The sequence below is a fragment of the Melopsittacus undulatus genome, chromosome 7 (assembly GCF_012275295.1).
Source record: "Melopsittacus undulatus isolate bMelUnd1 chromosome 7, bMelUnd1.mat.Z, whole genome shotgun sequence".
Taxonomy (NCBI): Eukaryota; Metazoa; Chordata; class Aves; order Psittaciformes; family Psittaculidae; genus Melopsittacus; species Melopsittacus undulatus.
Window position 1 is genome coordinate 33,510,679 of NC_047533.1, and position 243,266 is coordinate 33,753,944.

The 243,266-nt window shown below is 39.5% G+C and overlaps 8 protein-coding genes across 23 annotated transcripts; 4 read left to right on the forward strand and 4 right to left on the reverse strand.

Annotated features, from left to right (window-relative positions):
• Positions 1–14,223: 14,223 nt before the first annotated feature.
• On the forward strand, positions 14,224–33,154 carry PDLIM3 (PDZ and LIM domain 3). 2 transcript variants are annotated; one of them, XM_005149044.3, is made up of 8 exons: positions 14,224–14,434; positions 18,262–18,413; positions 20,224–20,308; positions 25,211–25,278; positions 28,038–28,301; positions 30,860–30,987; positions 32,063–32,174; positions 32,705–33,154. In XM_005149044.3, the coding sequence occupies exons 1-8, from the start codon at positions 14,342–14,344 to the stop codon at positions 32,892–32,894; spliced, it is 1,092 nt and encodes a 363-aa protein (XP_005149101.1). In that variant the 5' UTR covers positions 14,224–14,341; the 3' UTR covers positions 32,895–33,154. The 2 variants fall into 2 exon arrangements, with proteins under 2 accessions (XP_005149101.1, XP_005149102.1); XM_005149045.3 differs by lacking the exons at positions 25,211–25,278; positions 28,038–28,301 and adding an exon at positions 24,585–24,772.
• Positions 33,155–50,974: 17,820 nt separating this feature from the next.
• Positions 50,975–62,376, reverse strand: CFAP96 (cilia and flagella associated protein 96). Of its 4 annotated transcripts, none has more exons than XM_031048957.2 (8): positions 62,316–62,376; positions 60,985–61,173; positions 59,762–59,981; positions 56,871–57,008; positions 56,707–56,782; positions 54,945–55,124; positions 52,808–52,980; positions 50,975–51,196 (listed from the first exon to the last, which is right to left on the reverse strand). In XM_031048957.2, the coding sequence occupies exons 2-8, from the start codon at positions 61,079–61,081 to the stop codon at positions 51,148–51,150; spliced, it is 933 nt and encodes a 310-aa protein (XP_030904817.1). In that variant the 5' UTR covers positions 61,082–61,173; positions 62,316–62,376; the 3' UTR covers positions 50,975–51,147. The 4 variants fall into 4 exon arrangements, with proteins under 4 accessions (XP_030904817.1, XP_030904818.1, XP_030904816.1 ...); XM_031048958.2 differs by having other exon boundaries at positions 54,945–55,058; positions 62,012–62,360; XM_031048956.2 differs by having other exon boundaries at positions 62,064–62,358.
• Positions 62,377–62,389: 13 nt separating this feature from the next.
• UFSP2 (UFM1 specific peptidase 2) lies at positions 62,390–77,553 on the forward strand. 3 transcript variants are annotated; one of them, XM_034064702.1, is made up of 13 exons: positions 62,395–62,452; positions 63,427–63,550; positions 64,184–64,262; positions 65,806–65,986; positions 66,066–66,132; positions 66,492–66,649; positions 67,235–67,427; positions 69,368–69,514; positions 69,949–70,113; positions 71,418–71,542; positions 73,366–73,442; positions 75,136–75,260; positions 76,614–77,553. In XM_034064702.1, exons 3-13 carry the CDS (start codon positions 64,199–64,201, stop codon positions 76,698–76,700), a joined length of 1,389 nt encoding a protein of 462 aa, XP_033920593.1. In that variant the 5' UTR covers positions 62,395–62,452; positions 63,427–63,550; positions 64,184–64,198; the 3' UTR covers positions 76,701–77,553. The 3 variants fall into 3 exon arrangements, with proteins under 3 accessions (XP_033920591.1, XP_033920592.1, XP_033920593.1); XM_034064700.1 differs by lacking the exon at positions 63,427–63,550 and having other exon boundaries at positions 62,390–62,452; XM_034064701.1 differs by lacking the exon at positions 63,427–63,550 and having other exon boundaries at positions 62,390–62,452; positions 66,495–66,649.
• Positions 77,216–79,823, reverse strand: ANKRD37 (ankyrin repeat domain 37). 5 transcript variants are annotated; one of them, XM_031048968.2, is made up of 4 exons: positions 79,784–79,823; positions 79,306–79,458; positions 78,530–78,621; positions 77,216–77,998 (listed from the first exon to the last, which is right to left on the reverse strand). In XM_031048968.2, the coding sequence occupies exons 1-4, from the start codon at positions 79,820–79,822 to the stop codon at positions 77,746–77,748; spliced, it is 537 nt and encodes a 178-aa protein (XP_030904828.2). In that variant the 5' UTR covers position 79,823; the 3' UTR covers positions 77,216–77,745. The 5 variants fall into 5 exon arrangements, with proteins under 5 accessions (XP_030904828.2, XP_030904832.2, XP_030904830.2 ...); XM_031048972.2 differs by lacking the exon at positions 79,784–79,823 and adding an exon at positions 79,609–79,677; XM_031048970.2 differs by lacking the exon at positions 79,784–79,823 and having other exon boundaries at positions 77,216–77,482; positions 77,772–77,998; positions 79,306–79,508.
• A 3,200-nt stretch (positions 79,824–83,023) lies between these two features.
• Positions 83,024–92,491, forward strand: LRP2BP (LRP2 binding protein). 3 transcript variants are annotated; one of them, XM_034064751.1, is made up of 8 exons: positions 83,024–83,163; positions 83,495–83,610; positions 84,406–84,519; positions 86,044–86,186; positions 86,264–86,369; positions 87,084–87,307; positions 90,334–90,499; positions 92,242–92,491. In XM_034064751.1, the coding sequence occupies exons 1-8, from the start codon at positions 83,100–83,102 to the stop codon at positions 92,305–92,307; spliced, it is 999 nt and encodes a 332-aa protein (XP_033920642.1). In that variant the 5' UTR covers positions 83,024–83,099; the 3' UTR covers positions 92,308–92,491. The 3 variants fall into 3 exon arrangements, with proteins under 3 accessions (XP_033920642.1, XP_033920640.1, XP_033920641.1); XM_034064749.1 differs by lacking the exon at positions 92,242–92,491 and having other exon boundaries at positions 90,334–92,012; XM_034064750.1 differs by lacking the exon at positions 92,242–92,491 and having other exon boundaries at positions 83,498–83,610; positions 90,334–92,012.
• Positions 92,492–93,823: 1,332 nt separating this feature from the next.
• SNX25 (sorting nexin 25) lies at positions 93,824–172,748 on the reverse strand. Its single transcript, XM_031048946.2, has 19 exons — positions 172,030–172,748; positions 158,343–158,427; positions 149,969–150,185; positions 137,120–137,292; positions 136,143–136,329; positions 132,088–132,158; positions 122,161–122,351; positions 115,383–115,514; positions 113,440–113,715; positions 109,418–109,573; positions 107,455–107,586; positions 103,696–103,836; positions 103,101–103,214; positions 102,446–102,610; positions 99,582–99,699; positions 98,359–98,425; positions 96,613–96,794; positions 95,290–95,390; positions 93,824–94,482 (listed from the first exon to the last, which is right to left on the reverse strand). Exons 1-19 carry the CDS (start codon positions 172,477–172,479, stop codon positions 94,408–94,410), a joined length of 3,033 nt encoding a protein of 1,010 aa, XP_030904806.2. The 5' UTR covers positions 172,480–172,748; the 3' UTR covers positions 93,824–94,407.
• A 5,548-nt stretch (positions 172,749–178,296) lies between these two features.
• Positions 178,297–209,631, forward strand: CFAP97 (cilia and flagella associated protein 97). Of its 4 annotated transcripts, none has more exons than XM_031048995.2 (7): positions 178,297–178,385; positions 185,231–185,309; positions 188,733–189,620; positions 189,709–189,780; positions 200,812–201,074; positions 206,899–207,049; positions 207,741–209,631. In XM_031048995.2, exons 3-7 carry the CDS (start codon positions 188,753–188,755, stop codon positions 207,869–207,871), a joined length of 1,485 nt encoding a protein of 494 aa, XP_030904855.1. In that variant the 5' UTR covers positions 178,297–178,385; positions 185,231–185,309; positions 188,733–188,752; the 3' UTR covers positions 207,872–209,631. The 4 variants fall into 4 exon arrangements, with proteins under 4 accessions (XP_030904855.1, XP_005149097.1, XP_030904856.1 ...); XM_031048996.2 differs by lacking the exon at positions 178,297–178,385 and adding an exon at positions 178,465–178,584; XM_005149040.3 differs by lacking the exon at positions 185,231–185,309.
• Positions 209,632–211,654: 2,023 nt separating this feature from the next.
• SLC25A4 (solute carrier family 25 member 4) lies at positions 211,655–214,431 on the reverse strand. The gene is made up of 4 exons (XM_005149039.3): positions 214,236–214,431; positions 213,495–213,981; positions 212,820–212,960; positions 211,655–212,487 (listed from the first exon to the last, which is right to left on the reverse strand). Exons 1-4 carry the CDS (start codon positions 214,344–214,346, stop codon positions 212,330–212,332), a joined length of 897 nt encoding a protein of 298 aa, XP_005149096.1. The 5' UTR covers positions 214,347–214,431; the 3' UTR covers positions 211,655–212,329.
• Positions 214,432–243,266: the final 28,835 nt, after the last annotated feature.

Genomic DNA, 243,266 nt, shown 5'->3' on the forward strand with positions numbered 1-243,266 from the left:
AAATATTAAAAAGTTACATCCAAATAACTGCTGAACTCCTCTCTATACTCTTTAAGGAACAGACTGAAGGATTTTGAGTTTTATTGTATAACCCCCATAAATTCATGAAGGAGACCCCACAGCACCAGGTGGTGCTTTGTCCTTAAAACCAGAGGAAAAGAGACCTGGGGAACTAGAGTTTAGTATCTAAGAAAAGACCAGAACAAATCAATTAAAAGCCTCAGATATTCACGGATCTTTCTAGAAAGTTAGCTATGTATTAAACCAGTTCCCCTTTACCTTGTCAGAATATGTAGCATGCATCTTGTTTTCTATTGGGATTTTCTTTTAATGTTATGATGTGGCAGCTGTGTTAGATTAAGACAAGTCTGTATCAGCTCACATGAAATCAAGTCTGTTGCAGAGCTGCACTGGTAACACAAGCAGGTCCCTTAGGTCACGCTAGGTTCCCCACCTACCTGGCAACGAGCCATGCATTTGCTGTTGAGGCAAAGGGCAGTTAGAACAAGAAAGCCCATGAGACACCAGCAAGGCAGAGAGACTGATGCATGAGCAACTCAGGGTAATGATCTATATCCCAAACTAAGCGAAGGGTCACCCTTGCAGATTTCACATTCTGTCAGCCATGCCAAAGCAAAGCCTGCTGGCATTCTGTGATGCCTGGTATTTACTAGTTGCCTTTTAAACGCTGAGGTACAGAGCCCAGACAGGAACATGAGGTGCTTCCTGTGCATTTGAAAAAGCAGTGCCCGAGCCAAGGGGAAGCTAGAAACATGAAGTCAGTATCTCTTGAAGGACCTTAGGTCATGGCTAATATATTCCCTTACAGCATTTATAGTTACATGGTGAAACCCTGCCTTTGCTCTAGTGAACAGCAAAGTCTATTGAAGCCAACAGGTCCCACAGCATTGGTAATACAGTTTCTGTGTTTGCTTGAAAAGAAAGTTGCACAAGAGAGAAACACTGAAGTAACTGAATGTCTAGTTAGGGGTGTTTTATCATACTGAGAAGTGTGACTGTGTGCAGAGACCAGAAACCACTGCTTTAACTGCTCTCACTACACAGCACAGTGGATGATGCCCTTCTCTAGTACCTAACAGGCAAGTTAGGTTGTAGTCAAATCATTTGTGGTTCCAAAGTAGCAAAAGCATATAAAAGGGCCAATAAACATGTTTATGCAACAGAGCTCTCTGTAACATCTAGCAAATACCAGACCAAGACCTGAAACTACCCCATTTACGTACCAAGGAACTTGTCAGGCCAGCGTGCAGAAATTCGTGCCTTGTCCATACACAGTAAGCAGGGAAGATGAATTTAATAAGGCCTTCCTCTGCAACTCTACAGGTAATCAGTCAATATCTGATATAGCAACAAATAGTGCTATCTGACTAGATGCAAAAAATGCCCTTTTACTTTTATCCTGCCTCTGATGACCAGATAGTTAAAGTGTGTAAGTCATAGCTAAAAACTGCCCAATAGAATCTGTTATTCTCATTAATACAGTGAAGTCATATTCCTTTGAAAATGAAAAATATTTTTACCTAGATCTATGCAGAATGTGATAGAAATCCACTGAAAGGGAATTCCTGCTTGCACTGCTGAGTCAGAGCTAGTTAGGCCCAAGAAAGGGATACTGGTGGCATACAGGCTCTCAGTGCCTTTTATGTCACCTCTGAAACATAAAAAGAGTAACAGAAGTTTCTAGGTTAATATGTGGTGATGAAACCAGGGAAGAGACTGGCCAATTCTGCAGGTACAATTTTTAAAGTAATCCTGCTGGTGGGTTATACTGCACACCTGCATCCAAAACTCCCAGCTCCCATTTCATTTGCATCGACATGAATCAGATATATAAAGTATTACAGACTCATGCCTTCTAATGTTTAGCTTCTGTTTCTTTAAGTGACAGAGAAGGAGCAAATTCTGTGTTAACAGACTATTTAGTATTATCAGAAAGCATTCTTACTGTCTCCAATGCCCATAGTAACTATCCCATAGCAAATCTTTGAGCAGCCTTTGTACAGTGACATCACATCTAATTTACAGATCAGGCGCACAGAGGGTTCCACTTCAACAGAATAGCATTACATCACGAGTGATTCCGGGCGAGGGGGACGGGGTGAAGGATGGAGTGTTGACTGACAACCAGCAATGCGTTGCTAGGTTTATCCTCAGCACAGATACTCACATCTCAACAATTTATGTTGCCTGCTGCCAACACAAATAACAAACTTGGAAGCCATTATTTCATCATCCCCATGCATGCATAGCACAGTAATCCTCCTGTGTTTTCCATCCATCAGAGAAATCAGTAAACCACTTTTAAAAACTACGCCAAAAATAATGTAATTATTTATTTCTACCAGTGATGAATTGCCAGAGTTAGTTACACACAGTGACTCTTGATACTTCCTTCCAAGTAGGAGGATATAGACTTCTCTGTCCCAAGCCACTGTTTGCTTTTGCAAGGAAAGGTCCTGTATTCACATGGGTCCACTCTGGGTGCCTGGTTCTAGCTCCAATAAATACGAACGTTAGTTCGCTACTTACATATCTTAAAGGATCTCATATTTTAAGACATTTTTGGCTGTCTTACAACAAAATAAAATGGGCACATTTTATTTCAAGACTTCTACAAGTGCCACTTAAGAACCAAGGAAAACGTCAGTCATTTATACCGAGATTTTTCTTCTTGACAGTTAAGCATACAACTGAAGCCTGCACTGCAGACAGGGAGCACCAAAGAGACTGAACATGTTGTTCTAAGTGGGTCATCACACTGCTTCTGTCACCATGATTTGCTAGAGAAACCCCAAACATGCAGTGACCCAGCTCATGTTTTGCCTGGTTAATGCTCCAAACTGTAATGTGAAACATGTACAAACACTGGCTGGCTTAAGACCCACTAAAGGCTTTTCTTACACTACCGCAGATTCATCTGTTAAAGATAGCAGTGTTTTCATATGTAACTGGAAATACTTGAACAGGTGAGAATCAACCCCTCCGTCCTTAAACCATAAAAGAGGACAAATGAACATGTCCAGTACATTTCAGGTAGCCGAAGGCAATATTCATATGTCATGGAAGAGTTCTAGAACTATTTAGAGATTCACTTCATCTACTCCTGCAGCCAACATCAAGGTACAAGGCACAAAACAGCACTACACACAATCTGAAGCAGAAAATATGAAAGCTATCAAAACCACAGGGAAACATCTAGGGCACCCAAAAAGCCCCATCTGCTAACCACCAACCCACACCTATGATCTGAAACAAGCAGACTGCTACAGAGAGGTGCAAAGTTTTTACACCCACCATTTAAGTCAAAAGGAGCTCTAAGGAAGAGTGGCTGAAGAATCAGCCCAAACCTACATCAGCATCAGATAATAACTTCTGATCATTACAGTTTCATTCACAGCACTGCTGGGTTTAAGCTGTTACAGAAAATTGACCACCACCCCAAAAATGAAAATAAATAAAAAATCCAAATCCAGAGGCTGGATGATGACTGAGCAGGGAGAAAGCCTAAGCCATTCGGAACATCAAAGATGGATGAAACCAAGGAGAGGATGAGACCTGAAACTAGACCTGTTTCAGGCCCTGGCAACAGAACACTTGGCCTATTTCATGAAGCCAGCCTTGTCAACCTTATTCCTTCACCCTATACATGTTGTGCTTCCATAAATGATACCTCTCCAGGAAAGCCTTAGAAAGGCAACTGTTAAAGACAGACCAGGCTAGGAGGAGAAAAGAGCAAGATCAACAAGGCAAGATACAAACTGCTGTAGCAAGCTCTGGAGAAGTCAAGCCATTTCTGAAATTCCCCAGGCTCTATGTACCTGCCTGAGGCTACCTGTCCTACTTTTCCCTCTTGTTCTGCCAGTCCTTCACTTCCTGTAAGCCCAAGAGGCAGGAGGACTACTGAAGGAAAGGCAGCCAGCCATGGAAGTATGAAGCATTTTACAACTGGAAAACACTGAAATTACACTTTATCCTACTCATGGTCTCACGCCCTGGCTCTTACCCTAACATTATCCAGAGGTCTACCAAAAGACTAGGGTGACACCTGTGGCATCATTACTGAAAAAACAGAACTTCCAAAGATGGAAGAGGTCTCCTGCATCAAGGCATAAAACATGTGCCAGCTAACAGCTCCTGCAGCAAATGACTGGTGTTAGAAGGTCCTGACTTTAAACATCCTGACATTCCCCCACCTGAGGAGACTTTGGCAAGTTACTTTTGAGGTCTGGGGAGGGCAAAGCAGGAATTGCTAAAATGCAATGGATGGGCAAGAGAAAAACTCAAATATTCAGGGAAACCTTTCCTGTATTTCTGAATAGTTTTTTGTTTGGGTTTTTTTTTTTTTTGTTTTGGTTTTGTTGTTGTTTTGGTTGGGGAAAGAGAAGGGGGGAGGGAAGAATTATAATCAAGACAGTTCCCAGCTCCTTATTTCCAGGGAGATTTTTGTTAGGAGGGGTTTACTCACATTTAAAAGCCCTCAGCTGCATATACCATGATTTACCTGTCTTCACGCTGGAGAGAGAGGATTAGCCTTTGAAAAGCTGTGGAGAGATTACACACAAATTCTGGCCTGTATTCCTACAGTATTAGAGAACTTCAAGAGCAAATGTTCGCAGCTATGGTATGAATTATATGAATTCCCCACATGCTGGAGTACAGTAATAGTGGATGCATGAATATCAGTTTTAAGACTGTGTATCCATACCTGCCAGTTTCTACATTGACCATTTCAGATCCAGTAATTACAGTTGATAAAACTTAGTTTGTCCCTGCTGCAGTTTTATCCTTTCTCAGGATACCAACAGCTTTTGAAAATGTTGTCTCAAGCCTGTGAGCTTACTCCTACATTCACTGAACAAAGGTAAGCAAAAAGTCCTATCAGGACTGGGTGTGACATGTAATTATTTACTTCCATTCAGTATTTTCTTTTGCTGTTGAACTGATTCACGGTGTGGGCAAGCTGACAGTGTCCTTTTAACAAGCAGAAAGAAATCAGAATTGTACCAAGGGAAATGCTTGAAGTATAAGCTAAATTTAAGCATTACGCCTGAGTAACTACAGTGTGCGTCAGGACCCTCGGGTCCAGCTTTGTGGCTAGCTACATTCTGAAGCTGCCGATCTCTGGCTCAAAGCCCACCTTATACTTAACCCAGAATACCATATTTGTCTTTCAGCTGTTGCTTTTTGTCATGACCCAATAAACATGGCTAACTCCAACAACGGTTGCTATGGAAAAATGCTAAGCCCAAGCCACAAGGTGAAAGAAAAACAGATATTTAACACAGTACATTATGGAATGTAAGATGATGACTGTGTATTAAAAGAAATTTTGATACCAGTTTCTTGGAGAAAAATACTCAAAAGGTTTGGCACTTGGACTACAAGTGACTGTGGCCTCGAGACGTGATCAGTGACATGACTGAGTCATGTGATCTCATCATTTGTTTGTGTATGAAGTCCCATCTCTTGGAAGACCACAAAACAGATCAAGGTATTGGTCCAGAAGTTTGACACAAGCTTTGGAGCAATCCAGTACTCTGTACTTAGAAAAACACATGTGTTCTTTCAGGCTTAAGCCAGAATAAACTTTTTTTTTTCCTTCCTTCTAAACTTCCCAGATAGACATTTTGGATCAGTAGACCAATACCTTTAAATAACAGGTATTCACAATCGGTTTGTATCCTTCTTTCACACAGGCAAATGTGTGCAAACCCAGAGGACAGTCAGCAGAATAATCTGTCAACTTCAGCAATACAGAATAAGAAACCATGGACCATATTCCCACGTCCTTATGGTCTGCTATTGCTTACATGCCTCCAAAAGCCTTCAGCAAGCCAAAAGGAAACACCAGGGACACACTCAACAGCATTCATGCTGTCAGGGTACTGTTGCACATGAGCACTTTGCTATAACTGAAGCACTCTATCAAAGAGTGCTGTTTTACAGCTGAGGATAAGGACATGGATTAAAAAGAACTGCTTAGAATGAAAACCAGGAGAAACTTCGGAAGAAGCCCCAGACAAGATGGGCAGCTTTGCCTTCTACCTTATTTCTGCCTTCCATAAAGGTACATTGTAGATAGCAGTAACATCAGACTTTTATTATCTATTATTTATAATGGATGGCACTCTCCCTAAGTCAGAAGTAGGATAATAATTTTTAAATTACCAGGAAAAACAAACAAAAAGAATAATCTGCTTTAAGGTTCTTCTGAGAAAGCTAAAGGTTAGACCAGAAACAAAATTCAATTCACAACCTTACCAGCATGAGCTTTTTCTTCTTTACCAAGAAATCACAGTTCTTTTCTTGACACTTCAATTCAGATCTTTTTCCAAATATAAACTTTCACTGACAAAAATAAACTAGAAGGGAGAAAACATATGCACATATGCGCACACAAGTGTTTCTGTTGGGAGAAACAGACTTACACTACACAAAGGATCTTGAGCTGACATTTTTACCACTCCAAGAAGAGCAAGCTTTCTCTTATCATCCAGTAATGACCGGAAAAAAACATTAATATCTTCAAAAGCAGTTTTTCCTAAAGTAGCACTGCTAATACATCCTGCCTGAAAGGTTTCTCCAGTCACACAAATCATAACTATGGATCTGTTCTTAAAATCTTCAACTTCGCAAAGTTCTCTGAAATTTTTGTCCTATCATTTACTACTGAATATAATCAGCTCCTTCTCCATTAGCAGCATAGCTGATCTCTACACATTCCTTTTCCCGCCATTTACTTTTTATCTTGATTAAAGAGTAGAAGAGCACAATTCTAACTGACATACCACAGCGTTCTGTACCAGTTTTAGTCTCTGAATAGTGTGGATATGGTACTTCACATCCAAGACTGAGACTTGGATAGCAATGGCAAAATGCATGTCCAAAAAGAAAGGATGCAATGTCTAAGAAAGGTATACACAGCAGAAGCTGACTGCATCATGTCTGAAAACTAGTCAGCCAACACCTAAGGATCTAAAATTACTGGTATTTTCTGAATTACAAGTTTACATACCCTCTCAGAAGAGCTGACATTACCTCTATCACTTCCACTGCCCATATCCCTGATCCTAATTGCCTTACTTCCTCTAGAAGGACTGTCAAGTAGTCTCTTCGCTCCTGTGCACTGCCAATACTTGACTTGTATCATATAATAGAGCACAAGAAAAGATTCGGTTAGCTACCATAGGCATACTAGAAGCACTTGTGCATTTATTCTGGCCCAACACAGGCACCCTCCCATTTTCAGCCCAGACACCCAGGAAAAGCATAACAGTGGTTGATGCTCTACAGTCTCTACCCTCCAAAGATGTCTGAAGTGAAGAAACTACCCCAACTACTGCAAAGTGTCTCAGATAAATAGTAGAAAAGCCACCAAAGAGCATTTCTATCCACTTCTACCAAAGCCCACAGGCAAGCCAGCAACATCTGCCAATAAGCTGTCAGAACACACATTCATGTCTGTTTATAACCACTACAAGAGAAAAGCTCATTTTTAAGAATCATCACCGGCTATTATAACAATCTAGTGGTAATATTCACATGTTACCTGTATGGTTTGGAAAGAACAGGAGATTAAGTCTCTTCATCTCTTCACCATCCCTTTAATAAAGGGCTGATCAGCTTTGCTTCAGAAAAGGTGAAGAAATTAAAGTTTCCATGTAGCAAAAGATTAAATGCATAAAATGCCAGATGAAATCAAGAAATAGGACTAATTATCATAGAAATACAAAATGAGACTTTGGTCTTATTAGAGGCAATACTGGGTTTCTGAAGGATTAAATTATGGCTCTAGTAGATACATGCCATTATACACCTAATGAGGTATTTTAAGTTTTTCCTCAATGCTGCTCTATAATGTGTATCATGAAAGAGATTTCACAAATCTAACAATTTCTATGCGTTAGCTGTTCAGGTAATGTTGAATGGCAAGCACATCAGGAGTTAACAGCTGCTTTACATTATTTAAAACATTATGGCAAGTGTCAGCATGGTAATTTATGAAGCATACTGGACTTATCTGCTGAAACAAAGCCTTGCCAGCTTCATTGCAACTTTACTCTTTTGGAATGAGCTTATTCAGTTTCCAGTGCCAAAACAGGCTTTAACTTTAAACCAAAGAAGACATCAGCTTGACAAATTTGGAGGTGATGTTTGACTGTAGCTATTAAAGGGAACGGAACCACTGATGAGTGAATTAGCTGAAAAACAACTCCTGCTTCACAGTCAGGCTTAAGATTCTGCATTAGAACTGTTACAGGCTGTCAGAAGGGCAAACTTCTCTGAAAACATTCAACTCTCCTAGAAGTAATTAAGCATGAAATTTGAGAATTGCAGCAATTAAGCACAAAACTTCAGAAGTGCTTTGCAATTTACTTTTTGACTAGGAACCAGTTAAAGAATGGGCTAATACTATATCAGGCTCATAAAGAAACCAATAAAGCACAGCAGACTTCTTCCCTAGTTACAACTATTCATAAACCCTGTAAAATAGGCAAAGGCACAGTGGAAGTATGATGACAGAAGCAACACTTCAGAGTTGCACTAATCAGAATCTTAGCAACACGGAGAGTCAATACATGCACGTGTCACATTGCGAACAAGTTATAGACATGAGTTTTCGAAATGAAGGTGAACAGCACCTTAATGTGACATAAGCATCTCATTCCATTCAATATACTCTCTGAGGTTTCTTGAAACACTAGTCATTATCTTGTGTACGCCCCAAAGTCTTCCTTTATGTCTTTTGGAAGTTAAAAGGAAAACAAGAAAAATCAGTGCACAAATCTCAGATGAACACTCAAAACAAGCACCTCTGTAATTAAACATTTTTTTTTTAATAGAAGATTTCAATTTCCATTTTCAACTTGCTTAGAAGTTTACTAAAGAGTCCTGAAATACATTATTTCAGCTAAAAATTACCTTCCATTCATTTGCTTGTTAATTTACAGCCTTTTAAAGCCTATGTTAAGGATCTGATTTAAGACACCTACTCGCTGCTTGATAAGTAGGAAGCTTCCTGGAGAAGGTAAGAAGGTTTAAGTCTTCAGTTTCTGCAGGATTTTCAGAAAATAAAAAATAAAAAAAAATAATTATCACCCTTGGAAGATAAACGAGAAGGGAAAAAATAACAATAAATAAATTTTAAATAAATTAATAAATACTAGAAACTGCAAACAAAAGGACGTTCCTGGCTTCCTGAGCCTGCGGACATGAAATTTAAGAAGATGCTCATCAGCTGCAGTTTGCTACTTGGAACTTAAACAGTGGAGGAAAGTATCAGAACTATGTGAAAATGATAACTGAAAGTTTAAAATGAGAGGAAGTTGATCCAAAACGTTGTCTCAAAACAAGTCTAAAGCTGGGGCAGGCAGGGAGGAGTTGTAGGAATGTCCTTGTGTATTTTCCATGTGTATTTTCAGCCTGGAAATTTGTAATGCCTGGGAGAGGGGTACAGTACCAGAGCCTCATTCCTCTCTTTGCCAGGTGCATGAAAAGAATACCAGAGCTGTTTGTCATAACAGATAGGTAAAGGAAAGAGGATTTCTTCTTTGCCAGGAAAAACTAAGGATACAGCTAATTTATCAGATATCCACTAAACAAAAGTTGATGTGAAAAGTTCACCAGGATCCAAGTTATCAACCATTCTTGTTCCCTGACAGTACAATTAGGAAAAACTTCAAACTATGCATAAAGAATCGTATCTTACCACATTGGGAAACTGCTTTAAAATAAGTAGCATTAATAATAAGATTTCCCAAATACTCATGTGTTTTAAAATAGAAAATAGGCTGAGCAGTAGCGAATACTCTGGCCTTTCACCTCTGGAGAACCAGCTTAAGTACATTCTGTTCCACATGTGCAAGTGATTTTCAAGCTCCATCTGGTATCCTAGACTGTTGTGTTTAAACATCAAACAGTGGCCTAGTCCATGACAGAGACTAAGATCTAAAATAGGACAGGAGCTTTATCCTTAAAACACACACTCTGAAGAGGGCATTTTGACTGTTTCTGCTTCTACAAGGGTTTATTCTAGCTCTGCAGCCGACAGCAGAGCACTTCATGAGGCTACAGAATGATGAATTGGTTTAAAATTTATTTTTCAACTCTGTCTGCCAAGTTGTCCGGAAAGCAACATTTCCGTCCATCTAGGGAGGGACATACTGGGAGATAAAATAGGGAACTAACATCCAAATATATTCTACTCTGAGTTAGGAAGCATGTCTTTCACTAACATCAGGGAAGAATTATGATATGCCACATGCACAGGAGTTTGAATGTCCAAATCCAGTGAGGTGTCATGGTATGTAATGACACATTTGTGCATCATGCAACTACTCTCATGCCTAATTTGTGCCCCCAACCCCCAAGACTCAAAAACTTGAGTGATACAAAGAAAGTTGATGGAGCTTTTCTGCTCCAAGTTCAAGGGAAAGAAAAAAAATGTAGAAAGATAACATTTGGTACAAAAATCAGCTTAAAAGCTATCTAGAGAGCAAAAGCCTGCTTCAAACATTATGGTTAGTCATACTACAAAAGACTACATTGTGATGTAGTACGATTTAGGCCAGGTTGGATGAAGCCTTGGGTGATATGGTTTAGTGCGAGGTGTTCCTGCCCATGGCAGGAGGATTAGAAGTAGATAATCTGAAAGTTCTTTCCAACCCTAACTATTCTATGATTCTATGACTCTGAGGAGGCTGCTTTATACATAAATTCATAACACAGCCATTAAATTCAGAGGTATCTGCAGGTAAGAAAAGTTGTAACACAAACAGTCTCATAGTACAACAAAACAAGAAAATTATTAAAAGTAATGGTTTTCTTATACGGAAGCTTCAGTGGCAAAGGAAAAGAGAAAACTTAAAATTTCATGCTGCTATGTATTTAGGAAAATCCATTTTCATAGCTAGAACTATTATGAAAGACAAAATGATGAGCAGAGATGCCTATAGCTAGATATGTAGTCTGATTATCTATACTGTCATTACCTTAGAAAACTCATCTTACTCCACTGCATATTGTTTCATTATAATGAATCTTGATTTCAATATTTGCTTGTTAAGAAGCTGATCAGTAGGTCTAGCAAAGCCTGACTCAGGACAGTATTCTTCTATGTAAGATACCTTAAAATCAGACTGAAAGAAACAGAAGAAAAAGGCCTTTAATTCACCAATGGGAATATACCTTTATTAAATGGATAAAGGGCTTTAGCTTCAGTCCAGCTCAGCTGTTCATTTTGATCTAGTATGAAAAAACAGAAGTGCTTTAGGGAGATAAAAAACCCCAAATGTAATAACTCTGTAAATGGGTGAAGGACTTTCTTAAAAATCACTTACTGAAGAGAAACTAGGAAACAGCCTTATGACACAAGCAACAATTCAGTATTGCCTTTCAAATAGTTTTTGTTTCTTTGAGAATTATAGAAGGGAAAAACAAACAGAAAACAAAAAGAGTACATAGGCTTAAAGCTCAGCCCATGATACATTAATAAAACAGGAACAGCAGCACCTTGGAGAGCAAGTCACCCTTCCAGTAAACCAGGCAGGAAAAAAATCATCTTGATCCAGAACTCAATCTCATATCAGAGTATACCAACTTTTACTGTATTTAAGAGCAACCATCCGCCTAGAAAAAGATTAATCCTGCTCTCCCCTCTACATGCATCTAACAAGATTAGAAGGCACACAGGAGCATATCTCAGCAAAGAGATATAAACAAACTTTACATACACTTCAGTAATCCCAAATTAGAAAAAGGCTTTATTAAGATATAAAACAATAATTTACAGGAATTTGGAAGAAACCTCTCCAAACAAGTGAACACAAGAACAAAGTGAAACAAGAGAATAAACAAGTGAACCTCTCCAAACAAGTGAACAAGTTATCCAAGTATAATTTTCATGGGTTTGACCCAATACATTTCTGTATCCTTTTTTAGTGAAGTGCATTGAAGGATTCGCTATTTGAGACTACCAGTACTCAGTGAAAAAGAATATGCAAATTGCATATGAAGGAACTTTATAAATTAATAAATCTAATGTGCTATACATTGCCAGCTACAGCATTCACTAGGAAAGGAGAGGTAAAAAAAGGTACCAAGCATGAGAGTGTTTCCACTCAAAACACAAATCAGGCAGGAAAAGAAAAGGTAAGAAACTGAAGTACTGCTTAGTGATGAATTCTAACCTCAAACACAATGTAATTCAATAATGAACCACACAGAGCATCGACCTATTTAAAGCATATATTGAACCAACCCTAAAACATATCAGAACATACCACAGTATATACACTACTCACAAGCAACAAGATATTCTTCCTCAACTTCAAAGCATACAAAATATCTGAGCTAGCAAGACTGCAATACCCCCTGACTTAAACACCTGCTTTGCCTTACTGCTTTAAATGTGCCTATCTTCCTTCACATCCCTGTGCCCCAGAAGCTCACAACAACTGTCACACTGCAAGACCTTTGTGATACATATATATGATTTCTGATAGTTTACTTTGAAAGAGTTACAACTATTTTATTCTAATCAGGGTCTGAAATAAACTCTAGTGGTAGAGGAGGTGTTTGAAATATTCTGGGCAAGAACACAAATACAAAACACCATCATGAACACTACCACCTACTAGCGAGCCAAAAAGTACCAACAACCAAAAAAAACTAACCAAACACCACCAAGACTCAGGATATCTTATGGAGGAAGACTTCACCTATAAAGACATTAGCAGCAGACACAAATACAGATATTCAATAAATAAAATTTTAAGGGGGAAATGAGTGGAAGCCAGTTTTATATTAAACCTACAGACTTAAAAAAAATGCCTATGACAGAAAATATAGGTATGGTATGGCCCTGCATTTCATTCTTCCATCTCACTGCTCTTTCTTGTTCATCAAAGACTCTTCCAAATAGGGCAAAGCCAGTAAGAAAGGAAAGTGCATGAAGTGAACAAAAGTGAGTAAATCCTCTGCCATAAGGAACAAACCAAACCAACCAAAAAAACCACTAAAAATCACTAAATTCACTAAAAAACACTAAAATCACTAAAACAAAGGGCACAAACCACGAGTGGCAAAACCACAAACCAAACAAAAACACCAACCAGAAACTTCCCTCAAAGGCAGAAATATCATGTGTACGGCTATTCCACCAAAATAGGTATAGTCATCAGCTCTTATTTTTTTCAAGTTCTCACCATCTTCCTAGTGACTCATTTAGGGGGAGGAGGAAGAAAAAATATACACAAAAATAAATTTAAAAAATCCACAACACATCACACTGCCTGATGAGAGCTGTAGATACTGTCCTAGAACAGGCTAAACTTTGGGCAAAGAGATGCTTAGAGCAGTACCCATGCACATACTGACTTTTCTAATATATATAAAGAGAAATCTGTAACACTGTGATAAGAAAGTGAGTGAACATGTACACCATCATGTGAAAGTTCTCCACCTCTTACTGGAAAAAAAATATAAGGGATACAGAAGTCAGAATAAAGCAGAGACAGCTGATGCAAGGAAAACAGAAGGAATGCAAAGTATTTATTCAGCAGCACTAACAACTGACAGAAGGTAATCTGCAACTACCTTAAAAACCCCTAAGATTTCTACAATGAGACATCAGCAGCTAATATTGAATTTCTCTTCCTCAGTGTGAGAAATATGCATGACATCAGTTCAGATTTTTCAAGCCATTAGAGTTGGTGCATGCCATGGTCTCAAGTGACTAGCTGGAAAACTCAGCCAAAGGGCTGGAAGGACTTTTTAGTGCAATAAACTATCACATTACAAATAAGACAAGATGTAAAACAAGAGCTGGAGAGGGAAATCTCCTTATCAATATTCCTGTTTACATGAAACAAAATCCTTTACAAAGTGAGGGTGCTGCATTACATAGTTGAAACAAGCACCAGCAGTGTAACCAGCATGATATCAAATGAGCAACAAGGCTGCTTTAAGAAACTAGATGAACACTACATCCTGAAGCTTACACATTGTCAGGCTAACGGGAACTCTGAAGCAGTAGATAAAGCTGATGTATTTGTTGTACACTTTCCAGCATTCAGGCTTTATTTGTCAGAGGCTGATACTCCCCTTGGTGGGTGGAGAAGCTGAGGGACTGGCTGACGTCACCCAAAGAGTGGAGATAAAGTGCAGTGCCCGCAGCTGTGGGATGGGTAAAACTTCCTAAGAGGTATACAGGGTCAGCTGCCCTGTCCAGCAGGTGCTCTTCTGACAACACCCCTCCTCCTACAGCTCAGCTCATCACACAGATCCGAGAGAAACAGAACAGTAACCAAGACTGCTCACAATGCCACAAAACGTTATCCTCCAAGGACCAGCACCCTGGGGATTCAGGCTCTCAGGAGGAATAGATTTTAATCAACCCTTGATTATAACCAGGGTATGTACTCTTTCAATTTTTTTCCTATGTATTACATGTATTAATTGTTGCAGATTTTTGCCCTTTACTTTCTGGAGTTAAGAGATGCAGATGAAGCTGTGAGTAGATTAGCAAGTAGCTGCTAGTTCTGAGGACAGCCAGCTGAATGTTAAGAGTTCTTACAAGTTTTGTGTGATGTTTCTGGGATTGCTTTATTAGTCTAAGACTTTAAATGCATTTCTACTTATGCCTCAACAATTGTATTCAAATGCCTTGGCAGCAGAAAAACTGGCACGATTTCCCCAGGCATTCAGATGAGAAAATTAGTTTTGAGCCTACTAAAGGCCAGACCCCTATTTTATCATTTTCACAACTAGCCTCTGTGATCACTGGGGCAGAAGACTGCTTGGCAGCAGCTCCCCATGTCTGGAAGTTTGTGCTTTGCAAATTCTGTGCCAACTTTATAAGATTAATCTGACTCTCATTTAATTAAATCAAATTCTGATTACTGCCAGTAAAGGCAACAGCACTTGGTTTTACATATGTAGAGGTTTTCACCTACATGAATGTTAAATCAGTGAATTATTAGAAAGTAATCCAGTCCTGGCTATGAAGGAGAGCTCTTTGGTGTTTCCTGCCATATTTAGAAACAGACAATTTGCTTTACCCTCTAATAAAGGGCAAGAATCCAAGACTTCATTTTTGCATGGATTTTGAGCTATTAATTAAAATTTATTTAAGAAACCAGCTAATCGATGAATGGAGCATATAAAAGACTGTCAGCTGCCTGCATCTACATACAGATTTACTCAAAAGAAAGACTAGGGATTTTGATAACTTTTGAAAATTGTGTTCAATGCACATCACACTAGAATTAGCTCTCCTTATATTTTTGCTGCTTTTCAGAACCCCAGAGACACTGAGTGTGTGTTCCCTGAGCCTCCAAATCACCAGTGCCTTTTTTTTTTTTTAAGCCCTGTACTATGACTCAATATATACACTATGCCTGGTATTAAATAAACGTCAACAGCCTTGAAGGATGGATGCCACTGATGATGCCTCACAATAAATATGCTTCTTAACATGAGTCTGTAGAAAGTTTAAGGACCAACCTTTCCCATATTATACTACTAAAAGGTACTTTCATTTAACCACTTATTCCAGATTTATATATGCATCAAACACTTATTTAAAACAGAAGCAAACAAGAATGCTATTAATTGACTGTATGTACCTTCATGACAAATATTCACAGGACAGAAGAAAACTTTTGGAGAAAAAGGAGACAAAAGCATTGAATAAAAAGAAAAAAAAATCTCTGGATGTTTTGGAGCCTTCATTGCCTTTTATGGGCCTCCAAAAGAAAAACAGTTTCCATTATCTCTAATGAAAAGTATTTCAGTGGTGTCTGGTTTATATTTTCTTTGTGTTTAGATTAAGTGCAATGAAGTTTAAAACAGCAATAACAAAGGATGTTTCTATAAATGTAACTTTCTAAAGAATAAATTATGTTGCAATTGACTCATACCTACTAAATGCCTTACAAGACATAAACCACTGGTTGCTCGCATAATGCAGGAATGCTCAAAATCACATTGCAAGTAGAACTAAGAAAGAAAAAAAATATATATAGGGAAAAAATTGTATGTTTAAACTTGCTTAGCTCAAACTAAAGAATATTAATGGTAGATTTGTTTAATATTTTTGTTGCATCAGCATACAAGAGTCCCTAACCAAGTATTAATGCAGTACCCCTTAAGAAGTAATGAATATTTCATAAGATTCATGTGCCTTTTTTTTTGAGGGGGTAGGGGAGGGGGGGGCTAGATGTTCCTTTCATAAAAGGTATCACCAACAGCCCATCCACATTTGGCTTACCTGTGCTGGCAAGAAAAATATTATTAGCCATAAAAAAATAGAGATTATTTTTAACATATTTTGAATAATATAATTGGGCAGGTATTAAGTTTGATTTACCATAGTCCTTGTTGAGCAAGGGAAGTTTTTACCAGGACTTATCAAGAGAGACAGACAGCATAACAGATTATCATCCACCTGTCTAAAGAACAGATGTCGTCTCAAAAACCCATCTGTGATTTCTTCCATTCTTTTGACCATTTCAGGCACATGCGAAAAACACAAATCACAATTCACTGGGAAAGCAGGAAGAACAGGGAGGGACTAAAAATAAATATTTAAATTCTATTAGGGTCAGAAATTAACTAGAAATAATGAAAACATTTCTTGACATCTGTGGAACTTTACACAGATGCAAAGAAATTACATCAACGAAACTAATCAAAATCATAGCCTTAATGAAACTGAGTACTTTCAGTTTATTCTGACTAGAAGATACATTTGGGTTAAGCATTTAGAGGAATGCGATCCTAGAATTGAGACCATATTAAATAAAGCATTACAGGAACTATTGAAACTTGTAGAGGTTAGAGGGAGTGGTGAAATATTATCAACTCTAGATTGAAGTTCTGTTTTAATATAAACCTTTTCAAATCAAAATGCAAATATTTATATCAACTTCATTTTATATTTAGCCACTCTGTCTGCAGACATTCATAACTCCCCTCAGAAAAAAACAGAGCCTGAAATATTTATGAAGGTGTGCCACGAGGAGCTGCACCAGTCTGTTAACAGACGCAGAGAGAGTTTTCTCAAAGTTTCATAGGAGACATTGCCCTTGTGTGGTTAAATAGTTACCCAATCTCTGACAACATCTGAATACTCAACACATATCCTTGTATCCATCCAAATCTGAGATACCTGGGATACACAAGCAACATGTGTGCCATATAGACATGTCCTGAAGAGCAAGACAAAAGTTTTCCCAAAGCACCAGTAGCATCTACCTCATGAAGCCAGGGTGAGCAAGCAACAAACACTACAGTCATAATACAATTCTGGTTCACAATACACACTTAATATGCCATTAATAAGTTTCTTAAGAAACTTTTATTACTGAGTTACCCACAACATCAATATTATACCTATGATATGGTATAATCTTGCAATGTACAGCCTGGTCTCTTTCTACAAAACATAAACTGCAAGACTTTTGTCTCCCCCTCTTCTCTGTAAGCAACAGTCAAGATTTCTCTCCCCTGAAACACTGGGAAGAGAGAAGAGCTGGAACCCAGCTATATTCCTCCTACCCCATCCTAGAAGCAGATCTCCAGCTCTTATCATCAAACCTAGGAAGAACAGACAATGGAATGATTATATGAGTGCAGATAGTTCTGCACCCCAGAAAGCTTGTATAAGTAGAGTTCAGCACCCCCATCAAGGTGTTAAGGCCCAGAAGACATGTCCCAGAATCAGTTAAGAAAAAAAAATGGGAAACACAGACTCCTGGTTCTTTACCTTCTTCACCAAAAGATAGTAACTCTATTCCACTATACAGTGTTATCACTGCAGCTGGTGATAATACACTAAGAAAATCCAAGGGATTTTTGCTCCTTGCCTGGAGCTGCAAGGGGAAAATGTAACTATTTTTTCATCAAGCAAATTACACAATGGCAATTCAGACAGAGGATTCAAAGTTACAGTAACTACAGAAATAAGAGTGGAAACTATCTAATGCGGAAGTGCACGATAATTTCCATTTAATTTGATTGTATGATGACTAAAGCATTTATATGGTGATCTGACAATAGAACTACAGAGGGTCTGGCAGAAATAATAACTTACCTTTTTTGTAAGCATTCATACCGTTGTTTACAAGCCCCTTCCCTCTCTCCCCAAAGCACATAGGGATGTACAGTGAAGTTTATTTTCTCTATCAATCTTCAGGTATGCGTAGTGCTCAAGTAATTAATTTCTGCATTTTTTTTCAGATTACACCTGGAAGCAAGGCTTCAGCTGCCAACCTGTGCCCTGGTGATGTTATCATAGCTATTGATGGTCTAGGCACAGAGAACATGACACATAATGATGCCCAGGAGAGAATTAAAGCAGCTGCACATCAGCTTTGTTTGAAAATAGAGAGGTATGTGTACATGTCCACTTACTTCTGAGAGATACTACCTGACCAACTGATTACACAGTACAGCTATTACATAATGGAACTATTTTAAACAGCTTTCAGAATTTCACAAAACCTTTAAAATGACAAGCACCCAGACCTACCTGACCAACTCTGGACCAGGCAAAACTACGTAGAACATGTCTTCATGGACACAGGAAGAATAGCTTCCCTCACGCCACTCATCACATTTATTGAGCTGTGAACCGTACCACCTACTACTGCCTCTGCTGACTCCATAAGCTCTATGCTTGCTCTCAGTAAACAAACAGTTCTTCATATTTTTGGGAAACACTAAAACCCTCCACTAGCTACCACTTGTTCAGACACCTCTCTGCCCTAACACTCCCTCAGCCACAGCTGCTTGTCATTGCCTCCTGCTCCCAGTCACAAAGCTCCTAATACATCCTCCCATTTAAGGAAAGCAACATCAGGTCAGACTTCCGTAAGGGGTAACAAAGAGGGGAGTTAAAGCCAGCCTCTTTGGTCACAATGTATTTAACCAAATACAGGATTCTCAATGCAATGTTAAAAACAAAACAAACCATAAAACTCACTCTTACCTAAACTGGAGGAGTCCAAAAACTTCTTATTGTTTCATGTCTAGATTCAATGATCTTAAAGGGATTTTCCAACCTGTTTTCAACTAAAGCCAGCAAGAAAAACAACCTAAATCTTCACATCTCCTGAGTTTGCTCAGGCTTTAATCAGAATCACCTAGTACATATTTTCAGCTGTCTACAATTATGAGGCAGCTCTGACTGACCTGAGGTCCTCAAGAAGGCACAGCACTTTATTTAGTACAGCTGACCACAGTATTCCTTTCCAAATACAAAAGATGGTTTGGAGGTGTTTTTTTGAAAGAAGCATTGTCTAAACACCAAAGTACACAGCATGGTTAAAATGTCCTACAGTCAATTCTAGGTTCTGTCACAGATTGACATATACCATTTAGCAACTCTCTTAGGAAGCAATTTTCAAAATATGGTAAGAATAATTGTGTCTATGAAGTATGCACATATTTTTAAATGCTAAATATTTGTTATTTTTTAACAAACAATACTAAATTAGTAGTCAACATTAATATTACACTAAAGTTGTCCACCAAGTTTCACTTTGTCAATTAAACCAGAATTGTAACTGATATTGGCACGTTGTTATCTCTCCCTAAGTGACTGAAAGAATCATCTGTGCAACTTCTATTTACAATTGCACACATAGTTTGCATACCTCCACTGGGGAGTGGGGGAGAATGAGCAAGTGAGTGAGCATCTGTGTGATACTTAGTTGCCAGCTGGGCTTAAACCACAACAATTGCACTCCTACATTGAAAAGCAGGCTTTGCTTGGATGTTGTGCTCATAAAAAAAGAAACTGATGCTGTTCTGGGTTATAATTATTACTAATAGATTCACTTATTTGTGCAAAATAGTCTGAGGACCCAAGATTCATTCTATCAACCATCAGAGAAAACAAAACTCTAGATTGTGGTCACTTCACATCATAAAGGTACTAGTTTTCCTTTCCCTTTGCATTTAGTAACTATTTACAAATATTTCCCATTGTTCACAGTATATATTTTTTATAGTAAATGCACTTTTAATACATTGTTTACTTACACTTTGTATGTCATCAAAGTATTTTTTTCTGTCAAAATAATACAAAAGCATAGAACAAACTGCATATTTTCGAGCTGCATTATATTTTAGAGGGACATATACATCTAACTGTATAGGAATTCAATTTGTTTAAAATCTGCTTTCCTTTCTTTCCAGGGCAGGAACCAAATTATGGTCCCCACAAGTTTCAGAAGATGGCAAAGCACATCCCTTCAAGATAAATTTGGAAGCTGAGCCACAGGTATGAATTGTTAAAAGTTACCTAATCATTTCCATTCACTTTTTTATACTCTAAAGTATCTCCTTTGCGTTCATTAAAATGATCTGATTAGCACTTCATTCATTATCTTCCTGTTTAAGCTAATATGAACCATCTCAATTCCTATATATATGAACATCATTTTAAGAGACGGATGTTTTGGGGATTTTTTGTCCACTATAACTGAAACCAAACATTAACAAGTTACAACACAGTCTCATTTTTCTTTAAAAATGTACATATCACCACTGTTATGTTATGGAAAGAAAATATATCCTTTTATTCTAATACAATTTAAGTTGCTGTAACATTTTTAGAGATTGTTCATCATACCAGGAAGTGAAGTTCTTCAATAAGGGATGTCAAGTAGCAAATCAGTACACTCATCCCATCACACAAGTCATTTTGATGTAACAGTCAGAAAGATCCATTAATGCTGGGTCTCTTCTACACATTTTTATACTACACCACAGAACTGGAAGTTTCAAATTTGTACAAACACCATCCACTGGTCAATAAGGAAACCCATGACCAGCAAAGTCATGATCTCTTTATACAACCAAACCAAATCCAATTAATTGAGATCCTCCTTTCTTCAAGCTCACAGCCAGTCCCTTGTGCAAAGCTATGAGCAAAAGACTCCATATTGTTAAGAGTTAATTTGCTAGCTACTGCCTACACCTAGTGCTTTATTCCTCTGTCATTCCTCTTTAACCTACATGAACATTTGCTGTTCTCTCAAGAGGGGGAAGGGAAGAGAATTCTGCTAATCCTGGAAGGCCAGGATCAAAGCAAATATGTCAAAGTATTTATTCTATGCTATCCTAGAAGAAAATGCAAGTGCAGATTCCATTTCAAGAAATTCTATGCAATAAATGCTTCCACAAATTCTGTTTTTATAGAGATACTCCAAACACAAATAGAGCATTTTAGTGTTCCAATTCTCTCCCTTCCAGTCTAAAAATTTGCATTAAGAGATACAGCAAACTTCATCAGAAATAACATTTTCAGCAGTATGAGATAGTATAGTGAAGAAATAAAACTATTTTAAATACATATTTTCATGGAATAGCAAGGATACACATAAACAAAATCACAATTGAACAAATTCACTAGAGAAAACCATGTAGGCATGTATTATGAGTAATCCCTTTGCATGAAAGCTGCATTCCTAAAAAGGATAGTTACTTAGAAGTAAATCACAAGGTTTCACGAAGTGGTATTTGGCAGACTGTTGAAAAGCAGTCTCCATTGAGCAATCAGGAAAACTTTTTCCAAGACTAAATAGAAAACTTGTTCATTTTACAGTATGTCTCCTTTCTTACTAGGAAAATCAGGAGTACTGAATATAAATAGTAGGCCCCGGAAAAGCAGCAATGCTTCTAAACAAATAAGCTTTCTATTTGCAGGCTAATAAAAGATAGTTATAAATGAAAATAAAACTTTTTAAACTGTTCAGCAATTTGGCTACATTTGGTAAAAAAAATTCTTACTTTAGCTTCAATGAAAGAAAACTGTTCTACAGAGGCCTGGAGGTGGTTATGCAAAAACTGATAAGCAACTAAATACTGTGCCTCCTTGCAGCTATGGAACAAGGAACCTTTACACTGTAGCAAACTTTTGCATTAGGCTGAGCATCTCCAAAGAGTCATTTAGTGCTATAGGCAATTGTCCTAGCACAATGAAAGCTCTCACTACATTTTACTTTGGGAAGAGGAAACAGGGAACAATTCTAGTAAACAACTTAGAGCAGTAAGTGGCTGACTGAGAGCTGCTCTTGAAAGCTCTCAGTCATTTCCACATAAAAACAGCCACCTGATTTTGGTAGACAGGAGCAACCTATAGCGATGGGTAAATAACAGGAAATAATAGACTACCTGAAATATTACTCGTAAAATCACGTTGCATTTTGTATTAAAGCAATTTAGAACATAAGGTTCTCAAAGTATATAATTACAAAGAGAAAATAAAACAATCTAAATGGGAAACTGAATCTTTTAAAATTACTTTTAAAGTCCTTTCTGCTGCATTATTGATGTAAAATGATACTACGACCTGTAATTATTTCTCTGTTTACAATTCCTTTATTTCATCTAAAACTAATTTGTTCCATTACCAAAATTTCGTGAATTGTTTTTATTTGGGCTTTTCTTCTCTGCTTCTGTCTTTGCCTTTGAACATTTTGTTCAGTGTGACTAGGCTTCTGGCCATGAAAGATATACATTCCTGGAAGACACTATACATATAAATAAGTAAAAAACATCTATAAAAAAGCCCCAACCCACTATTCTAAAAAGTAAGTTAGTTTATAGTCTATTACTTAATTCACTTATATAAGACCTACCCTGTCTTCCACAATAGCCTTCAGAGATAAAGAGTTTAGTCACATGATACCTCCAAAATGTAAACATTTGTTACTGTCTTAGCAATTATCCCCAAGGAATGCCATCATATGCCCTGTGTTGGATGCATTTCTATAGACTCTGGGGACTACATTCATTCTATTCCTGATACCCGTATCAATGCAAAACATAGTTAGCCCTGCAAAAAGGACATCATTCAGGTGGAAAAAAAATTACGAAATGCAGTACTGTTATTCTCAAACATTCCTGATTAGGATTTTCAACAACCTCCAGTTCTCATTTAGCTTTTGAACTAAAGGAGGACTTTTCACAGATTCAATGAGATCCAATAAACACAAGAGCTGGACTATTTTTACTGCTGTATGTTCTGTCACTGACATTTTATATTAATAGATGAGTTAAAAAAATCCAGAATATAAGTCTAACTAATTTCAAATACTTATTTCACAACTGCTACATTGTAATCATGCTATTACTTCTGTGCTGTTCATTTGTTAAAAAGAAATAAAATAACGGATGAAATTACAGTGTTGACAGTTCCTTTTGTTTGTTTTGTACCATACATGGATTTAAATCAATTTAAAATACTTTGACATTAATATCTTTCATTAAGCAAACGTGATCCTAAACAGTAGTAGATTATTTCCATTTACTAATACATTTTGTTAACTGCAACCGAGTTCTATCAGACAGAAACAAATAAAAACTTTGTGCTCATTTATTTGATTGCTGCTTTCAGTATCTTCTTACAGTGCAATGCTGCTAAACATTTTCATTCAATAAAACTGCTTTTTACTGTTTGCATTTTCTGGTTGCACGTTCTATATATCCATGACTTTTCTTTAGGTCTGTTCCTAAATGTATTCCTGAAACCATTGTTTTAATTGAAAACAAAGGGCCAATTCACATTCAGATTTTCGTGATTAACCAAAACTGAGCAGATATTGTCTGAGAAACAAAATAATGCTCTGAGGAATGAATAAAATTCTACAGGTGTCAAAAATATGTCCATGCTAATCTGATCTGCTCATATTATCTTAATTTATTGTGTGGATTGGAGTATTCAGATATCTGTTCTGCTTTTTGGTAATAGGTTTTATTTCTTCTAACTGGAAATTTTTCTAGCAATACTAAAAGCTAAGGTAATCTAAAAAAGGCATTTCTGCATCATAAAAACACTGGAGGAAATTATTTGGACCAACAAAACTGTATTTCAGAAATAAGCACAGGCAGAATGATTTCAAATGTATCCATTTCTGGGGTTTACTTATTTATGATGATTTCATATTGTCTGTAACTTACAGCATCACAATTTTGATGCACAGGTATGCTTCAAAGTATGGAATGAATTCAGAATAATGTCCTCAATCTGATTTACAATCAAGACTATTTCAATTAAAAGAAATGTTAAAAATTATACGTTTTCCAGGCACGACATTTACAATAAAATCTTCATACTTTTACAAGTCCCTCCATTAATATGTAACAAAAATGCAGATGCCAGATATTAGCACTGAACCAAAGCAAATAACCTAACTATACATGAAACATTTCTAAAATAAGAACATAAACAGTGCAAAATCTAGACACCAATACAACAGGTTTCTATAATACTCATCCTTCTCATTTCTTCTTAAAGTTGCACACTAATTACAAATGTGGAATGCCTTCTGTTTGCCCTGAGCCAAGAAAAGAACAGTTTCTGAATGTGTATGGCTTAAGTGGCATACAGAAAATTCATGGAAAAATATAGTACACTTGCACCAGTTAAAAAATAACAAAGTTGCAAAAGTAAAAAATGCAGAGATTAACAATACTGATGTTGTCAGTTTTACTCATTTCTAGCTTTGGTGTGCATTGTAGCTTTGTGTATTTTGTCTGCCTATCATGTACAGGAATTCAAGCCTATTGGTACAGCTCACAACAGAAGGGCCCAGCCTTTTGTTGCAGCAGCAAATATTGATGACAAAAGACAGGTAGTGAGCTCCTCCTATAATTCTCCAATTGGGCTGTATTCATCTGGAAATATTCAAGACGCGCTTCATGGACAACTGAGGGGTCTCATTCATAACTCATCGCAAAAGTGAGTACTTGTATCAACTTAGAAAACATGGTCATTTGTGGTATAGCACTGTTTGTTCTGTTTTCAATTAAAAAGTCCAGCTCTTGCTGTTTTTTCCAATAATCAGGTTTTTATTGATTATCCCAAAAAAATGGTCATGAATGAATCATTTTTTTCCAGCACAGTAAACTATCCCTTCAGCTCTGTAGTAGCAATCCTGCAGGTAGCCAAAATTTGCCCTCTATGCCGGGCTGCAACAGTACCTACCATCCTCCTCTCTTATAACTGCATTTTGAATGTTTCTGAACACTAATGCGATTGTATTGTGAGTACCAGGAACGCACAAACTAAACACAATTACTTCATGGTTACAATTTTAAAACTTTGTTAGCTACTTTTTAAACCAGATATGTGCATTTGTAGGCCAAAGAAGTTATTTTAACCCTTTTTTCTTTACAGGATATGAACTACTTTGAACACAGGCATAATATTCGGCCCAAACCTTTCATAGTCTCAGGCCGAAGCAGGTTATAAACTCTGAGTGCTGTGCTGGATTTGGATGCATGGTGTTATTTTTTAATGGATACTCACCATTCACATTAATAAAGCATACTGAGGCATTTGAAATTTACTTATAGTAGTATACAGCCTAACACTGAAATGAAGGGCAAAAAAACACCCAACAACAAAAAACAACCCTGAAATGGCTGACTTACAGAAATCAGACTTGAAATTCAAAATGCTATTTCCAAAAGAAAGCAGGTCACACTCCAATTTTCATTATATTGGTAAAAAAGAGTCTGAACTAACTATTCTTGAACCTGATTCGGTTTACAGTGTAACACCAGCTATTGCATACTTACAAATCTGTGGCACTCTGAAATACTTCCGTCCAAAAGCAAATACGTGTAATTTGTTAACTTGCTAAATAAAAGATGGCTAATTACATAAGGTATCATATATGCTAGTCAGAGATTTGAAGGTTGCTTTTCAGCAGACCTCTATTCAGAAGGCAATCTAACACAGGGCTAAAACACAACTATCTGATGCCACAGATATGTAAAGCTCATTTTAGTGTAATATTTCTCTATAATAACTGGGGATTAAGTGCCTCACTATTATTTACATTATTACATACAAAGAGGAAAAAAATGCAAATTCTGTGGCTAAAAATGCAGGCAAACTCAAAAGCACTCAAGTGATGCAACGTATTGTTTATAATAATTAGACATTATTTTCCATGAAAATACTGAAGTAAACGGCCATTTTCCAGCAAGTTATATAGGAAAAAACCCTGCTAAAAATTAATCTGACAGTGATGCAAGAAGTTTCACAACTTTAGCTGGGCAAGGTCTGTGAGGTGTCCTCATACCAGAGAAGTCTGTACTTACAAACTGCAGAATCTCTGACACAGGGTATCACTTCTATAAAATCTTGGTTGTCACATTGTTTATCTGCCACTTTTTCATCAGTCTGGCTTGATATATATCCCCTGCTAAACACAGCAAAACCCAGACCACCATCTTGACTGTAAATATCCCTTTAGGACAGACAGCTGAGGCTAAATACAACTTTGACTAAAAGAAGACTTGATTCTGGAATGTGGGTTCGAGCTAACAGATTGGACATTGGTCATAATTTTGGACTTTACTCTGGCAAAACTAACTGGAAATTATATTTAATCTATACTTTCTTTATACTTATAGTTTATTCTAACATTACTTTGGCTGCTCACATCAAGAGTTGTGCTTTTTCTAGCCTTTTCCTGTTATGTTCCATTTACTAACACTATCAACTCTGACAAAACTTACTCATCTGCAGGATTTAAAGGTGGTTTTGATTCTTCTAGAAGAAAAGACCACAAATTTATAAGTTTCCTCTGTGTGAATGTTTTGGCTGGCTCATGCTAGGCAATGATGCAGAACTGTACTTTTGCTTTAAGGCTTGCTTGCCATCTCTGGAATTAGCTCTCTTTTGATGCATCTTTGATGGTAAAGTATGTATTTCTCTCTGTATTTTTGAGAAAGTGGTCCTACACAAATTCCCCTCTGAATCAAATGGGAAATTCTGGGTTATGTTCTCCACCTGAGAGTACCACTGGGCAAACTATCAGAATACTATCAGAATATTCTCCCAGCTTTATACAGAATCATTCAGCTTGGAAAGAAATAACCACAACACTGATACACAGATTGAGGAAAGAAATTAAGCATTCAGCATCTCATAGCTCTGAATACTACCAATGACTGTGGAAAGCCTGGGTTATGTGCCTTTATACAGCAATAGCAAAGAAGTATCCTATAACAAAGAAAGCTTCTGGAGTGCTATGGAGAAAAGACTGAAGTGTTCAAAATAGTGCCACTAAAAAAAACTTTGGGCTTAATGTTCACATTATTTTACTTATCCTTTTCCAGAGATGTCCAATTGGCATGCAGTAACTTTACTTCAGTAACATCAAGCAGCCTTAATATTTCTAAAAAACTGTACATCTTCTTTATTATATGAAAATTGTATGTAAGATTTACTTCAGAAGCATACCCATTGTTCTTGTGAAGGACCACTTTATCTTCTACTGGAAACACTGTAACTTAGAAATGCAAAAGTAAGCCTGGCTGGTTTAGTATCCTTTCTTCTCCGAAATGTTCAACAAATACTAAAAAAAATAAATATATCATTAAACTATTTTTAAAATATTAATAAATATCTTATTATAGGGCTTAAGAAAAGAAAAGAAATTACATATTCATTATTTTACACGATTTTATAGTAGTCTCTTCAACTGTGGACCTTGATGGTTGTGAGGTATAGGACTGGAATGATATAGCTAGGATTCCAGTACTGAAGGAATTAATTCTGTCACTGACATGGACAACCTTTGTATATGACCTTTTTGTAGATGTTAAGAATTACTCACCTAGAATGAAGAATTATAGTGAGGCTTCATTAAACCTCATTAAAAATGTAAATTCATCTAGCATAAAAAAATATAAAGTAATATTATGTACTGAATTATTCACTCTATCAAAGAATTTTTGCTATCTTTAAATAAAATACATGCCAGAATTTTAAGTACTGTTTTCTAACTGGCATTGATACTTTTTACAGGAAAATACTTTTCAATGAATACACATACTTTTGCTTTTCTCTACTTTCTATACTTTTGCTTTTCTGTATCTGTTCTATTTACACTTTTCACTCCTCTGAACATCACTTCATGTGCTTTTGTCTTTATTCTCTATAATCGATATGCATTGCGCACCCTTCTGTAACGTGGCTATTAACACAGTGGATGCAGCACTCCTTCCGGGATTGACTGTGGCAGTGGACGCAGCACTCCCTCTTCAATTAGCACAGTTAGCTCTATCTGCCCCACCGAGCTGAAAGCAGTGTCTAAGATGGCCCCTAACATTCCACTGGAAATGGAACTTCCCGGTGTCAAGATTGTACATGCTCAGTTTAACACACCTATGCAGTTGTACTCAGATGACAATATCATGGAAACACTGCAAGGCCAAGTTTCTACAGCTCTGGGGGAAAACCCCGTAATAAGGTAATTAGAGCAGTTTCTTTATTATTTATGAAAATACAAATATAGAATATACAAAAAATCATTTTTTCTATGCAAATGGGTAAAAGGGTTAGAGATGTTAAGTCATTTAAAGCCATTCAATATTTTCATGAAAGTATTAGTAATTTACAATTTTTAACACGAAGTGTTAAAGGAGTCTTTCAGAATTCACAAATAAATATTTAATAGGAAATAATCTTATATTTGTAGCTAATAAATAAAACCTGACAATGCCACCTGGACTATTAGCTGACTGACCACTCCAAATCAAGATTCTGATTCCCTCCCAGATTCAAAACTGTTTATTAAAGTTATCATAACTATTTCATAACCATTTAATAACTTGTTCTTTTTAATAAACTATTGTTATTAACTCAGATGTATTTCAGCTGTTGAAACTTAGGTTATGAAGCTTAGGAAATCTTGCAGATGTTTATATTGATCTAGATATTTACCTCCCATTCAGCAGAACTCATTCAGTATGATTAGCTCTTGTCCAAAAAGCCAAAATTGATTTGTATATAGTACTACTAATCCATCTCTGGCTTATGAATTTTATCCACTGCAATGACTAAAAGTCAGGTAGAAACCTTAGGTATCTGGGGAACAATGTTCAAGGCCAGGCTGGATGAAGCCTTGGGTGATACGGTTTAGTGTGAGGTGTCCCTGCCCATAGCAGGGGGGTTGCAACTAAATGATAAGGTCCTTTCCAACCCTAACTCTTCTATGATTCTATGAATAAGTTTTAAAGCACTATTCATTTGTTTCAAGGAACAAGTCATCATACACGCTGCTTTATTTTTACTTTTGCATAATAGTAATTTATTTTCCTGTTTTGCAACAGTACTTAAGTTAATAATTCATAATATGTATAGTGTAAACTAAAGCTGATTACTAATTTTTTTAAGTAAGCAATAATCACTGGCACCAATGAGCCTACTTTAGCACCTTGCAGAATTGGGCTGTTACTAACCATAAAAATCACATTTATATAGAAGTATTTCAGTTCAGTTTGAGAACTGACCTTCTGCACAGGTCTGAAATGTCTCTTTTGTTGTAGGATTGGTTGTCACTGTGTATGCATGTAGAAATATTATCCCTCACCTTTTTGTCTTGCTTTTTGCCTTCTGTATGTAATTATACTATCATTTATTTCATATTTAGAAATACTTCAGTAAAAGAGGAGAGAGTCAAGGGTTTAACTAGCCACTGGTGAGAGCTGCAGAAACTAAGCTCCTTCTATTAATAAAAAGCTTGTGACACTTTCCTTACCAGCTTAAAGACTGGTCAGAGAAATCTATGGATTGATGAAGATGCAGACAATTAACATAAGCAACAGGGGCCACTGCCCAACTGCTGCTGCTCTTACTGGGTCATTTGACAGCTTAGATGCTGCCCTGGGAAACAAAACAAACTATATTAAGTAAAACCCAGTCTACTTCCTTGTGGAATTAGATGCTTATTTCCAGTGGAAATTTACCTAAGGTTTAGCAGACTGTAGGAGGCTAGTTGTAACAGAAAATTTAAACTAGACATTTATAGATAGAGCAGTGAGGTAACAGACTTCATTGAATTAAATTTAGACCTTTCTGATTACTTCCAGTAGCAGTTTAAAATTTACAGATGCCATATATTCAACCTAATTTCTCCCATTGCATATAGTCATTTACTCTTCCTTTCAACTACTTAGCATGTTAGTTAACATGATCAATTTAAAACAATCATCACAGTTTAAAACACCATGAAATATTCTCAGTAAAATCTTTGGGTTACGAGTTATTGTAAATTCCACCATCAGCCATTGTTTGGACATTAATTTACTTTATATTTTTATCCTAAAATTGGCATTACAACAAGTAAGCCATATCCCATTCTATTCAAGAAATAGATTTTCCATTCACCAGTGTTCACTTTACATGCTTCCTACTGTGCAATACCTATTCACTTTTTTTTTGTCATCTCCAGAAATTAAATAAGTAACAATTAATCTCAGCCAAATAATCACTATATTAACCAGTGACTGAGCCAACGTAGAAAAGGAAGAACACCTTCACATCATGATGCTCTCCCAAAAGATTTGTTTGCTTAGGTTTTGGCTGACCTTATATAAAGATATGAGCTGTGATTTTAACAACATTCTTAAGGCCGGCTGCTGTGAAAATGGAACTTCTGGATACCAAAGAGCACCTGGTAATACAGCAAATCATTATAGGAATGCAACTGCTTTGAGGTTAAACACAGATACCAGCCTATTTACAAATGCTGCTAAAGCCAGAACAGTAATTACAGAAAAATTTTCATAAGTCTGTAAATTTATTTTTGTAACAATTGCACAGATTACTTTTTTTCCTCTAGCACTTTTTAGATCAAGAGGAGGCTATATAAGGAACTGCTACCTGGAAGAAAGACTCACTCAGTAGTTGCAGAAATACTTTGTCTTTTTGTTTGTTTCCTGAATCATATTCTGTGCCTGGTAGGACTATTGCTTTAAGTTTATGTTTGCTAAACTGCTTTATCTGCTCTTCCTCTTTCTGATACAGTGACCCACCTCCCAACTCCGTGCCTCAGTCTGACGTGTACAGGATGCTGCATGCCAACCAGGAGGAGCCCAGTCAACCTCGCCAGTCTGGGTCCTTTAAGGTGCTCCAGAATTTAGTCTCCGAGGAAGGTGATTAAGAATGATATATTCTATCTGTTCAAAGCATTTTTAAATGTTTGTGGGAAAGGGAATCTGAGAGGAAAATCTGAGAGCTCAGAGCTGTAAGAATTTCTGAAAGCTCAAGTCATTTTGAATCCTATAGACAGCACACCAGCCTCTTAACTTTTTCCCCATTTGCTTGTATAGCTAGCAATCTCCTGCATGAATAAAATGGTAGTGTTAATCACATTTTTCATAATCTCTTAATGTACAAAGTTGGCATGTACTGAATGATGAAAGTAGCATACGTTCCTGACACTAAGAAAGAAAATACTCATTTCCACATCCAGGAAAAGAGAAATTTAAACCAACTCTTAAAATAAGCTTCACCCATCCCCTCTTCATTCTAAATAAAAATGCAGGACGACAATATAATTTACAGTCATATTTTCTTCAAATAAAGAAGTCTTTAAAATAACCTTACTAAAGGCTTCAAGTTTGTTATATTAATAATAAAAATATTAAAATATTAATAACAAGAATAATAAGAAATAATATACAACCAAAATTAATTTAAAAAGTAAATATTTAAAATTTCCATTTTCCTATCAGTATTTAGCAGAGAAAGTACATCTAATTACATATATCATTGTGGGATTTTGCTTGGTATTTTGTTGTAGTTTGCTGTAATTTTGTACATATCATGTCACTAATCCTTCTGAATTTGTTGTATGGTTAGTTATAGAAACAGGAACATTTCTAGTAGTACTTGGCTATGTTACATTGCTATGTTAATGCCAAATCCTTCTCCCTCTCCTACTATAACCAAGACCTACTATCAAAGAATTAGATTATGTCAATGAGACAGAGAGCACTGTATATATAATCATTCCTGTACTTGGTTTTGGGGTACAGCTACACAGTACTTTTCCCAGTTCCAAAGAGGCAGAATCTTGCCTACTAAACTTGCATAGAGAAACTTCATTGTTTGCTGGTGTAAGTGAAATTCTGTAAATGCATTCAGAAATGTATTTACAGGAAAAGTATTTAACTGCATCAGATGTTTCTGTATTAGCCTGTATATAATGATTGTTCTGGTTCTCAGATGGACGCCCTGTGGGTACAAGAAGTGTGAAAGCACCTGTAACAAAGATACCTACTGCCATGCCGGGTGCCCAGAAAGTGCCTCTCTGTGACAAGTGTGGGAGTGGGATTCTGTAAGTTATTTCTTTTCAGTTTTAGAAAACTCTAGTTCAGCCACATGTCCTCAAACACCACTGCAGACTACAGGAATGCTTTCCAAGTGACCATCTTAATCTCTGCCTACACTAGTAGAAAAATGCTTTTGGAGAACAGAGATATACAAATATATTGTTCCAAATTTTAAATTATTAACCTGTACCTTAGAACACAGTCACTGAGGAAATGTGGATTTTAAAGTCATGTAGTCACCATTTTGACATGTTACACTGTACTTTCTGTGTTGTAACCAAACAAACATGTTTCTTCAAACTCTAGTTTTCCAATGAACTATTGAACTATGCCATCACCTCTATGGCATTTTATGTCACTTACTCAAATTCAGCTTCCAACCTTAAAATATATAGTAGTTAGCAAAACCAATAGCTGAACAATCTAAAAGTATTAAGATAAATACCTAGAGCTCACTTCATGTCATACTGTAGTTTCTTCTCATTTTAAATTCATATGAATTAATCGGGGTTTTATTTTCATTGTCTCCATACAGAGGAACGGTGGTGAAGGCACGTGACAAATACCGGCACCCAGAATGTTTTGTGTGCTCTGACTGCAATCTCAACCTGAAACAGAAAGGCTACTTCTTTGTGGAGGGCCAACTATACTGTGAAGCTCATGCACGAGCTCGCATGAGGCCACCAGAGGGATATGAAGCAGTCACTGTTTACCCCAAATGCTAGTCTTACATTAACACACAAAGATATGCATGCACACAAAAAGACATTTAACAGCTTAGAACTGCAGTACCAGTGTCGGGACTTCTGCCTGATTCCAATGTAGCAGCTTTTAAATCTCTCTTGTGGGATTCTGAGGCAGGTAGAAGTCCCTGTCAGCCAAGAGTAGCATATTATACCAGTAAAATTCTGCTAAAATATTGTCTCTGAAGTTACCAATATAACTCAATGAAGTATAAACTAAAACAGCTGCACTGGAATAAAAACAGTGAAACAGCTGAGGTATTACATGATTACATATACAAAGTGCTGTAATCAAGACATTATTTTCAACATAAACCAAGTATCTGTGCAAACACCAAAGCCATCGAAGTGTTACAGGCTGGGCCTTGAGAAATGCAGACATTTGACAGATCATTAGAAAAGCAGCTATTTTACATGGATAGTACAAAACAAACAGTTGTTCCTGTCTGCTTCCACCATCTATCATTCAACTACCATTAATGTATGCCAAAAATAGATTTTTGCTTCTTTTGCTTTGGAGTTATATTGACTTAATTTTCTGATGCAGCAACTGAGATACAGAAATATCAAGTCATACAATACAATGGTTAGTATAATAAAGACTGTTTAGTGAGAAGCAAAATGGAAGTTTTATGTTGTTTTAATGATCTGCAATGACATCAGCTTTCACAACACTCAGCATAAAACTGTGCTGAGGCATGCACACACATTTTTGGAAGAAAAACCCACACTCTAATAGGAACTGATGGAAAATTGGGTATGAAAGTAAATTTTTAAACCTTTCTGCACTAAATGACATTGCGTTTTTTTGCATCTTCATCTCTCAATTTCCATAATAGAAGCAATGAGGAATATAGTAATATAATTGCTGCTAAATTAAAACTTGGACAACTTCAAAACCAGAAGTGAATTAAAATATACGAAGAGAAGATCTTTTCTAAAAAGCCTGGTGAAGGCCTAAGGGAAAAAAAAAAAAGCTGAAAGAATGCAGTTTTTACATCAATTTCTGAAACTTTTAAAGGGCTGCATTGCTTTTAGGTAGGCACTGGCTACACATACACACCTGACTGACAAACCAAACCTTAGCATTTTCAAAAAGTATCACCACAATTCATAGCTGATTTACTGGGGTATTTTGGACCCCACTTTAAAGTAGAAGAATCTACACCATTTTCTATCAAGTCTACAAGACCAGCAAAATCAACAACTCAGTGGCAAGCAATCTTACAGACTTCCCATTCTAAGAAGTTTAGATGTGAGAAGAATATGGAATGAAAATAAGAAGCTGTACATGCTGTAAATTAATTTTCAAAATTCAGATGGGTCCCAAAGTTTGCAATACAATGTCTGTATATTCAAAGACTGACTTTTCGAAACATCACAAAGTATTACTTAAGAATTGAAATGTTTTAAAGATGTGCGTGCCACTGCATTTATAATTTATGTCTGCATATCGAATGCACACATAAAAATAAAAAATGGTGTTGCACCCTTTTAAAGTTTAGTCCCTGAATTATCTGGGGCCACAAAACATAATTCTGCTCCCTATGCACCATGGAGGCTACATGTAGCATTTCTATTTTTCCACTGACAAAGCCCATTAAATGAATCTGAAAATCCTTTTGAAAGGGAGAGTGCACATTATGTCTATTTTAACAAACCTAAAATGTAATAGGTGTTTTAAAATACTTGCTTGATGTTCATTTCTTCATAGAGTAACTGAAGGTAAAAATAAATCTGCTACATATGCTAAAGTCTCTGTATTTCTTTCCAACTGGTAAGAAAAGTGAGAAAGTGTGAGTGTCAAGTAACTTGACAGTAATAGAAGTTTGGCATTTTCAGCCTGAGGAGGTTCTATGCTTCAGGTTTATCAAACCTCTGGAAAGAATGTAATATGATTTTTTTTTTATTATGCATTTGAGTATATAACCTGGGCAAAATTAGCTTTCTAGAACTGAAAGAGATCATGTACTTTCAAAACTGAAGACCCAACCTGCTCTCTCTTTAACAGGCCAAATATACCAATTGTAAATGTGGGGAAAATCTCAGAAATAAAGCTACAAGAACCATTAGGTTAAAAGGTCACAGAACATGACCTTATGCCAACACTCTGGGGGAAGTTCAGTGGTACTGCATCATCCCATGATGCTATTTTGAGAGCCTTGAGGTTGGACATGACTTTGATAGAATTAGAAGGTAAGCCTATCTAATTGCAACCACTGACCTATGTGAAAACCTTTATACCAATATAACATAAAAGAAACTAATATTTTCAGCTAACGCAGATTCTAAAATCCTTGATCCTAATAGAGGAGGAGAAATAGGAAATTTCATCCTACAGTCACTTCAGTCTGGGGTAATTGAATCTAGAGATATAAATGCAAGAGAAAGATACAGCAATTTGCTATCTGAATTCTTTAGCTCAATAGAGTGTCAGTGGTTCCTGGCACAAGTCCTTTAAAAGTGTCCAGGCTAAAAAGCTATCCACTTTATCTTCTGGCTTAAGAATGACATAGTCAGTAAATCATGATTGCTTAATGCTACTATGCCTTTCAGCTGTGTTGACTTTTATATATATATATTGCAAGGCAGAAGCCAAGGCATTTATTTTTAGATGGAGAGAAAGCTAGGAAGTGTGACTTCACATGCTTGCTATCTCAACTCTTCAGATGTCGATCAACAGGTGTGAAAAGCTTTCCTCAACTATGCTACTGCTATATAAACAGCAGGACTTCTCTGGGAGATGTTAAAAAACTTGTATGGAACCGTAATACTCTGAATAAGCCAAGAATTGCATCTGAAAATACACACATTAATTTATATGAGACTTTTATATTAATTGTTCCAAGACAAATGCTTTTGGTCTTTTAAGTAATGCTGAAGTGTTGCCAACAATATGAAATTTTAAAAGTTCTCTAAAGTAGTTAAAAGAAACTATGTTGTATCCATCAATTCAACACCTTCTGTCAGTTTTTCAACCACATTTCATTAAGACTAACACTTTTGTTCTGATCAGAAATATGCCATTGAGAATAAGCTCCCATTACTCCCATCTCCTGTATTTTAGTTTGCATGATGCAACAGCTTCAGAGTGTACAAAGTGGTTTCCTTTATGATGAAATTAAACTAAAAGATGATCTCTGGGAGCACTGCTAATGCAACCAACCACTAATGGAAATGCATATTGAGTAGATGCCAGGTCCTCAATACCAACTTACTTGCTCCTACTGCACCACATTGCCTGCTAACACAGACAGAGATTGAAGCATGCCTTGCAACTGTAATGGAGAGCAAGTTTCTTAACAAAAATTAAATTACTGACTGTTCAGAGATGTATCCAGTTTCAGAATTTGGACACAACTTCTGATATTCCAAAGCTCAGAGGTGTTAGATCAAGAATTTTGGTTCAATTCCTATAAACCATATAAAAGAGAGTAACTGTGCAGCTGAGTCTGACTTGCATGTGAAACACATACATTTGATTTAGACTGTATGTTAGGGGGCCTTTTCCACAAGTTCAAGATTATCATTTATCAAGTGGGTTTATACATTTATAAAATAAAATGATAGAAAAGAAAACACGTTTGTTGGCATACATTCAGCAAATTTTATCTCTAAAGAGGTAATCTCTAAAGAGATAAAATCTCTTCAAGATAATTATTCATGTATTTCTTAATATGTGAATTTTTAAAATAAAATGCATACAAGTCTTCAACATTCTCACTACCACCAACTAAAATCTTTGTCTCCACAGCATATGCTTGGCAAGTAATATTATCTACGCAATGTCCAAGTTCATAAAGGTTTTTGTTTCTATTTATGGTAAAGTACACATTTGTTTTAGCATACTGAGTGAGTGTTTTTAGTTCCATTCAGTCTACCTAATCCTCCTTCTCCCCACATCAGGGCATAATCCAAAGACCAGCAAAGCTTTTAGAATAGTCTTGAAAGGTGTTTATTATATTGCTCTGAAAAACCCAAAAAAAACAAAGCCCCATGCTCTCTGTCACAGGCTCAGATAGTTGTCCAAAATAAAATTTTAAAGAAACACTGTTTCATACAGTTCACCTGCTGACAAAATGACAGCTGTGTTGGAGTGACAAATCCAGAAACACAGGAACTCTAGAGAACTCTAGAGCAGATACAGATTATTATTTATTGCCAAGAAAACAAAATATTCAGCAAATACCAATAAGATTCTGAACAGAACAAATCCCTTGTGAGATTTTCATGTTTTTTTTTTTCCAGATGCTGTTCAAAGCCAGATTTTTACAGATGTCTCATTCTCTGTATAATGTTTTTTTTCTTAATCTTTTTAGTATATTCTTGATTTAAAAGGTTTTTAATTACCCTGCTAAACCAGTAGCCTATAAAAGTTAAAATATTAATTAGAGCAGATGTACTAAAGAGATATGACTGGAACAGTATGTTCTGTGGGGAAAAAAACAAACAAAAACTATGCAGCCAAATTGTCTCTAGCACGTTTGGGCCAAAAAAAAGTTTCCTTATTACCACAAAGAGCAACATTTGAGTGCCCCCTCAGCAAGTTTGCCAATGACACCAAGCTGTGTGGTTCCGTTGATATGCTGGAGGGAAGGGATACCATCCAGAGGGATCTTGACAAGTTTGTGAGGTGGGCTGATGACAACCTCATGAAGTTCAACCAAGCCAAGTGCAAGGTCCTACACCTGAGTTGGGGCAATCCCAGGCACAGCTACAGGTTTGGCAAAGTAGTGATTCAGAGCAGCCCTGCGGAGAAAGATTTGGGGGTGTTGGTCAATGAGAAAATTAACATGAGCTGGCTTAAGTGTGTGCTCACAGCACAGAAAGCCAACCGTATCCTGGGCTGCATCAAAAGGAGTGTGACCAGCAGGTCAGAGGAGGTGATCCTGCCCCTCTGCTCTGCTCTCATGAGACCCCACCTGCAGTATTGTGCTCAGCTCTGGGGCCTCCAACACAAGAGGGATACAGAGCTATTGGAGCGAGTCCAGAGGAGAGCCACAATAACACTCAGAGGGCTGGAGTACGTCTCCTGTGAAGACACACTAAGAGAGTTGGGCTTGTCCAGTCTGGAGAAGGCAGCAACCTTATACCAGTCTTCAAAACCTAAAGCAGGCTAATATAATACAAGAAATCTGAAGTGGGACATATTACAAGGGAATGTAGTTATAGGACAAGGGGGAGTTACTTTAAGCTGGAAGACAGGAGATTCACTTATTAGTAATAGATTTATTATGAAGAAATTCTTTACTGTGAGGGTGCTAAGACACTAGAACAGGTCGCCCACAGAAGCTGTGGCAGCTCCATCCCTGGCAGTATTCAAGGCCAGGCTGGATGGGGCTTTGAGCAACCTGTTCTAGTGGAAGGTGTCCCCTGCCTGTGGCAGGTAGACAATCTTTAAGGTCCCTTCCAATCCTAACCATTTTATGATTCCATGATTTTATGGAAAGCCTTTAGGGTTTCAGCAGCAACACCTTACACTCCTGCCACAAGGCACAGAAATTCACCCCATTTGCATACAGAAAGGAATCCAAGTTTCCCAGCATCAGCTTTGCAGCCAGTGTTCTAATATTTTCCATTAATAGCATCCCTTTCTACCGTTTTACTTCTAAAAATTCCCTCAATTTCATTTTACTTTCACTGCAACAATACCCCTGCCTTCAAAACCATAGTAACTTTTACATAGAGCTCCTGCTTGCTGCTCAAGATCTCTTGCATATCTTTGAGTCAGTTCAGAACTATACGCAAGTAGAAGATATGAGGTGAAAAGTATAATTGTTTCAAAGTGAGATTCTTCTGCTGTCTATCTCATTTTATTAAGAAAAGCATATATTACAAGAACACTCAGAAGCAGAGATGGCTCAACTGTATCAGCCACTATGTAGAGACTAAGAAATAACTGGCAGCTCACAGCCTAAAATCCAGCCTAAGCAGACAAGGCAGTTACAGTATGGAGAGGAAAAGACACACTATGAAGGATAAATGGCATAATAATTTATAAACATTTTGTTGTTCTGCCTTTTTTTTTTTTTCACATAAGGGCCGAGGCTAAAATAAAGAAGCTGTAGGAATTACAACGTGTGAGGAACAGGCACAAATAACTGTTCAGCACAAAGAAAGAACACACAGAGTAAAATGTGCAAAAATTAGTCACACACCAAGACACCAGCAAGATCTTTCAGCAGCTGATACAGTTGCTGACTGCTTGTGACAATTTATCTCTTCCCTAAACATAAATGAATTAAAAAAATGGGAGATCAGGTAAGGATCCTGTACTATGTTAACAGAACTAGCTCTTTACTCTCTAGAGTTGAGTATAAATTAACTTATAACTACACAATCTCATGTATTTCAACAGATTCTTTGATCCTAACACAGGATTATAATTCTAAAAATGTTCACTTATTTCTTCTCTGACTCATACTTTAGGTATCCTCTTCCATTCTCACTATGACTTGTTATGACATTCTTCTCTATGAATACATATACCACACGGCCACATTAATTGCCTTTCCTACATACTTCCTATATACTGCTTATTAATGCCTGACTTTCCTGAATCAAGAGCTATGCTCACCTTTGACAAGGGTATAAAAGTGCAGCATTTCAGAAATTATGCACTGAGCTTTAGCACTCTCTTTCCTTACAGGTCATCAGAAAAGCTAACGATGTAAGTCTCTTTATTAAGTGTCGAGTTCTAATGACCCTGTGACATAAAAACTGTTCTTTGAATGTGATACCTAAACACAGATGTAGCTTTTGATGTCTTTTAGCAAAAAGTGTTATCAGCTATTGCCCTGCTCTAGGCAGAAGTAAGGATTGAGTAAAATATGTTTTACAGTGGTAGCATCTGGGCAAATAACAAGCTGTCAATTCAGTCATGGTTCTACTGTGGCATGTAAGGAAAAAGATAAACCTTTGAGGCATTCAGACTGCAGTGTTGCACTGGATCTCACTGCAGTTTGCCAAAGGCTTTTCACAGCAATTAAATTTCATAAAACAACACCACCACCTCCTCCCGAATACTGAAAGGGCTCAAACTCATATTCTCACCATAATACAAAAGATAATAAAGTAATATGAAATTAAGGCAGTCTATTTTTTCCCAAAAGTCCAAGGTCAAAAAAAAAATGGTGTCTAACTTTGTATCTTAAGTACCAATAACAGAGAATACTGGATACATAGTAAAAATTAAATTAGTAGAGTAGAAGAATGCAATAGTTGCACTTACAATAGAATCCTCTTTTGAATTTATATCTTAAGTAAGTTAAAGAACCAAATTGACATCTCCAAATATTTCATGTATCCTGCTTCTGTAATCACCCTGTCAGCTCCCAATGCCTCACATACTTCTATACTTACTGCTATCATGCTTTAAAAACCATGTCTAGGTTGCACCTGTTCAAAGGCTCCTGGAACATGTGCACTCATTGCCTCATAATAATCAAGAGGTGACAGCTGTCCTTGTAGCTGATTCGAACATTTCTATCCTAATTAGGGACACAGACAAATTTAATTAGCTGTTCATATTTAGCCTGCATTTCCCTAATAAGATTTATGGGACTATGAAGACCTGAGCCATACAGTGTCAAGACAGGTTGCATCTGATACTGCAAATTATGAGAACAATGGACTGTTTCCAGATAGGTCTCTTCTTTCTTACTAACAAAAAGTTAGTGAACACTGTTGCTGACTCTTTCTTTAAAAGCTTTCTTTGAGGAAGAGATAGTCAATGTCAAATGCCTGTTAAGGAAAATGCTAGTAATCCTTGGCACTTCTTGCAGCCTCATATCAAAACTGTAATGCCTGCCAGTTTTCTAATTTTGCATTAGATGTTGTTAAGTGTTTTGTAAAATAAATCAGTATTTTTGCAGTCTTTTTGAAGGTGGGGAATATATTCAGCACCAGTTTTTAAAAAGGTATTAGCTCTGATTTTACTCAAATTATTAGCCTTTAATCATACTTACTTACTTAGCATCATCAAATCAGATCTTTAGAAAGAAACAATTTACCTTCATATTCAGAGAATGTCTCTTCCATCTTAAAATGACCACCTGTAAGAGGTAAAAGAAAGACTTCTAAGATGAAACACTGCTTCACATCACCAACTATTAGCAACCTCTTCCAAGCATTTTTTTCCTACTTAGCTCAACAATTCAAGGGCCAAGCAAGCACAGGGTTTTTCCCAGGGAAGAATGTTTTAATCCAGTACAGATATACATTTTTCTAAGTATCAGAGGTTTAGATGTTCACAGCTAAATGACTGTAGCTGAAAGAGGCAAGAAGTTGCATAACAACTTACTTTCTGCTCCTTTGAGATGACACCTAAAGACCTCTCCCATCCCCTTCTCTCTATCTGCTGTTGTCTAGTAAACCCACCAAGGGAGTAACTTCGTGACAAAATACTACTTTGTACATATATTAATCAAAAAGAAAGACACTTTTGAAATTGATCTTCCTCATTTATTGGAACTTGTTCTACACTTCATATACTCTTCCTGAGGCCTGGAATAGGTACTCCTTGTCAAGAAATAGATATCTACTTTCCGTATTTCAAGGCCAGGTTTTACCTCCACATCCAATTAACCTATCCACAAAGCAGAGGTAATTTGTCAGTGATGTGACCAAGTAATTACATACTTTCACCCTACAACTCTTTTTCTTTCCCCATCAAAACCTTTATCATTAGGCATCACATTCACCTGTTGTAGCAATTCCCAATTTAAAAGGGATTAAGTCAGCAGCCCTAAGCTCTTACTGATAAACTTGATTTACGAAGCCCAGCAAATTCCAAAGTATCATCTTTCAAGTGAACTTCAGGCTTCTTCTGCCAGACTTTTCACCCATTTTTCATTCGCTGATCACCATTAAAATTTGAGGCTGAATTATGGATTCTATTAGCTCTTCCAAGCTAGCTCAACAGCCCTGACATTGCTAAAAAATGCTTCATAGAATTCTTTGTATTTTAGATGTCATATAAACTTGATGCCTTTTAGAAGTGGCATTATTAGAACTACATTATTCATCAAATTCACTAATACAGTCTCGTAACTAATTGCCTTGTCCTTACTCAAGTAACTTCAAACTGTTAAACAACCCTGCATCTCAGAATCCTGACTACTCCTGTCCTCATTTTACTTGTCAGTGCTTCCTGAATTTCATTAATTCATGCTGTTTCTGGAAATTCTCAGATGCACTGAATTTTTAGCTGCTGTTCTGTTTTATCTATTCCTGTCCTCACTTCTCAGTTTCTTTTCCTGAGAAATTGTAATTTTGGGTGCTTTTTGATAAGTCTGTTGTGTTGGAGCTCTTATTTAGATGAGACTCCATCTTAACAAGTAACTAAAATATTATGGAAAAGAGCTCATGAGAGAAGGAAGGACAGCTACATTTATCTCCACCAACTGCTAACACAGAACTGACTGAACTGTCAAACCCCCTTCTTTCTTTGCAGCCGATTACCTCATGGCCCACCGTTGTTTTCTTCATCTCCTGCAGCATTTCCCTGCTCGCACTTGTTTTTGCCCTGGAAAATCTTCCTGGTCATTGCATGAGAAATCCAAAAAGAACATTCTGATAGAATTTTTCACTGTTTTTCTTTCATGTATAACATGAAACACACAGTGGATTTTCTTTCTAAACAAAATAAGGCACTGCTCTTCTTTCAGATAAACAAATACATCAGAATTTTACAGCAATCATATTGCTTTCAGGCCAAGAATTCCACATGGCTTCAGGTCAAGACTTCCAAACCTGTTCTCCATTTGTCTCAAAGTGGAACTGGAGGCTTCTATCTATTTAGGAAGCTGCTTCATTTTCTGTTTTCAAACAGATGTGTTTGTTTAACTGCAAACATGAGCTGACAACTCATGTCTTTCCTGTTCTTACTGCCTTTTCAGAAATCCAGGATGCAGATGTATTAGCAATAGTCTCTAGCACACACACACACACCCCTGATGGCGCAAACGGGCAGCAGAACTCCAGGAGGAAACTTCCAAACCAGTGTTCCTTAGGGTAGATTTATAATAAGTTTCATTATTTAGAAGCCTTCTTTGGTCTTTAAACTGCTGGCCTACCAAGGGATTTAGTTACTCCCTGACTGAGCTTCACACACAGACTCCTGGTAATATAACTTGAAGTTTGTGTTTGTCAGTTTCTACACATATCAGTGGCAGCACTCACTGGTCTTCATGGTTCTTTCTTCACTGACAAAGAAGATGTAATATTCTGACAAACTGCCAGAATTTGGAGGGCTCACACCAGAACCAAGAAGGAGCTGAGCATGACAAATATTTTTACATTTATTCGAATGGTGATTTTTTTCCTTGCATCACTCATTCATTCTTCTTCCTCTTGCACTGCAGCGCAGCAAAGCCTCCTGCTGCCATCCAGACCTTGTGTCATATAATATGGTCTTTTAACACTTACAAACATTTGGTTATCTTTGACAGAAAAACCCAATTGGAAAAAAAGTCATACTTGGTTTGCTAGCATGGCTGAAGGACAAGCTTAAATACCTGATTAAAAAGATCTAAAACATTAACTGTTATAAAGATATTCATAAACTTTTAAGGGTAAATTTCTCCATCAGTGACTCCCAGTAAGAGTCTGATTTTAGTTCACAGAAGAGTACTGAAGAAACATCTCTGGCTGTCACTCATGTTAGAACAGGATCCAAAAAGGCCTCAAAAATTGTGAGCGAGGGACAGATTACAGCAACAGATTTTATGTTCTATTCATTATGTACTGCAAGCATAACTCAGAACTTGGTTTTCCCCTTATAATGCCACAAAGATGAAGAAAAAGAGTAAATTTCTTGGTTGGAAAACAAGCAGCTAAATACAAGGTTGAATTTGTTGGTGTTGTGTAATACTGCCTGACTAACTCCAGCCACCAAACTCTTCAGCTGTCCCCCAACAGGTGTAAAGCAGTTTCAGTTTGTACTTCTGCAAAAACACATAACTATTTGGAGAGTCGGAAACCCTTGAGTATTACAGCTATGCCATTCTTAAGGACCAACAGTCATGATCCCAACTTAACTCTTTTGTCTGCATAACTGCAAAATTTCCTTCCAAAATGATGCTCAAATGTACCATCATTTATCTCTTTGCCAGTCTCTGGAACTAGAACCCTAACCCTAACCCTAAGCACACGTTTAAACTTGTAGCATACACACTGAGTGACAGGCCTCATGGCTGAATATTCAAGAACTCCAATTTCTGCAACATCTCCTACTGCTGAACAAGTTAACCGTATTTAAGCTTTCACCCACTTTTTCTATTCAAATTTAAACAGCCTGTGACAGAATATTTCTTTTAAACTGTAAATAACAAAACCACGTACCACAGCTGTGGCTGTGCTACTGAACAAACACTCACCCCCACCCCAAGAGTGACAACGTGGAGCTGTGCGCAAGAGAAAGGCGAAATCATAGAATCATAGAATAGTTAGGGTTGGAAAGGACCTTAAGATCATAGTCCCCCTGCCACAACAAAGGAAGGTCAGACAGACAGGAGGAGGCCCTGGCCGCTCATGCACGCTCCCCTCAGGGCTGCCGGGCTGGCTCTGGGCAGGTGCCCGGGCCCCCCGCGGCGGGGCAGGAGAGCTGGCCCGGGGCACTTGCTCCCGGCCTTCCCCCGCCACCCTGCGGGCTCTCAGGGCCGCGGGGGGAGCTCACGGCAGAGGAAGCCGCCGCGGGGTGAACGGGACCGCCTCCGGACCGTTAGGGTTATAGGGGAACCGAGGGGCAATGCCGCTGCCACAGGAGGGCTCCCGCGTCCCGCGGTGCCACAGCGCTCAGCCCGCGGCCACACCGCTGCGCTGACCCCACCCCGGCTCGAAAGGGAGCCTGGAGCGGTGCCGGGCGGCAGCAGCGGCCTCCTGCGGGGTGACCGGCGTTGGTGCGGGCGGAGCTGTTAGAGAGCAGAGCCGGTGCTGGTACGAAGGGCTGTGCCGCCTTCCCCCGGCGCCAGCTCCGCCAGCCGGCCGGGGAGGCTCTGATGGAAGCCGCTGGAGGTACGCGTTTTGCCACCTGCCAAAGAAAGACCAGCTTCTGCCTGGAGCCTGGGCTGCTTCCGCACAGACTTCCCAGGCACGGACCGTCCTGCAGGTGACCCTGGGCAGTGCCGGGAGCTGCTGCAGGGCTCCCACAGCCTCAGGAGTGCTCCATTGCATCCTTCCGCGGGCCCAGTAGCAAGGCTGAGTTCTAGTTTTCCCTTGTCAGATCTGAAGCAGCTCTTCCTGTGAACATCAGGCACTGCTAATTGTAGAAGTGTCATTTTTAGTTGCAGGTGGTCACACAGCAGCTGAAGACCCAGCTGACCTGCAAACAACGTTGAAAGTAAGTGGATTTGATGCTGGCGGCAGACGAGAGCAGGAAGGACTGGTGTAGAGTCTGAGCTAGCAGGATTTCCACAGAGGGTATTTATTTCAGTAGATGGATGTGCCCAGTGCCAAAACACCACTGGCAAAGTGGCCAGCACAAGGCTGCACCAGGGAAGCTCAGGCTCACTACTGACAATGGCAGGTGCCTTACTTCAGGAGCTGCTCAGGTGAAGTGTTAGTTCTCAGTATTTACAGACTTCCCCACATAGCTCAGACAAGATTCTGATGAATTCCACACCAACTCATGCATCTCTGGTAGGTGTAACAATTTTTATCCACAAACAAGTTATTCTTTTGCTGGAGTCTGGGTTTTGAGAATGCCAGGGATTTTCGGAAAATAACCTGTGAACAGTCTGGGTTTAAAAAAGAAAACCAGTGTCATCTTCCTGAGATTTTTCAGGGTAGCAGGACCATAGCCAGAGTTATATATACTATTCCCTCCTGCCCATTAGGATGAAACCTCATTTTCTGTTCTGCACATGTGAAACTGTTACCTGATTGTCCTGGTTTGAGCAGTAGCAGTCATTTTTTCTCCTTCTTGGTAGCTGGTGCAGTGCTGTGTTTTGACTTTCGGGCTGAGAACAGTTGCTGATAGCAAGTATGTTTTGAGTTACTGCTCAAATGTTTGGTTTGTCCAAGGCCTTTTCTGAGCTCATGCTCTGCAGGGGAAGGAGGGAGGCTGGGAGGAAGGAGAGACAGGACACCTGACCCAGGCTAGCCAAAGAGGTATTCCATACCATAGCACGTCATGCCCAGGATGTAACCGGGAGAGACCCAGAAGGGCTGGAGCTCTGGGGGGATGGAGGAGGTATTGGTCGGTGCTCGGTTGGGCAGGGTGGGGTGAGTTATGGGTCGGTGGCTGGTGAGGTGTTGTATTCTCTTCACTTGTTATTGGCTTTATCATTATTATTTGTAGTAGTAGTAGCAGTAGTTATTTGTGTTATGCCTTAGCTATTAAACTGTGCTTATCTCAATCTGTGGGGGGTACATTCTTTGGATCCTCCTTCCTAACTCTCCGGTAGTTGGGGGAGCAAAGGGGGGGAGTAATGAGCTGTGCGGACTTGGTTTAAACCGTGACACTTATCTTGTCCACATTAATTGGGATTCTCTTCAGTGGGTACAGAATGCAATGCAAAGCATGTAAGGAAACAGGGTGGAGAGTCAGGGAGGGAAGAGAGAGACATGAGGACAGGGAATACATTTTGTCCTTCTCCTGTGAAATGCTGCATAAACCGTTTTTTCTGTCCCTACATAGCGTGAACTCCAGTTTGCCCTTATTTCATAGGGACTGGGATGACAAAAGCAGTCAAGGACAACTATTATAGTCTCCTTAAGTCCTCTCTCCTCTGCTGGAAATACCCTTAATCCATGTAAGACACTGTTGTGGTCTAAACCCAGATGGTAACTCAGCACCTTGCAGCTGCTCACTCATTCCCCCTCCATTCCTTCCTCCCTACCCAAGCAGGATGGGAAGGAGAATTGAAAGAACATAAAACCCACAAGCTGAGATAAGAACAGTTTAATAACTAAAATAAAGTACCATACTAATAATAATGATGTAAGGGAAATAACAAAGGAAGAGAATATAAAACTAAAAGGGGAAACAAAAAACAAACTCAAGTGATGCACAGTACAGTTGCTCACCATCCACTGAACAATACCCAGCCCGACCCAAGCAGCAATCAGTCCCTTCCTGGCGACTCCCCACAGCGTACACACTGGGCATGACATGCTGTGATATGGAATATCCCTCTGGCTACTTCGGGTCAGGTGTCTTGTCTCTGCTTCCTCATGGCTTCTTGTGTCCTTCCTCACTGGCAGAGCATGAGAATGAAAAGTCCTTGATCAAGGTAAGTGCTGCTCAGCAACAACTAAAACACCAGTGTGTTGCCAGTGTTACACTAAAGCCAAAACATAGCACTGCAACAGCTACTAGGAAGAAAATTACCTCTGTGCCCGGGGAAACCAGGACAGATGCTTACTTGGTATTTTGTGCCTGCCCCAATGCCCAGTAGGGAATAAAACAGGGCCTATGATAATAGTTTACATTCCTTTAATGGGTATAGAGTACAGTGAAAAAGTAAAATCTGAAAAAGAGCTCCTTATGCAAACGTAAAGAACTCCAAAACCGGAAAGACATCCTTGAGAAACAAAGGAATCAACTCCAAAATGTTAAACAACATTTAACACAGCGGCACCACAACTTTCACATCAGGAACCAGAAAGAAAATATGACTGCAGTTACCTGTGAAAAGGAGGCTCAGTAGAAGCCAGAAGTTCTGGCAAAGGAAATGCTTTGATTTAAAAGAAACAAAGCAAAGACTGAAGATAGAGATATCCAAGCTTAAAAAAGAAAAGAGTTCCCTAGAGCAAGAGCTTGAAAGAAAACAAAGCAAAATGCAACAAACAGAACAAAAAGAAACTGCAGCAAAATCTGAACTGGAAACCCATCATCAGTTATTGCAGACCCTGGAAGCTGAAAAACTGAATCTTGAAATGACCCTGCAGGAATGTTTTTACAGTAAACAGATGTTGCAGAAGGCCTTCGAGAAGCTCCAAGCAGATAAAGATTCCACAGAAAAGAAATTCATGACTGAACTCAGAAATGCAAAAGCAGATACTGATCTTTTGAAGTCTAGCTTGACCAGTGCAGAGAATGCAAGAGGTTATCAACAACAGTCACAAACACCAGAGAAAAATCAGTTACTTAAGAATGAACTGCAGGAATACTGACAAGATGCTTCCAGCCATGAAAGTGACATTGTACAATTCACTGAAGATTACTTAGTAGTACAAAATCACCTGTGGGCTACTGAAAATGAGAGGAATGCACTATATTTATAAATATATATTTATCCCCAACAACAAGTTACAGTTCTAGTCTCTGTGCAAAGGAAATCTCATGGCCAGGTACCACAGTACTCCTTCAATGCAATCTAACTGTTACTCTGAGTATTCCACTGGAATTTGTGCAGAAATGTCTCTTCTAAGTTCAAAGCTTCAGAATATGATTTGCAAGTTAGGAGCTTTACTTTGCAATACCTTCTCAGCTATTCTTTTTTTTTTCCAGGTAATTCCTGATAATCTACAAGAGTCTGTTGTCTCAAATAAATGGTAATAAACCACTTTCTCTTGTAAAACATTCAAATTACTGACCTCCAGTCATTTCCATATTTTTGTTATGTTCAAAGGCTTGTTTTCTCAGGGCTACATTTGAAATTGTTCTTTTTCCAGGTCACTTCATAGAGAGGACTTACAATCAGACTGTAATTTGGGATGTGCATTCTCCAGAACCCCACAACACCTAATAAAGCTTGTGAGCTTGTGTTTCTTTCTTATTAGCTGGTGGAGATGTTGCTGTTAACTTGCTGATTACATCTGTGGGGATCTGAAGACATCCATCTTGCCATTTTATTCCCCAAAACTAATGTACTGAATGTCTACCGGATGTCCCTCCACGTAAAAGCGAACTGTGGCCTGCACTCTGCTGCCAAAGGAATTGAGAAAAATACATTGGCAGTATCAGTTGTGGCATACCACTTGGCTGCCTTTGACTCCAGTTCATATTGTAGTTCTAGCATGTCCGGTATGGCAGCACTCAATGGTGGTGTGACTTCATTCAGGCCACAGTAGTCTACTGTTAGTCTCCACCCTCTGGTAGTCTTTCACACTGACCATATGGGGCTATTAAAGGGTGAGCGGGTCCTGCTAATCACTCCTTGGCTCTCCAGTTGGCAGATCAGTTATGGATGGTAATTAAGGAGTCTCGGTTGGTGCGATATTGCTGCCCATCCACTGTCGTGGTCACAGCTGGCACTTGTTCGACCTTTAGCAACCCCCAAACAGAGGACCCTTTGAGACCAGGCAAGGTGGGCAGCTGCTTAATTTACTCTGTCTCCAAGGCAGCTATACCAAAAACCCGATAGGTCTCTTTTGGGTCTTCGAAGTACTCTCTCCTGAGATAGTCAGAATCAGTTATGAAGGTGACTGGCTGTATCTACACTGTGAGGATGTAGGGAAGCTGTTACTATGAAAACCATGTAAGCAATTCTGATGTTCTCCTTACCTTAGACAACTGGCTAATGAAATTTAAGGAAGTTCTAAATTTTGTCATCACACTCAAAGGTACTGCCAAGAAGCCAGAGGACACAACTACCACTTGTATTAAAACAACATACTGAGGTCCTAGCTAGGATCGGTGGACAGCCCTTTGGGATCCCCCATTTTCTTGTGGGGACATATCAGGTGAAGTTACTGGCTCCCATGATAAGCACACAAGGCCAGTCCACAGGCACTAACACCTTCTCAAATAAGCTGGACTTACTTTATTAAATGTCATACGTTTTAATCAGTTTTCAGTATTGCAGTCTTGTAGGTGAATTAAAAGATTATTGAAATACAGAAGAAAACAGACGAGGAACAATTGCAAAAAGAAAAGAGACAGAAAGACATAAAGAAGAACTTCAGGGGAGTGTTCATCAGCTGTACTACATCAGAACAGCAGTTAGGAGGAAGTACAGTATGGTTCAGTCTGCCTAGGAATGCTGTGTCTGCAGACTTCACAAGTGAACAACATGGCAAATGCTCCTGATACTCTCTACAAAGAGGACACTTAAGGTACCTGATGTCAGCACCAGTACTGTTGTCTAATACAAGGTATAAACAAGGAAAGAAGAAATTCTGTTACAGGTCTTTGGATAGAGAAAACATTTTGGATAGAGAAAAAGTTCTTGAGTAACTAATATTTTAAAATATTGTTGGATCCTGTTGATTTCAAGATGAGGGGTTTTATGCTTAAGCACATGCTTGAAGACATGACCAACAATTCTTGGCTTTGTTTTTATTTTCATTGATGCCAGTAAATGTGAGATCCAGTCTGGAATGTCTTTAAAAAACTATTATCCTGTGAGCAGCAGTCAGGATACCATTTTATGGATATTCTATGGATATTCTACAGTGGTATGATAAATCTCTTATAAAAATTAATATAAAAATATATAAAAATTGTCTTCATGTAATAATTGGGATAAATAAATTCTGAGGGTTTTTTAAATTTCGTAATAAATCAGCTTTGATTTTCATTTAAAAATTTCTTGGACCACATATAAAAACCCAATTGAAATGATTAAGACAGAGGTAAGGTGTACATTTAGGATCACAATTCCATCTGAGAAGAAGCTAGTTTGAAAGACAGGTGAGATTTGTTAGAAAACTTCCGTACATGGAAAGTGAAATTAAACTTCTCTCGGAGAAAGTGGCAGCACTTATGGTTGTGAGGAAACAGATGCTGGTAAATAGAGATGACCTTCCTGTTATGAACAGCCCCCTTGTGGCCTGGTTCTGAACATTCTCGATACTGGTCCTTTTGAGACGATCATCAGAAATCAAAATTACACATTTTTAAGACAGTTCTTACTCAAAATTATAGTGTACATAAAGTACAAGTTGCAATTTGACTGAAGGGAATTAATTACCTTAGTTTCACTGGGGCCCATATGAGACTAACTTGGTTAAGACATACACTGATACTCACTTTAAAATATATGCACCTTCTTCTACTACAATATATTTAAATTTGCAACCCAAATTACTAATTAGAAAGCATGTTTTCTGAAAGTATCTTTCAAAAGTTCAGTTAAGCAATAACATGAAAATGTATATAAAAATACAGCCTTGAACTTAATAAATTATCTTAAATAATAGCTTTATATTTAGAAACAAAAGATGACATTGCCAATAATTGAACAGACTGGATTGCCCAATATAGCTGAATCCCACTTTCCACATTTTATTATAGCTTTGATAACAGTTCAGAGTATAAAAAGTGTACCCTGCATTTCACCTCTTGCACCTAAAAAAATGTCAGCTGCGCAGTCTTGTAGTTATTTGCATTTAATGATCTGAAACATAAATTAAGAGAGTTATTAGATTTTAGTAGAATATCACTATACAAATTACAAGAGTTTTTGTAAAAATTCAAACCTGAGGTATGCCCAGTTCTGTGATCATATTTAATGACTTGGAAAATGAACCAAACAAATACATTCTAAACATTTTCTTAGAAAGGAAATAGTAGTGGAGAATCTGAAATACCACTTTTAATTTCCCTGTGGGACTGCTGATAGATAAGTGACATTTTTCTCTTTACAAGTATTCTTAATGAGTCCATTATAACTGTATCTGTGAGCACACAGTGACACTTCACAATCAGTTCCCCCCTTTTCATTTTGAAACCTACTTCACATACAGTTAAGGTTTTTTTTCCAAATAAAAACATTTAATTTGGCAACATGAATTCTTATTCTGTTCATAAGCCCGTAACACAATTACAATGACAAGGCTACTCAGAGCAATATACCATTCTTTTTCCCTTGTACTAACTGAAAAACATCAGTGCCTACCTGGAAGGTTATACTTTCTTATATCAGTGTTGGCAGTTACTACACTTTCTGGTGTACCAAGAATTTATTTTCAGTTCTTTCTTACTTTCCATTCGTAATGAAAAGCATCGTGGAGTAATACGTACTTCTGGTTCTGACTTGTCAGTGTAAATGAAAACTTCAGAACTATCCCTACAGCTTAAAAAGTGATTACACAAATGCCAAGATGTGGTGAAATAAATTGAACAGCAATAGGTGAAAAAATGAGGTGTATTTCTTAAACTTCACATATATGTAAAGGAGAAATCACAAATGTGAAGTAGATTCCTCTACGAAAGTTTTTCAAATTTTAATCATTTCTAAATTTCTAAATTATTACTCATTACTCATTATTACATACTCATGGAGAATGCAAAATAATATGCTTAACTGGTCTACTTGCAACCTTAGAAGTCTTCATTTGAAAGTGATTTCTCTAACTAAAGAACACAGTCTCGATTTTCTGCTTGAATTACAACGGAGCCAAAACTAGAAAATAAATTTGTTTCACATACGGATTATAGTTTAGTAATACAAAGAATTGTGCTTCTGTAAATCTCTTCTAACACTGCACAGTGACATGTTTGTAGTTACGAATCCGATTCGGAAGTTTCACAGGTTTAGATTACCTAGTATTGTATTTGCCAGCAGAGGGAGCTAACTTTGTTCCAGAAAAAGAACCACAGACTCAACAAAATAGTTTAGGTCAGAAGGGACCTCAAAGATCATATAGTTCCAACCCCCTGCCACAGGCAAAGACACCTTCCACTCAAAGGGAAAACAAAACTGATTTTCTTTTTGACAGGAACATTCCTGGTCTTTTTACATTTATCAAGTCAGAAAATTACAAAAAAATTCAATTACATCTAGCATGATTCTGAAGGTCTCTACGGTAGGTATAGCCTTATAAAGTAACCTGATTGTAGAAGAAAGTAGGAATGAATTTGGAAAGTCAAGCTCCTTATACGTTTCTTATCCTTCTGTTAGTAATTCATTCCTTCATTTATTCAATTATTTTAGACTGTAATAAACAGCTGTGCTAATGACTTATGGTAGGCAGCACACATGAAACATGAACTCAAAGGTGCTTACCTTTGGACATTTAAAGTCACTATGCTTGTAACAGGTCTGCTTTTTGGGCCAGGAGGAGGATGAAAAATCTGTCGTTCTCTAGCAGATGTGACACCCTTAGTGTCTTTAACTACATAAGGCTCAGCAGAATGACTTGGGTAAGGGTCAAATGTGCCTCCTTTCATGCCCCCTGCCTGAAAAAAAAACCAACCAACCAACCAATCAACTTTTTGAAGTGCCATTCTACAGTATAACCGAGTTAATGAAAATATTTTTCATGCAAAAGCAAGTAAGAATACTGAATAGCAGACTGCATTGTATTATATATAAAACAAAACCAAATAGTCCTTTAATTTTTGATGGAAACTTTAAGGAACACTTTAGTCATTATTTTAATAAATTCTTAGTTTTAAATGTTCTTTCTTAAGCCTGGATTTTGAGGAAAGGATCTCAAAGATGTCACAGAAAAAGTAAAAACATAACTCACTAAAATGAGCTATGTTGTGGCAAAATAATTGGAATTTCTATGTCACTATCAGTTTACAAGTACACTTTCCCATCCAGTACGAGTGTAGGGATTGTTAAGTACAGGAGGGCTTGAATATTATTATCAACATGCTTTCTGACACAAAGGATTGAATACAGCATTGGCAGTCCACTAGTACTGCAAGAATGGCAACTATTAGTTAAAAAATATCTGCAGAGACCTGATTAATTCTTTGCAATCCCCTAGTGCAGCTAAACCCCCCAGTCTGCTAAGGCTGCATTCCTGACAAGTGCAGCAGGAAGCAATTCGATCAATAATAGAACCCCTTTTCCTGCAAGAATTTATATCACAGAAAGGGAGGGTATGTAGTAGCTTGGGAAGTACACATTATTTAAATATATGGGGAAAACATATATGGTGTGAAGGATAAGAAGCCTGGCTCAGGATTGCCAGCACTGTTAGCTAGATGAGAGGCTGCCTTTCTAGCAGCTAACTTTTCTGTACAGATTTCCCTTCTGAAAGATCTCAGCTGCCTTATCTATAAGCCAGTCATGAAACACAATTACTCGTGTGTAAGCATTTTTGCTGTCTTTTTCTGAGCAATTATATTTTCCTTGCTACCATTATCTTCCTCAGATGAACTGAAGTTAGTCAGATATGTCAGGCATGAAGGGCATAATAGGAAAATGGTGCTTAGAAGAGCACAACATTAACCAACTGACAGTGGAACTCCAAAATGAAGAGCTGAAAAGTGAAAGATTAAGGGGTATTACTGTAGCACATTTCTGAAGTCACTTAAGAGGGAGAGAGATTTATGCATCTTAAACCCATTTCAAAGTGAAATTAAGGTTTAGCCTAAAATGAATGGCATAAATTTAGTATCTCATCTTAAAAACATGTATCAGGATGGAATGCTTTATGGACTGGAAAAATATCCATTTAGATTTTAAGAAATAATGACACTACGCAACTGGAAGTGATAAACTGTATTCCTATATGTCCTTCATACTAACTCCAAGCTTTATTTCTTATGCCCTCTAAGCCCTTCCATGTATATTTATTCCCATCCTTTTCCTCCTTTTCTCCTAGCTACTGAAGAGTTGGCAAATTCTCAAGCAGATTCCAACTTTGTCTGCTGATGGACAAACAACAGATAACTCCTGAGTTTATTCTGCAGCCTTTCCCTGAGCAGAGGGATTAACCTGAGTCTTTCTGTTCCTTCCAGCTGTCCATTTCAACGACTGGGAATTATCTGCTAGATGTTTGTCTATACAGGCTGAGAGCAATTAGCAGGTTAAAAAATGGTATGTGACAGGACTTGTCAAGGTCCAAAATGGGATACCATTTGATTTTGCTATAGTTACCTATCTTACTGTCATTTACTGCATAACCTGCTGCTTGTATCTTTCTGTGTTAACAGCACTATGTAGACCTTGGAGAGAAACTTTTTAGGTTGCTTGAAACTGGTTAGCAGCTGTTGGGTCAAACAGGATTTTATGGGTTTGTAAACTGAGAACAATGTAAATGGAATAATACATTTTGTAAGAAAACATAAGAAATTAATAGCAAACCAAAATTTATTTCTTTCTTACATACTGTAAGAGAAACTTTTTAAATGGGACATATCTGAAAATATATCTTTTGTCTCCAGTAACGGTAAGACAAACTAACCTTTTTAGCAGGAGAACTTGGTATGAAAGGTAGTGCAACTCGCTTCTCTGAAGGTGACTTCTTCATAGGTGGCAAAGGTTTGTCAGTAAAATAGGGATTCTTGTCAAAATACTCCTGGGGATATAGATTTAACCTGAAAGGCCGTCCTTTCAACAACTGCTTATGTTGCTCTTGTGCTTTCTGTAAAACAAATACTTTGAAAGAAATGAGCCTCATGATTTTTACTGTATGCTATTCTAAGAGAAAAAATTGAAAGCATTCAAACTGAGTCTTGGAGAATGTTCACTTTAACTTTCTTTGCTCTTGCTCGATGCTCAACGTATTTTATATACCCACCATGTATAATGGAACATATTCACTACCTAGGAAGGACAACAATCAGTATGAAAGGATGGTAGAAAAATGTCAGAAAAAGTACTGTGCATTTAAGATGTGTCTAACAGAACTGTATATGTGCCTGAAAATTCTGTCTGCGTGCATCCCAGCTGCTCACACCTGTAAACCCTGGCCACTATGTTTCCCAGATTCTGAGCATCTTACTCAGCTCAGCTTCTCTAGGAATTGGTCTTTGTACCACAGGAGATGTTGGCTATTCTTTCCAGATTTCATTTTAGAATAAAATAGGTTAAAACATTATGAACAATTAAAGGACATGCATAAAACGTACCATCAGTGAGAGAGTATCACGTGGTAATGCATACTAGTATCTCGGAGCAAATTACTCTTTTCCTATCCAGAGGAAACAATCCCAACTCCCTGTTTTTTCTTCTCATTTTCTGCATTGGATACTTAGTTTTAACACTGAATTTGTCTCAACTTCAGGTAGCTGAAATGCTTCTTTTAACCTTGTTCTTACCCTAGACCAAAAAATATCCTTCTGCTACCTTTTTTCACTACATATACATGACTAAAATATACAGAATAAATAAAATCAATGCAAGCAAATTTAGAGTTTTCTTAGATTTATGAACTTACAAAGAAAAAGCAACAGTTATTTTCGCTATAGCATCTAGGATAATGAGGTACCATTCTTCTGACAACATCACAGACATTTATTGTTCCTTCTATTGTCATGATTTGGTCATTATCATATTGTAGCTTAAGGTCTTCAAATAGAAACTTCAAGTCAAATCCTGAATGGCTGAACTTGTGTGGGATACAGTGTATGAAGACAGGCTGAGAAAGTTGGGGCTGTTCAGCCTGGAGAAGAGAAGGCTGCATGGAGACCTCATAGCAGCCTCCCAGTATCTCAAGGGGGCCTATAAGGATGATGGGGATGGACTCTACTTTAGGGACTGTAGTGATAGGACAAGGGGTAACAGGTTAAAAAAACAGGAAAAGTTTAGACTGGATATAAGGAGGAAGTTCTTTACTATGAGGGTGGTGAGGCACCGGAATGGGTTGCCCAGGGAAGTTGTGAATGCTCCATCCCTGGCAGTGTTCAAGGCCAGGTTGGACAGAGCCTTGGGTGATACGGTTTAGTGTGAGGTGTTCCTGCCCATGGCAGGAGGGTTGAAACTAGATGATCTTAAGGTCCTTTCCAGCCCTAACTATTCCTTGATTCTATGATACTACCAGATGTCTCAAAAAAAACATCATAAATAAACAATACCTAAATCTTTTTTATACAGAATGGCCATTATTTTCCTTCCTGCACTTTGTAAGTAAATATCAGCAATTTCAAGCTAAAGGAACAAAAAGTTCATGTAAATTGTAAGAAATAATCATAACATTAATAAATAATAGAGAAAAGCATTTTTACCTTTGCAATTATTCTTGCTAAATCATACTCCTCCGGTAAATACTCATATTGTTCACCTATGGTCAGGTTTGCGTAACTGTAAAAACAAAAAAGATTACTTAGGTGTTCAAAACTCAAGAAATATTCAATAAAGTAGTCCACAAGAAGCAATATTGTGAAGTTACCCGTATCCAGTTCCTTTCTTTCCCGGATTAGTGTAAAAATTCTTTCCAGGAGAAACATATCTTACTTTTTCTCTTACTTGTGGACTGAAGTATGGATACGACCCTCCTATGGTTCCATAATAGCTGCCAAGCCCACATCTAAAAATAGCAAATAAACACATTAATTATGGGTTTGCAAATAGTTCAGGCTTTATAGATATAGTGTGCTAAAACAACAGGAATTAGAAAATCCAAACAGTATACACATGTCAAGAGTTACATATAAAACCAGATCAGAGCCACTGTCTATGGATCTGCTACTACAGCAATTCCATCACAGTGTTATGGATAAAAAAAGAAACATGATGGTAGCAGAGATGAAGTTTTAAGGTATCTTCATAATATAAATATTCTTAATAGAAGCATATTTAATTTTGCACCAACAAAGTGAAGTAACACTGGTAGAGACAGATTCACTGAGACCCAGAGGAATAGTTTCAACAGACATGGTGCTCAATGATAAAAGGACTGCCTTCACCACAAGTTTATGGAGAGCAGTAAGATAGTGTTGGTATGATTATGGAGTGGCAGGTAACATGGGGTATCTGTCTGAAAGGTTCTTATTCTGGGAGATGTTAGGACTAGTTAACTTTCTTTCTTGTCACAGAAGGAAGGTAAAAGGAGGCACAGCTCATTTAGGATAAATACCTCTGCCACAGGAATTCACAAAGACTTTTAAAGATCAACTTGAAAACCAGTATTTGCTGCTAAGTGTATAAAATGCTCTCGAAGTACATGATCATAGAGCTGCTAAAGGAGAAAAGGAAAAAGTAATGAGATAGCTGAATGGCAATCTGGTCCACTAAGCTGCAGCTACAGTGGTCTAAAAATACCCCAACCAACCAACCCTCTGTTCCCAAGCCCCTAAAATCCAAAACAGAAAAAAATAAACAGAGGCTACTCTATTAAATCTGTCAACTACTCCAGATAGAAAAGGGAATCTGTTTTGTCTGTAGTTATTGTGGGGAGACAGCAAAGTGTCTCAATGAGTTCCTTTTTAAAAGGGCCATTAATGAACACTGACAGGACTAGGATGCCAAGATGACATTTGTCATCTTTGCACAAAACACAAACCAACCTGCTCGTCACCTTCCTTTCTTTAGGGACTTCATAAACACATATATAAAAAAAGAAGGACAAACTGACAATGCACAGACAACTTTTATCTTGATGTTTCCTAGCTCTTAAGTGCTTTATTTGATATTCTTTAAATGTCACTTCTGTGTCTAAGTTTTTTATATGCCAGTAACAAAATAAGACAGAACAGACATACAAAGAAATGAAAGGCCCAGGTTTCAGTCACATCTTCAGGATATGTTATCTTTGCAACCTTTCCCATTTCAGCAACAATAAATGTGGCTCCAAGGTAAAAGAAAGATCCCTAAGAGCTGCTTGTCATTCAGGCAGCAAAGAATAGCAACTCCATGAACAGCATCAGAGCTTTGCACTGGTTCCTCACTTACAATGAGAGTCAGTTTTGGATGTAAGAAACATATAATCATCCTCCATACCTACTTTGGGATTAAATTAAAAGGCAATCTAACCACTTTCCCTGCTCTGCACTACTCTACAGATTTAGGAGCGGATAATGACAAAGAACCTGTCCCAAAGTTTGTGTCTAGAAGTCAAAAGTCTTACAAGAATAAGAGCATGAGATACTACACCTACAGTTAACAAATGCATTTGTGGAGGCACTAGATGGAAGAAAGCACATTAGCAGGTCTTTTTTGTACACTAGACTCCCACTGGTAGACTTGGAACCCAGAAAGAAGTGAACAAGAGGATTCTCATTGACTGACATAGATTTGAAATCAGGGCCTAGGTGTTTCTAACAGTTAAATCCTCATAAATAATTTGGTTGCTATAAATTAAGTTGTAGTTAAAAGGAAGTTTTAAACATGGGGCTCACACACTGTCTGTGCCATCAGAAATAGCACATGAATATCCAATAGAAAGCCTATACACCATGTCTTACATTCCTATTAAAAGCTAAGATGTTCCTGTAACATATAATGAAACATACCTTGCATCCTAATTTATATATACACACACAAAATAAACAAGACATTACCCACAAAACTTTCCAAAAGCAAAGCTGCAGAAAGATACAGCTAAATATAACCATAAGGCTGTAAGAACAAAGCCCTGTACACAAGCAGAATCCTCCTGTCTCTCCTTGCAGCAACAAGAACAAAACGAGTAATCAGGCTTTACCTAGTTTTTACATGTGAATAATAATAGTTATATGACACCAACTGTGTTGTTGTGGAAATAGCAAAGATGCATTTATTTTAATATTCTGCATATATTCCTTAGCTCTGTAACATCTGATCATTCTGTAAGATTTTTTTTTCCAGCAAAAAGATAATAGATGTGGTTTTGCTGAGAGGAAAATGTTGCACCAGGATATTGGTCCCTTTCCCTACTGTTTATGTAATATTATAAAATAATATTTTATATTATATATATTATAATATTTTGGGAGGCTCAGAAATGGGAGGAGGAAGATACTGCATCTGGTAAGTTCCAACAGGCTTCCTCCTAAATTAAAATTAAATATTTGTTAATTATCCTACCCTTTTCCCATCTCCAGTTTCATTGAAATGCTAGAGGGTAAAAAAAACTGTTTATAGCGAAAAACAGTAGTTAAGAGCAAGCATAAGGACCTGATTTCTACTGGTGGTCAGCCATCCCTATGGTGCTGCTCACAATTATTTCCTCAGTACTAACACTATATTGTAAAAAAAACAAGAATATTGTACTCTCATTACAGGTTTTCCAAGAAATCTGTGAAACCCATCTTTAGTGTACAGAAAAGAGAAAGGGTTGATTTAAAACATTTTCACACTTACGGCCATTTGTCTCCATTACTGGGCAGAAAAGCTTTGCCCAAATTTTTCTTTGATTCTGCCAATCTATGGCGTCTTCTTAGCTGGACGGGGTCTGTGTAGGCTTCACCATTGAAAACTCTCACAAACTCAGGATCAAAATAACCTGCCTGCAGAGCTGACATTGTTTTGGACCCACCAGGTAACATCTGTTTGTTCTTGCTTGCAGCTTCATTAAAAGGGCCTTTAAAAAAGCAAGCACTGTAAATAACTGTTCAATGTTAGTGCTTCTCTTAGCCTACTTTAAAAAACTAAGGTCTGGATCTGGGTGGCTGCAAGAATGTACTACAGAGCATTTAACTTGTAAACCATGCATGTAAATGGTTGTGTCTGAAACACAATGCTGAGAAGGTGTTCACAGCACCCAGTTCTAGTTTTCTAACCCTGCACTTGCTTTACAGGCAATGGAGAGAGATTGGTTAAGGCAGACTACAGATCGGAGCTAGAGGTGATGCTTATTTATGTACTGCCAGTAATACTTCAGAGGAGCATCTGTCTCTCCCATGGATTACAGACTGGTTAGAATAGATTAAGTGCCTTTAGCGGTATTTTGGATACCCAGCAGCTCAGTGCAGTAGAAATGTCAGTATTGAGAAGCCAGCATTATCTTGCATTATCACTTCAAAGCAGCTACTGAGGGTTAACCTCTGTAACCTTACTAATTACGAAAATTATCTTTCTCAATGAGTATTCCCATTAAACTGCAAGAAAAGGAGACTATTCTTTAAAAAAGACAGGATGTGGAATCTCACACATGAGTCAGATCAAAACAGAACTGTAGCACTGATTTAAAAATAATAACAATGTAATTGTCATTATTTTTGCCGTAACAGAAACTTGCTGAAAGAGCAGACAAAAAAGAAACCCTACTGCTTTTCACAAAAGCGAGAAAATACTGGTAACTTGCAGATAATTAACATTAAAAAGAAATGCACACACTAAAAGATTTCATCAATCTATTATGCATACACAGTTTTCAATTTTACTGGATTTTTCCTTTCTACAATAAATTCATTACAAGATTCCCTTAATAATACAGACCTGAACAAAGAACATGCATGAAAAAGCAGTTCCCTCTAACCAAAAAAAACCCACAACAAAACATTAGAAAATAGTGATTCTGAAAGTAGGTGGATACTAGAGGTGGTCCCTATCACTAAATAGGGATTAAAACTAAATGTACTTACGCATATAATGTGATACATATTTATCTCCAATGGTAATATAGCTCATTTCACTGAAGAGGCCAACCCTCTCCAGGTCACTTTTCCCTTCTGCAGGCATGGCTGGATCTGCGTGACAGTGCACTACACTTAAAAAGCTTGAAGTAGCCTTGTTTATCTCTCCTATGGCAAAAGCTTATGAGCAGTCCACACCTGTAACAGAAAGTTCATTTAAGTAAAATGCAAGAAGTTTTGGTTAAAAATATTAGTAATAAATGTAACTTGAAGAAAATAATCTATAATATGATGGACAGCCTTGGTACTTACAGATTAAATGGATTATATGGGATTGAGACACCATGATATAGCCTTTGTTAAACAAATTCAAAACATGGACAGAGAAAATCAAATGCATTTCTAATACAACTGGTGCCTCTCTTAATGAATTCACATAGTTTGGCTCAAAATTTATAACAGGCATCTTCAGAGTACTAAAATGAGAGGGTTTGGTGGCACTAAGAGCTAGTAACAGAACATGCTGAGCAGCCACCTCCTTCATCTTGTGGGTTATCTCTAGCAATGGTCATCAGTCACTTTCTAATAACAACACAGGAGGTCAGACTATGGACAAATCTGAGGTAAAACATAAAAGTGGAATTTTGGAAGCCACCTAAGTAACCTAAGACCTGAGCATGGTAAATATCTCCAATTTCCTTTTGGTTTTAGTACAAATTATTTACAGTATGCATTAGTTTTTCCTCATCACGCTTTCACTGAAGCCTGACAAATGAGGACAGGAATAATTTATTGAAAATGGATCTGGAATTAAATTCCAGAGAGTAATTTAAAGATGGTTGATGGAGGGATTAATGGGAAGGATTTTTTGGACCTCAGCAGCTCGGCAAGCGCGATTCTGGAGCGCCTCCTAAGGAATTTGTATGAAAGTTGAGGAAACACCTATTTTTTTCCACAGAGCAATCCGGTACTCCCTAAACCGGATTAAGCACCGCTATGGTTGCCCAAGCTGAACACAAAGGCCAACTCCACTCACTCCACCGCAGCCCGCCGCCAAGTCTGGCCACCAAGAGGGAACCGAGCGGCACCTCCTTGCTGGAGCCGGTATCTCACTCACGCGCCATCGCCGCTGGCCAGGGCCGCCCTGTGTTAGTACCGGTTGCCCCGGAGGCGGGAAAACCCAACAGGCGGGGCGGGCCTATCCTACTCCCCCTTCGTCCCCCTCCTCCCCCGTCTCCTTGCCGTGGTACGGCCCAAGGCGATGGCGACTGCGCTGCACCGCCGTGCGGGTGTACGGGCCGCGGAGGCGGGTTAGTAGATGTCACGTGACTCCTGCCTACCGAATCTACCGGGGAGGGGTGAGCACACTGCACCCCCCGACGTTCTCAGCGCGCTAGGCCCCGCCCCCGGGCGGGAGCGCGCGTGCGCGGGGAGGATGCGGCCGGGCGCGGCACCCGCTGCGGCGCTGACGGACGTGGTGAGTGCGCCCCGCCCCTGCGAGCGGGCACCGCCATGGGGGCGGCGGGGGGCCCGGTGCGGGAGGGTTCGGGCCGCGCTCGTCAGCGGTGCCGGGGGCTTCCCACAGGTTCCCCCCCCCGCTCCCCTGCACGCACACAGTGGGGGCTGGTGCCGGGGCTCCGCGGAGGCGTCTGGGCCTCCAGCCCCCGGCGGTACCTCGGGGGAGGCCCGTGGGGGCAGGTCGGGGTGCTCAGGGTGTGCCAGGCGGGGTGCCCCCTTCGTGTCCGTCCCCCCCCGCAGCAGCCTCTGCCCATGTCCCGCGGGGCCTCGGAGGTGTCCGGCTGTCTGACTTCTGTCAGGGGTCAGTTGGAAGACGCCATCATCCCTGACGACCCCTGTCAAAAGGCCACGGCCTCTCTTGACTCCTGCAGAGCTCTGCTTTTCATTCAGGAACGTTATTCTTCGGTTGTAGTAATTCAGATAAAAGCCATCTTCTACATCAGTCCAGTGAGACCTTTTTTTCCAGTTGCTGGTACTTGTGGATCCGACACTCCAAGACCATTTAAATGTAGATAACTGTATTACCTGAAATAGATCAGGGTTATGCTTCAGGAACCAAAATGTAGCACATTACACCCTTGCCTTTTTTTGTTTCTTGGAGTAAATGTTGGTACTCCAGAATCATGGAAACCTGAAAATCATTTACCCAGAGCTCAAACTGTAGATGCTTGTGTTTTTGTCAGGCACACATATCTTCTGTATTTCTGCTTAGAATACTTTTAATGATAAGAACATTAGCCCTATCCTTTGATTCTTTTATTTCATGAATAATGTAGCATCACATCTGGAAGTTTCCCACGCTTTGAAAGCAAATGGTTAGGCAGGAAGTCTTTCCAGAAGGTCTGGGTGTAATTACTCTTAGAGGCACTTGGTGACCTTTTTAGAGCACTTAAGGCTGTGAAGCATTTTTTTTTTTTTTTTGTGGACTGTTAGGTTGAGGAATACCCACATCCCTCTGGACCTTGTGATCCCCTCTGTGCTGGCACAGCTGGTTATTGTAGGAGGACGTTGAACTTGACCTGAATTGATCGGGCTGGAAAAGTCTCTGGACAGAAGGGTGGGTTTCCATCTGAAGGAGTTCTCTGATAAAGTTCATGTTAAAATGCCTGCAAGGGGCAGTGGTGGGGACACAGAGCAAGGACTTTGGAAGGGGAAAGAAACAGCAGGGTGGTTTCTGTGCTGGCATCAGCAGCTCTTGTGTCAGATGTGAAACTTAGCCTGAGTTCTGGGGAGGTGTGTGTGTGTCCTTTTGTTTTCCTCTTGGAAGCTGTGATTTCCTTACAGATGTGGTCAGTTACCTTTCTGCTCTAATGCTCAAAGCAGTCCTTGGTTTACTTGAACTGGAAGAAGACTCAGAGGATGGGAAACATGACACTTGGATTGAAACAATGACATTTTACCCAAAATAATTCTAAATTATTAAAGTATAGAATTAAGATTTTCTTGTTTAGGTAGGAAATGTGTTTTAAGGACTGTATTTGTAGCAATGCTAATATGACTGAAGCACTGGCTCCGGCAAATATGTGCTGCTGTGCCACTCACTTTCCTGTTTATTCACTGGCCTTTTACACCCTGACCAGCTGCAGTAATTACCTGTGTGTTCAGACACTGTGATAAACAGTCTGCTGTAACTTGAGAGGAGGCATGTTGAAAGAGATGTTCATTTTCATTGTTTCTTTTTTCTCCTCAGGTCATTCTAGAAGCTATGGACATACTGTTTAGGATAAGAGGAGGCTTGGACCTTGCATTTCAGCTAGCAACTACTGATGGTGTGTCTACAAGACTATAATAGAGTTCTTAACATTTATATAAATAACCTTTTATTAATTAACTATTATGATGTTTATTTTCCTGGCTTTTCACCAGATGTTGTGTTTTTTCCAAACCCATAAAGATTAAGTACAAAGAATGTTACTCCTTATCTGCATTACTTTTTGGTAGTCTTTTTCCATTATATGTTTTTTATTTTAATTTGAAGTAAAAATTAAATTACCATTTTCAGGTAATTTTATTTGCATGTTTTTTCCACTTATGGATACGGTATTGGGATCCAGTTTGAATCCAAAGTAGACCCTGAAATTCTAAGCAAGCAGAGAATAATAACTTAATGAATTTGGTTATAACAGGGTTATATTAATAATAGTTTTGCAATTGTGGTCCAGTCTTTCTAGAGAAATAGAGAAGATGAACAAGCTAACTAGTTACTCTACTGAATTTAGGCAGGATTGGCTACTGCAATTCCATGTGGTAACAAGGGACTCAGGAAGTTCCACTAATTTCACATTCTGCAGTAATACGATGTTCACATCAGAAAGTTTGCTCAAGGCTCTCAGTGGCCACTGAGCTATCATATGGCAGACAGCAGAAGTAAGGTGTCTCTTGCTCAAGTGTAACTGCTGCATTTTTAAAGGGCATGTCTTTACTTGAAACTCTGAATTCAGTGTTAGTGAGCTTTGAAAAGGAACTTGGGCTCATTTCAATTCATCACATATAATAGAAGTGTTGAATAGGTTGGCCTGATACGTAGCAACCTCTTGTGAATTGTGTCCTCAGAGAAGAGTATTTATTTGACTGTGTACACTGGAGTGAATTTTAACCACAGTGAAACAGAGTGATTCTCAGGTTTTCAAATGCATGGTATTCACACCTGTTAGTGTGTAAATATGGCAGACCACTCCTTTTGAAGGCACTGAACTTTTTCTTTTGTTAGGAGTTTTGTTTGATTTTCCTAACACTTTCAAGCTCTGAAAGGCAAGCTGTGTGGTTTACACATACAGATTTATATTGGCCGAAACTTGGTCTGCAGCAGGAGCGTATGTCCTGCCTTTCAAAAGATTTAGTATGGGTTTTATTTGTATTTCTGAAGAATAATACCAAGTTCGAAACACATGACTCAGACTGAATCTTTCCAGGATTTATTTACTCAAAAGACTAATCACCATAGGATTATAACCATATGTAGATGTTTGTACACAGAAGTTTGTTTGCAGCTGTAGGCTTGGTTGAGTTACTGATGTGAGAATTGACTAAGGTATATGTTATTCTTCTGTAGTTTATTGAGCTCTTCATAGCTGACAGCATCTGAGAGAAACAGTACACTTGTCAAGGGAGGTATGAATGTGAATGTTTGAGACAGACCTGTTGAATGAAGTCTGATCTCAGTTTTTGTTTCCATAGCCATTTTTCTGATCATAACAGAACTTACATTTGTATTCCAAGTCAAAGCATACCAATTTTTTTAGATGTACACCCAGCAGCCATAACAAAAGTGAGGGCATTTTCTAGGCTAATTGTATCCTTATTGTGTTTCAGAGGCATCAACAAAAAAGGCATTAGGATATGTTTTCAGTGATCTTGCAAACAAACTGTCCTCGGATGTTCTTATATTAAGAATTTGCCACAGTTCAATCTATGTGTGGCCTAACAGTGGCATGAACACTGTTCCAGAGCTGACTGATGAGTCTGCTTGTAAGGAGATAAGAAAATATATACAGTGAGTATATTTTAATTACTTCTTTTTAAAATAGATTTATTTAATATTTTAGAAATTTCTCTTTCTGTTGATGCTTTAGATTTGATCAAGATGATGAGACCAAACGAAAGCTTGGCAAAAAAAAGGATAAAAAGTTACAAGATACGGTATGTGTCTCACCACACAAATGAATTTAAACAACCTATCATAACAACCTTAATCATAACTTTAGACAGCCTGTCATTTAATTATTTTCAGGTCTGCCCTCCTTAGGCATTTCTGTACAAAACAGACATTGACATGACTTAAAAGAGTACTTTAAAAGTCATTGAGACTCAGTGTGAATGCAGAGACCCATGTACAGTAGATGAGCATGCAGAAGTTTGTATTTAACATTAATAGCTTTGTTTTTAACCCAAGTATTTCATTACTGAGTTTGATACCAAATATTTACAGTCTTACTCTTGTCTTCTTGGTGCCTGTGTTGTTAGAGACGTACTTAATATTGTGTCTTTATTCTCTGCAGCAGCAGATAGTCAATATAGACCTTATGCTGGAAATGACGTCTTCATTACCTGCTTTGGCTCCAGTCATTGAACGGGAAAATAAAGACCACCACTACATAAATATGACATTACCAGTTGATGTTGTTGTATCTGTTTCTCCAGAGGAAACATGGGGAAAGTAAGTGTTTCCTGAAGCTGTAATTTTTCAGATTACTTTCTGCTTTTTCTTGACATAATTAAGTAAAACTCTATCATTTATCAGTTTAATAAAGCACTATTTAGCATGTTTTATATGGAATTTAACTGGTTAAATCTCAGTACTATGTTAGGGGCTACAGCTGGGTAAGTTAAGGTGGAAAACATTAAGAGTTTTCCTCTGTATTTTTTCCTTGCATTTTTTTTCCAGAGGATTTGACTCTGAAGGTTGCTAACTGGGGTGGACAAAATGCCAAAAAAAAAAAAAAACAAACAAAATCCTATGTAGTCATATATGTAACTGATTTTGGCAAAGGCTCATAATGGTTGTATTTCTGAGTAGGGTACCTTCACTTTGGAGCGTTGAATCAGTAGGGAGTAGTTTCTGTGGGTGGACAAGCTTTCAGTAGAGCACAGAAAGGTTGTCTCTCTCTGTGAGAATGGACGTATGGAAGTAGTAAGTTCATCAGGCCAGGTGCAAATATGCATATAACAATGAGAGCAATGAGAGAAAATGATCCTCCATTGCTGTTCTTACCCTTTAAACATTCTCCCTTATATCTTGCAGCGTACAGAATCTCCTGGTGAAAGCAATTCACAGGCAACTAACTGACATGGAAAGATGTATCATGAAATATGTGAAGGGATCATCAATTGTGGTACCAGAACAATTTCATTTCATGTTACCAGGGAAAAACCACCTTGTAACCATCTCTTACCCTACAGGTATTTCAGATGATCAACTGGAGAGTTACAGAAAGGTAAAGCCAACCAGTTCTAACAGAACTTGATTTTTTTATTTCTAAGGACGATTGTTGTAACTGAAGCACTGGTAAAGCTTTTCATTTAGCCACTGTAGAATACATACTGACAGATACTGCTATTTTTTCAATTTATTGTAACTGAAGCAATATACTGAATATGGAAGCTTGCTTTGTTATGGTATTTTACCAGATCTCATTTTTGTAAGGGGTCAATAGAAATTTTAAAACTATATAAGATAGGTTTTATCTGAATTATACTTCTGGTACTGTGTTCTTTAAATTTCTTCACTTCCATGGTAGAATATCAGATTACTTCTAGTGTGTTATTACTTTCAGGCTTTGCCAAATGTCCTGAAACGATTCGTGTTAGAGGTGTTTTATTTGTTGTTTTCAGAGGAGGCTGTTTTTTAAAGGTCACAGTGGATGAGGCTTAGCTAGCTTTTGTTTCTGGGTTGGTGCAATACGGATGAGGGGGGAAACTGCTCTGATGTGGCCTTTCAGATTGAGATGTATACCTAGCAGGTACCAGTTCAGGTCACACATTTATGTACACCAAGAATAGGGAAAGAATCTTTTGCTGCCTTAGAGACATAGAAGCCATGGGTTTTTTTCATTTTCTTCTTCCTGGGTGTATAAAACCTAATCTGTTCCTTTTATTTGCAGTGGCCTCAGGCACTGGTGGCACATTAAGTCTTTCCTGCTCTCTGTCTTCTTGTATCATTCTTATCCAGGATTGCTGAGTGTTGCTGTAGCTAATGTAGTTGGGTTCAGCACTAGACCATCTGCACAAAATATATTACCTGTGTTACAAACTTTATCCTAGATGATCTCATCATTCCTTTCACTTTTAAGCTCTGTGAAATAAGACAATAAATCTCTTTAAATGTGGCTGATGTGTTGTAAACAGTGCATAAGAGATTTAAAAATAGAATGAATCTGCTTAAAACTGTAAGCTCAGTGTCTTTACTTTGTCTCAGTATGTGGCATTTGTATGTCTTCAATATTAGTTAAAGTTATAATTCATAGTGTGTATCCATACTGCTAGATAGATGAAACTGTAATCCTTTTCTATTATGGGGTATTTTATCATGCTTTTATAAGATTTCTCACTCATGATATTTTCAGTGGGGCTCCAGCAGCAGGCATTGTGTAATGGGACTGCATGAAGGAGGTGATCCTGCTCCTCTATTCTGCTCTTGTGAGACCTCACTTGGAGTATTGTGTGCAGTTCTGGTGCCCTCAACATAAAAAGGACATGGAACTGTTAGAACAAGTCACGAGGATGATCAGGGGACTGGAGCACCTCCCATATGAAGACAGACTGAGAAAGTTGGGGCAGTTCAGCCTGGAGAAGAGAAGGCTGCGTGGAGACCTCATAGCAGCCTTCCAGTATCTGAAAGGGGCCTATAGGGATGCTGGGGAGGGACTGTTCATTAGGGACTGTAGTGATAGGACAAGGGGTAGCGGGTTCAAACTTAAACAGCAGAGGTTTAGATTGGATATAAGGAAGAAATTCTTTACTGTCAGGATGGTGAGGCACTGGAATGGGTTGCCCAGAGAGGTAGTGAATGCTCCATCCCTGGCAGTGTTCAAGGCCAGGCTGGATGAAACCTTGAGTGATATGGTTTAGTGTGAGGTGTCCCTGCCCATGGCAGGGGGGTTGGAACTAGATGATCTTAAGGTCCTTTCCAACCCTAACTATTCTGATTCTATGATTCTATGAAATAGTGGGCCCTCTAGATAGGAGCTAAGCCTGCTTGAACTTCCTTTGAGAGGTCAGATCTAGTAGTAAGCGTACATGCTGGATAGTTAATTAACCAGATTTTAGTACATTATTTTGCTAAACTATGCCGTTAAATTGTTTGTTGTTACTTTCAATATGATGTTTCTTTTAATCCAGAACTTTAATTCTGTTCTTTATTTGAACTTGCATGTAGGAATTGCACGGGTTATTCAACCTGCCTTGTGACAGACCCTATTTCAAGAGAGCAAATGCTTATCATTTTCCAGATGAACCATATAAAGATGGATATCTCAGAAATCCACATTTACATGTTAATTCACCTGGTATGGAGTCTGGTATGGTAAGTTTAAATTGGAACACTTGTAAGAAAGTACTTCTGATTTTACTCGAGATTTGTTATTCTAAGAAGTAATTTTGTTATTTCACTTTCTCATCTATACAATATTGTCTGACTTGGCCTTTTAAGCAAAAATGGCATTGCTTTAGCTGTATTTGTCTCAAAGAAAACTGCCTTTTCTTAGAAAAGGATTTACACATTTTTAGCATGTGTTTTTGAAGTTTCTCAGAACCAGGACAAGAAACTAAAATTGATGGGAAATGTTTAGGAAGCAAAGACAGGAGGAGTAATCGTGTGTGAATAACAATCCTTCTATTCTCCCAAAGATTTTCAGTTCCAAACTGAAGACTTTTAAAGTTCAAGTGACAACTGATGTGCCTTCTCTGAAACTGATGCAAGTGTGATCAGATTCATTTGTATTATCTCTTTCTGTGCAGGTCTGTTTAGTACATGGTGTCTATAGTTACCACCACTATATGCAGGATCGGATTGATGACAGTGGTTGGGGCTGTGCCTATCGGTCTTTGCAGACAGTCTGTTCTTGGTTCAAGCACCAAGGTTACATTGATGCACCTATACCAACACACAAGGAGATTCAACAGGTACAGGACATTTAAGCGAGTTAGTTATTTTGTGCATATTCATCTAGAAAAGTTTGTATAGGTTATTCTTAAAATTCATCAGTTCATATATTTTAGCTTTTGGATTTGTGTGGTATTTTTAATTTCTCTCTTAAATTGAACTTTAGTAGTTCTGAATTATTATTTATGTAGTTTTATTACAGGAGATCTGTCTCCAAATGTTTATCAGTGCTGGGTAACATCTGTACAAATAACTCATTAAGATAGGCTTCTAAATATTTCCTTGGACTAATGTTCTATTGGAAGCTGAGATCAGGAGCTCCCTGTTTTCACCAAATGAAAGAAAACAACCCAATGCATCATATTAAAATCCATTTTAAAACTGCTTTTTATATTCAGTGACAGCTGGGTAAGTCTCCAGCTGCTATGTATACTGATTTAGCGCTTCTTTTGCAACTTTCCCTTTGAGAGTAGTGGCGTTTTCTTTGGTTTTTTTACCTGTCCACTTCTTTTTCTATTATGAATTTGTATGCATACCTGAATACATTCATTTCCATTAACAACATTGAAGAAAAGCTGTAGGCTTGGATAGCTAATACTGTATGCCTAGCAAGAAATACTGCAGTTATCTTCAGTCTTCTAATAGTAGTACTTTGTGTTGTATTTATTTACTGCATGTTTTTAGCAAAGGTTGATTCAGTCCATAAAACAACTCTCATCATACCTAACAGGGATGTGAGCTCTGACGTTAAAACTGCAAACTGCATTTCCTGAATGTTTATCAATCCACACTTAAAAGCAACTGAAGTCCATACACTCCTGTAGTATCTTTAGGCATCTATAAGAAGGCAGTAGCCTTTCAGGAGGCTTTGGATCCTCAGCAGAAATGTCTCCTAAAGTGCTGTGTGTAACATACAAGCCCCAGAATGGAGAACAGTTTAAAACAAACCTCAGCCTTCAGTGTATTTCAGTGGCTTCTTCCTGAGAGCACTATTTTATGGATCCTTTTCTGAAGTGCTTTGAATGGGAATCCAGGTACTTCAGTCTGTGAAGTGCTCCTGTAGTACAAAGGATGCACTACTTTATTTGACAACTAAGTGCTCACCATCCCAGCTTGAGGTCTACCTGTGGACCTGGGGTGATATTCTGTGCTTACAGGCATTCAGGTTCAAGTGATGTTTCCGAAACAGAACAGCAGTGAATTTAATCCAAGATCCATTTGTCTGCTTTTGACCAGCTAGGTTCAAAACACATTCCCACATCATGGTAGAGTTGCCTACTATATGTTGTTGACATTTATTTTTCTTCCTCACGATGTTGCAAAGGCACTGGTTGATGCTGGAGACAAGCCTGCAGCATTTGTTGGGTCACGGCAGTGGATTGGGTCTATTGAGGTACAACTTGTTTTGAATCAGCTTTTTGGAATAACATCAAAAATATTATTTGTCAGGTAAGAATTGCTATCTGTTTAACAACTCAGTAATAACTAAAAAAACCTGAGCGCCTTAAAATGCAAATTACCATTACAGTATATGGGGGAATAGGGATAATAAAGGAGATAAATCTTTTAAGGATTCCATGTTCATCAACCTTGTATTGCTGACTTTGGTTGTGCTAAATGCTTACAGGTGAAGGTGTTGCTAAATTTCTTGGGGGCTTAGGGTTCCAGGTTGCAGTTACTACAAATTCCTTAACAATACGCAAACTGATGTGGAATTCAGCCTTTTCTTTTGCACCACAAACAGGTTTTGAAGCAGGCTCACAGCCTGGCAGTCATAATGAACTGAGTGCGCACTGGCAGTGAATTATGACTTTGTTCATACTGCTAGCCCATCAGTTAAGGACTGAGGCAAACTGCTGAGCAGCCTGGAAATAATGTGCTCTTTTCTGGGTTTGTGTGACAGATAAAACAAGGAATTTGTTTCTGTTTTGACAATCTGATGCTCTTATACGCAATAAAGAACCCTACAAATATGTTTGGGACAAAAAGAATAATGTTCAGCATGTATCAGAAGTAAAGCTACTGGATTTTTGTCATGTAGGCAGGACTAAGCAGAATAACAAATCCCTGAATGTTTTGTGATAAATACAGCCAAGAAATAAAGAGTATATACTAGCTTAGATGGTATAAAACTCTAGTCATACAAAATATTACTCATGAGCTATGTTTATTTAAATTCTACTGTGGATATTCTGAAAGAGCATGTGACCGTGGTGATTCTTAATGGTAAGAAAACAGTTCTTCAATTTTTTTGTAAAGCTTTATACAGCACATTTTTAATCTTTTTTGTTCCAGAGCTTATATTTGCAGCTGATCCACTTATTATTTCTAGCAGCTGTGACAGGTCCTGCCAGGGTGAAGGTTTTTATTCCTTTTATTCCTAATATAGAATAGCTTCCTTTGTGAACTGGGTAGAATTCCTCACAGCGCTGCTACAAGGGAGCACCGATGTTTTTCAGGATTAAGAAAATTAAGAAAAGCCAACATCACTACCGTGCTGAGAAGAAATGACATGTATCTTTTTCAGCTGGTCACTGGCAGTGGATAGCTTATTTCCAGCTAGCACATCTAACTCTTCATGGAAATAAGACTTTACAGCTGCACCAACAGCACTCGTACGGAATCTGTTATTTCCCATTTTGTATTCTGTCTACATTTAATGAATCTCTCCAGGAATTTGAGAAGCAGACATGCAGGCTTTCTTGGGGTTTTCAAAAGGTTAACTGCTATATGAAGAAAGACAAGACATGAGAAATATCTGTATTAATTTCCTTGCCTAGCTTCTGTCACCAGTTTTGGGAGTACTGTCCGTCTTTTAAGAGGAATATGAATCTCTGTCAGACGTATATCTTCAGCTGAGTCCTGGAGTATGTGCATGTATTGAGTGTGTGCCTTTCTTTTCCATGTAGATGTCTCTTGTCCGTGGCTGGTCCCCGTAGTTGAAAAGAAAAGCAGGGAGATTATAACAAATCTAAGTCAGTGTATCTTTGAACAGATTTGAAATGTTATTTGAGATTTGATTTTTCAAAGCCAGCTTGGGTATGAGTGCTGTAATTGCCTGTGAAGTTGGACTGAAAACTATCTTGAATCAGAATCTGTAAGCTGCATTAAAAAAACTTTTTTCAGATGATCCCAGGATGTTTACACAGAAAAACTTTAAGCCACTTTCTCATCAGTTACTTACATACAGTACCTTACGTAGTTAATGTGTGTAACATAATCAGCAAATTAAGTCCACTGAGGATGACGTATCTATTGTTGTTCTTACCCAGCCAGGGTTCTGAACTGGCATTGCAGGGAAGAGAGCTTGCTAACCATTTCAAGACTGAAGGAACTCCAGTTATGATTGGTAAGTGCTTGACTATGAAAGAATGCCAACAGAAGAGTGTGGCCTCCCTAAACTGAATTCCATTTCAACTAGAAGTCATTCTGTTTACTGTACAAGAGTTAATCAGAACCCTAGGTGAATTAAAAATTATGCTTTTCCCAGGGAAGCCTGGAAGACAGTACAATTTATTCTAGCTGGTGTCTTTCCACTCAGTATTTCTCCCAAGCTCAGTATTAAACCAAGTAACGCAAGTCAATCTAAGTGTTCTTAAAAACCGCTGTGGAAGTCAGAACTCAAGACCTGACTTCTGCTCTCTAGAGGAGGAGAAGCTCCCCAGAATTTCCATCACAGAAGAGTAGTGTTTACCTGGCTTTGAAGAGAAGGGCTTTAGCCAAATTCTTGTTAAACCAGTTTTAATAATCTGAAATATTAGCAACATAAGAAATGCCATTCATTAAGAATGCTGTAACTCTAACTAAACTATTTCAAAGACAGCCATGGTTTAGAAAATGAAGAATATTGAAATAGCACTTTCAGCTTTAATAAATTACAATTTTAAGTTTTCCTAATCTGTACTGGGCACTCCATAAAGATGGTGTCACAGAATCCCAGAATCCCAAGGGTTGGAAGGGACCTCGAAAGATCATCTAGTCCAACCCCCCCTGCAAGAGCAGGGTAACCTAGAGTACATCACACAGGAACTTGTCCAGGTGGGCCTTGAATATTTCCAATGTAGGAGACTCCACAACCCCCCTGGGCAACCTGTTCCAGTGCTCTGTCACTTACAGTAAAGTTCTTCCTGATGTTAACGTGGAACCTTCTATGCTCCAGTTTACACCCATTGCCCCATGTCCTATCACTGGATATCACTGAAAAAAGCCTAGCTCCATCATCCTGACACCCACCCTTTACATATTTGTAAACACTGATGAGATCACCCCTCAGTCTCCTCCAAGCTAAAGAGACCCAGCTCCCTCAGCCTCTCCTCATAAGGGAGATGTTCCATTCCCTTAATCATCTTTGTGGCTCTGCACTGGACTCTTTCAAGCAATTCCCTGTCCTTCTTGAACTGAGGGGCCCAGAACTGGATGCAATATTCCAGATGCGGCCACACCAAGGCAGAGTAGAGGGGGAGGAGAACTTCTCTTGCCCTACTAACCACACCCTTTCTAATGCACCCTAGGATGGCATTTGCCTTCTTGGCCACAAGGGCACATTGCTGGCTCATGGTCATCCTCCTGTCCACCAGGACCCCCAGGTCCCTTTCCCCTTCACTACTTTCCAGCAGGTCAACCCCCAACCTGTACTGGTACATGGGGTTGTTCTTCCCCAGATGCAAGACTCTACACTTGCCCTTGTTGAATTTCATCAAGTTTCTCCCCACCCAACTCTCCAGCCTGTCCAGGTCTCGCTGAATGGCAACACAGCCTTCTGGTGTGTCAGCCACTCCTCCCAATTTAGTGTCAGATGGGGACCTCTCAAATTAGATGTGCCAGAAGTCCGAAGTTTGGTATGAAATCTTCCCTAGTTGTAGTAAAGATATGTTGGTTCATAATGTGAAGAATCTTACACAGGACATCTTCATAGTCATTTTGATAACCAAACTAATCTGTTTGTTAATTAATAGAAGTGTTGGCATACTTTTACCATAGGTTTGCACATATAGCCAGTGTCAGTGAAAAGCTTCTACAGGTTTGTGTTCCTCCTGTTTTAGGTGGAGGCGTTTTGGCTCACACAATATTAGGAGTGGCTTGGAATGAGATTACAGGGCACATCAAGTATTTGATTCTAGACCCACATTACACTGGAGGAGAAGATCTGCATGTCATTTTGGAAAAGGTGAGGCTTGATGCACATGTATGTAAACACATATTTTGGCATTAAACGAGTAATGTACAACCAAATACAAATTGGCCATTCTATGGCTTCTCCATTCCTTATGATTTCAGTTAACCTGCACATATGCTACTTACTGTTAGTTTCTGAAATTCAGTGTCTTCAGGAAGATATCCAAGGTCAGCAACTACATAAAGGTTTTATAGCACAAAGAAATGTTTTCTTGAAACCCTCTCCCCTTTTACCCAGTAGTACATACGATAAATGTTTGGCATTTTGAATGAAACAGAAGAATTTGTTCCGCCTGCAAAATGCTGTTTCTGAAGCAGAGAAGATAACTTTTTTTTTTTTAAGTGCCAGCACAAGGCACTCTCAGATCAGGCCTTGAACTAATTCTATAGGGCAGGTACTGAGCTCTTTCAAAAATGTAGGAAAACTGAAGAACTAAAAAGTATGCAAGATTATTTTCATATTTAAAGCTACTTAAAAGGATGACAGCACATTATGTAATAGTAAAGAGTCAGAAACATAAACTGTGAACATGCCTAAATCATCCTATAGGTGTTAAGTAAGCGATTTCTTTTCTGTTCTTCATATGAAGTTGCAAACACCAACTTTTATTTCCTATTTTGATTTGATACCTGTGGGTTTGGCCCAACTAGAAAAGCTGATGAAGAAACATTTTTCTATAATGATCAAAGATTCAAATGAACACAGGAAGAAACGATTTCCAAACAACATGTAGCACCAGCTACAGGGTGTTCCAGAATGCTCCAATGGGATAAAACACCTGCAGAACCCCTTTTTCTCTCCAAAAAGTGGCAGGGGAGGAGCACAGGTGGACTCTTAAGTTTGTAGCTCTTTTTTTTCAAGAACAGCTCATGTAATTATGTGTTACTCAGTAAACTTCAGAGCTTTGTTGGACTGTTTTTCTGACAGATCAGGATCAACAGCACACCTTCTGATACTTAGAATTCTGTTTGGTTCTGAAATATTAACTATTACCAAAGGCAGCAAGGATTCAAGACAAGAGGAATAGAAACTGGAAATGAGGAGTTTCAGAATGACACTAGTTTCTGTATCAGCAGAAGGCAGAGAGGAGAGGGAAGATGTTTTTTTCAGGAAATGAGCTGTGGTGGGGAGGGAGGAATGAGGAGACAGACACTCAAGTCTTTTCTCTTAAAGTGTTTCCAGGCATGTAGAGAACTTTCTGGAAATGGCATGTCACTACATTCTGTAAATGAGAATTCATACTGCTTAGATTAAAATTAGTAAAAACCAATAGATCTGCTAGTAGAAGGTAAGAAGAATGGGATTGTAGTAGATTTAAAACTTATGTTCCTTTTTCTTGTACAGGGCTGGTGTGGATGGAAAGGCCCTGAATTCTGGAACAAGGATGCCTATTACAATCTCTGCCTACCTCAACGACCCAAAACTATTTAAAATCCACTCTTCTGCTGGAACATGCTAAAACAGAATACTGGCTGGTCTAGATAATGACTGTTATGTTAATACTCAAAACCATGCTTTCAGTCAGTCAGAACCCAGGTGAAACCAAAATGTTGCTGGTTAAAGAATTTTATTTTTTAATGAAACCTTTAAAAATAAGAGTTATCTGCTGTGAACTGTATTTCTTACAAATACATTTATTAGGTAACTAATATTATTCTTTTGGCAAGGACAACTTTATGTTCATACAGCATTTTTATTAGGCTAAGATCCTTACAGATTAAATGCCTAATCCTTTTAGTTATGGAATTCTTTCTTGCCAAAAAGACTAATTGCCCTCTGCCTGTCAAGTCACATAGCACCAGCTGCCTTGTGCATGACGAATACAGACCAGGGTATGATTGCTGCTGGTACTGTTGATAACATTGGAGGTGTGGGAGAAAAATGGCTTTATGTAATGAATTTTATGAACTTTGTTCTCACATTTAAACAGGAAAAAAGAGAGGGAATTGTTATATACTCCATTTATTTATAGCGGTATGAGTAACAACTATTCTAGGGGAGAAAACCCAACCGAACAACGTAACACCAACAACACAACAGTCTTCTTTAAGAAGTAGAAACAAACGAGCTTTCGTCCTTCTTGGAAGGAGACAATGTACCAGCACATACATACACATCTGGCTGCTCATGTATAGTATAGTCATGCTTCTTCAGACTTCAGATTCCCCTTGATTTCATTTTGGGATAACAAGCTGTTTTTCAGGAGACCAGATCTGTCATACAAACAAACGAGTAATTCTGTAGCTGCTTTATCATTACATCAGTAAAATTACCTGGGATTCCACCCTATTCACCCCACAAAGTAATCTTTTCCATGGCATTGCCCATGCACTGTCTGGTTTTTGGTAAGACCATAACTCTAAATACTTATGCAAGCTGATCCTTACGAGCAGGCTTCTAAATCCAAGTGCGACGTACCCAACACCAAGTTTATTTACTTAAATGATAAAGAGTATTCAAAACCTATTCTGAACTGTCATAAACCAACAGTATACACACCACCTGATCTTCTCCTCTTCCTGCTTGTGGATCTGGTGGTTTCACCTTCTTGTTTCTGTGCAGCTGGATCCTCTCTCAGCAAGCCATGGTTGTCCCTTGCTGAGTAGCCAGACTGCCCTCTCAGTTTCATTGTCTGAGTGTGCTGAGTTGTCCTGAGGAACCTGGCACATTCCAGAAAGCCATAAGCCAGGGCCAGGTCTGCTGCTGTTTGTCCGCTGTTGTTGCACAAGCTGAAACAGAGTTAACAATAACCATTCCATTAAAATCCAATATATATAATGAGCAAGCATTCTTCAATTTGATTAAGTGGTAACTTCAGATGGAGGTATAAAGGTAAGTACAGAGAACTGATACCAAGAAGGCTTGCCAAGGGTAGCATGGCAAGCTCAAAACTCATATGAGGGTTGGTTTTAAATGCACCAAGGAATAAGTGTTTTAAAATCTGTCATTAGACAAATGACTGGCTCAGCATATCAGAAAGGCAAGAAGAGGATGAGTGCCCTCAGAATGGAAAACTTACAAGGAAAACTTACAATCAGGAATATTCTCTTAGCACTTTCTGTAGAGGTTTTTAACACGGAACTGAACAACAGCATATGGTCTATGCTACTTCGGTGTTTATGGCAGTTTTTCGTACTGGTCTTAATGACAACATTCAAGCTATATAGTCTTGGCATGAATGTTCTGAACAAGGGAAAGTATTTGTAAAATATACATATCCTCTGACACTTTTTGAAATAACTAAACGTAGCCCAACTTACTCAATTTTGGCATCACCCGCAACAAGCAGAGCAAGACATTCCAAACTCCCAACTCTTGCTGCTTTATGAATCGGGGCTTCTCCAAGGCAATCCTAAAACCACAGTTTATATGTAGCAGTCAATTTGAAGGAAGGGGAATAAAATGAGGCTATCTTGCTCTCTATCATGACTGTTTATGGAGTGTCTGTTATGAGTTGAGAAAGATTAAAGGACAATAGCTAGTATAGTGTACTTGATAAGTGTTTAGTGTATTCATCACAGCAAAGCAGTAAACCTGTCCCATACAACAGTCATTGTTCAACCTTTACCTTCTAATAGATGAGGTACACAGAGTACAGGCTGTACACTGAAGAACAGCATCTTTCAGCACCATTCAGGGATTGCTGTGGCAAATAGCTTGCTGCTACCAGCTCAGAGGTATAGGCAAATTAAATTGCAGAGAGAGGAAGAATCCTTACATTTACTGGAAGTAAGGATTTGACTTTGGAGGAAAAAGGAATGCTCATTTGTGTAAAAAAAAAGGAGGTTCTTTTGACATCTGCATGCAGGATTGTAAGTGAAAATCACATTATACAGAGCAAATGAAATCACTAATGCAATATAGACAGGATTTCTGGTTCACTGAAAAATAAAGTTATTCTAAAATAAGCAACCTCGATACCTCATGAAATACAAGTGTGTATACAAAATCTTAAATAAAAAAAATATTCAAATAATATAACCTGAATTTACTGACATGCCAGGTTAGAAATGGGAGGAAAACTTGTGTATTTCACCTGTTGGTTCAAATTCGCTCCCGTCTGCAGTTGCCAAAGTAGGAAGAAGGCTTCCCCACCGCAGGCAGCCAGGTGAGCTGGAGACTGACCAAAGGCATCTGCAGGTGCATTCACTGCAGCTCCTGCCTCCAGCAGACCGCTCAGACTACCGGACTGAAATAAAGGGAAGGCTGTTATTGCCAAAGAGCGCTGCTCCATAGCGGGCACACCCCGTCGCACATCCCCAGCCCGTTCCATTCCCTGAGCCAGCAGCCCTGCCGGACACGGGCAGTGTGCCAGCGCACCGGCAGCCGCCCCGCTCACCTCCGCACCGCAGCCCAGCACCACCATCACCGCCCGCTCGCCGAGCTCCCGCCCCTGCCAGCAGCGGCACGTACGCAACCGCACAGCCGCCTCACCGCCCCCCCCCCTCCCCCGGGTTGTGAGGGCCGGCGGCCGCGGCGCCATGTCGCGGGGGCTGCCCCGGCACGTCTCTCACACGCGGTCCCGCCGGCTGACCCAGCGGGGCACTCGCCATGGCGGTGGGTCGGGGCTGCTGCTGGCAAGGGCGGCTCCCACGGCGGTCCTGCCCGCGGGCCATGGCGCTGGCGGGGGAGGGCGGTATCCCGACAGACCTGGGTCTAGGGAAATAAAACCCAGTGGATTAACTTGGACCTCCCCTCCGCCCAAAATCCTTAGGTCAGCAGGCAGAAACCAACCCCTGCTGCCTTCCTGCCGAGCTGTGCCACTGGGATAAGGGGACTGAATGGACAACACAGACTCGGCCATCTCTGAAGCCCAAGGCTCCATGCAGCCAGGACTCGGTACAGCACATGCATCCCCAGCCTGAGTGGGACTAGGACTGGTGATGGGGGATTCTGGAGTCCCAGCCTATTGCACCTCCATTCAAAATACATTTGGAAAACACAATCTTTATGTTCACTTCTTCGAGCATTAACTTCCCCGGAGAGGGTCAGACCTTACAGGCCAAGTTCACAAAGCTTTCCAGCCACAGGCCTCTGCACTGGAAACCAGGACCAGCCATAGCAACACTCAAAGAGACCATGAGAATGCCTGGAATCCATTCTGAACATGACGACAATGACTTTCAGTGGCAAAACCTGCTTCCCCCCCAGCAGAGCTTTAGTACTCTGTATCTGTGGCTGTTGGGAAAGGCAGGGAGGGTGAGTGGCATGTCCACACGCAGAGTAAAACATTCTCCACCACTGACTGCTCTGAGCTTCCGCAACAATGGCATAACTTCCCTTTGCACGGACGGAGCATTTGCTCACATGTTTTAAAGTAACTGCCTGTCCTTTCCCTGCTGTACAATCCAGTCTGGCAGAGGATTCAATTACTGCTAATGGTGCTTCCCAATTACAAGCTTCAAGTGAGGAGTCAGTGTCTGAGGTATACAGTTTTCTTCCCTTAGCACTACGGTATTTCCTTCTATGTCAGATGCCTACAAGTTTGTTATGGAAGTTACTCATAATCACAACCATCACTTTAAAAAAATAAATAAAAAGTCATGTGTTTTAAAAAAATGAAATCCCATGGGTTTGATAAACAGAGTTAGGGGAAAAGCAGCCTAACAGTTTTCCTTTAGGGTATATAGAGTTATGAAATAAATGCACAAACATTATGACAATTACCTCCTGCTTCCCCTTTCAGAAAGGAAATATAAATCATTAAGTAGTGGAATATAAACACAGACAATCTCTTCTTCAACAGTGTGTAAATCCAGGTACAAAGGCAATGTATCAGTTCAGCAGAATCATTTCAGTGGCAGTTTTCACCTCTCCTTTCATATGGAAATACACGTGTGATTACCAGATTACTAGATACTACCCAACAGCTACCCAAGCCAACCAGTTAATAAAGAAATTAAATCCCTACACTTCCATCTGCACATTGTAAGGCATGAAATACACAGCTGCACAAATGCCAGAAATCCACAGTCATTGTTTATGCAATGGCAAAGACTCTTCTGAAAAAAACACATACCCAGAAGCAGCTTTAGGCCTGGATTGCCCAAAAGGATGTTTTATTTTAAAGCCTTCCGTCCCCTACATGACCTCAGCAATTCCCAGGTGTCAAAGTTGAGGAATCCCATCTTTCCAGCTGAACCACCTACAGACTGGCATCCTGCCAGTCCCAACTCTCTTCATATTACTGCTGTTAATTAGTTCTTGAGCTTCCTGTCACATTTTGCTCACATCATTAGTGCCTGCAAAACGCTTCTACTGCTGAGTAACTGTTACTTGAATTGGTTATAAACACATGCAGCTGGTCTGGAATATAACTCGCTAAAAATCCCTCTGCACTTTGAATCTCAGACCACACATCTTGCATAGGTATCAAGGAAAATGATATTGGAGGAGCCAGCCCTAATAAACATGCATAAGCAATGGGATGAGCTAAGGTGTGCTGCTGAACCTCACACCCTTAAGTGTCGAAAGCAGCAACCAGCGTTAACTGCTTTTGCTGGAGGGTACTGCTGCTTCCACAAGCTGTTCATCATCCTGCCTGTTTAGTCCAAGTAATTCACTGATGCTTCACAAAAAGTTTATTTCCTGTAGACTTCTTGGCCTGTATCATCTACACAAAGCAAATCAGGATGAGCTACAGGAGGGCTTGGCAGCTGAAGTCAGCTGGGACTGTTGGATAACGTCATGTGGAGCCCACAGGTTTAACCACATAAAACCACAAGCATTACCCTCCTGCTCTGTTGCCTCTGTCCTTGTTGCTATAGACACAGAGTGCGCTGCCAGAAATAGCAGGATGATAATCATCTGGGAGGAAAATAAACGGCAAAACTGAAATCAAAGCTGGGAATGCAGCTAAGGATTATTTTTAAAGTACTCACGCAGCATTTTGGTGGTGTATCCTTTTTTTTGTAGGAGACAGCCAGAAGCTATCAACAGAAGTAGAAATAATGTGTTACATTTCAGGAGAAATCAGCTTCACACAGCATTTCTCCTCAAATATCTTTGCAACTTTGACAGTGTCTAAAAGGGGAAAACAAACTACAACAAATGGTTTCTGATCCCTGGGAATGGTGAAGCCCCCGTGTGCTAGGCTGTTACACAGCCTCACCACCTTTTAACTGAATCACATTCAGAGTTTCTGTTGGTTTTGCTTATAATCTCTTTTTGCATGGCATTTTATTGCTTTTAATTTGCAACAGGATGGGCAGGCAGTAGGAAAGATCCAGTGGATGGACAAACACAGCCTGCCCTAACCCACCATGTATTTACACATTGTTTAGCACTAGCCAACAGCTAGAAATGTTATTTCCACAGACTGCTAGCCCATATGACTGCTATAGAATCACAGAATGGTTTGGGTTGGAAGGGGCCTTAAAGCTCACCCAGTTCCAACCCCTGCCATTGGGCAGGGACACCTTCCACTAGACCAGGTTACTCCAAGCCCCGTCCAGCCTGACTTAGCGTCACTCTCGTTTCTTTCAGAAAATGGACCAACCCAAAAGGGAAAACGCCAGCGTTACCTTCCCTGCCTTCCTACTCCTCCTTCTGCCTGGTCAGAGGCCGTGGGACCACAAGGCCCAGCTACCCAGCAGTGCTTGATCCCGATACAGTGCAGGCTGGGCTGGGTGGTGCTTCGGGACAGCAAGGGGGGCAACTGACACGCAACCGCCATTAGCCAACCGGCATCATCCCGCCGGAGCCGCCTGCCTCAAGGCGCTCCGCCGCTCCCCTGCGCGGGGCGGCCGCTGTGACCGCCACCGGCAGCCCGGGCAGCCCGACACCAGCGAGGGCCGAGCTCCAGGCCAGCCGGCACCCTGCCGGGGGGGGATGAATCTGCGCAGCGAGCCCCTGCCCCTGGCCTGCAGCACCCAGCTCGACCCTGAGGCATCAGGTACAGACCCGGCCCTCGGGGCTGCTCCCCCCCACACACACTCCCTTCAGCCGGGGCTGCGGGAGTCCCACAGCGTCCCAGCAGGCGCTGTAAGGCATTTCGTGATGCGAAGTACCCTCTCTAGCTTAGATTTGCTTTTAAGCGATTCCACAGCAAACTGAACCTTCACAAGGTCCTCACTAAACTTTATCCCTTTAATCACATAGCCCTTTCATCTTAGTCCTTTAAAAGGTGCAAACAGAAGGGGACTGCACCAGTTGCAGACCTTTAGTGTGCTTATCGGTGCCGTTCTGCTTTGGGAAAATAGCCCTAATGCTTGTCAATTTTTAAGCAGAGAACTGCAACCATGCTGCTTTATTTGCAAAAGCTGAGGAGCTGCTGGTGAAGAGGATGGCAAGTGGAGATCCTGTGGCATGGTTTTTGAGAGGACAACTGTACTACGAAGAGGTTGTGGTTTTCTTCTTTTAATGAAATACTGTAAAGCTGACCTTTTTTTTTAAATACAATTTCAGTGGGAAAAGAGACACCTTAACCCGAAAGAGATGCCTATACCTGGGGTTTTTTTCCCCATGAAAAGCACCAGGTGTTCCCCCATGTAAGTTTTTCCTGCACAGTCCCCAAGCACTTGGTGGTGGCTCCCAAGGATCGGGTTAAAGAAGCAGCAGCATGTCCCTACAGCTGACTTTGAAGCTGAGCTGGTTTTTGACCAGCTGACTGGCCAACCATCACAGACTGTTTTCAGTTATGTGGTTGTGGTCCCTGACCCCAGACACAGCTTTTGATCTTTGATGTGTACCTAATTGCCGGTTTTGAGTTTACTCTTTGTATAACCAACCCTTTGTTGAGATGTAAAAGTAGATTCTTATAAACCCTCGAGGTATAAGAATATCTCACTTAAGGGATGTCAAATAGACATGGCAGGGCATCTGGATTAGACATTTACCTCCTTGAATGAAAAAGATGGCATTTGGGAGGAGAAAGATGGTCAGTCTGTCTTTTGGTTTCAGAGATTATGTTTGTATAACACTAGTTGTTTGAAAGTCCTGAGTGCTTCCAGCCTATCCAGCTTTCTTGTGGTTGTTGACATACTCTGTTTCCAATTTCTACAACTTCTGTAGTTGTTCTATGCAAATTTTTGCTCTTTGTTCATGAGGGAAATGCTCCAAGTTGAAAAACTGCAAGAGAGTATGTATCAGAGTGAGGCAGCCATACGTACCCTTTGTACTGTTCTGTCTTTCCCAGGGGTTGTATGAAGAAGCATTAATACAATTTGAAAAAATCAAGGATGTAGATTTTCAAGCAATGTATCAGCTTGGTGTAATGCATTATGATGGACTAGGCACTACAGAAGACCCTGTAAGTAATATAGCAGCATGATTTTTACTTTCCTTTTAATATTAGCTGATGATTACTAAAACCTGCTTTATAAGCTTGATTATGTAGCTTAAAATAAGCAGGTCTTTGATTCACAATTAGCTTCAAGAAGTACAGGTGTTTAAAAAGCATCATTAAAGATAGAGGGTTGTGGGCTGAAGTAGTTCTCAAAAATAGCTATAATAAAATAGGTTCATTTGAAAAAGACAGTAATCAGTATTTTAAATTATGAATTTTAAAGGTTTGGTTGTGCTGTGTGGAAGCTGTTTTAAAATTGCTGTTTGTTACTTATTAATAAGCAGTGTATCTAAACGAAAATGTGTAAAAACAGAAATCAAACTATATAGTTTTACACAAAGATGTTTTTTAAGGTACTTTCTAGTCTCTTAACATGGATACTAAAGAAGATTATGCTTCTGCCAGTGGTTGGCAGTAACGTTTTAAAATTAGAGAAATAATTACATTTTCAAGAATTTGAAGCATTCAAATTGAAGAGTCACATTGCAGTAAAGGAAGATGAATTAATTGCTGCCATAAGAAGAGATCTAATTTATTGGAGAACATCACTTAAAAGAGTGGTATGAAGAGAGAATACAAATAGGGTAAAAGAAAGGGTACGTAACAAGATGGGAGGGGCAAAAATAATCAAACAGCATATGAACAAATCAGACTCTTGTACTGAGAGGATTGTCAGCAGAACAGAAATTATGCGGCTGGTTTTCAGAGGTGGTTCGTTTGTTCTGTATGCTGTATGCCTGCATAAGTACCACATTGGTTTGTTTGCAAATAAACATATCAGTAAAGTTTTATTTCTTTTTTGTGTATTTCAGTATGAGAGAGGTGAGTAAGAGAGGAACCTTTAGCAAAGGACTGTCTCCAGTGCATTTAAACAGGGTGGCCATGCTAAATCCTAACAGTGTAAATCTTGTTTCCAAAATACTTTTGAGGTCCCTGGATGATACACCATGCATCTGCTCATACACAATGTTTGTTTTCCATATGCTTATTTAACATTATCATTTTTTTGTCCATTATGAATTTAAGGTATTTTTAATGGAAAGTCTTCAGAGTGTATTAGTGTTACCACTTTGCCTTTTGTTAAGGTTATTCTATGATTTCAGATACATTATGCAATATGAGAAAGTTTACAGAAGATCAGTATTGAAAAAGTAGCATGTTTAGAATGTGACATTCATTTATGAAAATACAAGAGTATTTCTCAGAATTTTTTTATCAATGAAGAAGAATATACTATTAGATGAACATTTATAAGGAAATGTTTCACATTAAAAATATGTCACAGCCAAAAATCTAGGGGCTGTCTAGTAACCAAAGATCAGTTCTGCTTTGCTATGACACTGTTCTCCGGACTGTCCTACTAATATGCCTCAGCCTTTCTTCACTGTGGAAAACTTACCTGTTTTGCAGAACATAGTGGATTGTCAGGTTCTTTATCTCATCCTCTTCAGAGTCTGAATGTAGTAACCAAAATGTCTCAATTTTTAGGAGAGGGGAGTGGAATACATGGAGAAAATACTCTACTCTGATTCCCCAAAAGCAAGACACTTGAAGTTTTCAGCTGCATACAATCTTGGCAGAGCATATTATGAAGGATGTGGTGTCAAGCAGTCAACTGAAGAGGCTGAAAGGTAATGGCAGTCAGTAATTTTCCTGACGAATATAAGATGCTGCATTACTTGAACTTTCTTTGTCCTCATTTTCTTAGGTTGTGGCTTTTTGCTGCAGACCATGGAAATCCAAAAGCAAGCGTAAAGGCCCAGAGTACTTTAGGAATGTTTTATTCTATGTCGCCTCAAAAAGACCTGAAGAAGGTAAAGCCCACTTGTACCTTTTGAGTTTCATAAGTCCCAGTTAATCTTGACATTGCAGAAAGATTCACGGGTTAAAACTTAAACGGGAAGTTTAGATTGGATATAAGGAAGAAATTCTTTACCATTAGGATGGTGAGGTACTGGAATGGGTTGCCCGAGGAAGTTGTGAATGCTTCATCCCTGGTGGTGTTCAAGGCCAGGTTGGACAAACCCTTGGATCACATGGTTTAGTGTGAGGTGTCCCTGCCCATGGCAGGGGGGTTGGAATTAGATGATCTTAAGGTCCTTTCCAACCCTAACTATTCTATGATTCTACACTATATTTGTCTCTGAAAGCTGTATTTTAAGTACTGCTAGGCATTATCATCCATCTGAGCCTGTATGAACAGATGGCCAGAATCCCTTATTTTGACTAATTTGATGCTGCTGGCCAATGTGTTTTGTTGTTGTTGTTTTTTTTTTTACTGGGAGTTAACAGGGAGAACTGGTATTGGAATAGAATGGATTTCAGTTTTGTCAGCTTTGGTAACCTTCAGAAACCAAGCAGATGTCACAACGATAAATGAAGCAGGTTTTAAAGCCTTACAAGGATTCTGCTTTCTTTTATGTGTAAGCATTTCTTATAGGATGGTTGATATAAAAACGTTTATGGAAATGCTATGGAACAAAGCAGCTAAAATATATGTATACTCAAACTTTGTGCCTCTTCTTTAGGCCTTTTTCTGGCATTCAGAAGCATGTGGCAATGGAAGTCTGGAATCACAGGGAGCACTTGGTGTTATGTATCTCTATGGGCAAGGTATAGGTCAAAACGCTAAGGCTGCTTTGGAGTGTTTCAGAGAAGCAGCACAACGTGGCAACATCTATGCTCAAGGTCATCTTGTGGAATATTATTACAATAGAAAATTTTACTCAACAGCTGCTGCAGTAGCCAAAAGGTGAAAATAATTTTGATTTTTTTTTTAATGATGATTCTTTCTGTAAGGTCACAGTGCTCAGATTAAAATAAGTTCATGCTCTTGTCTCTCAAACTCAGGGGATGTTTGAGATAATGAATTGCGAAACATCATGTAGAAGAGGGAATAGCAACTCAGTGACAAAATGAATACTCTTAAGGTTTTAACCACTTTTCTTTCTGATCCTGTGAAGTGAAACAGCCTTGAACTAGAATCCTAAGTAGACTAAGTAGAAGCCCACATGCAGGCCTGCTTTCTATGTCTCCTCAGTCCACAATCTCTAGGTTTCACCACTCCCTTTTAAACCCCTACCATTATAGAACCCCAGGTTGGAAGGGACCTCAGGAATCATCTGGTCCAGCTTTTTGACGCAAGGCATGACCTAGACTAGATGCCTCAGCACACTGCCCAGCTGAATCTTAAATGGTTTCAGTGTTGGGAGAATCCACCACTTCCCTGGGGAGGTTATTCCAGTGGGTGACTGTTCTCATGCCAATTTTTCCTCTTACATTCAGTTGGAATCTCCCCAGAATTAACTTGCACCCATTACCTTTCATCTTTTTCATGTGACTCCTTGTAAAAAGGGAGTCTCTGTCTTATTTGTAACCACCCTTTAAATGCTGGAACATGCTGATAAGGTCTCCCCTGAGCCTTTTCTCAAGGCTGAACAAAGCCAGCTCTCTCAGCCTTTCCTCATACAGCAGCCTACCCAGTCCTCCGATAATCCTTATGGTCCTTCTCCAGACCCTGTCCAGCCTGTCCACATCTCATATAGCAGGGACCAAAACCAAATACAGTATTCCAGGTATGGCCTGACAAGCCTTGAGTGGGATGATGACCTGTCTCTTATGTTGATGCCCTTGTTGATGTAACCCAGCATCCAGTTGGCTTTGCCAGCAGCTGCACACTGTTCACATATATTGAGCTTGTCCACCAGAACCCCCAGGTCCCTTCCCACACTGCTGCTGCCCAAGCTGGGCAGATCCCAGCCTGTGCTGCATTCCTGGACTATGTTTCCCAGGTGCAAGACCTTACACTTGTCCTTGTTGAACTTCATAAGGTTTTTGTTAGCCCACTCTTCCAGCCTAGTCAGGTCAGCCTGTTTGGTGGCTCTCTCTTCCAAAGTATACACTTCCCACTTAGTTTGGAATCATCAGCAAACTTCATTTGGCATTTGGGTACACCTGATGCCATCTTACAGATCATTTATGAAGACATTAAACAAGTGTTGGGCCCAATACTGATCTTACAGAAGCTGCATCCTGTACATGCCATTCGTAGCAGCAGCTCTGTTTTTTCCTTCTTCTGCACTGCAAGTAGACTGACAGCTATTCAGTATAGTCTAGCTTGTCTCTCTTGGAATGCATCCCTTTCAGCCAGTGCTGCATGGTAGGTTATCCAGGCAAGTGAACAGTGCACTTCATCAGCTGCAGCCATAATTGCAGAAAATAGCAATGAAATCTGATACTACAGCCAGAAGTGACCATTTCTGAAGCAAGAGATACTGCCACCATACTTGAAACAGTTCCAGTTAACTGAGATTGCAGTTGGCCTTGAGGCAAAAATCTCAGTTCAACCAGTTGTATCAATACCTTTTCTGCTAAGATTTGTCTGTGTTCATACCAAAAACCAAAAGTGGTTTGTTACATACAAACAACTACATGGTTTGTTATGCACAAACATCCAAGCATTATGTGATTATGTACAGTATAGCCTTTCCTAATATTGTGAGACTAGATTAGTTACTGGTATTTCACTTCAGATAACAGTTTTATTATCCTGTACACTTATACTTACCCATTGCTATGGTATGTTCTTGAAGTCAACTGTGCTGAACTAGAATTTTTTACCTGACTTAACTGGGTATTGTTATTTGCATCAGCATCCTGTTGTGTATCTTCTGAAGAAGTCAAAAATGCTATATATCAGAAAGATAAAAGAGGCAATAAGTTACTGCTATTATAGTTGAATGGTTTTCCTAATAAGTCATTGGGGTTATTGTTTTTTGGGGGTTTTGTCTTTTTTCCTATTGTAGTGCTGTATTTGTTAATGGGACCAAATTAAGTGGGAGAATACTGCTCTAAACACAAGTGATTGAATAGGCACTGAATTAGCAGAGGGCTAGTTCAGACCATTCTTTCATACACTGATTTATAGGGAATAGCTATAAATTCTAATGACTTGCACTTCTTTTTCTTCTGTCAAGCATATAATTACTCTTTGTGTCTGAAAAGGATACGAGGTTTGGGGGGCTCTGTTTTAAGACAACAGCTAGGAAAAATATCAGTTCCCACTTTGAAATGTACCTAATACTGCAGCAACAACAACAGGTGATCATAGCCTGACAGTGAAAACGATGTTCACTTCGTCCCTCTGATTCTTAAAATGGTTCTTGGTAAAAACAACATACTGAAAGAAAATAAGGTGACAGTAAGCAGAGATACAGAATAAAGAAAATGATTAGGCTGAAACAGTTGTAAGTGGTTGTCAGAAGTGGGTTTTACAATCTGAGTCTGTCAGGTATGACCAAGATCTTCTGGTTACTATGATTTTGAACTTGGAATTTTACTATCACAGAATGGTTTGGGTTGGCCCTTTACAGATCATCTAGTTCCAACCCCCCTGCTGTGGGGAGGGACACCTTCCAACTAGGAAAGATTGCTCAACTGAATTGAAAAGCTCTGCTTTTCCTCCAGAAACATGTATTTTTTCCGATGAAGTATTTTGTTAGGAAAAATGAAAGTATGTTGCCTTTTCTAACTAGTATAACTATAGTGAAACTGACTGCAGAAGTTATGTACTTGTTTTTGATTTAATGTAACAATAATTCAAATAAGACTAATTTCAGATCTTGAATAGAAGCATCCTTATCAGGTTCCTGAATACATATACATTTCAGCTTATTTTGGATAATGATGGAAAGGAGGTCATGTCAAGTCATATATGGTTTACTTCACTTATTGTTTGAGGTAGCATTACCTAAGCTAATGCTGTAAATTCCACAACAGAATTACTGACCATGATGACATCAATACACTAGCAAAGATAACCGACTGTCTTCCCGCATATGTTGCCAAGGGGGTTGCCATGGCTGCTTTCTACTTGGGTAGATGCCTCCAGCTTGGCCTAGGTGTACAGCAAGACCAAGCTGCTGCTGCAAAATACTATTCTAGGGTAAGTTCGGAAAGTCTAAAGTCTTTACATTTGTCTGGAAAGACTAGTTTATGTCACATGAAACTGAGTGATACCTTGGGTTTCAGTCTTTAAACTTCTTTGGTTAAAGACTCCAACATCATGTTAAAAAAAATTGTGCAAGAAAAGGAAGAGTTATAAAATTATATCAAAATCTACTAAAAATAGTCTGAAAGGATGCTGTCTGCCCACTTGCTTAAGCAAACATTGCATTACGGCAGACGTCAAAAAACCATCTGTGGCAACTACCACAGCAAAGAGCTTGGTAACCTGCAAGACAGATTAGCTAAACCATTTGAATGATCTTATCCCAAACTGATTTGTTGTCTCTGTCGTTCCCTCAAACTGGAAACCCCTAAGTTTTTCTCTACTTTAAATTCTCTACCAATTACAACCATCATTAACAGTACTGAAGTTGGTCATACCTAGCTGTCATACTTGGTTTTATGTTTGTATTTTAACAATACCTGAGGATCTACTGTTACTGACACACAGGGGCAAAAATAGGTCACATTGTTTGAAAGTTCTGAAGTTGGAGTAAAATTTCTTGCTTGAGGAAGAAGATCAACAGCAGCTTCTAGAAGGTGAATCTACTAGATAATATCAGTGATAGCTAAAGGTACAGTCAAGGCAAGATGATTACACCAGCTGGAAGGGAGTGTAGCAAGATTGGATCTGTGCTTCAAAAAGATTATATGCTTTCTGTGCATGTAGAGACCATTTGTTTCAGCAAGTAGAATACTTCATGTCCATCTTGGTGCAATCCAAATAGACGGAGAGTAATGTAAATGATAAATTATCAAGTAACAATTTTTGTGGCTCCTTACTCAGGGAAGCCACTGATACAAGAGACTTAGAGAAGAGGTGGTCCTCTGAATGCATACTTTTTAAACATTTTATTTTCCTGCTGTGAAAAGTGTTAACAGAGGATAGGATGAGGAGGAGAATGGGAAAGGAATATAAGCTGGTGTTAAGGATGCCATAGGCAGCAATCCAAGGTAAGTTTTAAGGACTTTTCACTCATCATTCACTAGCTGTACATCTGAGCTTGATCTAGGAAGGCTGCTACCTTCTTAGTATAAAGAGAGATGATTTCTACTGATCAGTGGCATGCATCTCCACTCAACAACAGAAGAGAAGTAATGGAAAATAAACAAGGAAGCTACCTGAAGCAGTAACTTCAGAACAAGTAAAAGACAAGAGTTGTGGGTGTGATCAGTTTCTTTTGTGCTTGGAAAATAATTCTTGTGTTAACTGTACAGTTATACCCACTTAAAATCAAAATCTTGTTTGCTTTTTTAATTAACTGCTCAGCTGTGGTTTTGGCCTACCATTCTAAGACCCTCTCAGTTCTGGAAGGCAAGAAAGAGATGGGCATTCCAGGGGGTACTGAAAAAGGTGATGCAAGTGAAGTGAACTGATTCTGCCTGTGAGCAGATTTAGGTTTTTGACTGTGGTGGCAGCACATGCCATATCAACAAAGAGAATAAAAAATTAAAACCAATGCTACAATCAAGTATGCTCATTTTAAATACTCATTTTTTTTCTTCAGAAAAAGGAATTTATAGCTGAATAGCATATTAACTCTTTAATATTGAGAAGTTGGTTAACTTCTGTTGTAATTATCTGAGATAAAGACCTTATTAGTGTTATATTGATATTGACAACATACAATTTTACTTTAGCTATAAACTAGAACTTCCTCCTATTCTTTGTTTTCAAAGGCATGTCTTCTGGATCCTGATGTTGCTGCTGACCTTGAACTGGCAGCTAATCTTGGGAAAATTTAGTATTTCCTTTAGCTGTGACTGGTATATAAACGTACTACCACAATAAACCATCTTTAATCTCCAGCAATTACAGAGTGTTCATCACTTACTGCTTGCTTTCCAGCTTTAGAGAAATTAAAGAAATCTACTGACTCTTTTTTATCTAAAAAAACAGAGAAAAAGCTCACACTCTAACTGAGATGAGGCAAAGGCAGATTTAAAAATTCTATTGAAGACTTACGGTTTATTAAGGACATTTTACTGGGGCAGATGTCCTGTGTTTTCTTCATGTCGTACTGCTATATAGCACATGAATCAAACCAAAACCAAATAAAAATGGTTGTTCCCTTTTCTGCATTTTTAATATTTAAACATTCAGTTTTAATCCTCTGAAAAGCTTGAACCCAAACTTGTCCACTTTCCACATTCAGCCCATTCACAGGTCACAGCCATTTTTCAATCTTACCTTTGTTCTTTCTTTGTGACTTGTGACTTTCTTTCACATGCTTTTCTAATGCACCAAGATCTACTTGTATCTTAACACATTTTATTTATACACTGCAGAGGTTTCAAGTTGGAAAGGCCTAACACAGTTCAAACCATGTAGTTTAAGCCCAGCCAGTAACTCAGAACCACAAAGCTGCTCGCTCACTTTTCCCCTTTCTCCCCCCCTGCTCCTGGACATGTCAACTTCTAAAACTAGAAAATAATGCTTCCAGAACTATAGATAAAAAATGTTAGCATGGAAATATTCAGTATATGTCCTCTGAAGAAGGCCTGTTTTCCTCAACCTTTCATACTTCATTTAAGCTGCCTCTGGTTGTATTAGCTGAAAACCTTCTGGCTGGGAGTGTGTACACCCAAGCAATGTTGTGCTGAATCTCTTACCAAAACATACTTTGATCATCCACTAGTAAATTTTACTGATTGCTCGGGTAAGCTTGCACGTTTCTAAATACCTATTTACTTGTAAAACTTTATACATGCAGAATTTGTCTTGTTTCTTGGGATTGTGCCATGCATGACTTGAAAACTGTCCTGAAACTGCTGGAACAGAAAGACAGATGTTACTAAAAAGACTGATTTAAATGTATCACATGGATCTTACATACCTTACAATATAGCCAGTCTTGACTGCAAGGGGTTTTTCTATGAGCACAACTGTATTGAATGTAAAATAATGAGTGTCACCTAGGAATTTTTGATGATGTTTAATTATTTAGATGTGCATTAGGACCTTATTTGCATATCTTTACATAAATTAAAAAAACACTGAAGACATAATTTTCTTTCCTTGTATAAAATAATGGAAAGAGTTGAAGGTTGTTCGAAATTGGAGGATTTGAATATAACAGCCCTGAGTAATATCAGGGAAGTTATTAGAATGGTTTAAGTAAATGTTAACTTAATCATTCATAGAAGCAATTCATAAGCACTAATCTCTGAACTAACATTTAACATAGGCATTCTGTTAGGACATACCAGCTTACAACACATATTTTTGACACAGACTTCGAAGTGATGCAGATACTCCTTATGAAACCAGTGCTGTCAAACTCATTCATTAGTTGTCAGTACAGCCTCGTTATAAAGTACTGCAATCCAGCTGAGTTATTTATTGCTTACAAATGCTTCAAACTACAGAAAATCTTTGGTAAAAAGAAAATTGGTAAAATTTTCACAATAGCTTTACATGTAGTATTGCACGACAAGGCTTATTCAATACACAAGAAAAAAGGAATGCTCGAATCCTCAGTGAGGAGATTAGAACTGTACAACATTCATTAGTTTACCACTATAAGCAAAATTTCTTTTCATAAATGTTTAAAATATTTTATGGTTTCTTTCACTTTATATGAACATTTATTTTTTTCAATCTATATTTCAAACAGTAGTCAAATAGAACCATTTAAATAAAAATTGGCAACTATACAGCATTGTCTACCCTACTACAGCATCAGATCTTTTCAAGTCTGTTTACTTCACAAAAAACTCAAGAAGAAAGAAAAATGCTAAAAATAATCATAGTCCTCAGCCCTCTATGGAATAGAGGAAAATAAGTTTCATGTCTATTACCAGACATAGACATTTCTCTAGTGGTCCAATTGTGCAGATTCAAACCTAAGTGGCATTAAGCTGCTCTAAATGAGCTCTTAGCTCAGGACACAGTTCAGTTAGCAGCAGTTCCAGCAAAACCTGAAAAACAGAAATGAGTACAGGTAAGTATAGGTGCCAAATGAGAATTTCTCCTTCCTTTTTGTCATGTTCAGAGCACCACAGATAAGAAAAGCATGAAGGGTCACTACTTACCACTCGTGCAATTCCATTTCTTTCAGCCTAAAGTCAGTCTGAGCCCTGCAGATAACACAGGAAATGCCTTAAGGCTTACAGAGGGCCAGTGCCACAGGGGCAGCTGCCTTCATTCAGATGGGGATTTCCCACCCTGCATAAACTGATGTTGTTCTGTCAAAGCTGCAGCAGCTCCATCAGGAAGCACCAGGGCATGTGCTGCCTGAGCATGCCAAAGCTGTTACTGGCTGCAGCAAGAAATGAGCCAGAAGAGACTGAGGGGAAAGGTATTACACTTGCATCCAGCTGCATACTGCAGCCAGTCCCAACCAGCAACAAAGGAGGCCTGTCACATCCTAACTGTGAGCCAAACCTGGAACTTTCCTTCCTTAGGATTCTCCAAGGTGTCTATTTTTCTCAACTATATGAAGAGATTAGTTTATACCTCATTCAGTCAGGCAAGTTGGATGTGGTAAAGGATCTCTCTTAGACAAAGGCAATACTTGTTTTTAAACAGGTTTTTGTTATTCAGAATTAGTCAAATGATGTAACCAAGTACATTTCTTCTGACTTTAATAACAAAAGTTACTTGCACACAGAACAAAAGTCTTAAATTTCTGCAAAAACACACACCCCGTGCTCTAATACAGAGTGAGCAGAGCTCAGCAGTTAACAGGAGTATAAAGTTAAAAGGCTGTTTTCCTGGTTACTCACATAGAGTAGATGCTTGTTTGCCTTTCTTTCTTGCAATGCATTGAACACTTTCACTACACCATGGCGGGCATTTTGTTGTCCAACAAGACTCTGCAGAGTATCTGCAACAAAAATTAACTTAGCTTAAAGTGTTTCACTCATGCTAGGCAAAACCTCCAGCTAACTGTACCACCCACAAAGCGGAGGAAACAAAACCACTACACTTCATGGCCCTTGGTTATGAGATACATAGCTCCCATTCACCAACCTTTTAACAACATAGGTCAGGTTGAAAACACTCAAATCTCCAGTTACCAAAGTTTAATAAGGGTGTATGCATCTCAATTACAACATTTTTAGTGTTTTAGCATGATATATAGTATGCCTTTTAGACAGTTCACTTCTCAGAGTCAAGTCTAATTTCATACAGTATTAAATTAACTTAAACATACCTTCAGCCACAAAGACAGAATTACTGCAACAGTTAAAACAGATTCAGATTGCCTCTTAATATTCACAGAAAATACTTCTCACAAGTAAGTCAATTACTTATAATTTGGATTAAATTAGACAATAAATAGTGATCCAATGCTTCGTTAATTTAAGGCACATTCAGCTGTGTCCTGACATCTCTCCAAACTCAGAAACAAAAGAACAGAACCACAAACCAACTGTGGAAGCCTATGCTAGGTAAGGAGGTGAGTGTCTAACAGAGAGAGTAAATGACAAATATTTTGCATGTATACCTGCTGCTATTTTTGCAGAAAAAGTCAATTAATGGGTGTCTGAGACATCTCAGCCATAAAATAGCTCATTAAAGTACATTCTGTTCAGCTGGAGGCCAGTGTCTTGAGTTCAGCTGTAACAATTATTTTCCTCCTTCACAGCACTGTACCAGCTACTAGGTTTTCAGCTTTAGTCTGAGAACAATGCTCGTAACACACCGATGTTTTTAGTTGTTGCTCAGTAGCACTTACCCTGATCAAGGACATTTCAGTCTCATGCTCTGCCAGTGAGGAGAAGCCCAGAGGAAGCAGAGACAGGACACTTGACCCAAACTAGCCAAAGAGGTATTCCATACCACAGCACATCATGCCCAGTATATAACCTGGGGGCAGTTACCTGGAAGGCCCAGATCACTGCTTGGATCAGGCTGGGTATCGGTTGGTGGGTGGAGAGCAATTGTATTGTGCATCACTTGTGTTTATTGATTCTCCATCTCTTCCTCCTGTTTTTTAGTTTTGTATTCTCTCCCCTTGTTATTTCCCTTATCATTACTAGCAGTAGTTTTGTTTCCTAACTGGTTATTAAACTCGCAATTAAGCAGAACAAAAGCGATCTTACCTGGAATGTTTTCAAGTAGTTTTTGCTGTGCTCTCTGTTTTGTCTCTCTCTTTTGTTCATCACTCTTGGCTCTTGGTGGTGGAGCTAACTTGCCATTGGGCCAAAAAGCATCTCGAAACACACCAATGTAGTAAACAAGCATTGGTTCACTGAACATCCAATGTACAGTGTCACGGATTTGCCTATGGAGAAGTACAGAAAGGACTATATCTTTCATGTTTTACACAGATTTATTATTTTATTCCTGAAAGTAGTGTAAGCGATGCTCATTTTCACATAGTTATCACAATTTATCTGAGCTGATTTTACCTACATCACAGCAACTTATATTCAGCTCTGGGTTCTCTAGGATCTTGGTCACTCCAGATACCTGACTGAGATGTGGAGAAGGCTACATTTCAATGTAATCCACAAACACAGATTACAAATTACTACGTATATTACAAATTACTAAATTGAAACTGTATTTCAGGAATGGACCCTACAAAAGCTCCACTGGGAAATACATAAGAATTAACTGATCGTGGTGAACTCCAAACTAGTTGCATGCTACGTTTATCTCACCATGCCTGGTAGGATAAAAACAGATGAAGTTTTGATAAAAGCACAGGAAGTTCCCTCACTGATAGCAATAGCACGTTAGAGAAGGGATTACAAATGGAGATAGCAGCCTCCTCCTGTAGCTGCAGGCACTTCACTGTAGCCTTCAGCACAAAGAGTCTGAGGTAGACAGCAGGCTTCAGGCTGGGCCAGAGTACAGCCAAATGCCTTAAGATCAATAAACGTAAAAACTCAACCAACATGTACAAGGCTATATGGGAACTCTGCATGCATGCTGTGCTCACACACGTTCTCTCTCTTTGCCCTTTCTCAGGTGTCTTTCATGCTAGTCATCAGCAGGGTATGAAAAAAATGAATGATTTAAAACTCAGTGAATGGATACTGCCAGAGGCTAGTCCAATTTACCACTATATCACATGTGAGAGGTTTTAAAAGCCATGCTGCCATGTGCAAATTTAGTCACGGAATGGAGAAAGGAGCAGCCTGTTCTGCTGGGAGGTACTCTGGCAAACTTCTTCTGACCAATGACATAAGTTCCCACATGAAAAATGTGTACAGACACGCATGCTTACTTCATAGCCTTGTCCAGGCCTCACTTGGCAGTTATGTCTTCAAATGATACAGAAAAATACCTTCATGAAAACACATCACTGTTACACATGTACAGGTTTCATGTTATAAATTAATGGTTCGCATCATGTGTAAACATTATTTCAGTCACTTCTGAGAAACAAGTATTTGATTTGAAAGAAATTACTTGAAACAAAAACCCAGTTTCAGATGTGTCAAAAATCTTCATGGGACTGTAAGATAAAGCAAAAACTAATAAAAGCCATTTAGAGCCAGGCCACTCAAAAAAACAGTATAGCCAAGTCTTCTAATTTATATAAATGCAAAGGTGCTTCACTAAAAAGAAGAAAGTCACTTTCCATGTCTCCCATGACATGTTGTGTTTTCCCAAAATCAAAGTCCTATGTAGGGTTAAAAATAAGGAAGAATCTAGTTCATATATCTGTGTCTTCTCTAATCGACATCATGTATTTTTAAATTGAGCTGTAGAAAACAAATGCAGATTGCCATATACAACAGAATATCCCAATTTTGCTTCTTTTTAACAATTCTGCTCTCAGCTTTTTTTTTTCATAGAACAATGATGTGGGTTCAGTTGAATTAACAGCTACTTACTTGTTGATAGTTCTTCCAAAAGTGACTTGCACTAGTGCAATCAATGTTTTTCTGACCCACTTGAACACTGGAACAATGAAAAATGACAGAAAATAAAGATCAAGAGATTAGTAACATCAGGGTACCCACAATCATATTCAAAACTCCCTCGCACCTGAAAACCACCAACCCACCCCTACAATAAACATCAGTTACAATCCTTTCAAAGATTTCACTAGCTGTGCATGGGTCTTATTTTTCTTGACTGCTTTCCCTGTACTGTTTGCTATATGCTTTTTAAGTCTTGCAGATTACATAAACACATCTGGCCTTTGTAGCTTGTATTGCACACTTTAAGAGTATTTCAAGTTTATTGAGCTGTACAACTACGCAAACCCCTTTTTCTACTAAAAAAAAAACCCCAAAAAGCCCTTCAAAATTCATACCCTTTCCACACCTGCTTGTCTAATGTACACACAGCAGCATCATTAAAATTCTGAAAACATCTTCACTCAAATAAACCAAGCATTTAGCTTTTCATTACAAATAAAGGAAACAAATGGAAGTGCTTCCTTGTAATTAGTGGTTAATCTTTCTTTCAAGGCAGTTCACCATCAGCACAAGAAAGTCTATATTTGGAAGATACATCTGTCATTTTTGGAAGGTGCTGCATTTTGTAATAGTCACCCTGCAAATAATTTTATAGGGTGTCAAGTGTAGCTGCACATTCAAATAGAGACAAAAATAGTTTTATTCATTACCCTCATTCAGTTACGTGTGGCATCTTTTCCATTATATAAATTGTAAAACTGAAAGGCACACATAATACACTTCAAATGGACATTACAATTATGTTGCTTTGTCAGTGATATGTTCTGTAATAAAGTAATCTTTCCTTCCTTATAATTCATGCATTCTAACATGCAGCCTATTCACAGAGAACATGCTGCTGCATTTTACTGGGGTTTTCTACCTTTGTTTAATTAAAAGCTTAAGAATACTGAATTCAAATGCTTTCCCCTACTAATTACATTTTTACCACCATGTTATTTTGGAATTTCACTTTTGAATAAAAGATCCAAAGTCACGAACTACTGGCGAAGAGCTCTGTTCCAAGCAAACTGACAATGTAGATTGCAAGAACATTTCCGCTCATTGAAACAGCAGAAAAATCTGAATTACAAAGTCCCCCAGATTTCTTGGCCAACAGATTCCACTGGCAAATAAGCAGGTTTACAGCTTACTTCCTCGCAGTTCAAAAATCTCTCCAATCAGCATGAAACATGGTTCAGCAAGAGAGTCCCTTTTCCCATCCACCTCCTCTCCGTAGTCCGACAGGTCACTATCCTCCTCCGTTTCTTCCTAGGAAGAGAAACACAATATGGGTATGACCACAGCTACCCATCCTTATAGAATCATAGAACAGTTAGGGTTGGAAAGGACCTTAAGATCATCTAGTTCCAACCCTCCTGCCATGGGCAGGGACACTTCACACTAAACCATATCACCCAAGGCTTCATCCAACCTGGCCTTGAATACTGCCAGGGATGGAGCATTTACAACTTCTTTGGGGGACCCATTCCAGTACCTCACCTGGTACCTTACCCATGACAGCCAGCACATCCCTTTGCTTTCCTGGATCTCCCCTTGCCTGCCTATGCTTAGAGCAAAGCTGCAGTGAGGTACACCTGCTCCCACTGAGGCTGGTGTTTTGCACCAGGAATGGTCAGAAAGGTGTGCAGACAGATTTTCTTTTTTCAGCTTGGTTTTCAAGGAAATCCCTCATCTCTGCCTTCCTTTCTTCCTTATCATTCCATTATCTAATATTACCCCCTTTCCCCCATCATCATGTGGTCTGGAAAATGTGCCTCATGGCTTATTTCTCCTGCATTATTTTGGTGTCTTCCTTTCTTGGCCTTAAGACCACAATCTATTAGCCATTCCCTGCCTGTCATTTGAACCCTGCTATACAGAGTATCATACAGCATCTCAGCTGGTCATCAGTTTGTCTTACTCCTCCCTCACACCCTCCAAATCCCACCTAAAGTCCATCACTGACTTTGGGTATATTTCCAGTTCCTGAATCTTCTCCAGGCATGGCACTGCAAAGTGGCCTGTATATAATGGCCATAGTGTTGCGTATTCCAACCCTTACATATTCTGTCACATCCTGTGACTTCCTGAGTCACATCTGGCATTTTCTGTGGCACCCCTTGAGATGCTGCTTCTCTCCTCATAACCAGAAAACCAAAGGAAAACACCTCACAGCAGTGAAGTGCACTGTTAGTGTTCACAGGCTCCCGTTAAACGACTTCCAGAGCCTGATGAGTCTCCAGCTTTTAAAGCTTTCTACTAATACTAGGCTAAGCTATAACTGAGGGCAGGGAACAAAAAGCCACCCCATACTGACCAGGAATGCCACAGAAGGAAATCACAAATCATAACCCATCTTAGCGGGCAAGCACACATATTCACTGATGCTGAACAGATTTTCTCCAGGGACACAGTTTAGAGCAAACTCCAGTCCTGCTCACTATCTTCCTCTGGTCAACAGGCTTCTGAGCCCTTTTCTATTTTAATTATTCAAGAAAATATGTTTTATTTAATTTTTCATAGTAGACATAATTCCATATTTTCATTAAGCACTTGGGCAACAGAATAGAAAATAAGCTTACTGAGTTTGCAGTTGAGCCCACAGGGTGCAGTCTGATGAAAACAGATGCAAAGCACCAATAATCCACTATGTAAACGCAGGAGATAAAACAATTGATATTGATACTACTACAGAAAAAGATCACAGGGCCACACTGCTGCGGAAAAGGCAAGTGTAATACAATGATGTTTAAGCACAAACATTGTTCGTGTGATATATATATATACACACAGAGAAATATTTTCATACATGGGAATAGGAAAACCTAGTGGGAACATCGTGTTTCAAACGTTAGTCACCACATTTCTAAGAAAAATATGAATAATCAGGTAAGTCTAGAGCAGAACCATAACTAAATAAAACACAACCTAACAAAAACTAGGAGAAATTGGGGCTGCTCAGTCACAGAAACAAAAGCATAAAAGACAAACGGAAAGTAGTAAATCCTGATAACTGAGATGATCCTAACCCAAACTGTTGGGTGTTTGCTGCAGACACGACAAAAGTTGGCTGGCTAAATAATGGACATTTATGTTAGGAAGTAATAAAAGGTTTCTAACAATGAAAACAGCTGAGAATCAGGATACGCTGCCTTGCTCATCTAGAGAACATCGGTTATCAGAGGTTTAATAGCACATTAGACAAACAGATACCAAGAATTGTCCTAGCACAGTTCAGTCTGCTTGGAGCAGGAAGGTAAACCCAATGTTCTCTCCAATTTCCCCGCTCTATTTTTCTGTTCAGCAAATCCCCTATCATTTAGAAAATGCAACGAGAAGTATAAATTCTTACACCACAGTGCATTTTCTATCCATTACACAAACCACAGACAGCTATGAAATTATGGGCAATTTTAGTCAATGAGCTATTCTAGTCACTCACATATTCTTCATTGTGTTTTGAGAAACAATAGTTTATTATGGCTTAGTATCAAATTCTCAAAGTGGTTTGCCCACATGGGCTCCCGCCTGCATTGGCAAATTCTCTCTGGAAGCCTGCACCATTTGCCTTCATTTTTTGTCACAACTAGCTTTGCTTCAGCTCTCCAGAAATGAAGGACACACAGCTGTTCCCTGCCAAGTAAGCTTCCCCAGAGAATTATTTTTACCTGTCAAAAACCTTCTGAAATACGAGTGTTGGGAGCACAAAAAGGGGTAAATTCTGCTATAAAAAAATAAACGAACCTACATGGCCTGAAATTTGTTTGTGGCAGGTTACACATTTGCTTATATATGTATCTTTACCAAAGGGCAGGAAACATTTAATTAATAAACACCTTCAGAATTCACAGACAGCTCTTATTTCTGACTCCTTGTTCACTTACAGTAAATTAAAAATGACCTTTGGAAATGCCTGCCAATACCACCTGCCATTCAAATGCATTATATTAATGGTTCTCCCTGCTTGCTTTGGATAAGTAATTAAATTTGGGAAGATTACTTTTCTACCACTTACCTCCTGATGAGAAAACAAATCACCAGGAAGTCGTTCTAGAAATGAGGAGAGTGAAAAAGACGACTTCTTTCCTTGCACATCAATAACTTTGAGGTGCTCTGGGGAAGGGCTCAAGAAGGCGTAAAGTGCTTCACTCTGGCACAGTCTTTCATCAGAGAGCAATTTCTATGGAAGAAAAATAATGACAGAAACAACAAGAAATGTTTAATTGGTGTGTTAAGGTACAAAACATGTCAGGCCATCCAATAAAACTGGTTATAACATGGCTCAGAGGCAGAGTGAAACAAAAAAACAACTCATGTCTCACAAAGGTACTATAAGAAGCTAGTTTTATAGTATTAGAACTAGTAAAATTAAAGGCTTTTGCTTACAACTTTCTTTTTGAAGTTCTAATTTGTAAGGAATTTGTTGTGAAGTGCTTTACAAGATTCATTATCTACTGTTTCTTACTTAATCAAAGTTTAAATTAGCTTACCATTAGAGGAATGATTACTATCAGCCAAACTCATCTCAAATTCAGGCATTTTGGACAACTTCAACACATATATCATCAAACCTTATATCTAACCTATTTGTTCTATTTCGGCAACAGAGAGATAACATCCACTCAACTCTCCCACTCAGATATCTGTTAGTTTTGTCTTTGTTTTCTCACCTGCAGAAAACTGTTAAGCTGGTTCTTGGATTTCTCCATGAATTTCTGGTCTATGGATTTGAAGGGCAGCTTGCTGAGAGAAGGCAACTGAACTTTCTTTAATGACGGAAAACACTGTAGAAGAGACAGGAGAGCTCACTTAACATGAAAAATACCTTTTCTTACCTATTATGGACTGACACCACTTCCCTTCACACCACCACTATTAATGTATCGCTTATTAGACAGAAAGGTTAAGGCACTGTAAAAGGACACCTTCTCTGTCCCCATAAGCTGCCATTTCTAGTACCTCCCTAGAAGCTAGAGACAAAATCTAGTTTTAAAAGAGGCTTGTGTATACCAGCGCAGAGCATACACTATTTTGACCTTGAGTTAGTTCAGTAAAACATTCATTATTAAGGGGACAAAAATAATCAACAAGTTTCATAAGCATCTGGGAGTGGCCAGAAACATGCATGGAAAACAAGCTCTAAAAGCTCAAAGGCTGCCATAAAAACTGGTATATGAATTTTTATCTGGTTTTCCCCTTTCCAAGCATCATTCTGACAAATTTTAGCAACCTGCATCTTCTCCCTCCCCTAACCAAGATCCGTACCTCACTGAGTTTCCGGTGTATGTTCTGAAACTCACTGAGCTTCCTGGGAACAGTCCAGTTCTTAGTTTCAGCTCCACCAACATCTTGTAAACTCACCATGACAGAGTAACAGGGCACTTGTTCTCCATTCTCTTCCAAAACCTTTTGGGGAAGAAACCAACAGTAAGGTACGCTACTCTAAAAGCAAATAGTGGAACATTTGGGCTGCCAGATGAATGGCTTGCAATTTCAGTCATCATCAGTCCCACGCTTCTCTTGCGGTTTGAAGGTGACACATGGAGCAATACCCCCTTAATGAACTAAATTTAATGCAAAATGCTGTGTAAGTCCTGAATGAGTCCTCCAGCTAACCGCTATTACACTTCACATACAGCTTGGCAGTGCTGTCCATCAGCAATCAGATCTCCCTGACATGTCTTTTTCAAAGAGCTGCATGTAATAGTTAATGTGCATACCACACAGCATTCTGATTACTCACCAATACTCCAGCTCTCCCATCTGCATTTTTCTGAGTGTTCTCCCTTTATTTCCCACTTCTTTCCCTGTGTTCACACTCAGGCTTACCCACATGCCAGGCACAGCAGCTCTGCAGCTGGGCCTTGCAGCAGCTGGTGCTGACTCAAGCAATTTCTCTGCTCACTTGAGCTATTCTGCATGCACAGAGCATGATATCCATGCAGTGTTTGTTTCTGAAGGACTCACAACTTCATGAAACTACTAATGAATCGAGCTGTACAACAGCCAGAGGAAGGAGGAGCGATTAACCACACAGTGTAAATGGGAAAACTACTGCAAAGTTGTTAAATGATTTTTCTTGAGACAACAGCAGCAGCGTGATCACATTATGCCTTAGTTTGATGAGCCATCTGGGACTTCATCCCTATGCCCTAATGGTAACAGATTTTTGTTTACTTGTTTTAAGGAGACAGCTAAATACATTATGAACAGCAACTAAGGGAAATAAATCCTTTTTTTTTTTTTGGCCAAGCCAAACTGTCAAAAGCTTGTCTTAATATACATGCAAATAACAGCAACATAATTATAAAATACCACTCTTGCATAATCTGAGGAAGGTAGTAATTTTTAAGCTTTTTGTTTTTTTTTTTTTCCTTAAAGAATATTTAACTAATCCAATTGGGATAAGAATAAACTTTAAAGTTCATGTAACATTTTCTGAGAAGCTTGTAAAGTTCTGGTAACACTTAATGCTAGTGATAGATAATTTGACGAGCAGCTACATCACCACTGGAGGAGACACACAGCTAAAACCTGCATTTAAATTTTTAGGCTGTTGAGAGCTGTACATGAAGAATATTCCCTGAGATGCACTCCTAAAGCTGTACATGGACCACTGGGAAACCTGATCTGTGGCCTAGGTTTCACATTTCTCTGCCATAAAACCTGCAGCAGCACCCAGGCAGAATGCAAAGCATCAGCCTGAACATGTGAAAATGTGCCTAGTTCCCAGCACAGCTATTTGGAGAACTGCTTTTCTCCTGCCAGACTACTGCAGAAAGAGACGCTTGAATGGTCTCCAAAATGTAGGTCAGGGAGGCCTGGCACAAACAGACTCAGATCTCTGGGACAGTCCCTGCCGTGTCTACCTACCCCTGAGCTAGGTTGGGTTTGTGTCTCTAGATGACTCACAAACACTTCCTGGCAGATGCTTATGAAACTGAGAGAGCAGTGATGAATATGCTGATTTAAGCCATCCATATTATCCTCCATTACACATTCATCCACAGCATAGGGATTTGCATGTGTGTAGTGTATCTGAACTGTAAGTCAGCAGAAATGCATCCCTCTGGAAGCACACTCTCAAAATGGGAGGACTCAGTACTTAACCATAGAATGGTTAGGGTTAGAAAGGACCTTAAGATCATCTAAGATCATCCCATGGGAAGGGATACCACACACTAGGTATACCACACCAGGTTGCTGAAGGCCCCATCCAGCCTGGCCTTGAATACTGCCAGGGATGGAGCATTTGCCACTTCCTTGGGCAACCCCTTCCAGTGCCTCACCACCCTCACAGTAACGAACTTCTTCCTTATATCTAACCTGAACTTCCCCTGTTTAACCCATTACCTATCACTACCGTCCCTGATGAAGAGTCCCTTTCAGGCATCCTTTGCAGGCCCACAGATTCTGCTTTTAAGTAGGATCCACGTTCAAAATCACCTTAGTTTTAATTACTAAGTGAAGATACATTACAACTTCCTTCAAATACCCTCATATAGATACCTGAAAGTCTACAGGATCCAAAGAATGCATACTTTTCAATCAACTGAAGTACTTGTGCATGTGTTTTTCCAGATTAGTGAGTCAACTGGAAAACAGAAAAATGGGATGTTAGGAGGTGTTGCCTATGCCAGGAGATTGAGTTCTTTGCTGTAATAGGCACCACCTCATACAACCACTAACATGAATGAATTCAAACTTGTGTAACAACTTCTTTTCCATCCCTGCTACTACAAGTCTACTCTAGACCCCCAGCCTGGTCACTGGAAGCTTAATTTCAGTTTCTCATTTGTTCCAACAACTCTTCACTCCTCCTTTATGTTTAATGTTATCAGTGTGTTTCTACAGACGGCCCTACTCTTACCCTTTTGCTCAGCTAAGCAAATTAAAGTGCTTTCACAATCACTTCTCATGGGAGAAGTTCCTCATTCAGTCCATTCAAATCCACCCTTCTTGAAGGCAATGGCCTGCAGAACAACTCTAGCACTTCATCATCTCATACAGAAACTCCTCTCCTGATATATTCAAGGGCTGCATTTGCCTTTTTCACACCTGCAGCCCACTCAAGACAAACCGCACATCTGACAAGCCACCAGCATACCTACTGCTTCCAGCCAAAAGGTGCTCCAACAGGTGGGAGACAAAGCACACAGATCCTGACGAACGCTGAACCTTCCATGCCATGCTGTGAAACTTCACTGCTCTTCTATAACCTCAGTCCTTTCTGAGGAAAATCCCAACCCTCTTCCAGCTCTGACTCTTCATGAGCATAAACTTAACATTTGTTCTTTGGTTTGATTTTCCAAGTCCAAAGGTCCTGTGACAGTCTCAGCCCCGATCATCTCACAGCACTGCAAGGGCTCTCAGAATCAGCCCCTAGGATGGAATTTCCACAAGTCTCCTCGGCCCCTTCTCAGCCCCCTTCCTCAACAGCTTACAGCTATGAGTCCTTCAGGTTATTCACTGCTGCTTACCAAGCAATTTGGTTGCCTATATGCTAACAGAAGAGCAGAACAGGACCAAAAAAACCCAACCCCCAAAACACAAACTAGCAACCACCTTTCTTTCTGGGTATTCTAGTCCACTGAACCTCTTCTGCTGTTAAACATAGTAAGACACAAAACATGTAAGTACTGCATCTGTGAGACATAGCAGAGACACAACTGCACCCAAGTGTGATTCACAGCATGGTAATATAACAAGAGACAGTTCTCATAAAAAACAGTGCCCCTAAAATAGCAATTTGCCCAATGCCAAAACCAGTTCATATATATATAGGTATTTTTGTAACTCCATTACAACAACAGTGTCTGAGGAATAGAAATGCTATATGTGCACTGTAGTAGTCTCTGGGGAAACAGAGGTGAAGTTCAGAAGAGATTAGGGTTTCTGCCCCAAGTAAACACAAAGCATACACAATGTATGCAAAGGTAAAAGGAAAGTATACACAGCTTTTTATTCTTCTTCATGGAATTTTGAACTGACCCAGAAGATAAGAAGTCATAAACACCCCCGTACCTCGCCTGAGACAATGACGGCTTTCCACAAGCCAAGATTCTCACACCACCAGTCTGTTCGTGCAATGTGTAACTGAAGGTCACTGTGCTCTCTCTCCATGAGAGTAATTTCATCCTTCAGCTTAGAAACAATCTGTGGAGGCAAGTTTATTGATTACTATTGGTAAGAAGCAGCTTGTGCAACATGGAGAAAAGGCACAAAAGCCAAGAGGGAATGAATAATTTGGATGGGAAAAAAGTTGTGAGGGAAGCTATGATGCCTTTTATAAACTTGTAGAATACACGATAATCTTAAAGGTCAACCCTGACACTAAAATACAAATTAATTAGAAGGACATGCTAGTATCTCACTATCAGCATAAAATACACTTTAGATATGATTACATATTACACCCCTATATTACACACTGTATGTTGTATACAAACTTGAAAATCCAGTTACTCAAATACACATTGCTGACGACCTCCTCCTTACCATTTTCAGATATACATGATGTGACCAAAGAACCTGGGAATAGATTTCATTTCTAGGACGTTTGCTATGTTAACAATCAATCAGGAAGTTACCACTTAGTTCACTGTAGTTTTGGAAAGGAAAGGACTTATTGTGGAAAGAACACATTCAAAAAGATGTTCTCATCAAGAAACAGATTTTACTTTTACATCCGGAGGAGAAAAAATAATGTACCTGTGATAAGGTGCTCTCAACACTGACCACTCCAAGTATCCATTTAAGAGCTCCACAGGTAAATGCTACTGCAGCAACACAGGCACTGGGGGGTAAAGAACACATCTGTGCTCTCACCACTCTGAACAGTAGCAGCTGAATGACAAATAAGGGGTATCCTCTCCCAGCTGAGGACACACACAGAAGAACACAGCAGAACAGCTGTGGACACATTTCCACTTGTCTGCAGCAGAGAGATGTGGAAGGGACAGAGGGAATGAAGCTAACCATGGTGGCCTCAAATGCTAGTGTCCACATCTTTCTTTCAGTGGGAAAGCAGAGATATGCCAGCAGAGAATGAGTGTGGCATCAACCTCTATTTAGACCAGCATCTCAGCACTCACTCTGAACCCAGGCTCTGAGCAATGACTAATGCCCACATACATTTTTGCCATTCCTAGGATGAAAGCATTTTGGGGAGACACCTTGGCTACTTGTTCATCTCGCCCACTGTCAACGATTTGCAGTCAACCTCATTGCACCTCAAAAGTTTGGCCCAGCTGCTGCATCTGAACAACAGTCTTGCAGTATCATCCTCAGTAGCAATGCAAATGAGTTGGCCTAAGCCAAATGCAAATCACTTGCTGCTGCCTAAGTTCTTAGATTGCTTAACTGTTGCACTTTGCCAAGAGAAAAAGATTTACTTCTTTTAATCCAAGCCCAGAGAGACAGTTATATATCCCTCAGAATTTTTAGACTGATGAAAGTGTGCCCTGAAGACTTCTCCTAACTCTTTATAAAAGAAATCAGTCACTTTTATAGGTTTGGGTTGGGTTTTTTTTCCCCCTTTATCAGAGCAAGCCAGACACAACTGTAGATTATGAAACTGTGCTGCTGTATCAAGGCCAGCAGAGGGAGCGGAAGTTAACCAGCACATCCCTCATCTGCAGTGCTGTGCATGCAGGAGGGACAAACAAGCCACCATAAAGAATTACACAAATAGATGCGGGTCGGGATGTAAGGAGGAAATACTATTTGCCATCGACATAGCAGCAAGACCTCTGGGAAAATGGCCATTACTCTATGACAAACAAAACCAATAAATCATACTTGCAATTTTACTTAGAATAGCTTTAAAAAAAAGAAATGGTAAAATTAATTAAGTTCTCATTTCACTTTCTCTAACCAGCTGGTTGAAATAGCAATCTGACCTGTCAAAAAAAAAACCCTGGGACAATTGGATATTACACTAACAAGTACATAATATTAAAAGACTGAAGACACTAAAGGTACTTACCTTTTTGTCAGGTTTTGGTGAATTACATAACGAATTTAGAGCCTGTTTTTTATACTCAAGTTTGTCATTTAGCTGGCGAAGTTTATTTACAGCATAACTGGCTTGTTCATTAATTCTTGTGCTGCATTCTTCAGTAGCTTCTTCACAACCTTGGCTCTAGGAATAGGAAATGGGAGTAATTGCATCATTAATATGAAAAAGGAGACAAATACTGTTTGCTCCATAGGCATTTTATGCGTATGAACACTTCTTGATATATATAAAAATAGGTATAACAGATTCTAATGGATATTCCAACCATCAGATCCCACATGAAATGCAAGTCTGTTAAAAAACTCAACCAACCAAAACCCAGAACCAACAGAGCTTTATTACCACTCACACCACAACTCTTTGCCAACTCTTATGAACCATGTAAAATGACCTTCAAGCTAAGGCTTTAGTGTAAATAAGAGGAAGAATCAAAGTTTATTTTAAAAGCAACAACAGCTTAGTAGTCATGATCAATATTCAGAGCCAGACAGAAAAGCAAATACTTAGCTCTGAACTGAAAGATAATGAGATGGGGGAAACACAGGACAAAACCAAAACACCCCACAGTTCTAACAAACAGTCCTGCCTCCCACAAACTCTCAGAAGACAGATTTATCAACCTGCAGGACAATCTAAACCATGTCCTCTCTCTTCATAAACAGATTTTACTGCTGTTTTCAGACGTGTTAACAAAAATGTGTTAAAAGCTCATACGCATTACCCTAAACCCATAAATCATTTCTCATACTCATTCAGACAAATCAACAACTTTTTCCATCTTGTGTACTATAGGCATGCAAAAAAATAGGAACTTTCACACCTTTCAGTGACATTCTCTTTAACGTCTTTACCTCAGCCTCACCTTTCCTACTGTACTTCCCCAAATAAGCATGAAGAGACCTTGAGACACAGCACACACGGCACCGAGATGTAACTGCTGCCATGTTCAAAGATCTTTGAGACCTGCTTGTGATTGAAGGTATCTAAATTTATCTGTGGGAAGCTATGAATCTCACCTCATGAAGGAGAGAGCTCTGTGTTCTGCGAATGATATTCCTACTAAGTAAGCTCTACGTTTATACAATTAACAAAAAGATGACAGAAGGAAGTCTTATAATCTACTAAATTCACAAGTTTTAGAGGAGACAAGCCTACTGCAAATTCTGCACTATTTTACATCTTAGTAAAAAAGGCCTGAAAATAGATATAATCTCCTTAGTGTGATCCCCCTAAGGGAGAGTAATATAATGCAGAAGTTAGGAGGTCTACGCTATGAAATCCATGCGCTGTTCCAGCTTTGTATTTGCCAGCCCTGTCCTTTCTTCTGTCTGCTTCCATGGACTGGCAGGTAAGATACTGCCTCCAAGCATGCAGACAGAGGTCAGTCTACAGAAGCTACTTATCATCTCCTGGCACAACAATAATACAAATAATAATTAACAACACTGAATGTTATTCAAAACACTACTGAACAAAACCATCAAAATAGGGAACAAACCAAACCAAATCCTTACACTTGTTGGGAAGCACAGAGGTAAAAAAGAATTCAAACAGCTGTTTTGAGCACTGGAGAACTAAAACTTTTCACATGAAGAAGCTTGGTTCTAGTAATCAAAGGATTTCAATTAATTACAAATTAGTAAGGCTCTGCTCCCAGAGGTAGCCTAACGTGATTTCTGTCATCAACATTTCAGACACAGGAAAAACTGGATTTATCACAAAAATGCTAAAACTACAAGGTAACAAGTTACCTGCCTTCAAATCATCAAATCTATCAAATAAACAATCAACACACTCAAAGCTGAGATCATAAAGGACTGTCCTGCTTTCCTCTGATTCCTAAACTGATAACGACTTACATTTCTGCAAGTCCTGCAGAACACAGACTTCGGGCTTATTTTAGCAATCTGACACGTGCAACACTGATGCAACCACCAGATCCTATTTCCTTGAAGTGCTGAACGCAGGCACTGCTTGCTTCTGTATTTCACATCTACTCAGGACTTTTCAAAGGAGGATTGTCCAAGGAGCAAAAAGCCATGCCAGAGTGGAAGGAAGAAGAAAGAGCTTGTTTCACATGCAGCAGAAACAGCTGACTGGCATCCTCAACTGCAATCTTCTGATAAGATTTTCTCAAGTTTAACCAGGGCTCACTGTTTTGTCCTCCCCTCGATGAGGACACTAGGTGCCTTTTTACCTATCCAGCTCTAACAGTATATTTATAGAGAATTAACATAGTTAACTCCCACAGTCCCCCAGGAAGCAAGGACACAGATTTCCAAAACTTAAACTAAAATGAAAACAATATTTGCTAACAATATCGATCCTTCCAGAAACATAGGATTTCTCAGCTGTGGCTTCCTATACATGGAGAGGGAAAAATCCCAAACCTATTAGCCAGTAGTGCATTTTCACTAACATCTAAACAGCACTGAAAGCTTCAGAAAAAAGGAACTCTTATTTATTTTCACCTTGAAGACCATGAAGCATGGCACAGCGCTACTAGGACTGCTCCAATTGACAGATGCTCTAACAGTATATGCTACTTCATTTGTTGTTAAAATTGGAAAAAAACTTTAACCATGTAAGCCAACTTGGCAATATTTAAGTTTTCACAGCAGACTCAGCCTTCAGATCCAGCAGACTCAGAGGAAGGACAGATGATGCTGGTGTGTTATCTGACAGAGGACAACTAGCCCTTAAGTGCTGCATCAGTTTTCTTACAGAAACAGCTATCTCTGTTAGACTATACGTAAAATATATGTAAGAGATTAAAAAGCACAATGTTTAGAAATTTCTGGACAAAACCAAGAACAGCCTTTACTCAAAGTTCTAATAATTGCAAACACAAGGACAGAAAGTCTTTGAAGCATCTACCACCCCCAACACATAGCTGAGTTTGCAGCAAAAGCAGAAAACGTGTCTTGAATCTTTTATCAAGAATACAGGGAGAAACAAACAATGAAAAATCCAGCAAGCTCTAAAAGTTCAATATTGGAAGCAATTTACTTATAACAGCTCATCTCTGCAGATTTCTTGATATGCAGACTACCGAGACTGTAATAGCTCACCTACAGAAAGTCATAGTTAAGCAGTAATTACAAAGCCATAGGTTCCGGAAAAATTGTTTCTAAAGGGGAGGATGTAAATCAGTATCTCTGGATTCTGCTTCTTTGTCCCTTCACAGCCAGTCTGAGACAAAGTCTGTCCCGCGCAAGGTCACGTGTAAAATGCAGACACCCATGCCGATCTGAAGCGGCAGCCTGACTTAAAGTTGCTCACTGGTCTGAGATGCTCTTGTCAAAATGTTCTTAAACTTAACACAAGTTCTCCCAACAATGACTGATTTAGAGAACCCACTGAAAAAAAAAGGTCCCAAGACAGCTGCCATCGGGTTATTGCTTATGACATTCTGAATGTCCTGTTTTAGTATTTACAGTTCTATTGCTATTTTAATCAGTTTTATTTTCCAACACAGCCTATTCATTTATTCAACAAATTATCGAAAAAGCACTAAGATCCTATTTTTCATTACTTTTTCCTCCACTTCTCTGCAGCTTTTAAAAAGCACTTAGAATGAAGGAAATGCACAGGGGATGGGGACAGACAACTTCTAGACAGAACCCTATTGATGTTTCAGTGTGTTTTCCTTCATTGAAAAGCAGAGCAGCTGAGCTTGTATGGGGTGTATTTTGAGTTCTCTGATACTAAGGAGGGTAATAAATGATACGAAATACAAAACGCTTAGAAATCTGAAATATCTACTAATATGAAGTTTAAGCAGTCATTTTGTACCATTTTGTTTCAAAGAGCTTGCAAACATATCAGGTTTGCCTGATGACACTACAGGAGTGATGATATTTATAAATACATCAGAAAAAAAAAAGTAGTCCAAAGCTCAAGGACAGCAGATGTTGCTGTATGCTTTACTCAGGGTCATCTTCAGATCACCTTAAATAACAGTGAAAGAAACTGTCTGTGTGACTCACCACTTCATCTCTGTCCTCAGGAGTTAGCTGAACAGAACTTCTTTCTTCCTCCTTCTTGACTGATCTCTCATATAAATCACTGACAATGAATGAGGGGTAGTATCTGTCCTTTAGAGTCTCGTAAACATCTGCCTGAATTCTGTAGAATACTTCAATTCCTTTATTCCCCACGAGACTTTGCTGTATTTCTTTATAAAGGGATTTTTCCACAGGTATTTCTCTGCTTTCCACAAAAAAATTCTGATAAATTTCACTCACCAGTTGAGGTATTTCAGCCTACAATGCAGGGAGGGAGGGGGGAGGGAGAAGAGAATAATGAAAACATGTTAAAAATATCAGGATGACTCAGGATCCTGGTGCATAATTTGAAGGATGATCAAACTAATTTCATGCCCAGATGTATGAGAACACACCTGTGAATCTCTTACTGAGATCAAGCACTCTGCCTCTGCACCTATGCTAGGCAGTTGATTTCACAAAATTAATATCCCTGTTTGTTAAGTGAAGAAACATCTGTGTTCTAAAATTACCATAGCTGCTTGGAGAAGAAGCACCCACTGCTTTTAAATGTGTGCTCCAAAAGCTGCTATTCAAAGGAAAAAGTGCTAGAGCAACATTGTGGTCACCATTTTAAGTTCAGATCGTAGAGTTCAGCAGTACTGGCTCTCCTGTCTTCTTATTAAGATCAACTCTCTTTATATGTTACCATAGTTAATTTTGAGGGGGAGGGAAATGAAAAAAGAAACAGGAAAAAAGCATAACTGAATAGACATTTATGAGTACACAAGGCCAGGTATTTCCACTGAGCACAGAACAGTGCATAGAGTTGAACTGGGCAGTAATGAACAGTAAAGAGACGAAGTCATGCAGCACAGTCCATGATCATCTCTCTAAATTATTATTTCTCTAAACTGACCCAAATTAAAAAGGTTCTATTCACTCCATTAGTATGGCACAATGTGCTGGCCTGCCTCATATGACACTATCACAGCCACATGGCTGCATAGCTGCTCCCTTTTTGTAATCAGAACTGCCCCTGTAGCGGCAGACCACATTTATGTTCCATGGAGGAAGACAAGCACACTGTGTTAGAATCTCTTTCGTAAAATGGGAAGTCTTGAATAAACTCACTACACATTGTTTTGAAAGCAAAATGAGAAATCACAGCTGAAAGGTCACAAAATGATTTACAGCACCTTTTCCAAACATGAGCAGTTTGCAAATCAAAACTGATCTATACAACTCTCTTTAACGTGCATGACAAACCCTTTTTATGAACACTTCCTAGCCTGAGTTGGTTGTTCCCATTGCTCCAGGATACTTCTTGCAACTTTGTATTTCCTATACCTGGCTCCAGAATTCTCATTCCTACTTTGTCTTAGCACAAATTATAATACAGCATTATTTCCTGGAGAAACTTAGCTGCTCATACAGCAATAGGAGTCGGGGAGATTAAGGGATCTTTCAAAGCACAGTCACTCTTTCAGAAGGATTTTAAAAACATATATACACAAATGTTCATGGCTTTGGATTCAATGGGTTACCTGTCTAACTGGCAAGATGAGAAGTTTATGTACAGACTACCAGTTTCACATGAGCTGATACAACTAAAGCCAAAACATTAATGTAAGTTATTTTTTTTTAACTCTCCGATTGAGCGAGAAATAATTCTACTATTTTAGCATATCCAGTATCCTTTTTACAGGTTATGTTGTTACAAAGAACAACAGGAAACCATCATAACAACAGCCCACAATTTTGAATTGCACATTCTCCTCAAACATTGACATGAGCAAGATAAAACCCCCCTATATTGCTTAGCACCCATCCTATGCTATCGCTGTTTTAATAACGTAAGTACAAAGACATTTCGTAACACCAGCATCCCAAGCAGCAGATTCCCATTAAATGTACAAGCTGCATGGGCTAGCAATTTCTTCCACCTTGTTAGCATTCTTCAGGTACTCCACAGACTCCCAAAGACCGATCAAAGCCATCTTGTCCATCCTTTCCATGTAGATTCGGAAGTGCTCTCGGTATGAAGGGTTGGCCAAAATTTCTTCAAACTGAAGAATCTGAAGAAAGAAGAACTTAGAATAAAACCTGGGAAAAAACCTAACTCTCCATCCCTCATGAGGAAAATCTTTTCACTTGGTGTGCCCACAGAGCACCATGAATGTGTACTAGATTCAAGTGCACAGACCTTCTACAGTAATAGTTTAGCTTCATTTAAAGAAAAATATTTTTAAAGAATAAAAATTATGAGTTAGAAGTACTTGAAAAATAAACACATCTATGCTCCTACCAGGCAGAAATTATTTCCACTTATCTTCTGTCCAGGAGGTAAGACTATATTTCAAAGGACTAAGATGGCATTTCAAGTCATTTATGAAATACTACTGCCAAAAATTTAACTTCTCACGTCCCTGCAAGGCAGAGGAGACAAGCTTGATTCAAACAAATAGTTATACCAGCAGTTGCCACGCCACAGGCCACAGAGCTTTGAGATGTATCTCAATTATTCCCAGGGACCCAGAAAGATGGAGTGTAGTTCTTTACCCTAGCAGCTAAGGCATCCCGTTAACTGTGTGTTATTGAAAAGCATCTATCAGAAATGCAGCCAGGAAAGCGTACAGGCTGTAATATAATGCTCAGGACTCTTCCTGAGATGAGAGAGGAGGGTGTCAAGCAGAGAAGGAAATGAAACATATACTTCCCACACCTAAGCAAATGCTGCAACCATTAAGATGTTGGATTAAAAAGCCATTATTGCTTCCTCATCCTCTACTATTTTTGTGAAGCCAGGCTTTTTCTTCGAGAGAAACACCTACCTGGAAACGAAACACCTCCCTGACAAAATGAACAGATCTTCCCACACTGAACAAACTGAACAACCTTGGCTTCCTTTGAAAAATAGAACCAATTTTCAAAGCACACCATCAAAACCAACCACCCCTTCCCCTCCAACATTTCAGTGTAGCAGCTCAGTCTAGTTTTCATGTAATTCATTTAGTGCCATTATTTATATTGCCAGGAATTCAAATACACCAGAGTGGTCATAGTCTCTTGCTTTGTACCTCACAGACACTAACCAACCTTCAACTTTTTCTTTTAAAAGAAAAGTAGGTCCTTAAGCACTGCAGCTAATGAAACTTAGCTTCCTATGACTTTGCATTTTATAAAAAAGATAATTTGGTATGGAGCAAGACATGAATTCAAACCAAGGCTAAGGCATATTAACCCATGACGTATTTTTCTAATGCAGGTTTTTCAATACCTAATACTACTACAATTCAGGTCATGTATCAGCATCTCTCTGGGAAGATAATTTATTTTACTCAGCTTAGTACCTGTGAGATTCCAGCACCAAGTTACATTTAGGAAAAACAGTCTGCTGGACTCAAGCTGTACGGGAAGAAACCACATCCATGTGCCACAAGTCACTTCCTTAATAAACCAAGCTAAAGAAGGTTCTTTGAAAACCCTAGCTACCTATGTTTTTCCTGAAACAGCTTCCCCAGATTTTGGGCAGTATTTAAGTAAATGATATTTGTCTCAGCTGAACTGCTCCTTTTCATCGACAAAGTTTCTTATCAACAGTCATATGCCATTCTTCTCTTCATCCTTTACCATACCAATACCTTCTGAGCATGGCTTGCTCTTAGCTTCAGAACTATTCAGGTATATGAACACAAATTTCTGTCTTTCAGAGGCTGCACTGTAATTCACCGTGAATAGCACAGAGTCAGGCTTGTTGAAGCTAGACTTACTACAGAAATGGTGATCAGACTGTCCAAGAGAAGCACACAGAGATAACAATTCAAAGGGCAGTCTGTGGTTTAGCCTGATTGTTGTGCATCATCCTATTCTCTATTCAATCTTTTTATCAAGGACAGTGATTTAAAACACAAGCAGAAGAGGGTCTTACAGCCTCTTGAACAGAGATCTTCATCTCCAGGAATTTCAGCTCTATATATGATAACAGAGGTAATAAATCACAATGCAGAGCACATGCTGTTTCTTCTTGAGCAAGAGGTCACTTTGGTCTTTATGCCTCTATTATCCAAAGTATCTCCATCCAGAAAGGGGGTATAATTAACAAACATCCCCTCCCACAATTAATTGTGGGTTAAGTGCTGCTGCAGAGAGCAAGGCAAGTGTAACTATCTGTCCCTCCTAACAAAGGACCCATTGTACAGCTGCCCCATAGTAATTAAAGAGGTGGTGCCTAATAATGCTGTTACATAAACTTCCTATCAGTTACCTTGCAAACTGAAATACTTGAACAAGACAAATTAGTAGACAGAAAAGCTTATCTTAAGGCATGTGTATACCCTCAAATCTAACATCCAGTTAGCAGATATAATCTTAGAATGATCAGCCTCAACAGCATCCCTTCAAGTCCTTTTGACTCGAGAGCAGCTTCTGGGCTTGGAAAAATCAGCAGCTTTACCACTGCTACATCAATTCCCTGCTCCAACAGGGAAGAAGCTAGCATACCACAGCTGCTCACAAGCTCTGCCAAAGACTAGGAAGACGTTAGGATTTTATTTTTTCCAAGCAGGGTGCTCTAACCAGCATCCCTAACATAGGCACACAGAATAGCCTCGTTCTTGGCCCTACAAAGCAAAGAGGTGGTCTTGGCAAATCCCTAAAGATAGTCACAGCCTCTCTCTGGAGAAGAACATAAAAAACTGGTTAATTTGCAAGGACCTGTATGGGCACCAGACACAACACAGATGCACAGTACTCTTATTTCTTTGCAACACACCAGTTTCCCACTGACTACAACCACACTGGCCTACAATGAATAACCACAATAAATCTGATAATAGCACTGCAGATCCTGGGTGAGTAAACAGAATTTGGGCCAGTACTGGTTGTTTTCTGCTGGGATGATGACACAGTCACACTGCAGACATTACACTGGAAAAATGTCTCTTTCCAAGCTGCATTTTCAAGAACAGTAACCAATGCTTTGTCTGTACACCAACTAAAATGAAAGCCTATATTCTTAATTATCTTTTAAGAAGAGGCAAGTCATCATAAGGTTATCTTTGTCACACAGAGCAGTAGCTGAAATAAATGCAACAATTAGCTATCTATCAGGAAGTTTATACTGCATAAGGTACCTGAATGATTCACTGCACATACACCAACAGAAAAACCCCTGCCTTGAGACTCACATGTTCATGAAATTCTGTTGTAAGACACCCCATCTGCAGGCAACAGGGGAACAGCAACTGAAGCTTGCTTTCTTTATATCCCCAAATTCTGTACCAGGAAGTATCCTGACAACATGATCTCAAGTTCGGAAATCACAGTGAAAGTCTTGTCAGTCACCAGCTACATCAGCATCTATCCACGGATAGAGAGAATCATAGAATAGTTAGGGCTGGAAAGGACCTTAAGATCATCTAGTTCCAACACCCCTCCCATGGGCAGAGACGTCCCACCCTAGACCAGTTTGCTGAAGGTCCTGTCCAACCTGGAAACTGAACAGTGCCAGGGATGGAGCATTTACCACTTCTTTGGGCAACCTGTTCCAGTGCCTCACCACCCTCACAGTAAAGAATTTCTTCCTTATATCTAACCTGAACTTCCCCTGTTTAAGTTTGAACCCATTACCTGCCCCTTATCCCATAACTACAGTCCCTGATGAAGAGTCCCTCTCCAGCACCCTTTTAGGCCCCCTTCAGATGCTGGAAGGCTGCTATGAGGTCTCCATGCAACCTTCCCTTCTCAAGGCTGAACAGACAGCCCCAGCTTTCTCAGCCTGTCTTTATACATGCTGGAAGCAAGACCTTCTGCAGGAGTTTCAACTTGCTCCTCATCAGGTTTATGAACATGAACTTCCTGTGCCTCAAAAGTACACTTGGGCTATTTCCTTGCTGTTTCACATCTAGTCCAGGATCAGAATGCCACAGCTCCTCTTACCACCTGCAGTTCACAAAAAGCTCTGCTAAGGAGATGCTGTGACTGCATCCATTAAATCACAGATGTGGTGATGTGGCTATTGTGCTGAAGACAACAGAGAAAACAAATGGTTTGCTGAATGAACACGGACAACAAGAACTCAATAATTACTGCATTACTATACAGGTAACATTTCTACGAAAAAAGACTAAACCTGCACTGACCATAAGTAGATTAGAAGAGATGCTTTATATATTACACTAATTTAAACTGCATTTTCTCTGAAAGCAAATCTACCACCAAGGACAGAATATACATCAGCATTGGAGCTAATGACAGAATTCAGACTCAGAAAGCAGCTGGGGTTGGTTTGTTTGCTTGTTTGCTTATAAGCTTTTGATTATAACTTACACATTCATGACCTCCCTAGAGAACCCAGATTCAGGATAATAAGGTGAGTGAAACATATGCAAAGTCAAATACATAAAAGTCACAGGACTACCTAGTCAAACAGAAAACTGACACTGTTTTATAATTAGCTTCTGCTGTGAAAGGAGAAAAAAAAAAGTATTTCAAAGCACCTAATTTCTGTTTCTTAAATCTGTAAAAGAGGAACATCGACAGCTCCAAATAATCCACCTCCACATTTAAGACCATAATCCAAACCATAATAGCACCAGCAGTGTTATTACTCCTCTACTACTGCAGAAAAGAGGAAGCTTTCTGTAGGTTGCAGAAGTAAAACCAAAATACAAGTTTAGGTCAGTAGTCAATTTGTTCTTTGTTCAACTAATACCAAATATTCCCCAGAGTTAATACTGTATTTGTGCTTCTGTACTACACTTACATAAAATCAAACGCCATCAGTAGATGCTTATTTCAAGTTACATCCCATGTAACTCGAAGGAAAGCAAGCTTCCAGTTTCTTCTATACAAACTAGTTATTCTGCAAGTTAAGTGCTATCTAGCAGAAAAACTGGCACAGCCAGACTCTAAATTTACAGAAATTATGGGCCACCGGGAGCAGCATACCAACATTAGCTTATCTACTAAGTCCCAAACTATGCCTTTCCCTTTTGCTTAGAAAATGTTCCAAGTGTTCTGAGCGTTCAGTCAATACTGCCCACATAGGAGCGGCCAGCATCCAAAATAGAACTAGCTGCCTTGAAATAACCCATACTGCAGCTACCACAGTGCAGAAAGAGGATGGGAAGAAGCAGCACTAAAGAGAGCCCCCTTCATAAGCCAAGCCCTGAGCATTTTTCAGTGCTCAGAAGAGAACAGCGAGGCCTCCATCTTTCATTCAGCCTCCCTTGGCCTGTTTCCTGATAAGAGAGCTGGGGACAACAGAAGAAAGCAGCACTTTTGCTGTTTCCTATGCTGACATGGATGTGGAGGGGTTCTAGGGCTTCTTCATAGAAACTTCATCAAAAGCTTAGAAACAGAGCAGATCCTATTGCTTCTGCCACCACTACAACAAATGCCTGTGCAAGGAGTATTAGTTCCTATTAATAATACCATTAACTCAATATGGAGGTGCTCATAGGTATAATTGCAAGATACACAACCCCAGGTTAGCAGCTCCTATCAAAAAACTCCATCAGGTTATAAAACATGCAACATCAAAGGCAGGAATTCCTTTGTTTTTAATACAATAATACTATGTTTTATTGTACTGCTGACACCATCCAGTGCACTTTCACTACTTGATTCTGTTCCTGAATAATCTTATGTCACTATGTATCTATCTTGTAAGGCCCATAACAACTCAGCAGGCACCAAAAGTGGCATCAGTGGCTCATGTGGTGCTGCCACATGCTTCTCTCTCTCCTTTTCTCCTTGGCACCTCTCACTACACTCCACTCCAGGAAACAGATCAGGACTGCCTTGGCACATCTATAACATACTGTCTGAAATCACACTTTAAGGATGAGGGCGGTAGCCAACTGCCCTCTTTCAGGCATTACTCAAGACAGACAAAGTAGACAGTTAAGAACTATTTCTCCACCATGCAACTTTTTCTTACATGCCAATAAGTTACAATTATTATAAGGACATAATAAAAATCAAAGATCTCTGCATGAAAGGATAACTTCTCTTCTACCTATATAAAAAAAGATGAAAACTTTCTCATTTGAGTACATCTATTACTGTACTTCGCCCAAAGGGAACAGAGTAGATTACACAAAGAAGTCACTAAACTTATTGAAGTTTAGCAAGGATAAGTAGCCATTGTTTTATTTTTGTAGATGCTGGCTAACATGACAGTATTTTTTTCTAATTCCAGACTACAGTGATGTTGAAAACCAGCAGTCAACAGCTTTACCAGAGCTTTTTTGCAATGACAGCCCTTATATTTTTTTCAATTCTTTCCACAAGTAAGTGTTTGCTTTAGAATAACTTGGTGTTTGCAAAACCCGCAAGTATTTCCAAAAGTACACATAACAAAGGCTGAAGAAACACTGCACATGTGTTGGCAATCTTCTATTTGAAGGCAAGCTGACACTTTCAGAAAGGTGGCTAGCATGTCTTTATTAGCTCCCTATATGCAGTACATCTGAAAAATCACACATGCTCATGAGGCACTTTACCCTTTGTCAAGTTTCACATGTAGAAACATCCCAGGCAGAGTGATCACTATTTTTCAGGTACTTCACTGATCTTTTCCCTAAACAAACTATGAAGCAACTAATTTGTACTTGGCTTGGAGGGAAGAGAGTGATTAATGGTAGTGAGGATAATACCATCCAGTGCTAACACATTTAGAATGACCTTCAGACAATTTATGTGCTATTCAGTTTATACCTTCTGACTCTGAGGGCCATCGCCTTCCTCAGAAATGCCATCTTCCTGCTGATCATAAGCAGGCCCTCCCAGGAGCCTTATTCTCTTCTCACATTGCTTCTTTGCCACCGTCAGCTGATTAATATATCTCTTCACATTGCGAGCCCTCAGTAGGTCAGCTTTCATTGCTGCAGTTTCTTTTCCTTTTGAATCTAAGAATAAAGCAGATCAGAGACAGTCCTTCACAACATGAAAATATCATTGCACCACTGCCTCTGTGACCTGCCTGATCAAAGTATTTTTCATTCTGGAGTCAACTCCATACATCAGAACAGATAATGCAGAGTTTGTATTTGAAACGACACGGTGACTTTGAAACATTCTCCAATGATACCTAAAGGGCTTATACAAAACAGTTCAGAAAAAAAAAAAATCATTATTCAAACATCCAGTGAAATCTGACTCTTCCAGCTCTCTTCTCCTAGTTTGTTGCAAGACAGAGGGGCTCAAGACTTGTGTACTACACAATGTACACTGATCAGATGGCTTTGGGAAGTTACCTGCAGTTATGGTGTATGACAGGTAACACATGAAACTGATGGTTTATGTACCTTAGTGAACGTAACACTGACTACCTAGAGCCATGAGGGACTGGACTCAGCCCCTCCAGACCAGCATGACATGTTTCCACGCATCTCGTTTACAAATTCAAATTTCTTGAGCCTGATGTGAACAGCACATCATACAGCATCTCCTCCCCACAGCAACACTGCTTGAATTTCATTCAAAATGGCCATACGACTAAGAAGAAAAATCTTACAGTTCACACCAAGACTGCACAGTATTGAAGTAACATGAAAATGACAGCTGAATAGGATCTGGTAATAAAACACATAATGTTTGTGTATTCTACATTCCAGCCTCTTCAGCTAATTACCAGGGTCTAAAAAAAGAAGCAGCAGATAAACCAGATTAAAAAACCCTACTGCACTGAAGTAATTCCTGATTTGTATCTGCTGATTTTACATTTATACACTGGTTTTATTTTCCTCTTGTTCAATGATAACAGTCCTGCTTTTGCAGGCTGCAACTAGAGCTCAGTAGCAAAGCACCTAGCTTGTACTCAGCTCTAGATTAACTGATTGCTCAGGGATGAACAACAGAGATCCATTCTACTATGTTTTCAAAATATTAAACGCTAGTATAATAATATAGATTAAAATAGCATTCAATTTTCAAAACAGTTGCTGGAAAGAAACAACCAGACAGAAAATCTCTTACAAATTATTTAAAACAGGTCTTTTAAACTCATTTCTAATATATTAAGGTACCTTCTCCTTTTAGGACTGTTTTCATCCTTTTATTTCCCCTTACAGCCACATGTAACTACTGCATGTGATTATGTTTGTCACTTTCATACTGAAGAACAACTCAGTACATGGAGCTCCCTAAAGTTCTATAGGTAATGCGAGTGCAGGTATCCTCCCAGAATCTTTTTTCATATTGTTAATTGCACTTTATTCACTGAATGTATTTATGTATGTTGGTAGGGAAACTTCTCAATTCAAAGACTGTTCGTTTTAATGGGTATCATCTGCATTTGAGCTGCCATATAATAGTAAACTACAGAGATAATACTCACTGAAGCAAATGATAAAATGAGTTTACCATGAAAAAAAAAAAAGCCATCTGTTTTCCTGGCATGTTATCCCCACAGGGAAGTCAACAGAGCATTTAATTTAGCATTTCAGTTCCCTGACTAGAGGTACCAGTATTAATGAGAAAAAAAAGAAAGGAGAACAAAAAGCAGGAAAATACCTTAAAGACAAAATAGCTCTTCCCCTTGATTTAAAATGTTTACAGCTAATACAAATATGTGGACAGCAATATGAAGTGAAGATTAAAACCCAACATTTCCCCTCCTGCACTTTACTCCAAGATGATTTTTAAAAGTTCTCAATTCTCTCAATAGCTTGAATACTTTGGGCTCAAAATACATACCTAAAACCCCACACTTTGAAAACCCACGAACAGTGCTACACAACAATCATTCTGTCTCCTTAAAGCCAAAGCACCCTTCTTAGCGAAATCAAGGTATTCCTGGAGGGTTTTCAAGGTAAGCATGCCTGTTTTACCTTCAGTCTTATCATCCTGCGATTGCAGCAGGCCTCCAGGGAGACTAATGAGCGCTACAACCCATCCGCTTCCTGTGAATAATTAGTTTATTAAAAAGATCCTTCATAAAACATTTGCCTCACTCAGCCTTTCATATCCATAAGGAGACATCCCATGTAAGAAACACTCGGGGCAGAGTGTTGAAGATCACACTGCCCACCTGTTCCTGCTCCATGGATAAACAGGACTAGTCACCATGAAAGCCTGGCAGCATTGTCCCTTTAAGAGTAAACAAAAGGCTGATAAAAAGCAGCCCAGCACAAAGTGTGGCTAAGGCACTGCAGTGCAGGAGAGATGGTGTGGAAACCTGGACAAACACTGAACATGACCTTCCTCTCCCAAAGTATAAAAGATAAGCTAATGAACAACAAAAGGCGCAGCATTTGTATGTCAGTTGGCAAGGGTTTAGGCATATCATTGGTTTTCTCCTGACCCCAATCTCCTTTCAAGATTTTGAGAATTCTCTGATTTTCAGATCTGAAATGTTCTGAGTTTTTCCACATTAAGCCCTATCAAAAAGGTATCTTGAGCTATAAAGACAACATTGATTTTTAATCTATTCTTGCCTGATCCCACCACCAAAGTACTGACATAATTAAAAGCCTTTTTTGCCATTTCTTTGTATCAGCAAAGCTGATCATCAATACATCCATGTATTACTGCATAAACCAAATAAAACCAGAAAGTTATGAAAGAAAAGGCTTGCAATTACTCACATACCCCTCAGCCAGCTCCAGTAAAAGGAAAATGAATAGATACATGCTGCTAACACACTGTTTCATCACTAAACAACGAAATGCATCCTTTGGATAATTTAAACTTATTAACAACTTCACAGCTGGTATCAGTTGAGGAATATTTTTTTAATTGTTGTTAAAAGCAAATAAAATCACTCCTCATCAGCAAAACAAGAAAGATGCTGCTTTGGCTTTTCCTCACCACAACATCTAAGCAGGGCCTCCACCCTCAAAGGAGCAAAGGGTCATTTAGTAACTTCCTCAAAAATAATTCTCCTGATCAGGGGAAATTTTGCCAAGACATGCAGTGCCCTGGTGGAACTTCAGTGGGGTACTGTGCACCCCTCCCAAGCGCACCAAATGCAATTAGTACCAAAAGCAGAATTTCAAACTCTGCTTATCAATCCACAGCTGTGGATAATTCAATTTGCACTGTAAAATATCAAAATGCAAATGGTCCAAATGAGCTCAAACTTACCAAGCACTCAAAGTTAAGCCATTTCTACAAATCTTTTTCACTCCGTTTTTGCACAGCCACAGTGATTTCTGACAAAGCTTCTATATTTTCTTCTGAATCACTCCATAACTACCTTGATTTGAGTTAGGCCAGGAGAAGATCATAGAATCCACCAAAAACATTTCTGAAAATGGATTCCTCAGAACTAATTCCCCCCCTTTTTTCTTTGGTAGTTTTGCTATTTGGTCAGCTTTTATGCATTAAATACATTGAACTGCGGTACATATTCACACTGTCTGTTCTTCAGTCAGAATGCTGGGTCTTGCAAACAACAGTCATGCCAACAAATGCCACACAAACTTTATAACCCGCAACAAAAATAATGCAAATTAAGACATATGTAAAGCCTGCTTAAAGAACAAGCTAAAGTGTATTGTAGTGCTGCACGACCTGTCCCTTCTGTTTATAGTAGCAGCATAAAGCAAAGATTTCTCATTTGAACATATACAACTCATTTGAAGGTATGTATGCCAAAAACATGACTAAAACTGAAAGTACAACTTTTTGTTCCTCTACAGCTTCAAGAACTAAAGACACCTGCCACCTGGCTGCATGCACAACCACATTGACTCACCTGACTGATCTCTGAAGAAGCTATACACATGTACAACACTGTATGCATTTTTGCAAGACATTTTACATTCTTTTATCCAAGCTAAGAACATGCAGCACCTACTTAATGCTGTGCTGAAGCACTAAATAACAAATACCAATTTAACATTTTCATGCGAACAGTAACTGTAACCTTCCATATATATATAACTTACCAACCATTACAAACTTCTCTGAACTTGCAGAAACTTTGAATTACACATTGTCAAAACCTATGTAGGCCTGGAAAAGTATCTGTTCAATTCTGCAAGAGCAGGCCAGACTTTGAGAGGAACAGCACACACGGTTCTTCTGCCCATGGTATAAGCAAAGGGAAACCAGCTCTAGCATGGTCAGACAAGAGTGAAAAAACTGTTAATGCCCAAACACTTCAGGCAACATATCTGGTGGAAGGAATTTAAAGGAAGATCATGGAGAATTTAGGCACAGATCATTAGCAATAGTGCAATGCAGCTTCCCATATCACAGCCACAGCTAAGCAAAACAAAAGCAAAATAGCGGTAAGGTAAATTTAAGCATGGGAGTAAGTACGTACTATACAATAAAATAACATCCACCACATGTAGTTGTCTTTGTCTGTAGGTGCCTGCATTCATCCTTGGTCACTTCTATCTGACCAGTCAGCCTCTCCCCGCCCTCTTTCACCAATGAGCATCTCTCCAAATCACTGTGAACAAGATACATTACCATCACTAGCACGCACAAAGGGTATTTTTGCACACAAGAGCAAACATAAGTTTCCTCTACCAAACTGATCTGAAAAATCACAAATCAAAACAAACAAGTCCACCATGATCAGAGCCACTGTTTCACCTTCATCCACACGCATTCCCTCCACACTTACTGCTTGAGCACGACATGCATAATATCAGCTCTTTAAGCTTTGCCAAAAAGCTATGCGAAAATAATTGTGTATGCATGTTTATCCCTGTGTGGAGGATGGGGGTGGGGGAAGGAATCATACTACAGTTTTGTCATAATTAAGTTAAATGGCATCTGTAACAAGCTGGAATGCAGAAGTACCCATCTCACTTCACTCTAAATTACCATCTTGACAAAACCCACACATCACAACCTACACACCCAAGGTAGCTTGGACTCCCAGTTTCTAAAAGAAAAGTCCCTTTTTAAAGCCAAACACATTCAAGCCTCTTTCGGAACCACAGCACCTAAGAAGCCTGCCCACAGACAGTTCTGTTTCTGTACCAGCTGTCAGCTTCGCTTATAAAAGTGGGTACCTACACGCACAGTGGGAACACTCAGCAGGAGAAATCTACTGCAACACAGCAGATCTCTCTGTACAGAAATGGCTGCTTATCTGATCTGTCTCGCAATCCCTGCTTGAAAAGGAGCAGTTTTCTCAACAGGGGTGGTCTGGGGTCGATTACAACACAGTGTCTGAAAAACAATTCCACCCCATCATCCAAGCATGGCTTCTGGTCATGCTGTGATGTCATGTATAAGACAGAGGGCACAGAAAACGAGAAGGCAAATCAAACAAATCCCTTCACAGTGTCTGGGACAGGGGAAAATCTGCTGACAAATTTGCTGTCTGTTGCCCTAGGGTTAGGGTAAGATGAGGTACATGCCTTCATGGGCTTTTGTTTTAAAAAACAACCAGCAAAATTTCAAATCCTTGCCAAATACTTGTAGGATCCTGTAATATGACATCAGCAAGAGAAGAAGCAGAAATACATCTGTTAAAATTAGAACTAATGCATTTGAAGTGTTTCTTATTCACATTAAAGCAAATATCAAGTTATTGTATCAGCTTCCTTTGTTGCTATTTCATGATTTTAAGCTTTTTCTTTAGAAAAATTAAGATCTATGCTTGCTTCTAGAAACTCAGATCCTTTCTCACTCATGCTACAATGCCTGATCTGTGTATTTGTCCTGACAAACTGCTTGAGTTAAACCAAAATGCAGTGAACACTTTCAGATAAGCATTTCTAGTCCTTCATTTTTAACTAAGAAAAAAACAACCACCACCACCACCGTAAAATACCTGAGAGTTAGCTCAAATTTGGCTCAGTACTTTCACGGAATGACCACTTATCAAAGGGCAAGATGATGGGAGACTTTTACAGTTAAAGATGTAGAAAGACGTGTTTCTTCCAATCAGAGCACATGTGACTATGAGGAAGACCATCTAAAACTATCATAGGAAGAAAAAACAAATATAAGGAAAAACCAACCAACCAAACAAATTAAAAAAAAACAACCAAAACAACCCACTACTACAACCATGCCTACACTCACTGCAGGAGTGACCCTGACTGACCGTTTTGGAAGAGGACATGTATAAGGACACAGTTTGGAGAAGTAATGCAGATACACCTACACATCAGATTCAGTGCTTTTGTGTGAGTGCAAATGAGGGAAGTAGTGGAATGCCAGCATGCAAGATAACAGCTTCTATTTAGAGTGGGCTGCACCACTCCAAAATAAACCCATCAGCGCCTCTTCAAAAAGTAATGCTACATTAGGCTTCTTATTCACCTTTGGCAATGGCCAAAAGCAATTCTCTTGGTTATGGAAACTGCATCATCCACCCCCAACAGGCATCATTCTGTAAACCTCTCAAATTATTTTGTGTCTCAGCCTTTTAAGACATTTGACTTTCTCGGGGAGTCAAATGCAAAAACTTACTGCTTAACATGAATCAGATGCTTTTGTACATTTTCGTTTGCTCTCCTACGCTCACATGCCAGAAGATTCAAATGACAGAAATCTGAAAAGAAAAAAGACCCTATAATATGCCATTTTTTACTACTGAGGAGTTAATACATGATGTTTGGAAGCACTTTAAGGTACTTTTTGCTTTTATTAAAAGGCCCTAATGACTAAATGTTTTGCCAATAGGTGGCACCAACACTAGTTAAATTAAACGTAAAGAACCTTGTCCTTGCTGAGGGACAAGCCTTCCTCTCCAATCCCTTTGGGCAGCAACATTAAATGTATACTTCATTATCACCAGACAAAACAGTAAAAGAAGTCAGGCAAATGTAGCCCATATGAGAAGCCATCAGCCTGAAACCTGGTCCTCGGGCTACTCATCCTTTAATAATAGACACCCAATCTTTTTATAAATCTTTTTTCGTCAGTTTTAGAGACTTAATTGTGTCTCTGCAACAAAGAGCAAAGGTACACAATCCTGCTCAGGCATATTTAGTGCTAGTCACGTACCTGCACAACACTTACTCTGCTTAGAGTAGCTAGGTACCCACTGCTCCAGAGTACTGGCCACCCCTAATGCACTAAATTACTCCTCACACTTGTTGCTGTACCTTTTTCTATTGCAAATGCTGCCTCAGGAAGCTCCCATGCCTGGAACTGACGGAGGCTCAGACAATATCCATGTACATATTATTTTACAGCTGCTCTACTCATATCCTGAGAGCAAGTATCAGGCTCAACAAACTACTGTCACCCAAAGTTCCACTGCTCTAGCTAAACACCCAGGCACTAAAGAAACAATCAGGACCCAACTTTGCCACAGGAAAGAGGAAACAGCTACCAATAAGACTATCTCCTGCCATGCTGGAGCAAGAGCTCATTTACTAGCAGGAAAGAGGAAACTGTAGTATACACTGAACACCAATGCTCACACATTATTATGGGTATGCAGCAGGTACTCGGGGAACAGATTAAAGAGAGAAAGAATGAGATTGCGCAAACACACTTCCACTTGGCATACAGCTTACATTTAGCTATTCCCTACGAAACACAGCTGTTGCAGGCACAGCCAGAAAGGGAAACATCAAAAGGTGATGTTATGTGGTGATCTGTTCCACACCAGTTCAACAATCTTTGTATCAGCAATGAGCTGGGCTGGGGCTTTTGTTGGCTTTCTTTTGTTTTAAGGACGGTAGCAGTTTTCCTTCAGCTTTTCTTCCTAAAATTCAGGAATACGTTAGATTCGTTATCACATTAGGAAAAATGTCTCCACCTAGTTCAGGAAAAAAAAAAGACACAAAAAAGCCTTCAGAACTAGATTTTAATGCTTTACAGTTTTGCTAACCCCCTTAAAGTTTACTGTACACAGAATGAGCCTGAAAAATTTTGGTAGATGAAAACCTTAGCAGAATAACTGAAACATATTAGAGATCTGCCTTAAATTGTGTGAACTATAGTGAGATTGTATTGTATGCCTCTGCTGGACATACTGTTCCACATGTGTCAAGAAAAAAAATCACCTTTTTCTTCAGGCACAATGCAATCAACCATTGGCTATTTAAGAAATAAGAGGGTTTGACACAATAGCCCCACTGGCTAACATAGCCAGCAGTGGGAATCAACTCTTAAATGACATACATGGTTGCCATAGGACTAAACTAATAATAAAAGTCAATATCATAACCCAAAGTTTCAGTTCAAGCTAGTGGAATTTCTGTTGGATTTTTTTTAATACAGGTAAAAGTCAAGAGCCCATAAAAATGCAGAACCAACTTCATCACAGAATAAGTGGAACCAGATTTACTTTGACAGAATACATAGCAATGATCTTCATGTCTATTCTGCAGTGCCAGGCACCTGTAGCTTCAGAAAAATATCTTCTGTTCAGGGTTTGGACCAGTGAATAATTAACTAGATAAGCTCCAGTGAGACAGCGGAGAGCAAGACAGAAATTAATTGTAGAAACCCAAACTGTGTAAGAATATTCCCTAAATCAATTCTTGTCACAACAAAGACCCATGGCAGCATAAATGGAAATACAGGCTTAGAAAGATTGATTTTTTATAATGTACTCAGAGTTAACTTCCCTGTTCTCATTTTATTAACTTTATGAAACTGACTTTCCATTAAATTAACTTTCATCTGAGACATATTAATATCTCTTCCTGTAATGTATATTTGAGCAAAAACCAGCACCTACCTTTCCTTGCCTTGGTTTGACAGAAGCAATTTATCCTACAGGTATGCACATCTACACTGCAGAATGTAAACTGAAGGCATATCAGTGCTGACAACCTTATACTTTAACAAACTTAAGCAGGGACCCCAAAATCTTCATACTGTCATGCAAAGATTATTTTACTTGACCCCCCATGGCATGTTTAATTTTCTGTTTCTGCATTTTTCATTACACTTGAATTTCATTACATTTTAAAAACTTTCCTTTGTGATACAAAGAGCTACAAATGGATTTTTTTTAACCTGACAAGTAGAGAATACATGAAAATATAAAAATCTTAAGATTTGTTTGTTTACAAACAAATTTATTCATACTGCCTGTTGCCTTTTAATTATGTTTTGATATACCGTAAGTATATACATCCAAGCAAAAATTTGGTCTGCAATTTCGCCATCAATATAATCTCTTGAAGATATACCACAGTTTTGGTACATTTTGAGAACCATAAAAGCAGTATATATAATAAATATAAATAGAAATGTAAGATGTACATGCAATTTAAAAGGCAGGCACTGCAAAAAAACTGCAGAAGGATTAAAAGCACTCTATTGCAACACAAAAACATAATACAATGAAGAGTCAAAATAAATCTGACTGACAATTATGATGTATCATTCCTTCTGTGTTTTGAAAGCTGAACAAACAGACTTTGAAGAGTGGACTGTATGAGGAAGAAACAGGAAGGAAGATGCTCAGCATACAAAGTCGTAATGCCAAAAACCCTAGTTGCAGCAAGTTCTGAAAATAAATGCATCATAGAGATGAATTTTCTCATGATCCATCAGCTTAGAGGAAGATGCAATGGGGGGATAATCACACCATGGGAGTTTCTGGAAGAATCAGACAAATGAAACAACTGAAATACTAACTGCATAGCATTCCTAAAATCTGTCGAAGAATCCCACACACACTGATTGCATATGTATGTTGGGAGTTCAAGAAGCTTTTCAAAATAAAAACAACAGATGTGACTTAACAAAACAGAATCTTACCTTTCTGCCTCTTCACTTGGGGAATATTGCTGATTGTGGTTGCTTGAACTATTTCCACTACAATCTGATATCTAGTTTTAAAAACAGCAGGGGATAAGGGTGAAGAGGGAGGAGAGAGAAAAGAACAAAAAGAAATAAAGGACATTATTTTTTTTCCTTTTACAGTGTGTTCTTCATACAGCACACTTAACAACAGATAAAAAACAAAAGCCTTCTGCCTCCTCCTCACCTGGAAACAGTCATTTCTCAATATATCTGCAACCTAAGGAGCAGTGTGCATGTGGAGTAGAGTAGGAAAAAAAGGTTAACTTGACACAAAAGGAAAACATCCAGCTAACAATAATACTCCCCCATTCTCTCAACTGCTGGCACTGCACAGCCAGTTAAAAGTATCTAGTGAACACAATATGAAGTCATGCTCTTAACATTAAATATGACAAGAAAGAAAACACAAATTCTTCCACATTTGTGACAGACTTCCAATTTATCCACAGCAACTTAAATCTGAGGGGAATCAAGGCGAAATTTTACTGTTTAACTTTTTCTTCTTGAAAGAAGTAGGGACAATACTTTTTATGGAAACTTAATAAAACAGGAATAAACCTCTGTCTCCCTTCATGATAAGCAACAACAAAGGTAAATATAAAGAGTGACTTTGAAGGATGTTCATAGCTAACCACAGAATGATCCCTTCTCTGGTTTGAGGATTTTTCTCCCTCCAAACAAATTCAAGTTTTCAGAAAGCAAAGGTATGAAAGGAGAAAGGGGAAATACAAACCCAAAACCAACCAAACAAAAGCCAACATCAAAACCAAATCCAACTTTTTATGAAAACAAACATCAGCTCCCTAAATGTCCCTTATAAAAATGAAAGGGATATTTCCACAAAAACAACAGGGGTAAGTTTTATTAACAGGTAGAATGACCAGAAGTTAGAGGACCACTGCAGACATTGATGTACCCTGAATTCGAAAGCACCTCCAAAATTAGTAAGTAGCTCCTGCATCACTTAAATACTGAAAATAAAACCCATAAAACCAATGCAGAAAATCAATACAATGTTTCTTCTGAAGTTGATGCTTCTAAGCAAGGACAGAAAAAAGATTTAGAAAATCCCAGTACTATTACTAGCCTTTCTGGGAAGGCCATTTGCAAGGCAGAGAGGTGGTACACCTGCTTACAAGGAGATCCAACACACAGAACTTCCAACTCTTTTCTGATTTCCTGGCCAAGAGCAAAAAACATCCTTCATCCAAAATTTTGCACTGATCCAGTTGGGGACTTTTTCCTACTTACCCTAAGAAAAAAAGATACCTGGTTCTAATCACAGTAAAACCTAGTAAAATTCAATGAACACAGTCTGGATGGATGCCTTTAGGGGCTTCTCTCCTGTAAGGGTTCATGCATACATCAAGGAGCACCCAGGAGTCCACACTTTCTTGACTGTGGTCAGACTAGAGTCTGGGGAAAGGACTGTCAATGCCCTCATGGCCTCTTCCTCTGAGCACGCTATTTCATGCTTATTTTTGTAAATACACAGCAATTAATCTGCAAAGATACAGCATGGAAGGCATGCTTAAAAAAACAACAAGTTTCCCAGCAACTGTAGCACCTTGGGATAAATTTCCCTCAAAGCTAAGCCTATACAGAAAATTGTTACTACTTTTATCTGTTCTTTACCAAGATGTTCCATGGCAACATTAGGAGTAATAGGAGGAGGCTCTCAGTTCATGAATGCCATACATTCATTGGCTTAGAACAGGCACCGAAAAATTATTTCCAAATCAAACCAAGAAAAAGAATTTTTTATAAATAGTATTAGTGCCCAGAACAGCATCTAAATGGGAAACTGTTTAAGGACAACATGCTGGCAATTTATTTGTTGCAGGAGGAGAACTGGAAACATTCTTCCCACTCCAATCACTCCAGGGGAGTCTATCACACATTTCTGAGTGGTAACTGCACAACGGCTTACTTGTTTCTTCCTTTTTAGTTCCTTCTTTACACATTGTTCCTGTGGTTCATTCTTTTGAATTACAATCTGAAATACCACAGTTTGTTCATCCAAAAATCACCCATTTCCCACCTCCCCATACTCTCCCCCCATGTAGGGACCACTGTTTGGTTTTCTTGACATAAATCTGTAAACTTTTATGGGTAAATCATGAAAGCTTTGCAAAATATAGTACAAAATTTTGAGTTGGCTACAGGTTGGACCATTTCTCTCTGGGTGCTCCCACAGGGCTGGAAAACAAACAGAAAAGGAATCCCTCATCCCACAGGGGAACACTCGTTAACCACCTTTCCAGAGACCAGCTCTGCACAGAGGAAGAAGAATGCCACCTCCAAGATCAAGTGCTATTTCTCTTTAACAAAAAAAAACCCACAAAAAACAAAACCCCTTTTTCTCAGACATTTTCCATTCAAATACAATCAGCTCAGCCTGACCAACATTTTGCTGGGCACAGAGAAACCCATTTTAAGCTAATGGTAGTTGGAACTCCACAGGCTAGAAAGGAAAAAAACAAAGTGCAGCCAAAACCACATTATTTCATAAAGCAAATCAGCTATCTGGTATGATAGAACACAATTTAAAGTGACCTATAATCTACAAAGAGAGCACATTGAGCATTAATGTGCCTGAACAACAACAGAAGAGTCAGGTTTCTTTTGAGCAAGCAGATCCATTAGTGTGATTATGCTAATAAATGTGATGTCAATTAGGTTTTAGACAGAGTCTAATAGAGACTAATTTCTGCTCTCTTGAAAGGCAGACTGGCCCAGAGTAAAGAGCAAATTTTACAGCAGATGAACAATAAGTAGCCAAGCAACAGAATCATTTCACCATCACCTAAATATATTCTCCTACCTCAGAAATCCAAGTGGTTTCAGACTCAGAGAATAAATAACAAGAGAAAGTAAGATGTTATTTATGCAGCCCACACGCTCCATCTCAGCAAACCTTGGCTTGATGAAGCCAAGTCTAATAAAAGGTCTGGGTCACAACAGATGACACAGAGCGCACCAAAACGGATCAATGTACTTGTGTTTTTCAGATGTTGTTGCAGCCATTTAGGAAGGGAGACAACTGACCTGCAGCAGCAATTGAAGGGAGTCAGGGAAGAGAAAAAAAAACCACGAGTTCTGGTTGGTGGTAGCAAATTAGGATAAAGGCTGGAAATAGCTTCAACTGTCCCCCAAAGCTTTGGTGTGCTCAACAAAATCAACTCAAGGACATCCACAAAGATCCTGCAACAGCAGGGACCTCTGCTCCCTGCTTCCCAGTCACTTGCTCATTATCTTCTCCTCTGAAACCAGGGGAAAACCAGCTCAGCTATGAAGATAAGTATAAACATCTTGTACTTAGGCAAGCAGGCTTGGAATGCATGCAGTATCTCATGTTATGATGAAAGATGGAAGGAGAAAGAAATGAGATGGGGGGGACTAGTATGAAAGCAAGCAGGTGCTATTAAAAAACAGGAACATCAAACTCAGTCACAATATGTAGGAGCTGAGTGGTTTGGGGTTTTTTTGATGTAATTGGGAAACACCTCTCTGCAACAGTCCAGGAAAACATCTGATCCAGTGGTAAAACGTGGTGGAATTCAAACGCCTCTTCTAATGTCACAGAATCACAGGAAGCTGCTCTGAATGCCCAGTGTCCATAGGGTCACTACAGTTCACAACCACCAGATCACCATGGCCAGCTACACTTCATAAAGTTAATGAGGAGGTAACCTCACACTAGCGGAATTTAAACATATTATTTCATCTAACTCCACACAGCCAATCTGTAAAGAAGGGTCTGGTATGCCTTTCAATAGTACAGTCATCTCCAGTATACTAAACAGATTTTCATTTTCTGCCAAACTAAAAAGCTGACTATAATAGAGATTTAGCAAATGTCGTGGCTCATCATCCTTACCATCACCAAAGGAAAAAGAAACCTAAAATTGAATTTAAAAAGAAAAATCACAGTTCATTCAAATCTCGGTTACAATCTGGGAAAAGAAGCATGCTTAGTTTTGAATGAGCTACAGTGAAACATTAAATACCTCAGTTGTTTCAGGAACTCAACATCAGAGCTGCTGTTAATGAGCTTGATAAACTCCTCATAAGAAGGAGCATATGTGTAGCCTTTCTTCTGATGCTCATTCATCTGTTCTCTGTACTCCAGCTGGCTAAGTAGCATTCGGTTAATATAATCTGGATCACTCAGCAGTTCCACCACTGGTTTCAGTACTGGAGAAGAAAAATATTTGAAAACAAAATCCTTATGCTGAAGAGTAATGGCTGTCCTTCAAAAGAAAATTGCAGATAAAAGGCAAAAATAAATATGCAAGTTGATAAAAACCCAAAACCACTCTTCTGGACTACACAGTACATTTGAGATTGCATGCACCTTCTTGACAAAAGTGTTTGCTTATTCTGTTACACAAATAGATGTACATTGACAAAACTGAGGTCTCTGGAAAATTCCAAGTGTTTTTGTTCTTTCTGCTGTGTGCCTTGAAGGCTACGACATTACAGCCACTAAAAATAAAAACTAAAAACAAACTGAATCACGTAATATATTTGAGACTTCATAATTTTTGAATTTGACTTCAGTCACAAAAAATGGTTATCAGATTAAAGTGTAGCTGATTAAATTAAAAAGCAAAATAGAAAATCCTCAATCAAAAAACCACATCCTTATGTCTATGGATTCTATGTATCTGAATAAAATATAAATTCATAAAAATCACTAAATATACTGCCACAGAAGACTGCAAAAGTGTTCCTCTATAAAAGGACTAGAAGAATGTAATGGACAAATTGTGTTTTATCCTGAAAGGTGCTAAACAGCCCAGCATCAAGCCAGGAAAGTCAAGTATATGCTTAATTTTGAGAATATAAAATCATTACTGGTTATCACAGAAATTACATTTCAGAATTTAAAAGCAGAGCATCAAGACTTATACATACAATCATGTCTGTAATTACTACTATTGTACAGGTGCAAATGATTAATCATCTCTGATCTTTGATCTACCTTTTGTTGCAAGTATTTCTGCAAGGACTATGCGCAAGCTGACAGACTGGACATCCTTTGAGGGTAGAAGACAATACACCAGAATTTGAGCACATTTTTGCAGGAATCTTACTTCTTCATCAGAATTCCTCAAGCATGGGTGCAGCAAAAAAGGTCTTGGTGGATCCTCCTGCCTAGGGGAGGGGGAGACGGGAAAATGGGGTGAGAAATTAAGAAGAGGAAAAACATACCACTTGTATCATGGTTAGTCACTAATACATAAAATATCAAAAAATCTATTATCAGGTAAGTAACATCAGTTAAAAGATCACTTTAAACCATGTATGTTTTTCAAATCTTGCTAATTTTCCATAACAATGTTAAGATTCATTTCTGAATTCCTTTGTCCTGTCCATGTTTTCACCTGACAAAACAGGAATACAGTATGCTAAAACTGCATCAAAGAGAACCCAGAAAGTGGGAGGAAGGAAGTTTCTCTGAATAAAAAGCAATTGTTCCATCATTGAACTTGTTCAGTTTTCAAGAACAATCAATAAGACAAACTCAATAAGCAAATACATTCTTGTAGAGCAAACTAATTATAGATCTGAAGATTTAAGCAGAGGATTTGAGATCAGATCTAGTTTGAGAAACAGGCCTACCCGTTAAGACACTGAAGTTACCAAATAAATCTCCCAGTACATAATTGGCCTCTTTGACCCGACTTCTACTAGAACAGTAGTTTTCAACTTGCCACCAGCAGGCTACATGAAATTGGTCTGTGCAAGACACCTATATAGTAACAGACCTGGTATTATCAGCCATCTACATTGTAAGTGGAAAACCAATTTAGGAAAAGATTATAAAAACCCACCCACCAATTTAGAAAAAGAGGGTGGAATCATGATGGCAAACAGGGAGAGGTGAATTGACTCCCAAAGGCCAAAGAAACTTGGCCAGACAAGTCCGCTCAGGAGTTCAGCAAGTGAGAACCAACCATAATGTTATAGTATCAGGAGGCAATAAAGCATGAAACTGGAAAACATGAAACTGCAGGGGCTTAGTGTGTGTGTGCAACCCTACCCTTGGGGCAATACCCCTGTGGGCAGCAACTCACCCCAGAGCACATGAGAGACCCTGGGCTTCAGGCTGTGCTCAGTCTGATAGGTCTGAACCTCCCTCTTCCAAGTCCCATACAAGTCACCCCTTGGCCAAATCACAGATTTGGTCATCAGCTCTTGGCCAGAACAAGTGACAACCCTGGCTTGGATCTGAGCATCCCGGGCATGTGGAGATCACAGAGCCATTCAGAGAAGAAACAAGAGCACTTGCCTCAAGCCAAGTCTTCTGATCAGCAAGCCCAAGACAGCATGTGGTCATGCTTCATACTAATAAATCACCAGAGATTAAAAATTGATCAAGAAAAAAAAAACAAACAAAATACACCAAACACCACCACCACCACTAAATAATCAACTAGGGAAAAAAGCCACAGTTTTCTTCCATCACACTAAATGCTGCAGAGTCAGGGTCCATCTTGCCTGCTTTTGATAGAGTCAGATTCTTGCCTGTGGCTAAATCTGGTTCAGCATCATGAAGGAGCAGAATACTCTCATCCAGAATCATGCTGAGCCTGCTGGGGAAGGCACTGTAGCAGTTTAACCCACATTCACTATCACCCACTCAGGAACTATAAGAATTGTGAAAGCTGGATACTAACAGATGGAGGAAATCCAAATTTCTGTCTGGTTTCACTTCATATTTAGTGAAAGAATAATGTTGCTAACTTAAGGGAATTAAATCAGGCCTGGAGTTAGGACAGGTATAAGTGTGCTATATTAAATAGTAACATATCATACTAATATACTCCTTCTCCTGACACCGAACAAGTGAATAGGTCCTCCCTGCCCCTGGCAATCATACTAGGTATGTTATGGGAAGATGGCAAGGCATGGTCTTTCAGAGATAACAGTGAAGGGGTGGTTGTGCTTCTGCTGCAGCATGAAGCACCAGGTGGGCACCGTGCACCACTGAACATGCACAGCAATGTGCTGGTGGATGAGCAATCCCACGACAGCAGAGCCTGTGTTTGTGTTGCTTTGCAGACTCCCTACAAACAGCTTTTCTGATCACAGCTCTGAAAGCAACCCTGCCCAGTATTGATCAGTTCATCTCCTCACAGGTGCCAGTGGTTTTCTGGACTTCTCAGAACATGTTTGACTGGATGTGCCAAGGGAACATTTAGTGCAGGTCATGGCAGTACCTGTTCTTTATTCACAAACAGCTGTAGAAGCAGAAATAAGGTGCCTTACGAGTTCTTTCATGGCCATATGCCTGATTTATAACAGCAAGGTGACCATGCCAGTGGTTACAGGGAGACAGCATCACCTGAGAGGTACCATCCCAATTTCTAAAGGCAGCCAGGACTGATATTCAGTAGAAGGCTTTCAGGTGCTACAAAGGCTCAGATCTGTCACATCTCATACCCATGCCTCCTCCCATCTGCTTCCTTCCCAGAATTGAAGGCTGCTGTGCTGCTTTAGAGAGTTAACTGACTTACTCACAGAGCCACTCAAATCTCGCTGCCTCTGTATGTGAAAAGGTGTCCCAGAATGTACACAGTCAAACCAAAAGTTTTCAGTTAGACCCCACTATACTGCTGCCAGTGACAGGCAGCATTGTGTGACAAATGATTTTTACCCCTCAGTCCAGGAGGGTAACAATACTCTGCTAATAGCTCTAATTCTGTTCTAACAATACAGGTAATTTGTCTCAAGGTGACCCAAATTAGTTTTTTAATTAATTTTCAGAACAGGAATGTAAAAATGACATTTGGTTTCCACTTGACAGAAGCTTCTCTTTCAGTCCCAAATGCTGTTTGCAAATGTGCATCATGGAGGATGCTTCAACTGCTACACGTAAGACAAATTTCAAAACAAGTCCCTTGGAACAGCTTTGATGTTCTGAGGAGCAGTGACTTATGAAGATGATGCGTAGTCTTCATAATTGACCAGCACAGGTGGTGACTGAGGTATAAAAGCTATTTATCTTGTTCTGTTAGATTTTTTCTCTCTGGCAGCTGAAGACCTTGTTATTTTCCTCAGTGCATTTCCAATCCTCTTGCATACTCCAGACATTATTCTACAGCCTTCTCCACACCTGCGTCAAACATTCCCCATCACATGCTCTCCCTAAAGGCATTCATTATTTATCCAAAACCACACAGGTCCCAGGCAGACAGAAAGTCTAGGTCATTTACACACAGTCACTTCTTAGTAGGGAAATAAAGCCTTCCTTTTCTGGACAGGTTGGTCTACCCTAAGTCAGTCACTTAGAAACACAGCCAGAAGCATACACAAAATGCTAGCAGCGGGATGACTTACACTGAACATCTGCTAGCTAGCCACAAACTAACCTCTCCTAACAACTGACTCCTATGTATTAACACTAATGTCAGAACAAAGAGCAGAGTGGTGATTGCTTTTTTGGCCACAAACACAAAACCCCATCTTTTTTGGACACTCTTACCTTATTTGTAAGACAACCTACATAGTGATTAGAGCAAGGTATACTTCCATAACATGTGTAAAGCACAGAACAGCTAGAATGCACACCAAACTTCACTAAACTGAAATTAGTTGCCCTTGCCTTCAGTATCTCTCTAAAAGTCTCCTGAGGAACACCAGTCTGTTTGGAACTACAAACACCCTGAAGCATTAATTGCATCTATGCTATCATCCATGCAAGATAAGAAATTTCTCATAATTTTTGTCTCCCTATTGTAGATATTTGTTCCCCGTCAACAGGCAATACACACAGCCTGGAGGACTTGGGCCTATGCAGCACTTTTCCGATGCACAGCCAACAGAATACAAATGGAAATTAGAACAAAATAAACAAGTAGAAAGGCAAATATTTGATTCTAATTTGCCTGAAGTGGTCCTGCCTACAGGAACGAAAAGCGGGAGCAGAGCTTCATACTCTCCAGTTGACAGGCCATTTAAGCAGAGCTTCAACTTCTTCTGGAGTTACGTCCACTACCTAAGATGACAAGACTCTCTAGAAGATGAGCTCTTTCAATTGTTTTCCTAGCTAAACTTTCTAAAATGTGATCTACAAAGCAAAAGGGAAGGCACAGAACATCACCAGATTTTTATGAAAAGAATAGAGAAACAAAGTGTTCAGGAAATTCAACTCTAAACAAGCCTTGCATAAAGCTGAACTGCTGGGTCAATAAGTCCTGGAGTTTTCATTGCTGTTTAGGCAAAAGAAATGGGAAACTGAAAGCAGGAGAGCAAGCCTGGAGAGAGGCTTAACAGCTACAAAATAAATCAATATGTGAGTAAAACAGACAAGACATCCAGGCTTATATTCCCCTTTGCATTTATACATGAAGTATTACACTTCTATTTGCCTCAATATAGCCCCAGATCAGCTTGCAGGGAAAAGGTGTCAACGAAAGGTCTGCGCAGAAAACAGAATCCCTTGCAACTCAGGCTTATTCTTCACTGATACCCATTAAAAAAAGAAGCACTGAGAAATCACATAAGTATTAAAACCAATGCTCAGCTACCGAACCATGTCTGTTTAATCTCCCAGAGCAGGAGCTAAGATGTCTTGATCAAGCATATTCTCAAAGGTTGATATAAACCCCAGATCTTCAGCTCTGTGGGAACGAGACAAGAGTAAGGAATGGTACTGCTCATTTTGCAGAGACCAACAGGAAATGAGAAACTTCACCTCAGGGTGCACATACGTATACAAAGCTGAGTGTTGCTACATCTTAAGCACTATTAAATAACACAAATAGTAACACAGGCATTATTTCTCTCCCTGTCCAGTTCTGAACATGTGTTATTAGGTTTGTGTGGTCAGATTTTTCCAAACAAAAGGTCACCAAGTAATCACAGAAAACTCTTAAATAAAACTGTGTGCAGATATTTTTAGAGAGAGCTTTGAAAGCCCATCCAATTATCCATAAATTCTGAGAACTGTGTGCAGTGAACTAATACAAACGTGGCACTCTAGCAAACAGTTCCAAAACAGGCATGATAAAAGCTTTGTAAACCAGGCTCACTTAATCTGCTTCAGGCAATAGAAAAATAATGGTAAGTAGCAACTTAATTCATTTGTTTCTTCTTGAACAAAAAAGACTGAAGTAATAGTGACACATATTGGTCTGTCAAGATGCAGGTAAATTCAGTGATTTAAAACTGCTACTGGACAGAACTCATGCTTTACACAGCATGCTTACAGATCATAGTCCACTCTTGAGAGTTACAAAGCCAGCCTTAACCCTGTGTAAATGTCTTTTCTGTAGTTTTCATTTTATAAAATCTTTAAGCCTGCTCTGAATTTTTAACACTACCCAATGCTATGAAATAGCATAAGAAAGCAAAGGGATTTTCTTCAACTGCCCCCTTAGAAGAGTCAAAGATCAGTCAGCAGCTTGTGAATATAGATCCATAGGCAGGACCTACCAAAGCGAATCCCCTTGTACCATATTCCAAGCAGTGCTTTCCTTTAGGACCAAACTGACACCTACTGTAACTATCCCTTGCTCCGAGATTGCTTCATGCAGCTACTGACCGTGTATCCCACTGAACACCTTCAGTATTCAGATTTTACCCTTTACTGCTGCAAATTTTGAGTTCATCCAGCACTTCATAGAAATATCATAATTTCCTTCCCATGCAATAATTACACAACTCTAAGCCAGCAACTATACCTTTTAATGACAATCCGTCGTTTCCCAGGAATTCAGGACAGATCGCAGTTCTGTAATACTGAACTATCATCTACAACTGGGCTTCCAGATTTCCCAATACAGAAGGACCTCAAGGAAATACCTCTTTTTATTTAAAATCTACTCTAATACCCACAGTCTTAATTAGGACTATCTAGTAACTCCCTGGATTGTTAAAGACTTGTTGCAGCTAAAATATTCTTGGTATTTCTGGTTGTGTTTATGCTCCTGATGCAACCCAACATCTTTATTTTTACATAGTCTCCAACCCTCATGATGGCATCAAAGAGCTTAAAAATTAATCCTAAAAGGGGTGAAAAAAAATAAAGGCAAACCCTAAAGTTATCATTTACAATGCCCATGCAACTTGGGACTTTACAGGTTTGGCATTGGTAGTATCACTGGGTCAAGGGCAAACCCTCAAAATAAGTACACTGATTAGGAGCCACAGAATCACAGAATCATAGAATAGTTAGAGTTGGAAAGAACCTTAAGATCATCTAGTTCCAAGCCCCCTGCAATGGGCAGAGACACCTTACACTAGACAATGTTGCCCAAGACTTGGTCCAACCTGGCCTTAAACAAGAGACATGCATGAGCAGGAACTTAATGATGACAAAACAAGCTAAATCTGTTCTGAAAATAGGAAACAAATAAATAAACAAATGATATTAAAAAAAACAAACCCCACCCACCCCTCCAAAAAACATTAACAATAACAAGAAATTACATAATGTCCTTTCTCTTTAAACAAATAAATCACAAACTGTTCCCCTCAGCCTTGTTATTTCTTTAATAAGTCTTTCAAGAGCCTTGCAGTTATATTTCAGTCTCAATCAGTCCAATTGTGAGCTGAAGTGCACATGCAACTCACTCTGAATTACTTTCATCGGTACATTCAACACTTACCACACACTTTCATTAAACTGATTCTGAGAACTACCAGACCCACATGCAGCTTGCATCTCTTCACCTGTAACTACCCTCAGATTGCTAAGCTTCTTGACAGTGCAGGATGAAAACTGCTTGATCTATTTGAATTTTATAAGAAATAAAAGAAACAAATTTAGACCTTCACAAGTCAGCATCATAAATACACCTGAAATGGTACCTACTCAAAAAAAATAAAACAAGCCCACCTCTGAAAACAAACCACACCAAATCCCAAAAGCACAACAAAAAATAAGGATAAAGCCAACACCAAGATTTCTACAGTTGCCATTTTTATCAAGATACATCATCAAGTATTATAAATCACTTTACCTAGCATTAGGGGGAAGATAACCATATTACTTATACATGTCACAATTATCTCTAAGGAAAAAGCATTTAACATGTCATATTGATAAAACAAAGACCTAAAGAATGCATTAATGGCTTACCAGTTGCAGTATGGCCATAGCAGCACCAGGAGGTCCTAATGCCTATTGTGATGTCTAAGTCATACTCAATCATGAAGAGGAACCCCAAACTTCCCACACTGATTCTTGAAAGCAATGGCAAGCTTTAGAGCTGGTGCAATGGGTTTTAAAGTTAACTCACAAGTTAACTTTAAAAAACATGCTCAGACCTTGTTTTTTCATGACTATTTTCCTCTCAGCGCCTTCATACAGTTGTTCCCATTGCATCAAACCTCTACATTTCATGCTAATCCTCTCGATACTCCTTTCCAGAGGCTGAGTGTGATAAGCAGTTCTTAGTGTTCCTGGCTTGTGGGTGGCACATGGAATTATACAAGAAAAACAAGAACTGAGGGAAGTGTTCAGTAGCTATCCTGACAACTTGGATGCATCTATAGGATTAACCAAGTTAAAACTCAACTCCCTTTGCATTAATCTGCTCTTGATCAGTTTGTAGTGGCAGCACCTTTTAATATTACTAGCTCATCACATTACATATTGTAATAACAAAAAAATACAACAGGTATATCTTGTATATGCAAAGGTATTCACATTGGCCAAGAAAATGAAGAACTGAGTTGCTTCCTCTCCTCACGCTGACAGTAATTTATAGAAAACAATTATTATCAAAACATGTACAATACAAACTTAAATCCCCAAATGCATGTTATGCTGATCAATCAAACAGCAAGTTTCCCACAGCACTTCCCTACCTCACGCTTTCCAAGAGCTCTGAGCCCTTAAATATGGGTTCTCAATCAGCACTGGAGTAGCCTGAAGCCCCCAAGCATCCATTTAGCTACATCATGATTTAGGCTGCAACTCCAGGCACATTGCACACACACACACACACAAAACCACTTCCCATCATCCCATCAGACCATGTAGCAGTCAACTTGCCAGAAGCAGCCTGCAATACCATATATCCACATTGGCAGAAACCAGTTTTTCCTCTCCCTTTGGGATCAAGGTGCCCCAGCTGTAGGTTAAAGACAAACAGAGAATGCTCACAATCAAAAGATGCAGAAGGGGGAAGGAAAAATAAATAAGTAAATAAATAAAGTGTCACTGTGACCTCTTCCCACAAAGATTTGTGCAAAAAGCACTGCTGCTTGTCAAGAGGTTCAAGAAGAGGCAACCAACGATTAACTATCTTCAAATCCCATTTGCGTGTTTACCTCATGCAGGCAAATCTCATTTTGCCTATACTACAGTTTAGAGATCACCAGCACAAGGTGTTATTTATCAAATGTTAATAGTTCTGATGAGGTTATTCTTAGCCCACAGTAAGCACAAGGGAACTACTACTTCCTTTCATGACGACAGCTTCACACAAAGATGCTTACTATTTGTTTTCATTTTGCAAAGTCCTTCTGATACCGACTGTATTTCATTCAAGAGCAATAGCTGCCCCTTGCTTTCAACAAACCTATCATATTACCACAGCAAATCTACATTCCTGACATCACGTAATTCTAGCCCCTGGAAAGTACAGTGCCACCACAAACAACACTGCACCCACAAACCAAAATTTCCAGCATTATATATAACCTTACTCAACTTGCAGTCCATCTTTGGTCACATCAAATGGCATTGCAGTATTCAGCTTGCTTATATTACTCTTAAAGGAGCCAGAGAAAGACACCTGAATGAGATATTAAGGAATAAAGGCATAAAAGCTGCTATGAAACAAGGATGGCCAAATACCACCCTCTCTACCATGCAGGATGCACTTAGCTAATCCTGTTACAAATGCACTCCTGATTCTGTACAATGTAGGGGAAAAGAGCATTGGCTTGTACCAATAAATCCAAGACTGTTTTTCCTTCTCTATCTCAAACTCATAAACTAGCTAACAGTGGACATGGGGAAATATCGTATTTCATTTCTATGCTGAGATAATCATAGAATCATAGAATAGTTAGGGTTGGAAAGGACCTTAAGATCATCCAGTTCCAACCCCCCTGCCATGGGCAGGGACACCTCACGCTAAACCGTATCACCCAAGGCTTCATCCAACCTGGCCTTGAACACTGCCAGGGATGGAGCATTCACAACCTCTCTGGGCAACCCATTCTAGTACCTCACCTGGTACCTAATACCAGGAATGAAACTGTTCCCTACCTAAAATATTCTGTATTCCTACAAATTTTGTAACTGAAAAGTGACATGATCTTTTGGAGCCCAAACTAGACCTCAAGGTACACCCCAGCGATACATGCAAGATGAAGAAACTAGGAGTTGCCTTGCCTACAGCCCTCTGTCACCCCAGACAGTTCTGGCCCTTATTTCACTCTGTAGAAGTGTCTGGCAGGGAAACAGACCTAATGCTGCCCAGCTTCTCCCTCCAGATTCCCTGCCTGTTACTGGCTAGAGTGGAAGAGGCCTTTCATCTTATCATGCTCCCCCTCACACAGGGAAGCGCTCTTCCTCATCTGTTGGCCTTTGCTGGCCACCTGCCTTGAGCTGTTTATTACTAAGCAGAGCCTTGTGACAATTCAGAAAAGCCAGGTGGGAAGCAGGAGCAAAGGGAAAGACTGCAGCACCCTTTCTCATTCTGAAAGGCTGTGGCCCATTTTCACCTCCTCCAACATCCTGACCTATCCATCAAATATCACAGGTTGGACCTAGTCAGTGAAAGCAGAACAGCAAAGGGATTTCTGTGGCTGATGTGCACCCAGTGACAAAACACATGAACTTCACACTGAAGAAACATGCATATCTCTCCTCCTGGGCACAGACAGTTTCTTTCCAGTACTTTAGTGGATTTATCTGTTTTCATACAGGAAAACTGAGACAAAGTGGCTCAGGTGGCAAACGCCTCCAGAGATGGTATGAGGAGTATTTAAAATTGTAAGCCACCAGATAACAGACAAAATGCCCCTTGCTGTCACACCGCAGTATAACCTCAACAGCGGAAACAAGATGTGGTGCTCCAACAGGCATCACAACAGGAAAGATAATTACAGTCTCTGTTGCACTATATTTACCATCCAAAACTAACTGGATTCATGTTTAGGGACACAGAGAGAAACATATGTATGGCAATTTAAACTTACTACCATATGTGAAATACTGACAGAAAGCAGAGGTAGATCAAGAAAGTTTCTATGCTCCCTACCTTATGAAGCAGAATGTTCTGTGTTTGAAGCATGCCAGTTGGATGTTTAACCCAGCAGGCAGGTAAATACCACATAGCCACTTGCTCACTCCCCAGCACCAGTGAGATAGGGTAGATAAAAGTGAAACTCATGGGTTGAGATAAACAGATTAATAGGACAGAAAAGGAAGTGAGAGGGAACAACAACAGAAGAATTAGAATACACAAAACAAGTGACGCACAATGCAGGTGATCACAACCCACCAACCAATACCCAGACAGCTCCCGAGCAGCAGCCCACAAGAAACCAACTTTCCCCACAGCTTACATATTGGGCATGACACCATAGGGAGTATCTCTTAGGTCAGCTGGGGTCAGCTGTCCCAGCTGTGTCCCCTCACAACTTCTTGTGCACCCCCAGCCTCCTCGCTGATGGGATGGTATGAGAAACTGAAAAGGCCTGGATGCTGTGTAAGCACTGCTTAGCAACAACTAACATATCAACATACCAGTGTTATCAACATTATTCTCATCCTAAATCCAAAACAGCACAACAGCACTATACCAGCTAGTAGGAAGAAAATTACCCCAGCTAAAACAAGGAGAGAAATAGGGATATTAATTGAAGACTTTCCAAGAAACTCAATATTCCAAGCTAGAAGTGACATACTTCGTCGTTCTCAGTCTATAGCTTAAAATGTCAGGAGGTTATAGCACAACGAACTTCATAGCATCAGGTAACTCAGTATAAAATTCAAATTATTCTTAAAATCATAAATTCTTTAAAGAGAAAACAGTATCAGAGTCTTCAGCTGTGCCTCCAGGCTTATTACATGCATGCTATGATCACCCAGCAGTATTAATTCAATCTGCAGCATACAAGCACAATAACACATTTCTGCTGACTTTGCCATAGTACAGCCATGGCATGTAAGCCTCCTCTTTAGGCAATTTCCATAAAGCTCCCTTAACTTTTTGACCAAGCTAGCATGAACATGCAGTGCATGTAAACCAGTCAATGGGTCCAGCTTCAATCTATACAAAATGTGCAGTTGCAGCTGTGGGGTTTTTAACCCATGATCCTGTTGATTCTTGATAGGATTTTTTTTCATTACCATACTAATGCAGCCTGCCTTATCCAGCACTAAGGTACATTTACCATTCCAAAGAGAAAAAGCTAACTGGAATATAGCCAAGAGAATTTATTTTAGGTCTATATACTGGAAATAACAATCCAACAATGAACTACATGAAATGGTCATAATTCTCAGTAATTAAGAAACCTCATCAAGAATCAGCCTTAATATTAATAATTCTGCAATTGTAGATCCTATGTTCCCAGCTTCAAGCAGGAAAACATTTTCATTTAAAAAAAACAAACAATAACACCCCACCAAGCATCCTCATCTTTCAACTGTTCAAATCAAACCTTTTCCAAAAGCAGGTGCTTTACTACAATGAAGGGCAAGTGCAAGCATAATGTTTAAAAAACAGGAGAACACACAGCAGGTTTACCTGACCAAGAGATTTCTACCACATTCCAGAGCTGAAAGAAAGTAATTATCTGGAATCCAATCCACGATATACTGCAATATGCATACACCTTATTTTCTTCTTTGCTTGTCTGTAGCCACCCTTTATTTTTTGTCTTTATTTCCTACACATTAACTTACATAAAGCTAGTATCTCCCAGAAATACATTAACATTATCTTCTGCTCCAGAAGTGAAATAAGTGTGAATGGCAATACACAGACTGGTCACTGACAGAAAACAGTTGATCTTTTTTCTCTGAAAGTGTTAAAAATATGTATATCTAACTGCAGGCAGAACAACTTCATAACATAAGATGTATAGTCTAAATCTGAATGACCAGAGCGTGTTTCAATTAGGATAACTAAAATGCAGGTAAGTGTAGACATAAGCCCAAATTCCATGCACAATTACACAAACTGTTCATTCAGATGTGGGAATTGCATAGGCTAAGAGTTCCCATTTGCAATTAGAATTTGAGTGCAACTCTAGTATTTAGTGGACAGCTGACCTTTTTAAGCAGACAAAGACAGCCTTGCCAAAGAGGAAATTCAAGTAATTAGCAAGAAAAGCTGAACAGAGAGAGAAAATCCATCCAACAAATTTTTCCAGTAGAAAAATCTTGTTACTGCAGGACAGGCCACTTACAGAAACCACAAAGCTTTGCCTCCTGGGGCTAGAAGAAATAGGAAACTGAATTGATTTAACCTTGGTGCTATTTTGGGAAAGGTGCAAATAACTACCTTCTTGTCTGTTGACTGCTCTGACAGCGCCTCTGCTTTCCCTTGCAGGTTCACACTACTTGCAGGAACTGCTCACGCACAGCCCACCTCCTGCTGTGAGCAAAGGATTCAAGGATGAAATGGAAACAGAGGTAAATCTGAACTCCGAGAAAAAGAAGGAAAAGCATTTCCTTCCAGAGGTCTTACAGATGCCCTGAAGCCTGCTTGATCTCTAAAACTGGTAATAAGCTTGAACTGTTTCCTTTGTCAGTTGCCTACAAAAGCATTACACTTTTCATTACTTTGATGTAATACATCTGAAAGCATAGCGACAAGCAGAAAATGCCAGTGCAATGCAGTTTTGTTTTTACCTGGCGTTGGCTCCTTTAAGATCACAGAAGTGTGAGAGTAAAGCTTTCACTACATCATTGCAGACAACTTTAACTACATCAACGTGACTCAGCCTCTGTCGCAGCTGTTTGGCAATCTCCCAGAAGTCTTCAGATAGCAGCTGGTACAGCTGCCCTTCATCTCTGCTGAGTTGCCCATACCAGGACAGGATGTAATCTCTATAGCTGTAGTCAAACACTGAAAGGAAAACAAAACAATAAATAGCAAAAATTGCAAAATGGGAAGACACACCAAGACAGGAAAAACATACTCCTTCACATTTCCCCTCAAAGCTTAGATGGGTAATAGGTTTCACATCGTCTTCTTTGAATTTTATATTCTTGCCAAAGAAAGTAAGGTTGGCAAAGTTACAGAAACCTGCACCTAACAGGTTACTGAAGGTCACTTTGCAAAGCAAAGCCTGTAAGTGGATTTGCTCAGTCAGGTTACTTGCTACAGCCAAACCTCAAACTAATACCTGTCTCTCAGAAGTGGATTTGGTTATATGAACTATCATATAATATGTGTATAGGATGTTGCAGACTGAAACCAGCCTTCTTTACATATGAATTCAACAGTCCTCAATCCAAAGTCATAGTTAGAAGGGGAGGTGGAAAGATTTTTAGATTTCAAAAGACATATACAGTACAGAACACTGAAGAAAGTACATTATAGGATCAGAAGAGCTAGAGATAAGAGAGAACAAGTAGATTAGCGAGACAGCATGAACTTCAAAATTGACAAGGTATTCCAAACCATATCTACAAGCAACAAGCAACAACCAAGGTTACTGTAACAGCAAGTCCCATGGCAACACCATCTTCTACCATTCTGACTTTTCTTTTTGACAGCTTTTGTGTGACACCAATTTTACTTGGATATCAGTCCCTGGATGTCTAGGAGGAAGTAGGACATGTTCAGTGAGCATGTATGAGCCATGTTTAGCAGTTACAACAACACAGGGAAAGAACAAGGAGCAAATTTGCATCTACCAAAGGGTAACTGAATAAGAAGGGGGAAAAATAATTTGTGCCTGATAATCTGAACAGCTTCTTTACCAAACACCCTGATTTCAGACTTTTAATATCAAAAGTACATCTAATTTGTCAATGTAAGCCTAAGGTGCAAAGTAATCATGTGACTCCACTACTTTTTACTTTCCACTTAAAGTTGTTTGCTTGGCAGTTTAATAAACTATAAAAAGCTCCTTGACACTGTGACAGTGAACTAATAACATCCTAACAGCAGAACAAGTTAAGTTAGATACTTCTGCCTGCCTGAAATATTAGCAGACTTTATCCAACAGCATCCTGTTAAAAACATTTCAAAAAAAAAAGCTAAAATTGATAAAAGTTTCTAATAAATACTTCATAAATCAGCTCTTTCAGGTTTATAAAGAAACTGAGTTGCACCACTGAATGGGCTGAAATATATAGTTAAGATCCTTTGGCTAAGTCATTTCAAGTCTTTTTAATTAATCATTCAGAGAAACATTGCCATAAATAAATAAAAGTTCTGATTCTTTTTTCGAATCCAAGAGGAAAAAATATGTGCAGAACCCTACGGCAGGCTGAGAACTTCCCATGTTGAAACGTATCTGATTCCACTACTTTTCTAAGACAGAAGAAATTGCATTTCATTGAAAACTCTCACTCACAAATACTACAAAGTTATAAAAGCAGTTCCAAAAGGTAATGGTCTTCTGATAAGCAAGCTGAGGAATAATCCTTCAATACACCAAAGGGCAACTGGGACCAGCATTTTAAAAACTGAAGTTCATTACTTATCTCAAGTCTCCTATCACAATATACATTTTAAACAGTTTTCCACATCTGTCCCCATGTTCTTCTGCAAGCACTTTTCTTGTAGCGTGGTTACTCTCTTCTGTTGCATTACCTGAATTGCTGCAGAAAGCCAATCACAGCATAGACTCTTCCTTTTCCTCTGCTCTGTAAGAGACCCATAATTTCTCAAGCTTATTCAAAACAAACTTCATTGCAGTATTTGTTATCATCATGACTGGCAGACAACGACTTTTTCAGATTTTCTCACAGACACACTCTCTATCCTTTGCAAAGGTGCAAAGTAGTATAGTTCTTCAGCATCTTTTGCCTAAGAAGAGAAATCATGGTAGAGTGGTGGCTCCTATAGGCATCTATCAGACAGAACTCTACAAAACAAGAGTACAAGAGTGAAACGTGTATCTCAATCCCTGAGACTATACTCCCTTTCAGAGCATGTATCTTTTCACACTGACCCTTAATTTAACTGTAATTAATAAGCAGCTCCTCTACAAATTGAGCTCAGTTCCTAGCTCACTCAGTCATCAACCATTATATTCAATGTTAAGTCTCTGTGCTCTGCTAAAGCACAACATTCAAGTATAAGCTAATGCTACTTAGGCAAATATTATGAGACTACAACTTCTGAAACTTTACTGTACCCAAATTTGAAATACCTGAAGCAAGATCTATTACATTGGGAAGATTCCTGCTCAGACACAGCAAGGTGATTGCATGGGTGTTCATCTAGATCTATCAACATGAAAGAACCACAAAATCTAGTGGCAACATCAAACTAAATACAAAAGATAACCAACCATTACCAAAACTTAATCCATGCAAGTACAAAATACTTCACTCGTGTTTCTGCCAGTTACACTCAAGACCTTAAATGAGCATCTCCACTTCAAAACATATTTTCCTGCACCTACCTTTTATAGTTCTCTTTCTTTACAAGTTTACTATGGTTTTCTTGTTGCTTCTGAGCCTTGTTGCCCCTCCTGCATCACAACAGTCTAACCATGCTGTTCTGTATATAATTTGGGGTACTACAGAACCCAGAATGTATGCCCAAATGAGCAATGAGACAGCTAGACTTTAAAAAAACAAAATCCAAGAAGGGTATCAGCCACAGATACTAACAGCAGTCTGCGCTAGGGTAAGAATCACCTCATCCCTATGCGTCATCCTAGCCATGATGTGCTGTTGCTGCTTTAGTTTCATTCCTACTGATGCAGCTGGTGCCTCTTTCTACACTCTAAAGAAATACAGAAAACAAGTGTAAGACTTTTATAGAGCACAGCTTGCTTCCTTCAGAGAAGGATCTTCTCATTCATCTCCTCTCATATTTTTACAGTGCACATTCTCTAAAACATTGAAAACAACTGCACAGATGACAAAAAAAAAATAAAAAGAAAGGAATAAAAATAAAAAGAGCACACTTTCAGGGCAGTACGTACCTTACTACCACTAACTCACCCAAAACAGAAGAATTTTGTTTCAGTTTGACTGAATCAGATGCAGTGTCAGCAAAGAATCTGCTATATTTTCTAAATTAGTTCTGAAGATCCAAGCCCCCAGTTATTAAAATCTGACTGAAAGTCACTCCCATGTGAACGTGAAGTTCAGCCTCTTCAACTACTCTTTCTAAACATTGTAAACTAAGAGTGTTAGGAGTACAGAGACAGAAGTTTGTGTGGGAGACACCGCTTAGACCCTTCCTTCATTCCTAACCCCATTTAGGTCTACAATAACTGCTATCTCCTCTTCTACTTTCATTCATCCCAAGGTTCAGCAGCACAAGAGCCAAGCAGTCAGACTGGCTTTAAATCTGCAATCTGCAGAGCTTCATGTGAGTTTTTACACTGTGAGGATTCATCACCCAGCTTTACAAAAAACAACATAGAAATCTGAAAAAAAAGGACTAAATGCCTGCCCATTTTATCAAAGCACCATTAAAAACCAGACCAAAAATATTCTTCCTGTGCACAGACTTCCAAGTTTCAAACAAGAAGCAATTCTCCTTTCCTGAAAGCACTGGAGAGACCAGAACCATTACATGAAGTTATGGTCAGATCCAAAACTCTCCTGGTGACTGTATGAACAACAGAGGAGGAGGTATAGATATAACATTGGCTTGAGTTATTCTACAATAGCAAGCACTGAAATTTGTAAAACACAAATGCAACATTAATATGAATTGGTTTAAGATCCTGCATCAGGAATAGTTCCACACTGCTCAGTTTATTCTTATTAAGCTTTTTTTTATATTTGCTTCTTAGTAATTATAATGTATGTGCAGAAAAAAAGATGGGAATTTCCAAGGATATAAACAACTGAGAGAAATATGTTACAAAGATCTAGGAAATGCATTTAAAAAAATAAATTAAAAAATCTGTCTGAATAGTTTTGCCCATGTACCCTTTGCCAAAAATCCTCAGCTCCAAGAGTCTGAATCCCAATAGCAGAGAGAATATGAATTCAAATTAAGTCTTGCTCATATCTTGGACTCTAACAATTAAATTCTTGAGAGCTGTGGTAAAAAAAAAAGCATACGTACAGCTTTTCAAATAGGGAGCTGCAGAAGCTACTGCAATTTTTTTTCCCCTAAATGTCAATGCGTGGATCGTCAGTTGGGAAATCAGACTGGGAAAAAACTCCTTGTGTGCACTACTGCCTAACAGTTCTTTCAAGGGGCCAACAAGAACACAGACATGCAAGATTCAATCCATGGGTACAATCTAATTAAATTCCAAAAATACTTCCAGCAAGGTCACCTCAACACAGGGTTGAAGGAAAATAAGCCACTATGAAAGAACAGATGACACTCTGGCATGAAATATTTTAACAGCCAAGAAACAAGGGATATGAATGAATTGTTTTCACAGCAGAAGTATTTCACCAGTGGAGCTCTGCTGGGATTTGTCCTAAGGCCTGTGCTGTTTTACTTAGGCAGAAATGATCCAGTAAAGCAGGTAAGTAATATGGAAACCAAGTTTCTTGGCACTGCTAAAGCGGTGGAAATAAAGACTGACTGCACGCAGGACAGAGACAGACCACAGGACATGGGGCAATAAAAACGGAAGACGAAACTCAATTCCTGGGCACCTGGCTGCACACATGGTGGGTATGTCTACTGACAGCTTTAGCCCTCAGCCCAAACAGCAGCAGCGCAAGGCTGACTGACCAGAGGCTCTTTTCAAAGACGTGTTCCTGAACTACGATATTATATGGGCTGAAAACATGAAGTTACCAGATAACCAACAGGAAGTGTTAAAAGGTTAAAAGGGTTTCTAAAGTGGATAGTCTTTTCTTTGTGTAAAATGAATGAAGGGCAAGTAAGAGTCAAATCAATCTATCAAGACAAAGCATGAGATGAACTGAAAAAACACATTTCAGTGTTAGTCACTCAAGTACTACTGCCTAAAAAAGGGACTCAGGCGTTTACAACTAAAAGGCCTTCTCCTTCTGCCATGCTAAACAATGAAAATCTTATAATACTACACTTGTTCTAATTTTGAGCGTAGATTTCATAAAACACACCACACAATAGCAGGGCTAATCCACAGCTTTCCCTATATCTACGGCTTATGTATGTTTTAATTAAGAATGAAGCACCATCCTTTTATACCACTCTGTTGTCACTGTGAAATAAGAAGGACATTTAGAACTGAGCTGTAAACCAACATAAACTGAAGTTCCTTCTTAGCAACACTTAGTGACCAACATTGTAGAAGAACAATTCCCAAAAACTTTGTTACCTTGGCTTTGGCAAGATGAGAAGGTATCCCAGGCACAACATCTACTATCAGCCAATGTCACAGGAAAACTAAACTAAGTACCATAATATTCTTCAATTTATTTCAATAAGACCAATGGTTGAAATGGAAAAATGCATGACTTGATCAGTTAAAGTTAAGGTTGATGACTGATACCTATCCCTTCCAACTACATTAACAGGCTATGATGAGAACATCAGGAAAAAGGCAGTAAAGCAAGTGACAGTTTGTCAAGCAAGACACCTCACAGGATCTCAGAAGAGACACTCTAAACCCAGAGAGAAAAGTCCACCCAGACTGGCTGTAACACCAGCAAAAGCATGCATGACTAACAATCAACAGTCTATTCTTGAGGGGTGCAAGATAGTTACCAATTACTAGTAAACCTCAGGCAAATTTCGTTACATAAATGATGCAAAACAGGTAAAGAAGTCAGAATTAACCAAAGGGCAGTCTCTTCATAACCAGCAATAGCATTTTCAAAATTAGACGATGCTGGCTCCTTCCAAAATGTTATACTTAAATCTCTAAGGCAACGTAAAGAGAAGTAAAACCTGAACAAAAAATCACTGTAAAACCTCTTCAATTGTGATAATCTAACAGCACCTACTCAAAACCTCAAGTGGTGGTAGGAATGGTCTTCCAAGATTAAAACCTCAGGACATCTGAAAGTCTCCTAACTAAATGAATTAGGCTTTTTAAAGCATTTTGTTGAACAGCATGTTACATCTAGACAGCAAGAAGTTGCCAAAAATTCCTAGGATTTACAAACACTTTAATCTTCATCAGTGTAAAACTGGAAAGAGAAACACAAATGATATTTTTATATCATTATTAATAATGTTTTATGTAACCACAAACTTGTTAAAAGTTAAAAAAAGCATTCAGAATATCAGGACAATTACAAGTTTCAGAACCATAACAGGGCAAGGAATGTGCCCTATCTAGTCACAGACAGACTGATCACAAGCTATAGTAAAACGTTTCTTTTGGGATTCAGAGTATCTGAAATTCAGGATGACTCAGATACCTCCCAAAACCAAAATGCTTGTTTAAGTCTACATGTGGTAGAGTGAAAAGTACAGTCCCATCCCTGTCAAACTGCACTTTTTTCCCTTTTTCGTCCTTTTTTTTTTCCCCACAACTGGAGAAGTTGGCTTCATCAAGTAGGCCTAGAAGAAATACAACGAAATCTGACAAGCTTGCTCTCCAAAATTCAGTGAGAATGGAGGGTAAAAGCTACTCTGAAAGTAAATAACATAAAGGTAAGTAAAACAACAGAAGGTCCCCAACTCCAACAAAATAAATCACTTAAATACTGGTAACTTTCTTTTAGCATTACGGAGTAAGGATGGACTCATGCATCCAACCTAACAATCTGTGGAATGATACTTCAGGTGAAGACAGCTCCCATATTTTTTACAGGCACAAGTTACTCCTGTGTGCAAGTAACAAGGGATGTGTAACACAACTATCTTTCCCGTAGTATTCCACAATACCTGTTGTCCATCTCCAAATAATCAGCACAGAATCAGAGGTAGTGAGGTTATGTCAAGGCTTCATTTCAGATTCCAAGGATGATTATCCAAAAAGTACGCATGTGAGAGAATACAGCAAATAACTTGTCTGGGCTTGTTTCATACATGTAATGTTTAGACTTTACTATCCTTTTCACATCATAACAATTCCTATAGTCTGACTGATTCCAGACAAAAATGCTGCCTAAAACCAAGTTATGATACAATATAATAGTTCACAGAAACATGACATAATAGGTATTCTAACACTGTATTTTAGCTACATAGCCTGCTAACAGCTACTCATAAAAGGAACTTTAAAAATTCCCCAGAAGTTTTCATAATACAACCAACCTGTTTAAAGCAATGATAATTATAAAACATACTCTCCAGATTGAGGGCAGAAGGGAAAGAAAAAAAACACCCCAAACAAACAGTGCTGCAAAGAAATCTTAATGAAAAAATATTCAAAATTAGGTAAAATATTTACAGAAGACTGGACGGGCATTACATTTTATATATATACTTTAAAAGCTACAGTACCCAACCCTTCTTATGAGCTTTCTTTTTTTAATAGCTAGGTTTCCACCCCCAGCATCATCTTTATATTCCAACCTTGCATAAGCTTTGAACCAAAGATTTTTACTTGTTACTGCAAACTCTGACACTATCCCAGGTTCTAAGCTATTTGTATTATCAGGAGTCAGTTGAAAACAGAGTGTGCAGAAGCAGTTGTTATTCTTTATTTTTAAAACTGTAAATAAAACATTTTAAATACATATGATCATAGTTCACATTTCACAATCCAGAGTCCAGTCACTGTACTGGTGATCCACAGATTTCATAGACTGTATTAGCCAGAAATACAAATGTTGATTTTTAGATCTAGTTTTCACAGCAAGAATTAAACTGAATGAGAAGACTGTGTGCAAGAGTCTATAGGATTTATCAGTTCAGGAAAATCCAACTGAGAACCTTTTAAGCGTTACCCTTTTGTTTTGTGCATAAGTATTATTTCAATAAATATATTTTAATATATTTCTGGAAAAAAACAAACAAACCAACCTGCCACTAAAATTACAAGGTATCTGCTAAATTACAAAAACAATACCACATTACCTACTACAGTGGACCTCTTGGGAAGAAAAAGACCTTGTACTTTTATATCAAGGAAGAAAGCAGGGTTATATTCTAAAATTGTGGAATATTGTGCAGCCATGGTTTGTTAAGAGGACAGGAGATAGAGTCTAATGCTCCTCTGTCCAAGTTAAGACTCACCTTCTTTCAGTGCTTTATCCATGTTGTGAGAAATGACCACTCTCCTTAATTGGACTGAATCATGGGAGCTTCCAGAACAATTACTCTGAAATTTGAAGAGAATATTGGTAAGAGGAAGGAATAAACCAAAAGACAGAAGGAATAAAATACAAATATTGTACCCCATACAGATAAAACAGATGAGTGTCAGTTGTCTGTAAGGTTATTATATATTGTTCATTAAGCACATATATACACCCATTGTTGCATATCACACCCTGTACAACTTGCCAAATTATCTTAAGGCTGGGGGTTTTTGGCAGAAGGGAGCTGTATTCATTTGCAATTTAATGCACTAGGAACAGGGCATGCATTTAATAAAACAACTGGAACTACCCTAAAATCCAAATCAAGCTGTTCAGACTCATATCTAACTCACAGCATTACCATGGATACTTGCCAGGCCTTGAGTGCCCTCCTTCCACGCACAGTTAATTTGTCCCAGATTTTGCGTGAGTGCAGTAATACTCCCTCAACTTCTTCCTGTCACTACTCTAAGACCATAGCTGTGGTCTTGCAGCTGTTTTCTTCCCCCCTCAACATTACTATAAATAGCAAGAGCAGCAAGATTTCGGTATGTTTGCCTCAATTTGCAGCCCCCCTCACTATCAACACTACTACTAAGGAGATGTAAGAACAGAGTGTTAATCTGCTTAGGGAACCACTACAGCTTTTCATTACTCCCTTTTACCTGAACACAATGCTGGTAAAAGCGTAAGCCATACCCACCTGAATGGCTGCAGAAGTTACTTTTGCTGTTTGGAAAAACATCTAACAACATTTGCTTCGATACATCACCTCTGACTGCTAATGTTATTGTGCTGCCTCCATGCAAAGCTGTGTTAATGCTAATGATACAATTACTTCAGGATTTTTCTACATTATTTGCAGCAAGAAATTGGATGATTCATAACCACTCCAATTTAAAAATAGACAGATTTATAGAGGCATTAAACATACCAAATACATTTGAGGAGGACGAAGGGATTCAGAAAGCTCTGTTAAGCAATGCCACTTGGGCCTTTCTGTGAAGAAAGTGCATAAGGTCACAGACCTGACAAACTTGAGCTCAGTGTACTCCATCTTCATTAATACTCATGCTACCCTGGGTATCCTACAAGACTAATCCTTCTGCTAAACCGAGTCATACCTGCATAGAGGTCAGGTCCTAACTGTGGCATCAACAGATCTCATTTGTACTTAAGTTTGCAGCAATGGGGTTTTTTGTATGGACTGAAGCAAGAGTAAGCTCCCTGGTGAAGCATTAGCCAAATCACTCCTTTCAAAACTAACTTAAACACAAGCAGAGATAAAAAAAATTATAAATGTTGAACTTTTACAGTTTCCTGCTATCTGCCTCAGTTCCACACTTCTTTATGGCAGAAGGAATTAAAACATTAAAAAATAATTAAAAAAAAAGGCCTTCAGAGGGGATCCATGGGTACAAGTAGCTTGCTCCACATCACCACACCACATTCCAATATACACAATGCCACAAAGGAGGAAGTGATCCTTTTATGTTCTCATATGTTAAGAGATCCATTATGTTCTCAATGTTAAGAAGAAGGCAGACTATTATTGCCTCAGTCAAATGCTGCCTCTTAAATAGGAAGATACAAAACCTGTGTTTCAGCTTGCAAGAATATACTTCACTGAAAGTGTCCTCTACTGTTGGTACCTTTTGATTTCTAAAAGGCACCAGCTTTTCATTAAAAAAAATAAGATAAAATAATAACATCCATGCTATACAAGTGATCAAGAAGAACTGCAAAGGTAAGACGTGAATACCACCACTAGCAATGGTGATTTTGCTACTGCAAAAATGTTATTACTGAAGGGTAAATGAATTTTTTCCATACTCATACTGGTATTATAGACATCACCATGAACAGCCTGTGAGAAAAGCACAAAGCAAGAAATAAACTCTGTTTAAGGTTTCAATTTTGTTTAAAAACAAATTTTCAAGAACAGATGAGAATCTGACATTTGAATAAATAATGTTTAAATATATTGAGTGATGTTGTTTGGGTTAGTTCAGGCTAAGAAGAAAAACAGTTTGGGGAGACCAGATGAGAGCATACAGAGAAGAGGGAGCCAGACTCTTCTTGCACATGCACAGGACAATAGGCCAGGTTACAACAAAGGCAATTCCCATCACTTACAGGGCCAATCTATTTTAATTATGAGGCTGGTCAAATACTAGAATGGGAGAAGCTATGGAGTCTCTATCCTTGGAGATACTCAAAACTCCCATTAACAGGACAAAGCCCTAAGCAACCTACCTAGCTGGAGCCACCCTGAGCTGGGTGGACTGGGTGACCTCCAGACATTCCTTCCAACCTGAACTATTCTGTGATTCTTGATGATCCTTTGAGAACTGTGAGTTTAATTTAGTGACTAATAATGGACCAGATATTGAGCTGCCTTTTCTAAAAGCACTGATCAATTCCTTTTTCCCTTCACTCCTTCAAACTTGCATTTAGCAGAACCAAGTCTTAAACTTTCATAGCTGAGATTTGGTTTTAAAAAACTGTTTCTGTGCCAAGAATAATGATGAATTCACCAAATAAGGAGGCATCACTAAGTTGGATGACACACAGCAACAAACACCTGAAACCCAACAGCTCCAACCTGGTAACACAGGCTTACCAGCACCTGGAATAACAGGACTTCAGAAAACTCACAGTTCAAACTCAGATGTAACAGCTGAGAGACTGAAAAATCCAGCAGATTTTGCTGGAAGGTTTTCTTCCCACACCTGCCTCAAGTCAGATGGAGAGTGCATACAGAGAACAGGTTCAGCTAGAAAGCCTAGACTGGAATGTTTTCACATTTTGATTCATGTGGCTTATCTAAAGGAAAACAGTGCTGCATTTCATGAAACAGTTGGCATAATCCAGACTGAGTCCAAAGATGTTCGTGAATGGATTTTACACAGTCAAAGCTTCAACATAGATGCTGTTTTATACTGATTAAAACCTGGTATGTTCCCATTAGCCCTAACTTGCACTACCACATTAAAAAGAAACCAACCAAAAAATCCACCCAAAACACAAAAATCAGGGTCTCCACTCTGTAGATTTCATTGTTAAAGAACAGCAGGAAACACACTGAAACTTAAACCTAAATAAGATAAAATTACTTGAAGGGTGGAGCACATTTGGAAAGCACATGCAAATAATGAGGCTGCTAACAAACAGGGAGGCCTGTTTCCTGGAACAGTTCAAGTTTTCTCTAATTTTTACTTTGTTTACGGGCTGAAAAAAAAGGATGTGTGTATTTCCTGGAGACTTCTCAATAATACTTATTATTTGATACTTTTGAGAATGGTCTAAAACACAGAAAACAACAGTCTGAAAGGCCTGGGGGGAAAAAACCCAAAACAATACTGGCATCAAGCCCGAAAGTTTGTCTTAGGCTCAGTCTCCTACAGATGCAAAAATTAACGTAATTTATTGGTTTAAACAATTTCAAATCAGTTCTGAAGAAAATGCTAAAGAATAAAGAATTAAGGTGTTTCAACAACTACACTGGCAAAGCACAGAGTAAACAGGAGTATCTTCCACTATTAAGAAATCCATCTGCAATACTCAGTCATCAAATGCAAATCCTCAAATCTAATAGCAGAAAGCCAGGCACCTGCTACAGGCACACCACATACAGACTTACTCTGCCATGGGAGTAAAAGGCCAGAAGCAGAGAAAAAAAATCACAATTATTTCTATTATATCAACTCAATTACCACAAAACTAGAACAGAGCTCAGGACAGATCCTACAATAAAAACGGGCATTGCACATGAGATGCTCAGTTTAATCACTGATCTACAAGGCAAAGACTACATCTAATTCAGCATGTAAGAGCTATCCAGTTACTCCAACTACTTGCTCCACACACTAATGCCCTGTTAACTTGCTCCTTTTCTTTGTAAAACACACATTAACATCAGACTGGACTTTGATGATAGAGTCTCAGTTTCAAATAATACTTCACTGAACTCTCCATAAATTCAGCTTTAACCCATCTGGATGGATGTTTTCTTATAGTAGTAAACTTTACTCCAATTTCTGATCCAAAAGTAAATTATCTACTCACAAGAATTATTATTTTAAATTAATACCTATAGTTCTATTTAAGATTACAAAGCAAGTACATGTCACTTAAGCATTAATCTACATATATTAAGGGATACCATAGTTACCAATTTAAAAATCAGCATATTTAAACCATGTTAATCCTATTACGTTAAGTATCATTATCTCAATAACTATTTTAGAATATCAGTGGATCTTATTTCCACTACTATAATAGCTCCTAGAAAATGTAAACCATGTTTATTATACTGGGACCTTTACCTTAAATATACCACGTGCAAAACTGATAAAACTGCAGCAGTACAAAAACTATAATGAAGGAAGAACTTCCTTGACTTGAGCTTTCCTATAATACTAGCCAGACAAGAATATGGAAAGGAAACTTTTCTCAGGTAATACTTTAATCCCCTTCAGTACAGCTAAAACGTACCTGGTTAGTTAGCATTCAGATTGCTGTTCAGCAAAAAAATACAGCATTATTCCCTGCTAGGAACCTTAATATTATCACCAAAATAAAAGTTTACATAAATTTTCAGCATACATGGCAGCTCCAGTCTACTGAACATTTCCACACTCTTCTCCTCTGTTAAAACAGACAAGAACCCGCGACCTATACTTCAAAGCCAGAAGAGCCATGTGCTATGAAAACTGAATTGCTGGCAAGCCAGAAAAGCCTGCACAAACTCATGCCTCAGCTGCAGTTTCAGTCTGACAATCAACGAGGAACTCCTGCAGTGTCTATTGCTATAGCCTCCCTGCCTCATGACTCTTCACTGTATAAAGGTAGGATGTTCTGTCTTTTTACCAGAGCATCACAGAACACGCAGAATGAATTGTCGTCATTGTTTTTATTAATATTAACTTGCTCCCTTTCACTGTGCATGTTTAATACAGGAAAAAAAATGGTATAAAGTGATTGGTCATATAAACCTCCCATGATACAAGCCTGTTCTCCTTTCAACTACACAATTTCTTTGGGGGGTTTAGGTGTTTTGCTTTGTGCTTTTTAAACCACTTTACAAAGTGGCAACTTGGTAAAGGATATGGTATTCTATATAATTGACTCTTCCTTGGGTAAACTTTGCTGCTCTCCTTTGTAGAGCACAAGGCACCAAGACCTGGAATAAGAAGGAACTTGATCAAATTTTGGTTTTACAATATTTGATATATGTGCACTGTTATTTTCAGTCCCAAGGTTTATCTTAAATGCAAGATGCTTTCACTCTTGACCTTACTCCTTTAGGACTCCCCCACCAGAGACCTGACAGCAAGATCCCAATGAGACAGTCTTATTGACTCAGCATGGATCAGTTATCAGAAGAAATGAACTAGCTCCCTAGTTACACTATCAGTCATAAAACACTTTTCAAGGGTGAAGCAGTCCCTACAAAGGTAAAAGAAGCCTGATTCATATAGCAACATATGAAATGCCAACCTAATCCAATGTTGAGAAAATTAAATGCCAAGCACAATACAATGCAGAGCTGAAGACCACACAGGACACAATGGAAGGAAACGGGGTTGCATGACAAGACAAGAGATCTCTAAATACACATGATGGAGAAAATGCTGTGTGGAAAACTAAGTCTGCTCATTGCTGAGGAGTTATGGGACAAATAAGTGAGACACAGAATCTGAAGAACATTTCAACATTTAATTTCCCGAGATCAGTCTCCTGTGAGAATAAAGTTACCACTTCAAAGTTATGCCTGCAGGTAATCAATGCATGCAGTCCTGACAAAACCTCAATCCTGAAAAAGCTTCGAAATCCCTAAGGATAACAGATATTCCACACATCCCTAAAAACAAACTGAAACAGACATATCTAAACTACAGGCCGCAAAGTGTAACAGGCCCCCACTGAGCTATAACTGAATGTTTGCAATTCAAGCAATATTCTCTTCAAACTTTAAAATATTCCTGAAATTCGGAGGCAATGCTATGATACCTTCTCCTTAATTTAATTTCAGGACTTTCTTAGTAGTAAACTCACCTAAATCATCAAAAGCTGATTGTTTGCCTGCCTAAAGTAAGAGACAGCACTAAGAACAAAAGTACTAGACACTCAGCTGTTAAAACACAAAACAAAAAAAAATTCTTGAAACATATTCTCTGCTTTCAATCCAGAAACAAGTGATAAATTAGAAGAATGGCAGTAAACAGAGTATTTGGTTGCAAGCCCAAGAGGATCTAAAACAAGCACAACAGAAGAGCAGCAAGCAGAGACCGGCAGAAGTAACAGCAAAAACCCTGCAAACTGGAGCTCTCCATATTCCCTAATGGAGCAGGGAATGAGACAAACTGTAGAACATCTTGGCTTTAGGTTGATAAAAACCCCACAAATACTTTTGAAGACTTACTAAGGTGTAAAGACTGAATGGAGTTGGGAAGTTTCTCCTCTCCCTCACAGCTGCTTGAAACTGCTCATTATCTCAGGAACTGCTCTGCATCACATTTGAAGCTGATGCCCTCAGATGGTAAACCTTTGGCTTCCTACAGCCGCTGGGTCTCCTGCAAGCTTACCTTTGCAAACCTCATCTGATGGCCAAAGTCCAACAGTGAAGGAAAACCATGTGTCCATTCCCTCCACCACCCTTACATTCCTCAAAAAGAGCACTCAGCTTAACCATAACAGATACTCAAACACAAGACTACAAGACAAGACTAGGTAGATCATTCCCTATACAGAGTATTATTCATTTATTATGTATTTAAAATGCAGCACTTAAATTTAATAAACTATCCCTGTTTTTTTTCTCATTATTTAAATGAACTTGATAACCCAGCTCCTATTATTCAGAGTTTTTGCTTTGAATCACAGTAAAAACACTACACTGAAAAGAAACTCCATCCTGCCAGTTTTTTTGGTGGAGAAACAACTCACACTGGAAATGACAGAAAAAAGTGTTTTCTTTCTCCTTCCCATTAACTTGGTTAACATGGCTCTTCATATGAGTCAAAGACATCTCCTCTACAACCACACCAGTTATCAGTGTAGGGAACAAGACTGAAGTTAAAAGGTGACGCATGTTCTAACCAGGGCTATTATCAGTATGAGCAAGTCCACAGATACTTGAAAAGTGAAAACCCCCTTTGAGACAGGCATTGTTATCAAAGTACAATTGGGTCACCATGCCTTTTTGCTCCCATGCTGCACTTTGCTGCCCTCCTCCACCACAAATAATCTTGTCCTAAAACAGCTCCTGAGAAGCTGAAAAATAACACAATGTACAACTGCTGGTGACAGCAAAATGTACAACTCCAGGGTGTCGTTTAATTCCCACTATTTCAATACAATTTAGCAATAGCTACATAGCTGATAGTTGGTCAGCATTCAAGGACCACTTCTTCCAAGCTCAGGATCAGAGCATCCCAATGAGTAGGAAATCAAGTAATGGATCTAGGAGACCAGCGTGGTTAAACAATGAGCTGCTGGGCAAACTCAAGTGAAAAAGGAGAATCTATGGATTATGGAAAGAGGGGCTGGCCACTTGGAAGGAATATAGGACAGTTGTTAGATGATGTAGGGAAGCAATTAGGACAGCTAAGGCCTCCTTGGAAATTAGTCTTGCTAGTCGGATTAAGGACAATAGAAAGGGCTTCTTCAAATACATAGCAAATAAAACTATCACAACAGGCAATATAGGCCCACTGTTGAACGAGGTGGGTGCCCTGGAGACAGAGGATATAAAGAAGGCAGAGGTGCTGAATGCTTTCTTTGCCTCTGTCTTTACTCCTGCAGACTCTCCCCAGGGGCCCCAGATTCCTGTAGCCCCAGAAGGAGTCAGGACAAAGGAGGAGTTTGCTTTGGTAGATGAGGATTGGGTTAGGGATCAGCTACGCAACCTGGACATCTATAAATCAATGGGTCCAGATGGAATGCACCCACAGGTGCTGAGGGAGCTGGCGGAGGTCATTGCTAGGCCACTCTCCATAATCTTTGGTAAATTGTGGGAAACAGGAGAGGTGCCTGAGGATTGGAAGATGGCAAATGTCACACCAGTCTATAAGAAAGGCAAGAAGGAGGACCCGGGTAATTATAGACTGGTCAGCCTTACCTCCGTCCCTGGAAAGGTGATGGAACAACTTATTCTTGACTCCATCTCTAGGCATATCAAGGATGAGGGGGTTATTAAGAACAGCCAACATGGTTTTATGAAGGGGAAGTCATGTTTGACCAACCTTATAGCCTTCTATGAGGAAGTAACTAGGTGGAGGGATGATGGTAGAGCGGTAGATGTGGTTTTTCTTGATTTCAGTAAGGCATTTGATACTGTCTCCCACAGCATTCTCATAGATAAGCTAAGGAAGTGTGGGCTTGACGATCAGGTAGTGAGGTGGATGAAGAACTGGTTGAAAGGAAGAAGGCAGAGAGTTGTGGTCAATGGGGCAGAATCTAGCTGGAGGTCTCTCACTAGTGGAGTCCCTCAGGGGTCGGTGCTGGGACCAGTGCTGTTTAATATTTTCATCAACGACCTGGATGAGGGAACTGAGTGTACCCTCAGCAAGTTCGCTGATGACACTAAATTGGGAGGAGTGGCTGACACACCAGAAGGCTGTGTTGCCATTCAGCGAGACCTGGACAGGCTGGAGAGTTGGGTGGGGAGAAACTTGATGAAATTCAACAAGGGCAAGTGTAGAGTCTTGCATCTGGGGAAGAACAACCCCATGTACCAGTACAGGTTGGGGGTTGACCTGCTGGAAAGGAGTGAAGGGGAAAGGGACCTGGGGTCCTGGTGGATAGGAGGATGACCATGAGCCAGCAATGTGCCCTTGTGGCCAAGAAGGCAAATGCCATCCTAGGGTGCATTAGAAAGGGTGTGGTTAGTAGGGCAAGAGAGGTTCTCCTCCCCCTCTACTCTGCCTTGGTGTGGCCGCATCTGGAATATTGCATCCAGTTCTGGGCCCCTCAGTTCAAGGACAGGGAATTGCTTGAAAGAGTCCAGCGCAGAGCCACAAAGATGATTAAGGGAGTGGAACACCTCCCTTATGAGGAGAGGCTGAGGGAGCTGGGTCTCTTTAGCTTGGAGGAGACTGAGGGGTGATCTCATCAGTGTTTACAAATATGTAAAGGGTGGGTGTCAGGATGATGGAGCTAGGCTTTTTTCAGTGATATCCAGTGATAGGACAAGGGGCAATGGGTGTAAACTGGAGCATAGAAGGTTCCACGTTAACATCAGGAAGAACTTCTTTACTGTAAGAGTGACAGAGCACTGGAACAGGTTGCCCAGGGGGGTTGTGGAGTCTCCTACGTTGGATATATTCAAGGCCCACCTGGACAAGTTCCTGTGTGATGTACTCTAGGTTACCCTGCTCTTGCAGGGGGGGTTGGACTAGATGACCTTTTGAGGTCCCTTCCAACCCTCGGGATACTGTGATTCTGTGAATATTATGAATATTATTAGTTGCCTGTACACCCTCTTCCCTTCTCTTTCCAAGGAAGATATAAAGGAACACTGGAAGAAGCAAACCTTTATATGGAAGCTGGAAGACTCTCCAGACAGACCTTGCAGTTGGAGCTCTCACATATGGGAAGGCTACGCTGAAAGCACACCTCACTATGGCAATATAAATTGCACCTCTTCGTTTGCAGTTTTACAGCAGATTTCATATGCTCTTCCTGAGATACCCGACTTCATCATAAAGTCTTCACCTTTTGAGTCCCAAATGGGTTACACAAAAAGTACTCTGAACAAAGCACAGCTTCACATTCGGAAAGATCGTTTCACCATCCACAAGTTCAAGCAAAACGATAAGGCATACACCTTGCTCTTCTGAGTTCAAACCTGCAACACGGCACTTCCTCACCCAAGTTACTCAGCTGCATGAAGACGACTATGGAAATCAATAGCACTAAACTCGCACTGTAAGTGCCTGCAGAATCGAGAACTTACAAAAACTCCCCTTTTTCAGGACAGCATGAAGAACTGGATCCAAGTCCCTTTGAAGTTGATCAAGAGTACTCCCACTCTCCAAGAGCTGAGACTGACTCCCACTAGAGTAAATATTTATTACTGAATACTTAAGTATTTCCTCATCTGTTAACCCCAATGTGAAGCTCACTCAAAGAATGAAAAATCAATCCATCTGCCCTGAGTCTGTGCACATATGACACATGCAGAGTAAGACATCAGCCATGAGACTTCTTCCTAAAATAAAATAAAATATTTTAAATTTATAGGCTAACGAAGGGTTCTTCAAATGTAGAAAGGCTTAATAAATTCTTGCTTTACAGTCATCCTACTACTGGCTGCTGGAAAGAAAAAGACAGCAGGCTCGTAAGGCTCTATGAAAACTGGGAGAGTGACAGATGAATGATAATAAAGCAGTGTAAATACAAAGACCTACAAATTTTTCAAAGACAAATGTATGGAGGAAACTTCAAAAACCATTTTAGCGAATGGCCTACACTTCTATACGTTGCCTATACAGACACTACTACTTTCTTCACCTACATGTTGCTGAAGCACCAATTGGGAAACCTGCCAAACATATACAAAACTGTTCAGAAAAGTATGTCAAGGAGCTTTGCAGCCCTGAAGCCATTTTGCATCAAAACAAAATCAACGAAACTCTAAATTGAAGGTATAAGACACCCAAACAAGATGCCTGGAATTATAGCTTCTAAAGAGAAAGTACCTTGTTGCTCCTTGCTTGACAGTCCCTTTTCTACAGCCAGGTTAAATTTTGAGAACACTGCAAAGAGGCAGGAAAGAAAAATTTCAACTGAATCAGGAGGAGGGTAAAGAAACAATCCCATGAAAAGGACTGCAGCAGGTGCTGCTGCTTTAGCAGTGACTTTTATGTGCAAGATTTCAATTTCCTTCTGAAACAATGAACGCATACTACAGAACTAATAAATCCAAACACCACGTACTAGAAAAGCAAGAGCAGGTGGGCACTATTTACATATACAAATCCAACAGATGGTGGCAAAAGGAGAACATCTTGAAGAGAAACTGGCAATAACATACCACAAAAAGAAGGAACATCCCACTAAAAGAAAGCGCATAGGATACAGTAACTGATGTGACTGTATTTGTCTCCCCACAGTTCAAGTTTCACTCCTGTTCAGTGGGCTTATGTATTATGTTTTTCAGAAAGGGGGAGAGAAAAAATCAGTAAATCTGATTTTTTTCTTTAACTCTTGGCTTTCTAAATTTCATTGTTTGGCTGTTTCACAAATCTGAAAGTTGATCCTCACTGCAGCAGCAGGGACATTTCCCTTATTAAGTGTACATATAGATTATTTCTTTTTTTATATTATGTATACAGTATGTTCTAGAAGTAAATTAACACACATACAGATGTGCTGCTATACTTACCTAAACAAAAATGTCACTGGAGCTGCGGCATTATCACCAAAATATTTAACCTTGCAAACCTCCAGAGGGCCATGAAGATGATCAGAAGGCTGGAGTAACTCTTCTATGCAGCTAGGCTAAGAGAGTTGGGATTGTTCAGCCTGGGGAAGACTGAGGGACAACCTTAGAGCAGCTTCCAGTACATAATATTGGTTACAAGAAATCCAGAGAGGGACTTTTTAAAAGGGCTTATAACGACAGGACAAGGGGGCACAGGTTTAAGCTGAAAGAGGGTAAGTTATAGTAAGATATTGGAAAAAAAAAAAAATCTTTACTATGAGAATGGTGGAACACAGCTTTTCTGGGCAACTGGAACAAGCTGCCCAGAAAAGGTGTGGATGCCCCATACCGGGCAATGTTGTAGGCCAAGCTGGATGGGGTCTTTGAGCCACCTTGTCTAGTGGGGGATGCCCCTATCTATGGCAGGGGGGTTATGATTAAATGTTCTTTAAGGTCCCTTCAAATCCAAATCATTCTGTGATTGTTTCAAATCTGAAGGCAACAGGAATTTATTACTGATGTTTTGGGGTTTTTTTCCCCTTTGAATGAGTGGTGAAATACAAAAGCATATAGCACTTAATACATATTTGTTTCCCAGCATTGCTACTCCAAGAAACTGCTTAACAACCCCTAGCTGTACCCACTTAATACATTACCTACACAAGAGGTACCTTCTGCTTATAGCTTGCTGTGTGCATTACAGCTTCCCATTTTTCACTTCAAACACACATACACACTATTTGTTTTTCATTCCCTTCAAATAAATTAGTATGAACCTGAGTCTTCAAAGTAAAAAGTATTTTAAGAAGTCTACCAAGAAGACAAAATTATTATCACACCCAGCCACTGCCACACACAGATCCTGAATGCACCTTTGCAAGTTGTATTATTCACTAAAGTCATCAACACCCAGTCAAACACCTACTACTGACAGGGTCCTGCCAGTTCCCATTAAATGCAGGCCTGGAAAGATGCACTGCTCACAAACACAGGCTCCTTCCCTCCCTAGGTCCACTACTACAGGTCATTAGCCAATTTGACTGGCAAGCCAAAATGAGCCAACTGTATCAGCACGTGACTTCTAGCAAGTTTTCTGCCCTGCCAGCACCCTTGCTTTCTGCAAGTACATTTGCATGAACCGCATCCCCAGAAACACAGAAGTGACAGCATTATTTACTTGCTGCTAACAAGAAGAGTATATGTACTAAGTGTAATGAACTGGGTCACCAAAATGGTGAGGCAGCACACCAATCATGCTCCTATTTCTTTGTAGAGCACTCTCAGGTATTCTGTGTGACACTCACCAAAGTGAAATAGCACTTCAGTTGCACTGTCTACGGCTGCAGCACTTTGCTTTCTAACATACCACGTTAAGGTCTACAATTTGCTGGGTGAGGGACCAAGGGCTCCCGGATGGAGTCGTCAGCTGTGGTGTCAAACACCACAACCCTGCAATCCGTGGCACGGCGGGAGTGCAGAGGGGGGATCCTCATTTCCAGCCGCAGCTTTTCAGGGCTGTCTAGGATCACCTCCAGAACCCTGGAAAACCTGGGTAGGGACGTGCGTGGATGAGAGCAAAGTTATTCTGACCAGCACCTGCAGTCAGTCTCCAAATACCTTGTGCTGCAGGTCCCGTCCAAGGAAAAAAAACCCAACCAAAAACTACTTAGCAGTGAGCTAGGAAGAGCTCACGGATATTAATTAGTACATTTGAGAAGACATACAGAAAGCAAATTTATCTTTTGTGTAGAAGACTGCAAAGGTTTTAAAACACTCTGGCACTTCTTCACGACATTATGATAACACTATCTGAAACTGCCCAACTCCAGAACAAGCATTTAAGCAATGCTATGCTGGCTCTTAGAGCACGTCTCTCTCTTTTACTAATGGCACTTCAACCGAAGGAGCAGAAACGGATTTGAGACATAGCCAACAACAAATTGCCATACCACTGATGCCGCACTCTGATGGTCTCTCTCGGAGCAAAGTCTCGGTTTTTCCCGCACCCCTGCAACCCTCCAGCACAACTTTCCCCATTTAAAGCCCCGCCGGGCGGCTGAGTGGATAGGCTCCTGCGGCCGCGCGAGGCCCGGCGCTCCGCGGGGAAGCGCGAGACCCTCTCCCCGCCGGCGTAAAGAGAGAGCGCCCGCGGCCGACCCCCGCCCCGCTCCCCTCCCGTCTCGCCACTTACCCCCACAGTCCGTAGGACAGGAGCTGCGGCGGCAAAGTCCGGCGGCGGCAAACGGCGGCGGCCACGACACACGAGGACGATCAGGGTACCCAGCGCGGCGGCGACGGCGGCGCAGCCCGCGTAGAGAGCGAGGCGGAGCAGCAGCAGGGCCAGGCACGGCGGCCAGCCACCCCCAGCTTCGGCCCGCTCCTGCCCCAGGTGGACGATAGACACTGCCAGCAGCCCCAGCCCGGCTGCCAGCACGAAGCGGGACGAGCCGGGATCCTCATCCTCCTCGTCTTCCGCCGCCTCCTCCTCGCCGCCGCCACCGGCAACAGCGGCGGCTGCCGGGGCGCCGCAGCGGCCGGCCTCGCTGCCGGGGCCGTGTGAGCCCAGCGGACCCGGGGCGGCAGCCCCCGCCGGCTCGGGCTGCCCGGCCGTGCTGCTAGCGCTGTCGGCACCGGGGAACATGCTGCTCCTGGCGCCGCTGGGAGCAAGAGCATCTCCCGCCGCGGCAGCCCCCTGCGAAGGTCGCCGCTCCCGGGCCCCCCCCTGTCCTCCTCCACCGCCTCCACCGCAGCTCGCCGCCGCCACTGGCACCGCTGCGGCCGCCGGGGGAGCCGGAGCTCATGCCCGGAGGCAGTCGGGTGCTCGGTGGCCCCGCCGCTTCCTGGCGGCTGAAGCGGCAGCGCTGCCCGCCGATGAGCGACAGGATCCGAGCGCCGCGGCGGCAGGCGGGAAGGCCCCGCCGCACCGATCGGTGTCCGGCAGGGGGAGGGGAGGCGGCGGGGGCGGAGTGGCGGGCGCACGTGTCCCCGGCCCGCCCGGTGCCGCCCCACGGCGGGCCTGGTCTGCCAGCCCCATGCACTCTTTGCCCAGAGGGCAGCGCAGTGGCAGGGTGCGCACAGGTCGGGAAACAGCTGCACTCGGGAGGGAAGAAGAGGGGAAGGTGCCTCCCCGAGGGGTCCGCAGTGTGGAGCTGAGTCCCGCGGAAAGCTGCCGGGCGCCCCTCCGCTATGGACAGCCTGGCAGAGCTAAGGGGCTGCGGGCCTCGGTTTGGTGGGACAGGTGGGGCCCGGGATGGCCTGGCCACAGCACCGAGGCCCTGGCCTGAGCTCAGGACTAAACCTTGGGCGGGGGCATCTCTGAGGCTCAGACCCCTTCCTGACTGAGCACTGTGTGCACCCCTCTGCTCACAGCCCTTTGATCAGCCGATGGAGGCCATAACTAACTAGATTTCAGACATGAAAAATTAATAGAACAGCGACACAACTGAGATTCTGCAAAACCCAGCCTCAGTACCCCAAAAGGAAGCCTGTCAGCACTCCCATTGCTACCCTCACTCAGCTGGTCTGAGTGGTTGGGACTGCCTGTAGCATATTCTGACAACAAACTCCTCAAAATCTTGCCCTATTCCAGCTGTGCTGGGGATGTATGTTCACCTTCCCACAGGGACAGTGCACTTAATGGATTCCCATAGCAGTTACCAGCCCCAGCCAAGGTGGGAAGGAGGCCTTGATCCCTTCAGAGTAGGAGTAAAGGGCAATGCTTCCCTAAAGGAAGCCAGACTGTGCCAAAGTAGATGTACAAGTACTTAGTCACAGACTTCATTTTAAGAGCAGATATCTCATTAAGAAAGTTAAGCACTGTAGAAGTGCTGACAGGTCTTGAGACTTCTGGGAAGCAGTTTCCAGACTGCCACTACTCTGGTGATCTTAATTGCCCTGAATCTTCTCTTTTAAAGAACAGCTATTCTGGCTAGGGTTGAAGTTCCTTTGATTTTTTCACATCCTCTAAAATGTTACTTCTGTAAGATACATGAAGAAAAGGTACGAATACCAAGGCAGGCACAGAGCTGGTTAGGATTCTAAGCTACAGCAAATGTTTTGACTCCACCACAGAATTTTCTAAACTAGTTCTAACCTAACCCACAGTGTCTGATGGTATGGGCATGACTCATACAACAGAACTGCCTCCATACATACATTTCTTTATCTCTTAGAAGGTCTGCACAGCAGTGAATGTCCTCTTAAAATCCCAAAGTAGTTTTGAAGTGATTTTAGCTCCCACATTAGTCACTGACCAAAGGAGACACTGCTCCTTAACCATCAAACAGTTTGGGCTGGAACGGACCATAAAGATTATCTAGTTCCAACCCCCCTGCCATGGGCAGGTATACCTTCCAGTAGATGAGGTTGCTCAAAGTCCCTTCCAACCTGGCCTTGAAAACTTCCAGGGATGGAGCAGCCACAGCTTCTCTGGGTGACATGTTCCTGTGCTTCACCACCCTTAGTGAAGAATTTCTTCCTAATATCTAATCTAAATCTACCCTCTTTCAGCTTAAAACTGTTCCGCCTTGTCCTATCATTACATGCCCTTGTAAAAATTCCTTCTCCAGATTTCTTGCAGACCCAAATCCTATCCAAAGCCACTACAGTAACTTAAATACAATTTTATTACAATTTATTTATTATTAATTCTATTTAGTGGCTATTAAATTGCACAAAGACATTTTAAATGCCAACTCAGACCATCTAGAGTGTCCAAAATGGATTATTAATGTCTCTGTGATTAAAGGTGAAAATCATCATAATAGTGAAAATATTGCAATGACAGTGCCTTCCCATGCAAACTACCATGCACCAAAACATCCTGCTGCTTCGCCAAAGGGCTTGGGGACCAAGGTTCTTTCAACGTGTCCAATCATTACCACCAACAGATTCAGTGGAATCTGAAAGCTTTTGGATAAGGCCCAACACACCAGAAGGTTTCCTACAGAGTTATTTTATTCTCATCAGGTACAGAACAAAAAGTAAAGATCCATCTCCTAGCATACACTTTATTCCTCAAAGATTTCAGAAAATACAGGGCTTTGGCCTCAGTTCAAGTCCTATTCTGGGATCTTAATAAAGATCTACACAAGAAACCAGACAGAGCATGTAGAGGTCTCCTACTGCAAATGCATTCAGGAAACTGCTTGGGCCTCTGTCAAAACTACTTAAGGGAATTGAATTTTTAAATTAACCTGAAGCAGAGTATGTAATGTTGTTAGTACTGTGTAAACAGATTATTTTTGTATTAGAGTATTAATTCTCAGAAGTGGAGAGGAAGATAAAAAAATAAACCTACCTGCAATAACAGTGTAGTCCTGCAGTGCTTACGCACAAAATCAGCTCTTGTCTGAATGAGTAATCCCACCAATTTTAGCTAGGATTTACACATCATACCCTGAATTAGATATGTCTAAATCAACTCAAGCATGTACTCACAGAGGCAGAGGGAGATTTGATTGTGTTTTTTTCGGTTAGTTTTTAATAAGATTCTATGGCTTTTTGACCTGAGGTACAATTTCTAATATTTTAGATGACATCCTAGCTCCACTGAAGTCAATGGTAATTTTCAAGTTTACCTCAGTGTTATTTGAACTTCCCCTTCTGTACTTTAAAAATTACTTCTCTGTACAAGACTAAAGGACTTTAGAGGTCAATTTTATGAAGTGGGGGTTATTTTATTCTCTTCCTGTGACTATTTACTCGTTCATGGAACTAGTTTATGAGGTAAGAGATTCAAACTCTATTCAAGCAGTACTGTAAGTATCTTTCCTACAAAGAGAATTTTACTTTAATCTTGGTTTAGAACAGAAATTATGTGTGATTTGGGGGAAGAGTCAGCATCTTTACTTCTTTTGCTTTGAGCTAGGAGTATAATTTACCTGTTTATAACATACCCTAGGCAAGGCCCAATGGTCTGAACACACTTTCACATCTTTAGTGACAGTCTTGCAACTTTCACCTTTGCAGCACTGCAAACTTTAAACTTCTGTAAATTTGTGCCTTTAAAATATTTAGGCAAGCTTAAAAGAAATAGTTGCTTGAAGGCTTTTTCACATTTACTTTCTGTTTTGTGAGTCTTTCTGGTTTCAGTCACATAGTTATAAAGGTTAGCAATTTATTACTTCTCAGTTAAAATAGAAATCTACCTTATAGGCAAAAAAAAAGGTATGTAAAGTGCATACTTTATTTATATTTTTAGTACACTTAGACTTTGAATTAACTGCATACTTTTTTTATAACTGCTGTGGTGCTGCATTGTAGGTACAGTCATGTTAAGAGTTTACAGAAATTTCTAAAAGCCTTTTGGGCACAAAACCCAGAAGTGCTCGTGAACTTTTAAACTCGATGCTATAGAAGCATGATAATTAACACAGTTAGAAACAATCATAGGAAAGAGAAGAAACACATGAACTCTAGCTAACAGAGTAAGAGAAAAGGAGATTGTTATACTTCTCAGTATCATAAATCTTGTTTGATTCTTTTCAAGAAACTCAAGAAAATAATTGTGTTTATTTCTTAAAGGCTTGCAGAAAGAAGGAGCTCAATATTTTCAACCTTTTTTGCCTTTTAAAACTTTCTCTGCTATGGTAGATGCCTCGGACTTGATTGAAAATATAAAATGCAGACACATTTCAGTGGAAACCATATGAACAACCTGTCTGTAAAAGCAGACATAGTTTGTCATATAAAACTTTACCTCAATGTTTATATACTGCAACTGTGAAACTTGTACTTACTCAGATTTTTTTTGTTTTGTGTAGACATTTCAATATTGACTTTACATGATCATGTACTATGATTTTCCATTAGGCCTCATTCCTCTTTTACTGAAAATCAGTTGAACTGCTTGCAGAAGGTAACTACTAATTTTTGTTGGCCACATTTCTACAAGATATATAAGTTACACTAATAGTAACCAAATTTGGTTTTTGCTACACCTATATGAGATAATGGTATTGTATTTTGCCTATTTGTAGATAGGAACCTGACAAACAGAGGAAAATCACACATTTAATGCCTCGTGTGAGCAACCGAAGACCTCACATTGTGAGGTCAGCAAACGCTCAGCATTTTGTAGCATATGTATATATATATATACATTTATATACACATATGTATATACATACACAAAGAGGCACGTATGTACCTCTCTGTGTATGTTTATGTGCCAAGTGAAATATGGCTATATATACAACAGTTATCTTGGCTGCACAGCCCTAATTCAACTCAATAATCAGCATGCTCAGAAAAAAAATGGGAGTGTCATTAAATCTTTTTCTTGAACAAGGGGCCCAAAATGAAGTTGAATTTATATTTTTGAATGCATGGATCAGCAATCTGGAAGTCTTTCTTTTCATGTAGTTCTTTTCATGTAATTCTTTCTAGTTTGTTAAAAAGTAATACTAATTATTAAAGAAATGCAAGGTCTAGTACTGCAGCTGACTCCTTCGGAAGAGCTGGAATCTTTCCAGCCTGACACAGGATACTACCACTTCCTGGGGGCAGCCACTAGTAAGTAGTCATCATTTACCTTGTAAGCAGAAAAAATAGTGAAACTCTACCTGAAGGCTTCATCCAGGTTTCTACAATACTTATGCTGAGATTAAAAGATGCTGAGATCAGCTCCACTCAGAGAAAAGTCCTCATCCAACCCTGATGATTTGGGTCAGCTGTCCCTAAAAGCTTTCCAGATCAGTTTGCTTCATCCATTTCCTCCGGATATGTTGCTTGTTGCTGCAGCCCTGGCACTACAACATGGGGACCATTGCCTTGGCCGAAGGTGCTGTTGCCTTAATATGGGACATCATCATCTCACGGTGGGATACCATCCCCTCAACCTGGGTTTGCTATCCCCTCCATATGGGCTGCCAGCACATCAACCATGAGTGCCCTCATCCCAACCTAGGGCACTATCATGTCAATCTGGAGCACTATCACATCAGTCTAGGGCACTGTAACCCTAACATGGAAAACCATCACCACAGCACCAGCCCTCATTGCCCAACCTGGAATGCCATCACGTCAAACTGGAGCACTAACACCTCAGTCTGGGGCACTATTATCTCAACCTGAAGATCCAGCACCTCAGCATGTGGCCCCATCATCTCAAGCAAGAGCCCCATTGCCTCAACCCGCTCACCTTCATCTCAACCCAAAGCCTCATCACCTCAAGCTGGAGCCCCACCACGTGTATCTGAGGCACTGTCACCTCAGCATGCAGTCCCATCACCTCAACCTAGCGGTCTGCACCTCAGTTTGACCTTCACTTCAACATGAAACCCCATCGCCTCAGCAAGCGCTCCAGCTTTCTCCTCCACTCCAGCGGAGACCAGGAAGCGGAGCCCAGGAGGGTGGGAGGGAAATAGAGTCGCTACTTGAGAGAGGCAGGAAGGGGGTGCAGGGACTTCCCTCATCTCCGTTCCCGCCCCTCTCAGGCACCGCCTTTCCTCTCCCGGCGGCGCGAGGGGGCTGGCCGCTTACCCTGCGGCTGCGGAGCTGTGCGCTTCAGCTGGTCGTGTTCCTGCTCTCTGCCCTCCCGTGCGTGTGAGTATCAGCCCCGGCCGCCTGCGCGGTTACCACAACAAAGCCGCGGGGGAGGAACGTGGCGGTTGGTGCTTGCCTCGGGCTGCCAGCCAGGCCAGGCCCGGCCCGGCCCGGCCCGGCCCGGTTTAGGGACCTCTAATTCTCCCTTTCGGGGGTTGCGGGTTCCTTCTCCTCCTCACGGAAGGTGTCCGAGGAGCAGGTGGGTGACTGTTGGAGAAGGCGGGACGGGGAGGTAGAGCAAACAAGATGGGAGACGTGGTTTGTGTTTTATATATACACATATGTTATTTTTAGTCATTATATAATTTATATTCTTATTGTTTCTTAACGTGCTGTCTTTCTACTTGGGTTCCTGCCTCAGCGGCACGTATGTAGGTGTCTCTAGAGCATGTCATGTGTGCTATATTTGGAGGACTTTTGCTGGTGTGGTGCTGCCAGAGTTTAGTCATGCTGCCGTGAGATGTGTTTTCTGCCGCACTGAGTGCAGTGCCTGCCCTCTTTACCTCTCGGGAGCATCGGAAAACAGTTGGGATATTTTATTTTGGGGCACCAGCCCTCGTTGGCATCATAGTCATTGGTACCGGAAGCAAGTTCCTGTGTTGTGTGTGCTGTCCCAGACTTACCAGACAGTGAGGGACATGTGGAAGTAATGCTCGAAGAGAGTTTAGTGAAATGTTTTGGTTGGATTTGGTTAGTGGGAATTAAGTGCACTGAAATGATTACTGTAAATGGCTTGCCTTGAGTGTGTTAAACCATCGCTATGGCTGCATCTCTGCAGTTTGCTCAGGATGACAGTTGTAACCCCATGCCCTGCACCAGCGGTTCCCAACCTCTGTAGTTTGGAAAAATAACCAGCCACTGAATCTCTTGGACCGTGTGGTTTTGTGTGGAAATCACAAGCAGTAACTGTAGATCCTGGGGTTTGTGCAACACCTGCAGCACAACAGAGTTCTGGATTAATTTGAAAGCATTTCACTGAGATGACACAAGAGAAAGCAATGCATGTTATGCTTGTGAAACTCTGGGGTTTCTGGCGGAGTTTTCACAGCCTGTTAGGGAAACCAGTATTTTAAAATACAGTTCAGCGTGGCTTACGACACAACATAATTTAAGGTCATGTAACTTTCATGCCTTGCTGAAGTTTCTCCCTTGCAGTTATTAAAAACAATTTTTCAGAAACATGTTTTAGTGTGTTATGTGACTGTTTACACTTGTTCATTCTTACTATAAAACATATACAAAAAGCATCCAGTGTTTGCATTTGGACATGTATGTATTTAAAAACTGTGTGGTCAAAATTCCTATGCAACATTCATAAAAACAAGTATGTAGGATGGAATGAATGTAACAGAAATAGCAGTGGTAGATTTTTTTTGTACCCCTGCTTCTATCTGTTATCAGGTCCTCAAGATGGAGCATATAATACATTGTGCACAGTTTTACTTCTTTGAAAAAATAGTTAATCTCTGTTTCTTGGATAGAAAGTGATCACTGGAGTTCTTAATGGAGAGAGTTCCACAGAGTTAAATTCTTCAGAGGAGCTATTTGAAGACTAAAATAAAGTGATGAAAATTAGTCACTGGACATTAGCTTAAGAATGGGTTTGTAAAATAATTCGTATATTAAAACAGTTTCCAAAATTTGGACTTGGCTTTTGGATGCTTCAAGCTCTTCCACTGCTTTTTTTTTTCTGTTTGATTGATTACTTGGTGGTGGTGATAGTTGGTTGGGTTTCTTTCATTGTACATATGTTGTTCCTTTGTATTTTCTCAGCCTAGATAATCCTTGTAGTGGTGTAGAATAGAGACCAGAGAAGAGAACAGCTAATTCAGAGACTTCCTTTTCTTTGGACTTAAAGCTCTTATGACCTACTTGGATTATTCATAGAATCATAAAATTGTTTGGGTTGGAAGGGACTTTAAAGATCACCTAGTTCCAACCCCCCTGCTGCAGACTAGACCAGGTTGCTCAAAGCCCCATCCAGCCTGGCCTTAAACACTTCCATTAATGGGGCATCCACAACTGCTTTGGGCAACCTGTGCCAGTGCCTCACCACCCTCACAGTAAAGAATTTCTTCCTAATATCTAATCTAAATCTACCCTCCTGTGACAAGGAGGAGTGGTTTAAAGCCGTTCCTCCTTGTCCTAGCCCTACAGGCTGTTGTAAAAAGTCCCTCTCTATATTTCTTGTAGGCCCCTGTTAGGTACTGGAAGCTGCTCTAAAGTTTCTCCAGAGCCTTTTCCAGGCTGATTGTTTCTTTGGTTTTGTGTTTGTTCATATTTAAAAGTGTATTCATAGGCCCCTGTGTTTCTGAATATGACTTACATGGGCTAAAAGGGCCATCAGGACTGCAGAGGCTGTAGAAGCTTTGAAAGGACAATTGGCCAATCCCTTTAGAGGCTCCACCCAGCAATGCATACAGGTGATTTTCTAAGGAGTCTTCCAGAATTTGCGGGATAGGGGGCATATGGTCTTCTGTGGCATAAGTGACAGGAGCATCTATAAGCTTTGTAAAGTCTGCCCAGTTGGGTGATATACCTGAAGCTTAAAGGTGAGAGCCTGAAAGCAAGCTAACTCCTAGGTGAGCCTAGGTATTCACTTAAATTCATTGGAGATAGGCAGACCATTATTATGAGGGTTGTACCTTAGTGCTTCCACCAGAGCTGCTTTTTAAAGCTTTTTCGTTCTTTGCCTCCTAATCTTACATTTAACCAAGACTGATGATAGTAACGGTTTAAAACACGACCTTGACTAAAGTTCCATCCAACAATATCAACTGATGTTTTAAGTCACAATTCAACAATGGGTATTTGTCATTCTTGAAGTGTTTCATTGTAATAACATAGTAAACATTGGAACTTTGGGAAACATGTTGAATTTAAGAGCCCCACATTTCAGCATTTTATCTGCTTTTCCATGCTGATGTTTCTCATCTGGAGGAATGAACAAGTAATAAAAATAGAATGCAAATGAGGGTCTCGAGGCCTTTTCCTCATTTGTTCCTTACATATATTCTGAGGAAATCTGAGTATACTTAGACTACTCCTAAGTGATACTTGCTTAAGCTCTTCTTTGTATACTGCTTTAGTGACTTAATTTCTGTACCTCCCCCTGCTCATCTGTACTAGACAGTGCTTGTTCCTCTTACACAGAAAGATATTCACCAAAAATTAAAAAGATTTGAATCTTATTTTCAGTGGCTGTGGAAAATGTGATTGTTATCTCTGTAAAATTGTATTTTTCCAATGGCAATAATCGGTGCCATCTTGTGGTCACAAAACTCACATCTGTTTGGCCTTTGTGGCAGCACATCTGTGCAAAGTGTTGAAGGAAATGCTGATGAGCCTGTTTGTCCAGTTGGGTCACTAAGCATACTATGTCTGTAACATTAGAAACGTGAACAAACTTCTAGCTCAGTGAGGATTTCTGTTGTTGGAGACAGTTCATGTTGTGCCCCCTGGTAGGGTTAGCCAGATATTCTGGAGTATACTATGATTTACCTGCTAAACTCTGTCAGTAGTTTGTGGTGTACTTGTTTCCTTTGTGGTTCTGCTGTCTCTTTCAGGACTAGCTCAGAAGCAAATCCAGAAACTGCCAGGGTAAGTGGCATGTGCACAGTATAGATGGTCATCTCCTGGATGAAAGTTTTGGTGCTGTTGAGCTCCTATTACAGATTTATTTTTGAGTCCTGCCTTCCCAACAGTAGTAAATAGGTGTCTGTAGGTTCTAAGCATTTCTAATCCGTACATCTACTGTGTGCAGGAGTACAGACTGGGCACAACTGGTCTGTTACAAGGTGAGAATAGGGGAAAAGTTACTGTAGAAATACTGGTGAAAGAATTGTTTCTCTTTACTTTTGAACTGTGATGAAAGGGAGGTTTTATGTCAGCGTGTAATTTCAAATGGGGAGTGTTCAATAATAGTTTGAGAGTTTGAAGATGTTTGTGGAGACTTTTGCTTTCTCGGCCACCCTTGAGCTGTACCTTTTGAGACAGTTGATCAATATGGAAGCATTACTTAGCTGAAGTAGGGGAAGTGGTGTTTCCATTGTCGTTTCAAAGATGGCAATACCTGACTCCCAGCAGTCTGCAACAGCTGCTTGGATTATTCCCAGCAGATCTTAAGGAATGCGCACACACGTAATGCTCCAACTTTTGCAGCAGGGTGATGACACACACACACCACCATCTTCTACATGGCACCTATGCTGAAGTTTTGCTTTAATAAGAGGAATTGTTTTCCTTTTTCTTCCATGCTATTGTGGACTACTGTTCCAGATTCACTCCCTTCAGTTGTGGATAGCCTGGTTGGATGCATGTTGCCTGATATTTAAATCTTGATATTGGGCAGAAAGACTCCTCACAGATATGCACCAGTACAGCAGGAGCAAGAAAACTCAACTTCCTTTTACCTTGATCTTTGCCTGCAATACCTGGCATTAGAATCTCTCCTTTCCTGGTCTTTTCTAACCTGTATACAAATAATTTTGCTGCCAGTGTTATCGAAAGACTGTGGCTATTTGTCACTTTTGGGAAGGGTCAATGCCAGTGCCCATTTTCCCCCAAGCATCTTAGTGCTTGTTGAGGCGCCTAGAGACAGGACTCTTCCAAGCTGTTAGTATATTGCCAATGACACTTTGATGTGGGTGGTGTTACTTATGGTTGCAGAGACAGAGGTCCTTATGAATCAGCTGGGCAAGTGGTTTCAGGTGCTCTAGAAACAATGGTGGTTCTGATATGAGCTTGAATTGGGTACTGTCAGATCTGGTATGTGAAGGGCAGATGTTGGTTCCACTACTGTTTCAGATTATTCAGTTCAGGTGCAAGTCTGCTGTCTCAGCCAACAGCAAGAAGTTTGGCATAAATCAGCAGTAAATACTTATATGGAGGTTGTAATCTGAGCAAAGGGATTTACCCCCATGTAGTTACGTTCAGGCAGTTAGCAGCAGCAACATGGTTACCTGTCACTGGACAGAATCAGATTTTTCTTGGAGGTGCACCATGGAAGGTTAGAAGCTAAGAGTTGCAAGCTATGACATGGGAAATTCTGATTAAAGAAGACAAAAATCACAATGAGGGTTGGTAAGCACTGGAGCAGATGCTCACAGAGGACATGAAGTGCTCATCCTTGGAATTTTTGCAGGCTTTGCTGGACAAAGCCCTGCGCAAAACTAGATTAAACTTTTAAGCTGACCCTGCTTTGAGCGGTGGACTGGAGTAGATCATGTCGAGAAGCATCCCTTTGAAACTGTGTTTTTCTGTGATTCTAATTCCAGCCTCTGTCTGCTTTGTAGTATTTTGCAGAATAGCTTGCCTGTGCCTCAACCAGCCCTTCACCTTGGGGTATAAGAACAGATCTGGTGCAGGATGTGTAATGTGGAGGAGCAGAGCTTGGATGTATTTGTAGTCTTGGAGTTTATTCTGAGCTGGGGTTGAGGCCTTGTGTTTTGTATACTGGTTATGAATACATGGTTTGGATTGGGGAAACTGGTAGCCAAGTTTGGAAACCATATGGTATACAGAACAGCTATGTTGGCTATTGTGCTCTGAGCTTGGAAAACCAGACTATCTACTGAACAGTCTGGTTGTTTTATTCATTGTGGTTTCCCTCAAGGGAAATAGTTTCCCAAGAGGTCTATTTCCTCCTTTGCATGCTTTGTTGTTTCTTTCTAGCAGAAATGAAAATTGCAGTTAAAGAGGAGGTAGGTAGGGCTGGGCTTGTGTGGTTTGTCACATGGTTGGATGCAGATGCACTAGTTGATCTTTACCACTAGTTGATTATATCTGAGAACACCTAGGTTTTGGGTTAGTCTGTTTTACAGGTTTGAAGACTACATTTCCTTGTGTTTCCCTTCCTAAACTAAACAAACCCTCAGAAGCTGGACTTTTCTAACTGTCTTAAAATTTTTATTATTATCTGTTGTTGTCACATGTTTAGTTTGTTGGTGGTGGTAGCTTTTTTTTTGTTTGGTTTGATTCTCTTCTTTTTAAGCCTCAGCCAAAAATTGAGGGAGGAAGAGGTGGGTGGGGTTTTAACTAATGTGTGTTTACACAGTAACTTGTTTAATGATTGAAGTTTTTGAAAATGTTAGTCAGATGATACAGTTACCCTTTCCCAAGTTCACTGTACAAAGAGGCGATTTGAAAGTCAGAAGAATTAAGGAGGCAGGACAGAGGGGCAATAAGGAGTAAATAGACTTGGAGGATTTTGGAGTGTCCTAAAGATTGTGTACCACCAATAATATCAATATTTTAATTAAAACACTTTAACCTTCCAGTCCCTCAGTTCTCAAACACTTGTTTTTGCTTTCTGAGTTCAGCAAAGTGGGTCTTTGCTTTAAGAGTTAGAAATTTCCAGTTGAAAGGAGAGGTGCTATCTATGGGGACACTATTGTGTAGGCTGGGAGAAGATGGCCTGTGTGCTTACTTCTTCCAGGATCAATTATACTTTATACAAATAATATTAATTATACAAACTAAATTATATAAGTATATTAAATATATATATATATGTTTTATATATTTTTATATTTATATATTTATTTTATTATAAATATATAAAGTATATTATTATCAATTATACAAAGTAAAATTAATTAATAACCCTAAAACAGAAGGTACACTTCTGGAGCTGAATAGAGCCTAATTGCTGCTTTTGATACTTCACGTATGTTTGTTAATACACTGTGAGATTTTTCTCTCCTTTTTGTTGCAGGAAACATTGTTGACTCATCTTGTGTGTGTTATAGCTGTGCTGTATCATGGCCTTTGTGGAGATAGCAGGTGTAAGGGGCTTGTTTTTCACTTTTTTTTTTTTAATTATGTTTTTCTTTGATTTATTTCAGTGTTCTGGTGTATGTATTTCAGATGGTCTGCACTTGAAGAAGTGAAAGGTTGATCGGATAATATTAAAGCTTAACCAAGGTTAGAACACCTTGAACCTAACGTATTTTGTGTTAGTTTCTAACATTCAAAAATCATATGAAAAGGCAGTTTTTCCTCAAACACAAAACCACACTTAAATCTGCATCCTCACTATATCCCTTTTTATGTACTGGCTTACTTTTGAGATACTTTATATTGCAGCAGTGCTTGAAAGCCTACTGTTAGGCATTACCTACCCAAATATTCCAAATGCCCTGACATCCAGACTGCATGTTCTCCTTGACTGCTTGGCCATTGATTTTTCATCTTAAATAGGTCAAGCTTGATGTCTACAGGTGAAGGGATTAAAAAGTGGTATGAACTAGGAGGAACTGTACTGAGGAAAAGATGAAAATGAATAGGTGTGCTTGGCTGGGGCTATGGGTGAGTGTTACAAGAAATAAGGGGTGAGAGGCAGAGAATTACATAGGAAGAAGAAATACTACAGTAATAAATGATCTGATGAATAATTAATGGTGAGCCTGTTCCTTTGAGTTGATCATACTTGTGTTAGAGAGTTTCATGGCTAAGGCCACAAAAAGCATACGCTTTTTATAAATCAATACATTGTAATTAGCAGTCAGTGATAAGTTTTTGACTCCGACAGTTTTCTTGGGATTTCACTTGTTGATTCTGTATTTTAAAATTTATACTGTAGCAGAACTGCGTGCTTCTCCCAGTAATAAAATTACACTGTGCCCTGTATATAAAGGTGGGGTGAGAGTGTATATGTGCGTGCACAGCCAATATATTAATCTGGGCAAGGTTGACCAGCAAAATTAGGTGGTTGTGCCAGAAAAGTGGAAGGAGCATTTGGCAATGAGATGACTGGTGTTACAACTGCTGCTCCGTGGTCAGTCAGATTGCTAAACTTCAGTTCTTCCATAACAGTGGTTTCTGTCTGTAAATCAGTTACGGCTCAGCCTTTATGGAAAACAGCCCACTGGCAGGTAACCTATTCTTGAGTCATGCAGAGTAGGAAAATGTGTGCTCTTTGGGTGGTGTTAATGGTAGAAAGAAACATACAGGCTGTCTATAATCACCTTTTGCCACCTCTGTGCTGCCCTTTTCCATTTTCTTGAGTTAAATCCTATCCTCACTTAAGATTGTGCGCAGGAGAGAGACATCTGAGAAGTTGTGATATGAATGCATCTTATAGCCAATGAGATACTGTTAGTCTCCTTTGCAGGAGTCACATTACATGCACACATCCATGTATTTTTAGTTTATTACACTCAACTTTATTTCAAGCTAGTTGGTCTGCATCCACATGCAAAACTGGTTTTTGTCTTATCCCTTTATTCTCTTACATGTAAAACAGTGCTAACAGTATATTAAATGCTTGTGACAAGTGAAACACAGCACATGCCCACTTTTGCCAGTCTGTCATGATCTGTCTGAAGCTATGAATTGATGAGATGTTAGTGTCTTGAGTAATAAGAACCTTTCATCATGAAGAAAGGAGTTTGTTTTAACTTTAACACTGTACTTCCTGTATTTTCTTCGTAGAATGGACTTTACCTCACTTGTACTTGCTAAATAAATAATTCCTGTAGTCTGCAAGTAATGCCAAAAAATCTGCTTTGTTCTCTCTTGGTTTAGGTTACATGTGATAGAGAATTAAATGTAAATAATATCTTACTCTTCTGATGTTGTTTTTTTTTCTGTTGTGCACATTTTGCTGTGTTAAAACATGTAATCATTTTAGGAAGCTGCTCTAGCCAGGAATCACATGAGAGTTGGGCGTTAGAGACCATGCAAGCTGCCTGAAGCCAGGGAACATGAGAAGTGACTTGAACATGAAAAAATTCCAAATTCCATGTAGCATTTCAAATCAAGAATTCCCAGGTGTTTTACTCCTTTGTTCTGTTGCTTTTGGAAGAAATAGGTGCTTTAAAGAGTTTCTGTGTGCTACAAAAACTGACCTCTGCTTCTATTGTTTAGTAGCATTTTCAGCTTTATACAGCATCTAACCTTACTAAGTCTCTCAAATTCTTTGGCTTTGTGTATCTTGAACCCACAGGAGATTGCATGCCTTCTGCTTTTAACTCTTCTGTTGTGCTTTTTCTATTTGGGGTACCTATTTCAAATTCCTCTAAAATTGAGTATTATTTGAGGAGTGGCAAGATAACTGAGTGACATAAAGCTTTAAAAATTCAGTATTTTGAAGTAATTGTAGCTGGAAGCCTTTTTCAGAATATGCTTGCAATTTCAAAGCAAGTTTAGGAGTTCCTTTTTCATCTTCGTTTGCCATGGCAACACACTATGTAGTTGAAGGAAGACCATCCATCTTGTAAGGTATTCTGGCTCTCTTGCCTTGTATAGTTGCTTCCACTGTCTCCAAGTTTGGTTTCCTTGGCTCTAAATGTTACGAATGTTAAGAATGTTACATATTTATTGATTGCAATTTACGAAGCTTATATGAAATCTGTTGTAAATACTAGGAAAAAAGTGTTGCTGGCTAGATGGGAACAGTAATCTTTGGTACTGGCTAATTTTGTTTGTGGGTGTTTGGTTTGTGGTTTGTTGGGTTTTTTTATTTTAACTTTGTGTATATCCTACTAATGAGCAGAAGCTTTCATATCTCCCCTGCAATATGAGTAGGATCTAATGCATATTTCTGCAAGAACTATGACATAATAGGAGCAGATTTGTAGAGCAGAATGGTTAGCACTAAGGACCTGGTATCTACATTGCATGTGTTTGGGCTAGCCATATTCTGGTCCCATGGACTGAATGGTGACTGTTGGTTTAAGTGTGCTAGTTTTGTGCTTGGACCACAAGTTTCAGTTTCATCTGAATCAGGTTTGCTCACTATACTATGTACAAATACGTCAAGAAAAGCAGGCTCTCCTGATGCAAACTAAAACATTAACACTGAAACACCCTACCTGTATTGCAATTTCACCTAAAGTGCCATGTTGGGGTTTTTTAATGTAAATTGAAATTGCTCCTACTGTCTGTCCTGAAGGCCTGCAGATTGAATCCTTGTGTCAGCCATGATGCTGACTGCCACATATAAAAGAGATTGTTAATACAAAATACAGACTAATGGTAGCTCATTAGTGGCTCTAGCTTAAAGGAGCAAAATAAGACACTTCAATTGCTTGTTTGTAATAATTGAGACTCTTTAGCAACTAACAGCATTTTACTAATTTTCTTAGGAGTAAGAGTTTTGAAATTGTGATAGTTTTTGTTGGCTTTAAGTAAAGCTTTTTGGTCAAGTATGTGAGCTGTGTAAAATAAGGTGGCACTAAATTTCTTTACAGAACTCACTACGGAGTTGTCTCTAGCAACATAACAATTAACTGCATAATTATATATTGCTAGAGCTGAAAGAGTGAAGAGCAAAAAATATTACCCTTACAGTGTATTTGGATCTGGTTAATGTTAACCTTTGAAAACCCTTTTTGATGTTTGCAGGTGACACTTCTTGATTCAGCATGGACCGGTTTGAAGATCTGTCAGATGAAGTGGATCATGCTTTCTTTGACAGTGATTTTGAGGAAGAGAAAAAGAAAGCTGAAGAAAACAGTGAATGCATAGAGAAAGGAAGTATGATGACAGCTCTTACAGACTCCAACTTGGTTTCTATTTCACAGGACACAAGGTGTTATGAGGAGGAAAGTGAAAAAAAGCAGAAAGGTTTTCAGAAGGATCAGTCCCTGGAAAATAACACAGGTTGTCCTGAAGAAGCTGCATTTTTGTCACTTTCTCTAGTTGCAGAGAATGCAGGTGCATCTGGAATGACATCTGCATCAAGTAGTGAAATACTAGAGAATGTTCCTGCTGGAATCCCCAAGATAGTTAAAGAAGGTGAAGAAGATTACTTTACAGATGAAGAAGATAGTAGTGATGATGACAAAAACCAGAAGGTTAGGCCAAAGTCAGCTAAGCAGTCAAACAACATGAAAAAGGTTAGCAAAAAATACACTAATGTCAGCTTCTCCTCCTCTTCCTCCTCCTCTTCCTCCTCATCTTCTTCTTCATCCTCATCCTCAAGCTCAGATACAGATGGTTCAGATACAGATTCTGATAGCTGTTTATCAGATTCATCTCATTTTTCCTCAAAGAGGAATGCTTGTAGAAATGATCTTCTGTCTCCAAAACAAAAATCTGACTCAGCAATGAAATTACTAGAAGGAAAACCAAAGCTTGTTGACTACTTGGAGGAGTCTGAAGACACAGTGACTGATGTAACACCTCTGTCAACTCCAGACATCAGTCCCATCCAGTCTTTTGAACTTGCAGCATCAAATGATAAGAAACTTAAAGTAAAAAGACAGGAAAATGTGAATCAAGAATTACACGGTAATTTTGCAGAATTTAAGTACAACACAAAATTTTTAAGCCTCTGTGACTGGGAAATCCAATCTTATAACTGTATTTTTTTTGTTAGATTCCGAGTTTGATCGCAGATGTAGTCAGAAAGTCTTGCATGATGCCATGGACCTGAATCAGCTTTTGAAAGGTGACTTTAATGTTTTCTTTGTAAAAAGTATGATGTCTGTACATTGTTGAGTACAACTGAGCTCTTACAGAGGAGAACAAGGTTGTAATGTGCCACATGTATTTTGAAACTTGTTTGTGGTTAAGCTGTGTTGATCTAATTCTTTGAAACTGTACATGTGTAAGCAGTACTGATTCTACAGGGGAAAGAAGGAGCATGTGTATGAGCATGTGTTGTTATGCATATATGTAGAAGTAAGACACACAGATGTGCTGGATCTCTAAATAAGATTTTGATCTATTAACAAATTCTGTTATAAAACAGCATATGCATTTTGAGAAATCAAAGTTTACTGGACTGTACGATAGTTTACTATCTAAATTATAACACTAGCCTTTCTGATAAATTGCTGGGTTATTAACTTTCAAAATTGAAAGGCAATTTAAAACTACACTGCATGATAAATAGCATTCATTTATTTAAACTTATGGTACCTTTTTGATAATTAAATGGAATTATTTGAGATTCTTTTTCTGACCTACGTATCTTTTCTAAAATACCATGAAGTTGAGTAAAGGTATTTTAAAGAGGAAAAATAACAGATAATCTTTAATAAAACTTGAGTGATTGCTTTTTGCCAATAGATTAAATAAATCTTAATAATGAAGTCTGAGAGAGAGAACTTGGAATCTCACTGCATTCATTGTAGTATTCATTATGGGATGACAATAAACCGAATGATCTCACATGTGTGTTTTAAGGTCTACACAGTGCTTTTCTACTTCTTTTCATGCCCCAGAGTTTTCAGTAGTAAAATCTATAGAATAAGAGAGGCTTAAGTCAGGAAATCTACTGATCTCAGGTCAGGAAAGATTCTCACAGTGTAAGTATTGTACATTTCAACCCAAGTTTGCTGTATTGCTATAGGCTTTGGCACACTAAAAGTTTGTGTGTCACCTTTATTCACTTCGTATCTTGTGACATTAGAGCCGCCAGTGGGTAAGGATTCAAAATATATGCATCATTTAACTTATGAGTAGAAGTGAGGAATTTACTTGTAAGGCAAGAAAACCTTACTTCTGCTGATAAAAAAGGCAGAGCTAGCCATCAAGAAAGGTAGAGCTGATTCTCATCTCAGACAGTCCTTGTACTAGAAAAGGCTCTAACCACTTGTCAAAACATAATGTTAGAGTTGTTGCTAGGCAATTGAAATTATGTCGTCTTATATCTTTTTTTTCCTGATAGCAAAAAGCTATTTAATACCTACTGATTATGGAAGGAATCATTTAATCCATAAAATAAATGGGTATTATAGCTCAGAGTATTCTCAGAGATGAACCTCTGTTGGGGGTATGTGTGGTTTTTTCCTAAAACTGGAAAAAAAATGAGTCATGGACTAGAATTCACATAGTCTGGCAGTTAATGTTCCTAATTAGTGTGCATTTTACTCTCAAGTGCCTCTCTTAAGTTGGCAAGCGCAACGTAGCTTAATTACTTCATGTATTTTGAAGTTTAAATGGGGCAGGATTATTAACGGTAAAAAGTAACTAGTCTGGGAAAATAGGAGCTAATATTATTCTGAGTTATTGCTTCCAGGTTTCTCTGTACTCATTTTAAAAAAATATAAAATCCAAATCGTTGCTCACCCCTCCCAGTCTGCATTAAATGTTCCTCAGAACTGCATAGGCATAAATAATGTTTCAAGTGGGAACAGTATAAGCTCAGACCTGAGTGCATGAGAGAGTAAGTCTCAAATTTGGTTTTAAAGTATAATATCCTTCCATTAATCTGTACTGATGAAGCATTTCATTTAAAGTTTTTTGTCAGATGTGCTTGTAATATAGCTGGGCCCAAGCAGTTATGTGAGTTTAATTTCCCAATGCATTCAGAAACCTGTAGAATTTCAATGTGATCTGTTAGTGCATTGTTTCTAGGGGGCAATTTGTACAGTTCTGTGCACTGGTAATGTGAGCATTTGTGTAGACTAGAAGCTCTTGTATTAAAGTAAAAAAATCACAAGAAAAAAGAAAGGGAAGAAATCTGTTAAAAAGCACATGGTTTTCAAAGAACAAGTTTTGGGCTAGGACAAGAGTCTGGTTATTACATAGCAAGATACTTTGTGTTTCTTAAAACAATTAATTTGAAGCATTTAGAAAAAATGTTACAGTATTATATATACCTTTACGTATTTGTGCTCACTGCAAATTTAATTCTTATAAACATGTTAAAAAGTAATAGTTAGATTTAAAAAATATCATGCCCTTGCAACTCCTAAAGCTTTGCTTGTTCTTTATAGAAGCCAAATTTTAAGTTATACTATGCTGAGTAATTATAAATCTTACAAATAACATAATTTTAGTTGGAAATACTATAGTCTGTGTGCTATATAGTGCACTTTGCATTTTAGGTGGGTATTGCTGTGCAGCTCTACCACTGATTTTAGAAATATTCTGAATATTGACCAAACCAGAATATTGGGTCAGACCATAAGTCTGAACAAGAGATTAATAAAGATATATGGTAATACTCAGTTGCAACATCAGTAACAGCATAGTAAAATGACAGCTTTCAGAAGTGAGTAGTTACCAGGTCTGTAACTTGCTGTGCATCCTGTTTGCCCGATAGGAAAATGACTGAACTAGTTTTAGTAAAGATGGCAGAAATCTCTGTGGTAACAGTAGCTGGGGGTGAAAATTTTGCTTGAAAACTGGAGAGACGTTCTTCATGTCACCAAAGACAAATAAAGCATATGAATGTAGTCCTTATATTGGCATTTATTAGATGGGAGTTGAACCTTGTTTGAAAAGGAAGTTTTCAGAACCTGCAGATTGTGTGGCTATACTGCCATGGCTTTGCATGCATGTGATGTGGGAAGGGTGATTGAACAGCAGAGCACTCCTGAGAGCAGATGCAGCAAGAAGGAAGACTGGTAAATATACATGAGAAAGAAATCGTGGAGCCCAGGTACTTGTAAGCTACCATGCTAAGGTATGGAGTGCACACTCACACTGTTTCAGTTGTAAGGAGCCTGCAGTTTGCAGTGGGAACAGTATTGCTCAAAACTGCAGGCCATAATGAAAGCAGAGATAGTGTAGGGTGAACGGGTAAACTTGGAGCTTTTTCAATTGATCTCTCTTGGGTTTTTTTCCAAATCAGTCCCATGACAGTGTCTGATGCTCAGTTCAAAGTGGCTTGGAGTTCAGGTGGAGGGAGCAGCCCTTTGTAGTACCGGTCCTGAGGGTCAGAGCATGCCCTAATTGCTTGTACTGAATCCTGTGGCTGCAGAACGAAAACCAGCCTGGATGATGCTACAATCTATGTCTACCTGGACCATGTTGCTCAAGTTATTTGGCTTAGTGATTACTTACTAATCATTCCTGGATTGTACATAAGAATTCTTGGGTATATCTCTGATGCTCTTTTGGTAGCTGTGAACTGCTGAATTGTTTGTTCTTGCTAGTAGTTTTTAGTTCTGTTCATGAAAATCTCTTGCTGTTTGGATGGCATACTTATTTAAAATGTGTATGACTACTAAATACATGATACTTGAATCCTCTCATTTTTACAGACATGAAGTTGATGCTTAGGAGGCTTACATGATTTCGTTACAATGCTAAGACTGATGTCATGTAGCTGTTGTCGTTATAGTTTATGACTGTAAGAACTATTATAGCACTGAGGAGTCAGACAGCTGCACTAATTAGGAATTTGAATATCTTATCAGTGTGGTCAAGAACCTAGGTACTTGAAATTTCAGTTACTCAAGGTGTTAGTAAGGTTTATATTTTAAATAAATAAACCTTAACCTCTCTTTTTTGCCACCTACACAGAAAAAATACAGGTGTGATTATAATTTTTCAGGTAGAAATACAGTTCTTCAGTTGTTTCATGATGTTACATAGATTTTTGTATGTAAGTCTTTTGTGAGTCATTGCTGTTTCCACTTTGTTATAAACTGTAAAGATATTTCAGAAAATTAAAATAGTAACTAAGAGCAGTATTCAGAACCCATAATAAGAGTTATCTCCTCTGCTGTACTCCTGAGTAGTCTGAACACAAAAAGAGAAATATATCAATGTAAAGGAATAGATTGTCAAAAATTGGTTTTGAAAGTACTTTCATAAAGCTCCATGTCATAAAGCTGGGAATGAGAAAGTTGGAAAGTTTTCTGATGCTGTTTTCCTTGATCCTGTATCATGATCTAATGTTTCATGTAATTTTAAGGAATTGAGATTATGCAGATAAAGAGGTGGGTTAAGCATATGAGTGTGAACTAAGCATTCATCCGTTTCCATCCCATTACAATACAGACTTGCTCTCTGTCTTTAGACAAGTCTCTTAATTTCTGTAATCCAGAATACAGAGTAGTGCGCAAAAATACTGTGTATCTTTATCTGAATTTATGTTGGGTATCAATGCAGTAGTAATGGGATTACACAAGGTATATGGAGTGCTGAAGGCTTCAGCATTTTGTGTTTTCTTGCCTGTAAAATGGGGTTGATACCTGCTTATTTTACAGAAGTGTCTGTGAGAATTAGTCTGTAAATCCATGGTATTAGCTATTATTAACTTGAGGAGGTGGTGCGTTGGGGTAAGTAGGACAATGGGCTACAGGCTGAGGACCTGAGTTGTATCCTTGAAGCTCTCACTGTCCTGTATGCTCCCCAATAAATCTTCGTGCCTCTTCTGTGCTTTAGCTTTTCTGTTGTAAAGCAGTCAGAGCTTACTTGGTAAACAGCACTGATATAAATATCATTAGTATGAAAGTAAAAGCTCTGTCTTTCTGAATAAAAGCTATTGTAGAAAACTAAATAACAGCTTCAACTGAACATAAAGCAATTGATTTAATTTTATTTTTTTTCCTATAATCTGTCACTTGGGAAATAGAAGGTTTTTTTGTAACTGAAATTTTCTCCTCATGGAGATACGTTATCTATGTGCTCAGTTGCAATGAACTAGTGGATTTGTAGAGTGTGAAACAATATCTGAATTTGAACTCTTAAATATATACGTAACAGCTGAACTAAACATGTAGGTTTTAGTTTGTATGTTCATAGTTTAATTTTATGTGTATACATATGCATCATTTTGCAGGTCTAGTAACTCATGTTGAGGTAAAAGAGTGATTATCAGCTTATTCTTTATATTTAGAGTTTGAAATCAGATTGCAATCTTTCAGATTGTAAAGAGATCCACATTTTTCCAACATCCATAAGAAAATGTATTATTTGGGGGCAGAAAAATCATGCACATGTAAGGTACCTGTTGTCTTTCTCATGACATCAAGTAATAGCTAGCAGTCCTATTTAAGCATATTCAAATAGGGAAAATCTGTACTTGAAAAGCACGTGCTCCATTTCTTAAACATCAAATAATGAATTCTCCAAAATCCTTTTTAAAGAGTTCTTTGACTCAAAAGAATGGATTTTCTAGGAAATAGTTGTTTAGAGATAGTACAGGGGAATAGTTTTAGATTGAAATTGTAAGACATTGATGATGGGTTTTTTTAATGTGTTACAGAAGTGGTAGTGGAGAAGTATAAAACAAAACACCAGGCAAACTCAAAAGCATAAGCACTGAAGCAGTTCAATGCATTTTCCTCTACTGGGATTGCAACAGATGCACTGAAAAATGCATGACTTTAATTTTAACCATAATACCATTAGGACAGCTGTATCATCCTGTCCTAATGCATTTGACTTGCTAATTATAATTTGTATTTTATATAAGATTTGGCCTTTCTCACTCTGCAAGGTCATTTCAATGCCTGCAAACTGAAAGCAATAAACAGCTTGTTTATTGCTCAAAAGCAAGTCAGGTGTCTCTCCATGGAAACCATCTTTTATAGAAATCCTGTGAATACCAGAGAATTTTCTTTTCCCTGCTTACCAGCAAATGAGAAGCAGACTGCACACTGTGCAAGTCTTTATGCAAATGCTGCTGCTTGTTTATTCCCTTCCCCCAAATAATTAGTTTATGGTCTGGCTGACAGTGAAGTGGTAAGTAGGGATTTAGTTAAATTGCTTATTACCTACTGATAAGAGTATGAAACTACAGCTAAATCATATTTAATTGTTCCAAAACTTACAAAGTCTTTACAAACTTAAATTACAGCCTTAAGCTGTGGTGTTGTCTCATGTTGTCATTGGCCACTGCAAAAATAGTCATATAAATGATTCTAGCACTTAAGCATTGTGATTAAAGGGTAGTGGGTGCATTGTTGAATAAATCATTGAAATAACTTTGAAACTCAAATACTTGAGTTATATAACACTAACTGCAGCTGAAATAGTAGCATTTGGAATAAATGCATTTACCTGTTATGTGGGATCTGGGTTCTTTTTTGTTTATTGATAGTGAATTGTCCCTGGTTTTTAGGCTTTACTGACACAGATAGACACCTACTGGCTTTGTCATGAAAGCCATGTTGTTGCCAGTGAATGCTGAAGTACATTCAGTGCATACTTGACATGCATGCCTCCTGTGGATTACCTAGTTTTCTTTCATAGTATGTGCAGAGAATAGGAATATGATGCTGTATGAGTCGTGCAGAATTCAGTTAGGGCAGATTTTCAGCCAGGTAACTTGGGAAGTACTGGAAACTATTACTGTGGATGTGGAGTTCTGTGGTCATGTTGGACTGTGGAAATAGTGTCACCACTGCTTCAGGAAGGCCTGCAGGACCTTTTGCTCACTGCTTCATTAGACTGCTGCTGTGGTTTATTTGAACATTGTTTAAGGAACAGTGGTTTCATGGATGCCCCCTACATTCTGCCTTTTTTTTATTGTTTGGAACAAGCACTTATCATGTAGTATTAATTGTCCTCTTTCAGAAAGTGATACAGCATGCATTCTGTTGCTTGTCTCTTTTGTACTAAACTTTAAACTCTTCTGTTGCAAAGTTCCTAAGAAGGCCGGTGTTGCATTTGCTGTGGTTTGGAAAAGGTTATCTATGGATAGGCTTCAGACAGTTACTGTTTGTCTTAAAGTGAAGTGTGCAGCTTAAATTCTTCCTTAACATAGATCCGAACTAAGTAAAACACAACTCCATTTTATTAACTTAATCAGATTGGAGAACAACAAACCAACTACATGTAATATGTTATCTGACCCAGTACCTTGGTGTACTGCACCACTGTTGCTGCAGAGAACTGCTTGTGATATTTCAAATGTGGCTTGTAAGTCATACAGCAGGCTAACTATAAAAAGTTCTGTTGAGGAACTGATGAAATTAGTGAGGAACTAGAGAGTTTCAGATTGATCTTTTATCTCTGTCCCCTTAAAGAAAACTTGCTGCTGCACATGTTGTACTTGGTCTGAACTTTTAGTGCAAATTTAATGCTCTTCCATAATGCAACAGAGATTAGTCACTGGTTTTCAGAAGCCTTCTTCTGATGAGGCTTCACTGAATAACTTCACAGCAGAATCTTCACTGTGATTTTAACAACTCTTTCACTTATTAATAATGTTTCTTTTGAGTTGTGGTAAATCCAGTATTATCACTGTTGGCAAATCCTTAACCTCAAGAGTTGTTAAAAAGCTGTTGGTAGCAGCAAAGTCAGTTTCTACACCATGTAAGTGTAAATAATAGTGAGGCTAAAAATGAACAGCATAATGAAGAAAGTAGGCTGGAGTCTCTTTTCTGCCTTCCGCAAATGAGAAAAGCTGTCTTTGTGGAGAGATGGTAAAAGATTTGAATGAGGCACAGTAAAAGGAAAATATGTTGAAAGGAAAAAGTCTTGTGAGAGGCTAAGGAAAGGAGAAAGAAAGATGAATGAAAAAAGGAAAGCCTGTATGTTGAGGGAGTGTGAGTGGAGAAGGTGGAATGTGAGAGTAAAGTTAGTAAAATTTTGTCATGCTTTATTTGCATATATATAAGTAGTAGCATCTGGTAGAGCGATGGGTAGGAATGTATATGGATTTGCATTCGCACTAGCTGAGAGCTTCTGGTAAAATCCTGGTGGTATTTAGTGCTGCAGAAGTTGCCTACCACTACCTTCTGGAGAGCTGAGTGACAAAGTAACGCAGTGTAGCTATCACTGCAGGGTTCCCTGTTTTATTATTTCTGAAAGCATTTACTGTCCAGCATTGGGAGGAATTGTTTGTTCCATGCCATTATTCTGATTTTTGTTTGGATTGTGTCTGGTTTGATTTGATTTTTTTTTTTTTTAATCACAGCTGATAGGGTTTTTCCAGAAAAAATGAGTAAGTCAGAAAATGATTAATTACCTTGGTGCTTATTTATCTGTGTTTCTAGTCTGTTTACTGATTATAGTTCTTAACTGCATCATATGAGTAAATATACACTCTCCAGGTACCTTATACAGAATTAAAACAATGATGTACTAGTGAAAACACAAAATTTTTTATTTCTAATTAAAAATGTCCTCATTCAGAATGCCGTTGCCTTAAATGGAATTTAACTAGTTCACACCTTTCACAGAAAGAAAGAGCTGTTTGGAATTTGCACTGACAGTTATTCTAAAGCTTAAATGTGTTTTGTAAAAGACTGACTCACCAGCAGCATTGGTGCCAGAAAGGTAGGCCAAGACTTCAGTTGAACAACTGTTCTTTGCCACAGCCTTGCATCTGATGTGCAGTATTGTTTAACCTGTGAGATGCTATGGATGTAAGGCAAAAGATGAAATTGTCTTTCATAGCTTTGTGATAATGCAGTTATCAATTATGTAATGTGATGTATAATAAGTGCCTTCCTCAAATGGTTGTTCAAATTACTTTCTACCAGCTGTGTTCTGCAGTGCTGGTTTTGCATGTTCCCATAAGGACATAATTATTTTGTACCAAGAAACACATTGCAGCTTGATGTTATCAAGTGAATTGTGTGGCTCTAGTTATTTTCTGTGTATTTCTTTTTTGTCCATTGTAGGTGTATCCAGATGAATCTCATCCCAGGTTTGTCTCTTCAAATGATGGTGATGGCTATCCTAGTCTTCCCTTATGAATAACCTGCTGTATTTTAAAGATGCTTTTCAAGATATTTTTACTTTATTAACCTGTTGGTTGGCACACTTGATTTGCACTAGTTTGCTGTATGTCTGCTTTTGAGGTGATTTGCATTTTCTCTTGAGAAATGAGAACTATATTTGCTAAAGTGAACAACCTCGCAGTTAAGAGCTGCCTGGGGACACTTCTTGCTTATATTGGCTACTGTACTGATGGTGCAAGCTTACTAATTTCCAGAGCGATTTTGAGATTCATTAACTGTTTGGATTTTGAATTCTTGATACAGTTTCTAAATATCACAAAGACATCCGCAATATTTGTATCAATTCTGAAATAAACTAGTTGAGGTACTGCAAGAAAGTTTTTTATGTTGCTTTGAAGTAAGAACATGCTCATCATTCTTTGAGGTTTTTTAGCTATTAAAGGCTGCCTCAGACATCCCTTGCCAAAAAATTGCTGATGCTAGAAGTGTTTGCTGAAGAAGTATTACTGCATGCCTGGTTGGGGGGGGTGCTTTACTGTGGCTTTTTGGTTGTTTGATTCTTTATTTCTGCTTTTCTCAGAGCTTCTGCTTTGGATGCTTTTTTTAATTGTGTGGTGGGCTTCTAGAGGTAAAAGTAAGTGGTATCTTCTGGAGGCACTGTGCTATTGGAGGAATGTGGGAATGGCTTGAGTAAGGCTTCCTTATCTGTGTCTGAGGTCCAAAAATCTGTTTGATGTAACCTGGTACCGCCATTCCTGTGCTATAGATAATGCGGGTGATATCATGACAGCATAACGCTTACAGTAGTTCCCAGAAGATGGCCTCCAGAGCTTTAGGAAGCAAAGGCTTAGAAATAGGTCAGTAGCAAAGCTCCACTGGAGCTATAATAAACATAGCTGGCTCTGGCTGAGAGTGAAGCTTTCCATTTATGTTATTTTACAGTTGTGCAGGCGTGTCTGGCTGTGTATTTTTAAGTGTGCATTCTTTGTTCTTTTGTCTTGCAACCTCATATCTTGGTCTGTTGTTTTTTATTGGTTTAAATTGCCATGCCCCAGCAATTTTTCTTGTTTTATGTATGCTCACTCATTTCTCTCCATCAATTAAATTTAATTTTCATCTTTCCCTATACAATTCCTGCAGCAACATGATGTAGGATCACTTCAGGAGCAAAGGATCAACAAAATCACTTCAGGAAATGTATTTTGTACCTCTGAGTCATGCTTCTCCAGTGTGTTTCCTGCCTGGAACATGATTTCTGTTCTACCTCTCAGCTGAGAGATATTTTGGATATCCTTGGAACAAAACTTAGATCTCTTTCCGTGTACAAATATCTAACATTTTATGGTTTAATTCTTGGTTCTAAAGGTTATTTGTAGTCCTGGCTTCCTGAGATGTGTTTTCCATGGCTTAGAAAACTTCTCTGATGCCTGTATAGGTGCCTCAGATGATAGCACTGGGATGATGTTTGTTCAGTGCTGCTTTATTTCAGTATAATGGTAGCCCCATTTGCATATAATTGTCTGTGCTGTTTTCCAGTACTATAATAACTCGAGTAGAAACATTTGAGGATGGATGTCTGAGTATGTTGTGTCAGTGTAGAAATTGGGCAAGGATACAGGTAAAGGTAGAGATCAGGAGTGATTAGAGTTGAAGGGAGGAATCAGGAATACTGACTATGCAGAAGAAACAACTTTGCACATAAGGCTGATTTATATTCTGATTCCACACAAATATTTACAGATATAAGCTGTGTGCATATTGCTGATTCCTTTGTGTTGCTCAGTTATTTGCTGCAGCTGTTCAGTTCCTCTTTATTATTGGTCATAAATGGGGAGGAGGGGGATTCCTGGTGAGAAGGAGGCAGATGGATTTAAACTAAGGCCAAAATGAGGCTTGATTTTTGTGGTGAACCTTTTTTTAAAATCAATGTACTGAAGACATCTGAACATCAGTGAAAAAATCTGAAATGTCTAAATCTGGAATTCAGATGGAGGGAGGTGAAACATAGTTTGGTTTTTCAGGTCTGTAAATAAATTACAATAATAGGATGCAATATTTGTGCTTGGTTTGGGTTTTTAACCTGAGTATTTTATTCCATTTTAAAGCTTTCCTACAGTTGGAGAAAAAAGATCAGAAGCTAAACATTAATCACCCATCTAAAGGAAGAAGGAGAAATTATTCTTTCACAAGTGAAGAAGTAAAAAAGATTGATCGGGAAAACCAAAGGTTGCTAAAAGAACTGGCCAGACAATCTGCAAAGCCAAGGAGAAGTACCTCGTTGAAGAAGCCATCTCTACCACCTCCTAAATTGTACCACAGTGCCCTCAACAGGCAAAAGGAGCAGCAAAGAATTGAAAGAGAGAACCTGGTAAGTTTTGAGAACTGATTTGGTTAAGTAAACAGAGGACTGTTTGTCAGACTACTCCTGAATACTTACAAAACTGGTAAGGCAGCACTTGGAGATTTATTGCAGTAAAGCTGCAATGAATTTCTCTTACTATGCTGTTTGCATGATTGTTCACGTGTTTTGGGGGGGAGGAATTATGTTTTTTTAAAGATGAAAATTGTTTCTAATGTATATGAGTTTGCTTTACTTCAATATCACTCAATTTAAGAGGAACATAACAACCATTACTGTTAACATGCTTAGAACTTTGGATAGCAGTTTGACTATTCATCCTGCTTCCTGCATCATGATTACTAGTCTCTCAAGGACAGGCTTGTGAAAAATATAGCAATCAGTATGATAGCATCAAACTCATTATATTTGAAATACAGAGGATACAATGTGAATGTTACTTTTGGTTTTTGACTCATTTTGTAGCTATCTGTCTCCTTCAATATTTGTAGCACTCTGCTTGTCACACTATTTGAATGTAACGGCAATCACAGTACCTTTTGTAGAAAACAGAAATTCAGACTCATAAGGATATTGGCAGAGTTGTCAAATTAAAAAATAATACTGGTTTGAGTAAGATTTTTAGTAATTGAACTGTAATACAGACAGTGTCATTTTTGTGTCTCCTAGTTGTTCATTGCTGTCTTTGAAAATGAGATTTAATATAGCTAAAATATTTGTAAAACTTATAGTGGAAGTAGTTTATTAATTTTTTCCCCAACTCAGGACAATAGATATTGCTCTTCTGTTTGAAAGAATGTGTTTTGTTTGACATTGTTATTACTTTTGAGCAGTTCTGCTTACTTTTTTATCCTGTTTGAAGTGTACAGGCACCTAAAGCATCACAGTTCTAATAAACTGAATTTCTAGCACTACTTGGGATTATAAGTATGACATGCTTTCTCAGAGACTGCAAAGAAAAGAGCTGCCCTATCATGCCCATTGATGAGGGGTTTGCTTTGTGTAGCTGAAAGTGTATGCTTTATGAACTTGTTTTCTTCTTGTCAGCAACTTTCTTCACCTTTGTAGACTGAAGAGCTGGAATTCCATGGAATTTCCTTAGCAATCGTTCTTCTATTACTTGGCAGGATTTCTTTTTTCTATAAAGGGTCTGAGGTACTGTATACAGGATCTGCTGCTTGATACACCTTTGTGAAATGTTTGTTAGAGAAGGATACAGGTTTTGTAAGTATCTCAAGAATAGAAATGTACAACAGTACTCTGTGCAGGGGGGCTAAAGAGTTTTGAGTATATCTTGCTCTCACAGACTCTGCTAGAAAAAGTTATGATGGCATAAAAAGATGCCTTGCTGTGAAGAACAGTACTTAAAAGGTAGTGACTAGCAATTCATGGAAAAAGCACAATTGGCAAAATAGATCACTGTCCAAATTAAAATCAGAATTTTGTACTTGCTGCTTTTGACTCTGTGCTTTCATAAGGGGAACCTGCTTTTGATTGCTTATCTCAGCTAGCACGGCCTGAGTGCATCGCTTGCCAACAGAGGATGCTGCTGATTCAGAAAACATTCTACTCTTGTGTTTGAAGATACTCCCAACCCCATCTCCTCTCCAGTGGAAAGGGGCATAAGTGTGACTGATACTTTTTTCTTTTCCCTTGTGTGCATATATGTGTGTCTATCTGTGTTGACATATTAATAATTTCTGCCAGTATAAATAAGATTCTCAACTTCATAGACTAGACACTATACACCATTTAAACTTTTAGTGGTTTCTTGTATAGTGCAAAAATCTATACTGGTATATACAGGTAAGCATTTGGGGACCTTGAAATACAAATTTTCAGCCACCACACCATTCTTCAGTCACTTTATCCAAACTTGGAAGTAATTAATATCTGTGCCGATCTGCAGACAGGGTTTTTTTCCACATACTAGGTTCAGAGCCATTGTACGCCAAGACTAAAGACAAAACACTGGTAGTTCCTGAGATTACAAAGTACAATGCAAAAAAAAAAAAAAAAGGAAAAAAAGTTTCCATGCCCCTCTCCTCAGGGGAGGTTATCAAGAGATGGGATTGGCACATAAATGCGCCTGGCTAAGATATACTGCATTAAGGTGCAAATGTAGTGCAATTCTGTGATCTTAGTATTTAGGTTACAGGCTCTTTGTGGTCTTGTGGTCAGGATTTTTGTGGTCTGCTGATTCCTGACCCACTGGAGACTCCTGAATGCTGCTGTGGTAATTATAACAAAGACATCAGTCTTTATTATTGGCAGTTCAAGGAAAATTTTATTACTTTGCACACTCTACTCTAAGCTTACATCTGCTGTGGTGATGCCAGCCACAGGAAAACCTGGTAGCTGTTCAGTTAAAAAGACTTTCCTGTAAGTTGAAGAACTTCAAGAGTTCTTGGCATTCAGTTTGTCAGGTTAGAGCTAACTAATGCAACTGGCAGTTGAAGAAAATGACCAATACGTGTACTGTTAAGAACAGAAAGCTGTACTTGAATGCAGTTACTTCCTTCCCCTTCCCCCACCCGGACTCTGTAAAGGGACAGTGTGGTCACTAACATCAGTGACATTAGAGGAGGCATAATATAAATAAATTGGAACAGCTGTCAAGGCACACTGGTCAGCTGGTTAGGATTCAGAAGAGGTGAAACTGGAGCCTTCGTGCATTTAAAAAGCAAAGTAAACCAAGAAAAAGTATTGCTGTTTTACCTTTTCTCCAAACTCAATTTAGGAGTGCTCTATTTGCAGTTACTCTTTTCTTCCTTTTTCAGTGCAGCTGCAGAAAACTGTGTTTTGGTTAACAACCCCCCTCCACCTTTGTCTGAGAGCATTAAAATTAGTACTCGCCTGATATGCCCAAAATTGAATTAGTAGCATTTATCATAGCCCACTCTATAGCAGCAATCTCTCGCTACAGTGCCAGGTTCCTTTGTTCTCCAGTTGTTGGCAATCTGATGTTTCCTGTCACTGACAGTATGTATTTTAGTGTCTTTCTAGATACTAATCTATGTCCAAATGCCTAGATTTATAGAGGATTATCCCGTTCCTAGAGGTAGTAATGCAGGAACACCTTCTGTGATTTCCCCAACCCCTTTTGTTAATGTTATTCTGCTTTTATTGTAAATTATTTTAATAAAGTAAAAGAAGATTGAGGAAACAGAAGCCTGAGGAGGCTTTTCTCAAGTTAGGAGATCATCAGTGATATTATGTATGTATTGACTCGAATCAAGAGCTCTGAGGAGCTACAGTGCAGGTTAGAGCAACTAATGACATTCCTGCCATTAGTCCATTAGTGTGGTTGTTTTCTCCTTTTTTCTTTTCTTATTTGTTAAATCTGATTGAGAATATATATTTGGTTCTAAGCATCCAGATTATGTCGTAAGATCTGATTCTTTGGTCATTCAGATCAATGACAAAATTTCTATTTTCTAATTTTTTCTAATTTAGTGACACAGGATTAGGGCTCCAAAGATTTAGCACTTCCATAGAACAAGGAGACTGGCAGTGTTCTTCAGTCCATTTCTCAAAAGTAGAACATGATGAAAGAATGAGTAGATTTATGTGTGTAATTGAAAAAGAACATTTGTTCAAGGTACTTTTACCATTGAACAAGATAGTTCCTCTGTTAAGGACCTCAAGATTGTAAGGTTGGTAATAAAAACATAACAATCAAATTAGTTCTGTGTTATAGATACAATAGGTCAGGACTGCCACTTCAATGTGTTGATGAGTTTATTTCTGTATACAGCAGGCTATTCTCCAAACTGCAAAATTCACAACTGCAAATAGCATGTAAGTTAATGTGCCCTAGGTACAATCCACAGCAGCAGGCAAGAGAACCACAGGAGCTATTCTCTCATTCTCTAGAAGAGCTTTTCTTAGAACACTTCTGCACCACAGAATCTGTATTTGCTCTTTCCTTAGCTCAGGACTGTATCAAGCGCAGTGCTAACCTCTTCAAAAAGTAATATTGTAGTGCTGAGAGGTCTCTCTTTTTGCATTGGTGATGGGTTGGTACCTGTCAAAACACAGGCATAAAAGCAAAAGCAGAGAATTGTGTTTAAATTAGAATAAAGTAGGCATATTATGTTCAGGATTGAACTTGAAATTACTGCAGTGTTAAGGAGTGCAAATTCTATGAGACTGTTACAGTTGGAGTGCAGAGCTGAAACATGCTCTATTCTCATAGGGAAGTTACTTCTACAATTTACCCTATCCATTTGTGATTGAACTGACCTTATAAAGAGCTTCCGTTTTTAATATTGAAGGCAGATAAGTAATCTCTGCAAGTCTAAATGTAGGTAGTGGTATTAGGAAATGTGTCTAGAGTTGACTAAAATGCTTGATGTAACATTTAGATGCAAGCCTACCATTTAATGTTCTGCAGCTGGCTTTAGTGAAGAGCTATTTCTAGCTGAAGTCCTTCCTTTGACTTTTGCTTACTTCGGTGTTTGCACTTGATGACGAGCTGACTGGCGCTTGGTACAAGCACTTGTGACATACTGTGTCTAAGCCAAAATCATGTCACTTTTCTCAGTGCCCATGCATAAACTACCAAGAGTTTGTAGATTCCTATTAAGCTGGACAATGACATCCTGTGAACATTATGCTATATCCTAAGTCACTTTCTGTTATTTTTTTATTCTAAGAATAAAAACAAACCACAGACTGGGAGTGGGGAAGAATGATCATACAAAGTGCAGTTTAATGGCTATACAGACAGGTTCTTGACTTCTGCCATATGAGTATGCATCTAGACCATACATCCTTATTAACAGAGTTATTTTTAGTACTTTGGAGACTTACATAATCACAGTTCGCGTTGTCTGCTTTTGGTAGGATGCATGTCATATGTGTCATTGCCAAATGTTTGAAGGCCATCAAATGAACTGATGTATAGATTTATGTGAGGCAATTACTGGAGGCAAAATATATGTAAAGTTGTATGTAGCTGGGTACTTTCAAATTTGTCCTGACATCAGTTTAGGGGTGGGGTTTTTGTGTTGTTTTTTTGGTTTGGTGTGGGGTTTGGTTTTTTGGGGTTTTTTGGGGGGGAGTTTTTGGGGGCTTTTTTTGGTTTTCTTTTTAGATTATGTAATTTCTAAAACCAATAAATCCTGTTTCAAGTAGATGTAGTTATGCAGACTGGGAGACTGTATTTTACAAATATTGTATCATAGCAGTTCTAATCTAATACTACTGCATGATTGCCAGGGTTAATTTTAACAAGAAGAAACGATGTCTATAACAATAATTTCAGCTAATTTTCAACCCTTAGGGGTATTTTTATCCACATTGTGGATAAAATAGTGTCATGTGAATGTTTGTGCTTTCCTTTTGACGTTACTTTCACAGGATTGAGTGAGTAATTCTCTCTGGGGATCTAGGGCAATATAAAATGGTCTAACTAGGTTTGCAAAGATTTGTTAAAAAAAAAGAAACACCCAAAAGCCACCAACTTCTTGTCCTTCTGGAAGTTTAGAGGAGAGGAGTAACCAAAGGTGGGATTAGAAGAGTGGAGTCTGTCTTCCCACCACCTTGACTACTGCCAAACAGATGTGTTTCAAGTTACAGTAAAGTAGAAAGAACTGCGGGGTACTAATGATGTTACTCAACATAGAATTAATAAGTAAGGGATAGTTACTGTTTGTGTCATAATACTGAGAAAAGAATTGAATGCAAGAAGAATAGCCCATGATCCTCCCAATGGAGGAGTTCATGTTGTGCAGTTCACATCAAAATCTATTTGTGAATGGTTTGGGGTTTTTTGTGGCTTCTTATTCATTCTTTCTCTTTCTTGACAATATTTTTCTTTGATATTAAGGCACTCCTGAAAAGACTGGAAGCAGTGAAACCAACACCTGGTATGAGGCGTAATGAGCAACTGCTGGACTATCAGCGCCAGATGAGTTACATAGGTTCTTCACCTTCTGTAAGAAGAGGAAAATCTGCTTTCAGCCATCTTAGTCCTTTAAGTAAGTACTTGGAAGTTGCAGATTCTTGCATTTCTTTGCATGTGTCTTTTTATAATTCAGAATTGCGAAGCACTTACTGCTAGAAATAGCAGATGAGTTCCTTTCTGTTCCTTAGACTGATCATTTATCACACAAAAATCTTTAACATGAATTTTTTTGGCCATACCAAAAATATGATGACCACATGCATTGTTTACTTACCATGCTAAATTTCTAAGAAATTACCTCATTAATCGTCTTTCCAAGAGGGTCTCATTTTGCCAATAGCCTTTATTGAGAGGAGAACAGAAGGGGGAAAAGAAAATTCCCAACACAAAAACTCCAAAGAAGATTCAAATTCTCATTCAGTGAATCTACTTTTTCTCTCAGAAATTGCAGTGTAATATTTGGAAGTAGATCATGTGTCCCCATAGGGCCATACCCATCAGATTAAAGAAGCACAGCACTATGGCATGGGCTTGTATTCTTTGTCCTGAGCATTTTGAACAGCTCGTAATGTTTTGGGTTTGTATTCAACTTACTGTGATTTGCTGTTGTTTCCAGATTCTTTTTTCTCTGGAAACTACGGTAATGAGCGTTGTAGTACTAATATAGCATGAAATTTTCTGTTTTACTGAGCCATAAGCATTCTCTCTTTGTGTGTGTGTGTGTGTGTGTGTGTGTGTGCGCGCGCATGTGCATGTGTTAACAGGATCATCCTATTCAAGAGCATCCGCTGTACCAAGTACAATGAGCCAGAGGAATGAAAAACCCATACCTGATTCAGCCAGTGGGGCATTACAGAGGCCTAAACCCACTACTGTTCGTGCTGCTTGGTTATAAATGCATTCTTTGTCTCACATTCTCAGATGATTCTCAGCCTTTTACTTTTTTAGCGCTTTTGTAAATTCTATGGGCAAAAATATTTCTTGCATTGTTGAGTGATTAAAATGCATTGAGTATGATACAGTTGCTTATAAAATGATTTTAAGTGAACACTTTCACTTCAGTAGGTGTGTTCCATGACAGGAAGAATTTATGAAAGAGAAAGAGGTATTTAAATGGTCAAGTTAAATAGAAAATGCTAATTACTATGTTGTTCTCAGATCGTGTCATTTGTATCCATAACATGGAAGGACAGCATTGCTGCACTACAGGCACAAGGTGTAAAAAAACCCTTTAATAATACTTTAAAACATCGCATTAAACTCATATGCTTACTTCCTGGATTCTCCTTAGTTCCCTGCTTTTCATCCTGGCTTTAGGTAAGCCTTCTGAAATTTGTGGTCATGTTCTTGTGACTGAAAGAATCTTTACAGCAGTATGAAGGGGTGAAAAGCAGATTGTGTATTCCTGCATGGTTAGCTAGAATGTTAAGACTGCGGATGATGTTCTGCCACTCTTGCACTCCAGGTATTGAATGTTTGTTTTGTGTTCAAGGCTGTGTCTCTTCCAGATTTAAAAGAATTTTGGAACCTTCATGTAGGAAGGAAGCATCTGATGCTACTTGAACAAGAGCAAAGACTGAAGTGAACAATAGTTTCAGATTGATTCTAAACAAGAGTAAGTTTTAGTTACTTTGCAAGCTAGAACATACTAAGCAAGGGAAACATTTCATGGCCATGCTTTTGCAGATCCTTGCCATTCTTGGTGGGGAAATGCAAATTTGAGCTGCAGGCAACATGAACATCTGATTTTGAGAGGAACTATTAACCAGGATTTAAAAATAAATAAAAGCAGAAAATAGAAAACCTTGTTATGTTCTTAAACTGTGTTTTAACTTCATGTTCATACCAAATACTTGTAATGTCAGATAAGCTTCAGCTGCAACATCTGTTTACAAGGGGAGCAAAATCGAATGAAATTGGTAATTGCAAATAGTAGATGGTATGCTTTATTTCTATGCATAAAGTCAAACTTTCAGTGAGCTTATTTTGTAGGACTGTGGTTTTATAAAAAGCATAAATTGTGATGTCACTACCCGTGGATGTTGCTGGAACCTTGCTTGTTTCCCCAGTTTCTTCCCAGGAGAGATACAGGAAACCTCTCTGTGTTGTGCATAAAGGGAAAAACCACTTAGTAATGCTGGGTCTTAGCCCTATTAAAAGGAAAGTTTATTATTCTTTGCTTGTGCTTGCATGAGGGCATAGGCTTTCAGGTATTCTGCCTTGCAACAAACTTTTTCCTTGGTCCTGTGTGATAGTTTGGCGGAGCTTCTGCACTCGGTGACCTGCAGATCAAATGCAGCTGTTTGACAATATTTGAACTTTAAGCAGCATTATGGCAGACAGGTTTTTATTGCCATTATTATTCATTGATAGGGACTGTAAGGAATTTTTTTGCATAGTGCTGATGTATTTATTTGTACTATTGTGCTCATTAAAATTATTCACTATTTAAATATTTTTGTCCTTGAATGTGAATATTAGGGTCACAATACTTTTGAATGTTCATATGGTAATGTTTTTCTGTGAAGGAATTAACCAGATGGATTACTTTTAATTGCTTCATTTTATTTTATTTAACTTTGGTATGAAAGACTGTCAATTTTATATGTAATTTTTGTAAATCATAAGAAATAAAATATTTAACATGAACTGTTACTGCAGTGGCTTCTTTCAGAATTTTATAATTGGTACTGAAGTGTGAAGGAGGTCACAGGAGAAGTGTTTGGTACTACATCTAGGGGAAAAAAATGCAGAGTCTGTTTATTCATTGATACACTTTATCAGTTAGTGACTTTGGTGTGGGTTTTTAAAAATAAGCCATATTGGCAGGTCTTCATTAAGTTAGATAATCTCATAGAAATTTTAATAGCAAAATGTCCTAACAGACTTTTCTGCCCTTTTGGTAAGGTTCCTCTTCATATTCTTTCTTTCTTTTCCTCCTGCCCCCAAAGATCTCTGTGAAAGAAAAGTGCAAGCTACTTTGCTCCTCCTGAAAGTGAACTGCCACACAGGTTTGACATATGGTTTCAGGTAGGAGCCAGTCTCCCTGCTGAAGTGACAGGATTGCCAGTTTGGGTGATAGTATTGGTGCATTGAACTGACTACTATGGGAAATGGGGTGTGATGCTTCTGTCATGCCTTTGCTTGAGCAGTGTTTCTGCCTCACTGTGGGCTATGTTTGTGCCAGGACAAGGTCCTGCTATGTAGTCTGTTTACCCTACTGAAGGTCTTAAAGAAAGCCCTGCCTTAGATCAATATATGAGAGGAAGAAGAAATGATGTTTCCCTGTCTGCTCATTTGGAACATAACAGGATTTCCTTTGTGGCCTTCCCCTGTGCCAAAGCCTGTCTTCAGTCAGAATGCTTGCAGTCTTTACTGAAGTTCCTGAGCCATCTCTGTTGGCATCCTGTCATCCTATATTTCCTTATCATTATTAGTGGTAGCAGTAGTTACTGCTAGTAACTACTAATTACTGCTAAGTAGTTACTTAGTTACGGGACTGTTCTTACCTCAACCCATGGTAGTTACATTCTTTTGATTCTCCTCCCCATTCCTCCAGGAGCAGGGGGGAGTGAGTGGCTGAGTGGCTGAGTTGCCAACTGAGCTTAAACCAGGACACAACATAATTGCAGTCCTGGAAGATGGCTCTAGCTGCAGTTCATAGTTTCACATTCATCAGGTAGGAATCTCATGGTTCATCTGCCACCTGCCTTTGAGCAAATAACACCATGAATATTACACCTGATGCTTGGTGTACCTGGCATGTAAGATACACCACTTTAAGGCAGAAGGTGCCTCTCCTTCCCTCTATTTCCTTGTTGATATATATTACAGTGGAAATACTCATCACAGCCTCCATATGATGGTCATGACTACAAGGCTTGGAAAGTTTCATGACAATGAATACATTCCAGTGTAAAGCCTATATGCATCACATAAGACACATGAATTCAGCCAGCCTTTTGATTTAGGGCAGTCAGACACTCATCTGGTGATGACGTGTTGAGACAGACTGTTTCAGGTATCAGTGGGGATTACTAATGCATGTGATACAGATGTGGTTTGAATTCAGGATGCATGGTACTCATACCTTGGTCAACAAAACTGCTTACATCTCTTGGCACCTCCTGACCAAGATGAAACAGGATTTGGCAACTCTGATCCTTGTAGCTGTCACTTCTGGTTTCAGCACTACCTGTGTTACTCACTAATGCCATGATTTTTGTTCTGGCCTCTGATTGTGTACAGTAATCATAGTTCTCTCCACTGCATTTTATGTGGTCAGAGTTTGCTTCTTAGGACTAGAATATGCTGTTGAGACATTTAAACTGGTTAAAAGCAAGAGGAACTTCACAAGGGGAACACGGGTGCTTAAGATACACTGGTTGAGGCATGATGCTTTTTCCCCTGACATGCTCTATTGGCTAATGATACTTGCCAGCTGAGATGGTCCAGTAAATATGGCACCCCTAACAGTGCACTTAAGTAAGTGTCAAATGATTATTGTTATTTCTACAATAGCAAAAAAAAATACAATAGCAAAAAAAAAAGAAAAGTTCTGTAGAAAAAGCTTAAGAGGCTTACACAGTGCCAGATAATCACTGAGTGTGCCAATCAGCAAATCACCTTAAAGGACACATATATGTGCTCAGTGTATTGAAAAAAAACAGGAAGAAGGTCATGAATATATTAATTTATTTCATTGTTTCAGGTTTAGTTCAATTGAACATCAGCAGACAACTTTTTGCTTAGTGACAATCCAGGAAATTCTTTAAATGTTATTTCCACATTCTACAAAGTATGTTTGTAAAATAAGGTTATGGTTTCAGCCATATGACTTTATAATTTGTCAGTGAGGAGGCTGCAGTTAGGAATTCAGCCTGGTGCTTTAATATATTTTATATTTTTAGAAATGTTTTTCACTTACTATGTATTAAAAAAATACAGCTTAAGGAAACAGTTAAATTCATGCTATGTCATCACACTGTTGGATTAGCTAGAGCCATCACTTAGTACAACATGTATTTCCAAAGATGTCATTCTCTTAAATCTCCACAATATTACATTTTAAACTAGGTAGAGACCACCTAAGTCTTGACTCTAGACAAAATATATTACCTCAAATTTGAAGTATAATATATACACAGGTTCCAATACAAATGCTGGAGAAATTTTCATACAAAAATGGAACTGTGATGTAGTGGACAATTTTTAAATTGATGCATCCTGGTCTCAGTCAGATGTTACTCAAACTTTGTTTCCCTAGGAAATAATTTTGTTGTCCATTATATCACAATAGCATATTCTTTTGAAAAAGTTGATTGAGAACAATTGAACTATATTATGATGAGTTTTAGACGTATTTCTTGATTTCATCATAAAGTACTAGTACAAAAGCTCCGCCCATGCCTCTCAACACATTCGACCAGGCACCTTTGAAGAACGCTTTGGTTCCTTCATCTTTAGCTATCTTCCTCCAGCAATCAATTGTGCCCTTGTACATAATATCAGCTGTGGAAAAAGACATAAAGGTCAGAAGGCTTGAAGTTATACAGCAATTCTGTTTCAACTTTCATATATTTAAAATGAGGAATAAGCCAAGAATTTAAAAATCAAATAATCAATTAATGAGAAGTAATTCTCCATGTGGAAATTAAATCAGTCTCAGCCTTTTAAGTGTAAAGGCAGAAATACTACCAATGTATTTCCTGTTTTTTTTTTGTTTTTTAAGGATTCTAGTAAGTCATTAGTTTTGCATAACACAAAACCCACCCAGCATCTCCCACCACATCTTGATGAAGAGGTGCTTCCTGCTGCTAGACCACCATAGCACTTATTCTTACCTCCCTTTCGGCCAGACTGCATCATCATCCTACGTCGCACAGTATCAAAAGGGTAAGAAACCAGCCCTGACACTGCAGTGACGGTCTGGGCAATCATCCAGCTCACTACAATATGCACGTTCTTTGGATCAGGCAACATACCTGTCATCAAGAACAAATGACAAGAGTCAGTACAGAGGGAAAGGGTTGTGAGGAAGATGGCTGTGAAAGAAACAACCACCCACCAACACCAGGAGTCACTCAATCAAGTGAGCATAATCAAGTCTGAAACTTCTCCCTTCATCCATATGTGACTATTACCAGCTACTGCAAGTTTATAGGACTGCTGGATGTTGGGAGCTAAGCTGCCTTCATGCTCCCTGACCAAAAGGTCTCTCCGGCAGAACCCTCCCAGGCTTCTGTCATGAGGACCAAGCTATCATACAAGCCCACCTGTACAAGCCTTAAGACAAACTGTAAAGTGTCTGAACACAGACTGCGAACCCAAGGCTTCTGCTCAGAATAGCAAGTTAAAGGAGTCAGGAATGCAATTCAGGAACACATGTGCATAATCTAGCACTAGCACCCTGAACTGCTGCTGAGCCATGCCTGGCTTGTCCTTGTACTGCCAAGTGCCCCAGAATTCCTTTACTGGACAGGTCTTCCCTTGCAGTCACTTCTCCATGCACTTCTTACCCTTGGCCGTGTCGTAAACCCCAAAATAGGCTGCTCTGTAGATGATGATGCCCTGGACAGACACACTGAATCCTTGATACAGGCCCTTCAAGCCATCAGACTTGAAGATCTTGACAATGCAGTCGCCTAGCCCAGTGAACTCCCTCTCACTGGCTCCTTTGCCCACATCAGCTGCCAGCCGGGTCCTGGCAAAATCCAGCGGGTAGACGAAGCAGAGGGAAGTGGCTCCAGCGGCACCCCCAGATGCCAGGTTCCCCGCAAAGTAGCGCCAGAACTGCTTGTGCCTGTCCACTCCCCCCAGGAAGATCTGCTTGTACTTGTCCTTGAAGGCGAAGTTGAGGGCCTGGGTGGGGAAGTACCGGATCACGTTGGCTAGGTTACCTCTCCAGAAGGAGAGGATGCCTTGCTCCCTGGGGATGCGGACTACGCAGTCAATGATGCCCTTGTACTGCTTGTCCGCCGTGATCTGCTTGCTGGCATGCTGAACCTGCAGGGAGGAAAGGGACGGGTGGGAGGGTAGAGAATGGGACACTGCAGGCGTGACCCCGCATGGCGACCCCGTGAAGGACAGCGACCGGGCCTGCCCCACCGCTGGCCAAGCTCCCAGCGCCCCGGCGCGGTGCTGAAGGGCAGCTCCCGCGTAACCGGAGCCAGCCGAGCTCCTGCCCTTATTTAGTCACGCCGCCCGCCGCTCCGGCATCCACCTGTACCACAGCCCCGCCGCTCCCCGCACCCCCTCACCTGCAGCAGCAGCTTCACTCTCTCGATGGGGGCGACAGCAGTCTTGGAGATGGCGGCAGCGATCCCACCGGCCAGAAAGTCCTTGAGGAAGCTGACAGCTTGGTCACCCATGCTGGCAGCGGGTCCGACACCCCCTGCCCGGAGACAACCAACGAGCCGTGAACCTCCCCACCCGGCCGGCCCCGAGCACGGCTCGCCAAATAGCACCCCGCCCCGCGCCGCTCCTCTTATATGCCGAGGACTCTCGCGATAGGAGGAAGGGACCACCGGAGCTCGGGCATTGGCTGGGACCCCCTTGAGCCCGCCCCCATTGAAGGGGCGCGGGGCAGCGGCGCCATGTTCCCCTGTGGAGGGAGCGCGGGGGCCGCTGGTCTCGGGACGTTTAAAGGGCAAATTAAAGTTATCTGCCGGGGAACGCTATGTCAGAACATGTGCCTGCTGTATTAATAGCACCCAGGAGGCACAGGAGGGAATGAAGGAAGCTGGCAGCAGTACCTCGGGCAATGTTAACTGTTTCATGCAGGCTAGAGGCTGGTGCCAGAGCCTGAAAACTTCCCCAGAGAGGTCTGGGTGCAGCAACAAGTCAACTTGTTGAAGAGGGAGTGCTTTGAGCCTTAACTTCGTGTGCATGGGTTCACACCAGCAAGGGTGAGGGGACATGGGTGCTGACAGGCACCCCAGTGGGAATGCTGTGACCTACAACAAAGGTGGTGCACTTGGAAGGTGGTGCAGTGGTGCTATGTGCATTGGTAACCCAGGTGTGCTGCAGGACTTGGGTTTCCCAAAGAAGAGACAAATGTGCCCTCCTGTGTTGTACCTTCGTTTCAACCATGCAAGGCCAGACCCTCACAAGAGTCCCAGTCAGTTCTCTGCAGGAGGAAGGAAGCGGAAGGGACTCAAAAAACGTGCCCAAGTACAGTTAAATTGCTTGACCTGCACTAGGAGTCACAGGAAACACTGCTTCCATTCAGTGTCTTAGGGACACATTGGAGTCTCAAATGAAGACTACACAGCCCCCTCAGTAGTTGCCCTGTTTCTCATCTTTCTTGCTGACTCCCATAGGAAAGCAAGAGCTTATGATACACTGTTAGGTGACAGTTGTGTCAATAATTACATGAAAACCAGTGCAGCAAGTTGTAGATCCATTGAAGTTTGCCATAAAAAGGTATTAAGATGTGCCTCCAGGACAGTGATATACTGAGGAATTTCTAGGGCAATGGTTTCTGCTTTGATTTGGTAATATGGTACCAATAATGGAGATAGGTGTTAAAAGACTGGCCATTCCATGAAGAGACATTCTCTTCAGGACAGCAAATCTCTTTTCACTGACGTGTTTGTTAGCACAAGTCAATGAGGGTGTAAATTTGATCCCCTGTCTTTCTTGGCCTCTGCTGCTCTTAGGTCTGTTGAGATAGAGGTCTTTTCTCATGAACCTCAGCTCTGGGAAGTGGATGACAGCTATAACTTCCAGGAGCACCCTTTGCATCCTGGCCATCCTGAGTAGATAGAGCCTATATGCAGCTTTTAAGAAAGGGGAAGAGAACCCCCCTGAAAAGATTTTTTCCCTGAGCAAGGACTGAAAGCAACTGCAATCAGGAAGCATAGGGGATCCCTAGAATTAGACTGCGAGTTGACGGGAGTATTATTTAAATTATGTAGCTGCCTGGTACCCTAACCTCTCATTTTTCTTCCTCATACTTCCCTCATCAGGTTTGGTGTCTCCTCTTTTCACAGGAAAGTAAATATCTCATCAGAGTTTCAGGGCTGCTGCTGCTGGCTTCATACAGACCAGTTGGATGGTGGTGCTCACAGCTGCTGCCCGACTGTCCAGACTGATATCTTCATTGTGTGCACTCAGGTGTCAGACAGTGCCATACTGACTGGTGAGTGAGAGGTAGGAGGGTGGCAGTGGGATGCTACTGGGAAGGAGCGGAGTGGGGGGCCTGGAATGAGACTGTGGGGGGAGGTTTGGCCTGAAAGAATCTTTTGCCTGCCCTTTTCCTACCATCTTTGGTTTAAATTGCCTTTTTTTAAAGCTAATTTAAATTGCCTTTTTAAAATGACATTTTAATAAAGTCTTTCTCATTAGAATTCCAGTTAGGTTTCATTACTTATTGTTACACATCATCATCCCTGTCCACAGAGGCTTTTTGGTTTAATGCGTATTTCTGTAGCACTATTTACCCATGACTGCCAGTATTCAAATAAAGCAGCGCAAATAAAGTGAATAACCTCTTGCTGCTTCTGCATCTTCCTCCCCTGAGTCCAGATGTCTATTTCCAAGAGATATTCAGCTTCCAGTTTTAACAGAAGCAGGGCTGGACCAGAGCATAGCTCTGCTACTCTAAGGGTTATTCTTCATTTATCAGATTTTTGCTCCAAATGCCTGGTTTGGATAATTTCTAAGTAAGACAATGCGGCTTTTTATGCTAGCTACTGTAGGAGTTCACATGTATCCTGTAAGGAACTTACTGCTAATGCCACCAGACTTGAGAAAAAGTATTTCCACTAGCTGAAAATGGCATTAAAAAATGCAAAAGGAACTTGGTCTTTTCATACAGTTCATTGGTCTTTGGTGGTCTGTATCCTGAATAGTTACTAATACTTTCATAGAGAAATTGTTAAAACAGTTCTGAAAATGCAAGCTTTCCTTTCTGTATTATTGAAAGCCAGCTTTTAAGCCTCATCTTCCTTAGAACTGTAGCTGGCTTTCTAGGCTGAGTTTGTGGGTGCTGTGCTGCTGACATAGCATGAAGACACTGGAATTTGTTCCTAAAAAATTTGAGCTAAAAATAATAACCTTGATCTACAATTTCAAGAGGTTAGTGACTGACTGCATTGTGCTTTGATGTGTGAATAGCCAGTTTGAAACACTGCAGGAGATCAACTTTTACAAAGTAGCGTGCACCGTTGTGTATTTGCGGGAACCTGAATATAGAGGCTTGGCCAGACGCTAACTAAGGAAGCTTTTTCTCAAAGGTCAGCAGCCTCAGTCTGACAGCAGACACAAGGGGGAGCACAAGGAACCGGTCAGACCGTCCTGACTCCCAGCATAGACAGTGTGTTGGCAAGATGCTAAGAAGTGTGGAGTTTGGGTTTTTTTTCAGGAAAGATTTGTGCGGGTGAAGTAAATTCTCCTTGTGTGAGGTTGATTTATGTTTGTGGTCAGAAGGTGGAGAGTAAGAGAGCCCAATGAGGTTAAATGAGGATGGGAGCTGAGGAGGAATACCAGGGTTGGTAGTGTCAAAGATGATCAACAAGAATGAAGTGAATATACAAGGATAGTTTTAGCGGGGTATTGCTGTGTCCATAGGGTATTGCTGGCTTAGAATTTCTCACTGAGGTGGAGAAGAGGAAGTCTGAACAGTAAATCTAAGCAGCACATTGAGGAGGGAAGCATTAGTGCTGAAAATAGCAGCAGGAGTCAACATAGGGTATGTTTTTATTAGAGCATGTCTGTACTGTGAGGACAAGGAGTTGGAGGAGGGTCAAAATTTCAGAAGAAAACTGAGGAAGTGGATGAAGATGGATATGAAACAGATCAGAAGTTAGGTTGTAGCAGGACAAACAGGGGCTGTAAAAGTAGGAAAAAAAACAATATCCAACATGTAAAACAAGGAATAGACTTGCAAGAGTGTACCATATTAATATTTCCTTTGGCAAGGATTTGTGCAGAAGATGTTCAGGAAGAGAGTATTTGAGAAGTGCATTAATGGTGAAAGGCAGGCAGGTTTTGAGTTAACTTAGAAAAGTATGAGGCAAAATTAAGAGGATGACATCACTGGGAGACAATTAAATGGTTGAGAATGAAGTAAACCTGATCACAGGCTGACTAGGAAATTGAAGCTGAAATCAGACTGAGGGTGTGTGTTTGGCAACCAGACTTTTTAATTCATGAGATAGGACTGTAGAGGAAGAAGCAGAATGTGCAATCAAATCCAGGCAAGAGAAGAAAGATGAAGCAGGAGAAAGAAGGCTGAGATTAGGTGGGGCTTTATCAGCCTGGCAAGATGAAAATAATGGAAAGAGCAAATGAGAGGACATGAGGAAGCACATGCCAAGTGAGCTAGCAGGTCAGAGAGGAAGGGTGGAATGACAGAAATCAGGAGAAAAGCAATCAATGGTTGCTGCAGATCACATCAAAGGAATGGCTCTTTCAGGGAGTAGAACACTGAGTAAGGGGTACAAGTGAAATGATTGGATCAGGACAAGGAGACATATGGGTGTCTACGACAGTATTTCAGCAAAAACAAGCTCAGAAGCTTCATGAGGATGATTATGAGAAATTGTGAGGACAGGAGGGGAGTCAGTTGAAATCACGAAGGAAAGCTGATGAGTAGGAGCTGGGTGTCTGGCCAGCAATTCTTCATTTGGGAGACCTGAGATATTGCCCAGAAGCAGATAAAAAGTGTCCGAGATGGTGAGGGCAGCTCTAGTGTGAGAGTACGGAGTGGGATGAGATGAGAAATTGAGGTTTCTATAGGAGACTGAAGCTACAGACAGAGAGCAGACAAGGGGATTCAGGATGTGTGGACACTGAGATTTAATAGGCCTGTAAGAAATGAAGTGTATCTTGCAGTGGCAGCAAGAGAAGAGAAAAAAGGTGATTGGAATGGGCAGAAGGACAGAATCAGAATGCAAGAAGGGCTGATTGAGCAACAGTAAAATCTCAAGAGAGTATGGATGGAGAGGTGGAGGTGTGGCAAATATCACTAAGGGCAAAAAGGAGGCAGAGTAAGATGCAGGGCTTGGTGCTTTGGGTAGGTTGTTGAAGAAACAGCTAAAGGAATAAAAAGGGAGAAAGAAGATCAGGCTATGTGAGGAAGGAAAACTGGAGGAGTACAAAATAAGTTGCAGCAAGAGGGCAGGGTGAGAGATGTGGAAGAGTAGCCCACAAGCAGGGCTAACCAGATTAGACAGTCTCTCTAGCCTCCATTGGCTGGTTCCTTACTGCAGGTGTGCAGCCAGGCATATTATACTTTTGAATTTCCTTTTGACTGAACTAGTACTGAAAGTGTATGTGTTGACTGTCTTCTGCCATGTTAAGGATTGCCCTGGTGAAGGCAACTAACTTAAGGTTAATAGTTTTTTCAAGGAATACTGTACTTTTTTGGTGTAGATCTCTGCAGGAAATAATTTCTTTAGTCATTGCCAAACATGCATCATTATATGATGGAGTATATATCCATTCTTGGATTCAGTGATTCCCAGGTTTTGTGCTTCCAGGAAAAAATACATACTAAGAGGATCTCTGATGTTTTATTTGTTTGTTTGTTTGGGTTGAAACATACTTTTCATGAAGAATCTGGAGATGGTTTTAATTGGATCAGAGCTTTGTGCTCAGTCACATAACCTGCATTGCAACAGCAAAACGAGGTAATTATATTTTTATATTTCAGAAACAATTTCAGGCATGAAGTGTAGATTTCAGTGTTACATGTACTTGCAACAGCTATTACCACAACAGTTTGAATATAAATTCAAACTTATTTTCAACTAAATGAGAAACAAATTACATTGCTCAGCGGCTGGATGATCAATTTCTTTCTATGTGCTGGTGGAATGGTTCACAAATATATTGTTATTATAATTCAGATGGCATCAATTATAATCCTAGACATGTGTTTATTACACATCAAAGTATTAATATTTCTGTATTTTGAAGAAAATGACAAAGACAGCTTCACACAACACATTATTACAAATGTGGCTATAGTGATCAAGACTGTGAGGGGAAAAAATCACAGCCCTGGCTTTCAGAGCTACACATGCACCTTTCCATTCATTATGGAGATGCAGTATGTGTTGGCAAAGGAGTTCTTTTTATGATACAGCTTACTTCTTTTGGGGTGCTTTGATTATGCTAGCAAAAATCTTACTTTTTCCCCACATGAGCTGCCTCTCTGCTAAGGGACTTTGTTAACAGAGAGATTAACCTTATCAGTTATATCTGAGCATGTAACAGTTTTCCATAGTTGCTCCTGTACTTGCCCTATCCCTGTATACAGGACACCCCCACACTAAAGCAGTAGATAGGTAGTTAAGAATAGATGTGTGTAATGTTTGCAGCCTAATTTGTGTTGGAGATGAAGGAGTAGAGCTATTGCTCCAGAAAATAAGGTATTCTGAATTAACTGATCAGCTGAGATTGATAAAGTGGAACAGCAAAGTAAAGGGCCTAGATTCCTTTTAAATTATAGGCACATTAGTAGCAACTGTCATTTTTTCCCAGATGGAATCCTTTGTTACACCTGTGAGTTTTCCTCATGGGCTATTTTCCTCTAAACCTATTTGCAGCAGAACTAATCAGGCATTAAAGCATAAGCAAGGAAATACAGTAATTTCAGCAAAAAGTCCTCAAGTCCAGTGTATATGCATGAAAGAAGGAAAGGTCTGCAGAACAGCCAAAACCTCCGCAGCTGAGGTCAGTGTTGAAGACAATAATCATACCTCTGAGGGGAAAGAAAAGTGGTTGAGGTAGTCTTGAGATGTTACAGTTTATTCCTTCTGCCTTGTGAATAAAATCCGGAGGAGCAAAAATTTAAAAAGGACATTAGAAACAGAAACTAAACAAAACAGAGAGAGGGCTAACAGGGTGGAGGCTGGGAAGAAAGTACTTGAAGATGCAGATGACAGAGGAACACCCAGTGATGCCTGGCACAGAGCTAAACAAGACAAGAGTGCACATGTCCTCATGGGCACCTTTATTTGCTTATTCTTGGCATTTTTTGTCTGATACCAGTGTGACAGAGATTTGTTCTTTTCACACCACTCCAGCTTCTATCTTAAATTACATTAAGCTAAAGACCTTAAAAAACATTGTATCTGCAACATCTTCTGTCTGCTTTGTTGGATGGATCGATTCTGGTTTGTTATTCTGTGATATTAAGCCTCATAGTCTTGTATTTAGCTTAATTAGTCTAATATTTAGCAGATGTGGTCTTCATGCTGTCTATGGGGGTGGTATTGCTGAGCCTTTTTGTTTGCTACAATCTGGTCTTTCTAACATTTTTTAACTTGATAAAAAATGTGTAATAAACTGGAATAAATAATAAATTATTATTCTGAAATGTTAGTATTGAATTGATGACTGCCAGTAAATCAATTTCATGCCCTTGGTGCCTGTATCACCAAGGAGAATGCAGGTAAGAGCAGATGTTTCTACTTCTGCACTGTAACAGGCTGAAACTGCAAGACAAAACCATTGTCAAGCTGGAGAACTCTATGCAGTAGATTGTGACCCTGTTACTTCTTGTATGACTTGATCCAGTCAGCTGCTGATCTGATGGACAGCTGGAAAAAACAGCAAAGCAAAGGTATAAGTAGCTTCTGCTCTCTCCAGGGGTCTGACAGTTAGAAAATGCTATTCTGTAGTCTAATTTGTTCAATATATCATCTGCCAAAGGCTTATGAATCAAACTCAAAGCTTCATGTTTAAACTTAGGCAAGAGGTATCTTTGAAGAACAGATCTGAGATTAATTTAAAATAGCAAGTGGTGTCAGTCTGTTGTGTCACTTCATGGGATATTTGGCTGCTTCAGAACTCACTCTGGAAAAGATCCATTTTGAATCCCAGTCCCAAAAATTCCTTTGGATTTGCGCTTACCCAGCTGAGCTGATATATAAAGGAGATGAAAGGGAAGAAATGATAGGGACAGAAGCAGAAGTTAGGAAATAATTAAGATTATGTGGTATTTTACTTAAGCTTAACAAAAACCTAGTCTTTGCTTCAGTCAATCCTAAAGAGTGACTGCCTGTTTCTGAAACCACAGGAAATGAGACCTTGTAATGCTTTCTTGTAAGACATAAGAAATAAAGATACTTTATTAAAGGATTTTATGAAATGTTGCTATATTATTTGAAATTAATATATACAGTATGTACAGTTCTATTACCACTATGTATGGATGAATATATGCTGTGTCTTACGGACCAACACTGTAGAAATAATTGTCCTTTCTCTCCATTTAATGTATTCTCATTTATAGGAGGATGTAGTAATGAAAGAAACTGAGCTATTCTCTATCTTCCACGCAGTTATAATAGGGAAAAAAAGAGAGGGGATGTTCTGAGTATATATAGTGTGGAAAATTGAGTTTGTGGGGACCATCCAGACATGTAACAATCTTGAACAGTCAGACTAGGATAAATTATCTGGACCTTCTAAGTTACTTCCAGGATCATAGTGACAGAGGGGTCACCCACAAACTGTATGAGCCTACTGCTTGTGTATTACTTGCCTTCCTTTCAGATGTTACAGTTTTGAAAGCTAACATCCATTTTCTGCACATAGAAGTAGACCAGTGACTCAGGTCAGAAGAAGCAGTTCAAATACAATAGATAGATCCTTATGTAATTGCAGATAGTCTATGTGGCTTCTATGCATTTCCATCAATTCATGATTAATTTTTGTGAGGCACTTTTTAAGTTTCAGGCTTCCTTGTTCACTGGTAATAATAGGCAGGAAGTGCTAGAAGAATGAGAAGACAGCAGTGTCCCTGCTACGCAGCAACATGTTTTTACACACTTTTAACTCCTGTTCTGCTCCTTACCTCTGCAAAACAAGATTTCAAAGCCCTTTAAGCAGAGTACTCCTCTTCCCCTTTTTTCTCTTTTCTAAAATGCCCTCACTTTCAGAGAAGAAGGGAACCCATTGACACAGCTTTTGGGAAAGCTACCGTAATGCTGTGCACTTTATCCTACTGGGCACTGCTCAGAGGAGGTTGTTCTCAGCTTTGAGCAGCACCAGTGGGAATGGGGGGAGGCCACTATAGCAGGGGATGAGAAGCATACATTTACATAGGCTCCTTTTTCCTTCCACCTCTCCACTCTGCAGCAAGCATTGGTTTATTTTAGCTTTGGCCTTCTGGAGCAATTTTATTTTCCCCCTGAATAGGTCAGCCTGGGACTGAGCCAGGATCCGTGGCCTTCTATAGCTGGGGTGACACGGAAAGCCGGAGATACCTACCAACTAGGCAAGGCCTCCAAGTGCTGGGCCTGTGCCCAGTGCAAGAGCAGTATCCTGGAATAACCTTTCTGATAAACAGCAGAAAAATCCGCATGGGGTCTTTTTTCAGAGGCTGAAACAGGCAATAGTGCTGCCCTCTGCTGTTGGGATTTGGGAAAAGAAACAGTCATAAACTAGCAAAACGTTAACAAAATCTAAGTAGGAAAGCAGTAGTATGTGGGTGCATGAATTATATAATCCTCTCGTTTTATACAGTGCTCTCGTATCTTCACTAGCAGTTTGGCTTGTAGTTACAGAATATAGCTAATAGTTCTGTTGGGTTTTAGCACTGGTGGTGTCCTTGTGGCTGTGCAAAGCATCTTGTGACCTAGAAGTCATACTTTCTGGAATGGATGGTTGTGGTTCAGTGTGCAGAGGGCAGAATTTCCATCAGTAATTCAGATTTTTGTAACTTTGTTATTTTTCTTATTATTATGTGGAATTATTCCTCACAAGTACTTAAGAAAAAGTTACGTAGAAAGCTAAAGCGATCCAGAATTGCTCTTGTTTAAGTACAGGATGCACAGAGGTGTCTAAGACTTTTTCCACAGCTGATCTACAAGCCAGTGTGGAAGCAAACCAGAAGTAATTGATATTTACGTCAGAGCTAGAGGGAAGTGCCATCGATGGGCATTTCCTAGCCCTAATGCAGTACACCCCTGCTGAATTTGGTGCATATGTAGCCCTGAACCCTTGCACATCTGCAGATATCCCTGGCAGCTGTAAGAGCTGTGTTTAGGGCTCTGTTTGGGAGTATAACAGCTGCATCTGGGCTTGTGGTATATGATTCAGGAAACCACTGTTTCACTTCTCAAAACATGTTACAATGGTACACCTTGATTCTCATAGTAATGTTTTATCCTTAAATGTGATATTCATGTTTGACTTTTTGATAATGATTTTAAAATCATTGCCTTCAATTTCTTTGCCCCATACATGCTGCCCCAACTGTGTGGGGTTTTGATTTAGCTATTTAGCTAACATGCCCTAGAGAACACAAATGATGTCTCGTGTTCAAAGGAAAGAAACATCACTTTTGGACAAGTACCTAAAAAAATCTAAATAAAGGCACAACTGATCAATAACCCTGCGTCTCAACTGATATACAGTGATAAACAGAAGCAATATTTCAACAAACTGTTATATGGTGTGCACAGCTTTGCAGTGGCTTGTTAATGTGGGCAGTTAATGAATGATAAAATCAATCAAACCTTCTATCAAAGTATGTGACTTAATTAGTGGTTTCTAGAAGTGTGATTTCAGTGTGAGAAGTGGCTGTAACAGTGGAGCTGTGAGGCTGTTCATTGGCTCCCCCTGCCTTCAGGAGTGAATATTTTTATTTCTGTTACAGAAACCCTTTTCAAACGTTCAGGCTGCAACCTCTTGCTGGGCTTTAAAGGTGAGGACTTTTGTGCTTGTGTTGTAAACAATAATCAAGCCATAAATCTGGGACCATCTGGGGGCAAGACAGAGAACCAGCTGTTTACTTTGTGAGTGTGAGCTGCTGAAATCTGTGAAATTCAAAACCCAGAAAAACTACTTGTGATAGAAAAGAGAGATCTGTTTCCAGGATCCCACAATTTGATGCTACCACACAGGCACCTTCTTAGGTGTATAAAAAAATACATACATTAGAAATGCCTACATCTCTCCATTACAGTTAGCTAGTCTACGTGTAGATAAGGACTCTGAGTATTTGCATTGGGACAGATGAATAGCACACTAATTTGCTGCCTGCACCAATCCTGCAGTGTGAAAGGAGGAGAGCTGCTGAGAATTCATGGGCTCAGTTGTATGTAAAGTGGCAGCATCACCAAGTTAAATTTAAAGACAATTAGCCTTCTTTTTTAGGTGGCTCTTATAGATCCTTCGTGTTTGTTTCTTTTTTGTTACTCTGAGTTGCTCTGCAGAGCCTCATCCATCAGTGTGCCTCCCTCACAGAGGCAGACAGACGACAAGCAGTGCTCAATGGAGAAATCCTCAATCTGTATCACCTTTGCACTCCTCCTGCAACATGAAGCTGACAGATACATGGTTTAGGGAGCCAGGTGAAAGTATCCCTAGTGGAAGAGAATCCTTGGTAGCTTAGAAACCTTGGCATCTGGCTGTCAGCTGGTGGGTGCTCCATTCACTGCTTACTTCTGTCCTTTGGTCACCAGAAACACTAGCTGCTGGACCCCAGAATGATGCCCACTCTCAGCTTTGCAGAATGCTGCATGTGCCCAGCAGTTGGGGTGTGGCAGGGTTAGTAAAAATTGAGTGTGGATCTCATGCTGTATATCTTTATATACAGCTTCTTAACTGGAATATTTCTCAGTGCAGTAACCTTTGTTCTGGAGGAGTTCCGGTCACAGAGAACCAGTTCAGAAGTAAAAGTTTAGTTTGAAACATGCCAGCAAAGTGTCCTAAATTATTCGCTACTGTGCTCAGCTGTTTGCTTGAGATCTCTGATACTTTGTTTATATAAGGCAGTATTTTTGTGTTAGGTCTCATGCCATTCCTGTACAGTGTGGGCTGGAGCTGTATACTGAGGGGCAGAAGGGAGACAATTTTCCATTTACCATATAGGGTATGCAACATATTTTAATTGGAATTGGACCCTTTCCTGGAATCTCTGGTTACAATTGGGCAATCCTTTTGCTAACCTATGGCTCATTTGATTTCAATGTGTGTGAAACTGTGTTTTCTTGGTATTGTTTTGTCTTTTTTACATTTTCCTCAGAAAATCTGGAAAAATTAAAAGAAAGGTCATTAGTCAGCAGGAGTTTCAGACAGCAACCAAGTGTATGTAAGAATGTTTTTCTTTATGCAAAACCATCTAGCTGTGGGGAGAAGGATTTTAACTTCTAGGAGTGTTTCCTTAAGCACCCTTTTTCACAGTGCCTACACCTAAGTGCATTCAGGGCACACATGGTGTGTTTCTGTATAAGGGAAACTATGTGAAGTAACCAGATTATTTAAAAGGCAGGGAAATACTGGATTTTCTAGTTTATTTTTCATTTTCAAGCCATATCTGGACAATCCTCAGCCTTCTCCCTATCCTAAGTGTGCCCAACATACCGATGTTCTGAGCACTAAAAGTCTGAAAACCTTTTCATTATTCTTAGAGTGATTATTTTTGCATGTCCTGGTCAGTCACATTTGAGATTCTTTCTCCAGAGCAGTGTGGCAACTGTAGCTTCAAATGATTGTACAGGTTACTGAGTCTCCCATATCTTTAAGGGAAATATGGTTAATTTTTGTTTGCACTTCATTCTGAATAGTTACAGAGAGCAGTTTACCCCTACTACCAAGTAAACAAGGCAGAAACATCTCTGCAGCTTTGCGTTGTCTCCCTGGGTACACATTTTCTGCCATCCGTCTCTAACAGGGAGATCTCAACACCATTCGAGAATGAGTCTGATAGCACTTGCTAATGTTTTGATTGCAGTCTGTCTGAATGGATGGAGGCATCAGCTTCATGGTGGTTATTAGTCACCAACTTAAGCTTTTTCAGCACAAATTTTCTTCTTCTTCTTCAGATTAATTTTAAATATGGAGTTTTTACTGCTGTCAGAATTTTCACATCAATGGATACCTTTACATAAGAACCCTCCTAATACTTTTACATGGAAGCTCAGCTGTACCCAGCTTCTGTTTTTTCTGGCCATGGTATACCTGTGGATGGCTTGCACTAACTGTCTGGAACTCCTTAACCATTTCACTAGTGAGTATTTCTAGGTGTTGTCCTAGATAGAGGGGAGCCACTCCTGAGCTGGAAACTAACAGGTAATAGTTGGAGGAGATCATCCTTTCTGCTCCCTCAGATGTAACCTAAGTCTCTACAAGATTGTTGGGGATGTGAAGCTGTCCTGTCAAACACCTTAGAAACTGGTGTTCACAGTGAGCTTTCTTCTGTGTTCAGCTCTGGGAATAGATTCCTTTTTTGCATTGCGTATTCCAGGCTGGGAACAAGAGTCTAAACTGTACCTCCTACAGTCTCCTTTCCACAAGAACATAGCCATGTCAGTTGTCATCAGTAGCTATAAAATTCTTCACTGCTTCTTTCTATCTCACTTTTCCTTTGGGAATATTTAAAGGCCTCCTTGTCTTGGAGGTACCAACTAGAGTTGGACCATCAGCTCTGAAATGTCTGTGCTGTCTGCTATGAAAAGTTAATTGGGTGGATGTGATGGGTTGGCCTTGACCAGCAACTAAGTACCCACACAGCTGCTCACTCATTCTCCCCAAGGCAGGATAAGGAGAGAATAGGAAGAGCAAAAGTGAGAAAACTCTTGGGTTGAGATAAAGATGCTTAATAAGTGAAAGGAAAAATGCAAAGTGATGCAAAGGTAATCACTCGCCACCTTCCACAAGCAGACTGATGCCTGGCTAGTCTCTGAGCAACAGCTACAATGGCTACATTGGAAGAGAACCCCAACCCCAGTTTTTGTTGCTAGCATTGGATTATATATTATATAATCTTTGGCCAGTTCAGGTCAACTGTCCTGGTTCTGTCTTCTCCCATCTTCTTGTGCCAACCCCTCGCATCCTGCTCACTGGAGGAGAGCAACATGAGAAAAAGAAAAAGCCTTGGTGCTGCAAAAGACCGGTATGTTATCACCAGTGTTTTAGTCACAAATCTAAAACACAGCAGCATATGGGCTGCTAGGAAACTAACTCAGCTGCAGCTAGACCCAGTGCAACAGAGCTGCCTAACATCAATACATAGTTATCAGAAATGAAGGGTACAGTGTCATAGATGGCGTAAGGACCCTGATGACTCAATGGCAGCTCTCAGCTCTTTCTCCTTTCTCATCATATGTTCTCCATCTCCTCTCACGTCAGCACTAGCAATCACACAGCCTTGCAAAAACTGGCTTTTCAGCACATCCTCAATAGTCAGTTGAAGTTGTTATGTAGGCGGGAGGCTGAGAGATTGTCAGAAGTGACCTTCCTGGAATAGACGTGTCAGTTTGTGACAGGGCTATGTGGTTTTACACTGTGCTTGTATTTCATCATTCTTGTAGACTCCTAATTAATCTCCCTATTTCTACTTATTTCCTACTAAATAACTACTATCACATGTAGTCTGTAGCTTCTACTTCAGCTTTAGAACAATTAACTAGAGAAAGCTATATGAAAAATAGTATTGAATGGTTTGATTCTCTGAGGATGTGATAAATGAATCATTAACAGTTATCTAGAAAAGGAACTTAATCTTTGATGTTTGCTACAGAACTAGATATAAAAGTTGCTAATCTGTTATGTATTTCAATGCAATATGGATAGGTGAGATTAATTTTTTTACTTCCTGTGTTTTCAGTGTCTCTCTACATAGGTCTTTACAATACGATATATGGTATACAATGTTTTTGCAACTTTTTTGTCGTTATTTTTAAATCTGAAACATATACAACAATGTGGCACAATTTCTGTATGAAGTTCCTCTTCTGAAAAATCCAAGTGGTATTTTTGGAATGTCCTTGCCACTAGATGGCAGGGCGCCCTTGGGATAAAGGAAACACTTAGGTAGGCTATGTTCAGCAGTAATGTGCTCTCAGCCTGGCAAATCTCTCATTATCAAGAGTTTTGCTGGAGTGAGGAGTGGGTGGAGTGCTGAAGAGAACTGTAATTATGTTATGACCCTTTGACAGCACTGCCATGCAGTTTTACGTTTTCTCCAGGACAATAGATATCTTAGTTGAATTCCACAGAGCTTGATGTAATAATACATAAAAGCTGTGGTTTAACCACAATCAAACCACAAGTCAGTGTTGGTGAATTTGTTGGAGGAATCTCTTGCTCTTGTACACGTGCTGCATTTGCTGTGCCAAGTTCTGAAGTACTCAAGCAGTCCTTAACGTGAATTGCAAAGAGGAGACTGGCCCAAGTTGTGACCTTGGAATCTGGCTTTAATTAGTTTGGAATGGCAGTTTGCTGCAGGTTTCAGATCCAGTTAGCATTTAGAAAAGTTAAGAGCTCTAATTTTTACTCTTTCACACGAATTTCATCTTAGGGTAATTGTAATAAATTCAACTGAATGAAACCCAGGATACTTATGGTTCAGCTGAAGTTGTTACAGTCATCAGAATATTAAGATGAGGAAGTTGTGCACATTTACTGATCCCAAATACATAGGTGTACCTGGGCAAAATGAGTGTAACACCCCTCCATTCTCATGTGGAGTAATTTCTCTTTTTTTTAATACTTCATTCTGAAATTTAAAAATTCACTTAACATTTAGAATTAATTAGTTTATAAAAGGAATGTGGTTGACAAAATGGAAAGTGTAAATTCATTGAAACAAATACAGCTTTTTCAGCTTTGTGAAAAGCTGTTTGGAAGAGGGCATTGTTCAACATATTAATTTATGCAAAAGATATTTTCAAATGGTGTCTGATGTGACATGTTGTGCAATTTTTTTCATCACATTTTCAGAACCTGCTTATCTGTAGTATTTGCCACTGGCTAAGCTTTGTTACAAATGACACTGCTTAAGCCTGTCAAATCAAGACTTGGATCCTTCGGCTTTCATGAAATATAACAATTTTTTGCCAAGTTTTGCCCACACTCAGTTTGGGAAAGATCTACATCTGCTTTCAGAGGAAAAACATATCAGCCTTCCTAGTCTCTTACACAAAGATGTAGCTCTCTTGAGGCTGCATGCATTGCACATAGACTACTCGTACACTGCTTTGTTTGCACTTAGCCTTACCTGTCTTCTTCATCTGTGTGCAAGGGCAGATTTTAGATCAGAGTGATCTAACTGGTGGACTTCCAATCACATCTGGACTGGAGCTGAACACATATTTTTCCAAGCTATCAGCCATGAGGCATCTCTTGTGCTCCAGCAGAAGGTGCTATATTTTTAGTGGGCACAGTGGAGCAGCTGCAGTGTGCAGATCCCAGCTGAGAAGAGAGCAGGGTGTGCTGGCAAAGTGCAGCAGATACACTGCTTCTTGCTGAGAGGCGCTTGGTGGAATTGCCCAGGAAGCCTCAGGCTAAATGAACGGAGTGGCAATTGCCTTAGCCCATATAATGTAAGAATTCTTGTTTATGTTAGCACAAATATTTCCAAGTTAGTTGTGATATTTTTAAAGTTATTTTTCAGAGAAAATGTCCTGTTTGGATCAAAACCTGCACTTCTTTTTTATATCACTTTTTTGTTTTGTTTTCTAATAAAGACTCTCTTTTGCTACCTGCCCTATACAAATGGCTTCTTTTTGCTGAGTCTGCATCTAACTTCAGAAATGTGCTGTAGCACCTCCAGCAGTTCTTCAGGTTTGGGAAATGGCACCTCTTGGTGCCAAATGACAGTTCTTGAACCAGGGAACTGCTTCTTGAAGAAGTCCTTTTCAGAAAGAAATAATGCTTTATTCTGTCTGTTAGCCTGTTACCCAGCCTGGATTTTTCACCCATGGTATACAGGTGTGGCAGTGCTCCTAGGATTAGCCAAAGCAGTTCACACCCTCCATTGCATATAATGTCAACAGTCCAGATGAAGGGCTGGGGTTTACATCATTCTCCTCCACATATCTCACATAGGTAATGAGAGGCTGCTAGGCAACTCTTGGATAGCAGAGGCCCCAGGGGCATGAAAGCTAGACCTGAGCACAGTGTAAAGCAGCCCTGAGGGTGTATGTGGGGACACAGCAATGGTCCTGCATGGTGTCCCTGCTTTTGACATCCCTTCTGAGCTTAGCACCTGGAGGAAGACAATTCTGATAATTCTTCATCATTTGCTCTAGCAGAATCCCCGTGAGGCTTCTCAAGATGGCTTTTGACTTGTTACCTGGAGCAGTAATAAGGAGACAGAACTAAGGCCTTGCACTTCTCTCAATTAATGTACACTTGGCACTGTGAAGTGACTGACCTCTTGGGGAATGTACTACAAGACAGACCCCCAGCAACTGAGAAATGCTTGCAGATCCTACAATGCAGTTGCAGGTGTCTGGTTTACTATGGAAAGGTATTTAATAGTCAAGCACAACTACTTTTTTCCATTTTTATTTTCTCCCAATTCCTGTTGTTTCTACTCTTATGTAGGAAACTGCTGCTATGGCATGTTTAGTACAGACAGGTGGTGACAGCTTGCAGCTTTTTAACCATACTTTGCTTAGACCTTTTCTGAGCATGAGTTTTACAGTACTACAAAAAACACATGGTAGCATTGGAATAGCTTTGTCTCAGAGGAAGATGCACAGAACTAGGGCATGACAAAAAGTCATAGAACTATCTAGACATGCTGAACAATAGGGTTTATGTATCTAAGGAGTGGAATAATGCAAGATACAGAAAGGAAGTACACACAATGAACTGGTCAGTTCAACAAAATACTGTACACATATCACATGATGCATTGTTAGCTGTCAAAAACAAACGTATTTTTGACACAGTATGGACTTGCTTGTGCTTGCAAATGATCCAGTATCCCTGGCAGTTTGTTGCCTACCAGCAGGCCCTGAATAGCAAGATAAAAATAAAAACTGGGAGAGCTTGAGGCTGTAGGAGCATCTTGTTGCCCAGAGAAGTGGGTTAAACCCTGCTTTGCTACTGGAGTGGGCATCCTTCTGGCTGATGCTTCACTGGAGAAACTGTGAAGAAATGGGAAAATAATTGTGTTATGCTGCTGTTTGCCTAGGTGGTATGAAAAAGAAGATTTTCTGGAGGGAAACAGAACTTGTCATTTATGCTAATAAAACATAATTTAGGTTCCATGAAGTCCATTGTTAAGTTTTATTTTCATAAATATTTAAGTACTTGCCCAACTTCTTGTTGCTGATTCCTTAAAAAGTGCCAAAAGAGAGAGATTGTTTCCAATTCCTTTGTGAATCTTTGACTCATTAATGTTGCTTTCACAGGTGAGATACCTGGTTATCTCTTAGAAAATGCACAAGAGGTGCTGAGGAGAAGCCATGTTTTATAAGCAAATGCAGCATGTAGTGAATTTATGCTTTTCCTGCCAAAAGAAACCAAAATTTCCATACACTGGTTTGCACACAGGAATTGTATTGTTGTGCAGCTCACAACTTCCTGCTATTTCTCAACAATTTCAAGTACCTCTGCCTTGTCTTCGTTCCCTGGACAGATCTGAGGTCACACTGCTAGAATAATCCCCTTAGCTTATCTTTCTGGCTATATTATGCCCTGTTTGAAAATTCTTCCCACTTACTTCTCCTTCCAATCACATCAGTATAAATATCTCATTCTTGCTTCAGATGCACAGGGTTCAGAGTTTAAGGCTTACCTATCCCTCTGACCTGGTCTGCTGTCTTACCTGCCTTGCCATCTCTGTTCCTGTAGCATGCTGGTCCTGACACCCTTTTAAGTTCTCCATCTCTGCCTTTTTGTGCTTCTTCACAGTGGCTTTCTTGCAGAAGATGGCTTTATGCATCTTCTCTTTTCCACTAATGACCTCTTAAATCCATGCTGTTACCTTGATGCCCAGGAGTGGTGTTTTTATAGATGATTAAAGACACTTCAGTAACCTACTGAAACAGTTGCAAAATTTCCCCTTGTATCTTATCTTCATCTCTGACTCTCTCATTTAAGATCTGAGAGTTGAGAACTGCCTTTATTTAGTGATATCACAGATATTCAATGTATGATAAAATGGAAATAATAATTTCCCAGTTTGAATGTGCAAATGTAGGTATTGGTACAAAAAAACACGTGGCTTCTTGCAGGTGCTCCCTTTGCCAACGTTCTGGGCTTCTTGCCAAAGCATTTTCTCTCAACCTCCCTGTTAACCAGTCCCTTGAGTTTTGCATCAGCTTCTCTCTAAATAGGCTTAGCCCTCCAGTTAATAGATATCTTTTCCTCAAGCCCTGCCTATTGCACCTGCCTTTGAAAATGTGCCCTGGAGAACCCGGTGATTCATCTGTTGTGTGCTGTTGCTGTTAGATTAAATCATTGCTTAGTTTCAGGTGGCTGCATTTGCGTGCTGGAGCACTTGATCCTCCTGTTTACTGCTTTTGTGTATCATGGAAGTGTTTGTAAAGCTTGAGGGGAAGTTCAGAATGAAAGGTATAATATCAGTGTTTGGGATAACAAATGGTATGGGCTGTACACTCTCTGCATTCAATGCTTTTTCTGTTTCCACACCAGTGAGCATGATGGATGTAATGTAGTCACAGCATGTTTCCAGAAATCCTGAGATCAGTAATGTAAAATAGGTCTTTGGAATTTTAATAATGGAGAAAATGTCAGTATGCAAAGTTGGTGCAGCCTTGTTCCTCCCTTCCCCCAGTTTTACTCCTTTGGACTAGTCTGTGTATTTTCTGACCTTGCAGATACGACAGAAGACAGGGATAGGAAACCCTCCAAAACCTTGTATTGATTCCTGAGCTATTCCAGTAGGATTCACCAACTTACAAAGTAAAAGTATACGGGTATATTTTTAGACCAGACCTTCAGCTCCCATCTCCCTGGATGCATTTGGGAAGTTTGGGGACCTTCAACACTGAAATGACTTTGGACATCTGCGAGGGACTGTGGCACCCAGGGATCACTGGGTTTTTTCCAGACTGCTGTTTTCCCTGGCCACATTCAGGGGCAAGTTGTGTGTCACTGGCAATGTTTCAAGTCAAAACAGTGAAGTGTTGAAGAGAGCATGGTTCTGACCCACCCTCCGTGTAGAAATGACATTATTTATTTAGCCCATTAAATCATGGTGGTGTTTTTCTCATAAAATAAATTCGTACACTGTCAAGTATATGTCTGGGGTTTCAGAGATCGGCTGCACAGATCAGGTATCACACATCACAGTTATAGGCTAATGCTGGGAATACAGAGGAAAGAGAGTTAATTCATCCATGTGGGTATAAATAAGTCCATCTTGGCAGTTGACAGTTCAGTAACTTTCTTGATCATTAAATTTAGACAACCCTTTTTTTGTCAGTAGTTTCTTCATGTAGCTTGATATAGAGAGCAATTTGATACATTCTTCTTATTAAGAAGTATGATTCAAAGCTTTCATTGTGATTTTTGCGGTGCTGTGATTTGTTCCACGTTAGAGAAGTGACTGTTTAGCTCAGGCTACCAGCCTGAGATATCAGCCTCCTTAAGTTAAATTAAATGAGCAGTTATTGAGAGCTACACTGAACCTATAGAATGAGAAGTATTCTCAGTAACAAGTCATGATCAGATTGGGTTCAGTACCAAGAAAAGCCTTACTCATTTGCCTATTATAGGGTTTTAGTTAGTTTGGGGTTTTTTTCTTCCACTTGGTTACCACAAAAAGTGAAGATTTTTCTCCCTCATTTTACATAAAAAATCTTCTTGGTTGACAACAAAAAAAATCATAGTTTATGGTTTTGGTTTTTTTACAAACGCTTATACTGGTGCAGTCAGAACACTCTTCTTTTGCTGTGTGGAGGGGGAAAATAATACAAGCCAGACCCCACAGAGCAGACTGCCTGATTAGTGATTGAAAGATGATTTATTTGCAGCTAAAGGTGCTGAAATGATCTATGTATGAATTTCTATGTCCTTCTAGGCTTTACAAAATTCTTGTAGAGGCAAATGAAGTTGCCAGACAATTCTTTGTCTTAACTACAGAACTATGTTCCAAAAGTTTAATTTTGCTTTTGAAACAGTTTGTGGATTTGTTGTTCTCCCACCTATTTGAAGATAGTGAAGATAAATATTAAAAGCTGTTTTCTTTACCCCAGATACATATGCTTGCTATACAAAATCATACATGTTGCAACAAGTACTGCTCTTTTCCTTCCTTTGGATCCTGTGTTACTTTACATGGAACCCATTTAGCTTTCTTTGTAAGCATGGTTATACACAGAGAAGTAATATAATGACTAAACAATCTATCTGATTTAGTTGCAGAGCTAGAAGTTGGCCAGATTACATAACTTTTTGGCTCTCAGCATTGATCCCCACTGCTTATGCCTTATATACAGCTCAAACTCCATTCTGGGATGGCATCCTTTGGTGCAAGTGATGGAGAGAAGGTTTAGGAGATTTCGTTTAACTGATCATGTAAGCAAATAAATGTTGTCCATTATCACGTATGCAGATAGCTAGTCTTCAAATGACCCGTGCAACAGTGTTTAGCCCCAGAACAGATACGGATTCCTGAAATGTTGTTCTTACTGACAGTCCCCAGCCAGGCTAGGTTTTATTTTCTTCACAGGCGGGGGAAATTGCTACAGGTTTACATTGTTTCTCTGTGTTTTTTTTGCAGAACTCAAGCTCCACTGAATGCATGTGTCTAAATGAAAAGTAATGTAGATACGTGAAGCTGAAAGCCAGTAAAATAAGATACTGTCAGCTGAGGGCACATGCAAAAGCAGCTGTATCTGCCCTCCTCAGCGGACTTCCTCAGAGATAAAGCAGGGTAAAGGATTCTACAGAATGAGCCATTCTCTGTGCTTCAAACCTCTGAGTCAGAAATCCCCAGAATAATTACGGACAAATGACACTCTAACAGAAAGGTTTCTTGAGTTATGTAAATGGGAAAGCATGAGGAGGAAACCAAAACAACAAATAAATATTATGTTTTGTATACACTTTCATTGCCTTGCTAAGAAATATATCCCCTCAAAAGTCAGCTGAGTTTAATCAGCTTTGCCAAATGATGAATGAATGCCTTGTTCTTTATTATTAAGTCATTCCTGTTTATGTCAGTATTTCAAGGATTATGTTTTGATTGTTCTGGGGAGGTGAAAACACTTTCTTGATGATGAATAAACACTGACACTTTTAAATATTTGTATGCAAAATGTCTTTAAAGCCATTATGAAATGCTTTCCAAAAGCGTTAAGAAGCTGTTTCCCCGAAAGGACAGTTTTTCTCTACATTTTCTTTCATGCTAAACAGTCCAAATGAAAAGCCTTTCAGAGTTAACTAGTTTAAGCAATACCAGTGTTTTAGTGTAATGAATAACTTTTTATAGAGGACAATTGCATACCACTCAATATGCTAGTATTTCTATTTCTGTGCCCCACCAATGCAGGGAGTCTAGGGTAGAATTTCTTTCTTTGAGAAAGCTGAAGCGATCAAAACCCTGATTAACCTCTGATATTCACGTGGTGCTCTTGATCTTGAGGACCAAAGCAGTAACAAAGAGTTAATGGCAGCCATATGCTCAGGGTATTGTGGGTACTGTTGACCCAAATGTGAACTCCCCAAGCAAGTGCTGCTAACTGCTGTTTGTTTCAGGTTTGGTGTGGAGATTACTGATGAAGAATTTGTGCTGCTTCTTGACAGACCCCCCTTGATGAAGATGGAAATGTCAGATACCACCAGTTCATGTCCAGGTTTGATTCCTGGTATGTAGCATATGCATTTTATTTCTCATTTGTGAGTAGAATTATTTTTAATCTAAACAGTTCACGTAACATTTCCAGACTGATTCTCATTTCTTAAATGTGCTCCTTTATGACCTCTTTCTTGCATGGAGTATGCTGATTACATTTAAAATTAGCTGATGTTATGGGTGCATATTGTTTACAATTTAGTTGCTTTTTATATGCTAACTATATTTTAGAAGAAAGACTTCAAAGGTAGGTAACATACCTTCATGCTTTCTGAAGGCTGGGAAATATGACTGAGTTCTAAATAAATTATAATGATTAAAAATATATATAGTTGTCGTGGTTTAAACCAAGTCCCCCAACTACCGGAGAGTTAGGAAGGAGAATCCAAAGAATGTAGCCCCCACGGGTTGAGATAAGAACGGTTTAATAGCTAAGGCATAACACAATAATAATGATACAGCCAATACCAAGCGAAAAGAATACAACACCCCACGAGCCACCGACCCATAACTCACTCCACCCTGCCTGGCCGAGCACTGCGTGCTCCCTCCTCCATTTTCCTCTAGAGCTCTACTCCTCCAGCTCTCTCTCCCAGTTGCATCCTGGGCATCACGTGCTATGGTATGGAATACCTCATTGCCTAGCCCGGGTCAGGTGTCCTGTCTCTCCTTCCTCCCGGCCTCCCCTCCTCCACCTGGCTGGAGCACATGCTCAGAAAAAGCCTTGAACAAAAACACCCTCAAAACATGCTCGCTATCAAGCAACTGCCCTCAGCCCAGAAGTCAAAACACAGCACTGCACCAGCTACAAGAAGGAGAAAAAATGACTGCCACGGCTGAACCCATGACAATAATAAAAATAGTTAATATCTGAGAACTTGAAGCATTTATAGGTCCTATACATAGCCTGAAGTACTTTTGAGATGGTAATATTTGCTGATAGAAGCTCTACTCAGCCTCCAAAGCCTACCTGTGAATTAGGATTTGATCAAAATAACTAAACTTCAGGCTAGATAGAGGTATTTTATTATTATCCAAAAATTAGGACTAAATCCCCAAACCTGTTTTATCAGTAGCAGGGCAGAAGCCAGTGACATTTCTCAGGTGAGTGAAAGTCTTGTGAAATCTGGGACTGGAGAAAGCCATTCCACCTGTGAAATATGGAGAAGTACATCCCATCACTTTCATGCACATTTGCATATACTCATTAAAGGTAGACTGCTCAAACAGGACTGCAAATGTTTTTGAGCTATTTAGCAGGTAATGGTGTATATAGTTTGCATACACACATGAAGCACAGGTAGAAGTCTGAGTTCACTATTATAAAACCACATGCAGTACCTTCCTGCACTTCAGCTAACAAATCAACCAAGTATTGCAAACCTGATGCAACTGCTTCTTCCTTCCTATTCCACTGACTGCTCTTTCACTCTTTCTTTCCCTCAGTCTTTGCCTTCCTACTTCAGGAAGCTTTGGAGCTGAATTCAGCTGTCCACACATTGGCACATAGAGTTTTTGGATATGACATGAGATTCTTGAGGTGTATATGACGTTCTAGAATGGTATCCTCTAGGCAATCTCCAAGAGTATCTCAAATGACCCTGGAATGGTTTTGGGAACTGTCTCCTGTTCCTTGCATACTTGTACTGCCAATGCCTCCTCTCCAGTTCTTTCTTATATAGCCCTCTGACTGGGTTGCAGCTATGCTGAATTTAGTTGTGCATGAATTTCTGTGAAGTGTCTCAGCTCTAGGAGTGTGCTGATTGTGCTGTGTTAAGGAGTGAGGAGTCAGAGGATAAAGACTGTCTAGCAAAAGCTGACCAAACTTTAAGAAACAAAAAGCATAAAAACTAAAACATAGAGATGCACAACAGTGGATGCTACCTCTTTCCTCTTGCTGTGCACTCAGCTGCAGAAACCCTCCTCTGTGCTATCTGCCTTTTTTCACACACACTTTGCTTCAGCTCCCACGTCCAGGTAAATTCTGAAATTAAGACAAGCTGATGTCCCTAAAAGAGGCAAGATGATTCTTCTCAGCAGTGTCTTTTCATATCAGCTCATGGATTAAGATGGATCTGGACACCACATTTTTTTCTGTTTCTAATAATTCTAATAATTATTTTCCTGTGTTTGCTATTATTAAAGTGACACCACAAAGGAGCTGCATTTAGCCCAGGGTGTAGCACAGGCTGAGACCTTCTTTTGAAGTGTGTCTCTAAGAGTATTCACAGCTATTCATAGCCCTTTAGGAGAGCTATCACTGAGCCTTTATTTCAATAATAAAAAATCTGTGCTGTATAATATTCTTTAGGATGTCAGCAAGATAGCAGTTAACATGCAGGCTTGGATCACACATTCTTACAGACCAGGAGCAAAATTGAACATCATGATTGGTAACAACATGTGGGAAGCCAAATTTGTACTAACCTAGCCCTGCCATCATCAGGCCCTTTGCAATCCAAAGTGAACTGGGAACACACTGGGAAATAAAAGCCTACCCCTGAGGCAGACATCTACCAAAGAACCAGAGAGAACATCCAGGGCTTTGCTGCTGAGTTTCAAAAGTCATTTAAAACACCTGGTCCAGATACATAAAGCAGTGAAGGAAAGAATCTACAATACTGGCAAGTTAAAGCTGTCTGCTATAAATGGGACTGCACTGAGAGGGGAGCCTGGACGCATAGACAAATGCCACAGGAAGTGCAAAAAAAAAAGCATATGGGGTTATGAAGGCTCTTTTCCCCAGGTCAGCCAGGGATCTATCAACATGCCCAGACTCATCTTTGCACAAAAAATCATGGGACCCTAGAAGCTGAACTACCACCTCTTGCCAGTGAAATAGTAGGAGATTTTCTCTCTTCAGAACCTCTGCAATCTGAATAGTTAATTGCACAAGTTGAGTTTTATATGGGCCAAGTCTTGTGTGACTCCTGTACTTGCTCTGCTATCAAGTGCCACCCAGAATAGGTATAGGTTAGACACATGAGCACCAGCAAAATGTGGGCTTTTTTGCCAGGAAACCCTCAGGCATACCAACATTGTCAGACACAAAAGTAGACCATATATATATGAACAAGAGGATGAATTTTATAAGATGTGGTCTGTTTTAATTGCAGGGGAAAGAGCTGTTAGATCAGAAGCCTAGAATAAGGGAGGAAAGGATTTTAGGGACTAAAGTCATAGCCTGTCCCGTTTGTCTCAGTAGAAAGAATATAACTTGATCATTCAGTGAAGCAATGCTTTCTCTGCAGCTTGGTTTTTTTAACTGATCAGTTCCATTTGCAAGTCAACCTTCATAATTCACTAAAACCAGCAATTTCAAAGGTTATTATCATGCCTACACCTGTTGGTTAGAAATAGTGTTTATACAGAAATCATTATACAGCATAATTCCGTATTTGAATGTGATCCAAACAATTATATATGTTTACTGGGACTATTGTTGCTCAAGTAAATGGGAGAGAGTGCATAGGCCCCATAGTATAGCTTAAGTAATAGCTCTTTATTTGTTTTATGTTGATAACCTGAGGCCATATGCTTCCCTCAGATTAGTTCTCTGTTAACATGGGATAATTTCATTTACTTCAGTGCAAAACTGGAGTGTAATTGAGAACACAATGTAGGACTGAGATGTCATAATTTGCACTTTCATCACCCGCCTTCAATGTTTTCCCTCTTATAAAACCAGATGTTGCTTGCAGGCATTGTCCAGCTTCTCTGCTGTGTAAGATGGGTTGTCCCCAGCCAGCAGCCGAACTCCCTCTGCAGGATGCAGGGAAAAAGGAGAAGGAAAGAGAAAGGTTGTGGGTTGAGCTGAAGACAAGGAGACTACTTACCAATTTCCACTGTGGGAAAATCAGACTGGGGGAAATCAATTTAATTTACTGCCAGGTTATATATATTTAATTGGTAATTTACGAAGTAAAACAACAAACATTAAGACACATAGGGAAGAGACCTTTCTCCCTCCCCTTTCCCAGGATCAACTTCACTCCAGACTCCTCTTCTTATTACCACCACCGGTTACACTCAGTCCCTTCAGTGAGGAAGCCAGTGAAGCAGTGTGGAGTGGGGAGGGTGTTATGGTCAGGATGTACTGGTTTCTCTCTGATCTTCCTTCCATTTTGATCATTTCTTCTGCTCTGTCACTGGCTTTCCATGGGCTGCTGTCCCTTCCAGGGTGGAGGGGGGCCTGACAGGAATGCAATGTTTCTGCAGTATCTGAGATTATTTATATCTCCTGTAAATTTAAGGTGGTACAAATGCCTTCTTCCTACCTTATGTAACTGCTACTTAATGGGCTTAGAAGACCTGGCCAGAGCAGCCACTGTACATTGTCAGAGAGAGCTATCCTTGTGAGTGTGCCTATCTACACACATGGAGAGAGAGCTCCTTCTCAGGTCAAATGGACCTTTGGCACCTAGTTTGCTAGGGGAGAAATTAAGAAACCACCACTCAGTCAGTTAAGGACATATCTAAATCACAGTTTGCGTGAATGTCAGCACATCCTGGAGTCACAGCTCCAGTTTCTCCGTATCAAGGATGATTCTGGAATATGTTGTGGTTCCTTTCTGTTTTTCCCACTGATAACATGGCATGCAGGAAGGAGATGCATTGGTAGACCTATGTCCTTTGAATAGATGCATGGTGTAATCTCAGGACACATTCAGGCTGGGAATCTGAAGCTGGTCCTACATGTCTCAGTTTAGACATAGTTCCAGAGTATTTCTTGATTGCATGGACCTGTCTTAGAATCATAGAATAGTTAGGATTGGAAAGGACCTCAAGATCATCTAGTTCCAACCTCCCTGCCCCTCTACTCTGCTCTCGTGAGACCTCACTTGGAGTATTGTGTGCAGTTCTGGTGTCCTCAACATAAAAAGGACATGGAACTGTTAGAACAAGTCCAGAGGAGGGCCACGAGGATGATCAGGGGACTGGAGCACCTCCCATACGAAGACAGGCTGAGAAAGTTGGGGCTGTTCAGCCTGGAGAAGAGAAGGCTGCATGGAGACCTCATAGCAGCCTTCCAGTATCTGACGGGGGCCTACAGGGATGCTGGTGAGGGACTATTCATTAGGGACTGTAGTGATAGGACAAGGGGTAACAGGTTGAAACTTAAACAGCAGAGGTTTAGACTTGATATAAGGAAGAAATTCTTTACTGTGAGGGTGGTGAGGTACTGGAATGGGTTGCCCAGGGAGGTAGTGAATGCTCCATCCCTGGCAGTGTTCAAGACCAGGTTGGATGAAGCCTTGGGTGATATGGTTTAGTGTGAGGTGTCTTGCTCATTTTCTCTTAGGAAAGGAAAAAGCTTACCACTTTTTCCACACATGTTAGTCGTTAAATAACTTATATGAAACAAGAAGTTAAATGAAGCATCTAGGAAAATCTAAGTTATTTCATTAAAGTTGAAATTAACATGTTTCATTTACTGAAATAACATTTTAATTGGGAATTCAGTTTACTATAAATGAAATGTATTGTTTGTCTTCAAATAAGGTGTTACTTTGATTGAAAAGGAGCATTCTAAAAGATCTAAGTCTGCCTGAAATGGCTCTGCTTTGGCTTGAGATGGTTTCCCATTTGAGACAGGGATCTGTCTTACTCATCCCTCCCTCATTATCCAGCCAGGTAGGCCTAAGACAGACTGTAAAAGTACAGGATGAGCCCCAGGAGACAGCATCTGAACAGCATGTTCACTCCCAGTCTCATTAACAAGAGGATAAATTAAATAATTGCATTGACTGGAAGCAGAAAATGGTTTGTGAGCCTGAGGGAGCCTAATCAGCAAGGATAAGATGGAAACTTTTGTCCACAGTCATAGATAAACCATACAGAGGTTTAGTGTAGCAAGAACAGTAAAATCTAACTTCTTTTTCTATAATGGTATTTTGTACTAGCAAGGATGGTAAGTGGATTAATAAAGACAGAAGTTACTAAGAATCTGCTATAGGTATGTGAGACAAGGTTTCTAAGGAAAGGTAGATTTATTAATTATGGGCACTTTAGACTTTAATTAGCCATGCTATAGTGGCATTTATGGCTCATAAACTCTGAGAGGAGACAATTACCCAGAAAGCAAATACATCTGTAGCTTGGCTTCTACTGCCTAGTCTGCAAATAGCTGGCTATAGCTGTAGCAGACTGTTTGTATGTATAAAATAGAAAGGAGATGTTATAGCAGAATTAAGGCACTGATTGCAATGTTTGTGCCTCCGACCTCTTTTCCCTCAAAGTATATTCATCGAAGGAAAGTTTTAGACTATCTCAGTTTTCACGATTTATGTTTGATAATAGTACTTTTGATTCCTTGCCTTTTACAGTGGAGCTTTGTTGTCACTCTTGCCTTGTGCGTGGCACAGCTGGAACTGACTCCTTCAGTATTTGAAGGAAGATTGTGCTGTGTTCATTCCTTGTACAGTACATACAAGAATAAATTATGTATGCCAATTATGTAGGATGGGGTTTGAAAAATGCTCAAGATATATACCCTGATGGCAGTGGAAACTGTGGTTAAACCCCTTCCCAAACTTAGTGTTCTTAGACTGTGCAGCTACATAAGAAATGTTTTTGAAAATTGTAAGTAATTTGCTTTGGCAAATTTATATATTGCTGTTCTAGAGTGCTGAACTATTGTGTGAGCCATTCTCCCAGCAGATAGCTTCATTAGGGAGAACTGACATCAAGTCACTCCAGTGAAAAGCAGAGAGCCATATAACTCTGCAGAACAGTTATTTTGCCTTGCAGACAAGCTTTTTAAATGTTA

Coding starts and splice junctions, on each gene's coding strand:
- SLC25A4 (XM_005149039.3), bottom strand. CDS start 214,346: ATGGGTGACCAAGCTGTCAGCTTCCTCAAGGACTTTCTGGCCGGTGGG. Junction 212,961..213,494: donor GGTTTACGACACGGCCAAGG/GTAAGAAGTGCA, acceptor TCTTGATGACAG/GTATGTTGCCTGATCCAAAG. Junction 212,488..212,819: donor GCAGTCTGGCCGAAAGGGAG/GTAAGAATAAGT, acceptor CTTTTTCCACAG/CTGATATTATGTACAAGGGC.
- UFSP2 (XM_034064700.1), top strand. CDS start 62,411: ATGCGGCCGGGCGCGGCACCCGCTGCGGCGCTGACGGACGTG. Junction 62,453..64,183: donor CTGCGGCGCTGACGGACGTG/GTGAGTGCGCCC, acceptor TTTTCTCCTCAG/GTCATTCTAGAAGCTATGGA. Junction 66,650..67,234: donor CCAGAGGAAACATGGGGAAA/GTAAGTGTTTCC, acceptor TATATCTTGCAG/CGTACAGAATCTCCTGGTGA.
- PDLIM3 (XM_005149044.3), top strand. CDS start 14,342: ATGCCACAAAACGTTATCCTCCAAGGACCAGCACCCTGGGGATTCAGG. Junction 25,279..28,037: donor ATAGTCTCAGGCCGAAGCAG/GTTATAAACTCT, acceptor CTATTAACACAG/TGGATGCAGCACTCCTTCCG. Junction 30,988..32,062: donor GAATTTAGTCTCCGAGGAAG/GTGATTAAGAAT, acceptor TCTGGTTCTCAG/ATGGACGCCCTGTGGGTACA.
- CFAP96 (XM_031048957.2), bottom strand. CDS start 61,081: ATGCCTGCAGAAGGGAAAAGTGACCTGGAGAGGGTTGGCCTCTTCAGT. Junction 57,009..59,761: donor AGTAATGGAGACAAATGGCC/GTAAGTGTGAAA, acceptor TGCTATTTTTAG/ATGTGGGCTTGGCAGCTATT. Junction 52,981..54,944: donor CAAGTTCTCCTGCTAAAAAG/GTTAGTTTGTCT, acceptor TTTTTTTTTCAG/GCAGGGGGCATGAAAGGAGG.
- SNX25 (XM_031048946.2), bottom strand. CDS start 172,479: ATGTTCCCCGGTGCCGACAGCGCTAGCAGCACGGCCGGGCAGCCCGAG. Junction 122,352..132,087: donor CCAAGTGAAGAGGCAGAAAG/GTAAGATTCTGT, acceptor CTTTATTCTTAG/ATTCAAAAGGAAAAGAAACT. Junction 96,795..98,358: donor TTTGGAAGAACTATCAACAA/GTAAGTAGCTGT, acceptor ACTTCTCCATAG/GCAAATCCGTGACACTGTAC.
- CFAP97 (XM_031048995.2), top strand. CDS start 188,753: ATGGACCGGTTTGAAGATCTGTCAGATGAAGTGGATCATGCTTTCTTT. Junction 189,621..189,708: donor TGTGAATCAAGAATTACACG/GTAATTTTGCAG, acceptor TTTTTTTGTTAG/ATTCCGAGTTTGATCGCAGA. Junction 201,075..206,898: donor GAATTGAAAGAGAGAACCTG/GTAAGTTTTGAG, acceptor TTTGATATTAAG/GCACTCCTGAAAAGACTGGA.
- LRP2BP (XM_034064749.1), top strand. CDS start 83,100: ATGAATCTGCGCAGCGAGCCCCTGCCCCTGGCCTGCAGCACCCAGCTC. Junction 83,164..83,494: donor GCTCGACCCTGAGGCATCAG/GTACAGACCCGG, acceptor TCAATTTTTAAG/CAGAGAACTGCAACCATGCT. Junction 86,370..87,083: donor CTCAAAAAGACCTGAAGAAG/GTAAAGCCCACT, acceptor CCTCTTCTTTAG/GCCTTTTTCTGGCATTCAGA.
- ANKRD37 (XM_031048967.2), bottom strand. CDS start 79,503: ATGGAGCAGCGCTCTTTGGCAATAACAGCCTTCCCTTTATTTCAGTCC. Junction 78,622..79,305: donor GAGCGAATTTGAACCAACAG/GTGAAATACACA, acceptor CTGTGGTTTTAG/GATTGCCTTGGAGAAGCCCC. Junction 77,999..78,529: donor GCGGGTGATGCCAAAATTGA/GTAAGTTGGGCT, acceptor ACTCTGTTTCAG/CTTGTGCAACAACAGCGGAC.